Here is a 288,358-nt window from a genome sequence, read left to right as displayed (position 1 = left end):
AACAGCAATGGATCTTAGTTACAACCTGCTAAGATCATAGAAATCACAGGCAGATTCTTCTTCTATTTTCTGCCTGGGACAAAATAGTACAACTCCGGTACCATTTAAAAATAATAAACTTTTGATTGAAGCAAAATAACAGCTACATTTCACAACTTCTCTCTTACTACCTCCATGTTTGTTGAGAGTTGCAAGAGAATGACTGGATATGGCAGTTAGGGGAGGAGCTATATAGACAGCTCTGCTGTGGGCGTCCTCTTGCAACTTCCTGTTGGGAATGAGAATATCCCACAAGTAATGGATGATCCGTGGACTGGATACACCTTACAAGAGAAATATGAATATAACAATACTGTTTTAAAGAAATATTGTAGGGCAAATATTACATGCGCTAATTTGTATGCACTTTTTGAACTACTAAGTGTGGAACTCTAGGTTTTTAACCACCACCAAAGCCTCAGCACATAGTTGAAGTCCCACTTTCGAGCTTCAAGCACTGCAGCTCCACAGCCAGTAACTGGCAGCGTAGTGTGACTACCACTGCTAACTAACTCTCAAGCTGTTTCCTGCTCAGGTCCAGCAGTTATCTGCAGCTCCTGAGTGGGGCTTTATCTATGTGTTTAGTCCCATTGTGAGGGTGAAATACATAGACATAGTTATGCACTACACACAATGAACTGCACTATCCCTTTAAACAAAACTGTAGGAAAAATCTTAAAGTTACAGGTAACAGGCTTACATGTTATGTAAGATATGTCATCTCCAACAAACTTTAAGTATAAGCCAAAAGGATAGTATGTAAATAGTAGATTTTCTGTACTTTCCGAAAGTACAAAGAATAAAAGAATAAACAAGAACACCAATACACTTACTTACCTGGTGATTTGTCAAGAACTTCCTGAAACTTTACTCTTTCATACTCCACTAACTGGCGCTGAAGCTGAGGTCTGATGTTTTGGATAGTATAATTGACCATATCCATCTTCATGAGGTCCAAGACATGAAATACATCACTGGAGAAGGCAAAGAGCACAAACAGGACTTAACGAAAATGTTAAAAAGTTTAAAATTTTAGGAATTGTCTTTAAAAAAACAAAAAACAAAAAAAAAACCACAATCGCCAGTCACAAGGATAGAAGGGAAGAATCAAAATGTATGATTACCTGATAAATTTCTTTCTTTCCGGACATGGAGAGTCCACAACGTCATTCCAATTACTAGTGGGATATTCAACTCCTGGCCAGCAAGAGGAGGCAAAGAGCACCCCAGCAAAGCTGCTAAGTGTAAATTCCCTTACCCATTATCCCCAGTCATTCAGCTGAAAGAAAATAGAAAAAGAAGAAACACAAGGGTGAAAAAAGTGCCTGAGGTTTCCTCAAAAAAAAACCTGCAGAATTATAATTAAAAAAAAAAAAAAAAGAGGGCGGGTCGTGAACTCTCCATGTCCGGAAATAAATAAATTTATCAGGTAAGCATACATTTTGTTTTCTTTCCTAAGACATGGAGAGTCCAGGACGTCATTCCAATTACTAGTGGGAAACAATACCCAAGCTAGAGGACACGCAATGAACAGGGAGGGAGAAAAAAAAAAAAAAAAAAGGCAGGAGGACCAAAACAGAAGGCACCACCGCTTGAAGACTCTTTCTCCCAAAAGAAGCCTCAGCCGAAGCAAAAATATCAACGGCTAGATTACGAGTTGTGCGTTAAGGTAAAAAAAGCAGCGTTAACAGGTCCTACCGCTGCTTTTTTATACCGCTGATATTACGAGTCTTGCAGGTTTAGGGGCCCCGCACACTTTTTTGGCCTTACCGCAAACCGGCTTACGTAAACCTCGTCAACCCTTTTTTCTATGGGACTTCAATAGCGCCGGTATTACGAGTCTGTCCTGGGAGGCCAAAAAGTGAGCGGTACACCCTCTACCTCCAAGATCCGTAATGCATTCTAAAGTCAGTAGTTATGAGTTTTACACTACAACGCTGTAGCATAAAACTCATAACTAAAGTGCTAAAAAGTACACTAACACCCATAAACTACTTATTAACCCCTAAACCGAGGCCCTCCTGCATCGCAAACACTAAAATAAAATATTTAACCCCTGATCTGCCGCTCCGTATATCGCCGCCACTATAATAAATATATTAACCCCTAAACTGCCGCACTCCCGCCTCGCAAACACTAGTTAAATATTTTAACCCCTAATCTGCCGCCCCTAACATCGCCGCAAACTACATTATATTTATTAACCCCTAATCTGCTGCCCCTAACATCGCTGCAACCTACATTATATTTATTAACACCTAAGTCTAACCCTAACCCTAACACCCCCTAACTTAAATATAATTAAAATAAATCTAAATAAAATTACTATCATTAACTAAATTATTCCTATTAAAACTAAATACTTACCTGTAAAATAAACCCTAAGCTAGCTACAATATAACTAATAGTTATATTGTATCTATCGTAGGGTTTATTTTATTTTACAGGCAAGTTTGTATTTATTTTAACTAGGTAGAATAGTTATTAAATAGTTAATAACTATTTACTAACTACCTAGCTAAAATAAATACAAATGTACCTGTAAAATAAAACCTAAGCTAAGTTACAATAACACCTAACACTACACTATAATTAAATAAATTCCCTACATTAAATACAATTAAATAAATTAGCTAAATCACAAAAAAAAAACCACTAAATTACAGAAAATAAAAAACAAATTACAGATCTTTGAACTAATTACACCGAATCTAATAGCCCTTAAAAGAGCCTTTTGCTGGGAATTGCCCCAAAGAAATCAGCTCTTTTTCCTGTAAAAAAAAAAATACAAACACCCCCCCAACAGTAAAACCCACCACCCACACAACCAACCCCCCCAAATAAAATACTAACTAAAAAAAACCTAAGCTCCCCATTGCCCTGAAAAGGGCATTTGTATGGGCATTGCCCTTAAAAGGGCATTTAGCTCTATTGCGGCCCAAAGTCCTTAATCTAAAAAATAAACCCACCCAATACACCCTTAAAAAAATTCTAACACTAACCCCCGAAGATTCACTTACTTATTAGCAACCGAAGGTTCAGAGTCGTCCAAAGTAGCTAGAACCTCCTTCAGAAGTAACCAAAGATGTTCAAGCTTAAATCTAAAATTAACCTCTTCAGATTCTGAAGATTTCACCGCCAAGGAGTCAGAGTCTGAAATTTTACATTCAGAAGTTACTGAAGTATTTCCCTCATCAGACAATTGAGAAAGGTTAACCAGCGCAGATTTAGAGGGGTCAGAAACCTTACTAGCGGTCAAATGTTTAGATTTTCTCTTACATTTACCCGAAGAAGGGAAAGTTGACAAAGCAGCTGTTACTGCAGAGGTAATCTGAGCGGCCAAATCCCAAGGTAAATAAACACCCCTAGGAGGTTGAGAGGACACAGAAGGAACAGTATCGGAACCCATCAAGGCTTGGGGCGTTTGAGGAGAAAGCTGAGGTATATCACGCACAGCATTATCCTGAGAGACATTTGGCTCAGAAGAGAGTAATTTTTCTTTAAATTTTAACGTTTTGGACAAACATGAGGAACAAAACTGCATTGGCAAAACAATTTGAGCCTCTAAACATAGTAAGCATTTATCAACAGACATAGATTGATCTAACTCTGAATCCATTTTACAGAATTCAACAGTAAGAAAATTGAACAGAATAAAAACTGACAATTTATTAGAAATTTGTAATTTTTGAGAACAATAAAGAATCCTTCAAAGCAACCTTTCAGATTGCCTGAAGTTCCTACCGGACAGGAATTGACACCCCACTAGACAGACAGAGGAAAACGAGACCTTTCTGTAAGAATCTTCTCCTTCTTGCACTAAAAAAACCCGATCCGTTGATGAAAAGTATAATAAAACTTAGCATCCGACAGAGCCCTGCAATGCTATACACCTCAGCGTAATGAAGGCTCATTAAACTCCGTTCCGGAATACCGGAAGTGCAGGCGTCACGTGAGTGCAGGCGCCACTAGAAAGAGCCTGAAAATTAAACTGCTCACAAATTTACAGTTAAATAAAAATAAGTCTTCCCAAAACATGTCAGATTACACAAAACAATGTGTCCTGTATTCCGGTAATGAAACACACTATCCTTCTGACCTTTATCTCTCAATAAAGATATAAGTCCCTCTAGCCAAATAACGTCTCACATATAAACCAAAACTATATTTGTTCCAAATAAAGTATCCTTAATTTATAAGGAAACGTATGTCCTAAGAATTCTTCTTATAAAGGATATATGTCCTAATTTGGATCATAATGAGGATTAAAACCCTTAAGTGTTGCTGTCCTTCAATACCTAGAAGGATAAGGCACTTACCTGAGATCCAGATGCTGCTATTTAAATGTGACAGGCACTTCGCTCCCTGTCATGGGTAACTAATTCTGGCTTTCTGCAAAGGGGTAGCAAAATGTAAATTAAAGTAAAGCAAAGACTACCTCGCCGCCTTTTAACTGCTTAAAAGCCACCACTACTCCTACTGAAGAGATTGACATGGAGACAGCTAGATCCCAATCCTTGCTTGTAGGGAAAAAGACTGATAAAAGGATTACATATCTTCAGATACCAACTTCGCACATCCTCCATTGACAGAGGCAAAGCGAATGACTGGGGATTATGGGTAAGGGAAGTTACACTTAACAGCTTTGCTGGGATGCTCTTTGCCTTCTCCTACTGGCCAGGAGTTGAATATCCCACTAGTAATTGGAATGACATCATGGACTCTCCATGTCTTAGGAAAGAAACTGGGTATAATCCTTAACCAGATATAGTATTTGTTACCAGCTCTGCAAATTTTCAAATGTTGTAGATCAGGAATGTGGATGCAAGTGCTATTTCGTAAGGACACAGATATAATAAGGGGGTGCACATTTTATAAAAACAAATTAAAAATGAAATTAAATAGTACCCCCTAGCTTATATCCACATCTGTTTTGCATGACAAACATTGCTAAAAACTGTAGTATGGAGCCTAGTCACCCTGTATAAAATATAAAAACAACAGATGGACACAACACAAGATAAAAATAAAGCAGCAAATAATCTGCAGCTCCTTTTCTAAGCTGATGACAGAACTTCTATTAATAACTTCATGAGACTTCAGATGACCTTCACACTCACATATATTACAGCCAGTTTAGACCAATCAGTTCTATAGATAGGATCTGAACACACAGAGCCAGATTACGAGTGGCGCGCTAACAGTTACGCACGAGTAGAAGTTGAAAGTAAACGCGAACGTGTGAGCACAATCATGATTTACATTATGATTATCGCGTCCTCAGAGCTCTAGTTAACCGTTTCGCAAAACACATAAAAAATGCATTAAAAAGTAGTTACACTTAAAATAACACTATCTATAACATTTCTTAAAAAAAAAAAAAAAAAAATATTGCATAAAAAAGTTATAAGGGCTCAAAGATATGAGGTCTCAGCTATGAGAGAAAAAAAAAGACAGACAAAGGGCTTTAACAGATACATACACGTCTAAATATGTATTTATATGTGTGTACATAAGTATTTACCTGTGTATTTTTGTTTTTATATATATACATATATATACACATTTAAGCAAAAAAACATCAGATAACTGTAGAAATATGTATTTATGAATAAATAGAACATATTCTGCTATGTGAAGAACATTGGAATGTGAAATATTCATATTTTCATGCCTGGTTAGTGCACTTAAGAATACGCGATCGGTTTTGCGTGCGAGAATTTACTTCTATAGGGAAATAAATTAACACAATATTCAAAGTTTGGCTTTTTACGAGCATCGGGTTAGTGCGCAAGCGAAAACTTTTTACTTGTCAACATGTAATACGAGCGCTACCCGACAAGCGGAGATAGCGTGCAAGCGGGAGCATTAAAATACCACTCCACTTGTAATCTGTCCCACAGTGTTTTATATTTATTTGCATTATGTATAAACAGGAATTTAAACTTATCTTTATGTTTGACTTGCCAGAGAAAAAAAAATACTAGCCATAAATTTATTACCAGTCTAGGACTAGTGGACATTTCAAGCAATGTATATATTATATATTAGACGTGCTCATTCAGAGGTTTCAAATACCTACAAATGTGGAAGTCGGCCGCCCTTCGTGCTGTTCAGCTATTATCGGAACCAAATTTATACTTGTGAAACAGCAACACACTAAAAGCTGGATTTGCTAAGATTTCAGTGTGTTGCTGTTTCACAATTATAAATTCCGCTCCGATAAAAGCCGAACGGCAATAAGGACCACCTTCTTCAGCATTCTGAGGTATCAAACTTCTGAATGCACACATCTATTATGTATTTATTATACCCATACATACATGGCTGAAACATTTTACACACAGAGAAGGTTTAAAACACAAATACAAAATATCCTGCAAATACTGCAAGAGAATAAAACTACCTCCTTGGCATATTTCAAGGAAAACTTTTCACCCATTTCGACTTTGGGTCAGGCTACATTTTTTTTAATTTTATTTTTAAATAGCTACATGCAGGAATTCAAAATATCTGACAAACAGACCTCAAAATACTGAGCAGATTATATATAATATATATATATATCTCTAAAAGAGATAAAAGCAGCGCACAAAGTGCTCCACATAGTATAGTACCTTTAATAAACTATTAGAATAAAAGCAAAACGTGTGAGGTATGTTAAGTGCATCAAACGTGTACAAGTCCCGGTGTCTTTAACAGCAAGTAACGTAAGGTCGGGAGTCAGTCACTTGGATAAATGGATTTGAAACACCTGCTGTATAGTGGATGAGCAGTTATAATGTCCGCAATCCAGGTTTCTATATCCTTAGGAATGTGTGATGTTGAAGTGATTGTTAAAGTGAATGCAAATTTTGATGATAGAGTGCACGGTTTTTAAAATTTAGATTAAAAACAGGGGCACTTTAATTTATCAAAATTTACATTTCACTTGTATGTGAAAATACTTGCCTTTAAATCTTCACAGCCGCTGCATCGCTTCCTTCACCCATCGCAAAGCCTCTTCCTGGGTCTAAAATGAGGAATCCGGCTTCCTACAATCATGGCGTTGAATAAGACACTGATTCCCCCGGGGGGGGAAGCCGTGATTGGAGGAGGACCGATCCGTCATTTTTGACGTAGAAAGAGGCTTGCGACGACCGGGGGAAGCTGGAGCGGCTGTCAAGATTAAAAGGTAAGTATTTTCACAACACGAGTAAAACGTACATTTTGATGAATTAAAGGGACACTGAAGTCAGAAAATAACTATTGACCAATGCAAAAAAACGTACAAAAATAAAGTCCTTTACAATGCCCCCTATCTGTTCCAAATACTAACTGTTTTGCAGCAAAGTGTCTCTGAATTTTTAACTTTTTCCAAACCCACTCCATTGGTAGCTTTCAGCGTTGTCTAATCAGGGTTGACCACCCTAGTTGGAAGATGGCGGCGGTTGCCCGTGATGCGCATGCGCAAGATAGCGCAAACCATCATTGACTATGTCACTCTCTTGATAACCAATGCGCAAGCATGACTCTGATTACTATATGTGTAATTTCGGCTTCACCCAGAGCAAACACGCATGCGTTATTTGAAAAATTAAAGGGCTCATGCGCAATGTGCCGAAATCGGCTTTTAATGATATGCACAAAATAGAGATCTGATAGGACATATTGGAGGGGCTGGATTACGTGTCGTCATCATCAAATGATAAACTTGTTTTAATGCCGTTATGCAGCTTTGTTTCAGAATCAAAATAGGTCAGTTATTTATTGTTTATATATTTGTGTTGAAATGTGGGTTCCATTTTGGCTAAAAAAGAAAAAAAAAAGTTAGTAACCTTTTAAAGTGCCCCTGTTTCTTAATCAAATTTTTTAAAACCGGGCACTTTATCATCAAAATTTACATTCACTTTAAGTTTAATGATATAAAGTCCAGTATCTGAAAAAATAATCTTAAAAACAAGGGCGAATCCAGCTTCCCCCAATCGTTGCGTGCCCCCTTTGGCATCCAGCTCATGGGGCACGCAAGGATTGTAGGAAGCCAGATTCCTCATCAATATGCAAAATAAAGAAGGAGATGCAAGCGGAGAATCAGCGCTATGTTTACCATAACTAAATGGTATTTAAAAAAAAAAAAAAAGAAGCGTCTTTGTAAAGTTTAATTTTTTAAAGTGCCCCCTGTTTTTAAGATTATTTTTAGATACTGGGCTTTAAATCATTAAACTTTACAAATCACTTAAAGAATTCCCAACAACAGTGTACATTTTAAAAACCCTGCATAACAGCATAAAGTGGGTGTGGCCTTGCACGTTTTCACAGATCACTTTGCTTTGTCAGAGGCTTATACACGCCCACCCATGCTCTCTGTTTTATATTGTTTCTTAAGTGCCTCCCCTCCTAACATCACTAGCCGTAATGTGAATTAGTATCAGTTTTAAACTAAGTGTCATTCATGTTAAGCATTTGATACAATAAAACATCAATTACTCATTTGAAAACCTACACATAGTAACTTATTTTAAAAAGTTTAAACTTAATCAGTTGAAATACAGGAAGAAAACTCTCTTAAAAAGGATTAATATGAAGGTAAACTTTGGTTAATGAAAGCCCGTTTTTTAAAAATACTATTAAAAACAGGGGCACTTTCATTCATCAAAGTTTACAAAGCAGCCGTTTTGTTTAAAAAATTACCTTTTTTTCTTTTCACAGCCAGAGCAGCTTCCCCCACATAGAGATCCTCTATTCACACGTCAGCAATGACTAATCCTGCTTCCTCCAATCACAGCATGGCCTCAGGCAATGACTACCCTGGGGGGAAAGCTGTGATTGGAGGAAGCAGGATTAGTCATTGCTGACGTGTGAATAGAGGATCTCTAGGTGGGGAAGCTGCTGTAGCAGTGAGAAGAAAAAAAGGTAATTTTTTTAACAAAACGGCTGCTTTGTAAACTTTGATGAATGAAAGTGCCCCTGTTTTTAATAGTATTTTTAAAAAACGAGCTTTCATTCACCAAAGTTTACCTTCACTTTAACCTATTATCATCAAATTAACATTTAAAAAAAATCATTCATATTTTATACTAAAAAAAATTATGCTTACCTGATACATTTATTTATTTCCGGATATGGAAGTCCACAGCTTGAGTAATTACTGTTGGGAATATCACTCCTGGCCAGCAGGAGGAGGCAAAGAGCACCACAATTAAACTGCTAAGTATCACTCCCTTACCCACAACCCCTAGTCATTCGACCGAAGGGAAACGGAGAAAAAGGAGCAACACAAGGTGTAGAGATGCCTGAGTTTATAGTCAAAAGAACAACTGTCTTAAAATAAAGGGTGGGGCCGTGGACTCACCATATCCGGAAATAAATACATTTATCAGGTCAGGTAAGCATAAATTTTGTTTTTCTTTCCTAAGACATGGTGAGTCCACGGCTTGAGTAATTACTGTTGGGAACCAATTCCCAAGCTAAAGGACACTGATAAATAGGGAGGGACAAGACAGGCAGTCCTAAACAGAAGGTACCACCGCTTGAAGAACCTATCTCCCAAAAGAAGCCTCGGTAGAGGCAAAAATATAAAATTTGGAAAAAGTATGGAAAGAAGACCAAGTTGTAGCCTTGCAAATTTTTTCCACAGAAGCTTCATTTTTGAAAGCCCAAGAAGAGGAAACGGCTCTTGTGGAATGAGCCGTAATTCTCTCAGGAGGCTGCTGTCCAGCAGTCTCATAAGCCAAACGAATTATACTTTGTAACCAAAAAGAAAGAGTAGTAGCAGTAGCTTTCTGACCTTTACGTTTCCCAGAGAAACAGACAAAGAGGGCAGAGGACTGGCGAAAATCCTTAGTCACCTTAAGTAGAATTTAGGTTGAAATATTTTTTATTGGTACGTATCACAACATATCAATCATGACAATAGCATTTTAGAGTTTAACAATGGTCAATCTATGCTTTACGGTGTAAACATCCTTTATTTTTGTATAACTATCCCCTCCCCTCCCCCCCCTCCCCTCTAACTTTAACAACAAACCAAATGTTTAACAAAATTAAAACATTAATTCTTCCCGTTGAGCAGTCAATAATGTCTCTTACTTTATTATCTACATTTTTCCTTTTTGATTTCGGTATTTGTTACCACTGGTTATTCTCTCACACTAACTGTTTTTCTGATGGATGAGGAGTATTACGGCCCTAAGCTTTTATTCCCTTAAGCATTCTGTGTTCCCTCCTGACCCAGATCAGTGATCCTACGAGCTCCGTGTTTATTCATTATCCAATGTACCCAAATATTCTGAAAGTGTTAAGTAGAATTTAAAGGGACAGTCAAGTCCAAAAAAAACGTATGATATAAAAAGGGAATGTAATTTTAAACAACTTTCCAATTTACTTTTAAATCACCAATTTTGCTTTGTTCTCTTGGTATTCTTAAATGAAAGCTATTTCTTGGAGGTTCATATGCTAATTACTTAGCCCTTAAAGACTGCCTCTAATCTGAATGCATTTTGACCACTAGAGGGCATTAGTTCATGTGTTTCATATAGATAACATTGAACTCATGCACGTGAAGTTACCCTGGAGTGAGCACTGATTGGCTAAAAAGCAAATCTGTCAAAAGAACTAAAATAAGGGGGCAGGTCTGCAGAGGCTTAGGTACAAGGTAATCAGAGGTAAAAAGTGTATTTATATAACTGTGTTAATTATGCAAAACTGGGAAATGGGTAATAAAAATGGATTATCTATCTTTTTAAACAATAAAGATTCTGGTGTTGACTGCCCCTTTAAGAGCACGTACAACATCCAAATTGTGTAACAGCTCAAAACGGAGCCAGCTGTAAAACTTTAAGAACAAGGTTAAAGGGACATTTAGCCAATTAGTGCTGTGTTGTACTAACTCTTAAAGGGACAGTCTACCATAGAATTGTTATTGTTTTAAAAGATAGATAATCCCTTTATTACCCATTCCCCAGTTTTTCAGAACCAACACAGTTATATTAATATACTTTTTACCTCTGTGATTACCTTGTATTTAGGAACCTTCTTCCAGCCCCCTGATCACATGACTGACTGTTTATTATCTATTGTCTTAAATTTAGCATTGTTTTGTGCTAAATCTTAAATAACCCCCTGTGTCTGAACATGGCCCACGTGTACTTTCTGTCTCTGTGTTGAAAAGAATTTAAAAAGCCTGCGATAAGAGGCAGCTCTCAAAGGCTTAGAAATTAGCATATGAGCCTACCTATGTTTAGTTTAAACTAAGAATACCAAGAGAAAAAAGCAAATTTGATGATAAAAGTAAATTGGAAAGTTTATTAAAATTAAAAGTCCTATCTGAATAATGAAAGTTTAATTTATACTAGACTGTCCCTTTAAGGCTCCAAGGAGGAGCAACAGACTTAAAGACAGGCCTGATTTTGATCAAGGCCTGACAAAAAAATTGCACATCTTGCACATCCGCAAAATGTTTATGTAGTAAAACTGATAAAGCAGAAATCTGACCCTTCAGGGCACTGACTGACAATCCCTTTTCCAGGCCTTTCTGAAGAAAAGATAAAATTCTAGGAATTAGAATTCTACGCCAAGAGTAGCCCTTGGATTTACACCAAGATATTTATGGCATATCTTATGGTAAATCTATCTAGTAACAGGCTTGCGAGCCTGAATCATGTTATCAATGACCGACTCAGAAAAACCATGCTTAGACAGAATTAAAGGGACAGTCTACACCAGAATTGTTATTGTTTTAAAAGATAGATAATCCCTTTATTACCCATTCCCCAGTTTTACATAACCAACAGTTATATTAATATACTTTTACCCTCTGTGATTATCTTGTATCTAAGCCTCTGCAAACTGCCCCTTTATTTCAGTTATTTTGACAGACTTGCAGTTTAGCCAATCAGTGCCTGCTCCCAGATAACACTCTGCTCGTGCACGTAAAGTTATCTATATGAAATACGTGAACTAACACCCTCTAGTGGTGAAAACCTGTTAAAATGCATTCTGAAAAGAGGTGGCCTTCAAGGTCTAAGAAATTAGCATATGAACCTCCTAGGTTAAGCTTTCAACTAAGAATCCCAAGAGAACAAAGCAAAATTGGTGATAAAAGTAAATTGGAAAATTGTTTAAAATGACATGCTCTATCTGAATTATGAAAGTTTATTTTGGCCTAGACTGTCCCTTTAAGCGTTCAATCTCCAAGCAGTCAGCTTCCGAGAAACGAGATTTAGATGAAGGAAGGGACCATAAATCAGGAGGGGCTATTAGAATCACCGATGCCCTCTCCTGTTTGATACGAGCAATGACTTGTGGAAGGAGAGCAAACAGAGGAAACATGTATGCCAACCTGAAAACCCAAGGAACCGCCAGAGCATCTATCAGAACGGCATGCGGATCTCTTGACCTTGAACCGTACCTTGGAAGCTTGGCGTTCTGAAGGAACGCCATCAGATCTAACTCTGGCACCCCCATTTGAGGACTAAGCTGGAAAACACCTCCGGACAGAGTTCCCACTCCCCGGGATGAAAAGTCTGTCTGCTCAGAAAATCCGCTTCCCAGTTGTCTACTCCTGGAATGTGGATGGCAGATAGACAGCAATTGTGGGTCTCTGCCCACTGAAGAACCTGAGTAACCTCCTCTGAGCATGCACAACGGAGCATTGTCTGAGCATGCACAATGGAGAGCTCTCAAATGGAATTGAGCAAAAGGAATGATGTCCATGGAAGCCACTATCAGACCGATTACCTCCATACATTGAGCCACTGAAAGATAAGCAATAGCCTGAAGAGAGGCAAGAGGAAATTATTTTGTTTTTCCTGACATCTGTCAGAAAAATCATCAATAGAGAATCTATTATGGTTCCTAAGAACACTACTCTTGTAGCAGAGGAAAGTGAGCTTTTTTCCAGATTCACATTCCATCCGTGGGAACGAATAAAAGACAACAATATCTCTGTTTGAAAATTTGCTTGTTGAAAAGATTGCGCCTGAACCAATATGTCGTCCATTTAGGGTGCCACAGCAATTCCACGAGAACAGATCACTGCCAAAAGAGCCCCCAGAACCTTTGAAAAAATTCTGGGAGCCATTGCTAGACCAAATGGAAGGGCCACAAACTGGAAATGTTTATCCAGAAAGACAAATCTCAGGTATATGTGATGGTCCCTGTGAATAGGAACATGAAGATACGCATCCTTTAGGTCTATGGTTATCATGAACTGACCCTCTTGTACTAAAGGAAGAATGAAGTATATAGTCTACATCTTGAATGATAGAACTTTGAGAAACTTGTTTAGACACTTCAAGTCTAGAATGGGACTGAAAGTTCCCTCTTTTTTGGGAACCACAAATAGGTTGGAGTAGAACCCGAGACCCTGTTGCACTGGAACTATCACTCCCAGGGAGGAAAGATGTTGTATACATTTCAAGAACGCCTCTCTCTTTATCTGGTCTGCAGATAATCTTGAGAGATGAAATCTGCCTCTGGAAGGAAAAGTCTTGAATTCAAATTTACTATGTCCACAGTCCAGGGATCTGGGACATCTCGTATCCAGACTTGAGAGAACTGAGAAAGTGTGCCCCCTACCTGATCCGATCCCGGATAGGGGGCAAACCCTTTATGCGGATTTGGAATCAGCTGCAGGTTTCTTTGATTGTTTCTCCTTGTTCCAAGACTGATTGGGTTTCCAAGAAGACTTGGATTGTTCCTGCTTGGAAGAAGAAGGGGGAAGGCTTTCCTCTGAAGTTATGAAAGGAATGAAAATTACTGACGTCCTTTAGGCCTATTCTTATCTTAGAGGTAGAAAAAGACTCTTTTCCACCCGTAATATCAGAGATCATTTCTGCAAAACCGGGTCCAAACAAAGTTTTGTCCTTGTAAGGAATCATCAGAAGCTTGACTTTAGAGGAAACGTCTGCAGACCAGGATTTCAACCATAACGCCCTGCGGGCCAGGACAGCAAAACTAGAAGTTTTAGCTCCTAGTCTAACAACCTGTAAAATGGCATCTGCAATAAAGGAATTGGCCAACTTAAGAGCTTTAATCTTATCTTGAATTTCATCCAAGGAAGTCTCTACTTGAAGAGAATCAGACAAGGCATTGAACCAATAAGATACCGCACTAGTCACGGTGGCAATATACACTGCAGGTTGCCATTGGAGACCTTGATGAACATAAATCTTTTTCAAATAAGCCTCCAGCTTCTTGTCCATCGGATCCCTTAAAAGAGCAGCTATCCTCAATAGGAATAGTGGTTCTCTTAGCCAGAGTGGAAATGGCCCCTTCAACTTTGGGTACAGTATACCAAGAGTCTTTAATGGAGTCCTCGACAGGAAACATTTTCTTAAAAATGGGAGACAGGAAAAAAGACACCCCTGGTTTCTCCCATTCCTGTGAGATAATCTCCCTAGCAGGTTCCGGCACCTCAGAAGTGAAAGATTCATCAATGAAACTTAAGTTTACTAGATTTCTTAGGAGTGACAACGACAGGGGTATCGGAGTAATCTAAAAGTAGCTAAAACCTCCTTTAACAATACACAAAGGTGTTCAAGCTTAAATCTGAAGGATACCACCTCAGACTCAGAAGGAATTATACTGTCCAAATCTGAGATTTCACCCTCAGAAAGTCCCGATGTATCTTCCTCAGACAGCGGAGGTATTATTTTAACAGCATCATCCTGAGAGACATTAGGCTCAAAAATGTTACTTTTATTTTGCAACGTTTTCTTGACACATGAACAAAATTGCATAAGAGCTGCAATTTGTGCATCTAAACATAATAAGCATGAATTCATGAGAGCAGGCTCTTGCTCCATATCAGACATGTTGTGAAACAGTAAATAAACTTGTACAGATAAGTTTCAAAGATTTTAATATTCAATTAAAACAAGCCAAGGGAAAAATACTCTTTAAATTTTATCCCAAATTAGCATTGATCCCCAGCTAAAATTGTGAGAAAAGTTAAGAAAAAACATTTAATAAACATCAAATACACTTCTAAAATACCCCTCAGGCAACCCCACACCTCAATTACTGAGGTGCCTTACCATTACCAATTAAGACTGGATCACCCATAAATGGAGAAAAACTACTTTTTCCTCAGAAACGTTATGAAGTAAAGCCGGTCATGTGACCGCAACTGCCGATCTAAAATTACTGCTGCGACACAGACGCGCACTACTTCCTGGTACACTGAGTACCAGAAATAACCATTTTTTCAAACCTGACAGTTTAAAATGTTGCATCGTTTTATTTTAAAGCAAAGGGGAAATGAATAAGCTGCTGAAATAGAAAATTCAGCCTTACTTTCAGTTTAAACTTGTATTGTTTTATCAAGTAAATATGTGTCAGAAAACAAAGCCTTATAAAAACATTTTACCCTTTCTTTTTAAAAGAGTTTAAATGTTAGTCTCACACATGCTACAGTGCCTGCTTCATGTCCCAGTGTAACTCATACAACAGGATTATCTATGTCCCAATAAAGTGCATGGTCTCCCCAACTGGAAGAAAAAGCACTTACCTGCTCCGCTGTCCGGCATGTAGACAGTTACAAGGTATGAGAGGACACAGTTCCTCACAGAGACCTTTTAAAAGCAAAACACAGTAGCCAACTCTGGCTTTCTAAACTAGGTCAGCAATTGTTATGAAAACGCAGTAAGTACCTCTTTACAAGTTCCTAACTGCTTTAAAGCCACCACTACCCGACTGCAAGGAATGACGTGGAATACGGCTATACCCCAAAACTTGCTTGTAGATTAAATCAAAATTTTTCTTCAGACACCTAAACTTCACCTCCTCCATGCACCGAAGGCAAAGAGAATGACTGGAGGTTGTGGGTAAAGGAGTGATACTTAGCAGTTTAACTGTGGTGCTCTTTGCCTCCTCCTGCTGGCCAGGAGAGATAATTACTCAAGCCGTGGACTCACCATATTTTAGGAAAGAAAACTACATATGTTAAAAAGAGAAAAAACTAAATGATGTCATATGCGGTCATATTTATATTTCTTAGGAGTTCCTATTATGACAGGATGTGAAGGCTTTCAAATGAGTAATTGATATTTAATTGTATCAAATTCCAAACATGAATGTGATACAAATTAATGTAACGGTTAGTGATGTAAGGAGGAGGCGGCACCTAAATTAAGATACATAATATAAAACAGAACAGGGGTGGTGTGTAGAAGCTTCTGACAAAGCTGAGTGATCTGTGAAATGCGTAATGCCACACCCACCTTACGCTACTATGCTGTGTTTTTTAAGTGTACACCAGAGTTCTTAACAGCACATTTGCCCCTTTTTTAAGATTATTTTTAGATACTGGGTTTTAAATAATTTAACTTTACAATCACTTTAATATCACACACTGTTAAGGATATAGAAACCTGAATTACAGACATTATAACGGCTCATCCACTACACTACGTAACGCTGCATATGGAATCCATTTATCCAACTGATTTCGGACTTACGGTACTGACTGTTAAAGACACTGGGGATTGTACACATTTGATGTACTTAGCATACCTAATATGTTTGAGTTTGCTTTGAGTGAGTAGGAACCCCTTGGGGGAGTTCATTTTTTTTCATTCTCTCACATTTTAGAACTTTGGACTATTTATTTGTGGATTTTAATTTCTGTATAGAGCTAAAGTTTCCTTGAGAGCGCAGTTCATATTTATTACATGAATTATATTATGTATACACACACTTATTCATTTTCTTCAACGCAGTAGTAGAAGTTATTTGCCTACTATTTAAGTGGAACAAAAGGGACAGTAAAGTCAAATTTAAATTTTAATGATTCAGATAGAGCAAGTGATTTTAAACCCATATCCAATTTACATCTATTATCTAATTTGCTTTTCTATCTTTGTATCCTTTTTTGATAAGCATGCCTAAGTAGACTCAGGAACAGCAATGCACTACTGGGAGCTAGCTATGGATGAATGGCTGCACATATTTGCCACTGTCATTGGTTCCCTGATGTATTCAACTAGCTCCCTGTAGTGCATTGCTGCTCCTTTAATAAAAGGATATTTTCCATAAATTGTTCATTAATATAAATACTCAGATTTTGAAACGCTGACTCAAGAGGAGAAGTTTTAAATGAAAACAAAATGTGCCACATATGAAATATTATATACTTTCTGTACATAACAATTCCAAATTCCCTTTTTTTAGTATATAAAATGATGTTTATCTCTAAAATAAAACAAACAGTTACTAGAAATGTATTAATGTTGAACCTATTTTGAAGGGTAGATGGACAAACTACATATACCCACCGTAACATCTGTACAACGTTGCAGCTGGTTTTCAAGTTTTTAATATCATCATCTCTGACAGGAGCACATAACTTTGCCATAATATTAATAATATAGCTTCCAAGTTTCTGGATATCAACAGTATTATGTTCAGCTTGTTGTCTTATAAGATCTGCATCCAACACTTCACATATTTGTGTGCGTAGTCTGTTTGTACCCGGAGTTAAGAATGAAAGCAAAATCTGGGGGAAAACATTCAAGAATACTAAATTGTTATACTTTAAATTAAAAATGTTTTTCTGAACACAATGCGGTCAGAGAAACAGTTATATAAAGGAAAAAAAAAAGCAATATTGAAACTAAAACAAATGTGTTGTTAAAAGTTGGTTAAGATTTAGTCGATATCTCCAGAAAGTAAGAAAGTAAAGATAAATTTACCTCTTTAATCTCATCAAAAAGCTTGATGGCATATTCATATTTCGGCGGATCCTCATTCAACTCAGCCTCCAATAAATCCCAAAATGCTTTGTGAACTATTTGCTTTACCCTTCCTTCCAAACTGTAAATAAATGAATGAATATATCATTAGTAGCGTGGCAGCCTATATATAGAAGGAAATCATAATGTGAGCATTTAATTATTCAGACATAATGAGAGTAAGAAATACTTTCTGAATACATTTTTAGTCCAAGTCTGATGTTGTGAGGCTTCTATTGTAAGGTCAGTTTGTGGGAAATGATCAGATTCACACACACTTTTCTTTATTGAGTAACCTGGCATTTATATGTATTAATCATAATACAGGGAGTGCAGAATTATTAGGCAAATGAGTATTTTGACCACATCATCCTCTTTATGCATGTTGTCTTACTCCAAGCTGTATAGGCTCGAAAGTCTACTACCAATTAAGCATATTAGGTGATGTGCATCTCTGTAATGAGAAGGGGTGTGGTCTAATGACATCAACACCCTATATCAGGTGTGCATAATTATTAGGCAACTTCCTTTCCTTTGGCAAAATGGGTCAAAAGAAGGACTTGACAGGCTCAGAAAAGTCAAAAATAGTGAGATATCTTGCAGAGGGATGCAGCACTCTTAAAATTGCAAAGCTTCTGAAGCGTGATCATCGAACAATCAAGCGTTTCATTCAAAATAGTCAACAGGGTCGCAAGAAGCGTGTGGAAAAACCAAGGCGCAAAATAACTGCCCATGAACTGAGAAAAGTCAAGCGTACAGCTGCCAAAATGCCACTTGCCACCAGTTTGGCAATATTTCAGAGCTGCAACATCACTGGAGTGCCCAAAAGCACAAGGTGTGCAATACTCAGAGACATGGCCAAGGTAAGAAAGGCTGAAAGACGACCACCACTGAACAAGACACACCAAGCTGAAACGTCAAGACTGGGCCAAGAAATATCTCAAGACTGATTTTTCTAAGGTTTTATGGACTGATGAAATGAGAGTGAGTCTTGATGGGCCAGATGGATGGGCCCGTGGCTGGATTGGTAAAGGGCAGAGAGCTCCAGTCCGACTCAGACGCCAGCAAGGTGGAGGTGGAGTACTGGTTTGGGCTGGTATCATCAAAGATGAGCTTGTGGGGCCTTTTCGGGTTGAGGATGGAGTCAAGCTCAACTCCCAGTCCTACTGCCAGTTTCCTGAAGACACCTTCTTCAAGCAGTGGTACAGGAAGAAGTCTGCATCCTTCAAGAAAAACATGATTTTCATGCAGGACAATGCTCCATCACACACGTCCAAGTACTCCACAGCGTGGCTGGCAAGAAAGGGTATAAAAGAAGAAAATCTAATGACATGGCCTCCTTGTTCACCTGATCTGAACCCATTGAGAACCTGTGGTCCATCATCAAATGTGAGATTTACAAGGAGGGAAAACAGTACACCTCTCTGAACAGTGTCTGGGAGGCTGTGGTTGCTGCTGCACGCAATGTTGATGGTGAACAGATCAAAACACTGACAGAATCCATGGATGGCAGGCTTTTGAGTGTCCTTGCAAAGAAAGGTGGCTATATTGGTCACTGATTTGTTTTTGTTTTGTTTTTGAATGTCAGAAATGTATATTTGTGAATGTTGAGATGTTATATTGGTTTCACTGGTAAAAATAAATAATTGAAATGGGTATATATTTGTTTTTTGTTAAGTTGCCTAATAATTATGCACAGTAATAGTCACCTGCACACACAGATATCCCCCTAAAATAGCTATAACTAAAAACAAACTAAAAACTACTTCCAAAACTATTCAGCTTTGATATTAATGAGTTTTTGGGGTTCATTGAGAACATGGTTGTTCTTCAATAATAAAATTAATCCTCAAAAATACAACTTGCCTAATAATTCTGCACTCCCTGTATGTGACTGGTGCCATATAGAAGTAATTAGATTTCAGGACATAACTGTTTAAAATACTTAAAGGACATGATGTTTGTTTCTGTGAACTCTGAAAAGAGAGAATCCATGCTTTCAAGTGTCATATATGCCTTCTAGAGATATGGGGTTGAGATAAGTCTTCTGAAAGAACCTCCATCAAACTACTAGCAATAAGGAACAGCCTTTGTCTGTGGACATTTTCTCATTGTGTGCAATGTCATTACTCAATACACCTCAAGAGAACAAGGAAAGAGTTAGATAAGAACAGAAGGAAGACATCATCCATGCAACAGATGTCTCCCAAGTAGTTAGCTAGCTTAAAGGGACAATGCACTGTAAAATTTGTTTCTCCTTAATGTGTTTACAATGATTGGTTATACCAGCTGCAGAGTTTAAAATGTATGGAAAATTGCACCTTTAGGTTTAATTTTGTATATGAAATAGCAATTTCTGCTATTTGAACCCACAAACCAATGAAATATGTTTAGCTAACAGGAAGAGCAGACCTCAATATCATATCTGTCTAATTATTTACATAAGTTCTCATTATCTTCTTTATTACTGCTTACTCAAAGGCAAATGCCTAGGGAGAACAATGTAATTTCAGTACAGGTTGCCCTCGTTTTACAACGGTTCAATTTACACCGTTTCAGAATAACAACCATTTTTTCCAGTCATGTGACTGCTATTGAAAAGCATTGAGAAGCAGAGCATTTATTAAAATAGCCAGTAGGTGGAGCTGTCCGCTTGTGTTGCAGCAAAGCCAAGGAAGCTGAAATTAATCAGTTTAACCAGACCTGAGCTATCGAGCAGATTTCAAAGGAACAAGATCTTCCTGTCTATAAATCAGTCCAGATTGGAATGCAAAGAAAAAAACTGTTTGCAGAAAAATGCAAGTGAAGTCTGTGTTGTGTGATTATTTTATTAGGTTTATAATGCTGTTTAGCAAATGTTTTTGTTCATTTAACTTAGTTTAATTATATATTCTGTGTTGTGTGATTATTTTATTAGGTTTATAATGCTGTTTAGCATTTAAAGTCTTCATTTCAAAGCTAATAATGTATTAAGTGTTACTTATGACAATTTTGAGAGGGGCCTGGAACCTATCTCTCTCACTTCCCATTGACTTACATTATAAACTGGGTTTCAATTTACAACGGTTTCGATTTACAACCATTCCTTCTGGAACCTAACCCCGGCGTAAACTGAGGGCTACCTGTATTTCTCTGTCATAGAACCCTACTGGAAGAATTATTTTATCTCAACCTTCTTGCTTACATGTTATTTTTTTAGCCAGAACCTAAGTCCACAAATGTTCAATATAGGTGTGGCAATAGGCAAAATCAACTACTTAAAATTAGCAATAGGCAAAATCAACTACTTAAAATTAGAAAATGAAGGTGAAGGAGCTATTTCTTAACACTTTAATACACTCCAGTAGGTAAAATAGAAACACATTAAAAGGGAGAAAATATAAGGAGTACGCTGTCCCTTTAAACTCATTTTCTGTTAGGAAGAGCTGATACAAACCTAACTATTTAAACCAAGCATTGACAATTTGTTAGCCCTATCTGCTGTCACAAATCTAATAAACAACAAAATACAAAAAAATGAAACAAACAAGTATCAACTACTACTTGTTAAAGTGTGACCAAGGCTGCACCACTATGAGTTAAAAAACTCCAGTAGGGTTCCAAGTGACCATATTTTATTAAGTGATAAAAAAACACAATAGAAAGGTATGTGAGAGCGCAAAAAAATTGCTAAGGAAACACAGCTCCTAGACAGTTCCAAGAACAAAACCTAGGCACTTAGTGCAATAAGCATGTACCAGGTAAATATAAAGTGTTTATAATGTTAAGAGGCCACCACGGCATAGACTCCTCCTGAGTGTACTCAGAGTTTCGGTAATTATAGGTTACAGAAGATACTCACTACACAAACACTCAGTCAGTCACAACCAACTCACTTAGTTACGGCTCTATCCTTGCTTGTAAGTGGAGCCTCTCCGGATAAGCCGTGCTTCCTAGTTGGAACAGTAGACAAAGTTTCCATAGGACTCAGAATCCTTCAATCATCACCTCCCAAGTTGGTAAGTGTAGTGTTGTGACAAGGATGGCATTTTGCCCCTCCCAGAAGACTATGGCCCCTGCTTACTAACTAGCGATGATTGAAGGATTCTGGAAACTTTGCCTACTGTTCCAACTAAAAGGCGTGGCTTATCCAGAGAAGCTCCGCTCACAGGCAACAGAAACTAGTATGACTTTCTGAACTATTTTACACATTTTATTTCTGCACTCACCCTCTCTAGACAAAGATGCTTTTTATTTCTTTTATAACTCTGTCTAGTTATCTTTTTTAAATTTCCTTATGCCCACCTGCCATCATTATTACAGATACTGCTGAACTTGCACTATTCCTTTATCGACATAGCCCTCTTGCGGTTCTCTGCCCCTTTATCACTCTCTGCTTTTGGAGAAACAAGGCTCAGTTTTACATCCCAGTAAGTTCTCTGGGAAAGAGCTCTCTAACTTTCCGGATTTATCTAACACTGCTAAGTTCTATTTTCCTTGCAGTCTACATTTATCCCTAAGGTTCAGGTGATGTGAAAGTCAACAACATGTCACTGATGACAATTAGGGACAAATATAAATGGGCCTTGTGGCGGGTCTCTGTATCACAAACTGGGTATACCCGCTAAAGTCAGCTTCGTCCCACCAAACGCCAACCCATGAACCTCCACTTGATACCTTCCGCTATTAGAGTAACGGAGGCTGCAAGATGTTATAGCTACCCCCAAGAACATTAGCCAAGACTGAATGCTTGAGGGTCAAAATAGGAACTGCTTTATTGCACAGAAAACACAGCTTTTATACATTTCCAACAAAGGGGAGTAGTTACCTTACCACATAATCAATAGAAACAAATATTATACAATGACAAACATCAGACAATAGTTAGTTAAACAAGATTCTAATCACATCCTGACTTACAAAAGGACAATGGATGACTCACACAATAACAGAAAGACACTTCACACCTAGACTAGGTAACAAAAGGGGGTCCCAGCATTAGAGCAGGAGATTTCAATTAGCTCAAACATTCTGAGTCGGGGGGGGGGGGTTGTGGCAGCAGACAATGCTGGATTGGGCTGTCACCTTATACTCCAACAAAACACAGGAATCTTCAGGGCCCTTCAGTTCTCAGAGTCTCTGGGAATTCATGGAAATGGTGTAAACCTCAATCCAGGGTAAAAGTACTCCAAATGCACCATGGACACCCGCCTCCCAAATCATAGAATCCCCTCAAGTTCCAGGGTCCATAGTCGGTGGGGAGGAGGCTGGCCTGCATTCCTCTCCGAGTACAAAAGTGTACAAAAGTAACGGAAGCTTCCGTTACATTTCTTCCCCCCACCTAGGGTAGACTAACCAGGTACCACAGACCACCCACTGGTTTGGACCTGTGTTAGTCGGATGGCCCAGCCCAAAACTTTATTCCATTTTTGTTTATGGCCACTGGGGAGTGAGAATGCTGATCTCCTCTTCCTGCAACACACTAAGCTGCTGGGGAGAGATGTTGGCTACCTCCTCTCCCTGGAACTAGCTCTGCCGCTGTGGAGAGAGGTCAGCTACCTCCTCTCCCTGGAACTGGTTCTCCTGTTGTGGGGAGAGGTCGGCTACAGCCTCTCCCTGGAAACCGCTCTGTCGCTGGGGAGAGAGGTCAGCTACCTCCTCTCCCTGGAACTCACTCTGCTGCTGTGGAGAGAGGTTGGCTACCTCCTCTCCCTGGCTTCCAGGAGCTGCTGCAGGTGCTGGGCAGAGGCCAGGGGTGCTCTGCCCTGTGGCCATCTCTTCTGCTGGAGGCTCACCGGTCTGTGAAAAGTCTATTAAATTATCAATCTCTAGAGCCTGTGGCTGCATAGAGAAATCGACTGCCTCCTCTCCCTGGGACTCCAGAGATATCACAGGTGCTGGACAGAGTCCATTGGTGCCCTGCCCTGTTACCAGCACTTCTAGTGGTGTGGCAAGCTCAGGGCCAGGCTGCTGATCGTGGTCTAGCAGCTCATTACCGGTTGCCACTCCTCTGAGGAAAAGTCCAATAAATCCTTGATCGCTGCACCATAGCCCTCTGCAGGCTCTGAGGCATGCTGCTGAACGAGATCTAACAGCCTTTTATATGCCTTTTCTAGCTCCCACTCGTGTGCAGCTAGGTAATCAAGATCATCCCTCAGCCTGGGTACTTTTGTAAGGTTCAGACTCAGCTCTCTGTGTTCCAGTATGTCCTCCTGATGCCAATCTGCTGTACTCCCGCAGTGGGGGTCCTGTGTGAGACTTTCAAATAGCAATCCTGGGCCGCAGTAGTCATAGCCCTCTGTAGGACCATCCGTCTCCATCTCCGGACACACCTGGGCCGCATACCACCGCAGTGCCCAGTACCCTTCATCCACCTCCATCTCTGTCTGGACCAACCCGTCCAATTCGGCCATCCATTCCTCCCAGGGCTGCTTTCCCAGGAACGGCATTCATAGATCCATCTGGAGCCAGTATTGCTGCTCTGGAGTAGGAAGGGACTTCCCCTGGTAGTCCTGTTCAAACTGGAGAGCCTTGTTCCAGAGTTTCCGTCGAACCATATCCTTCCAGGCCAGTTTGCCCTCTGCCAAACAGACAGACAGGGTCATCAAACTGGGCCAGTGCTGCCTGCAATCTCCACTGGAATTCAGCTGCCATTTCTATCGAGGTCCCACTGGTAGTTTGGAACTGCTCCGTAAGGAGGAGCGGGTCTCGGTACCTCAGACTGGGTATACCCGCTAAAGTCAGCTTCCTCCCACCAAACACCAACCCATGAACCTCCACTGGATACCTTCCGCTTTTAGAGTAACGGCCGCTGCAAGTTGTTATAGCTACCCCCAAGAACATTAGCCAAGACTGAATGCTTGAGGGTCAAAATAGGAACTGCTTTATTGCACAGAAAACACAGCTTTTATACATTTTCAACAAAGGGGGGTATTTACCTTACCACATAATCAATAGAAACAAATATTATACAATGAGACAAACATCAGACAATGGTTAGTTAAACAAGATTCTAATCACATCCTGACTTACAAAAGGACAATGGATGACTCACACAATAACAGAAAGACACTTCACACCTAGACTAGACAACAACAGGGGGTCCCAGCATTAGAGCAGGAGATTTCAATTAGCTCAAACATTCAGAGTCTGGGGGAGGGGTTGCAGCAGACAATGCTGGATTGGGCTGTCACCTTATACTCCAACAAAACACAGGAATCTTCAGGGCCCTTCAGTTCTCAGAGTCAAGTTCCAGGGTCCATAGTCGGTGGGGAGGAGGCTGGCCTGCATTCCTCTCCAAGTACAAAAGTAACGGAAGCTTCCGTTACAGGCCTCTGCTAAACTCATCTTCCTTACATGTAGCTCAAAAGCTGTATTTTTTTAGTCTTCCTTTTAGCTTCCCTTATGGTCAGTATTGTAGATATTATTTTTGAGGCTAACATAGCTGTCAGCAACAATGCTCTCTTTTACATTTCTGTCTTGCAAACATTCCAGCACCAGCCCAAGACCTACTTCTCTCCTCATTATTACTTCCTTAAATTCTTGCTTACAGATCTATCAACATCAACTAATCAGAGATGCACACAACCTACATTAACATGTTTATTTGCTCCCTTCAGCTCCCTAACAGTTTGTCTTAACAGTTGTGCACTTATGTTTTCCAGTATTTAAGCCCACAAGCTCATTGTCTAGCAGGTAATATTGTATAAAAGTAGTATACATCAGATCGTACCTCACAAGCAGGTCTGTCTATCACCTTACAGCTGGCACAATTGCTTTTTTGTGACTAGTATGGTATTCTACAATCATATATTTATTGTTATAACCCTAAAGAGTACATTATTTTATAAAGAAATGCCTATTCATAATTCTCACAGCCAATTAGTCTGTTCTAACACAATCAGTAGGACAAACTGAATGCTACTAATAACAAAATTTAGAAACTGGATATGAACAGTGCAAAAGAACTTACCATGCTGTTCATGGGAAAAGTGTTTGTATAGTAAGCAGCATCAGTTACATGTTTCTTGACAACTTTAAAACATTTGAATGTGTTCAATTTTTGTATAGTAATGATGTAAAGTATAAATAAATCAAACCAATTAAAGATACAATATGGATGACACTTCCCTTAGGATTATGCAGCTCGCCAGAAGTCTCTCCCCCGACTCTATCAAAAGATGCAAATATGTAGAATGGCGGTGCTTCTGCCCCTCTTTTAAAATTTTCTTTGGCCTCAATATGACTCTCAAAAACCTAAAAGGTCACAATAGTGAAGTACTGACGAAACACCATGTATACTAAGTGGAAAGTACTTGCAAGATATTTTGAATTGTCTGATGCATGTGTTTTGTCATCAAACAAGATTGATTTCTGAAGACAGGATGTAATAAAATGTAGTTTAATAAAAAAACAAAAAAAACTTTAAAATACAATAAAAAAGTTTATCTTCAGCTTAATTTGTCGGCATCTCTACGCGTTTCAACAAAAATTGACTCTCTCAAGAGCAAGTCTGTATTACCAAATAGCTGAATGTACAGACAATATGTGGCGTATGATCGGTACTTCACTATTGTGACCTTTTGTTTTTTTGAGGCATTTTGAGGCCAAAGAAAATCGAGAAGAGGGTCAAAAGCGCTGCCCCATTCTACATATTTGTATCTAATGGTGTAAAGTGCATAATTTATTTCTGCATTATCAATTACAACCATACCTGTTTTCAGGAGGGTCTATACTATCCAGGTGAAAGTTTTCATTCACGACAATTTCATGGGCCAGCACTAAATTAGACATGTTTCTTGTAGTCGCCATCACTTCATCCAAAGTCACAGATTTTGGTGGACTTGCTGGAGAGAAAAATAAAAATTTGCTCTTTAGAATGAAAAATCTAAAAAGTTTTAATATAAAATAATGGTAAAAATAATCACTGCTTCAAATCCCTGGGTCTATCTTAGTAATTTATTTTGTAGATATAGGCATCTACTCACAGGTTGGGCAAGTGAATACATTTTTAAGTGTCAGCACAATGTACGAGTGAGAGTGTAACAAAATGAAAATAATTATAGCAACTAATAAAAGGGATTTACACCTTGTGCAATCTCTCTCAAATCTTGTGTATTTAAATAATTGCACAAAACTGAGACTTAAAGGGACATGAAACCCACATTTGTTCTTTCATGATTTAGAAAGAGCATGCATTTTTAAACAACTTTCTAATTTACTTCTATTATCTAATTTGTTTTATTCTCTTGATATTCTTTGCTGAAAAGCATATCTAGATAGGCTCAGTAGCTGCTGATTGGTTCCTGCACATAGAAGCCTGGGGTGATTGGCTCACCCATGTGCATTGCTTTTTCTTCAACTAAGAATATCTAAAAAATGAAGCAAAATAAATAATAGAAGTAAATTGTAATGCTGTTTAAATTTGTATGTTCTATCTGAATCATGAAAGAAAATTTTAGGGTTTAGTGTCCCTTTAACCCCTTAATGACAACTGACGTACCAGGTACGTCATGCATTAACAAGCAGTTAATGACAATGGACATACCTGGTACGTCAGTTGTCTAACAGAGTGCTGGAAGTGATCACAATCACTTCCAGCAGCTCTGAGGGTATTGCAGTGAAGCCTCGATATGGAGGCATCCTGCAATACCCCTTTACAAGCCTCCGATGCAGAGAGAGCCACTCTGTGGCCCTCTCTGCACCGGTAGTGATGGTGCCGATGGTGCCTTTGTCCGGTGGGAGGAAGGAGCGTGTGCACGTTGGTGCGCGTGCGCGCATTAGCCACAATGACACCAATGAAGGAAGGGGGGGGGAAAAAAAAGTAAAAAAAAAAGTTTTTTTTACATATAAAAGGATCTGGGAGGGGGAGGGGGTGGGGGTATTGTGGGGGGGCTGCTACACTACAGAAATAATTAAACATACAAATAAAAGTTATAAATAAAATTTAAATAGTTTGTGGGGCCAAACTGGGTACTGGCAGACAGCTGCCAGTACCCAAGATGGCGGTAATTAGGTAGGGGAGAGGGTTAGAGAGCTGGAGGGGGGGATCAGGGAGGTTGGTGCTAAGGCAGGGGTCCATCACAACTAAAATATTTTATAATTTTTATTTAAAAAAAAAAAACTCTTTTATTTAGTACTGGCAGACTTTCTGCCAGTACTTAAGATGGCGGTAACAATTGTGGGGTGGGGGAGGGAAGAGAGCTGTTTGGGAGGGATCAGGGGGTGGGATGTGTCAGGTGGGAGGCTGATCTCTAAAATTAACTCTGCAAGCTCCCTACAAGCTACCTAATTTAACCCCTTCACTGCTGGGCATAATTCACGTGTGGTGCGCAGCAGCATTTAGCGGCCTTCTAATTACCAAAAAGCAACGCCAAAGCCATATAAGTCTGCTATTTCTGAACAAAGGGTATCCCAGAGAAGCTTTTAAAACAATTTCTGCCATAATAGCACAAGCTGTTTGTAAATAATTTCAGTGAGAAACCTAAAATTGTGAAAAATGTAAAGTTTTTTTTTTATTTGCTCGCATTTGGTGGTGAAATGGTGGCATAAAATATACCAAAATGGGCCTAGATCAATACTTGGGGTTGTCTACTACACTACACTAAAGCTAAAATTAACCCTACAAGCTCCCTAATTAACCCCTTCACTCCTGGGCATAAAACATGTGTGGTGCGCAGCGGCATTTAGCGGCCTTCTAATTACCAAAAAGCAACCACAAAGCCATATGAGTCTGTTATTTCTGAAAAAGGGGATCCCAGAGAAGCAATTACAACCATTTGCGTCATAATTGCAGAAGCTGTTTGTAAATAATTTCAGTGGGAAACCTAAAGTTTTTGTCAAAATTTGTGAAAAAGTGAACTTTTTTTTTTTTTATCGCATTTGGCGGTGAAATGGTGGCATGAAATATACCAAAATGGGCCTAGATCAATACTTTGGGATGTCTTCTAAAACAAAATATATACATGTCAAGGGATATTCAGGTATTCCTGACAGATATCAGGGTTCCAAAGTAACTAGCGCCCATTTTGAAAAAAAGTGGTTTGGAAATAGCAAAGTGCTACTTGTATTTATTGCCCCATAAATTGCAAAAAAAGCAAAGAACATGTAAACATTGGGTATTTCTAAACTCAGGACAAAATTTATAAACTATTTAGCATGGGTGTTTTTTGGTGGTTGTAGATGTGTAACAGATTTTGGGGGTCAAAGTTAGAAAAAGTGTGTATTTTCCATTTTTTCCTCATATTTTATCTTTTTTTTTTTAGTAAATTATAAGATATGATGAAAATAATGGTATCTTTAGAAAGTCCATTTAATGACGAGAAAAACGGTATATAATATGTGTGGGTACAGTAAACGAGTAAGAGGAAAATTACAGCTAAACGCAAACACTGCAGAAATGTAAAAATAGCCATTGTCATTATGGGTAAGAAAATTGAAAAATGGTCCGGTCATTAAGGGGTTAAGGGACAGTAAAGTAAAAATTAAAACATTCATGATTTAGATACAGCTTGCCATTTTAAACAACTTTCAAAATGTATTTCTAGTATCAAATTTGCTTTGTTTACACCTTTGCTGAAGAGTAAACATAGGTAGGCTCATTGGAACTCAGCAGTGTATACGTTTCATTTTGACAGTAGTGTTTGTAACAATGTATAACTGCTACAATGTTGCAAAACACTGCTGTCATAGAGCTCTAAAGACAAGTGCACACTCCTGAGTTCCTATGAGCCTACCTATGTTTACTCTTCAACAAATGATATCAAAAGAACAAAGCAAATGTAATAAAACATTTACCTGATAAATTCTTTACTTTGGAAATTATGATGGTCCACATTCATCTATAACATATGCAATATATTTCCCACCACTAGGTGGAGGTCAAGAACCCATTCAAGAGCTTAAAATCCCATTCCACCTCTGTCTAAGGTTAATGTATAGCCGAGTAGAGAATAAAAAACAAACGCCTAGATTTAGAGTTCTGAGGCCAAAGGGGTGCGTTAGCTACGCATGCTTTTTTCTGGCCGCACCTTTTAAATACCGCTTGTATTGAGAGTTCACAGAATGGCTGCGTTAGGCTCCAAAAAAGGAGCGTAGAGCATATTTAAGGCAACTTCAACTCTCGATACCAGCGGTGCTTACGGACGCAGCCAGCTTCAAAAACGTGCTCGTGCACGATTCCCCCATAGAAAACAATGGGGCTGTTTGAGCTGAAAAAAAACCTAAGACCTGCAAAAAAGCCGCGTTCAGCTCCTAACGCAGCCCCATTGTTTGCTATGGGGAAACACTTCCTACGTCTGCACCTAACAGTCTGCACCTAACACTCTAACATGTACCCCGAGTCTAAACACCCCTAACCTTACACTTATTAACCCCTATTCTGCTTCCCCCGCTATCGCTGACCCCTGCATATTATTATTAACCCCTAATCTGCCGCTCCGTAAACCGCCGCTACTTACATTATCCCTATGTACCCCTAATCTGCTGCCCCTAACACCGCCGACCCCTATATTATATTTATTAACCCCTAATCTGCCCCCCACAACGTCGCCTCCACCTGCCTACACTTATTAACCCCTAATCTGCCGAGCGGACCGCACCGCTATTATAATAAAGTTATTAACCCCTAATCCTCCTCACTAACCCTATAATAAATAGTATTAACCCCTAATCTGCCCTACCTAACATCGCCGACACCTAACTTCAAACATTAACCCCTAATCTGCCGACTGGAGCTCACCGCTATTCTAATAAATGTATTAACCCCTAAAGCTAAGTCTAACCCTAACACTAACACCCCCCTAAATTAAATATAATTTAAATCTAACGAAATTAATTAACTCTTATTAAATAAATTATTCCTATTTAAAGCTAAATACTTACCTGTAAAATAAACCCTAATATAGCTACAATATAAATTATAATTATATTATAGCTATTTTAGGATTAATATTTATTTTACAGGCAACTTTGTATTTATTTTAACCAGGTACAATAGCTATTAAATAGTTAATAACTATTTAATAGCTAAAATAGTTAAAATAATTACAAATTTACCTGTAAAATAAATCCTAACCTAAGTTACAATTAAACCTAACACTACACTATCAATAAATTAATTAAATAAAATACCTACAATTACCTACAATTAAACCTAACACTACACTATCAATAAATTAAATACAATATCTACAAATAAATACAATGAAATAAACTAACTAAAGTACAAAAAATAAAAAAGAACTAAGTTACAAAAAATAAAAAAATATTTACAAACATCAGAAAAATATTACAACAATTTTAAACGAATTACACCTACTCTAAGCCCCCTAATAAAATAACAAAGCCCCCCAAAATAAAAAAATGCCCTACCCTATTCTAAATGAAAAAAGTTCAAAGCTCTTTTACCTGTAAAAAAATTCAGCTCTTTTGCCTGTAAAAAAACCCACATACAATACCCCCCCCCAACATTACAATCCACCACCCACATACCCCTAATCTAACCCAAACCCCCCTTAAATAAACCTAACACTAAGCCCCTGAAGATCTTCCTACCTTATCTTCACCATACCAGGTTCACCGATCGGTCCTCGGAAGTCTTGATCCAAGCCTCGGAAGTGTTGATCCAAGCCCAAGCGGGGGGCTGAAGAGTGACGTCCATCCTCGGGCTGAAGTCTGGATCCAAGCGGCGACTGAAGAACTCCATCATCGGGATGAAGTCTTCTATCAAGCAGCATCTTCAATCTTCTTTCTTCCGGAGCCAACATCTTCCAGCCGACGCGGAACATCCTCTTCTCCCGACGCCTACTCGCCGAATGACGGTTCCTTTAAATGACGTCATCCAAGATGGCGTCCGTCGAATTCCGATTGGCTGATAGGATTCTATCAGCCAATCGGAATTAAGGTAGGAAAATTCTGATTGGCTGATGGAATCAGCCAATCAGATTGAGCTCGCATTCTATTGGCTGATCGGAACAGCCAATAGAATGCGAGCTCAATCTGATTGTCCTACCTTAATTCCGATTGGCTGATAGAATCCTATCAGCCAATTGGAATTCGACAGACGCCATCTTGGATGACGTCATTTAAAGGAACCGTCATTCGGCGAGTAGGCGTCGGGAGAAGAGGATGTTCCGCGTCGGCTGGAAGATGATGGCTCCGGAAGAAAGAAGATTGAAGATGCTGCTTGATAGAAGACTTCATCCCGATGATGGACTTCCGACTTCAGCCCGATGATGGATTTCTTCAGTCGCCGCTTGGATCCAGACTTCAGCCCGAGGATGGACGTCACTCTTCAGCCCCCCGCTTGGGCTTGGATCAACACTTCCGAGGCTTGGATCAAGACTTCCGAGGACCAATCGGTGAACCTGGTATGGTGAAGATAAGGTAGGAAGATCTTCAGGGGCTTAGTGCTAGGTTTATTTAAGGGGGGTTTGGGTTAGATTAGGGGTATGTGGGTGGTGGGTTGTAATGTTGGGGGGGGTATTGTATGTGTTTTTTTTACAGGCAAAAGAGCTGAATTCTTTGGGGCATGCCCCGCAAAGGGCCCTGTTCAGGGCTGGTAAGGTAAAAGAGCTTTTAACTTTTTTAATTTAGAATAGGGTAGGGCATTTTTTTTATTTTGGGGGGCTTTGTTATTTTATTAGGGGGCTTAGAGTAGGTGTACTTAGTTTAAAATTGTTGTAATATTTTTCTAATGTTTGTAAATATTTTTTTATTTTTTGTAACTTAGTTTATTTCATTGTATTTATTTGTAGATATTGTATTTAATTAATTTATTGATAGTGTAGTGTTAGGTTTAATTGTAGATAATTGTAGGTATTGTATTTAATTAATTTATTGATAGTGTAGTGTTAGGTTTAATTGTAACTTAGGTTAGGATTTATTTTACAGGTAATTTTGTAATTATTTTAACTAGGTAGCTATTAAATAGTTATTAACTATTTAATAGCTATTGTACCTGGTTAAAATAATTACAAAGTTGCCTGTAAAATAAATATTAATCCTAAAATACCTATAATATAATTATAATTTATATTGTAGCTATATTAGGGTTTATTTTACAGGTAAGTATTTAGCTTTAAATAGGAATAATTTATTTAATAAGAGTTAATTTATTTCGTTAGATTTAAATTATATTTAAAGGGACACTGTACCCAAATTTTTTCTTTTGTGATTCCGATAGAGCATGCAATTTGAAGCAACTTTCTAATGTACTCCTATTATCACATTTTCTTCATTCTCTTGGTATGTTTATTTGAAAAGCAAGAATTTAAGTTTAGATGCCGGCCCATTTTTGGTGAACAACCTGGGTTGTCCTTGCTGATTGGACAGCACCAATAAACAATTGCTGTCCATGGTTCTAAACCACAAATTTGCTGACTCCTCAGCTTAGATACCTTCTTTTTCAAATAAAGATATCAATAGAACGAAGAAAAATTGATAATAGAAGTAAATTAGAAAGTTGTTTAAAATTGCATGCTCTATCTGAATCACAAAAGAAAAAATTTGGGTACAGTGTCCCTTTAACTTAGGGGGGTGTTAGTGTTAGGGTTAGACTTAGCTTTAGGGGTTAATCCATTTATTACAGTAGCGGCGAGATTCGGTCGGCAGATTAGGGGTAAATAACTGAAGTTAGGTGTCGGCGATGTTAGGGAGGGCAGATTAGGGGTTAATACTATTTATTATAGGGTTATTGAGGCGGGAGTGAGGCGGATTAGGGGTTAATATCTTTATTATAGTAGCGGTGCGGTCCGCTCGGCAGATTAGGGGTTAATAAGTGTAGGCAGGTGGAGGCGACGTTGAGGGGGCAGATTAGGGGTTAATAAATATAATATAGGGGTCGGCGGTGTTAGGGGCAGCAGATTAGGGGTACATAGCTATAATGTAGGTGGCGGCGCTTTGCGGTCGGCAGATTAGGGGTTAATTATGTTAGGTAGCTGGCGGCGACGTTGTGGGGGGCAGGTTAGGGGTTAATAAATATAATATAGGGGTCGGCGGTGTTAGGGGCAGCAGATTAGGGGTACATAAGTATAACGTAGGTGGCGGTTGGCAGATTAGGGGTTAAAAAAAATGTAATAGAGTGGCGGCGATGTGGGGGGACCTCGGTTTAGGGGTGCATAGGTAGTTTATGGGTGTTAGTGTACTTTAGAGCACAGTAGTTAAGAGCTTTATAAACCGGCGTTAGCCCAGAAAGCTCTTAACTACTGACTTTTTTCTGCGGCTGGAGTTTTGTCGTTAGATTTCTAACGCTCACTTCAGCCACGACTCTAAATACCGGAGTTAGAAAGATCCCATTGAAAAGATAGGATACGCAATTGATGTAAGGGGATCTGCGGTATGGAAAAGTCGCGGCTGCAAAGTGAGCGTTAGACCCTTTCCTGACTGACTCCAAATACCGGCGGTAGCCTAAAACCAGCGTTAGGAGCCTCTAACGCTGGTTTTGACGGCTACTGCTAAACTCTAAATCTAGGCCAAAGTTAGGAAAGACAAAGCAGGGTCTGCAGAGGTGTCATTAGAACTGTTGCTCCAAAAACTGAAACAGGCGGGGCCTGTGGACCATCATCACTCAGAAAGAAAATAATTTATTAGGTAAGCATAAATTTTGTTTTCTTTCCTAAAGTGATGATTGTCCACAGTTCTCCATAAAATATGAGATTAACAACCAAGCAGATGGTCTATGTTACGGAAAGGGTGGGACAATTTTTGTGGTAGTTCCTATTTAAATGACACTGTGGCCTTAAGGACTTTCCTGCCAAACACTGCTTGCGAAGAAGCAAAAACATCAAAGCGATAAAATTTAGAAAAAGTATGCAGAGACCAAGTGGCAGCTTTGCAAATCTGCTCTAAAGATACATAATTTGCCTACGATGTTGCAACTGCTCTTGTAGAATGAGCTGTCATAAGCTTAGGAGGCGACTTTCCCGCCACCAAGCAAGCCTTGTGAAACACTTGTTTAAAGGGATACTAAACCCAAATGTTTTCTTTAATGGTTCAGATAGAGCATGCAATGTTAAAAGGGACAGTCTAGACAAAATTAAACTTTCATTATTCCGATAGGACATGTAATTTTAAACAACTTTTCAATTTACTTTTATCATCAAATGTGCTTTGGTCTCTTGGTATTCTTAGTTGAAAGCTAAACCTAGGTAGACTCGTATGCTCATTTCTATGCCTTTGAAGGCTGCCTCTTATCACATACTTTTTTTATTTGCTTCAGAACAGGGAAGTGCTACTTCATGTGAGCCATATAGATAACATTGTGCTGACGCTCGGAGAGTTACTTAAAGGGACAGTCTAGTATAAATTAAACTTTCATTATTCAGATAGGACTTTTAATTTTAATCAACTTTTCAATTTAACTGAAAAAAGAAAAAACCGACATGGCCTAGTAATGCAAAGATAAGTGGCTCCAATAAACACAAATCCAGATGTATACTCACAAGAGCAGCGCACCCTGTGGTGCTATTGATGCAGGCCGGAGCCTCGTAGAGGTCCAGCTCACTGTGGGATTGAATTGGATACCCAGAAGATGTCCCTGAGGGGATTGATAGTAGATATCCTATGTGGACACAAAGTATATGCACATAGCCCAGTATTGTTAAGACAGAGAGACAAGTAAGTAAAGAATAAACTTACAAGATCCAATGCACCTCCAGGTGCATTAACAGCAGGCTGGGACCTAACAGTCGCCCAGCAGACTGGAAAACTCCCAGCAGGTCCTGGTCTTCCTCAGGTGGCTAATAGCAGCACAGCCCAATTATGTGATCACAAAAAATACACCAAAGGGCAAGCAAGTGTATTAAAATGTCTAATATGTATATATATTTTTTAGCCTGAGGAAACAGCTCTTAGTCAGCTGAGAAACGTGTCGCTTTTTATTAAAGTTTTATACATTTTAATACACTTGCTTGCCCTTTGGTGTATTTTTTGTGATCACATAATTGGGCTGTGCTGCTATTAGCCACCTGAGGAAGACCAGGACCTGCTGGGAGTTTTCCAGTCTGCTGGGCGACTGTTAGGTCCCAGCCTGCTGTTAATGCACCTGGAGGTGCATTGGATCTTGTAAGTTTATTCTTTACTTACTTGTCTCTCTGTCTTAACAATACTGGGCTATGTGCATATACTTTGTGTCCACATAGGATATCTACTATCAATCCCCTCAGGGACATCTTCTGGGTATCCACTTCAATCCCACAGTGAGCTGGACCACTGCGAGGCTCCGGCCTGCATCAATAGCACCACAGGGTGCGCTGCTCTTGTGAGCATACATCTGGATTTGTGTTTATTGGAGCCACTTATCTTCGCATTACTAGGCCATGTCGGCGCCTCTGTTTTTTCTTTTTTCAGTTATCGAACATCATAGGAAGACCATCCTACAACCGAGAGCTGCCACACTTTTTTGGACTATTTTACATTGGAACTTGATTTTCACATACCTCCTATGGACATTGTTTGGTAGATATAGTGCTTATAGAGTTGTATATCCATTTTCTCTTTTTCCTTTCACACTACTATTTTTTGTCATTTGTGTTTGGAGGCGCCCCCTAAGGGTGTGGTTTATGCTGGGTTATACCACACTCTCAACATCAATAACTTTCCAATTTACTTTTATCATCAAATTTGCTTTTTTCTCTTGGTATTCTTAGTTTAAACTAAACATAGGTAGGCTCATATGCTAATTTCTAAGCCTTTGAGGGCTGCCTCTTATCACATGCTTTTTAAATCTCTTTTCAACACAAAGAGACAGAAAGTACACGTGGGCCATATAGATAACACTGTGTTCAGGCACAGGGGGTTATTTAAGATTTAGCACAAAAGAATGGTACATTTAAGACAATAGATAATAAACAGTCACAGTCATGTGATCAGGGGGCTGGAAGAAGGCTCCTAGATACAAGGCAATCACAAAGGTAAAACGTATATTAATATAACTGTGTTGGTTCTGAAAAACTGGGGAATGGGTAATAAAGGGATTATCTATCTTTTAAAACAATAACAATTCTATGGTAGACTGTCCCTTTAAGAGTTAGTACAACACAGCAATAATTGGCTAAAATTCAAGTCAATAGATAATAAATAAAAAGTCATGTGATCAGGGGGCTGTCAGAAAATGCCTAGATACATAGTAATCACACCGAGGTAAAAAGTATATTATTATAACTGTGTTGGTTAGGCAAAACTGGGGGATGGGTAATAAAGGGATTATCTATCTTTTTAAACAATAACAATTCTAGCGTAGATTGTCCTTAAAGGGACAGTATACACTCATTTTCATATAACTGCATGTAAAAAACACTACTATAAAGAATAAGATGCACAGATACTGATATAAAAATCCAGTATAAGACAGTTTAAAAACTTACTTAGAAGCTGTCAGTTTAGCTCTGTTAAATAGGTAGCTGGAAAGCCCACTGCAAGTGGGAAATAAGACCCTCCCCCTTCTTTTGCATATGAAAAGACACTTTACACAAACAGGAGCAAGCTGGAGAAGGTAGCTGACAGTATTCACATAAAACTTAGGGGCTTGGTAAGGAGTCTGAAAATCAGAGCAATGTTATTTAAAAATAAGCAAAACTATACATTTTTTAAAAAAAACAAAAAAACTTTATGGGCTATATAAATAGATAATCTACAAAACATTTATGCAAAGAAAAAATGAGTGTATAATGTCCCTTTAAAGCAACTTTCTAATTTACTCCTCTTATCAATTTTTCTTTGTTCTCTTGCTATCTTTATTTAAAAACCATGAATGTAAAACTTAGGAGCCGGACCATTTTTGGTTTAGGACCTGGGTTGCGCGTACTTATTGGTTTGCTGAATGTAGTCACAAATAAACAAGCGCTATCCAGGGTGCTTAACCTAAAATGGACTGGCTCCTAAGCTACACATTCATGATTTTTAAATAAGGATAGCAAGAGAATAAAGAAAAATTGATAATAGGAGTACATTAGAAAGGTGCTTAAAAGGGACAGTTCACCCAAAAACTTTCTCCCCTTTAAATTATTCCCAATGATCCTTTTTACCTGCTAGAGTGTATTAAATTGGTTGCAAGTAGCTCCTTTACTCATATTTCAGCATTTGAAATAGCTGATTTAGCTTGTGGTTTCCCAACCTATACTGAAAGTTTTGATACTGGCGTATACGCTATTGAATAGCCTAAGTAAACACAGCCAGCAGAAGAGATTACACCCTCAGTGGGGGCATGATAGTTAAGTAATAAAATGATAATTTTCCATTGTTCTCTCTATGTATTGAGCTTTGGTGTTCCAGACAAATATAAGATAAGGAAGCAAGTCTGTGTACATAAAAGTGATAACATAATGAGATCTGATATTACCTGAAGCTCAACCCATTGTAATAGGCTGTGGTTTCAAAGCACAAAACCAGCTACTTCAGATACACAAATAAACCGAAACATGCAATTTCTCAAATATTTTATACTCTGCAGTTGGAATAACAAGTAATTTAAAATACATTAATGGAAAAACAATTTTACAGTGTACTGTCCCTTTAAAATTGCATTCTCTATATGAAACATGAAAGAAAAAAAATGTGGGTTTAGTATCCCTTTAAGCCAAGAAGACAAAGCTACCTTAGCTTTTTGCCCTTTATATCCCAGAATAGTGAACACACAAACTAGAAGTTTGTCTGAAATCTTCAGTAGCTTGGAGATAGAACTTCAAAACTCTGACCACATCAAGATTATATAACAGTCACTTCTTAGGATCTGGACACAATGAGGGAACAACAATTTCTTGATTGATATTTTCCTTAGAAACTACCTTAGTAGCTTTTTGCCCTTTACAAGTCCCATGATAGTGAACAAGCAAACTAAAAGTATATCTGAAATCTTTAGTAGCCAATTTCAAAGTCCTGACCACATCAATATTATGTAACAGGGTTAGCAGGATCTAGACACAATGAGGGAACAACAATTTCTTGTTTGATATTTTCCATAGAAACTACCTTAGGAAGGAAATCATATTTGGTACAAAAATACAGCCATACCTTTGTCAAATAATTAAAAATTGAGAATCACAAGTCAAGACTGACAACGTACAAACTCTCCTTGTTGAAGAGATTGCTAATAGGAAAAGTACCTTTCAAGACAACAGTTTGATGTCAATGGAATGCATTGGTTCAAAGGGAGGCCCTTGTAATACAGAAAGAATCAGATTCAAAATTCCAGGATGGAGAAAAAGGTTTTACAACTGGCCTAATTCTAACTAACGCCTGGACAAAAAAGTCTCACCATCAGGAAGTTTAGCCAGCTTCCTATGAAAAAGAACAGAAAAACAGGAATTTGACTTTTTAGGGAACTAGCGGACAAACCCTTTTCAGACTGTGGTCTTGTAGAAAAGATAGAAGCTTGTGAGAATTTGTGATCACTAATGACATGGAAGGTGCTTCCACTAGTATGTCCAGATATGGTGCAATTGAAATTCCCTGAGCTCTAAACACCGCTAACAATGCACCCAACACCTTTGTAAAGATGCAGGGAGCTGTAGCCAGACCAAACGAAAGAGCGACAAACTGGTAGTGTTTGTCCAGATATGCAAACCTCAATAACTGATAGTGATCCTTGTGGATAGGTATGTGCAGGTATGCATCCTTGAGGTCTATATTAGCCATAAACTGACCCTGTTAAATTAAGGGTTAAAGAGACACGGAGCCCAATTTTTTTCTTTCGTGATTCAGATAGAGCAGGCAATTTTAAGCAACTTTCTAATTTACTCCTATTATCATTTTTTTTCCATTCTCCTGGTATCTTTATTTGAAAAGCAAGAATGTAAGTTTAGATGGCGGCCCATTTCTGGTGAACAACCTGGGTTGTTCTTGCTGATTGGTGGATAAATTCACCCACCAATAAACAAGTGCTGTCCAGCGTCATAAACCAAAAATTGACTAGCTCATTAGCTTAGATTACTTCTTTTTCAAATAAAGATAGCAAGAGAATGAAGTAAAATTGATAATAGGAGTAAATTAGAAAGTTGCTTAAAATTGCATGCTCTATCAGAATAAAGAAGAACTGCAAATTATGGGGGAAAAAAAAAAGGAATTTGGTTTAGATTATGCAGAATGAAGCCTGCAGCTCTACATATTCTCACAACCTCACATGAGCTGCATTATATCCTCTGCTCCTATTTCTTATTTTCTATGCACTTATACAGCACAATCTCATACAGACAGTGACCAGCAGTTTGTCTGTGTGAGGTTAAGAGAATACCCTTGAGTTCCCCAGCCTCTGCCAGGCTATAGAGGAAGGGAGGAAGAGTTTGAGTTAAAGGGAAAGTCCACACAAGAATTTTTATTGTTTAAAAAGATAGATAATACCTTTATTACCCATTCTCCAGTTTTGCATAACCAACACTGTTATATTAATATACTATTTACCTCTGTGATTACCTAAGCCACTGCAGACTGTACCCTTATTTCAGATCTTTTGACAGACTTGCATTTTAGCCAATCAGTGCTGACTCCTAGGTAACTATGTGCATGAGCACAATGATATCTATATGGCACAAATTAACTAATGCCCTCTAGTTGTGGAAAAACTGTCAAAATGTATTCAGATAAGAGGTGGCCTTCAAGGGCTTAGAAATTAGCATATGAGCCCACCTAGGTTTAGCTTTCAACTAAGAATACCAAAAGAACAAAGTAAAATGGATGATAAAAGTAAATTGGAAAGTTTATTAAAATTACATGCCCTATCTGAATAATGAAAGTTTATTTTTGACTAGACTGTCACTTTAAATATGGTTGATTGTTTCCATTCTGAAAGTGGGAACCCTGACAAACCTGTTTATGTTTTTTACATATAGGACAAGTCTGTAAGTCCCTTCCATTTTTGGAACAATGAACAGATTGAAGTAAAAAAACAACAACAAAAAACACAACAACAACAACCCTTGACCCTGTTGAGACGCAGGTACTGAGATAATTACTCCCATATCCTCTAATTCCTGAACACATTGTTTAAAGGGTACCACCTTTGACTGAATTTTGGGGACATGAGACAGAAGGAATAGTGATTGAGGAGGCCTGGACCAAAAGCCTATCCTGTCGCCCTGGGAAATGTTTTGTAACCCAGGGATCCTGGACTGACCTGAACTAGGCCTTCTGAAAATGACTCAGTCTGCCCCCTACCAGAACAGATTATGGCCTGGGAGCCACACCTTCATGCAGATTTAGTATTGGTGTTGGACTTCTTTGACTGCTTGTTCTTTGCCCATGAAGAACCAGGCTTCCAGGTCGGCTTGGAGGGCTCAGACTTCTGAGTAAAGGAGGACTTTTGATCTCCTGCGGTGCAAAAGAAACTAAACTTATTACCTTGTTTTTTTTGTCCTGAGGGAGTAAAGCCCCTTTCCCACCAGAAACCGTCTTAATAATACAGTCCAAGTCCGAACCAAATAGAATCTTCCCTTGAAAAGAAAAAGTCATCAATCTAATTTTTCTTGCCAGCACCTCCATAGACATATCCTTGAAATTAATCTTGATGTCCATCACAGCGTCACACATAAAAGCTTGAGCCATTTCAAGGACCTTAATGCAGTTCTGTAGATCCTCAGTAGAGGATTTTTCAGCCACCAATTTGGCTATAGAATCACACCAGAGTGTTCCTGTAGCAGCCACACAGGAGAGAGAAACTGCTGGTTTAAGTAAAAGACTGGTTTGAAGAAAGATTTTTCTTAAGACTCCTGTTTACGATCCATGGGGTAGAACGAAGTTCTACCCTTTTAGGGATAGTCGTGCGTTTTAAATATGGTTGATTGTTTCCATTCTGAAAGTGGGAACCCTGACAAACCTGTTTAGGTTTTTTACATCTAGGACAAGTCTGTAAGTCCCTTCCATTTTTGGAACAATGAACAGATTGAAGTAAAAAAAAAAAAAAAAAAAAAAAAAAAAAAAAAAAAAAACACACAACAACAACAACCCTTGACCCTGTTGAGACGCAGGTACTGAGATAATTTCTCCCATATCCTCCAATTCCTGAACACATTGTTTAAAGGGTGCCACCTTTGACTGAATTTTGGGGACATGACACAGAAGGAATAGTGATTGAGGAGGCCTGGACCAAAAGCCTATCCTGTCGCCCTGGGAAATGTTTTGTAACCCAGGGATCCTGGACTGACCTGAACTAGGCCTTCTGAAAATGACTCAGTCTGCCCCCTACCAGAACAGATTACGGCCTGGTAGCCACAGCTTCATGCAGATTTAATATTGGTGTTGGACTTCTTTGACTGCTTGTTCTTTGCCCATGAAGAACCAGGCTTCCAGGTCGGCTTGGAGGGCTCAGACTTCTGAGTAAAGGAGGACTTTTGATCTCCTGCGGTGCAAAAGAAACTAAACTTATTACCTTGTTTTTTTGTCCTGAGGGAGGTAAGCCCCTTTCCCACCAGAAACCGTCTTAATAATACAGTCCAAGTCCGAACCAAATAGAATCTTCCCTTGAAAAGAAAAAAAGTCATCAATCTAATTCTTTGATATCATGTCTGCTAACAAAGATTTTAACCATAACGCTCTTCTTGCCAGCACCTCCATAGACATATCCTTGAAATTAATCTTGATGTCCATCACAGCGTCACACATAAAAGCTTGAGCCATTTCAAGGACCTTAATGCAGTTCTGTAGATACTCAGTAGAGGATTTTTCAGCCACCAATTTGGCTATAGAATCACACCAGAGTGTTCCTGTAGCAGCCACACAGGAGAGAGAAACTGCTGGTTTAAGTAAAAGACTGGTTTGAAGAAAGATTTTTCTTAAGAAAGACTCCTGTTTATGATCCATGGGGTAGAACGAAGTTCTACCCTTTTAGGGAAAGTCGTGCGTTTGGCAAGGGTGGAAATAGCTACATCAACCTTAGGAATTGTTTCCCACACTTACACAATCTGTTCTGGAATGGGATTCATTTTCTTAATTCTGGTGGCAGGAGCAAAAGGTACGCCTTGCTTTTTCCATTCTTTGGCTATATACATACGTAAACACAAACAAGCACAGAGGATAGAAAACAGGTAGAGAGCCCTCTAAACTACACATAATCACCCCTCAGACAACTATAATTTCCATTATTGTAATACACTACAGCCCCCATCCAGACTCACTTGTCCCAAGTGAGCCCCTGGCAGCTCCTGTATGGGTACTCACCGCCCTCCTTAGATAAAATAGCTAGTAGTGGCTGTAAAAATTGCTTTTCAACAGGTTTCTTCCTTTGACAAACACTCCAGAACTGCTGTTGTGGCCTGGAGTAGCTCTGTGAAAACCTGCGAAGCTGAGGGGGAGGGGCTCCCACCCGGAGAAAAGCCCATGCCTCAGAGAAGGCTTAAAGCCATTTTAAAAGTCAATAAAATCTTATAGAGTGAACCAAGCATATAAACTACATTTCCCAAATAAAAGTATGCTCCCCTGCCTCACCGGAGTGTCCTCTGTTGAATGTGCAGTTAGCGGTTTTCTTAAAGGGCCAGAAACCTTTTTTTTTAAATGTCTTAAAGTGTTCCCCAGAACTGCCAGAGGGTTGTGAATGACATCAGTCTTACCTGGTTATGTCTCGGATAAGAATAGGTCAGGTAGGGATCTTAAAAAGAGAAAAATGTGTGTCATGAGGAGAGCATGTTAAGTCCCCTGGCTATGCTCTACCTACCTGTACCTACAAATAGCCTCTGAGCTGTGTGTGCATGCTATGTAAAGTTACTTACCTTAGGTAGCACCCCTCCATTGGTTTTTCAGGCCGGTCAAATGCTTTTCAGTGCAGCTGCAGAAGTATCCAGTAGAGAGCCCATCCAGTGCAGGTAAGGGTACCACAGAGGATTGCCGTAGGAAATACCCGTGTCCTTCAGGGGGAGGCCAAGGACGCATCCCTGCAACCCCTGAGGGTAGTTATGGATGAAGTCCCATAGGGAAATCCACATGCACATAAGTGTATCCCTATGTCCCTGTATCATTCAGCTGCTGTGAAGTTTCTCTTCTCTTTGTGAATGATAATTCCCAGGGAATCTGGGTCTCACATTGGTCTGAGCTCCCAAATTTAAATCTATAAGCATGTAGCTGGAACAACCTTTATTCTCAACCTTCTCCTACGAGGCCAAGAACAAAACTAAGAGAAAGATGGGAGGGATTTTAAGCTCTTGTATAGGTTCTTCACCTCCGCCTAGTGGTGGGAAACATATCCCATATGTTATAGAGGACCGTGGACCATCATCATTTTACAAAATAAAAGGTAAACTGGAAAGTTGTTTAAAATTGCATGCGTTATGTAAACCATGAATTTTTTAAATCGACTTTACAGTCCCTTTTATGGTTTCTAAAATGTGTTTAAAATTGACAAGGAGATATAATTGTAGTACCTCTGTGAGTGCTTGTTTAGTTTAGTCACCAGCCAACCAACTCCCGCTGCTCTTTGTTTTGCTCTTTTGTGCAAGCAGTAGATACAACCAATTAGACACCACACAGCTTTAGCATGTCTAAATGTAAATGCTGGGTTTCCCTGTCTGTTGGAACAATTATTTATGGAACAGGACCTATGTGCTGGATCGCACTCTAATTATTTTCTATAAGATGGACAGAATGAGAAAAACATACAAACAAAAAGGTCCAGGAAGGACGGATGGTGGCAAAAGGTAAGGATTTTGAAAATATTTAGGGCTATAGCCTCAGGGGCCTATCTATCAAGCTCCGAATGGAGCTTGAGGCCCCGTGTTTCTGGTGAGCCTGCAGGCTCGCCAGAAACAGCAGTTATGAAGCAGCGGTCTAAAGACCGCTGCTCCATAACCCTGTCCGCCTGCTCTGATGAGGCGGACAGGAATCACCGGAATTGAACCCGATTGAGTATTATCGGGTCGATTGACATCCCCCTGCTGGTGGCAGGGGGCGGCGTTGCACGCACCAGCAGCTCTTGTGAGCTGCTGGTACAATGCTCAATACGGAGAGTGTATTGCTCTCCGCATTCAGCGATGTCTGTCGGACCTGATCTGCACTGTCGGATCAGGTCCGACAGACATTTGTTAAATATGCCTCTCAGTGTAGTCTGATTAATTAAATACATGGGAGACAGATATTAAAGGGACACTCAAGTCAAAATTAAACTTTCATGATTGTCAGAAAAAAAAAACTACTACTCATTTGAAGTTGCATTGTCTTTTTATCATGCAAAGCTACTGTATTTATTGCTCCTTTAACTTTGATGTCCCTTTCATATGCACAAAATGTAAATAACTCTATTCACTGTTATTTTACAGGACTTTCTTTGTATTATTTTGTTGAATAGTTTAGTTAATATTCCCTGGGCTTGCAAGCAGTAAGACGATCTCCAAAGCAATTGAGCAGAAACAATGCATACTACTGATAAAAGCTCTTCACCATCAATACAGTGCCAAAATAAACTCATAAAAAGTAGATTAAGCTAAAGTTTTTATAAAATAGAAAAAAAAAGTGTAGACAACTAAAATGATTAATGTTTACCATAGATTTTCCAATAAAGAGCTTAAATAATATTTTTTTTTTATATTGTTTTGTCAATCTAGTACACAATCTGTATTAAAAAGCTTTTATTTAAAATTGTTATCTTGCATTTGTCTATGCACGTGTGATCAAGGAGCTAATAATAAAACCCTGCATTCCAATGCTCTTATACACAGCATAGCAAAGCTTAATAGCATGGCAGATTTTAGAACTAGATATTAAAATAGATTATAGTTCATAACAAAGTTATGTTAAATTCTGCATAAGAATTAATATGCATAAATAACAATTTAAAACCAAACAAAATACCATACAGGCAGGCGATGCTTGTTTGCTTGAAGAGTCGCTGGTAAAACTTTCTCTAGTAGATTCGTTATCACTGGATGAAAACGTCATGCTTTCTGACAACCGTGATGTATCGGAGTCACTCAGGCGGTCATCGTTGCCACGTGGTTTGTCATTTGAGAATGGCATTTTAAAAATGGTATAAAGCACCCTGGTAAGGCAAATATTCATGTTAATTATCATTGCTCTTATGCACCCATAAGCTTTAATTAAAGTAGTCTATAAAATAAAGCAGTAATGGGTAACTAATTGTAGAAAACTAGATTTTGAATGCAGATAAGAACCAAATGGCTCAAATTCATATTTCTGCAGGTAATTTAAAAGGGACGTTAAACTGAAAATATATCCCCCCACACATTAAAGTCAAAATTAAACATTTTCTTTCATGGTTCAGATCGAGCATAGAATTTTAAACAAACTTTCCACTTTATTATTATCAAATTTTCTTTGTTTTATTAGTATCCTTTGTTGAAAAGCAGGAAGGTACATTTAGGAGTGTGCATGTGTCTGCAATGCTATATGGCAGCAGTTTTGCAACAAGCACTAGATGGCAGCACTATTTCCTGTCATGTAGTGCTCCAGATAAGTGCACACTACCTATCTAGATATCTCTTCAACAAAGAATAACATGAGAATGAAGCAAATTTGATAATAAGTAAATTGGGAACATTTTAAAAATTGTATTCTCTATCTGTTGGTGTCATGTATCTTTAAAAGTTCCATGGTTCAGATAAATCATGCAATTTAAATAAAAAAAACAAAACTTTGCAATATACTTCCATTATCAAATGTGCATTCTTTTTATATGCAAAACTTTGAGGCTCCAGATCCTACTGAGCATGTGCAAAGGTGCATAGTATATATGTATTTTGTGAGTGGCTGATGGCTATCACATGATACAAGGGGAGGAAAAATTACATTAACTTTGAAATTTACCAGAAAATATCGCACTGCTCATTTCAAAATCTAAGTAACATTGTATCAAACAATGCAATATAGTGCATAAAACACATACATGCTTGGGTCTACCTAGAAATATTCTTAAACAAAGGATACAAGAGAACAAAGTAAATTTTATTTGTTTCTAAAAATGCATTCTCTGTCTGAATCATGAAAGTCTAAATTTGATTACAAATTGTACCTCAGTGTTATATTATACTGTTATTGTTTGCAATGTCATATAAAGTTACAATAGTTAATATCACTCTAACCAATTCAGATGGCCATCATGGTGAAAATAAATAAATAAAAAAAAAAAAAGTCCTGCAAATACTCAAGGTCCAAGCAGATTATTTCCCCCCCCCAATAATGTGTGCAAGGGTTTGCATCAAATATTAACCTCGATAACGGCATTTATAAATTCATTAAAAACAATAAGGTATGGTATTATTAACTAAGACTTTACATATACCTGTCAACTTAATCCTCTAGATAATTGATAAGTAAATAACCCAAATATTTCACAAACCCCTTTCTAGTAAGGGGAACCGTAGAAAGGGAAGGAAACAACATATTTACGTTTGTTGTGTTAGTATATCGAGCAATACCACAACTACAGTCATGATTACAATATGCCAGAAAGGAACTATCATCATCATTTAGAGATCAACACAATATTTAGTACTGTACATGGCTGCATTAAATACATGGGAATTTGACAATGTATTCCAAATACAGTAAACCTAAGCAGAAAGGTTTGTGTTTGAGGAGAAAAAACAAAACAACAACATTTGATCAACATAATTGAAATATTTAGGTACAGTTGGCCTCTTTGTTGTTATCCATCTGTAAGAGGATACAAATATCATCTGGTTGGCAAGCTCCATGTAACCGACACTGGTCACCTAATACAGACCTTACAAGGCAAACAGAAACTGGGACGACTACACGGTTTGCCATTTAAAGAATACGGTTTTAAAAGTAAATACCTTGGCTCTCTGAGGGGCCTGCAATACACAGTTGTGCAATATGTTGCAGGCCTTTTTCACAGTCCAGGTGTTAACATGAGGCATATTAAAAAAAAAAAAACTATCACAGCATTAAGCAAAAAGCAACAACATTTCAAAAATCAAATATTCTGTTACATATGGTATTTTCAACAGGGTTATGATCTCAAGATGGATGGTAGCAGGTTCAAGAGTAAACTGTTAACAGGCCTTTAAACAAACAAACCTCCAATAGAGCTGGTAGGTAGAAATACTGTAATTTGAGTCACAAATTACCTGAGGACTAATTAAAGGGACACTACTGTTTAAAAAATGACCTGTTCTAGTTAGTTACAGCATGTACTTCTAACACTTTGCAGGGGTTAAACTTAAAGTACCCCTTGGAACCACAGAGCATTGCCAGTCCAGAGCAGATACAACCACTGGACCAGTCAGCAGCCCAGCTGTACAACCACCGCTGTCAACTGGCGCACCAGGTGTACCCGCTGGGAACCAGCAATTCTCTGCATCGCCCATGTAAAATTCTTAACTGTTTTTTTAATCACTAGTGATACAATTACATGCTCTGACCAATTAGATCATTCGATTTTTGCACTATAATGTCCCTTTAAACTTGGACTTCGGAAGGAAATATGGCCAACCTTGGAGAAGCGTCTGGTTCTTATCTGCCATCAAATCTATGTTTCTATGTCTGTTTTGTCTATGTGTTGAAAACATAAATATGGCTTTACTTGAATGCTTCTATCTTGATACTAGTCAATAAAACAATATATGATCTGCTCTGTAAAGCTGGGTACAGCTCATCAAAAGCAAAGAGAGCAGAGAATGTGATTACTAATGTGCTGGACGTCAAACAAAGGTTGTGAGCATTCATTGTGGAGGTAATCACCAGAGCTAGATTTAAATACATTCTAAGTTCCAAAGAACCCAATACCCCTCCATCTTCCCTATACAATCAGTAATTACCTTTTTTAGTATCACATCAAACCATCAAGGCACAGAAGTAATAAATGTACAGTGTCCCCACGTCTAAAGCTAAATTGTTTCAAATGCACAATTAAAGGGGCAATTTACCCGACATGTTTCTCCCCTTTAATTTCTTCATAATGAGTCATTTTACCTGCTGGAGTGTATTACATTGTTTACAGTTCTCTCTAAGTATTAGGCTTTGTTTTACAGACAGAGATAAGATAATGAAGAATGTGTGTACAGAAAGTGATAATATAACATGATTTCCCTACAAGCTCAACACATTTTGATGGGTTGTGGTCTCAATTAACAAAACAAACTATTGCAAATACAAAAATAAACAAAAACAAGCGATATGTCATACATTTTATGCTCTGCAGCTGGTATAACAAGTCATTGGAAACACATTAAGAGAAAATAATTTTACAAAACACTGTCCCTTTAACCTTGTGCTATTTATCCACCGAGATATGCACATCCGCTTAAACCAACGTTGTCTACTAACCTGTAACGTCCTCCTTATACCGCACTTTATTCCGTTTAGGTGACAATTATCTGTGTAGATTCGTATATACACCTAGGGACTTAGCTCCCTGAACCATGCAGTTTATTGTATTTGATATATCCGTTAACTATGATATTTCCAGTTAAAACTATGCAAAGCAAGACGATAACCGAAGTCGGTGTCAGACATAAAGCAACGTAAACTCAAACCACCTCCTTGTTTGTTTCCCTATTAAACATAACCGAGCAAGCAGCCAAACACTCAATCCCGATGTTTTGTTATGAAGCAGTCAGGTCTCACAGCTGATCAGTACAGGGACAGACTGTACCATGTAATCACATGTAACAAAACAACGCAAAACGCGTATCCACTTCTATCTAGAACACCACAACCGCTGCACTAATATAACCCACACCATATAATTGTTAAAGCCTGCGCTCGCTCGAGTATTTTGATGAGAATACTAAAAACCCAGGTAATGTAAACCTTGGTACAATCCAGCCCTTGACGTCATGTGTTTACGGAAATATCCCCTCCTCCTTCAGTTTAAAAAATGTCGTTGGGGGCGGGCTAAGACGATCTCTGACACGTAAACAACTAACAAATTAACTCTGTGGGTACTGTGAAGAGGATAGAGCTTCGTCTACCGCGACAAGCTCGTTAGCAAGCATGTGGTTAATGTACACAAAGGCACATTGCTTTAGCATTGCAAAACAATACATCGCCAGTCATGTGACTGCAGGTGGAAAACAAAGAGTGACACGGTTCAGTCAGTACTCAGTAGTATGTTGCCCGAGGCGATTGTGGTATGGGGCGCGCGGAGACTCCCGCCACTGTACGCGCCAAATCAATGGCTCTCAGGCTGAAAAGTTCCCGGTCTAGTCGCACAATTCTATTAAACCCGGAATGATCTATTACTTTTGATGTATTGCTTACAGAAACAAAGACTAAAAAACAACTTGCTTAATTAATGTAATGTGAGTGGAAACTATAATTTAATAGGCTTTTCTAACGTAACATAACAATATGTTATCACTATAGAAATATGCTTTGTAAGAGAAACATAAAACAGTATGTATAAGGACCAAATTAAAATTTGTTTCCTAGCACTACGGAATTTGTCTGTGCTATACAAATAAATGATAAAGATTCAAGCTGTTTCTTATTGGAAGTTTCTTATTCTGAAATGATAAACTTCCTTATTGTTACATAATATCATGATGCACAAGTCTTGGTGGGTTACAAGCTAGCTCTTTTGAGCCTGTAACTGATATTTTTAAAGCAGCAGTTCAAACGCTCTCTCTACCAGCTTCATAGTTGGTGGATGAAAATGACCCTGGACTCATTTGACTGGGGTGATTGACAAGCCCTGTTCTCATGCAATTGGGCAGGGGGCCACATTGCATAAGTGAAATGCTCCCCATATTTTGCTGTGAAATATGGACAGGTTTGCTACATTTGAATCCTGCCCATCTATAAATTGATAAATCAAGCCCATGATTATGTATTCATAGCAAAGAACAGCCTGGAAACAATACAAACCTATTTACAATTGTATTGTTTGTAATATTGAAGAAATGAATGTACAGTTTAAATCATATGAGATGTTTAAAAACAGCAGACATCCCAATTCTCCCTGAAGTTCAGGGAGTCTCCCTCATTGTAATAGAGGCTCCCTGACGCCTGCAAATGAAAGGCTATCTCCCTGAAACTACAAGTACCATGATTCAATGTGGCCCAAATCTGGAATCAGCAGCAGGCAACATTGGCTGCAGCATAGGCTGAGAGAGAACAGAGAAAGAGGACAAAGAGAGAGCGTCCATGTGAGGGAGGAGATAGACACTGCTGCTGTCAGGTCCTTATCAAACTGACTCTACTGTGAGTACAAAACATAACAAATAGCCTCCCAAACTCAAAATCACACACACTCCCAAACACAAAATCCGAAAGTCGTACAGGGACAACTATACTGAGTACTTCACATGCTGGGAAGCTATGGAACTCTCAAAGCATACACCAGTAACCAAAAAGCCCCCACTGATTTTTAATAAAATAAAACACAAATACTACCTTATTTACTGCACCTAATTAAACTTCGTATTCTAAAATATTTGAGCATTCAACAAGCATCGATCACTGGGAAATAGGTTTGATGTGGTTGTGCAATAAAGTTACTTTATTTTTTTTTAATGTGAGTTTAGTGGGAAGCTACTTTAATGATAAGTCTCTATCTCATTTAGAGTTTCCAGGTGTCTAGTCTATAACGGGGGAGCGGCACGCAGTAGCCGGTGAAGCCACATCCCTGAAATTAGTTTTTGCAGGTTGGGATGTCTGAAACAGTGAAGGGATAATTGCATTAGTTTTATTCTCTAAAAGTATTAAATGGACAGTTTACTCAAAGTATTGGTCTTTGGTTTACGGACAGATATAAGATAGAGATATATGTACACAATGTGATAAAGTAATGATATCTGATTATACCTACAAGCTCAACCCATTTATATTTGTCTATATGAAATCAGCAATTTCATATAGACAAACATTAAAAATTATCATACATTTTATACTCTGCAGTTTGTAAAAAAAATAATTGGAAACACATTAAGGAAAAAAATATTTTACAGTATACTGTCCCTTTAAGTGCTGCATATTTGAATCCTTGGTTTGCCTTTGAGAATCCTCTTATCTCCTCCGCTGAGGTCAGTTAGGGACAGATATAATTGAGTTACAGAGCAATCAATGGTTGAATAGAATATAGCGTCGTTAGACTTCGGAGTCTGCACCTCCAGTGTTTGTGGGAAATGGAATGAGTATTAGTCATTGTCATTTAAAGGGACATGTACATTAACTCTGTGCTAAATCACTTGAAAGTGATGCAGCAAATTTACAAAAAGTAAACTAGAAAACATTACGTGAACATACCTGTGTAAAAAAGGTATTTATTTAAAGGGACACTAAACCCAATTTTTTTCTTTCATGATTCAAATAGAGCATGCAATTTTAAGCCACTTTCTAATTTACTCCTATTATCACATTTCTTCATTCTCTTGGTATCTTTATTTGAAAAGCAAGAATGTAAATTTAGATGCCGGCCCATTTTTGGTGAACAACCTGGGTTGTTCTTGCTGATTGGTGGATAAATTCACCCACCAATAAACAAGTGTTGTCCAGGGTCTGAAACAAAAAATGGCTGGCTTCTTAGCTTAGATGTCTTTTTTTTTTTTTTTAAAGACAGCAAAAGAACAATTAAAAATTGATAATAGGAGTAAATTAGAAAGTTGCTTAAATTGCATGCTCTATCTGATTCAAGAAAGAACAAGCTTGGGTTTAGTGTCCCTTTAACAATCTCTTTAGTTCACTAGAGTAAGTGTTCTATGATCATTTATTCTTCAGCAACTGCCATCTGCATGGTAAAAAAAACAAAAACAGCCAATCTGCGTCAACTGCTGTATTCACACTTTGCTTTACTGTGATCTTATAAATTAAAGGGCCAGTTTAGCTGAAATTGTTTTCCCCATTTAAATTGCTCATAATGATCCATTTGACCTGTTGGAGTGTATTAAATCATTTACAAGTATATCTAGTTTACCCTTATTTCTGCATTTGAAATAACAAAATTTATACTTACCTGATAAATTTATTTCTCTTGTGGTATATCCAGTCCACGGATTAATCCATTACTTGTGGGATATTCTCCTTCCCAATAGGAAGCTGCAAGAGGATCACCCACAGCAGAGCTGTCTATATAGCTCCTCCTCTAACTGCCACCTCCAGTCATTCGACCGAAGACAAGCAAGAGAAAGGAGAAACTATAGGGTGCAATGGTGACTGTAGTTTAAAAATAAAAAGCACCTGCCTTAAAATGACAGGGCGGGCCGTGGACTGGATACACCACAAGAGAAATAAATTTATCAGGTAAGCATAAATTTTGTTTTCTCTTGTAAGGTGTATCCAGTCCACGGATTCATCCATTACTTGTGGGATACCAATACCAAAGCTATAGGACACGGATGAAGGGAGGGAAAAGGCAGGCGCTTAAACGGAGGGCACCACTGCCTGTAAGACCTTTCTCCCAAAAATAGCCTCCGAAGAAGCAAAAGTATCAAATTTGTAGAATTTAGAAAAAGTATGAAGCGAAGACCAAGTCGCCACCTTACAAATCTGTTCAACAGAAGCCTCATTTTTAAAAGCCCATGTGGAAGCCACCGCTCTCCAGTCCCCAATCTCCGCCATCATCGACCAGTCCTGATTTATATTCATACAAATCCCTACTCCCTATAACAGGAAATCCATGATGCTGGGAATTCATTATGTAGTACAAGTTCTGTAAAACTATCTGAACTTAGAAATGGAGATAAAATTCGTTTTTGAATATGAGGCAGATAAGACTTGATTATGGGTAACCAATCTAGAATGAATTTTTTTCTTTTTTTTTTTCTTTAGCAGACTTTAGATGAAAAGATTCAAAGATTATTTGGTTTTATACTTCCTGGATAACCATTGAGAAGGAGGGGACAGATTTTGATTTCCAATTTTTTGCTATAAGATGTCTGATTGACAGGATAATAGAAACCAAAGTTTTCATTCTCAATGAAGAATTTGTAAGATGAATATTAAGAAAAATTATGTTTTCTGGCTTAAATAATATATTGATACCATAAAACTTTTTTAACCAGAAAGATAATTTATTCTAAAGTTGTCTTAATCTAGGGCAATAATAGAACATATGTAATATATCTGCTTTAGAGTACGAACAACGAGGACAGTTAGTAGATTGAAGGATGTACATCTTTGACAGTCTTAATGGCGTTATATAGGATCTATTTATAATTTTAAAATGAGATTCTTTCCAGCTTGATGGAATTTGACATTTATTTACTAGGCTACAACTTAATTTTATTTCTCCATCCTCCAGATTTGGACAGTCCCGTGATCATGAAGCAGAAACATTATTAAGAAAAATTAAATTCTGTTTATTGAGCATAATATCATACATAAGAGAGATTGAGGATAGCCCTGCTCTAAATTTCAAAGTACATTTTTTGATATCAGACCATGCTAGACACTGATTAAGTTCCCAGGTATGACTACTAAAATAGTGCCTCAACTGGAAATAAGCAAACATATCCTGTCTGGGTAAACCAAATTGTGTGACAAGACTCAAATGAGCGAATATAACCATCGCTATGAAAAATTTGGTACATATTAATGAGTCCTTTATCAGCCCATTTCTGGAATACTGCCTGAGAGTAACCTGGAGAGAAATCTATTGTGCCTATTATTGGGAGGAATTCAGAAAAGGAATGATCAACTCCTAAAAGAGTGCTAAATTTTTGCCAAGCTTTAATGATATTTTTTATAGTTATCAGTCTCCTGATATTGTAAGGTAGATCCTTATATGTGTAGTGTAAACTGGCTTTAGTGGAAAAGGGGTGTAACATATAACTTTTCATGCTATACTTCTTAACCAAAAAGAAAGAGAAGTTGCTGAAGCCTTTTGGCCTTTCCTCTGTCCAGAGTAGACAACAAACAATGCATATGTTTGACGAAAATCTTTAGTAGCTTGTAAATAAAACTTTAAAGCACGAACCACGTCAAGATTATATAAAAGACATTCTTTCTTTGAAGAAGGATTAGGACACAGTGACGGAACAACAATCTCCTGATTGATATTCTTATTAGATACCACCTTAGGAAGAAACCCAGGTTTGGTACGCAAAACTACCTTATCTGCATGGAAGATCAGATAAGGGGAATCGCACTGCAAGGCAGATAACTCTGAAACTCTTCGAGCCAAAGAGATAGCTACCAGAAACAGAACTTTCCAAGATAAAAGCTTGATATCTATGGCATGCAGAGGTTCAAACGGAACCCCTTGAAGAACTTTAAGAACTAAATTTAAACTCCATGGCGGAGCAACAGGTTTAAACACAGGCTTGATTCTAACTAAAGCCTGACAAAAACGCCTGAACGTCTGGAACATCCGCCAGACGCTTGTGCAAAAGAATAGACAGAGCAGAAATCTGTCCCTTTAAGGAACTAGCTGACAATCCCTTCTCCAATCCTTCTTGGAGAAAAGATAATATCCTGGGAATCCTGACTTTACTCCATGAGTAACCCATGGATTCACACCAATGAAGATATTTACACCATATCTTATGATAAATTTTCCTGGTGACAGGCTTTCGAGCCTGAATTAAGGTATCAATGCCCGACTCAGAGAAACCACGTTTTGATAAAATCAAGCGTTCAATCTCCAAGCAGTCAGACGCAGACAAATTAGATTTGGATGGTTGAAAGGACCCTGAAGTAGAAGGTCCTGCCTCAGTGGTAGAGTCCATGGTGGAAGGGATGATATGTCCACCAGATCTGCATACCAAGTCCTGCGTGGCCATGCAGGTGCTATCAAAATCACTGAAGCTCTCTCCTGCTTGATCTTGGCAATCAGACGAGGAAGCAGAGGAAACGGTGGAAACACATAAGCCAGGTTGAAAGACCAAGGCGTTGCTAGAGCATCTATCAGCGCTGCCTTGGGACCCTGGACCTGGATCCGTAACAAGGAAGCTTGGCGTTCTGACGAGACACAATGAGATCCAGTTCTGGTTTGCCCCAAAGTTGAATCAACTGTGCAAACACCTTCGGATGGAGTTCCCACTCCCCCGGATGAAAAGTCTGTCGACTTAGAAAATCCGCCTCCCAGTTCTCTACTCCTGGGATATGGATAGCCGATAGATGGCAAGAGTGAACCTCTGCCCATATAATTATTTTTGAAACCTCCAACATTGCTAGGGAACTCCTTGTTCCCCTTGATGGTTGATGTAGGCTACAGTCGTGATATTGTCCGACTGAAATCTGATGAACCTGACCGCAGCTAGCTGAGGCCAAGCCTGAAGAGCATTCAATATCGCTCTTAGTTCCAGAATGTTTATCGGAAGGAGTGTCTCCTCCTGAGTCCACAAGCCCTGAGCTTTCAGGGAGTTCCAGACTGCACCCCAGCCCAGAAGGCTGGCATCTGTCGTTACTATTGTCCAATCTGGCCTGCGGAAGGTCATACCCTTGGACAGATGGACCCGAGATAGCCACCAGAGAAGAGAATCCCTGGTCTCTTGATCCAGATTTAGTAGAGGGGACAAATCTGTGTAATTCCCATTCCACTGACTGAGCATGCAGAGTTGCAGCGGTCTGAGATGTAGGCGGGCAAACGGCACTATGTCCATTGCCGCTACCATTAAGCCGATTACTTCCATACACTGAACCACTGAAGGGAGAGAAGTAGAATAAAGAACACTGCAGGAATTTAGAAGTTTTGACAACCTGGCCTCTGTCAGGTAAATCTTCTAGGAGGTCTTGAACACAATGTAAGAATGCCTCTCTCTTTATCTGGTTTGCAGATAATTGTGAGAGATGAAATCTTCCTTTTGGTGAAGAAGCTTTGAAGTCCAGAAGATATCCCTGGGACACGATTTCCAACGCCCAGGGATCCTGGACATCTCTTGCCCAAGCCTGGGCGAAGAGAGAAAGTCTGCCCCCTACTAGATCCGTTACCGGATCGGGGGCTGATCTTTCATGCTGTCTTAGAGGCAGCAGCAGGTTTTTTGGCCTGCTTTCCTTTGTTCCAAGCCTGGTTAGGTCTCCAGACCGGCTTGGACTGGGCAAAATTTCCGTCTTGTTTTGTATTAGAGGAAGTTGAAGCTGCGCCACTCTTGAAGTTTCGAAAGGCACGAAAATTAGGCTGTTTGGTCCTTAATTTGTTGAACCTATCCTGAGGAAGGGCATGACCTTTTCCTCCAGTAATATCAGAAATGATCTCCTTCAGTCCAGGCCCGAATAGGGTCTGCCCCTTGAAGGGAATGTTGAGAAGCTTAGATTTTGAAGTAACGTCAGCTGACCAGGATTTAAGCCATAGCGCCCTACGCGCCTGAATAGCAAAACCTGAGTTCTTAGCCGTTCGTTTGGTTAAATGAACAACGGCGTCAGAAACAAATGAATTGGCTAGCTTAAGCGCTTTAAGCTTGTCAAGGATATCATCCAATGGGGTTTCTACCTGTAGGGCCTCTTCTAGAGACTCAAACCAGAAGGCCGCAGCAGCAGTGACAGGGGCAATGCATGCAAGGGGCTGGAGAATAAAACCTTGTTGAATAAAAATTTTCTTAAGGTAACCCTCTAATTTTTTGTCCATTGGATCTAGAAATGCACAACTGTCCTCGATAGGGATAGTTGTATGCTTCGCTAGAGTAGAGACTGCTCCCTCCACCTTAGGGACCGTTTGCCACAAGTCCCGTGTAGCGGCATCTATGGGAAACATCTTTTTAAAAACAGGAGGGGGAGAGAACGGTACACCTGGTCTATCCCATTCCTTAGTAATAATTTCTGAAAACCTCTTAGGTATTGGAAAAACATCAGTGTAAACAGGCACTGCGTAGTATTTATCCAATTTACACAATTTCTCTGGGACTACAATGGCGTCACAGTCATCCAGAGTTGCTAAAACCTCCCTGAGCAACATGCGGAGGTGTTCAAGCTTAAATTTAAATGTAGACATATCAGAATCAGGTTGAAGTGTCTTCCCTGAGTCAGAAAAATCACCCACAGATAGAAGCTCTCCTTCTTCGGCTTCTGCACATTGTGAGGGTATATCGGACATAGCTACTAAAGCGTCAGAGAGCTCTGTATTTGTTCTAGCCCCAGAGCTGTCTCGCTTTCCTTGTAACCCTGGCAGTTTGGACAATACTTCTGTAAGAGTATGATTCATAACTGCCGCCATGTCTTGTAAAGTATACGCAATGGGCGCGCTAGATGTACTTGGGCAGGAGTTATAGGCTCTGACACGTGGGGAGAGTTAGTCGGCATAACTTCCCCCTTGTCAATTTTCTCTGGTGATAAATCTTTTAAAGCCAGAATATGGTCTTTATAACTTATAGTAACGTCAGTGCATTTGGTACACATTCTAAGAGGGGGTTCCACAATGGCTTCTAAACATAATGAACAAGGAGTTTCCTCTATGTCAGACATGTTTAACAGACTAGTAATGAGACCAGCAAGCTTTGAAAACACTTTAATTAATGTGAAAAAGCAGAATATAAAAAACGGTACTGTGCCTTTAAGGGAAAAAACCAAACACAAAAACTGCAAAACAGTGAAAAAAGCAGTTAACTCTATGAAATGTTTACAGTGTATATAATAGACTAAAATAGCATTGCACCCACTTGCAAATGGATGATTAACCCCTCAGGTTCAAAAACGAAGCAAAAAAACGGTAAAAACTGTTAAAACAGTCACAAGCAAACTGCCACAGCTCTACTGTGGCTCCTACCTTCCCATAAAATGACTTTTGTAGGCACAAAAACCCTTTACAGAGGCCCAATATGTCAGGGGACTCCTTCAGGGAAGCTGGATGTCTCAGAATGTAAAAACAACTGCGCAATTAGAGCGCGAAAATAGGCCCCTCCTACCATGCACTCAAAGTCAGAGGGCCTTAAAAAACTATTCCTAGGAGTAAAATAACAGCCATGTGGAAAACTAGACCCCAAACAAAGATTTATCACCTCAGTAAAAAACGCTCTTTATATATATGCAAACGTTTTACATACTAAGCCATAATAGAAAGTAATATGAAAATTACTTTTACTGCAAGCATGATGCCAGTCGTTTATTAAATCACTGCAATCAGGCTTACCTTAACTATATCAGGCACTGTCAGCATTTTCTAGTTCTTATCATCCTCTAGAAAATAATATACTGAACATACCTCAGGGCAGTTAATTCTGCAGGTCGTTCTCCCAGCTGAAGTTTCCTCATACTCTTCAGTTATGTGTGAGAACAGCAGTGGACCTTAGTTACAACCTGCTAAGATCATCAAAAACCTCAGGCAAATTCTTCTTCTTATTTCTGCCTGAGGTAAAAAAACAGTACAACGCCGGCACCGTTTAAAATTAACAAACTTTTGCTTGAAGATAAACTACACTAATTCACCACATCTCTCTAGCTACTTCCCTTGTCGAGAGCTGCAAGAGAATGACTGGAGGTGGCAGTTAGGGGAGGAGCTATATAGACAGCTCTGCTGTGGGTGATCCTCTTGCAGCTTCCTGTTGGGAAGGAGAATATCCCACAAGTAATGGATGAATCCGTGGACTGGATACACCTTACAAGAGAAATCTGATTTAGTTAGTGGAATGCCAACCTACAATTAAAGTTTCTACACTAGAGTCTAGGCTAGTGAGACGCCTAAGTGAACACAGACAGCAGAATAAATTACACTCCGAGTGGGGTGCAGGATAGTTAAGTAATAAAATGTTTATTTCTCCAGTGTTTTCTCAAAGTATTAAGCTTTGGTTTACAAACAGATATCACTTTTATTTACACACACTTGCTTCCTTATCTTATAACATAATGAGAACTTATATTAACTGCAAGCTCAACCCACTGTAATAGGCTGTGGTTTAAAAGCACAAAACCAAATATTTGATATACACGAAACCTTAAAGGGACAGTCTACCATAGAATTGTTATTGTTTTAAAAGATAGATAATCCCTTTATTACCCATTCCCCAGTTTTGCATAACCAACACAGTTATATTAATATACTTTTTACCTCTGTGATTACCTTGTATCTAGGAACCTTCTTCCAGCCCCCTGATCACATGACTGTGACTGTTTATTATCTATTGTCTTAAATTTAGCATTGTTTTGTGCTAAATCTTAAATAACTCCCTGTGCCTGAACACAGTGTTATCTATATGGCCCACGTGTACTTTCTGTTTCTTTGTGTTGAAAAGAGATTTAAAAGCATGTGATAAGAGGCAGCCCTCAAAGGTTTAGAAATTAGCATATGAGCCTACCTATGTTTAGTTTAAACTAAGAATACCAAAAGAAAAAAACAAATTTGATGATAAAAGTAAATTGGAAAGTTGATTAAAATTAAAAGTCCTATCTGAATAATGAAAGTTTAATTTATACTAGATTGTCCCTTTAAAATGCAATCTCATACATTTTATACTCTGCAGCTGATATAACACATCATTGAAAATACATTAAAAGGGACAGTATACACCAATTTTCATATAACTGCATGTAATAGACACTACTATAAAGAATAATATGCACAGATACTGATCTAAAAATCCAGTATAAAACAGTTTAAAAACTTACTTAGAAGCTTCCAGTTTAGCTCTGTTAAAAAAGGTAGCTGGAACACCCACTGCAAGTGGGAATAATCAGACACCCCCCTTCCTTTGCATATGAAAAACATAATTTATGCTTACCTGATAAATGTATTTCTCTTGTAGTGTATCCAGTCCACGGATCATCCATTACTTATGGAATATATTCTCCTTCCCAACAGGAAGTTGCAAGAGTCCACCCACAGCAAAGCTGCTATATAGCTCCTCCCCTAACTGCCATACTCAGTCATTCGACCGAAAACATGCAGAGAAAGGAAAAACCATAGGGTGCAGTGGTGACTGTAGTTCAAATGAAAAAATTACCTGCCTTAAAGTGACAGGGCGGGCCGTGGACTGGATACACTATAAGAGAAATAAATTTATCAGGTAAGCATAAATTATGTTTTCTCTTGTTAAGTGTATCCAGTCCACGGATCATCCATTACTTATGGAATACCAATACCAAAGCTAAAGTACACGGATGATGGGAGGGACAAGGCAGGTACTTAAACGGAAGTTACCACTGCCTGTAAGAAACCCTTTCTCCCAAAAATAGCCTCCGAAGAAGCAAGGTATCAAATTTGTTAAATTTGAAAAAGTATGAAGCGCAGACCAAGACTCCGTCTTGTAAATCTGTTCAACAGAAGCCACATTTAAAAAAGGCCCAAGTGAAAACCACAGCTCTAGTAGAATGAGCTGTAATCCCTTCAGGAGGCTGCTGTCCAGCAGTCTCATAAGCTAAATGAATTATGCTTTTTAACCAAAAAGACAGAGAGGCTGCCAAAGTCTTTTGACCTCTCCTCTGTCCAGAATAGACAACAAACAAGGTGAACGTTTGATGAAAACTGTAGCAGCTTGTAAGTAAAACTTTAAAGCACAAACCACGTCCAATATTGTGTAATAGACGTTCCTTCTTTGAGGAAGGATTAGGATACAAGCATGGAACAACTATCTCTTGAGTGATGTTCTTGTTAGATACCACCTTAGGAAAAAACCCAGGTTGGTACGCAGGACTACCTTATCCGTACGAAGGACCAGATAAGGAGAATCACATTGTAACATAGATAACTTGGAGACTCTACGAGTCGAGGAAATAGCTACCCAAAAGGAACTTTCCAAGATAAAGATTGATATCTATGGAACAAAAAAGGTTCAAACTGAACTTCTTGAAGAACCTTAAGAACCAGGTTTAAGCTCCATGGTGGAGCAACAGTTTTAAACACAGGCTTGGATCTAACCAAAGCCTGACCAAATGCCTGAACGTCTAGAATACCTGCCAGACGCTTGTGCAAAAAAATAGACAGAGTAAAAATCTGTCCCTTTTAAGGAATTAGCTGACAACCCTTTTCTCCAAAACATCTTGGAGAAAAGATAATATCCTGGGAATCCAGACTTTACTCCATGAGTAACCCTTGGATTCATAACAATCAGATATTTACACCATATCTATGTTCAATTTTCCTAGAGACAGGCTTTCATGTCTGTATTAAGGTATTAATGACTGACTCGGAGAAGCCATGCTTTGATGACATCAAGCGTTCAGTCTCCAGGCAGTCCATCTCAGATTGATTCTATTTAGATGGTTGAAAGGACCCTGAGGTAGAGGGACCTGTCTCAGAAGCAGAGACCGTGATGGAAAGGATGACATGTCCACCAGATCTGCATACCAGGTCCTGCGTGGCTACGCAGGCGCTGACAAAAACACCAAAGCCCTCTCCTGCTTGGTCTTGACCTCCGGAGGAAATCCCACTCCCCCGGAAGAAAAGTCTGACGACTTAGAAAAACCACCTCCCAGTTCTCAACACCTGGGATATGGATAGCTGATAGACAAGAGTGAGTCTCTGTCCAGTGAATTATTGTAAGACTTCTAACATCGCTAGGGAACTTCTGTTCCCCCTTGATGGCTGATGTAAACCACAGTCGTGTATATTGTCCGACTGAATATGATGTACCTCAGAGTTGCTAACTGAGGCCAAATCTGAAGAGCATGGAATATCACTCCCAGTTCCAGAATATTTATTAGAAGGAGGGTCTCCTCCTAAGTCCACTATCCCTGAGCCTTCAGGGAGTTCCAGACTGCATCCCAACCTAAAAGGCTGGCATCTATTGTAACAATTATCCCATCTGACCTGCGGAAGGTCATACCCTTGGACAGATGGACCCGACATAGTCACCAGAGAATCTCTGGTCTCTTGGTCCAGGTTTAACAGGGGGACAAACCTGTGTAATCCCCGTTCCTCTGACTGAGCATGCATAGTTGCAGCGGTCTGAAATGTAGACGTGCAAACGGTACTATGTCCCTTGCCGCTACCATTAAGCCGATTTCATTCATGTACTGAGCCACCGAAGGGCGCGGATGGAATGAAAAACACGGCAGAAATTTAGAAACTTTGACAACCTGGACTCCGTCAGGTAAATTTTCATTTCTACAGAATCTATCAGAGTCCCTAAGAGGGAAACCCTTGAGATTGGGGATAGAGAACTCTTTCCTTGTTCACTTTCCACCCATGTGATCTCAGAAATGCCAGTACTACGTCCGTATGAGACTTGGCAATTTGGATGTTTGACGCCTGTATCAGGATGTCGTCTAACTAAGGGGCCACTTCTATGCCCCGCGGCCTAAGGACCGCCAAAGTGACCCCAGAACCTCCATAAAGATTCTTGGAGCTGTAGATATCCCAACGGAAAGAGCTACAAACTGGTAATGCCTGTCTAGAAAGGCAAACCTGAAAAACGATGGTGATCTTTATGCATCACAATGTGAGGATAAACATCCTTCAAATCCATTGTAGTCCTCTATTGACTCTCCTGGATCATAGTTAAGATGGTACGAATAGTTTCCATCTTAAAAGACGGAATTCTGAGGAATTTGTTTAAGATCTTTAGATCCAAAATAGGTCTGAAGGTTCCCTCTCCTTGGGAACCACAAACAGATTTGAGTAAAAACTCTGTCCCTGTTCCTCTCTTGGAACTGGATGGACCTCGTACACAATGTAAGAATGCCTCCTTCTTTATCTGGTTTGCAGATAATTGGAAAGGCGAAATCTCCCCTTTTTTGGGGGGGAATCTTTGAAAATCCAGAAGATATCTCTGGGATATAAATTCCAATGCCTAGGGATCCTGGGCATCTCTTGCCCACGCCTGGGCGAAGAATGAAAATCTGCCCCCTATAGGATCCGTTACCGGATAGGGGTCCGTTCCTTCATGCTGCCTTAGAGGCAGCAGCAGGCTCCTTGGCCTGCTTATCTTTGTTCCAGGTCCGATTGTCTCCAGACCGCCTTGGACTGAGCAAAAATTCCCTCTTGTTTTGCCTTAGAGGAAGTGGATGCCACACCTGCCCTGAAGTTTTAAAAGGCACGAAAATTAGACCTTTCTTGGCCCTTGATTTGGACCTATCCTGAGGAAGGGCATGACCTTTTCCTCTAGTGATATAAGCAATAATCTCCTTCAAACCAGGCCCGAATAGGGTCTGCCCCTTGAAGGGAAGTTAAGTAGCTTATTTATTAAAGTCACGACAGCTGACCATGATATAAGCCATAGCGCTCTGCGCGCCAGTATAGTAAAAAACAGAATTCTTAGCCGTTAGTCTAGTCAGATGAACAAAGGCATCTGAAAGACAAAGGAATTGGCTAGCATAAGCTTGTCAAATATATTCATCCAATGGAGTCGCTAACTGTAAAGCCTCATCAAGAGACTCAACCCAGAACGCCGCAGCAGCAGTGACAGAAGCAATGTATGCAAGGGGCTGCAGGATAAAACCCTGTTGAATAAACATTTTTTATCCATTGGATCTAAAAAGCACAACTGTCCTCGCCAGAGGTAGTGGTACGCCTAGCTAGAGTAGAAACTCTTCTCTCCACCTTAGGAACTGTCTGCCAGAAGTCCCGTGTGGTCGTAACTATTAGAAAACATTCTTCTAAAAAATAGGAGGGGAAGAGAACGGCACACCTGGTCTATCCCATTCCTTATTAAAAATTTTTAATAAACCTCTTTAGGTATTGGAAAAACATCAGTACACACCGGCACTGCATATTATTTATCCAGTCTACACAATTTCTCTGGCCCTGCGATTGTACACATTCATTCAGGGCAGCCAAAGCCTCCCTGAGCAACAAGTGGAGGTTCTCAAGCATAAATTTTAAATGTAGAAATATCAGAATCAGGTTAAATCATCTTCCCTGAGTCAAAAAAAAAAAAAATCACCCACAGACTAAGCATATTGTGAGGTAGTATCATACATGGTTCTTAAAGCGTCTGTATGCTCTGTATCTACCCCCAGAGCTATCTGCTTTCCTTTAATTTCAGGTAGTCTGACTAATACTGCTGCCAGAGTATTATTCACCACCTCTGCCATGTCTTGTAAAATAAACGCTATGGACGCCCTTGATGTACTTGGCGCCATTTGAGCGTGAGTCCCTGAAGCGGGAGTCGAAGGGTCTGACACGTGGGGAGAGTTAGTCGGCATAACTTTCCCCTCGACAGAATCCCCTGGTAAAATAAACGCTATGGGTGCCCTTGATGTACTTGGCGCCATTTGAGCGTGAGTCCCTAAAGCGGGAGTCAAAAGGTCTGACACGTGGGGAGAGTTAGTCAGCATAACTACCCCCACGACAGAATCCTCTGGTGATAATGTTTTTAAAGACAACAAATGATCTTTATTGTTTAACATGAAATCAGTACATCTGGTACACATTCTAAGATGGGGTTCCACCATGGCTTTAAAACATAATGAACACAGAGCTTCCTCTATGTCAGACATGTTAGAACAGACTAATAATGAGACTAGTAAGCTTGGAAAACACTTTAAATCAAGTTAACAAGCAAATATATAAAACGTTACTGTGCTTTTAAGAGAAACAAATTTTGTCAAAATTTGAAAAACAGTGAAAAAAAGGCAGTAAAACAAACGAAATTTTTACAGTACATGTAATAAGGTAACAGAGCATTGCACCCACTTGCAAATGGATGATTAACCCCTTAATGCAAAAAACAGATAAAAAAAACGACATAGACGTTTTTAAAAACAGACACAACAAACTGCCACAGCAGAGCTGTGGATTACCTTCCCTATAAACGATTTTGGAAGTCTTTTTAGCCCTTTAGAAATGTCCTGTAGTATTCATGGGACTGCTGAGGGAATCTGGATGATTCATTTTGTAATTTTAACTGCGCAAAAAAGCGCTAAATTAGGCCCTTCCCACTCATATTACAACAGTGGGTAGCTTCAGTTAACTGTTTCTATGCAAAATTTAAGCCAGCCATGTGGAAAAAACTTAGGCCCCAATAAGTTTTATCACCAAACATATGTTAAAAAACGATTAAACATACCAGCAAACGTTTTAAAACACATTTTTACAAGAGTATGTATCTCTATTAATAAGCCTGATACCAGTCGCTTTTACTGCATTTAAGGCTATACCAACATTACAGTGTTATCACCAATGTACGTTAAAAAACGATTAAACATGCCAGCAAACGTTTTAAAACACATTTTTATAAGAGTATGTATCTCTATTAATAAGCCTGATACCAGTCGCTATCGCTGCATTTAAGGCTTTACTTACATTACTTCGGTATCAGCAGTATTTTCTTAGTCAATTCCATTCCTAGAAAAATATTTTACTGCACATACCTTATCTGCAGGAAAACCTGCACGCCATTCCCCCTCTGAAGTACCTCACTCCTCAGAATGTGTGAGAACAGCAAATGGATCTTAGTTACGTCTGCTAAGATCATAGAAAAACGCAGGCAGATTCTTCTTCCAAATACTGCCTGAGATAAACAGCACACTCCGGTGCCATTTAAAAATAACAAACTTTTGATTGAAGAATAAACTAAGTATAAAAAACCATAGACTCTCACGACCTCCTATCTATGTTGAGGCTTGCAAGAGAATGACTGAGTATGGCAGTTAGGGGAGGAGCTATATAGCAGCTTTGCTGTGGGTGGACTCTTGCAACTTCCTGTTGGGAAGGAGAATATATTCCATAAGTAATGGATGATCCGTGGACTGGATACACTTAACAAGAGAAAGACCCTTTACACAAACAGAATCAAGCTGGCGCAGGTATACGTCGGTATTCTCCTAAAACTTTGGGGCTTGGTTAGGAGTCTGAAAATCAGAGCAATGTTATTTAAAAACAAGAAAAAATATACATTTTTTAAAAAACAAACAAACTGTATGGGCTATATAAGTGGATCATCTACAAAACATTTATGCAAAGAAAAATCTAATGTATAATGTCCCTTTAAGGAAAAAAAGATTTTATAGTATACTGTACCTTAAAAAAAAAAATCATAATTTTTAGTTGCTGCTAATAGATAATTGAGTACAGTGTTTTTTTGTTGTTAAAGTGATAGTAAATTTAGAGTAAGTAGGGGCCAGTATATTAAAATCTGTTGCCTCTCTAGCAGGGGTCGTGAGTGCAGAGCTAAAGCCTTCAATGAGACGGACAGCAGGTTTTTTCCCTATTGGCTGTACTGCCCTTCTGTGATATTTAGAAAAAAAGACAGTGGAGAAACAGGGGTGGTCGGCTGCTGGTGACATCAAATCTGAGGTAAAATACATTTTTCAAAATAACTTTTCTGCTTCTACTTTGGCGTTTATTAGATTACATACTTTTATATTTAGAGTATATATATATATATATATATATATTTATATATATATATATATATATATATATATATATATATATATATATATATATATATATATATATATATATATATATATATATATATATATATATCTTCTCTGGGATCCCCTTTATATTCAGAAATTGCAGACATATGAATGGCTTTGCCATTGCTTTTTGGTAGTTAGAAGGCTGCTAATTGCAGCTGTGCACCACACTTTTGAAATTAATAGTATTCTAGTGTAAAGATTACCATCCCGCCTGACACCTACCTCCCTGATCCCTCCCAAACAGCTCTCCCCCCCCGACCCACACTTTTAACCACCATCTTAGGTACTGTCCGACAGTCTGAGTATTAAGCTTTAGGGCTTTTTTTTTTTTTTAAATGTATCATTTTATTTTTTTTCTGCAGTGTAAGATCCCACCTTACACTCCACCACCTTGATCCCTCCCCTTCACCATGGTCTCCTTCATGTTAGCTACTGGCAGCTGTCTGCTAGTACCCAGTTAATATACATTATTTTAAAAAGGATTTGTTAATAAAAAAGAAAATTTATGCTTACCTGATAAATGTATTTCTTTTTAGACACGATGAGTCCACGGATTTCATCCTTACTTGTGGGATATTCACCTCCTGCTCAGCAGGAGGAGGCAAAGAGCACCACAGCAGAGCTGCTATATATAGCTCCTCCCTTCCCTCCAACTCCAGTCATTCGACCAAAGTTTAGGAAGAGAAAGGAAAAGCCAAGGTGCAGAGGTATCTGAAGTTTACAAAAATTAATAACCTGTCTCAGAGAACAGGGCGGGCCGTGGACTCATCGTGTCTAAAAAGAAATAATTTTATCATCAGGTAAGCATAAATTTTCTTTTCTTTTTAAAGACACAATGAGTCCACGGATTTCATCCTTACTTGTGGGATACAATACCAAAGCTAGAGTACACGGATGATAAGGGAGGGACAAGACAGGTAACCTAAACGGAAGGCACCACTGCTTGAAGAACCTTTCTCCCAAAAACAGCCTCAGCCGAGGCAAAAATATTGAATTTGTAAAATTTAGAAAAAGTGTGAAGGGAGGACCAAGTTGCAGCCTTGCAAATCTGTTCTACAGAAGATTCATTTTTGAATGCCCATGAGGAAGCAACAGCCCTAGTGGAATGAGCCGTAACCCTTTCAGGAGGCTGCTGTCCAGCAGTCTCATAAGCAAAACGGATGATACTCTTCAGCCAAAAAGAAAGAGAGGTAGCTGTAGCTTTCTGACCCTTATGTTTCCCAGAGAAAACGACAAACAAAGAAGACGACTGACGAAAGTCCTTAGTCGCTTGTAAATAAAATTTTAAAGCACGGACCACGTCCAAATTGTGTAAAAGACGTTCCTTTTGAGAAGAAGGATTAGGACACAGGGAAGGAACAACAATCTCTTGATTAATGTTCTTGCTTGAAACAACCTTAGGAAGGAACCCTAGGTTAGTACGTAAAACTACCTTATCTGAATGAAAAATAAGGTAAGGAGAATTGAATTGTTAACGCCGAAAGTTCAGACACTTTTCGAGCTGAAGAAATGGCAACAAAAAATAAAACCTTCCAAGATAACTTAATATCTAAGGAATGCATAGGCTCAAACGGAACCCCTTGAAGAACATTAAGAATGAAATTCAGACTCCATGGAGGAGCAATTGGTTAAAACACAGGCTTGATTCTAACCAAAGCCTCAAAAAGAATGAACATCTGGTACATCCGCCAGACGTTTGAGTAACAAAATAGATAAGGCAGAGATCTGGCCCTTTAGGAAACTTGCCGATAAACCCTTCTCCAATCCTTTTTGGAGAAAAGACAAAATACTGGAGAATCCTAACTCTACTCCATGAGTAGCCCTTGGATTCACCCCAATAAAGATATTTATGCCATATCTTATGGAAAATCTTTCTAGTCACAGGTTTACAAACCTAGATCATGGTCTCTATGACCGAATCAGAAAACCCCTGCTTGAATGAGAAGGTCCTTCCTCAACGGAAGCCTCCAAGGTGGCAGGAACATGTCCACCAGATCTGCATACCAAATCCTGCGAGGCCATGCAGGAGCAATGAAGAACACTGATGCCCTCTCCTGTTTGATTCTGGCAATGACTCGAGGAAGAAGCGCAAACGGAGGAAAAAAAGGTATGCAAGATTGGAGAACCAAGGAACCACCAGAGCATTTATCAGTTCTGCCTGGGGATCCCTGGACCTCGACCCGTATCTCGAGAACTTGGCATTCTGACGAGATGCCATGAGATTAAACTCCAGCCAACCCCATTTGAAAATCAGGTTGGAAAACACTTCCAGAAGGAGTTCCAACTCTCCTGGATCAAAAATCTGTCTGCTCAGAAAGTCCGCCTCCCAGTTGACCACCCCTGGGATATGGATCGCTGACAGATGACAAGAATGAGCCTCCGCCCACCGGATTATCTTGGCTACCTTGGTCATCGCTAAGGAACTCCTCGTTCCTCCTTGATGATTGATGTAAACCACTGTCGTTATGTTGTCCGTCTGGAATCTGATGAACTGGGCTGAAGCCAAATGAGGCCAGGCCAGAAGAGCATTGAAGATCGCTCTCAGTTCTAGGATGTTTATAGAAAGAACAGATTCCGCCGGAGTCCACACTCCCTGAGCCTTCAGAGGACCCCAGACAGCTCCCCACCCTAGAAGGCCACAATCACCCAAGATGGTCTGCAAAAGCATGTTCCCCGGGATAGATGTTCCAGGGACAACCACCATTGAAGTGAATCCCTTGTCTCCTGCTCCAGGGTTATTCGAGGAAACAAGTCTGTATAATCTCCATTCCACAGCCTGAGCATGTTTAACTGCAAAGATCTGAGATGGAACCAAACAGACGGAATGATGTCCAATGCCGCCACCATCAGCCCGATTACCTCCATGCACTGAACCACTGAAGGCCGAGAAGTGGACTGAAGGACTATACAAGTATCGATCAGGGCCATGACCTTCATGCTGTCTTTGATTCAACAGCAGGCTATGATTCTTTTTTTTTTAAAAAAAACTTTAAATTTTTAAAAGAGATTACTTCAATCAAGCCAGGTCCCAACAGGGTCCTTTCCTTGTAAGGAATCACTAAAAGCTTAAACTTAGAGCATATATCTGTAGAACAAGGCTCTAACCATAATGCTCTGTGAGCTGGAACAGAGCAACCTATTTTGATAAGTTGAAGGGAAGAATTTGAAATAAAGGAATTAGCCAATTTGAAAGCTTTTATCCCGTCCCGGAGTTTATCCAGGGAAGTTTCTGACTTAGTAGCATCAGACAACGCATCAAACCAATCTGCCATCGCACTAGTGACGGTAATCAAGTACACACCTGGTTGCCATTGTAAGCCCAGGTGTACATCCCACGTGTAATTTATGTCCAATTATCCTCTAAAGTTATAGAAGTTCACTAAGCTAAGACGAAACAACTCCGTCGGCTATGGGAAACAGTTTTGTAAATATAGGGAATGCGTCCATTCTTATAATTCACTGGACGCACAAGAATAGATTACACCGGAAATGTCTTTACTGGACGTACTATGTTGGAATCGCCCAGGAGAAATAAAAACTCCTAAAGTAACAATTCCATCTGAGTCTGAGAATTCTCTCTCAGAGAATCCCAAAGTATCTTCCTCCTTCAGTAACATGGAGGAACCATTAGGAATAGCAACTACTGAAATAATCCCTCTAATAACGTTTTCTACCTCATGGGAAAAACATATAATGCCTCATAACTCCAAGTGGAGAGAAAAAGGAAACACAGGGCACTGCATGTGGACCATAAAACCTTATGGGACACTATAGGAGAAATTTGTGGTATAATTTGACCAATGTCAACAGACTCCTAAATAGTAATCACTTTAGAGGAAGAAAAATTCCTCTTTCTGTCTCTTTGTTGTTTCTCCCCTTCTCATTATACCATCTATGCACCAGTGGCCTATTGTTTATGGGCCCCAGGCCCGCTTCCCCCACTTCTCACACACCTTAAAGTGTCTTTTCTTGGATCACACTTTGAAATAATCGTTGGGGGTATATACTACAGCACATTACCTCATCTTTGCTCTGAGCACATTTTATATGCCACTGCTATATCCTCGCCCTGGCTGTGGTACACCACAAGACTGTTGTAGTCTGTAGGGCTCCCTAGATGCTCCAATTCATTATCAGCCCTCACGTTATACGGTTCTTTGAGGTAAATTTGTAGAAGACCTATCTGCATTGAACGTCAAAGCACCTCATACAGGCCCCGCCAGGGAATTAATTACCTGCCGACTCTGCTCTCCCATAGGGACTGAGGGCACTGAATATTAGAAGCCAGAATTAAACCTGCCTTTTTAATCTAGGCCAGACCAGGGCAGTATACTTCAGGACTGCCTTTTACCAGTTAAGTAACTCAGTGCCTCTTCAGTACACCATAAACGCTAGGCATCTGATGCAAATAACTCAATCCTGCCGTCTGCATAGCCTGAATTTATGCAGTAGACTGCCTCATTATTTTGTCAAATATTGCTGCTGCGTCAGCCTATATGTCTGGGTTCTTAGCCCAAGGTGGAGTGTTGTGTTGCTTTACTGTTTATCTAACAATTTCCATTTTTTGCAGGTCTTCCCTACAGTAATATTCATAATTGTAAACTAGATAAGTGTATTCTTAAGTGCTACCCCCTCAAGACTCTCCCTTTCCGGCCTAGCTAGTCTAGGCTGGTCACCTCCACCTCCCTTTTCCCCTTCCTTCGGGTCGTATCCCCTTCCCCTGAGTTGAGAAGGGTCTTTAAGCCCCAAGGTAGCTCACTATCTAGCACTATCCTCTGTATATTTTGTACACTATATTCCCGCCATTTGCCTGTGAACCTAAAAGTTTAACTTCTGTGCGACTGTCCCTTACCTTCCCGCTCCCGCCCGGCCTGTCTGGGTGGGTCATTTCCAACTCCCTTCTCCCTTCCTTCGGGTCGTATCCCTAGGTTCCCTAAGGTGAGGGGCTAGATCTGGTGTCCAGCACGTCCGCAACAGATTTGTATTATTTTCATAATGTAGCTCTCTCTGTTAAGCGCTGCTCAGCCCCGCTCTAGCCATGTAATAGGTTGAACTGAAATTGTATATACATATGTGCTAGTAACAACCCTTGTTTCTCTCAAACAGCAGTATATATTCCTTGAGCCTATAGTGGTCCTTTGCTCCTTTAATTCATGATTTGGCTTCCAATCTACAAAATGCCTCACTCTGTGAGGAAACATCTAAAGTCGAACCCTAAACCTAAGAAAACAGTATTTGATCATTTTGCGCACTCTACCAAGGAGACCCTACCTCACCCGAGTGCCGAAATGAGTGAACCTGATTCCCATGATGAGGAGTCGCAATCAAGCTCGCAATCTGTAGCTGCCTCGCAGCACTTTATTACTGAGTCATCTCTCAAGAAACTCTTGGCTACCCAGACTAGGTCCATCACCCAAGAGATCCAACGCAGCTCTGCAGAGCTAAAGAAGGAGACATCTGAAATCGGAGACAGAGTTGATGCGTTGGAGCGTAAGCAGGATGATCAAGCCGTGGACCAATCTAACCTTTTGGCTTACTCCGAAAACCTTGCGGAACAGATTTCGCAATTGGACTCTAAACTGGCTGATATGGAGGACAGATCGAGGCGCAACAATATAAGATTTCAAGGCGTCCCAGAGTCTGTATCTCCGGCAGACATACAAGGTTATCTTCAGGCTCTCTTTCAGGAACTGATAGGCTCACCAGATGGTCTAACCAGCACTATGGAGAGGGCTCACAGAGCCCTTTGCCCTAGGACGGTGAGCTCGGACAAGCCGAGAGACATTATAGTATGTTTCCACAGCTTTCTATATGAAGACCGTTTGCTGCAAGCTGCTTATAAAAAGCCAAATCTCAGTGGCAGATTTGAAGGAGTCCAGCTTCTGCCTGACTTGTCTGCTCACACTCTCCAACAGCGACGTCATTTCCAGCCAGTCACCTCTGCTCTGCGCAAGGCCAGCATCAGGTATCGATGGGGGTTCCCCACCAGGCTTCTAGTAACTAAAGATAACCAGACCGTGGCGATTACCACACCTTCCCAGGGTCTGACTCTTCTTACTTCCTGGGGGCTACTGCTGGATCCCCTGAATACACAGGCTCAACCTCAACCTAGTTTGAGAGTCTCACCTGAATGGTCAGCCAAAGACCAGAGAGTAAAGCGACCCAAGATGCAACAATCACGGGAGCCTCACGAACATTCTGAGACCACCTCTTAAGCTCTATCAGGGGCCTAGTGGCCCTGAATATATAAGTATTAGCTTTTGTGACTCAGCTGAGTAGTAATTCTTTCCACTCTAAATTTGGTATTAGATACAGAAACTAAGATGTGTGGAAAGTTACCAAACTCTATGTTTATTCAATAAGTTGTATGTTATATTTTTTAGGTATGTTGCCTGCTGTTATTTAACCACTCAAGTTTTAGCACTCAATGTTAAGTTGTTTTTGGATTTAGAGCGGGGCTGGCGTTATCACTCTATCGCGCTAGCTCCTGAGCCTTAGGCTCCCCCCCATATTGAAGCCCACGTTAGGGCTCTCTTGAGGTGGACTACTTCCACCGCTCTTGAGGCACTCTTTAGTGTCTCCTACTATTCTTCCTTCCTTACCCCCACCTTTCTTTCCACTTTGTTCCCCAGACTGAGAGACTTTGATTCTGTACACTTAGCCCCTAGTCAACCCAATCCATGGCTAGCTCCTCCTTAAGATTTCTTACCCATAACGTCAGAGGGCTTAATACTCCCTTCAAGCGAAGTCTTTTGCTACGCTCATTGAAACATCATAACCCCGATGTCGCGTTTCTTCAGAAGACACATTTGCTAGCAGATGAGCCGATTAGACTCTCCTCTAGGACATACACGCACATAGAATATGCCCCCTTCACTAAAAAGGCTAGAGGCACGGCGATTCTCCTGTATAGGAGGCTTGCCTTTGAGCATCAAAGACCCACAGGCCAGGTATGTTATCCTGATTTGTAAGCTTAACCATGTGCTATATACCCTAGTGTCTGTTTACCTGCCCAACACACACCAACCTAAGTACCTGAAGCATATTCTCCATGTAATAGCTCAGTTCCAACAAGGTAGAGTTATTATTTCGGGAGACTTCAATATGGTCTGGGACCCGAAAGAAGACAGAAAATCCTCTGACTTGCACAAGACTCATCCAGCTGCAGAGCGACTTGCTGTCAACGTCCGTACTCTGACCAGCTCGGGTTACTATGACATCTGGAGGGCTACTCATTCTAGAGACCGTGACTATAAGCACTACTCACAACCGCACCGACAATACTACAGACTGGACTAGATCTTTTCTACGGCAGACTCACTTGACCTCATCACTAACGCTGCTATATCTCTATGCCCCTGGTCTGATCATGACTGTGTCACGACTGATCTTATTTCTACTAACACAACACGTTCTAGAGCCTCTTGGCGTATGCCCCATAACCTCTTGCATGACATCCCTTTTAGAGAAAGCCTGCGCACAGAAATCAAGCATTTTATATGTGCTAATGATAATGCCCACGTTAGAGACAACACCCTATGGGGTGCCTCCAAAGCGACCATTAGAGGGATTATGATATCTAAACAGGCTAACCTTAGAAAGCAGGCAGGACTTTCGCTATAGCAGGCTCACATTAAACTGAGGACTTTAGAATCCCAAAACAGAGTCAAACCCTTACACTCTCTAGCAGTTCAGATATCTGACCTTAAGAACCATATTTCACAAATAGAACCCAGGATAACCTAACCAAACTAAAACAATTGTATTATTACAAGAGTAATAAGGCGGACACCCTTCTGGCCAATAAACTCAGAAACAGAACCAGTACCTCACGTATACATAGCATAGCTACTGCAGACTCCCTTTTCAAAATCCCTTCGCAGATAGGAGAGGCATTTGCTGAATACTACTCTAATCTTTATAACATAGATAAGCCTGAAAATCCCCAATCGGCCTCGTTAGAGAAAGTGCACGAATATCTGAAGGCCCTGAATCTTCCGTCCCTCTCACCTGATCAAAGAGATTCTTTGACTTCCCCGTTCTCCATTAGGGAAGTGCAACAAGTAATTAAGAACTTGAAGTCCTTTAAATCTCCAGGCCCGGATGGCTTCCCCGTACATTTTTATAAAATTTACACCCATGAACTCTCCTCTCTACTCCTCAGACTTTATAACCTAGCCTGGAATGAGGGCATGTTTAAGAAAGAATTCTTAGAAGATACCATCATAACAATCCTAAAACCCAACAAAGACCCTACCCTCTGCACCAGCTATAGGCCAATTTCGTTAATCAACACCGACATAAAATTTTATTCAAAACTCCTGGCTAATCGCATCGCTAACCTACTTCCTCACTTGATTAACCCAGATCAAGTGGGGTTTATCCCAAAAAGGGAGGGGCCGGATAATACTAGAAGGCTATTAAATGTTATGGGCCTCTCCTCCAGTCTTCATAAGCTTTTGGCGATCATTTCATTAGACGCCGAAAAGGCCTTTGATCTGATGAGATGGCAGTTCTTGTGGGAAGTGCTTGAAAACTTCCACTTTCCTAGCAACTTTATTGGAGCAATAAAGGCCTTATATTCCACCCCTTCTGCCTCGGTAAGGGGCCATGGTTTCCAAACATCCCCATTCAACATATCTAACGGGACTAGACAGGGTTGTCCCCTATCGCCCCTGCTCTTTGCGCTGGCCATTGAGCCTCTGGCCGAACAGATCAGAACTGACCCTCGTATGGGTGGGATTACTCTCTGTGACACCAGGCACAACATTGCTTTGTTCGCAGATGACATTACCCTTTTCTCGTCTGACCTCACAATCACTCTCCCTAGACTCCTGCAAATAGTGGAAGAGTTTAATGCTCATTCTTACTATAAATTGAACATATCAAAAACGGAGATATATACCCAAGGCTTTGGGAGCTCGACACTAGCTCAGCTAAAAACCAAATACCCATTCCACTGGACGGAATCGTTGGTAGTGCATCTTGGAGTTAAACTCTCTAGTGATCTGCCCCGAGTCATCAGGGACAACTACATCCCATTACTATCGGAACTTCGCTCCCTCATTAAGGGCTGGAATCTGTCCCATGTTTCGTGGATGGGGCGGATTGCAGCCTTGAAAATGTCCTTTCTACCTCGACTCACATACCTGTTCCGTTGCCTTCCAATTAGAGTTCCCAGACAAATTCTCCTGCAATTCCAAAGCGAACTCACCAAACATATCTGGCAGGGTAAACCTCCGAGAGTGGCGCAGAAAGTGCTGCAACTACCGCGGATATGTGGTGGGTTAGGCTCTCCCTCGATAGTGAGATAAACAGTCTACCTGCAAATGGCGCTCCATCGAACAGGCCTCTTTGCCCTACAACCTAAACTTACGTGACTTGATCTGGACGCCTCCACATTGCCGTAGGGAACTGACTTTGTCGAACCCTATTATCCAGGAATGTTTACATTTCTGGGACAAAATTCGCCACTCTGGACACATTGCTCCGCACCCTTCCCCTATCACCTCTCTACCTGGTTTACTGGCGGGTTTGCAGGACACCCATCCATTGAAATTGGCTCAGCTGGGAGTTCATGTGGTCTCGGACCTTTGGCTCCCATCACCGAAGGACTGATTTAGACCCATATCTCAGATTGATACGGAAATGGTTCTACCACAATACTTGAAGTTTGAATACCATAGAATTAAAAGCTTCCTGATTAGCTGGGGCTTCAAACCTGCGTTGGCCCACCCTTTAACCTCCTGGGAGTCCACATGGAAACAAGGAAACAGACTTAGTAGACCCCTTTCCCACCACTACACCCTCCTGGGCCTTAACCTGCAATCGGAAACAGCGGCCCATCTCTCGAGGTGGGAATCCCTGCTTGGTAAGTCATTCAAAGGGGATACACCCTGGAACGCACTCAGAAAGCCATACATTGCACAACCTTATTTGAGACTTATTACAAACTGTTGGCTCACTGGTATTACGTCCCCACTAGACTCGCTAAAATATTCCCTAGCACGTCTCCTCACTGTTGGAGAGGTTGTGGCTAGAGGGGTGACTCCTTGCACATTTGGTGGGAATGCCCCAAACTCCGCCCTTTATGGAGCAGGTGCTTTCGGGTTTTTTCCAAACTGGGTATATCTCTGCGCAGCTCGCCGTCAGTCGCCCTCCTCCATATTGGTGTGCACACCCTTCCTAAGCACCACGCATATATAAGCATATACCTCATATAACACTTAATAGCTTGCGATTGGAAGAAAGAATCCCCACCTAGCTGGTCTAAGGTTTGCTCTTATATGGCTTATCTTTACACCATGGAGAAAGATATTTTCTATAAACTGGGTAACTCCGACCTCTTTGAGCTGACTTGGGCTGACTGGAAAGACTCTTATGACACAACCTGGAAACCTAATGTACTGTCCTCCGGCTAATTAGACACATGAGAACAATGGATAAGACTTGGGACTAGTGTACCCGATACATGGCAGTTCTTTAGACCCCCTACTGCATGACAATCCCTCCCCCCACCTCTCCCCCTATCCCATCCTTATACTTTCTTACTAGAGTCTTTTGAGACCCTAGAGTCTCTTTCATGTTAGGTGATTGGTATTATAATTAGCATATGATGTATGTCGAGTCTTTGGTACCATTGTTTGCAGTGTATTGTAACCTCTAACTTTTGTATGATTATGCTGCAATGGGGACAGATTGGGCCCCCTGTTGATAATTTATTTATATGTATTTTTGTTGAAACTTTAATAAAGCTCTTAGCATTTTTTTTTATTTTTTTGGGGGGTTTCAAAATTTCAGACTGCTGCTTGTAGCATCCAAGGCAATGCTGGTTCTGAAAAGAATTTCTCTTAATACATGGGGAACAGAAAAATCTGGGAATGTTCCACATTAGAATCAATACATAACATATAAGTAACAAAATGTATGGTACACTTTCCAATGATAAATGCACTGCTTTATGCAACTTATAATACAGAAACCCAGAACCTCAGTTAAACCTAGAAAAATCTGTTTGTCCCAGGAAGGGACACTGACAATAGGCATGAGAATTATTAGAAACTTTCTTAAATACTGCGGGCTTGCGACGCCTCTCTGCCTAACGTGACAGAGAAAGTGTCCCATTTACTCAAAAAAGACTCTCCAGACAGCGCGAAAAAAAAACCTCTCAGCTGTATGCAGTAAAACACAGCCGAATAGGCATCCAGCGTTCCGTTTGAGAAGAATTGGCCAAATGGCGTGCACACAATGGCGCGTAATGAAGCTCCGCCCATCATGGGTGTATCGAGCTCAATCTCCTGTGCGGTCAAACATTGTGAAAACAAAATGGAGCCGCCGGCAGAACCTCAATAAAAAAACAAGCAAACCTCCAGTCAGCTCTCAAAGCAATACAAACTGATAGGAACGGCAAAACCGTGTAACATCCCCAAACAAATCTCCCTGCTGGCTGCCATCTCAGTAAATTCACCAAACATGTGAAACACGAATGGTACTGATCTTAACAAGGCAACATAAATCTCCCTGTCGGCTGAGAATTTTAAACATAAGCCGTAGGGAGCAGGGACACCGTTATGAACAGGGACATGTAACAATCCTGTATAACCTAACAATATAAGAAACATGAACAAACAACATTATGTTAAAACACATTATACCTAAATAGGATAACCCTGCCTGTCGGCTTCCAATTTCAGCAAAACAAGCCGTTAGACGCAGGGATATTCAACATATCATGTATAATACCCTCAAAAAAATCCTATATAACTCCTAAATAGTGAAATAGGATAACCCTCCCTGTCGGCTGTTAATCTAGTTATAAGCCGCTGGGAGCCATACTTAAGGAAGAGATGACATGTTGCTTCTGAATAACAGAACTGCCTTTTAATAATGTATCCCTATCCTAGGGATAAAGTTACCTAATGTCCATGAATATATATCCATATATAGAGTGACAAATATTTTCTGTGTACATACCAAAACTGTATAACTCCAGAAAATAAAACTTAGCACCTACCTTGGAAGTCTGCCTGGCAGCAAGGCATCTCACCCGGCTTGTGAAGTTCTCCCCCTCACATTGGTCTGTGGAAACAAAAAACAGAATTTATGCTTACCTGATAAATTACTTTCTCCAACGGTGTGTCCGGTCCACGGCGTCATCCTTACTTGTGGGAATATCTCTTCCCCAACAGGAAATGGCAAAGAGTCCCAGCAAAGCTGGCCATATAGTCCCTCCTAGGCTCCGCCCACCCCAGTCATTCGACCGACGGACAGGAGGAAAAATATAAGAGAAACCATATGGTACCGTGGTGACTGTAGTTAGAGAAAATAATTCATCAGACCTGATTAAAAAACCAGGGCGGGCCGTGGACCGGACACACCGTTGGAGAAAGTAATTTATCAGGTAAGCATAAATTCTGTTTTCTCCAACATTGGTGTGTCCGGTCCACGGCGTAATCCTTACTTGTGGGAACCAATACCAAATCTTTAGGACACGGATGAAGGGAGGGAGCAAATCAGGTTACCTAAACGGAAGGCACCACGGCTTGCAAAACCTTTCTCCCAAAAATAGCCTCCGAAGAAGCAAAAGTATCAAACTTGTAAAATTTGGCAAAAGTGTGCAGTGAAGACCAAGTCGCTGCCTTACATATCTGATCAACAGAAGCCTCGTTCTTGAAGGCCCATGTGGAAGCCACAGCCCTAGTGGAGTGAGCTGTGATTCTTTCAGGAGGCTGCCGTCCGGCAGTCTCGTAAGCCAATCGGATGATGCTTTTAAGCCAAAAGGAAAGAGAGGTAGAAGTCGCTTTTTGACCTCTCCTTTTACCAGAATAGACGACAAACAGAGAAGATGTTTGTCTGAAATCTTTTGTAGCTTCTAAATAGAATTTTAGAGCACGGACTACGTCCAAATTGTGTAACAAACGTTCCTTCTTTGAAACTGGATTCGGACACAAAGAAGGTACAACTATCTCCTGGTTAATATTTTTGTTAGAAACAACCTTTGGAAGAAAACCAGGCTTAGTACGCAAAACCACCTTATCTGCATGGAACACCAGATAGGGCGGAGAACACTGCAGAGCAGATAACTCTGAAACTCTTCTAGCAGAAGAAATAGCAACCAAAAACAAAACTTTCCAAGATAACAACTTAATATCTATGGAATGTAGAGGTTCAAACGGAACCCCTTGAAGAACTGAAAGAACTAGATTTAAACTCCAGGGAGGAGTCAAAGGTCTGTAAACAGGCTTGATCCTAACCAGAGCCTGAACAAATGCTTGAACATCTGGCATAGCTGCCAGTCGTTTGTGTAGTAAGACAGATAAAGCAGAAATCTGTCCCTTTAGAGAACTCGCAGATAATCCTTTATCCAAACCTTCTTGCAGAAAGGAAAGAATCTTAGGAATTTTTACCTTATTCCAAGGGAAACCCTTGGATTCACACCAGCAGATATATCTTTTCCATATTTTATGGTAAATCTTTCTAGTTACCGGTTTTCTGGCCTGAACCAGAGTATCAATCACCGAATCTGAAAACCCACGCTTTGATAGAATCAAGCGTTCAATCTCCAAGCCGTCAGCTGGAGGGAGACCAGATTTGGATGTTCGAATGGACCCTGAACAAGAAGGTCCTGTCTCAAAGGTAGCTTCCATGGTGCAACCGATGACATATTCACCAGGTCTGCATACCAAGTCCTGCGTGGCCACGCAGGAGCTATCAAGATCACCGAGACCCTCTCCTGTTTGATCCTGGCTACCAACCTGGGAATGAGGGGAAACGGTGGGAACACATAAGCTAGGTTGAAGGTCCAAGGCGCTACTAGTGCATCCACTAGAGTCGCCTTGGGATCCCTGGATCTGGATCCGTAGCAAGGAACCTTGAAGTTCTGACGAGACGCCATCAGATCCATGTCTGGAATGCCCCATAATTGAGTCAACTGGGCAAAAATCTCCGGGTGGAGTTCCCACTCCCCCGGATGGAATGTCTGACGACTCAGATAATCCGCTTCCCAGTTTTCCACACCTGGGATGTGGATCGCAGATAGATGGCAGGAGTGATTCTCCGCCCATTGTATTATTTTGGTTACTTCTTTCATCGCCAGGGAACTCCTTGTTCCCCCCTGATGATTGATATACGCAACAGTCGTCATGTTGTCTGATTGGAATCTTATGAATCTGGCCTTTGCAAGCTGAGGCCAAGCCCTGAGAGCATTGAATATCGCTCTTAGTTCCAGAATGCTTATCGGGAGAAGAGACTCTTCCCGAGACCATAGTCCCTGAGCTTTCAGGGATTCCCAGACCGCACCCCAGCCCACTAGACTGGCGTCGGTCGTGACAATGACCCACTCTGGTCTGCGGAAGCTCATTCCCTGGGATAGGTGGTCCAGGGATATCCACCAACGGAGTGAATCTCTGGTCTTCTGATCTACTTGAATCACTGGAGACAAGTCTGTATAGTCCCCATTCTACTGTTTCAGCATGCACAGTTGTAATGGTCTTAGATGAATTCGCGCAAAAGGAACTATGTCCATTGCTGCAACCATCAACCCTACTACTTCCATGCACTGAGCTATGGAAGGACGTGGAACAGAATGAAGAACTTGACAAGCGCTTAGAAGTTTTGACTTTCTGACATCTGTCAGAAAGATCCTCATTTCTAAGGAATCTATTATTGTTCCCAGGAAGGGAACTCTTGTTGACGGAGACAGAGAACTTTTTTCTATGTTCACCTTCCATCCGTGAGATCTGAGAAAGGCCAGAACGATGTCTGTATGAGCCTTTGCCTTTGAAAGGGACGACGCTTGTATTAGAATGTCGTCCAAGTATGGTACTATTGCAATGCCCCTCTATTGCAATGACCCGAGTACCTTTGTGAAAATCCTTGGAGCAGTGGCTAATCCGAATGGGAGGGCCACAAACTGGTAATGTTTGTCCAGAAAGGCGAACCTTAGGAACTGATGATAGGAATATGTAGGTACGCATCCTTTAGATCCACGGTAGTCATAAATTGACCTTCCTGGATAGTGGGTAGAATCGTTCGAATGGTTTCCATTTTGAACGATGGTACCCTGAGAAATTTGTTTAGGATCTTTAAATCCAGAATTGGTCTGAAGGTTCCCTCTTTTTTGGAAACTACAAACAGATTTGAGTAAAATCCCATTCCTTGTTCCGTCATTGGAACTGGGTGTATCACTCCCATCTTTAGCAGGTCTTCTACACAATGTAAGAACGCCTGTCTCTTTATTTGGTTTGAGGATAAGTGAGACATGTGGAACCTTCCCCTTGGGGGTAGTTCCTTGAATTCCAGAAGATAACCCTGAGAAACTATTTCTAGCGTCCAGGGATCCTGAACATCTCTTGCCCAAGCCTGAGCAAAGAGAGAGAGTCTGCCCCCCACTAGATCCGGTCCCGGATCGGGGGCTACTCCTTCATGCTGTTTTGTTAGCGGTAGCAGGCTTCTTGGTCTGCTTACCCTTGTTCCAGCCTTGCATCGGTTTCCAGGCTGGTTTGGACTGTGAGGCATTACCCTCTTGCTTAGAGGATGCAGAATTAGAGGCCGGTCCGTTCCTGAAATTACAAAAGGAACGAAAATTAGACTTATTCTTGGCCTTGAAAGGCCTATCTTGTGGGAGGGCGTGGCCCTTTCCCCCAGTGATGTCTGAGATAATCACTTTCAATTCTGGTCCAAAGAGAGCTTTACCCTTGAAGGGGATGTTAAGCAATTTTGTCTTGGATGATACATCCGCTGACCAAGACTTTAGCCAAAGCGCTCTGCGCGCCACAATTGCAAACCCTGAATTTTTCGCTGCTAATCTAGCTAACTGCAAAGCGGCATCTAAAATAAAAGAGTTAGCCAACTTAAGTGCGTGAACTCTGTCCATAACCTCCTCATATGGAGTCTCTCTAATGAGCGACTTTTCTAGTTCCTCGAACCAGAACCACGCTGCTGTAGTGACAGGAACAATGCACGAAATGGGTTGTAGAAGGTAACCTTGCTGTACAAAAATCTTTTTAAGCAAACCTTCCAATTTTTTATCCATAGGATCTTTGAAAGCACAACTATCTTCGATAGGAATAGTAGTGCGCTTGTTTAGAGTAGAAACTGCCCCCTCGACCTTAGGGACTGTCTGCCATAAGTCCTTTCTGGGGTCGACCATAGGAAATAATTTCTTAAATATAGGAGGGGGAACAAAAAGTATGCCAGGCTTCTCCCACTCCTTATTCACTATGTCCGCCACCCGCTTGGGTATAGGAAAAGCGCCGGGGTGCACCGGAACCTCTAGGAACTTGTCCATCTTGCATAATTTTTCTGGAATGACCAAGTTGTCACAATCATCAAGAGTAGATAACACCTCCTTAAGCAGTGCGCGGAGATGTTCTAATTTAAATTTAAATGTCACAACATCAGGTTCAGGCTGTTGAGAAATTTTTCCTGAATCTGAAATTTCCCCATCTGACAAAACCTCCCTCATGGCCCCTTCAGATTGGTGTGAGGGTATGACAGAACAATTATCATCAGCGCCCTCCTGCTCTTAAGTGTTTAAAACAGAGCAATCGCGCTTTCTCTGATATGCAGGCATTTTGGATAAAATATTTGCTATGGAGTTATCCATTACAGCCGTCAATTGTTGCATGGTAATAAGCATTGGCTCGCTAGAAGTACCAGGGGCCTCCTGCGTGGGCAAAACTGGCGTAGACACAGAAGGAGATGATGTAGAACCATGTCTACTCCCTTCATCTGATGAATCATCTTGGGCAACTTCATTATCTGTGACAGTACTGTCCTTACTTTGTTTGGACGCCTTGGCACAAATTATCACACAATTTAGAAGGGGGAGACACATTGACTTTCATACATATAGAACATAGCTTATCTGAAGGCACAGACATGTTAAACAGGCTTAAACTTGTCAATAAAGCACAAAAACCGTTTTAAAACAAAACCGTTACTGTCTCTTTAAATTTTAAACAGAGCACACTTTATTACTGAATATGTGAAAATATATGAAGGAATTGTTCAAAATTTACCAAAATTTCACCACAGTGTCTTAAAGCATTAAAAGTATTGCACACCAATTTTCAGAGCTTTAACCCTTAAAATAACGAAACCGGAGCCGGTTACAGATTTAACCCCTATACAGTCCCAGCTACAGCCTTTGCTGTGACTTTACCAAGCCCAGAGGGGAATACGATACCAAATGACACCTTCTAGGAACTTTTCCAACTACTTTCAGGTCCTCACACATGCATCTGCATGTCTTGCACTCAAAAACAACTGCGCAGTAATGGCGCGAAAATGAGAGGCTCAGCCTACAACTGGGAAGGCCCTTCCTGACTGGAAAAGGTGTCTAACATAGTGCCTGACGTTAAAAAACGTTCCCCAAGTTTATAAGTGTGAATTATCAGCATAAACATGTATAAAATGTCCAAATAAAGCAATCGATTTAGCCCATAAAAGTGTCTACCAGTTTTATAGCCCATATTAAGCCCTTTATTCTGTTTGAGACTAAGAAAATGGCTTACCGGTCCCCATGAGGGGAAATGACAGCCTTCCAGCATTACACAGTCTTGTTAGAAATATGGCTAGTCATACCTTAAGCAGAAAAGTCTGCTAACTGTTTCCCCCAACTGAAGTTACTTCATCTCAACAGTCCTATGTGGAAACAGCAATCGATTTTAGTTACTGTCTGCTAAAATCATCTTCCTCTCACAAACAGAAATCTTCATCTTTTTCTGTTTCAGAGTAAATAGTACATACCAGCACTATTTTAAAATAACAAACTCTTGATAGTAGAATAAAAAAACTACAACTAAACAGCACATACTCTTAACCATCTCCGTGGAGATGTTGCCTGTGCAACGGCAAAGAGAATGACTGGGGTGGGCGGAGCCTAGGAGGGACTATATGGCCAGCTTTGCTGGGACTCTTTGCCATTTCCTGTTGGGGAAGAGATATTCCCACAAGTAAGGATGACGCCGTGGACCGGACACACCAATGTTGGAGAAAAGTACTGAGCATTTTCTCCCTCAGACTTTTACAAACAGGGCAGCATAACATCTATGAGAGGCGCAGTGAGAATTATGTCCCACAAGTTCCCATTGCTTTAAAGCCACCAAAAGCTCTATTGTAGAGACTGATATGGACTACGGCTACACCCTAGAACAAAGCAGTACTCTCTGGCACTACTTTAAAAATAATAAACTCTTGATTGAAGAATCTAATCTAACACCTCACTTTACCTCTTCCTATCACTAACGTAGGCAAAGAGAATGAGTGGGAGGGAAGGGAGGAGCTATATATAGCAGCTCTGCTGTGGTGCTCTTTGCCTCCTCCTGCTGACCAGGAGGTGAATATCCCACAAGTAAGGATGAAATCCGTGGACTCATCGTGTCTTTAAAAAGAAAAATGTTTTCTGTTTTGATCCCCTTTCCTTCACCCTCCAAGTGATCATACTGTAGGACCTTTCCTCCCCTCTCATAATCCATTTTGCTGTAGTCTAGTGGAACCACCCTCCCTCCCTGTCACAATTTAAAAAAAGTTGTCGCAAAGCGAACCCTCTCCCTTCCACCCTCCTCCAGTGATGGGCCACCCACCTCCCTCCTTCTCTCCCACTTAGTACCTTTGTCCATATGGCATAAGTGGTTTAATGCCACCTTAACCACTTCACACTGTTAGGATGTTCCATGCCATCCTAACAGCACTAGGCTTTAAAGCCATTAGAACAGCATAGAACATCTTACTTTATATGGCGTCCTGCACCCTCTTCGGGGACGGAGGGGACTTGCCCAGCAACGATTTATCATTCATATTCTCCTATATTTTCTCCTAAAAGTTCTCCTGAGAAATAATTCCCCTATTTATCATTCAAAAATACGCCTGAAATTGGGCAAGTTCGACTGTAAAAATCTCCTACTCTGTTCTCACTCTCCTTGGAGAACATGTTCTCCAAAAAAAGGGTTAAATTAGATCTTTTCAGTTGTATTTCATATAGTTCTCCTCATAATTCTCCTAGCTACAAATTTATCATTGATATTCTCCTGTGGTGGACTAAAAGTTCTCCTGCAAGTTCCTGCATTAAAGTTCTCCATAGCTAGAGTAGAGAACCGCATTAGAAATCTATTCTCTACCAATTGTAGAAGCAGTTACTCAAAAAAGGGCTCTACAAGGTGCAAAACTTATCTATAACAAAGCGCAATAATAATTTATGATAGAGTGAAAAAAAATATATATAATGGAGCACAAAAATTATATCTATTGGGGCATAAAAATAAGATATAAAAAAGAGCTAAAATTTAATCTATTTTCATATATGAAAGTTTGCTGAAGAGGGGCTTTAACAAGGCTACTAGGAAGGCTGTATAAAGATTTCTATTGGTTTATATATGATTGACATGGAGCATAGTTGCTTATTTTTAGTGATAAATAAGGAGAAAATACTAATCCGACTGGAGAAATGTATCATTATTTCTCCTCAGCTCTCCTATGGAGAAAAAACTACTTTTTATGATAAATACGGGCGCACATGTGCGCCTCTCCTAAGGAGAGCTGAGGAGAACTGATAGGAGAACAGAAAGGAGAATTCCCCAAATGATTGAAATGATTGATAAATCGAGCCCATAGTCTTTGTGACATTGTTCAAAGAAAGTAAAAATCCTTTTGCAAGAAAATAACAAAAGCAATGTACAGGTGATAAAAAAGGTTATGAGGAATTTGAATTTGCTACAAAGTTTCTGTTACAGATAAAGGGGATACTAGTAAGCAAGGGAAGACACTATGAGCTTAATATTTCAATGTGTGTGAACCTGTTCGCCTGTGACTGCAGCTAGCAGCCAACATAAGATTGGCGGCTGCCCAAATGTATCATTGCTAGTGCAACACTGCCCCCTGCTCTTACTCAACCAACCTTAAAGGGATATTCCAGCCAAAATTGGAAACCACATGGGTGCATTTCGGTATTGAACAGAAGCAATTTTGTAATATACATGCATTAGCAAAAATGCTTCTAATAAAAGTTATAGCTGTTTCAAAAGTGTATTTAAGTATGCACAGTGCACCAGCATTTTAAACACACTTGTTGCTCAATTAACAATAATTTGTTAATTGCTGACATGATACAAGCCCCACTGATGATCTGAGCAGCTGTATTTTTTAAAATGTGGGTGCAGTGAAAAGATCTAACTATGCTTCACATGCACGTGCAGAGAAAATTGTTAACACTAAAACAGTGATAACTCTTAATAGAAGCATTTTTGCCAATAAATGTATATTGTAAATATGTTTCTATTCAAAGATGCAATAAATCTATGTGCATTAATATTTTGACTGGCATGTCCCTTTAAGCAAGCAACCACAGAAATGTCCCTTTAAGATTAGTCACTCACTCAACCAACTGTCATATTAGTTAGAGGTTAAGAAATAATAGTCTTAAAGGACCACTCAATGCAAAAGGATTGCATAATTAAGATGTGCATAATAAAAAGACAATGATTTAACACCTACTCTGAATTTCAAATAAGCAGTAGATTTTTTTCTGACAAATTAATTTTTTCACCCATTTTCCAGCCCCTTATATCATGTGACAGACATCAGCCAATGACAGACTGGTATATGTATACCCTGTGAGCTTGTGCACATGCTCAGTAGGATCTTGTTTCCCAGAAAGTGCACATAAAAAGACTGTGCAAAATTTGACAATGGAAGTCAATTAGATAGTGTCTTAAAACTGCATGCTCTATCTAAATCATAAAAATGTATTTTGACTTGAGTGTCCCTTTAAAGTAGGGTGACCAAATCAGAGAGAAAAAAAAAAGGGACACTTTATCGACAAAAGGCAACATACTCAAAAATGAAAAAGATTAATTATTAGACAAGGTTTTGGTTGTAGCATTTCAAACATATATTTTGAAGGACCACTAAACACATTGTAAACTACATGATTTTGAACCTTCATGTATAAGAATAATTTTGTAATGAAAACTGTAGCTTTATTTTGTCAAATGAGTATATTATTTTATGTTTATTCATTTCACTGATTTTCCTATCTCTGAACAAAAGAATAATTTCTAACAAATCACAAACTAATATTTAGATATAGCACAAACATATGTGCAGTTGAGAGAGACTTGGGAAGCCTGTCCTTATCTTTTGGTTTAGCATGGATTCAACTTAGTTACTATTGCAAAGAATGCAAACTGATAATCCATCTTTTACAAACATGTGACTGCTGCGAATCTTAGGTGGGGGGGGGGGGGTGAAGTAAACAAAAGCTTACATAAATTGACCACAATTATTAAAGGGACAGCATACACCAATGTTCATATAACTGCATGTAAAAGACACTACTATAAAGAAGAATATGCACAGATACTGATCTAAAAATCCAGTATAAAACCTTTTAAAAACTAACTTAGAAGCTCCCAGTTTAGCATTGTTGATGAGGTAGTCTTGAAAGGGGCTGGGTAAAAAAAAATAGCAGACACTCCCCACCTCTCCCCTTCCTTGCATATAAAAAGACAGATAACATAAACAGGAGCCTGCAGGAGTCTGTAAACACGTGTATACATCTGACACTGTGGGACTTGGTTAGGAGTCTGAAAATCAGCACGTTTTAAAAAAAATAAACAAAACTATACATTTTTATTTAAAAAAAAAAAACACTACCAGATGGGCTAATGGATAATCTACAAAACATTTATGCAAAGAAAAATCTAGTGTACAATGTCCCTTTAACCCAAACCTCCCCGGGAGAAAGTGAAAAAAAGCACAATTTTTAGATTTATTTTACAGCAAAAAGCAGCAAAATAAATAGTTAATCTATATTGCAATGTTTCACTTGCAATAAAGACACATTTTATACGTTGTTGAAATGTCAGGTTTAATGGTTCTTTAAGTTAACCAATGAATGAAAATAATAGCTGCAACTATTATCACTGTGATTAACTAACTTCACATGCAACAATGCTGAAAACATATAGATAGCAATATAGGCATAATCAACTGTAATTCCTACCATTAGTAGCTGGTGATTTTTTTAAGTAGGTTAGGCAGAAAACTCCATGTATGTATGGCCCTCTTTAATTTATATTTTGAAAGGTGTTTCTACCTCTTGTACACTCTCTAACACATTTGGTAATATACGTATCAGATAGTGTACATTAATATAAATGAAATATTCATCTTATAATAAAGCACATTAGTAGTTATTAACCATAAACTCAGCTGTTCAGCCCGGTCTCTGCTTTTCAACTCTCTAATATTCAACAGCCCATTAATGTTCAATTGCTCTCTCTCTGCAGATCAATTCGGCCTCTGTTGCTCAACTCTCCGTTTGCTCACAAGCCGCTCTCTCTGAATTGTCAGGGTACCTGTGAAGTAACATTAAATAAACTACAGATGTGTCACATAATTTAATAATTCAATTGAGCTAATATCTAACTGATATAAATTGAATTGATCTCACTATGACCCCTGCCCCACCTCACTGCTGCTTAAAGGGACAGTCAAGTCCAAAAAAACCCTTTCATGATTCAAATAGGGCATGTAATTTCAAACAACTTTCCAATTTACTTTTATCACCAATTTTGCTTTGTGCTCTTGGTATTCTTAGTTGAAAGCTAAACCTAGGAGCTTCATATGCTAATTTCTTAGACCTTGAAGGCCGCCTCTAATCTAAATGCATTTTGACAGTTTTTCACCACTAGAGGGCGTTAGTTCATGTGTTTCATATAGATAACATTGAGCTCATGCACGTGAATTTACTGAGGAGTGAGCACTGATTGGCTAAAGTGCAAGTCTGTCAAAAGAACTCAAATAAGGGGGCAGTCTGCAGAGGCTTAGATACAAGGTAATTACAGAGCTAAAACATGTATTTTTATAACTGTGTTGGTTATGAAAAACTGGGGAATGGGTAATAAAGGGATTATCTATCTTTTAACACAACAAAAATTCTGGTATTGACTGTCCCTTTAAGACAAGTGAGAACAAAGGGAAAACATTTGGTTCAATTAGTGAAGGCAGTTTATTTCAAAAAGATTTTCATTACATGGCTCTCTCTCAAGTTTGATTTCCTGATCTTTCCTCTATGTAATAAAAGTCATCAGATAAATGACCCCATATGGAGATCACAGTCGCACTGTCTATAATAAACCTTTGAAACCAAAGCTCTACAGGAAAAGTAAACATTACACTTGAATGCTTATTATTTCTTGAATCTTACCAACAGTATACAACTTCCCCCAAACACTGAAAATGCAAATCTTGATTTTTTTTTTTTATTGAGAATCAATTTGAGGCACATATACAAAGCATGACAATAAAATCAATTCAAAGCTGCACAAGTTTACATAACAATGCATACAAATAGAATTGAACAGTTAGTGTGCCTAACAGACTGTATACCCTCTGAATGATCTTTGAGGCCACTCTTGGGTCTCCCAGTACAACATGTGGCGTCACAAAGGGTAGTCATGGGCAAAAAGAGGCCGCTCTTGGACCTCCAATGGTGAATCTCAGTTTTTCATTTTTTAACGCAGATCATGAAATTAAAACAGTTAACACATTAGTCATCAGTACAAATATATATAAAGAAAAAAAAACTTATCACTATAGAACTTTATCAAGATTAATGAGCTTGAAACAATGAGACAAGTGAATAGCTTGGGAGCCAAATTAGCAACAGATTGCAAAGATTATAGAGGGATATATGTTGGGGGGTATTACATATAGTCAGATCTCTGGAAGGGTATACCCACTTCTTGGGAGGATCAACAGTAATATGCCAGTAATACTAATACGAACTGGTCATCTAGTGTTATAGGGGGACACACACTAAAGCTAGGTGGAGTATTGTATATCTTAAGACGTACAACTAGGAAGAGCCAGTATACTATAGGGCTTAACAATATAAATTATAATCAAGTTTTGGAGAACTGAGTCGCAGATACATGGAGCATTTCTCAAAATAAGAACTTTACTTTGTGTCTAACCTCAGGAGTAGCAAATTTATCTCTGCAATACCCCAATATAGTATAGAAGTAATAACATTCTCGTATTAAGAGGATTATATCTAGTAACTAATATCTGCATTGAAGTCCATCAACCAGGTCCTAATTTAACAGGATCACTTTCAGTAAGAAGTATCAGCTTAGGACTTTTGGGCATAAGATTTGAGGCATTATAGATGGAGGTACAGAAATGCCCCAAAGGATGCCATAGAGTAGCGAGTCACCTTTCTTAAGTTATCTAAGATCCTGGAGTATAGCTAGGGCTGGCTCACTATTATATTACCATGCCTCATACACTCACACTGGGGGATTAGGTCTACCTAATGCAGATACAGGTAAAGGGTGTTAATATATTATTAAGCGAGCAAATAGTCACCCTGTAGGTATTTGTCATCTGAATTCCCTAAATATTTATATGTTTAAATTAAAGCAAGGGGCTTATACATTAACTATCCTAATGTTGACCCCTAATCCACACCATGTCACCACGGCCGCTGGCAACACAGTACAAGCACAAGGAGCAAGCTGGAGAGTGTGGATAACGCTAAACACTGAACTAAGAGCCCCCTGAAAAGAAAAACAAGACATATAAAACAGTGGTTCAGGCTAGAAAGTAAACAAAACTATATCAGTGTACTCATTTAGCACGGGAATATGTAATTGTTATAAACCTATTCTGCCCTACATGGCATGGTACTACTGTAAAGTCTCAGCCTTTGATCACAGACTAGAAAGTGCTGTAGCTCACAGCTATGTCGGACAAAGTCTCTCCCCCTGGATCAAAAAGACTCCGCTTCTGTTCAAAGTTAATTATGGGAGACAGTAGGCAGAGTAATCCTCCTTTTAACTCGTTATAATCTCCTGGAATGAGGTCCAGTGTCCCACTGACTAACATACAGACCATATAGTTAAGGGTGAGGGACCTCTTACCGCGCTTCATATGTCTCCTTGCTGCCTTAAGTGAAACTGGGATCCCCCTGTTCAAATTAGGGGACTTTAGGTTCACATCACCGAGAAAAGTCTCAGCCCGTTTCCTGGGGTCTTCTGTTGACAACTCTCGGGTGTCCAGTGAAGTGCCTAGCGCCTCCGTCAGAATCACTGTGGACTTCGCTGCTATTTCAGGTGCCGGCCTGCTCTGACAACAGTTAGACGTTAGCGCTAGACTGCATGTCGGGTTGTCCTGTGCAATATGCCTCCTTTGGCGATCATCCATGACAGGTGAGGGTTCCACATAACAGGAATCATCTGTTGAGCAATAGCGCATAGGCGGCATTGGGTCAGATATTCCAGTGCTCAGAGCGACAGGGTCACAGTAATCAGAACTCACAGGAACTATAGTAAATCCTGAGCTGAACAGAATTTTGTGTAATTCTTCTTCTAGGCTCCGGAAATGATTAGTTAAAAGCTGCGTCACTGAGCGTTCCCAGTTATCCAAAGCCTCCATTTGTGAGGCAGTGTTTATGGCGTGCCCCCCAGCACACAAAAGTCCAGAAAATGTTTGGCGAAGTGGCTCCCTTATACAGTATAAAGAGCAGTCTGTGGGAGGCTGTTAGAGTACGCAAATGAAGTGTAAGATAGATAGCGTAGAAGTTCTATAGCGTGTGATAAGCTAATGATTGCAGGTTTGTTCTGCTACAAATCAAATCAGAATCCTAAAGTAGGATCTCGTAACCCCAGAGTTTGGGGGGGGGGTAAGATTACGGCAGCCCCAGCCATATACTTCACAACCACACAGGGATGGCTACTTATGATCGATATGCTGCGTAGAGCAAGTTACAAAATGGAGTCCAAACCTGTGTAAAAGCTGATCGTATATCTGTCTCAAAGAGCATAGGCAAAGAACTTGTATGGTCCCCGACAGTGGGCATCCATCCGGTCCTGGCAGAAGAGACTTTCAAATCTGTTAATTGTAGTATTTTTACTTTGTAAAATATGAATAAAGTCCTTCAGGCTTGAGGAGCTTCATAAAAACACATCCTGCCGCAGTGAGATCAGGCTCCGCCCCCCGCAAATCTTGATTTTAAAAAGAGAAGTTAGAAATTCATCTATATGAACTGTATAATTCTCAAAGATTTGACACTTAGACTGTATAAATATCTATATCTGGATCTGGGAAATGCAATTCAGATTTGTAATTTGTTTTTCTATCTTCCAGACATCTAAGGGACAGAGTGGGCTCCAGATGAGGCTAATAGATGCTGATACAGGATTGACTGCATGGTGTGACCTAAGTCATATCATATGGTTATGCACTAAATATTTATATAACTGGTAAAGATAACTTTAAATACATCTCTTAAAATATTATAAGTAGAATTGTATGGAAGTAAACATCAGATAGATACAGCTGTGCTCATAAGTTTACATACCCTGACAGAATTTATGATTTCTTGGCCATTTTTCAGAGAATATGAATGATAACACAAAAACGTTTTTTTTCACTCATGGTTAGTGTTTGGCTAAAGCCATTTATAATCAATCATCTGTGTTTACTCTTTTTAAATCATAATGACAAAAGAAACTACCCAAATGACCCTGATCAAAAGTTTACATACCCTGGTGATTTTGGCCTGATAACATGCACACAAGTTGACACAAAGGGGTTTGAATGGCTATTAAAGGTAACCATCCTCACCTGTGATCTGTTTTCTTGCAATTAGTGTGTGTGTGTATATGAAAGGTCAATGAGTTTCTGGACTCCTGACAGACCCTTGCATCTTTCATCCAGTGCTGCACTGACGTTTCTGGATTCTGAGTCATGGGGAAAGAAATAGAATTGTCAAAGGATCTGTGGGAATAAGGTAGTTGAACTGTATAAAGCAGGAAAGGGATATAAAAAGATATCCAAGGAATTGAGAATGCAAATCAGCAGTGTTGAAACTCTAATCAAGAAGTGGAAAATTAGGCGTTCTGTTTGATAACATACTGCACTCATCTTGCCATCAATTCTGACCAAATTTCCTGTGCCTTTGCAGCTCACACATCCCCAAAACATCAGTGATCCTCCTCCTTGTTTCACAGTAGGAATGGTGTACCTTTTATCATAGGCTCTGTTGACTCCTCTCCAAATGTAGCGTTTATGGTTGTGGCCAAAAAGCACAACTTTGGTCTCATCACTCCAAATGACTTTGTGTCAGAAGGTTTGAGGCTTGTCTCTGTGCTGTTTGGTGTATTTTAAGCAGATACTTTGTGGCATTTGCGTAGTAATGGCTTTCTTCTGTCGACTCGACTATGCAGCCCATCTTTCTTCAAGTGCCTCCTTATTGTGCATCTTGAAACAGCCACACCACATGTCCTGTATTTCACCTGAAGTTATTTGTGGGTTTGTCTTTGCATCCCGAACAATTTTCCTGGCAGTTGTGGCTGAAATTTTAGTTGGTCTACCTGACCGTAGTTTGGTTTCAACCCAACCCCTCATTTTCCACTTCTTTATTAGAGTTTGAACACTGCTGATTTGCATTCTCAATTCCTTGGATATCTTTTTATATCTCTTTCCTGTTTTATACAGTTCAACTACCTTTTCCCGCAGATCCTTTGACAATTCTTTTGCTTTCCCCATGATTCAGAATCCAGAATCATCAGTGCAACACTGGATGAAAGATGTAAGGGTCTGTCAGGAGTCCAGAAACTCATTGACCTTTTATACACACACACTAATTACAAGAAAACAGATCACAGGTGAGGATGGTTACTTTTAATAGCCATTCAAACCCCTTTGTGTCAACTTGTGTGCATGTTATCAGGCCAAAATCACCAGGGTATGTAAACTTTTGACCAGGGTCCTTTGGGTAGTTTCTGTTGTCATTATGATTTAAAAAAGAGTAAACACAGTTGATTGATAATAAATGGCTTTAGCCAAACACTAACCATGAGTGAAAGAAAAGTTTTTGTGTTATCATTCATATTCTCTGAAAAATGGCCAAGAAATCATAAATTCTGCCAGGGTATGTAAACTTATGAGCACAACTGTATATTGTATAGATTTAAGGTTATGCATAGACCTGGTATCTGAATGTATAGGAAGTCTATATATATATATATATATATATATATTCTAAAATATTATAGGATTGAAGTATGCTCATGTTTAGTCTCTATAGATACATGATACGTCATATTAGATGGGACAGATATGTGACCAGACAGGTTTTGTTAATATCAGGAAATAATTAGTATACTAAATATACAATTAAAAGATACATAGTAAACTGTATAAACTGTAGCAATATTTGATAGCAAAACTGTTTCTCTGGTTATCTGCTGCCATCTAGTGGTTTGTGCGAGAGTTTCAACCAAAGGGAATTATAGTGTCAAATAACCATATGTTCCAAATAGCCAATATGTTCAGCTCGAAGGGCCTATCACAGACAAGCATCCGAGGGCCTATCAAACTCTTATGGGAATGATTAAAAAAAGGAAGGGCTATATCTTTGATAAGAACCCACACACAGTAGATGAGGGACACAGACTCAAAGAAGCATTAATTTTAGAGAGGAAAATACACAGATGTTGTGCCAAGTAGATTCTCTGCCATTTTGGGACACTTTCTTGAACAAAGGAAGATAACAATTTTGAGGCCTGGACCTTTACACGTAGTGGATAAATCCTTCTTAGATGACCCACAAGAAATTCTGGAAACTGAATAATCATTTGGTTATGTGGTAACATATGGCAGTGACTATAATTTAATATTTTAAAGCAAATACATTCATTGTTGCTACAGTTTAATTGAAGTTAGTAATTTTAAAAGGGCACTTTGTATTTTAAGCTTATATCCATAATGCTGTGTAGTCTTAGCTAGTCACATTAATGCCAAATTTAATTTGCTAGATAAAGGTATTTTATATTTCATATCTCTAAGTCAGGCTTATTATTGTAAGTAAATCTCTCTGGTGTGTATTAAGTTATTTGCAGATATATATATATATATATATATATTTTAGAATTTGTCTTATTGTAGCTAAATAAGAGGTCATTTCAGGTCAGACATATTGGCACATAAATTGGCTGTTTGCATTAATAATATATACAACTTCTGGTGTTTTAATCAGAGTTATATAGAATCATTTGTGGGCTAAGTAGCTTAATTATACTTATCTGAAAGTTATCTTAAATCTACTGAGACCCAGTAAGATTTGTGTGAAGTATTTTGTTATACTGTTTAACTAAACACTGTTAAGCTAACGGTCCCTACTCTGGTATTATATTGTGGTATTTTAATGCGATTCATTATGAGTAAGGTTAATTTTAAAGGTATATTTTTTTATGATCTGTTGTATAGTATATTGTAACAGAATAAGGGTGCATAGTTGATTCAAAGCTAGTCTCTACATAATATATTGCAATGTGTATATAAATCTTAACTAATCTAAAGAATTTAGGAATATAAATATTAATTTCAATTGTTTCGTATATACACTTTTAATTGTGGTTTTGTTTTAAAGAATAATAACAAATAAATTGTATTATAACCCTGGTATATACTGACATATTATCTGGAGGCACTGCTCGAAGATTATTATATTTATCATATTGATATAATATATTTGTAGTAAATAGAGATTATAAAAAAATTAAAAAAAAATTATTATTCATTTTTCAAAATTAATATTCATATTAAAAAAAATTCTCTTGTTGGTCAAAATTGTATTAGCGTTTTAATTTAACCAAATACTAAGCCAAAATAATAATGTCTGTTACTAGAAGTGAATCCAATTAATCTATACATAGTATTGAAATATGTTCCCCAAAATCACACGTTTGTCAGGCAGAAACGCTTAAAATAGAAGCCATTACTCACCTTAAAAAAAGATTAAGTATTAAGGGAGAATTAGACGCTTACATTAAGATGCTGAAGACTAAGGCCAAAAATATTGCAAATAATATATGGTGTGGCAAAACCGAAATATTTCAAGGGCTGTTAAAATTGGGCCAACCTCAAAAGCCGAGGAAACGAGATGAAATAATTTTCAAAACTTGGGGTCTGCTCCTCTATGTGAACGATGAAATTTACAATAGGATTGAAGTACAAAACTCACAATTGGAGCAACTGAGGGATGAAAATTATTCCTTAAGGTTAGATGAGGAAGAGGCAGAACGAGTGCAGGATAAAATTGATGAGTTTGCCCAAAACATGGCCACTTTACAAAAATATAACCAGAGTTTAATAGCTCAAATAGATGATTTGCATAAACAACTCGCACAAAGCCAAAGAGAGTTATGTGGTTTAAAAAGGCTGTATTGTCATAATGAAAACCCCTTTATTAGCAATGAGAATTATGCAGATAATTTTAAATCCCTTAAAGAATTGATGAGAAATGAACTGCAGAAAATTAGGAAATAATTTAAACAAAGAGCCCCTATTGGGTCAGAAATATACTTCCCAAATAGACAGTCACCTCAGGTTATAAATTCAGGGAACTGCTATACTTCAAATGAGGGGGGGAAAGCTCTAGTAGTGAGTCAGAGGGTGGAGCCAGCTACCCAAATAACCCCCATGATGCTAATATGCGTAAGGGATCTCCCCACAATAGAAGGGCAGATAGGGAACGCTCCAGCCCCAAAACTAAGGTCCCTAGGAAAGCCCAAGATACGCACAATAAGGTATATGACACCCCTAAAATAATGACATTTTTAAATAGTGCAGTACTAAGTTTTCCAACAAGGGAACCAATTCTATAATTGACCACTTAGTGACCTATGAAAATGCTTTATCCATAATCAATGTTACTATTGAGCAGTCAAAAATTGAATTTCTGCCCTGGGTATTTGAGGGTAAACATCACAAATTCTTTGCTTCACCAAAGGATATGAATATTCCATTCCTGGAGTGAAACAAAAATTCAGTGCAAGAAGGAGTGCAAGAATATCACACTAAAACCTCTGCGAAAATAGCTGTATAAGGTTTAAAATGTAGTGCCAATCAAAGCCCTATATAATTTCTTTCTATACTAAAAAGTGGGTACAGTATGGCCGAGATTACCCCATATTTAAAAGCTCAGAATTTGTGAATTTATTTTACGAAGCATTGCCAGTACACATCAGCTAGAGATTTTGATGAGAACAGTTCATTGGACTGGCTGATCAAAGAGAGTACAAATTATTCTCTATTCAGCAGTCAGGTGAACAGGGGGTTAAAAGGGAACCAAGGCCCAGCCCCAAAATTTTGGCAGAAACTAGGGTGTCACCTAGCCCCCTCAATTTGGAGTCTAACAAGAAAACTTATGCGGAAGTGGTCCGAGAAAACAGGCCTTCCCCACAAAGTTTTTTTTTTTTTTTTATAATCAAAGTTTTTTATTGAGGTAATATCAAATATACAAAACATCAAACAGTATACATTCAGCGTCTTGCAACAATACATAGCACATATGTTATTAATAAAACATTGGCTGTAAATACGAAATACAACTTTTACATTCTGAGTTTACCTCTTTTCTATTTCGTTTCCTATGTCATAACACAAAAAAGAGTCTTTCAGTAATTCAAGCATCCTGAATAACTTATACATCCGATAGAGTGATAGACTAAACATAATATAAAAGTGTATTTATTATCTAAAACTATACATAATATAGGAAAACATAATATGTTGCTCCTATTTGATAGATACGGTAGGTAAACAGGTTATGAAATATGTAATAAACTGTCATCAGATTCTAGATAAATAAGGAAAAGGAATAGGAGCAACTTATGACAATAGAATAACGACAGCGGATAAATACCGCCGATTTGTTCACAAAGAATAGGGGTGAACAATAGCCAAGTAGCTGAACTTTATATAGTAATACAGCATTCATTACACAACAACATATATATAATATAGAGTCACCCCCTCCCCAGTGTAAATATATAAACAAGACAGATTTTACACCTTGAAGTACTATAATTAACATCGGATAGACGTCTCTTTAGTTTAAAGTAAGGGGAGAGGGGGGGGGGAAGGGAGATGTGCAAGTTAGATCAGAACCCTTTAAGCTATAAAACACAACCCAAGAGTCACTGCAAGCTGCATAACGGTGGCCAATCCAAACCTAATTTAGAAGCTATGTATTAACAGTTATATCAATAGTATATAGACATATGATAACATATGTACAGTTGAGTAAATATCAGTAACACTAAGTATAGTTAAGCAACCATTACTGTATGTAATAAAGGTTGAATATAGCCCACCAGAAGCTCAACTTGGTATGGGGGAAGGGATTGGAAGCTCATCTATAGACGGTGCCAAATAAATACTGAGGTTTCTTACTAGTGGCATTGGATATAGATATTTTAGCCATATCAATCTGCCCATCAAACCTAATTACCTTTAATAGAAGTGTATATGCAGACTTGGAAAGACATTTAACTTGCAATGAGCATACTCCAAGATTTCAATTGAAAAGCCCCAAAGTTGTATAATAACAAAAACAAAGTCATATTACAAAAACATTAAAAGCTATAGGACAGGCCCATGTATAACAAGTCAGACCAACTATATAATAACTTAGTAATCCCCTGTCACATATGCAGAGATTCCCGCTGTATATATCTGATGCATACCAGAAGCCTATTATTAAAACAGCACAATATCAGGTAGGACTATAAGGATTAACTGTATGGGAGCATTGAGATAGTATTAAGATATCAAACTTTATCAAGGACATAGCTCTGTAACGCCTGCAAGGGCCAGAGAGATATAAAATGATGTAACCATATTCACTAGAATAAGCACATGTCCAAGTAAACCACATATATATAAAATAGTACATGAGGACATGTCCCTAGCACAACACAAGATGGCACCATTTGTAAACAGTAAGAAACTAGAGTGCTGATATATATATATATCAACTACAATGTGTGTCTTAAGTGAAACAAATCTGAATAGATCAGTTAAAATATAAAAGATGCACTAAAACTGGAACAAGGCCTTGCATGATGGCGCACATCACATAGTTCTCAAGTAGACAGTATGGGTAAATATTTTAAAAAACTAGGGAAAGATAGGGACCCATTATCAGACAGTGCAGTCGTCATCTATGCTCTAGGTGTAAAATCAGTGTCCCAGAAATAAAGTTCTATATTGAGATATATTGTCTAGCCAAATATAAACCCGTAAGTCCAGCAGAATACATTAAATGTACTTAATAGCAAGGGGGTAAATTAACAGAGCTGCACAATCAGTTAGGGATAGGTAAATACAGGACAGCTGAACATCAGGCTAATACAGCTTTATCTAAATAGGTCTCCTTATTTAGGGCTAGATTACATAGCTAGCTTACATGTTGTTGCGAGGGAATTAGCATAGAGGCCTTACATTGTGTAGGAATAAACATAAAGCTTGCAACTGTTCCTTTTAATGATCTGAGGCAGTTCCAAATAATACGCGATAGGAAGAAGTCGCCAAAGTATATACATGAGATCCCAGACATTAGGCATATCTAGTAATAAGTATATTCCCCCTTCATAACAGAATCCTTAACTTAATATGAAATCTGAAAAACTGAAAACAGACATCTTTAATCACGCTCTACTAGAGGGACAAGCAGAGGAGTGCGTCTGAGTCTAATATATAACCCTTAAGTTACTTTATGAGGGGAGACTCATATAAAGAATAAGTGAGAATGCATAGCCAGTATTAAGCATATAGGTTTACCAATATCCTAGTTATCTCCATTACACAGTGAGCTTAATAGCAAATAACCCCTCTGGGATGGAAGGCAGGCGTGTGGGTGATTTGTGCTATAGGAGAAATTAGCAGCTTGGATATGTACCCTCTACTTAATATAAACATGTACTGCTGTAAAATGTGTGAGGCAGAGGATAAATACATAACATAAGAAACAAACTAGCATCCTTTCAGAATATTAACTAAAAATGTTGTGAACCAAGGACTAGATACGCTAAACAGACTATAGAATAATGTAATAGATAAACTGAGTCAATTAAGCCACATTTATATAGTTCGTAGGCCATGTTCTCAGGTTCCCTGGAGAACCGTCATTTAGTCCGTTATTGGTAAGATCTTCTACAGTCTGCTATAAGTTAATGGCTATATGGCCAGGTATAACCAAACGTTGCTCAAACTCAAGCATATCATACTAGCTGGAAAGAATTTACCCCACTCCGGTCTTGAGGTCTGATGACCGACACAAAGGGACCTGCAGGGCACGCTGTAATACAGGACGGCAGGCATGTCCCAGGAGCGCTACAGGATCAGTCCTAGTAGGCAGGTGGGGACACAGATGTAAAGTCTGGCTTGATTGTTGGTCGAACCTACTGCTGTCACCGCTGCCCTCCAGGCGATCCAGCCCGCTCAAAGTATAGTGCGCTTTAGCCTGCAGCGGCCCAAGGTATATATTACCTAGCCGGTGATCTCGCGCTCCATGCTCTATTGTAGATTGAGGCTAGGCTGAGAGGACGGAAGGAGCCGATATCTTCTTAGTGAGAAGGACAGCCTGCAAGTACACGGCATTAGAGTGCGATGTCGCCGTAGCCCCAAATTCCGACCGCTGAGTCATCTCAGGGAACTGGTCCAGTCTTTGGCTTAGTTTACAATGCCGAGAGGGCAATGCAAGCTGGCTAGAGGGTTTCCGTGCTTTTTCCTGGGCCCCGGATGTAAATGCAGTGTGGGTTCTTCTGTAATGCACGGGGTCAGGGTCCGGAGCTCGGCATTCTGACGGTGGGGCGCAGGCGGAAAGTAGCAGCCTTAAATCTTCTTTCAAGCCCTGATGATGCTTCTTTAAGAGTTGTAGAGCGCTGCGTTCCCAAGAGTTAAGGGCCTCTATAACAGTCATGTTATCCATAGCAGATGGCGTCGGGAAACCCCACGTGGCGCAGCTTAAGTAGAAATGACCGCTAGACATTCAGCCACCAACTTGTCTTAAGGGTCTTTAGAGGCACAATAGTTCACAGTTACTCCCTGATATAGCAGGCAAAAGTTTAAGCCCTTAATGGATGTATTAAATCATATTCTTATATCCAAGGGCCAGGAGCTTCATAGAAACACGTCTGGTTCTTTCTGTAGTTGGCTCCGCCCCCCCCCCCCACAAAGTTTTAACTCTGGCCCTCCCCAATCACGGGCCGAGGTGCAGAGAGAATATACTCAAAATGGGGGGCATACCCAAATAAATAATTATGCCCATAGAGATGAAAACCCAGAAGGTTATCGGTATCCCTGTAAAAATAAATACCAAAAGTGGCGAAAATACTCTCAGAGTAACCAGACACCCCAAGTAAATAGTGCTCCCCAAGATATTAATGCTGAACAAGTTGAACCCCAAAGACAACCACGTCAAAATAGAAACAATAGCTATGATTCTGAGGGATCCCAAGGATCCAGGAATCAATACCCTGGGATATCAAAAAATCGGTTCATGGGTAAAAAGAGTTTGTATAGTCAAGTGGGCCAACTTAGTACACAATTAAGTCAATTATGTACACTATTTACTAATATGAGTCAAGCTTTGACGGCTCAGCACCCTAATAAACCTTTTTAGGGGTACAGCCAGGTTGCCAGCAGTGGGCCACAGGCACAGTCATAAAAACTGCAGTATTATCTGAGAGAGAGGGGAGAGATATACCAAATAAAATGATAAAATGTCAATAATGGTTCTCTCCTTGCAGCTCAGATATGGACGATTTAGCCGTGATGACGAGCAACCTCAGCCTGGAAGCTCTATTAAACCTCTTCCTTTGCAGTTTTCTCCTAACCTTATTCCCACAGATGCAGTACACAGGCACCCTGTCAACCCTATTACAGAGGGAAGGACTGGTAAGAATGAAGTTTCTTATGCATCAGGTAACGTGGCGAATACAGGTAAAACGTGGCGAAGCCCACGGATATGTAATCATGCTAATTTTATGTTTGAAATGGTAGAAACTGCAGGAAGATATTATGTATGTGCTGAACTCCAGGATTCAGTTACTAACCCTATCACGGGATTAATTGATACTGAATCTCAGGCAACTATTTTATCCCACAGGTACTACACACAGCATCCCACAAACCTAAAATAAAAGAATTTGATGGTTCACTAATAGGTGTTGGGGTGACTCTCTCAAAGTCTACAGTACGGCATGGTTAAAACTAAGGCTGGGTAACAGGGTAATAAGAAACAACCAAAAAGATAGAGAGGGGGAAACTAGCACCTAAGCTGACCTAAACTTATGCTTGAGAACATATGCGTAAAGTTCAAAACATACCCAAAGCCATATAGCCTGATTCACAGTGTGACCCAGTGTTATTAGATTCAAAAGTGTAGTTTCACTTCGCTGTACTTAAGCGGTCAAGAACAGTTCTGTATGTATAAGTAAATCAATTGTATCCGAAAAACACAGTTCCCGAATGGGGTATGCGGTTATGAACGGGTGTCTCACCACCCAGAACAGAGTCCCATAACATAACATAGGATAACATACATTGCCGCTGATAGATACAAAGCCCTTCAGATGTTACTCACTTGGCGTTTCTTCGTAGCGGCAGTCGGCGTCCTCTCCCCCTTTGCTCAGTGTCGCTCAGGTCCCGCCTTCCTCCAAGATGCTTCCGCGGGTAGAGCCTATCAGACACGAGCCGACAACCGTGTCGTCATGGGTGGACTGCCAATCAAAGCGCTCCAAAAACGGCAAGACGAAGAGTAACACAGGCTGCGTGTGAGAGATCCTCCTCCGTATCCAGCTGTCATCCGGTCACACTGGCTTAGTATAGTGAGGGTATATATGAGTTATAGGTCAGGCAGGTGCTGGTGCTCAAACAGGCCCATAACAAAGTTCCAATGAAAGAAAGTCGAGCAAACCAGCAAATATAAATAAAACGTAACTTTTATTCCAAAACTTTAAAAAGCAGGATCACAGTGACATCCTATGAGAATGATTAACACCTCGGAGCTGGCAGGCTTACGCGTTTCGGCATTGCGCCGTAGTCATAGCATAGTTTGCCAGTCCCAGGTGTGCAATTTATACACAATTCCATTATTCTATTGGTTAAAAAAAAGATAGAAGGACATGTGATTAAAACAAAACACGCCCACAAGGGTAACTGTTAAATAACCGTGAAAGAACAAAGTGGTTTATATGTAACAGAGCTAAACACACATATATGTTGAAGATACATTAATAGGGTAACTAATTAGTGAATAAATCCACATTTGACTAAAGATCAGGTACAGAGACGGATTAGATAGGAAGCCATATTTATAGGAATAGTTAGCTGGATATTTAACACAGACGCTATGAACCCAAAAGGGGAACTGCATACCCTTGCTGTTATATAACCTTAGCAAAGGATAGTGTTTGGGAACTACACAAATTGTTGCAATAATGCATGATTATACATAATAGCTCATACAAAAACATATATATGAGGACATCAATAATATATATTTATAATATTGCTGTAGAGGCTGTAATAGCCTCGATAGTGTAGTTACCCGGACACTAGTGCTACTCAGCAAATAAACCGAAACTTATAGCATGAGATGGGAAGGGAACAGCAACCAGCTAAAACTATTACTAGTATATTGGATTTATATATTCCACATATGCATATAGTATAGTAAAAATATAGTTGTAAACCAATACCCAAAAACTACTTCCATCGATTGATATGCATACAGAGAAATACACAAATACACAAATATATATATATATATATGCATATGCAGAATACACAAACCTGCACATAAACACACATATACATATGCGCAAAGGGGTCTCATAGAGGACTAACCACATGTTGGACTATGTGGTCAGTGGTCATGAATATCTAACTTGATGATTAAACAAACTCCTATAAAGGGACGGCTATATTCATCCATAAATAGAGAACATGAATATATATATGTTCATGCAGGTATGGACCTCATAGCAGTGTGTTCATTCCCAGTAATTAATAAGATCAAACTCTGAGTTTAGACCTTTTGGTACTTTGGTTTCTAATTTAAAGATCCATAGCATCTCTCTTTTGTTTAGCAAGGTCTCTCTATTCCCTCCTCTGCGTGGCCGTGGTATCATGTCAATTGGCTGCCATGAAAAACAAGACAAGTCTTGTTTGTGGAACTTTGCAAAATGATTTACTAGAGGAGTGGTGGCCTTTCCCACTCGTATAGTAGATAGATGTTCTCTCACTCTGGATCTTATGTCCCTAGTGGTGAGACCAACATACTGTTTGCCACATTTTGTACATGTTATACAATAGATAACAAATTCAGATGTGCAATTGAGACAGAAATTGATCTCATACGTTTTGCCAGTCACAGTGGAGCTGAAGTGGTCTGCTACAATAAGGTATTCGCAGGCTCCACATCTTGAGCTCCCTCATCTATAGGATCCCTTGCTTGTTAACCAAGCACTGCCTGTGGATGGTGGTTTTTTAAGGACTGTAGGTGCTAGTATGTTCCCTAATGTACGATTTCTACGGTAGGAACATCTTATTCCATTTTGGATACAACCTATAAGTCTGTCGTCAGCGATGAGCATGTTGAAATGTTTCTTGACAATACCAACCACTTGCTCATATTGGTTACTATAGTCTGTTACAAACGTTACTCCATTGCTGACAGGAGTAGCGGAATTTGGGGATTTATCCCTTAGCATCTCAGTTCTATTTAACCTAGAGACCTCCCCATAGGCTCTACGAATAGTCCTACGTGGGTAGCCTCTTCTTCTAAGGCGACCACAGACTTCATCCATTTGTGCCTTACAATCAGTAACTTCAGAGCAGTTCCGCTTTGCCCTAATCAGCTGTCCCTTCGCTATAGCGTAAGGTACAAATTTCGGATGGCAGCTTGAGGCGTGCAAAACGGAATTGCCCGAAATAGGTTTCCTGTACAGACTAGTGGTAACCTGACCCTGGTCAGTACCACTTAAAGTTATATCCAGATAATTTATACAATTCTGATGGGTCTCAAATGTGAACTTTATACCCACATCATTGTTATTGAGGTGATCGACAAATGACATAAGTTCACTCGGATCTCCCTCCCAAACAATGATCAGATCGTCGATAAAACGACGGTAAAAAAACAATATTAGTGCCTATACCTATTGGTATCTCCAAAGACGTGGGACAGCTCCCACCAACCCATAAATAGGTTGGCATAGGAGGGGGCAAACTTGGCCCCCATCGCCGTCCCACCTCTCTGGAGATAAAAGGTATTCTCAAATTCAAAGAAATTGTGTGTCAAAAGAAACCTGAGAACACGTAGAATGTATGCCTGGAAGCCACACGTGAGATCTGACCATTCCCTTAGAAAATAAGCAACCGCTTCCATCCCCTTGTCATGGGGGATGGAGGAGTAAAGGGCGATAACGTCTATGGTAGCCCACCTGTGGGTCCCAGACACCCACTCGAATCCTCTCATAAGATTGACCAAATGCTTTGTGTCTCTGAGCTGACTAGGAAGAGCTACCACAAAAGGCTGAAGGATCATATCTATCCATTGGGATAGATGCTCAAAGAGGGATCCTATTCCGCTAACGATCGGACGACCTTTGACATTAGTCAGGGACTTGTGCACCTTCGGGAGATGGTGGAAGGCCGGTGTTACAGGGTTATCAACATATAGATAGCCCGCCGTATCAGGGTCTAGAAACCCCTCTTCCATTCCATCATCCAGAAGGTGCGCAAGCTCTTTTTGAAAGCGAGTATTGGTTGACAAAACGCTATAAGAATCACTGTCTTCCAATTGTCGAGTAGCTTCATTGATGTATTGATCCTTATCAAGGACCACTACAGAGCCCCCTTTATCCGCATTGCGGATGACAATATCTGTATTACTTGCTAGCTCTTGGAGGGCCTTATACTCATCCCTACTTAAGTTGTTCCTTGGCTTAGTTAGTGACTCTGAAAGAGTTTTTAGATCTTTGGTGACTCTATCATGGAAATTTTCAATTATGCCCCCCCTACTGTGTAAGGGATAAAATTTAGATGGTGGTTTCATACTTTTTACTTTATTTGTCTGGGTAGCAATAGTAGAATTATCTCCCTCCTTCTGGAGGTTAGATAAAGTGATCAAATCACATGACTCGGAGAAGGGTAAATTGGTGTTCAAATCTATAGTGACCCATTTATTAGGAACAACAACAACCGGTGGTTCAGCAGCACTAGCTCCTGAAAAATGACATTTTAGGGTGAGATTGCGTACTAGTCGATTCACATCGACAATGGTTTTAATTAAATTAAAATTGGTGGAAGGAACAAACCCCAGACCTTTGCCAAGTACACTAAGCTGGGTATCAGTAAGAACTGTGTTAGACAAATTGATTACACAGTCTATTTGTATTTCGTCTGTTGTTTTTCTCTCAGGTTGTAAGCCTGCTTCTCTGCTCTGTTCTTCCCCCCTCTGTCCGGTTTGCTCTGGGGGCGGGAAAAAACCTGTTCTAACTGAGACTGGTCTCTTGCAGACTGTGTGGATATACCCATTTGTGTCTGCATATCCAAATTACTTGTAGTGCTAGTGTTAGTTGGCAAGGTGTTGGTTGTACTAGCTGTATATTTATTAGAGTTAGAGCTGTTCTTAGATCTTACTGACTGTATAATATTTATTGGTGGATTATCAGTAGTGTTATCTGTTGCATTCTTTAGTATGCCCTTAACTCTACTAGGTGTAGGTAGGTCATCTCCACTAGTAGCTGAACCCTCTTCTCCTGATTCTGCTTCTGTGTCAGAAAATGTAACCTGATTTTGTCGTCCACCCCATCTCCTGTTTCTGCGTCTCCTGTTTCTAGACCTATTCCTATTTTGTAGTCTCCTGTTGACAGTACGTTGGTCATGATTCCATATATATACTGTATGAGAATCATAGTCTGTCTGGTCACGTATGTACTTGGAATGTTTTATATCTATCACTTGTTTCCTAACATCAATTATGGTGTTCCTGAGTATCAAATCAAACTTAGCATAATCAGTGTTACTCTGTCTTAAATTAAATTCAGATTGTAACAAGCAGGTAATAAGACACCCTGTCATTATAGTGGATCTACCAACTGATCGTTTAATTATTGGTAGTCATCTCCTGAAGCGATTAAGTACCATAATAGATTGCATAAATAATGTAATTTGGTCACAAGTAAAAAGGTCTATTAATTATGAGCGGTCGGGCATATCTCGCACCCGACATAACTGTCATGTAGTGGAAGAGAAGCCAGATGCTGTGGAGATTCATTTCAGGTATGACTCTATACCTGAAATCACTATCCTACAAATAGATAATCAGACTCCTTTAAGCAGCTCTGATGGTAATACTTTTAAAATATAGTAAATATTTCCTTAGACGGCGATGTATTAAAGGGATACTAAACCCAATTTTTTTCTTTCATGATTCAGATAGAGCATGAGATTTTAAGCAACTTTCTTATTTACTCCTACTATCAATTTTTCTTTGTTCTCTTTGTATCTTGATTTGAAAAAGCAGTACTGTAAGCTTTAGAGCCAGCCCATTTTTTGTTCAGCACCTGGGTAGCACTTTCTGATTTGTGGCTAAATGTAGCAAACCAATTAGCAAGCACTACCCAGGTGCTGAACTAAAAATGGGCCGGCTCCTAACCTTTCATTACTGCTTTTTCAAATCAAGATAACATGAGAACAAAGAAAAATTGATAATAGGAGTAAATTAGAAAGTTGCTTAAAATCTCATGCTCTATCTGAATCATGAAAGAAAAAAATTGGGTTTAGTATCCCTTTAACCATATACCTCCACAAGGGGGACACTAAATCCCCTAAAGGGGGAGATCATTCGCAATTCCTCTTGGAAATTGCGAAAGTTAAGGATGATCTATTTATCCCTATGCAAGTGCATAACCTTGGTAAAACCAAGTATGCTAAATTGAACCTAAAGGTACATAAAACCCAAAAAAAATATTTCATGATTCAGATAGAGAATACAATTTTAAACAACTTTCCAATTTACTTCTATTATTTAATTTGCTTCCTTCTCTTGTTATCATTTGCTGAAAGGTTTATCTAGGCAAGTTCATGAGCAGCAGAGAACCTAGATTCTAGCTGTTGATTGGTAGCTGCATAGATATATTGAATGTGATTGGCTCACCCATGTGTTCAGTTAGAAACTAGTAGTGCATTGATGCTCTTTCAACAAATGATACCAAGAGAATGAAACAGATTAGATAATAGAAGTAAATTAGAAAGTTGTTTAAAATGGTATTCTCTATCTGAATCATGAAAGAAAAATGTTGGGTTTCAAGTACCTTTAAAACATGAAGCTAGCTACATAAGCGAAGGTTTATTAGCGCAGATCGCTGAACCTAAGGTGATGACCTGGACGACAAATGTAAAAGCTATATCATCACAGCTAAGTGTTTATTATCTATATCCATAGCTAATAAATCAGCGAAGCACCTGTTTTTACTTTTAAATACACCACATAATAAAATATATATTGGGAATGATCTCTTACATAGATATGCCATACAAATAGATTTGAAGTATTTCAGGATGAAATGCGGCCCTGAAATCAAATCAGCAATTACCATATGCTGTGAATATGCAGGTGTCTAACAATGTTGTAATCCCTGCTGGCGCTGATAAATTCCTCTTATCCTTACAGGTAAAAAGGAGGTCAGAAATTAAAAACTTCTGAAACACTAATATGCATCTCCCATAGGATGCAAAATCTGGGTATAACAATGACCCATACTCCTACGGTAAATATTGGAACTATTTCAAAACATGTTATTGTGCATAACATAACCCCACAGGATATAACCTTTTCCAAGGGAACTACCATAGGATATGCGCTGGAATCGAGTTATTACACTTTTGGATTCCAGAATAATGTAATTGGGCTAATACCTGAAGGATACTTAACTGAAGAACAGTTAATAAAACAATGCTTTGCACCTATGCCAGAGGGATTGTTTACAATTCAGTCTATTTATCCCTTCCGCTTGTTTAAAATTGAAGAAGCCTCCCTGGTATTTGATCAGTCGATCAAAGAGCAAGAATACCCCAATACCCAGAATCATGGGGGCAATGTAAATTATAATCAACGGGATCTCACCTCTAGGTTGGAAGAAGCCTATTAAATAGGACAGCCTGAAATCTTTCCAGGATTTCAGCAAATAGTTGAAGAGCAAATCTCCTTAGCTAATGGCTGTTCCAGTGATGATGAACGCCGACAGCTACCAGAACTCCTGATGGAGTACAAGGATATTTTTGCTAGGGATTCTTATGATTGTGGGACTACAGACCTGCACATTGCAAGAATCCAAACAGATCCCAATGCACCACCTGTCTTTGTTAAACAATACAGACTTCCTTTAGCCTCATATGATTCTCTTGCAGAGATCATAAGGAATCTGGAAGAAAGGGGTATTATCCGACAGGTGCATAGCTCTTATAACAATCCTATTCTAGGTGTTCTTAAGCCCAATGGATAATGGCGTTTGTGTGCTGACTTAAGACAGCTAAACAAACAAGTGTACATATCCGGCTGGCCTGTGCCATATATTGACCAGTGCCTAGCACAGATGCAGGGATCCAAAATATTCACTGTCATTGATTGTGCACAGGGATATTTGACCATAAAGGTACATGAGGAGGACCAGTATAAGCTTGCATTCTCATTCCAAAAGGTCCAGTATGCATTCCAAAGGCTCCCGTTTGGATACATACATTCAGGACATGAATTTGCAGTATTCATGCCTAAGGCTACGCCTGATGCACTGGAAAGGGGGACCTTATCTTATGTTGATGATGTTTTAATCAAAAGCAGACATTGAAAAACATCACAGAACTTAAACACGTCCTCAGCCAACTTAAAAGGTGGCAGGTGTCAAATTATCTCTACAAAAAGCTCAATGGTGCCGCACTCGTGTAAACTTCTTGGGACATGAGGTTACTTCTGAAGGGTTAAATCCTCAGAAGAAAAAGGTGGAAGCTATAATAAATTCTAAGAACCCAACTAACTTAAAGGGACACTGAACCCAATTTTTTTTCTTTCGTGATTCAGATAGAGCATGAAATTAAATGACTTTCTAATTTACTCCTATTATCAAATGTTCTTCATTCTCTTGGTATCTTTATTTGAAATGCAAGAAAGTAAGTTTAGATGCCGGCCCATGTTTGGTGAACAACCTGGGTTGTGCTTGCTGATTGGTGCATAAATTCATCCACCAATAAAAAAAGTGCTGTCCAGAGTACTGAACCAAAAAACCCCCAGCTTAGATGCCTTCTTTTTCAAATAAAGATAGCAAGAGAACGAAGAAAAAATTGATAATAGGAGTAAATTAGAAAGTTGGTTAAAATCTCATGCTCTATCTGAATCACAAAAGAAAAATTTGGGTTCAGTGTCCCTTTAAAGGAATTGAGATCATTCCTGGTATGACTTATTATTCTCGCAAATGTATTGATAATTATGCAGAATTAGCTAAACCACTGCTACTTCTTCTAAAGAAGGATGTGAAATGGCACTGGAATGAGACTGAAGAGACAGCCATCAAGGAGCTGAAGAGAAAATTCACTCAAGCACCTTGCTTAGCGTACCCTGAAGGGGGTAAACCCTTCTACTTAGAGACAGGTTACACAGATATAAGCATGAGTTCTGTTTTCTACCAAAAGCATGATAATTTAGGCAAAGTCGTTGCTTATGCAAGCAAAACTTTATCCCCAGTAGAAATAAAATTTAGCAATTGTGAAAAAGCCCTCTTATCTACTGTATGGGATCTACAAAATATCTGCAGCTATATACACAACGAGAAAATTATTGCAGAAACGGCCCACCAGCCTTTACTATATCTGCAAAGTGAGAGAATAAGAGATGGAAATTTGTCTAATAGCCGCATAACAGCTTGGACTATTTCCTTACAAAGCTGGCCTTTAGAAATTTGCTACAAGCAAAATAAAAAAAATCCAGTCGCACAGGGGCTTGCTGAGCTCCACGACTGTACTGCTAAGGATCATGGGGAAGAGTTATTAGAAGATGATTTCCTGGAGGAACAATTGCTTTCCCCGTATAAAATATACAATGAGGACCATTGTCAAACATTACCTTGGGTATATGTTGATGGTTGTTCTTACCATGCCACTATTTTTTTTTATTTTTTTTTTAAATCTTTTTTTATCAGGTTGTTTTTTTTTCATACATAAAAAGAGAAAAAAAGAGAGACATAAAATAACAAAAAAAAGGTTAAAACCTATAGAGTACAAAAACTAAGTTTTGTGGAGATACAGCTCCCATAGTATCAATATTTTGAAGGAGCTCCTAATCTACACCTGTAGCAGAAATAAAAGGTTTTACTGCAAAATCCAAATCATACATCTTGGTTTACATTACTAGACTTACTATAAATCTCATGAAAACAAAAAAAAATCTTTCTTTTTGTTTTCCACATAGATTTAAACAGCTATCAATCTTGAACCATAGAATTGCTTAGAAAAACGTTATAGATTAGAAAAGAGAGAGGAAGGGAGAGAGGAAAAAAAAAGGGAGCGAACCCCCCCCCATCAGGCACAACCTATATCTCTCTGTACAAAGAGATCCATTCTGGCGGGAAATGATTTAACAAGACCAGCTCTGCAAAAGAGTCTGAACTCAAGAACGGTGACAAAATTTGTTTTCGAGTTGCACACGAATAGGACTTAATTATTAGTAACCAACCATTTAGAAATGTCTTTATTTTTTTTCTGAAGCTGTCTGATGGTAATAAGATTCAAAAACAATCTGGCCTTGGATTTCCTTAAGAGCCAGAGGGAAGGAAGGGGCCTTACGAGATTTCCAGTTCTTAAATATCATATGACGTACAATCAAGATAATGGTATTAACAATATTGGCACATAGGGTTGGGCTCAAATGTTGAGTATATAAAAAAAGATAGATTCTAACGTAAATCTAATTGTAAGGTTAAATAAATTAGACACACAAAACACAACTTTTTGCCAAAATTGAAGAATCTTAGGACAGTACCATATCATATAACACATATCTGCTGATGGTAATCTGCAAAGTGGACATTCTGGGGCCGTAGTTGGGAACATTTTAGGCGTTCTATAAGGGGAGATATAATAGTTATTAAACAATTTGAAATGGGACTCTCTCCAAGACGTAGAGATTGTACAATGATTAAGAGCCGAAAAACTAGCTATAATTTTATCCATGTTGATATCTGGAAAAATATATATCTACCTATTAATTATTTTACCCATAGCCAGGGCACCCTGTTTAGCCAACATAATATTGTATATTAATGAAATGGAGGCATTACCCATGATAAATCTCGAACAACATAACTCAATATCAGACCATGCTAGAGGCAAAGAAGCAGGACAGTGCAGACTATTTACAAAATGACGAAGTTGTAGGTAGGCAAAAAAAAGTCTTATTAGAGATGCCACATTGTCTTACTATGTTTTGAAAAGAAAACAGCTGACCGTCTTCAGACATAATTTGTGCAATTATTTTCCTTCCATGATATAAAGGCTTTATTATAAATACCTGGTGTAAATTGTGGGTTCCCTATAATCGGAAGAAAATCTGAAAAGCTTGGATCAATTTCCATCAACATACAGCATTTCTGCCAAGCCGAAATTATATTTTCTTCTGTTAAGTGTGATCAGTCCACGGGTCATCATTACTTCTGGGATATTACTCCTCCCCAACAGGAAGTGCAAGAGGATTCACCCAGCAGAGCTGCATATAGCTCCTCCCCCCTACGTCACTCCCAGTCATTCTCTTGCACCCAACGACTAGATAGGATGTGTGAGAGGACTATGGTGATTATACTTAGTTTTATATCTTCAATCAAAAGTTTATTATTTTATAATAGCACCGGAGTGTGTTATTACCTCTCTGGCAGAGTTTGAAGAAGAATCTACCAGAGTTTTTACTATGATTTTAGCCGGAGTAGTTAAGATCATATTGCTGTTTCTCGGCCATCTGAGGAGAGGTAAACTTCAGATCAGGGGACAGCGGGCAGATTAATCTGCAAAGAGGTATGTAGCAGCTTTTATTTTCTGACAATGGAATTGATGAGAAAATCCTGCCATACCGATATAATGTCATGTATGTATATTTTACACTTCAGTATTCTGGGGAATGGTACTTCACTGGAATTACACTGTGTACATAAAACTTTAGCCTATTTTGCAGGGACTAGCAACAGGCTTTTTAATAACTCTTAATTTATGTTAAACGTTTTTGCTGGAATGTAAAATCGTTTTCATTTTCTGAGGTACTGAGTGAATAAATGTTTGGGCACTATTTTTCCACTTGGCAGTTGCTTGATCTAATTTCTGACAGTTTCTGATCTCTCTCACTGTTGTGTGTGAGGGGGGAGGGGCCGTTTTTTGGCGCTTTTGCTACGCATCAAAAAATTTCAGTCAGCAGCTCTTTGTATTTCCTGCATGATCCGGTTCATCTCTACAGAACTCAGGGGTCTTCAAAACTTGTTTTGAGGGAGGTAATTCTCACAGCAGAGCTGTGAGATTGTAGTTGACTGTGATAAAAAACGTTTATTCTGTAATTTTTTTTCTGCTATCAGAGTTAGTTGTCTTTGCTAATGGGAACAAACCTTTGCTAAAGTTGTGTTGTTTACAAGGATTGATGCTATAACTGTTTCAGTTTATTAATTTTCAACTGTCATAAATCTTCTGTGCTTCTTATAGGCACAGTACGTTTTTCATAATATTTTACTAGAATTGTATTCCAAGTTGCAAGTTTATTTGCTAGTGTGTTAAACATGTCTGATTCAGAGGAAGATACCTGTGTTATTTGTTCCAATGCCAAAGTGGAGCCCAATAGAAATTTATGTACTAACTGTATTGATGCTACTTTAAATAAAAGTCAATCTGTACAAATTGAACAAATTTCACCAAACAGCGAGGGGAGAGTTATGCCGACTAACTCTCCTCACGTGTCAGTACCTGCATCTCCCGCTCGGGAGGTGCGCGATATTGTGGCGCCCAGTACATCTGGGCGGCCATTACAGATAACATTACAAGATATGGCTACTGTTATGACTGAAGTTTTGGCTAAATTACCAGAACTAAGAGGCAAGCGTGATCACTCTGGGGTGAGAACAGAGTGCGCTGATAATACTAGGGCCATGTCAGATACTGCGTCACAGCTTGCAGAACATGAGGACGGAGAGCTTCTGTCTGCGGCTGACGGTTCTGATCCAAACAGATTGGATTCAGATATTGCAAATTTTAAATTTAAGCTGGAGAACCTCCGTGTATTACTAGGGGAGGTGTTAGCGGCTCTGAATGATTGCAACACAGTTGCAATACCAGAGAAAATGTGTAGGTTGGATAAATATTTTGCGGTACCAACGAGTACCGACGTTTTTCCTATACCTAAAAGACTAACTGAAATTATTACTAAAGAGTGGGATAGACCCGGTGTGCCATTCTCACCCCTTCCGATATTTAGAAAAATGTTTCCAATAGACGCCACCACACGGGACTTATGGCAGACGGTCCCTAAGGTGGAGGGAGCAGTTTCTACTTTAGCTAAGCGTACCACTATCCCGGTGGAGGATAGCTGTGCCTTTTCAGATCCAATGGATAAAAAGTTAGAGGGTTACCTTAAGAAAATGTTTGTTCAACAAGGTTTTATATTGCAGCCCCTTGCATGCATTGCGCCGGTCACGGCTGCGGCGGCATTCTGGTTTGAGTCGCTGGAAGAGACCATTAATTCAGCTACTCTGGATGACATTACGGACAAGCTTAGAGTCCTTAAACTAGCTAATTCATTCATTTCGGAGGCCGTAGTACATTTAACTAAACTTACGGCTAAGAATTCAGGATTCGCCATTCAGGCACGCAGAGCACTGTGGCTAAAATCCTGGTCAGCTGATGTTACTTCTAAGTCTAAATTACTTAATATACCTTTTAAAGGGCAGACCTTATTTGGGCCTGGTTTGAAAGAAATTATCGCCGACATTACAGGAGGTAAAGGCCACGCCCTGCCTCAAGACAGGGCCAAACCTAAGGCCAGACAGTCTAATTTTCGTTCCTTTCGGAATTTCAAAGCAGGAGCAGCATCAACTTCCTCTGCTCCAAAACAAGAAGGATCTGTTGCTCGCTACAGACAAGGCTGGAGACCTAACCAGTCTTGGAACAAAGGCAAGCAGGCCAGGAAACCTGCTGCTGCCCCTAAAACAGCATGAATTGAGGGCCCCCGATCCGGGATCGGATCTAGTGGGGGGCAGACTTTCTCTCTTCGCCCAGGCTTGGGCAAGAGATGTCCAGGATCCCTGGGCGCTGGAGATAATATCTCAGGGATACCTTCTGGACTTCAAATACTCTCCTCCAAGAGAGAGATTTCATCTGTCAAGGTTGTCAACAAACCAAACAAAGAAAGAGGCGTTTCTACGCTGTGTACAAGAGCTTTTGTTAATGGGAGTAATCCATCCAGTTCCACGGTCGGAACAGGGACAAGGGTTTTACTCAAATCTGTTTGTGGTTCCCAAAAAAGAGGGAACTTTCAGACCAATCCTGGACTTAAAAATCCTAAACAAATTCCTAAGAGTTCCATCGTTCAAGATGGAGACTATTCGGACAATTTTACCCATGATCCAAAAGGGTCAGTACATGACCACAGTGGATTTAAAGGATGCTTACCTTCACATACCGATTCACAAAGATCATTACCGGTACCTAAGGTTTGCCTTCCTAGACAGGCATTACCAGTTTGTAGCTCTTCCATTCGGATTGGCTACAGCTCCAAGAATCTTCACAAAGGGAAGTGCTGGTTGCTCTTCTGGCGGTACTAAGACCGCGGGGAATCTCGGTAGCTCCGTACCTAGACGACATTCTGATACAAGCTTCAAGCTTTCAAACTGCCAAGTCTCATACAGAGTTAGTACTGGCATTTCTAAGGTTACATGGATGGAAGGTGAACGAAAAGAAAAGTTCACTCGTTCCACTCACAAGAGTTCCCTTCCTGGGGACTCTTATAGATTCTGTAGAAATGAAGATTTACCTGACAGAAGACAGGTTAACAAGACTTCAAAGTGCTTACCGCACCCTTCATTCCATTCAACACCCGTCAGTGGCTCAATGCATGGAGGTAATCGGCTTGATGGTAGCGGCAATGGACATAGTACCCTTTGCACGCTTACACCTCAGACCACTGCAACTGTGCATGCTAAGTCAGTGGAATGGGGATTACTCAGACTTGTCCCCTTCTCTGAATCTGGATCAAGAGACCAGAAATTCTCTTCTATGGTGGCTTTCTCGGCCACATCTGTCCAGGGGGATGCCATTCAGCAGGCCAGACTGGACAATTGTAACAACAGACGCCAGCCTTCTAGGTTGGGGTGCCGTCTGGAATTCTCTGAAGGCTCAGGGACAATGGAGTCAGGAGGAGAGTCTCCTACCAATAAACATTCTGGAATTGAGAGCAGTTCTCAATGCCCTCCTGGCTTGGCCCCAGTTGACAACTCGGGGGTTCATCAGGTTTCAGTCGGACAACATCACGACTGTAGCTTACATCAACCATCAGGGAGGGACAAGAAGCTCCCTAGCAATGATGGAAGTAACAAAGATAATTCGCTGGGCAGAGTTTCACTCTTGCCACCTGTCAGCAATCCACATCCTGGGAGTGGAGAACTGGGAGGCGGATTTCTTAAGTCGTCAGACTTTTCATCCGGGGGAGTGGGAACTTCATCAAGAGGTCTTTGCCCAAATACTTCATCAGTGGGGGCAAACCAGAGATAGATCTCATGGCGTCTCGACAGAACGCCAAGCTTCCTCGTTACGGGTCCAGATCCAGGGATCCAGGAGCAGTCCTGATAGATGCCCTGACAGCACCTTGGGACTTCAGGATGGCTTACGTGTTTCCACCCTTCCCGATGCTTCCTCGATTGATTGCCAGAATCAAACAGGAGAGAGCATCAGTTATTATAATAGCACCTGCATGGCCACGCAGGACTTGGTATGCAGACCTGGTGGACATGTCATCCTGTCCACCTTGGTCTCTACCTCTGAAACAGGACCTTCTGATACAGGGTCCTTTCAAACATCAAAATCTAACTTCTCTGAAGCTGACTGCTTGGAAATTGAATGCTTGATTTTATCAAAACGTGTTTTTTCTGAGTCAGTTATTGATACCCTAATACAGGCTAGGAAGCCTGTTACCAGAAGGATTTACCATAAGATATGGCGTAAATACATATATTGGTGCGAATCCAAAGGTTACTCTTGGAGTAAGGTTAGGATTCCTAGGATATTGTCTTTTCTACAAGAAGGTTTAGAAAAGGGTTTATCTGCTAGTTCATTAAAGGGACAGATCTCAGCTCTGTCCATTCTGTTGCACAAACGTCTGTCAGAAGTTCCAGACGTTCAGGCTTTTTGTCAGGCTTTGGCCAGGATTAAGCCTGTGTTTAAAACTGTTGCTCCGCCATGGAGTTTAAACCTTGTTCTTAACGTTTTACAAGGCGTTCCGTTTGAACCCCTTCATTCCATTGATATAAAGTTGTTATCTTGGAAAGTTCTATTTTTAATGGCTATTTCCTCGGCTCGAAGAGTCTCTGAGTTATCAGCCTTACATTGTGATTCTCCTTATTTGATTTTTCATTCGGATAAGGTAGTTCTGCGTACTAAACCTGGGTTCTTACCTAAGGTAGTCACTAACAGGAATATCAATCAAGAGATTGTTGTTCCTTCTTTGTGTCCAAATCCTTCTTCGAAGAAGGAACGTCTTCTGCACAATCTGGATGTAGTTCGTGCCCTAAAGTTTTACTTACAGGCAACTAAGGAATTTCGACAAACGTCTTCCCTGTTTGTCGTTTACTCTGGTCAGAGGAGAGGTCAAAAGGCTTCTGCTACCTCTCTTTCTTTCTGGCTTCGTAGCATAATTCGTTTAGCCTATGAGACTGCTGGACAGCAGCCTCCTGAAAGAATTACAGCTCATTCTACTAGAGCTGTGGCTTCCACTTGGGCCTTTAAGAATGAGGCCTCTGTTGAACAGATTTGCAAGGCTGCAACTTGGTCTTCGCTTCATACTTTTTCCAAATTTTACAAATTTGACACTTTTGCTTCCTCGGAGGCTATTTTTGGGAGAAAGGTTCTTCAGGCAGTGGTTCCTTCTGTATAAAGAGCCTGCCTATCCCTCCCGTCATCCGTGTACTTTTGCTTTGGTATTGGTATCCCAGAAGTAATGATGACCCGTGGACTGATCACACTTAACAGAAGAAAACATAATTTATGCTTACCTGATAAATTCCTTTCTTCTGTAGTGTGATCAGTCCACGGCCCGCCCTGTTTTTTAAGGCAGGTAAATATTTTTTAAATTATACTCCAGTCACCACTTCACCCTTGGCTTCTCCTTTCTCGTTGGTCCTTGGTCGAATGACTGGGAGTGACGTAGGGGGGAGGAGCTATATGCAGCTCTGCTGGGTGAATCCTCTTGCACTTCCTGTTGGGGAGGAGTAATGATGACCCGTGGACTGATCACACTTCAGAAGAAAGGAATTTATCAGGTAAGCATAAATTATGTTTTTAAATGTGACCAAGCACAGAATATTAGCAGGTAGTATTTTAATAGGGCAGTGTAAGATTGCTTTCAACGAGAATGGGTTACAGAAGAAACTTTCAATGTCATACGAAGAAAATATATTGGACTCTGTAATCCAATCAAAAGCTATCTTAATCATAGCTGCCCAATTGTATAATTTAAAATGGTATCTACTATACTAAATGGATGTTTTTGTAAACTGCCGGAGATTTTTTAACCCCGAGCAATTAGCGTTTTTGATAATTAATCCTATAACCTAAAAAAAGACTAAACTCTTGAAGACAGCTCCTGATCAGAGGAATGGATTGCCGTGTATTATGAAGAAACAGCAGTAGATCATCGGCATAAAGTAACAATTTTAAAGTCTGAGAACCTAATGCAATGCCTGTCATCTTCTCTCTTAATTTAATAGATAATGGTTCAAGTGCAATATTAAATAAAAGGGGTGACAAGGGGCAACCTTGCTGTGTTCCTCGTTTCAATATAATTTTGTCAGAAAGAGAATTATTGATCAAAAGGTAAGATATTGGGGAGCTATATAATTTCTGAACAAAATATAAAAATTGTTTTTTAAAACCAAACTTGCTCAAAGCGTTAAAAAGATAATCCCATGAGATAGAATTGAAAGCCTTTTCAGCATCTAGGGTCAGAATTGCTATATCCTGGTTCTCCTCCTTATCGAATTTATCGAAATTCCAACAGTAATCTAAAAAAGTAATCACACTCCGTATATGTTTAGTAGAATTTCTAGATAACATAAAGCCAACTTGATCCTTGTGGAAAATATTCTCAAGCGGCACAGCAAGCCTCTTAGCAATAATAGATGATAAAAGCTTATAATCTGTATTCAATACAGAGATAGGTCTATACGAGGCTGTGTCTTCTGCTTTTCTCCCTTTCTTCCAAATCAAAGAGATATTTGCTGCAGAAAAATATGTAGACATAGGATCTTTGGAAAGGAAATAAAAGTTAAATAGTTTACACAGTGGGACCTTTAACTCTTGTATTAATATCTTGTAAAATTCTGCCAGGATACCATCCGGCCCTGCCGCTTTATTGAGTTTGAGATGATCTACTGCTGTACATATTTCCTCCTCCGTGATTGGAGTATTTAAAGTTAAATAGTCTTCCTCTGAGATCTGAGGTGTCTGTATACTCCACCAAAAATATGCCTGACTATCAGCATTACTAACTATATTGGAATACAGTGATTGATAAAAATCAAAAAAACCTTTGCTAATCTGTTCAGTTTCAATGAATCTATCATCACTTATTTGAATAGCTGAAATATCATTTCTTTTTTTTTCTATTTTTTGTAAGTCTAGCAATATGCTTCGCAGAACAACCATTAAACCCCCTGAAATGGATATTGATTTTTGCTTCCTGCTCCAATGATTTTTGTTTAAGAAAGATATCTCGTTCTTTTCTAGCTTCAACATAAATATTCCAGTTAAAACTTGATTGTTCCATCAGATATTTTCTATAGGCATTTCTCACTTGATTAGTATATTGAATTTCTGCCACCCGATTTTTATTTATTCAGAGTACATAAATAAGCCTTTATTTCACCCCGAAGTACCGCTTTCGCAGTTTCCCCCAAAAATTCTATATTATTGAAGTACTCAATATTAATATTTGAAAAATATTTCCACCTCTGTTTTAACCAAAGCGTGAATTTAACATTATGAAGCAAAAACCGTGGGAAGAAAAATCTAGCTATTCTATTCTCAGTTCTATGTAGGGACATAAATGTAAGAGAAATAACCGCATGGTCAGATATTGAGATATCATTGATGGCCAGGAATAATTTTTGAATAGATAAAGATTCTGATATTAAAAATAAATCAATTCTGGAGAAAGTTTAAAAAGATTTAGATTTGCAGGTAAATACCTGAGAATCAGGGTTCCTAAGCCTCCAAATATCAGTCAGTTTGAGATTATAACACATCTTTTTAAAGATTTTGGCAGTTCTATTATAATTTTTTAAATTTTTACCCGAGAGCCTATCAAGAACTGGGAAGGAATTAGATTAAAATCCCCCCTGATTATAATATTTTCGTTAACGAAAGGAAATAATTTATTTTCCAATTTTTCCCAGAATTCAAGAGAAATCCCATACGGGCCATAAACATTACATAAAATATATTTGGTATCGTGAATTACTACCTGTAAAATAATAAACCGCGCTTCTGGATCCGAATCAATATTAATAATAGAATATGTTAAATTTGTATCAAATAGTATTGCTAGACCACATTTTCTATTCGTACAGGGCGCTGCAATAACCCTTCCTACCCATTTGATCTTGAGTTTTTCAGATTCTAACTTGGTCAGATGGGTCTCTTGAAGTAATACCACGTCTGGCTTGTCTTTAGCCAGATGTCTAATAATGAGTTTCCGCTTAGCTGGGGAGGAAATTCCTCCAACATTCCAGGACAATATAGTAAGTTTATTCATATCACTATCATACTGATATTAAGCTATGCGAGATGGGGGGAGGGACGGGGAGATTGGGAAAAAAAAAACACAGATTTTTTTTAAAATAAGTATAGAGCTGACATCTCATACAACAAATGAGGATCATACATTTACTACTGCGAGGCGAATCCATTAAACTATCCTAAGGCCCTAATACAAGTTATTAAGTGTGAACAGCCTAAATATACACATTAAACTTATAGGCAATCTTTTAATTCCATATATTCTTTTACCTCTTTCACATTGTTAAATACAGGGAGTGCAGAATTATTAGGCAAGTTGTATTTTTGAGGATTAATTTTATTATTGAACAACAACCATGTTCTCAATGAACCCAAAAAACGAATTAATATCAAATCTGAATAGTTTTGGAAGTAGTTTTTAGTTTGTTTTTAGTTATAGCTATTTTAGGGGGATATCTGTGTGTGCAGGTGACTATTACTGTGCATAATTATTAGGCAACTTAACAAAAAACAAATATATACCCATTTCAATTATTTATTTTTACCAGTGAAACCAATATAACATCTCAACATTCACAAATATACATTTCTGACATTCAAAAACAAAACAAAAACAAATCAGTGACCAATATTGCCACCTTTCTTTGCAAGGACACTCAAAAGCCTGCCATCCATGGATTCTGTCAGTGTTTTGATCTGTTCACCATCAACATTACGTGCAGCAGCAACCACAGCCTCCCAGACACTGTTCAGAGAGGTGTACTGTTTTCCCTCCTTGTAAATCATTTGATGATGGACCACAGGTTCTCAATGGGGTTCAGATCAGGTGAACAAGGAGGCCATGTCATTAGATTTTCTTCTTTTATACCCTTTCTTGCCAGCCACGCTGTGGAGTACTTGGACGCGTGTGATGGAGCATTGTCCTGCATGAAAATCATGTTTTTCTTGAAGGATGCAGACTTCTTCCTGTACCAAAGCTTGAAGAAGGTGTCTTCCAGAAACTGGCAGTAGGACTGGAAGTTGAGCTTGACTCCATCCTCAACCCGAAAAGGCCCCACAAGCTCATCTTTGATGATACCAGCCCAAACCAGTACTCCACCTCCACCTTGCTGGCGTCTGAGTTGGACTGGAGCGCTCTGCCCTTTACCAATCCAGCCACGGGCCCATCCATCATCATCAAGACTCACTCTCATTTCATCAGTCCATAAAACCTTAGAAAAATCAGTCTTGAGATATTTCTTGGCCCAGTCTTGACGTTTCAGCTTGTGTGTCTTGTTCAGTGGTGGTCGTCTTTCAGCCTTTCTTACCTTGGCCATGTCTCTGAGTATTGCACACCTTGTGCTTTTGGGCACTCCAGTGATGTTGCAGCTCTGAAATATGGCCAAACTGGTGGCAAGTGGCATCTTGGCAGCTGCACGCTTGACTTTTCTCAGTTCATGGGCAGTTATTTTGCGCCTTGGTTTTTCCACACGCTTCTTGCGACCCTGTTGACTATTTTGAATGAAACGCTTGATTGTTCGATGATCACGCTTCAGAAGCTTTGCAATTTTAAGAGTGCTGCATCCCTCTGCAAGATATCTCACTATTTTTGACTTTTCTGAGCCTGTCAAGTCCTTCTTTTGACCCATTTTGCCAAAGGAAAGGAAGTTGCCTAATAATTATGCACACCTGATATAGGGTGTTGATGTCATTAGACCACACCCCTTCTCATTACAGAGATGCACATCACCTAATATGCTTAATTGGTAGTAGGCTTTCGAGCCTATACAGCTTGGAGTAAGACAATATGCATAAAGAGGATGATGTGGTCAAAATACTCATTTGCCTAATAATTCTGCACTCCCTGTAGATATTTATTACCCTTATCCTCAAGAGCAATTTTAGCTGGATAAATCAACCTGGCTTTCAGCCCTTTGTAAGGAGCCATTAATTTTCTTTTTGCAGATGTTTCACTGGAAAAATCTTGGAAAAGGAGTATTTTAAACTTTCCTAACATGCAAGTTTCATTTTTTTTAAATAATCGTAGAAGTTCCACTTTATCTTGGAATTTCAAATATTTTACTAGGCACATCCTATTTCTTGTTGTTCCATCAGAAAGGGTTTTTCTGTGGCCAACTCTATGGGCTCTTTCAACCTCAAGTGGAAGTAATTGTGGGGAGAAACCTAATGTTTGTGGCAATAATACAGAAGTAAATTGAATTAAATCTCAAATTCAGGGTTTTCTGGGAGCCCAATTATTCTTATGTTATTACATCTTGCTCTATCTTCCATATCATCTAAGCGTGACTGTAGATTATTCATTTGTGTTTCCTGTTTCTGTAATAAAGTTACTTGTGAGTTAGCTAAATCCTTCAGATCAGATACTCTATTTTCTACTTCAGAGATTCTAGTAGCAAATTGTCTAACCTCTGCTGTTAGAGTAAGCAGATCAGTGGAGATCCCAGATAAGTCCTTTTTTATACCGTGAAAAAAAAAAGAAAAAGAGGATCCCCCGAGGGGGAAGCCCCCAACCTTTGAAAGTGAAAAAGGCCTGCAAAGCTGAATACAATCTTAAAAAAGGTAGATTATATTGTGCAAAGTAACATTGACTAATCTTGAGGGACCCAAAACTGCAGTGAAATTAGGTAATTTCTCCCCCTTAAAACCTGGGGATAACAAGGATTTATCTACATGAAATAACTGATCACTGAGGGCTCATCCAAACAAAGAAAAAACAAAATATGTATGTGCATATAATAGGGGAACCCCAGGTGTAGCAAATTATGCAAAAAATAAAAGATAGTAGTAGGGTTTCCGGACACAGGTTAGAGAAAATATCACTATTCTACACTCTGGTCTAGGAAGCAACTCTCCAAAATATGACTTATAATAAACTAATATATACGGAGAACAATAAGGACAATATGTGTTAAAGTAGAATATATAAGTGCTGACATGACATACTATAATATGTTAGTAATAGCAACTCTTATCAACCATTTAGTAGAAAGAGACAAATAGCTTTCAATACGCTACCTGGGATACCCAGGAACTAATTCAGATCTTAACAGAGATCTCCACAAGACAGTAGCTCTGCTAAACAAAAAAACTTATTAAAAAAACTGCAGCAGCGGCTGGTTCTCAGTAGTCCTGCCTGTAGTAGGGTAGAAAAAGACAACTAAGTCTCAATAAAACGTTCTGGTATTTAATAAGACAGTGTAGATCCCAGAAGGGACATTTTAGTGAGCCAAAGGCAATTCAGCAGAGTGTCCTGAGACAGAGAAGTTGCCAATGAATCCCAATGCAACACTCTGTATTAACTTAGGGCAACCAGATCTCCACAGGGCATCCTTCAGAATACTAGCACAATTACAGTATATCTCAGTAGCGTGCACTGTAATGATAAGACCCAGCACATTGCTCATAAGCTCCAGGAAAAACGTTTAATGGGCCACTAACATTTCAGTTAGAGCATCCTACGACTCTCCTAAATATGCCCTTTATTATATTCAGATGAAAAAATTCTCAGCAGGGCGTCCTTCAATATACTAAGACAGATAAATCTCAGTGGCGTGCTTTATGATAATATGACACGATATCCTGTAAGCTCTTGACAGAATGATCTTCCTTTAGCCCCCAACGGACTGGTACCACCAGGTAATAGAGTTAGGTATGGATTTTTAATATGAAAGCCCACAGTAAAATAGCTTCCAGTGTCTCACATGCTCATGTGACTATGGCTCTGCAATACGGGTTTTCTCCTTTGCTGTTAACTTTAGCATCTGATAAAGCTGATATAGCTGTAAAGGGCTCTGCTCAGAGTAAATATATATACAGATATTACCGGTATATGTGACCACCTCAAATCTTCGGTCACGAGGATAGGGCAGCGGGTACAACTTCCGCCGCCAACCCGGCGCTCTTACCTACAAGCGACACTTGGCTCAAGAGGGATCGGTCCTGTACAGCTCTTTCAACGTAGACTCAGGAAACACCTTCCTCCTATGATAGTGCAGCTCCAGCACCTCTCCACACCTCCGCAGCAGAGAACAGCAGTTTAAGCCAGGAACAGCTGGGCCCAAAAACAGAAGTAACATGCTTGCAAGTTGCGGTATCTTCCGCAGGCCACTCTGGCTAGTGAGGACTTATCGCACGGGTACGAGGTGTACCTACAGGTACAAAACAAGCCCAGGGATAAATTGGGCCATGGGGCTAATGGCGCGCTGCAAACACTCCTGCAGCCGCGGAGCAACTGACTTGTGATGCTCCACCCCCAACAGGAAATCCTCTTACCATGCCACTATTGATAATGAGTGCAGATTAGTCACCGGCATTGGTATAACTTGGGCAAGTGGATTCCCAAATATTTCTGTAGGTTTCAACATTGGACCAAGATCCAGTCAAGTTGCAGAACTAACTGCTGTTCTAAAAACCATTGAGATCGCTATTGAACACGGTAATGAATTTGTGATCATTACTGACTCAAATTAAGAGTGTGACAGTTTTGTTGAATACCTGCCAACTTGGAAAAGAAATGGCATGTAGAAAACTAACACCAAACCAGTCAAACATGGCAAGTTGTTCTGCGAGATTGATAATCTAGTGGTGTCCAATGGATTAACCATACACTGGAAAAAGGATCATTCCAGGGTTCTAGGTCCTGATAAGGAAGGCAATGATCTGGCAGATTCATTAGCCAAACAAGGAGCCATAACTGGAGAACTACTTAATATCGACCACTTAATGGGTGCAATTCAGGTAGAAGCCATTACCAGAAACCAGGCTAAACAACAGAGTGAGCCTAACTTGGTACAATGGAGTCATGATTCTCCTAGTGAGGACCTGATCACTGGTGAAAAGGAAGACCCCATGGTAGGCATCTTCTATAAACACATAGAAGAAGATCCTGAAAGCAACTCTATCTCAAAAGAGGACGGTATTGGCAAGGAAGATCTTAGAATCTTAATGAAATCCAAATCACATTTCAAGTTACAGGATGGTTTGTTAGTTAGAACCTCCAAAACGGACATCCAGCAATGGGTGGTACCTACAAAGTTCAGAGGTCTAATGCTTCAACATGCCCATGATGCTCCCACATTTGGTCATAGTGGCGCCAAATTAACATATGAAATATTGTGTGACTACGCCTTTTGGTCGCACATGTTGAAGGATGTTCAAACCTACTGTCAAGGTTGTTTAATCTGTCCACAGTTCCAACCCACAGCGCCAACGCATAGAGCGCCATTGCAGAAAAGGGGATGGTAATGCCATGGTCAGATATACAAATTGATTTTATTGGTGCAGAAAAAAGGTCATCAAGAGGTAACAAATACATGTTAACAGTGACATGCCTGTTCACCAAATGGGTAGAGTGTATCAGTGCACCTAATAATAGTGCTGAAACATGCGCAGCATTGCTCATCAACCACGTGTTTTCCAGATTTGGTTTACCCCAGAGAATCAAATCGGATCGGGGAACCCACTTCACTAGCGAAGTGGATGACCAAAATTTGGAAAATACTAGGGGTCAAAAGAAAGCTCCATATTGCATATAGAGCTGCCTCAAGTGGTGGCGTAGAGCGTTACAACCAGTCCATTGTGAAAATCCTCAAAAAGTTTGTGAGTGAAACGGGTAAAGACTGGGATGTAAAATTACCTCTAGTCCTAATGGCATTAAGAGCAACTCCAAGTAGTGCTACTGAGATGTCACCTTTTGAGTGGATGACTGATAGAAGAATGGTTCTACCTCAACATCTATTGTACCATACATCACACCAGAACTTGATAAATGCCGCCAATACACATCAATATGTGGAGAACCTAAGGAAGCACTTGCAATATGCCTTTGCATTCGCTCAAAGGAACATAGAAAAGACTGCAACTGCCGCTAAAACCTATTATGATCTCGAAACGTCCAAAAAGGAATATGAAATAAATGATAAAGTTTATCTTTATAACTTTGGAAGAGATCAGGTTAAGGAGAAAAATTCCTTCCATCATAGAAGGGTCCGTTTGTCATTACTGACAAAATATCTCCAGTTGCCTATAAAATAAGGATCCCTAAAAATTATACTTTTATGGACAAATGGGTCCATATTAATCAGTTGCGAGCGTGCCATCCTAGATCCCAACTACAAGTCATAGAGGGAGAATGAAGTGTCATATCCCCAAATGCACTAAAAAAATATTGTAGTTAAAGATGCCTAGATAATGAGCATAAATATAAGGATAAAAAATAATGGACTCTGTATGATACATACTGTCAATACACTCACCAAGTACCACTGACTTTAAGCCAATTCAAATACGTGTCCTACATATATTTAAAATTGGAAGGGGGAATTATGTCAGGGTACCTGTGAAGTAACATTAAATAAACTACAGATGTGTCAGATAATTTAATAATTCAATTGAGCTAATATCTAACTGATATAAATTGAATTGGTCTCACTATGACCACTGCCCCACCTCACTGCTGCTTAAGACAAGTGAGAACAAAGGAAAAACATTTGGTTCAATTAGTGAAGGCAGTTTATTTCAAAAAGATTTGCATTACATGGCTCTCTCTCAAGTTTGATTTCCTGTTCTTTCCTCTATGTAATAAAAGTCATCAGATAAATGACCCCATGTGGAGATCACAGTCGCACTGTCTATAATAAGCATTTGAAACCAAAGCTCTACAGGAAAAGTAAACATTACACTTGAATGCTAATCATTCCTTGAATCTTACCTACAGTACACAACTTCCCCCAAACACTGAAAATGCAAATCTTGATTTTTAAAAAGAGAAGTTAGAAATTCATCTATATGAACTGTATAATTCTCAAAGATTTGAGAGAGAAAGAGAGAGGGAGAGAGAGAGCGGAGAGAGAGAGAAAGAGAGGGAGAAAGAGAGGGAGAGAGAGAGAAAGAAAGAGAGAAAGAGAGAGAGAGAGAGAGAGAGAGAGAGAGAGAAAGAGAGAGAAAGAAAGAGAGAGAAAGAGAGAGAAAGAGAGAGAAAGAAAGAGAGAGAAAGAGAGAGAAAGAGAGAGAAAGAGAGAGAAAGAGAGAGAAAGAGAGAGAAAGAGAGAGAAAGAGAGAGAGAAAGAAAGAGAGAAAAAGAAAGAGATAGAGAAAGAGATAGAGAAAGAGAGAGAGAAAGAGAGAGAGAAAGAGAGAGAGAGAGAGAGAGAGAAAGAAAGAGAGAGAGAGAGAGAAAGAAAGAAAGAAAGAAAGAAAGAAAGAAAGAAAGAAAGAGAGAGAGAGAGCAAAAGAGAGGGGGGAGAGAAAGTGCAAAAGAGAGGGGGGGAGAGAAAGTGCAAAAGAGAGGGGGGAGAGAAAGCGCAAAAGAGAGGGGGGAGAGAGAGCGCAAAAGAGAGAGGGGAGAGAGAGAATGCAAGGGGTGGGACCACTGTACTGCAAAAAAATGGCCCGTGTGAACGGGCTTTAGGACTAGTAAGTTATAAATGCCCTTTGATTTCCCTTCCTCCCCCTGAGAATGCTGGTTGGTTAGAAAATGTCACAGGCTTCCACTGACAGGTAGCAGAAATCTGTCATTCTATTGCTCCTTTCTGGTTTGCATACATTGGATATAATGAAGAAAATGCTTCCACACAGGTGGATAGAATCCAGCAGGAAATGGACCGAGTAAATGTGTTTAAAAGTCTCTTTATTTTGTATCCATAAAAAGTATGCTGTGGTCAATCGCAGAGAATAATATTACAATATCACAGCCACAAGAGTGTCAGCCTAGCAGCTCAAGGTCTAACACTCCAACATGTTTTGTGCTGTTGCAGCACTTCGTCAGGGATCATAGTAGTTATCAGAACATTTATTTTCTATACACATTACTCAATCTATGTAACCCCCTAATAAGGACAAACACTTCAAGTATAAGAAGAAACCAAATATATGCTTTATTCCCTTAGGCTTGTATAGGACAAGACATACAAGTTAACCTTTAGGGATTTTGTTCAGCTTTCTTTGAATCATTTTTACATTGGATATAATGCCTGCTTGCATCATTAAAACAACATCCAGTAACCAACATTTTTAAAAGAAAATAAAGCGTTTTATTTTCTTGTTTTTGGCCAAGCAAAGAATATAACAAAAATGCAATTTTCATGTTTTTTTTTAATCTTCTGAAAACACACAAGTAGCAAACAATCATAATTAAGAAAGGGACATCCCTTCAGACAGTGTGTTAAAAATAGGACGTCTGGTCACCCTATCTCAGGGTTCAAACCAGACCTCCCTAACAGGCCAGATTTTCAGAATTACCTTGGTTGAGAGCATGTTAATAACTATGTTTACTAATCAGCTAATTAGTTTACCTGTACGCCAGTTCAGATATCCTGAAAATCTGGCCTGTTAGGGAGGCCAGAGGACTAGTTTGAAAACCCCTGCTCTATCTTAAAGGGACATTAAACTCCAAAAAATCTATTTCATGATTCAGATAGAGAAAATAATTTCAATAACTTTCCATTTTACTTTTATTATCACATTTGCTTCATTCTTCTGGTCTCGTTTGTTGAAAAGCAGGCAGGTAAGTTCAGGAGTGTGCACGTCTGCAGCACTATATGGCAGCAGTTGTGCAAAAATGTTATACATATGCAAGAGCACTAGATGGCAGCATTTTGCCTGCCATGTAGTGCTCCAGACGTGTGCACTATACCTGCCTAGGTATCTCTTTAACAAAGAACACCATGAAAATGAAGCAAATTTGATCATAGAAATAGATTGTATGCTCTGCCTGAATCATAAAAATACAAATTTGGGGTGTCATGTCCCTTTAAGACTATCAGCTGCAGGCTTGCTCATGAGAACCTGCACCACAGGAGCTCCAAGTTGCATCCGCAGCTTGCTAAATGGAGCCTTATGAATATTTAGATTGCTGTTAAAGGGACAGAGGTCAAAATTAAAATGGCATTTTAATTTTAAATGGAAGCATTTCGCAATATACTTCCATTAATGAAATTGCTTCTAGTAAAAGTTATTACTTTTTCAGCGGTATACACACATATACCACATGTGACTAAAGGATCAGGATTAAAACACTATGCCTGCTTAAAGGGACAGTAAACACCAATTTTTATATAGCTGCATGTAATAGACACTACTATAAAGCAGAATATGCACAGACACTGATCTAAAAATCCAGTATAAAACCCTTTTAAAAACTTACTTAGAAGTTCCCAGTTTAGCACTGTTGATGAGGTTAGGGTGGGACACACAGTGAAAGGAGCTGGGAAAAGAGGAAAAACTGACACGCCCCCTTTCATGCATATGAAAACACAGATTATACAAACAGGAGCCTTAGGAATTTGGATTTTCACAAATAAGATAGAAATTGAAGTAAGCACCAATTACAGTAATTTTGGTACACAAACACTATGATTACAGTGTTTGTCAGTGATGTCTTTTGACATGGATTTTTTTGACCAGCAAGTACTTGTTAGTAATATAAAAACAGAAATGATCAAAATATACTATTAATGAATTGTTTTTTTTAATTATATTTGTTGTACTATTATATGACCAGGACAGTGATAGAGCCTATGTGCTGGTGATGCTTGCTGTAGGTGAAAAAGATATATAAGCACCTGTAGGCTTCACAGCTACATAGATAATAATATATAAAGAAAAGGCAGAAAAGCAGCAGACCTTACCTAGCACAGCTCATATTAGTCAAAAAGCTATTTCTTGTAGTGAGCGGAGTCATGTGGGGGCAAAACTCAAATGGTGGGTGGGGTCTAGCGCTGCACCATCTTTAAAATGATGTAACATGTTGCATACCTTTTACTGACCTTTAGTGGCTAGGTATTGAAAAGGTTATTATGGCTGGGGAAGTTCAGTGAGCAAAACCAGCTGTATCAAATACAAAAATTACCCCAAACCCAACTGGGAGATTAATTTATTCTGCTGTCTCCTGCTTACAACATTATTCATATCTTAGTATAGGTTGTGGTTTTCACAAGCAAAATAAGCTATTTCAAATGACAACATAAATGTGAAGGAGCTATCAGTAAACATAGCAAGTAAAATGAATAATTGGGAACTAATTTAAGGCGGAAAATGTTATAGTACATGCCCCTTTAATGACACAACGTACCCTATATGTTGCAGCGACTATTGGCGCTATTACTGCTTGCCTCACTCCAGGAGGCATTTGGCTATAGATTATAACCTTAGTTTAAAAATGACAGCTGGTGTACAGGGTATGCAAACTATGGTTAATTTCACCTATTAGAGGGGAGGCATTTGGCTATAGATTAACCCCTTAGCATAGGATACGTCAGCTATTGTGTAAACACAGTTGTCCTATTAGAAGGAAACCTAATCTCCATGCTGCACCAAGTTTAGTAATGCATAACCAACACTATTACCTCTGTGACTACCTTGTATCTATGCCTCTGCAGACTGCCCTCTTACCTCTGTGCTTTTGACAGACAGGCAGTTTAGACACTCACTGCAGACTCATAAATAACTCCACGGGAGTGAGCACAATGTTATCGATGTGACACACATGAACTAGTACTGTCTAACTGTGAAAAACTTTAAAAATGCTCTGAGCTGAGAGGCGGTTTTCAACGGTTTAGAAATCAGTTTGAGCCTACCTAGGTTTAACTTTTCAAAAAGACCACCAAGGAAACAAAGCAAATTTGATGATAAAAGTAAATGGGAAAGTTGTTTAAAATTGCATGCCCTATCTGAATCATGAAAGTTTAATTTTGACTAGACTGTCCCTTTAAATTTGATTTGTTCCCTAGACAGTACTAGTTCATGTGTGTCATATAGATACCATTATGCTCACTCCCGTGGAGTTATTTAGGAGCCTGCACTGATTGGCTAAATGGCATGTCTGTCAAAAGCACTGAGGTAAGGGGGCAGTCTGCAGAGGCTTAGATATAAGGTAATCACAGAGGTAAAACATATATTAATATAACTAGGGTGGTTATGCAAAACTGGGGCATGGGTAATAAAGGGATTATCTAACTTTTAAAACAATAACAATTCTGGTGTAGACTGTCCCTTTAAGCAGCCTTGTTTTTTATATTAAAAAGTAACTGATAATTTAAAGACGTTCATTTTAACTGCTCTGTTTCTTTCTTATTTATGTTTGCCTTAAAACAGTGTTACTGTAAAAACTGAAACAAACCTTGAACGAAAATAGGGGAACTGGGTAAGTAAATAATAAGTTATTCAAGGAAAAAAGGAAGGGAAGGAAGAAAGTACAAAACACACCCACCTCCCGCGTTAGTCACAGGGAGTGAATATTTAGGCACTGACACTGAGGTCATATCTCTCACTGTGCGGCAAACTAAGTTCAGAAGCACACACACACACGAAGCAGCAGTGTGCAGTCCTCCAGCATCCCACAATGCAGCGAGTCAAGCGACGCCGGTTTGGTAATGTGTTTACCACTGAGGTCCCAGATTTCGGGGGTCCAAAGAAGATGACGACCCTAGTGTTAGATAATGGGGCGTACAACGCGAAGATCGGGTACAACCACGGGGAAGTCAGGTGCGATGACTGCACTTTTGGCGCGGGGAGGCGCCTTGTATTGGGTGGTTGCTTTTAACCCTAAAGCTATATGAGGGGACTGCATCCCATTGTGCCTGGCTAGACAAGGATTTAATTTGTGATGCCTATGCGATTAAAAATTGCCTATTGTATTATATCCTTCACATGGCTTACAAATCACTGGGTTGGCAGACAAAAAAGTACTATCATCAAGGGGTGTCAGCACTGTAAAGCGTAATAATGCAGACATGGCTTTGTAAGATTACTTGTTCATAAAATCCGATTAATAAAATGATTCTGTGGGTTTTCATTTTAATTTGATGCATGCTTTATCTATCGGCTAGACCGTGATTACTGTACTGAATTCACAAAGAAAATAAGCGCAACAACAGTTTTAGATATGAGATACGTTACCAAAACAATTAAAGTTTCTTGTCATCTGACTCTGCTTTCCCCCACTATAAAAAAATATTTTGAACTGTTTATGTAAAATACACGACAGGCAGAATAAAATGATACATGTTTATTTACGTTAAACTAGCTTTGTATGAGTAACACAACTTTGCATGGAAACTGGGTTTTAAAACCACCCTTGTCCTGCATGCTTGGCTGCCTGTTGTGTGCAGAGAGCGTGAATGTGCTTGTGCCCTTGCCACATGGTAGGCTGGTGTTCGCTGCATCATTAATTTAACAGAAAGTAGTGTTCTTTAGTTTTGGTACATTTTATGTTAGGGTTTCCACTTACCCAGTATCCAATAGGTTATCAAAATAAATAATCAGTCACTTTTTTTTTTGCATTTGTAAATATGTTTGTTAAACATGACCAAATCCTGTGATAAATATTAATGTGCATATATTGTGTGCTCATACGTTTGTAACCTTTGGAAAAAACAGCATGTGTTAGGTAGAAGCACACACAACCAACTACAAGTTGTGCACATGCAAGTTTAAATGCACAATTTTCATAAAACTGCATGTAATAGACACTACTATAAAAAAGAACACACACAGACACTGATCTAAAAATCCAGTAAAAACTTATTTAGGAGCTCCTAGTTTAGCACTGTTGATGAGGTTAGGCTGGGAAAGCAGAGCAGACCCCACCTGCATATGAAACAACAGATTACTCAAACAATAGCAGCAATAATCTGCAGTCCTGGGTCTACGTCTGATACTTTGGGGCTTGGTTAGGAGTATAAAAATAAGCACAATGTTATAAATAAATTAGGCAAAACTATACATTGTTACAAAAACACTCCCAGATGGGCTATATAAATGGATCATTTACAAAACATTTTTGCAAAGAAAAATCTAGTTTACAATGTCCCTTTAAAGTGAAGGTCCATTTTGATGAATTGGTGCACGGTTTTTAATAAACCTATTAAAAACAAGGGCACTTTAATTCATCAAAATTGACATTTCACTGTTTTCTTCAAAAACTTACCTTTTAATCCTGGCAGCCGCTCCAGCACTTCCGTCGGAAGCCGTCTTCGCGGGTCCAAAATGACGAATCTGGCTTCCTCCAATCACAGCGTTGCACCAGGCCAAGATTCCCCCAGGGGGGAGAGCTGTGATTGGAGGAAGCCTGATTCGTCATTTCTGACGTCTGCAGAGGCTTCCGACGGCCAGGGGAATCGCTGGAGCGGCATTCAGGATTAAAAGTTAAGTTTTTGAAGAAAACTGTGAAATGTCAATTTTGATTAATTAAAGTGCCCTTGTTTTTAATAGGATTATTAAAAACCGGGCACTAAATCATCAAAATGGACCTTCATTTTAAAGGGACATTCAACAGTTACTGTAACATGTTTTGATATTGTAAATAAAAAAACGGAGGTCCGCCTACACTATACCCCTCCTCCCTTGCCGCCTTGCTTCTGTCCTAATCAGCGGCGCTAACTACTCTAATACCCGGTAAATATGGATGCCAAACTCCCCCCACTATTACATAGCTGCCTTCTTCTTCAACTGATAAGCAAATCAGAATCCAGTCCTCGGACAGAAATTGCAAATTTAATTTGAAGTGCACTTTTAGTAAAAACTGCCTCTAGTAAAAATTTATAATTGTTTTAGTGATCATTTTTATTGTGCATGATGACTGTGAAACAGTCCCAGAGCAGGACACGTGCTCAGACGGGTACAAAAATCTTACTATTTATAAAACTTTCATATTTGGATCAAAACTAAATGTTTTAATAGTCTTATTTTCTTTCAGCTTGATCTTACAATGTTCTATGTCAGGGTTCAATTAATTAGAAATAAAATATTTGTAAGTTAGGATATATCTGGATCTGCAAAAAAAGGTAGAAATATATCACAATTATATAATCAGAATATAAATGGCATTAACCCCTTCCCACCGTTAGGACATTCCATGCCGTCCTAACTGCGCTGAGCTTTAGGACCGTTAGGCCAGCATGGAATGTTCTAGCTGTTTGGCTGTCCTAAAGCCATAGCCACTTCCCAAACAGGATTGCGGGCTGGAGTGAGTGCAGTCTATATGTTTGTTTTACTATTAAAATTTAATCCTGACTAAGCACCCTGGTCGTTGACTACCTGGAAGTGAGAGTACAGATATATATATATATATATCTATATATATATATATATATATATATATATATATATATATATATATATATATATATATATATATATATATATATATATATATATATATATATATCTTTACCTGTGTACAAAAAGTAATAATTTACCCACCAATGGACAATATGTCTAGTTTATTATTGTTAAATATAATCAGCCTCACTTCTTACACGTTGTTCAGAATTTCCGGACCTGTTTAAATGCATATCATGTTTGATAAGATGGGATTTTTATATTTTATGGTTTCACTTTTTATTTTTTCCCTGCAGTGTGATACCAAACTGTCAATTCAGAACGAAGACTGCACGCTTGAAAACTTTCACAGCTAATCAGATTGATGAAATAAAAGATCCTTCTGGCCTCTTTTATATTCTTCCATTCCAGAAGGTAACACTTTGCACACTTTAATTGTCTGTATGTCTATTTAGAAAAATAAAAGTGATGATAAAATTTAATTAACTTGTTAGTCATAACACAAAATAAAACCCTTAAACTAGGTTACTCATTGCAATGTGAACTTTGAAATTGCATTATTTTTTGTATGTGTGTGTAAAATAAATATATACACACACACACACTCTGCAGGTATCTGCACTAACAAATAAACAACAATCAGGGTGCCAAGTCAAAAATAGTTCAAAAGGAGGGACTGGATTTCTTAAAATTTTTATTATAACATGGTTAAATTTCGGGGTTCAAAGACCCCTTCCTCACACCAGAAAACTGTGGCAAACATAGCAGTATAAATACCCTTAGGCCCCACTTCATTGGGTTAAGAAAAGGCGCCAAAACAGTTGCCTTGGTAATTAAACAAAAACAGAAATATGGTAATATTGTGCTTATCCTCATATAGTGTTATACATGTCATTAAATAGCATGTTAAAGTGTAACTTCAAGTGGACATATTTAATCATTTGGTATGTCATTTGGTATATCGTGACTTATCACGCTGTAAACATCACATCTACAAAGTCAGAATCAAACAAATGAACTGGTTCAATCCTATCATCAGGTGAATACAGCAGCATACATAAGAATACATAATAAACACAACAACATTCACAAACTCCGTTTCTATGTGTATTCATATATGTTATTCATTTGGCTATCACGCACATTTTAATGCAATTTTGTTTCCAAAAATACATCTTCAGTACAATTATTAATGGATCGAGGTATGCGATCTACTAATTATCTACGGCTTACCTTGGCTTTATTGTGCCAGCAGCATTTCACTGTATCAACTCTACGTATATATCAATCTCACTGCAATCAATCCTTGCGTTCTAGGGAGTATATACTACACATGCAGCTGCGATGTGTGCCAGCAACGCTAGCTAGTCAGATGTCAGCGGGCCGTTCTCCGCTGTTCATGTTTGTGTTACAGCAACACATGGCTCATTAACATACAATAACTTAATGCAGACCAATCTTGTTTCATGTATGTGTCAGGTGATCATAGTATCATCAACTATTAAATCGGCACATTCTTATGCAGTATAATAACATTTCTGGGATCCAATATCTATGTTATTTTGGACAATGCCATTAGGAACATATACATAGATTGTAGTCTGTTGTACTGCCCTTGAATGGTGCTAGCACAACAATAAAATATATATAAAGGGCAGCATAGATGCACTCTCACAAACTTCAAATTCAAGTACCAGGGTGTCAGAATAACTTTAATATCATAAACAAAATCTGCACTGGATTTATGTGTAAAACAATATTTATTCCATGTGACGTTTCAGGGCATTCATTCCCTTCATCAAACCAACAAGTGAAACCAACAAAACCTCGATTTAAAGGCAAGTGCCCCTACCCCCTGTAGAAAAAAACTGCCAAAGTGGTTGCCATAGCAACATAGGTGATCCATTGACAACAAATGTGCAACAATATGGTCTTAGATATTAAACAGCATAATAATATTAATTTATATTGAGTTAGTGCATTATCAATTAGGCAACTGATATAAAAGTGAATACATAGTTAAGTGTGTGCTTAATCAGGGACAAAGCATACCAGAAATGCAAGCAATTTCACATTACACATACATGAGAGCGGAGACAAGCTGTGCAGCATCAAAGAATCACAGTATTAGTATTAATGTGTGTGATTTCTAATAAACACCATTAGAGTATACTTGCACTTTGCTTCTATAAAGCGTTACAAATGTTGCAATATCAATTTTGTTTGTACCAACCATGAGCTCAGTCAACATCTACTGGCGAATATAGTAATATCCATTACAGAACTGTAACTGATGTAAGGCAAAGTGTGTGCTTGTTTACAGCGCTGACGTCATGACGGGGGCATGGATAGGGTTTGCCGAATAGCATCTAGTGTAATGATGGGTATGTCCTTCCATGTTCCCCGAAACGTCACATGGAATAAATGTTTCCAACCGTTAAGTTTGGATCGCTGAGTTTACTCAGGCCCTGATCAGACGCCTTACAGCGTGGGGGAATGGCTGTGGAGCCATCTTCGCAAAAGGAGTAGGCAAGACTCTGTAAATTTGTACCACAGTTTAAAGCTCAGCTACAATCAGTAGTGACCAAAGCTATTGCATCTCTGCCAGCTGCAAGTAAGCACAACAAATCTCATGCATATTAAGTTCTAATGGCACTACTATTGTTAGCCCGGAGGTTATTGGGTAATCTCAGGAATCTGATTTAGACAAATCCTCTTCAGACTCAGATGGAAAAGTTTCCTCTGACTCTGCCTCGGTGGAGTCAGACAAGGAGCCTGAGGAGGTTAACTTTCAATTTAAGATGGATCATTTTAAGATCCCTGCTTAAGGAGGTTTTAAGAACCCTGAAGGTTCAGTATAAGCCAGCAGAAGTTAGAGATTATTTTCAGACCTAAACCTAAGACTCCTGAGTTCTTTCCCTCTCTGGTATCTGAGATTATATCAAAGGAGTGGGATAAGCCTGGCGTTCCTTTTTCTCCTAATTTTAAGAGACTGTTCCTGATTCTAGTTTGGAATTATGGGGTTTTGTGCCCAAGGTAGACAGTGCTATTTCTACTCTAGTGAAGAAAACTACCATTCCTTTAGAGGACAGTACTTCCTTTAAGGAACCAATGGATAGAAAATTGAAGGGCTACCTCAGAAGGGCCTTCCTACCACAAGGTCTGCTTGTCCAGCCGGCCGTCAGTGTGGCGACAATGGCTGGAGCGGCTGCTTTTTGGTGTGACTATCTGAATTAATCTTGGTTGAATATAGAGGAGATTCAGGACAGAATTAAGTTTCTGAAATCAGCAAACTTTTTATTTATTTTTTATTGTGAAGACAGTTGTATTACACCAAGATATAGCATAATGGTAGCAAAACACACAACAAAACTATTTCTCTTGTAAGGTGTATCCAGTCCACGGATCATCCATTACTTGTGGGATATTCTCCTTCCCAACAGGAAGCTGCAAGAGGATCACCCACAGCAGAGCTGTCTATATAGCTCCTCCCCTAACTGCCACCTCCAGTCATTCTCTTGCAGCTCTCGACAAACATGGAAGCAGTTAGAGAGATGTGGTGTAATTTAGTTGTTTTTCTTCAATTCAAAAGTTTATTATTTTTAAATGGTACCGGAGTTGTACTATTTTGGTCTCAGGCAGAAAATAGAAGAAGAGTCTGCCTGTGGTCTCTAATGATCTTAGCAGGTTGTAACTAAGATCCATTGCTGTTCTCACACATAACTGAAGAGAGAGGTAACTTCAGCTTGGGGAATGGCGTGCAGGGTATCTTGCTCTGAGGTATGTACAGTCTAAATTTTTCTAGAGAAATGTAAATGCTAGAAAATGCTGTTAATACTGGATTTATCTGAGGTAAGCCTGATTACAGTGATTTAACAACAACTAGTATCATGCTTGCTGTTAGAGGTAATACTCTTATTATTTTTCACATTTCTGACCTAAACCTAAGACTCCTGAGTTCTTTCCCTCTCTGGTATTTGAGATTATATCAAAGGAGTGGGATAAGCCTGGCGTTCCTTTTTCTCCTAATTTTAAGAGACTGTTCCAGATTCTAGTTTGGAATTATGGGGTTTTGTGCCCAAGGTAGACAGTGCTATTTCTACTCTAGTGAAGAAAACTACCATTCCTTTAGAGGACAGTACTTCCTTTAAGGAACCAATGGATAGAAAATTGAAGGGCTACCTCAGAAGGGCCTTCCTACCACAAGGTCTGCTTGTCCAGCCGGCCGTCAGTGTGGCTTGCTGTTAGAGGTAATACTCTTATTATTTTTCACATTTCTGACATATAAAAAGTTTGCTTAAACGTTTTTTATATGCATATTTGTGATAAAACTTTATTGGGGCTTAGTTTTTTCCACATGGCTGGCTAATTTTGGCCTAGGGATAGTTTTGTTTGGCCTCTCACTGTGAATACATGAGTGGGAGGGGCCTAATTTCGCGCCTAAATGCGCATTCGATTTTGCAGTCTGAGACATCCAGTTTCCCTGAAGGAGTCCCCTGAATGCTTAGGACCTCTCTGAAGGGTTTTTGTGCTTTCCAAAGTCGATTGTATGGGAAGGTAGGGCCACAGCAGAGCTGTGGCAGTTTGTTGTGACTGTTAAAAAACGTTTATTTCGTTTTTTTGATCCATTTTTGAAACTAAGGGGTTAATCATCCATTTGCAAGTGGGTGCAATGCTCTGTTAGCCTATTATACACACTGTAAAAATTTCGTTTGATTTACTGCTTTTTATCACTGTTTTTCAAATTCTGACCTTTTTTATTTTTCTTAAAGGCACAGTACCGTTTTTATTTTTTGCTTGTTAACTTTCTGTAAAGTGTTTTCCAAGCTTGCTGGTCTCATTGCTAGTCTGTTTAAACATGTCTGACATAGAGGAAACTCCTTGTTCATTATGTTTAGAAGCCATGGTGGAACCCCCTCTTAGAATGTGTACCAAATGTACTGATTTCACTTTAAGTTATAAAGACCATATTATGTCTTTAAAAGATTTATCACCAGAGGAATCTGACAAGGGGGAAATTATGCCAACTAACTCACCCCACGTGTCAGAGCCTTTGACTCCCGCTCAAGGGACTCACGCTCAAGAGGCGCCAAGTTCATCTAGCGCGCCCATGGCGTTTACTTTACAAGACATGGCGGCAGTCATGGATAATACACTGTCAGCGGTATTATCCAGACTACCTGGGTTATGAGGAAAGCGAGACAGCTCTGGGGTTAGATGAAATACACAGCACTCTGACGCTTTAGTAGCTATGTCTGATACCCCCTCACAATATGCAGAAGCTGAGGAAGGAGAGCTTCTTTCTGTGGGTGATGTGTCTGACTCAGGGAAGATGATGCAACCTGATTCTGATATGGCAACATTTAAATTTAAGCTTGAACACCTCTGCGTGTTACTCAGGGAGGTTTTAGCTACTCTGAATGACTGCGACACCATTGCAGTGCCAGAGAAATTGTGCAGATTGGATAAATACTACGCAGTGCCTGTTTTCTCTGATGTTTTTCCAATACCTAAAAGGTTTTCAGAAATTATTACTAAGGAATGGGATAGACCAGGTGTACCGTTCTCTCCCCCTCCTATTTTTAAGAAATTGTTTCCAATAGATGCCGCCACACGGGACTTATGGCAAAAGGTCCCTAAGGTTGAGGGAGCAGTTTCTACCCTAGCTAAGCGTACTACTATCCCTGTCGAGGACAGTTGTGCTTTCTTGGATTCAATGGACAAAAAGTTAGAGGGTTACCTTAAGAAAATGTTTATTCAACAAGGTTTTATTCTACAGCCTCTTGCATGCATTGCCCCAGTCACTGCTGCGGCGGCCTTCTGGTTTGAGTCTCTGGAAGAGGCTTTACAGGTAGAGACCCCATTGGACGATATACTTGACAAGCTTAGAGCACTTAAACTAGCCAATTCATTTGTTTCTGATGCCATTGTTCATTTGACTAAACTTAACGGCTAAGAATTCTGGTTTTGCTATTCAGGCGCGTAGGGCGCTATGGCTTAAATCATGGTCAGCTGACGTCACTTCAAAGTCTAAGCTTCTTAATATTCCCTTCAAGGGGCAGACCCTATTCGGGCCTGGTTTGAAGGAGATTATTTCTGATATCACGGGAGGAAAAGGTCATGCCCTCCCTCAGGACAGGTCTAATAAATCAAGGGCCAAACAGATTAATTGTCGTGCCTTTCGAAACTTTAAGACGAGCGCGGCATCAACTTCCTCTAATACAAAGCAAGAGGGAACTTTTGCCCAGTCCAAGTCGGTCTGGAGACCTAACCAGGCTTGGAACAAAGGTAAGCAGGCCAAAAAACCTGCTGCTGCCTCTAAAACAGCATGAAGGATTGGCCCCCGATCCGGTAACGGATCTAGTAGGGGGCAGACTTTCTCTCTTCGTCCAGGCTTGGGCAAGAGATGTCCAGGATCCCTGGGCGTTGGAAATTGTATCCCAGGGATATCTTCTGGACTTCAAAGCTTCCCCTCCAAAAGGGAGATTTCACCTTTCACAATTATCTGCAAACCAGATAAAAAGAGAGGCATTCTTACATTGCGTTCAAGACCTCCTAGTTATGGGAGTGATCCACCCAGTTCCAAAGAAGGAACAGGGACAAGGCTTCTATTCAAATTTGTTTGTGGTTCCCAAAAAAGAGGGAACCTTCAGACCAATCTTAGATCTCAAGATCCTAAACAAATTTCTCAGGGTTCCATCATTCAAGATGGAGACTATTCGTACCATCCTACCTATGATCCAGGAGGGTCAATACATGACTACAGTGGATTTAAAGGATGCTTATCTTCACATTCCGATACACAAAGATCATCGGTTTCTCAGGTTTGCCTTCCTGGACAGGCATTACCAGTTTCTAGCTCTTCCCTTTGGGTTAGCTACAGCTCCAAGAATCTTTACGAAGGTTCTGGGGTCACTTCTGGCGGTACTAAGGCCGTGGGGCATAGCAGTAGCCCCTTATTTAGACGACATTCTGATACAGGCGTCAAATTTCCAAATTGCCAAGTCTCATACGGACATAGTTCTGGCATTTCTGAGGTCGCACGGGTGGAAAGTGAACGAAGAGAAGAGTTCTCTATCCCCTCTCACAAGAGTTTCCTTTCTGGGAACTCTGATAGATTCTGTAGAAATGAGGATTTACCTGACAGAGACCAGGTTATCAAAACTTCTAAATTCTTGCCGTGTTCTTTATTCTACTTCTCGCCCTTCGGTGGCTCAGTGTATGGAAGTAATCGGCTTAATGGTAGCGGCAATGGACATAGTGCCCTTTGCCAGGGATTCTCTTCTCTGGTGGCTATCTCGGGTCCATCTGTCCAAAGGTATGACTTTTCGCAGGCCAGATTGGACAATAGTAACGACAGATGCCAGCCTTCTAGGCTGGGGGGCAGTCTGGAACTCCCTGAAGGCTCAGGGATCGTGGACTCAGGAGGAGACCCTCCTCCCAATAGACATTCTGGAATTAAGAGCGATATTCAATGCTCTTCAAGCTTGGCCTCAGCTAGCGACAATGAGGTTCATCAGATTTCAGTCGGACAACATCACAACTGTGGCTTACATCAACCACCAAGAGGGAACAAGGAGTTCCCTAGCGATGTTGGAAGTTTCAAAGATAATTCGTTGGGCAGAGTTTCACTCTTGCCACCTATCAGCTATCCATATCTCAGGTGTAGAGAACTGGGAGGCGGATTTTCTAAGTCGACAGACTTTTCATCCGGGGGAGTGGGAACTCCATCCGGAGGTGTTTGTACAACTGGTTCAACGTTAAAGCAAACCAGAACTGGATCTCATGGCGTCTCACCAGAACGCCAAACTTCCTTGTTACGGATCCAGGTCCAGGGATCCCAAGGCAACGCTGATAGATGCTCTAGCAGCGCCTTTGTCCTTCAACCTAGCTTATGTGTTTCCACCGTTTCCTCTGCTCCCTTGTCTGATTGCCAAAATCAAGCAGGAGAGAGCATCAGTGATTTTGATAGCACCTGCGTGGCCACGCAGGACTTGGTATGCAGATCTAGTGGACATGTCATCTCTTCCACCATGGACTCTGCCTCTGAGACAGGACCTTCTACTTCAGGGTCCTTTCAACCATCCAAATCTAATTTCTCTGAAACTGATTGCCTGGAGATTGAACGCTTGATTTTATCAAAGCGTGGTTTCTCCGAGTCAGTCATTGATACCTTAATTCAGGCACGAAAGCCTGTCACCAGGAAAATCTATCATAAGATATGGCGTAAATATCTTTATTAGTGTGAATCCAAGGGTTACTCATGGAGTAAAGTCAGGATTCCCAGGATATTATCTTTTCTCCAAGAAGGATTGGAAAAGGGATTGTCAGCTAGTTCCTTAAAGGGACAGATTTCTGCTCTGTCTATTCTTTTGCACAAGCGTCTGGCGGATGTTCCAGACGTTCAGGCATTTTGTCAGGCTTTAGTTAGAATCAAGCCTGTGTTTAAACCAGTTGCTCCGCCATGGAGTTTAAATTTTGTTCTTAAAGTTCTCCAAGGGGTTCCGTTTGAACCTCTTCATTCCATAGATATCAAGCTTTTATCTTGGAAAGTTCTGTTTTTGGTAGCTATTTCCTCGGCTCGTAGAGTTTCCGAGTTATCTGCCTTACAGTATGATTCCCCTTATCTGATCTTCCATGCAGATAAGGTAGTTTTGCGTACCAAACCTGGGTTTTTACCTAAAGTGGTATCTAATAAGAATATCAATCAGGAGATTGTTGTTCCGTCACTGTGTCCTAATCCTTCTTCAAAGAAGGAACGTCTATTACACAATCTTGACGTGGTTCGTGCGTTAAAGTTTTATTTAAAGCTACTAAAGATTTTCGTCAAACATCTGCTTTGTTTGTTGTCTACTCTGGACAGAGGAGAGGCCAAAAGGCTTCGGCAACTTCTCTTTCGTTTTGGCTAAGAAGTATAATACGCTTAGCTTATGAGACTGCTGGCCAGCAGCCTCCTGAAAGGATTACAGGTTATTCTACTAGAGCTGTAGCTTCCACATGGGCTTTTAAAAATGAGGCTTCTGTTGAACAGATTTGCAAGGCTGCGACTTGGTCTTCGCTTCATACTTTTTCAAAGTTTTATAAATTTGATACTTTTGCTTCTTCGGAGGTTATTTTTGGGAGAGAGGTTTTACAGGCAGTGGTACCTTCCGTTTAAGTTCCTGCCTTGTCCCTCCCTTCATCCTTGTACTTTAGCTTTGGTATTGGTATCCCACAAGTAATGGATGATCCGTGGACTGGATACACCTTACAAGAGCAAACATAATTTATGCTTACCTGATAAATTTATTTCTCTTGTGGTGTATCGAGTCCACGGCCCGCCCTGTCATTTTAAGGCAGGTATGTTTTATTTTTAAACTACAGTCACCACTGCACCCTATGGTTTCTCCTTTCTCTTGTTTGTCTTCGGTCGAATGACTGGAGGTGGCAGTTAGGGGAGGAGCTATATAGACAGCTCTGCTGTGGGTGATCCTCTTGCAGCTTCCTGTTGGGAAGGAGAATATCCCACAAGTAATGGATGATCCGTGGACTGGATACACCACAAGAGAAATAAATTTATCAGGTAAGCATAAATTATGTTTTTCTATTAATACATACCATTTCAAAAGAAACAAGGTAAAAATGTAATTTAACACTACACTTTGTCTGTTTTTAAGTGCCATAACATTAACTTAAGTTACTCTTATCTTGAGTTTCTACAACCGTCTGTTTTTCCATTTAGAATAATAAAAATAAATAAAAACATAACAGTGGGAGAGAAAAAAAAGGGACAAGAGAGAGGAATTTTAATTTTTATCTCTAGTAAATTACATATATATGTATTTATGTATGTCTATGTGTGTATGTATGTATGTATATATATATATATATATATATATATATATATATATATATATATATATATATATATATATATATATATATATATATATATATATATATATATATATATATATATAAAATGAGAGAGAGATGGGAACTTCCTCCTGGACTATCAAGATCACTAGAAGCTATTTATAATTCTGAAAATCCCCAGGGAATACATATCCTGCTTTTAAAGAAAGTTTTAAGGATTTCCGTTTGCATGTCTGGCGTTTGGGCTCTAATGATTTTTGACCATTTTATAATAAAATCTTTAAATTGTCTTTCATTCTTTGGCTCAACATTCATTTGCTCTATGATTAACTGGGTGTTCATTTTTTGACCAAATTCAGCGATACTGGGATGTTTTTTGCTTTTCAATGTTGCATAATTAAATTCCTTGCTATCTGTATTGCTGTTATAATTAAAGAGTGTTCTTCCTTTACAAATTGCCTTGGAAGAATACAAAAACTACTAGCAGGGGTAAAGGACACCGTCTGGTTAAAAAACTTAAACCAGAAGGAGACGATTTTCCAGAACTGACAGATCCTTGCACAGTACCAGAAGCAATGGAGGATGTCCGCTTGGGGAGCGTGTCAGTACAAACAATCCCCCTTAAAGTTTTTATCCCACTTAGCAAGTAACTTGGAGGTCATGTATGACATATTAACAAAATAGCTGTGTGTTTCTTTCCACAACGTATACTTATACCCAACTATCTCTATACTCTGTTTAATATCTTGGGCTAGTACTTCTGGGATAAATTTCTGCCATCTATTGGTAAAGGTTTCTATCTGTGTTTTGCCTAGACTTCTTATGATAATTTTTTTTATTTATAATTTTTATTATTGTAGAGAGCCTTGGTTTACAACATGTCATGCAAAACATTTGACATTGTTCAAAGTTACATAGGGTAGATTCGGAGTAGTCATCATCAAGGGTATACATGTCTGGCAACATAAGAAAATAAGACATCTGGTAATACAATCGACCCAGGTGTATGACAGTTGCGCATGCCAATACTCTTTTTTTTTTTATATAAATAACACTATTAAACAATAAAATATTGAACATCAAACAATGCTTTCCACAAGACAAGATAGATGTCTCATAAGATAAATACATTCAAAATTTAAAGAATTTGGTGCGTGTGATGGGGTAATGGTTTCCATTGTAAGTGAAGGGCATGGTTACTTATTTACTATCTGTAACTGTCAGTATTGGTCTTTCAGAGAGGTGGGTCCGGGTTGAGGCTTGGTTTGTCTAAAGATTCCCAGTAAAATTTAGCCTCTAGAAATAGGGGGAGTTTATTCAGTTTATAAAAGCCATATTGTTCTAATGGGAGGGTTTAATTTATTTGTTCCCTCCACAAATGGTGTGTGGGTACAAATGTAGACTTCCAGTGTCACGCTATTAGGAGTTTTGCACTATCTAGGCACATCTGTGTTAGAAAGGAACGTATTCTGCATCTACAGTTAGTGCTTTTATTCAGTAATGCAATTTCAGGTGTTAAAGTGAAGTCCTGTCCGAGTAATATTTTTAGTGTGTGTTCTATCGCTTTCCAAAAAGCAGAGAGTTTGGGACACTTCCACCACATGTGTAACATGCTACCCGTGTCTTTGCATTGTCTCCAGCACAGTGGGGAAGAATGGGGGTAGATTTTGTGAAGCCTAGTAGGCGTCCAGTACTAGCAGAGAAGGACTTTAAAGTTTAGCTCTAGTAAGTGAGCAGATGTGGAGGATCTGCAAGTGTTTCGGTATATGTTGGTCCAGTCAGTTTTGTCTAGTTGTGTACCTATCTCCTGCTGCCATTGTGTTGTGTAAAGAGGGAGTGGAGTTTGGCTTGCCATGTCTAATATCTTTTTGGATATCGAAAGAGATCCCCTGGGGAGTGTAACCGAAAGGCACAGATGTTCGAAGGGTGTTGGGGTTTTAGTGAGATTTTGCTTAAGGTGGTTGTGTTGTATAAAGTGGTTTAAAGGGACACTGAACCCAAATTTTAAGCAACTTTCTAATGTACTCCTATTATCAAATTTTCTTCATTCTCTTGGTATATTTATTTGAAATGCAAGAATGTAAGTTTAGATGCCGGCCCATTTTTGGTGAACAACCTGGGTTATCCTTGCTGATTGGTGGATAAATTCATCCACCAATGAATAAGTGCTGTCCAGAGTTCTGAATAAAAAAAAGTTTTTAGATGCCTTCTTTTTCAAATAAAGATATCAAGAGAACGAAGAAAAAATTATAATAGGAGGATATTAGAAAGTTGCTTAAAATTGCATGCTCTATCTGAATCATGAAAGAAAAAAAATGGGTTCAGAGTCCCTTTAATTGTGAATGTTTGAACCAAGAGGTAAATGTCCCGTTTAATACGTTATGGAGGTCCGTTCATGATTTTAGTTTCCCCCTGCTCTAAAGTTTCAATGATCGGGACTGTATAGGAGATATCCCATGTTACCACTGTTTTCCCCGTTGATTCATATCCTCCCATAAGCTCCATATTTGGAGATATTGGGGTCAGTGGGGAGTAAGGGGTGGACATTTTTGGTGTATTTAAGACCAAATGATCCCAGTTACCAAATATGTGTCTATATAATTGTGACTTATAACATAATGTGGGCCGTATGCTTTTAGACATCCAGCCTAAAGCACCAGGTCTTGGGGTTTTAAAAATCTGTGAGTCCAGGGAAGTCCAAGCCTTATCTTCTTCTTTATTGTGCCAATCTAATATCTGTTCTGTTGTAGTAGTATTATAGCTTTATAGTAGGACTCAAGTATAGGGACTCCCAATCCTCCCCCCGCATGCGGTCTATACATAGTTGCTGCATTTATGAGTGCGAGTTTTACCCCATACAAAGGTATTGATAAGTTTTTGCAATTGCAGGAGATAGGATTTAGGGAGTGAAATTGGTATAGTTTGGAGTATATAAAGTATTCTGGGGAGTATGGTCATCTTGATGGATTGCATTCTTCCCCACCAAGAGAGTGGTCTGTCCTGCCATGTAAGCAAAGTATGCTGGGTAGAGTTGAGTAGGGATTTATAGTTATAGTCGTAAAGTTTTGTTATCTGAGGGGTTAGTTGTATGCCTAGGTATTTTAGTTTACCAGAATGTGCTTTGTATGGGCAGATTTGCTGGAGACTTTTAAATTCGTTCCCTGGCTGAGTTATATTAAGGACTTCGGATTTCTGTTTATTGATTGAGAAATTAGGTTACCGAAGTTGTTATTCTTCTAATAGGAGGTGTGGAATCAAATGGGGATGAGATTGTCAATAAGACATCATCTGCAAACATCGATATTTTGTATTTGTTCGGTCCTATTTTAAGTCCAGCAATATTCGGGTTGTTCCTGATATGGGATGCCAACGCTTCCATTGTTAATACAAGTAATAGAGGGAAAAGCGGGCATCCCTGCCTAGTACCGTTGCGTATCGAAAAGCCCTGGGACAAAACTCCATTCACTCTCACACTTGCTGTGGGCGTAGAGTAAAGATGGAATATATATATATAATTTTTTTTTATTTATTTTTTATTTTTACATTTTTATTGAGAGAAAATAACCTATACACATTGCAGAAAAATGACAGATTATCAGATATTTACAGCATATCTTTGTCCATTAGAAACAGCATTCTTCTTTTTGTTTTTGAGTCCATAAGCTAATCATATAGTAACACAGAGGAACTACATCTAGAGGAGAAGACAACATTTCAATTACATAACTACCGGTGGAGATACATGGGCCAGAACTAGGCACATCTTTTATGCATACCCGCTTACCAAGTTTAAAGTAATGTTATGCGGGATAAAAGAAAAAACCTATTAAGAAAAAGAAAATAGGCTAACTACCACTTTTAGATTGTTGTGCTCACTTAGATGGGTTCGGTCAGCTATCCGTCCTTGAAAGGGTAATTTTTCATCTCCTGACTAGTTGAGGGGACCACCAGTGATCTAATAATTTCCTAAATATATTTGGAGCAGAGCATAATACTATTCCAGCTTTTGTTGAGTAGGGATAACATCATTATAGCATTCACTTTAATATAATTATGTTTAGTCAAAAGGAACAGTTAAAATGTGCCTTATATTTCTAGGTAAAAGGTGGCATCCTATAGGCTGTTGGTCCCCCTGCTGCTCCGGCCGCTAGCTGCTAGGTTAGAACCATATAAGTGTAAACCTATTGGGAAACTTCTGCCCTATTATGTGTGGATTGGCTATGACATATATTTGCTATAAAAAAAAAAAAGGAAAAACATTCTACTCACATGAAAAAGAAGAAAGAAACAGAAGCGCACCAGGGCACGATTCAAGTGAAGATTTTATTATATTAAAACACACACGCAACTTATAATGTTGCACTTACAAGATTTAAAAATAATATGAGCCTGTATACAAATTCTTTGTGTGCGCTGGAGCAGAGATGACAAACCGTTCCTGTCAGCCGTTCTAGGTAAGTACAAGGCGTCCGGACTGCCCTTACGTACTACCGCGATGACTGTCCACACACAAGAACAGACCAGGAGCAATGTCCTAGAATCCTCGACGCGTTTCCCCCGAACTTCGGTCGGGCTTTATCAAGAGGTGAAAGAGTACTATTCAGAATTGGCGCTTTTCAGCTTTTTAAATGTCCATATTTGTTAGGCACACCCCTTTTCCGGGGCCTGCTGCGGGTGTGTCGTATCCTACCCGTTTGATTGGTGGAAAGTCTGTAACAGAAAAAGGAAAAAAGAGAAAGCAGTGGTAAATGTTTCTTCTGCAAGGATATTAGATTACAAATATATACAATTTTATCAGTCTTTAGATAAAACATTAAAACCATAATTTAGTGAAATTGTGTTTCCTAAAACTAGAAAGAAAAGTATACGAAAACTAACTTCCATATAACTCACATTGACATAGTTAGACTGCAATAGCGGTATATTCGAAAACGAGGAACATAATAAAAATCTATTATAAATATTTATAAAAACCGAATACAAAAAAGTGCAATATAATAAAATTGATACAGTCGTTAGATAAATTATTTGAAGATATTAAAAACCACATGTTGATTGAAAATTTCATACAAATAAATATAATTATAAAACATTAAAGTGGAATGCCCTGAATTTGATAAGATCTCCATACAAGGCCATAAACCTAACAACAGATTACTAAAATGATACTGGATAAAATTTATAAATAGTTCATTAATATTAATATTATATTATGTTATATCTATATAAAGATTACATATATGCAGCTACATCTATGTCGATATTCAACCCTAATGGTTGTAGTGTTTTCAACTTGTAAATCCATTTAGTTTCCAACCTTCTTAGATCTAGTAACCTATTGGGTTTATTTGGTGGAACCCAATCTATCACCTGTACTTTTAGAGATTTTGGATTACTACCATGATGTTCAAGGAAATGTTTGGGTACACTATGTGTCAGCAATTTCTCTTTAATATTATAGATGTGCTCATTAATTCTTCGTTTGATTTTCCTTTTGGTGCGACCTACATAAAAGCATGCCACACCCACAATGTATTAGATAAACTACATAGGTACAGTCACAATTCTTCCTACCTATAATGTTAAAGGTTTCTGTCAATTCTGAATTAGAAAAAGTGGGAGATTTATCTACGTGTGCACACATATTACACCTTGCTTTACCGCATTTAAACGTACCTTGCCAGGTAGTCAACCAATTCTCAGTGGTAGAGATGTTGACTCCTTTCTGTTGTTTAATCTCTCTTAGCTTACTGGGCGCTAATATGTTCTTAAGACTTTTTCCTTTCTTGTATGTGAACACTGGTTTCTCATTTATTCTTGTTCTTAAACAGGGATCAGTTACTAGGAGGGGCCAGTGTTTCTGTATTATTTTTTCTAATTTTTTAGATCCCTCATTGTAGGTGGTAATGAAACGAATGGGTTTAGTGTTTGCTGAAAGGGTTGTCATTAACTCATTGTGTATTTTAGTACAGATGGCTTGATCATTATATCTTTCTTCTTTATTAAAAAATGAACTTCTTTCTTTTGCAAGAGCTTTATCTTTAGCTTGATTAATAACTTCCTCGCTATACCCTTTCTCTATAAATTTATTTGTCAAAATTTCCGCTTCTGCTGTAAAATCCTCCAAATATGTACAGTTTCTTCTCAAACGTAAAAACTGGCTATAAGGAACATTTTGGATCCAGCTTTTCTTATGTGCACTTTTGGCTTGAATGAAACTGTTCCTATCTGTTGATTTCCTAAAAAAAATTTTACTGCAATTTTGCTATCCTTATCTTTATATAGAATTAGGTCCAAAAATTCAATTTGTGTGTTAGAATGAGCTTTAGTAAAATTTAAGTTATAATCATTATTGTTTATGTACTTTATAAAACTGTCAATTAAAATCTCGTCCCCCCTCCATAAAATTAAAACATCATCTATGTATCTCCCATATTTAATTATATTATTAGTAAAAGGATTATTATTCCAAATAAATTCCTGTTCAAAGGCATTAACATACAGGTTAGCATATGAGGGGGCGAAAGTTGTCCCCATTGCTGTTCCCTGTAATTGGAGATAGAATTTATGTTCAAAGGTAAAATAATTATGTTGCAGAATAAACTTCATACACTCTACCAAAAAATTAATATGATGTGATGGAATTTGCCAGTTATCTAATTGTTCCTTAACTTTCCTTAAACCTTTGTTATGGGGAATGCATGTGTAAAGTGACGACACATCACAACTTATCCACCACATATCCTCTTCCCATTTTAGGCCTTCGTATTCCTTAATTACAGCTGTAGTGTCCTTAAAATATGCTCTGGTATTTTTAACCAGGGGTTGGAGATAATAGTCAACATATTTCGAAAGGTTCTCACTGATAGAACCCAGACCTGAAATTATGGGCCTCCCAGGAGGATTAATAGGGTCCTTGTGCACTTTTGGGAGGTGATAAAATATAGAAATATTCGGTTGTTGACTGGTTAAAAATTTAAATTCATCATTATTCAGAATACCCTCTTCCTTTGCTTTGTTCAAAATCTTATTTAGCTCTTTAATATAATTTTGAGTTGGGTCCCATGTTAACAATTTATAAGTATTAAAATCATTTAAAATATTATTCGCTTCTTTTATATAGTCTTCTCTACGTTGTATAACTATACCTCCACCTTTGTCCGCAGAACGAATGACTATATCTTTATTATTATTTAATTTCTGCAAGGACTTCCTTTCCAGGGTAGTTAGATTATCATTATATTTATTGAGGCAGTTATCATTTGCACTAAAAGTATCCTCAATATCCCTAAGTACTAGTTTGGAGAACATTGCAACTTGATCACCTTGTGATCCTATGGGATTAAAACTAGATTTCCCTTTAAAAGCAGAATGTTGTATATTAGGTTCTGATTCATATACTGACAAATGTAATAAATCATCTTGACAATTATCTGTTAAAATTGGAGATGCTGTATTCTCATTTGCTAGGCTTTTAAGTATATTTAAAGTTCCTAGATTCAATGTACTGGGCATTCTGAGTAGTTTTAATTTCTGGATTTTTGAAATAATACCGCTGTAAAGTTAATTTTCGTACAAATTTATGTACATCTATGTACATTTCAAACTTATTTGGCCTAGTCTTTGGTGCAAACTTGAGTCCTTTTTGTAAAAGACCAATATCATTTGAATCAAGGTCAATACCTGCTAAATTAAATATTTCACTTTTAGTTTGTTTTAATCTCTCCTTGGTCGCCCTGTTAGTCTGTATTGCCTTTCCTCCTCTATTTCCTCTTCTTCCCTTTCTAGAGATCTTTTTATTGGTCTTATTCTCATGTCTCCCTGATTTTGTTTGAGGGGATTTAACCCCTCTCCTTCTCCTAAAAAATGTTGATTTTTAGCAGAGCTCTCTTTTGGTCTTGCTCCCCTTGTATCCCATACTGCTAAATACGTGTCTTTGCTATCCACTAGAGGCTCAAATCTGTTATTTGTGGATATTCCTGCTAAAGGTTGTTGATTTCTATTTATGCCAGAATCTTGTGCTTGATTCCTATTATCTCTGTGTGAATCTCTCCTTCTCCATTGAGGATAATGGTTGAAACTATTGTTCTCTGTTCTAGTGTCTCTGGGCTTGTAATTCGAAACTCTATAATTATATCCACTATTACTATCCAATCTATTAGTTCTAAATTCACGATTTTGATGTGTGTAATAGTTCTGTTGTGTGTTATGATTGGTACCCGATTTATGGTATGGATGTGAACCATAATTGTTATGGTTAGGATATGATCCATAGTTATTGTGGTTTGTATATCCACTATTAACCTTTCTACCATGTGACTGTATTGCATGGGTGTTGTGTCTGCTAAGTTAGATGTTTGAAGGTTGCTGATTTTATGTGGCAGCATTTACTATTAGTGTATAGTGTGCTATTCCACCTTATAAATTATGAGGGCACTAATTCTAAGTATGAAGTAAAGGGTTGCCAGTATGTTATAGGTAAGGTATTAAGTTAGGTATATATCTGCTTATATATGTTCACTTGTTTGTAACTAGGAATTCACTCCCATACCAACACCTATATATATGTATATGTGAACAGGATCCCCTGATTGCGCCCTGTGGTTCAAATACAACCATAATGTAGACATGTAAATATGGAGATATATGCATAATTATTAAAGGAGAGCTGCTACTAAATACGGCAGCTCTGGAACAAACGTTTACAAACACAAACATTATTCATGCATTTTCCACGGGCTGAGGGGGATATCAGTAATGAGGAAGCATTTGAAGTACGTTATGCAGTATAAATTTAACATTGTAGAGCAACAAATAACTGAGTAAGACACGCATTGAACAAAACTTGCATGTGGAAATGCTATATTATTAAAAGAGTATCTAATTAATGATGTTTAGTCCAAAATTCTCTTCAACCTATATCAAGTCTTATAGTTGGCTTGGTTTTTGTTATTGAAAATTGCGGGAAGTTCCGTGAAGTTGCGACTGAGTTGCCGTCAATAGTATTATTTGGTATAGCTATCTCAATTGCACATGGTGCTGATGGTGATCGAACATTTTAATAATTCATTTATAAAGCAGTGACGGTTATCTCCGGGTCAAATTCTCTCCCCTCACCAGGCTTGCTGTGCGGAGAGTATCGTAAAGTTGCGGCTGATATGCTGTTGATACTTTTTGTCGCTGTAATTGTCCCTCTCCCACGAGGTGCTGATGGTGATTGGGCATTGCGGTGACGCAGTTCATGATCTGTTGTACTCATCCCCTGGTCAAGATATTTCCTCTCACTAGGCATGGTCCCAGCTGGTTCACCAGGAACGAGGAAGATCTGTGCAGCCATGAGGTATGTCATTGATTGTCTTTCAGCCACGCCTGGGCCCTTCAGCGCAGCCTGTAAAGTAGAACCAGCCAGAGCTTTTTCTCTGCCGTAGGGATGGTAGTCGGTCTCTTGGGAGGCGTTGGTTAATGCTTGATCACCCCGTTGCGTTGGTAGGACTGGTATAAGGGAAAGTCTCTCCTCCATTAGTGCTCCCCTCTGGTTGCCATCTTTATTTCCAGGCGTTGTAAAGCACTGGACTGACGTGTCTGTATGTGAATGCCTGTGGCCAGTGTTCTCTGTGGGGACCTGAGAAGGTAATCTTTGGTATATCTTCTTAAGCAAACTGTCCAATCTAGCGAAACGCAGATCTAGTTCCTGTTCCAGCTCCATCTCCCAAGCGGTCGCCATTTTGGAATAGTCTGCTATCCGGTAGTTTATAAAGATTAGTTATGTTGTGAATTTTGTAGCGATATGCTGAGCTGTGCAATGTTGCTTAGGTCAGTAAGGCAGTCACCTGCTGCCAGCACTGGTAACCCGGAGGAGCCAGGGGGGTCGCTACCTATGGATTAGGCATTAAGCTTCCGAACTGTGGCCCGTTTTCATGAAAACAGCAAATGAAAGTTGGAATATGGACCCCTTATGTTGGGTAACAATAGTTTGTTGAGTGGTGTAGCAGGATTTGCTGTTAAAGGCTCTAAAATCGGCGGATTAAAGAAAAATATTACAAAGCTGACAGTAAGTGCGACTGGCTAGGTACACCGTTCGGACACGCCCCCAAGATGGAATATTCTTTTAATAATTTTTTCCTCAAAAGCAAATTCAGCCTGTCAAAGGCTTTCTCCGCATCAGTGAAGACCAGGACCATGGGTTGCGTGAGCATATTCTATCAGGCGTAAAGCTCTGATAGTGTTGTCCCTGGTCTCCCTGCGCGGCACAAAGCCAGCTTGGTCAACATGAATTATGGAGGGCATAATGGGATTAAGTCTTCTCGCTATAAAAAAAAATTTCAAAAATTATATCACCGTTTAGTAGCTATATAGGGCGATAATTGCTTGGGTTGTTTGCTGGTTCGCCCTGTTTATGGATCACCGAAATTGTTGTGGCGAGAAGTGTCCTTCCTGATCTAATGTATTAAACATTTTAGCTAAATGCGGTGTTAGTATTTGTCTAAATGGTTTATAATAGAGATTAGTAAACCCGTCTGGCACTGGGATTTTTTGCGTGGGTATACTTTTAAATTGCTTCTAATATTTCCCTATTATCAATTGGGTCCTCTAGGGATTTAGATATAGTTTCTGGGATCACTGGGAGTCGAGCCCTCTCGAGATATTGATCTGTCTTGGGGATGTTATAGAGACCAGTATAGTAGGTGTTGAAAGTGTTTGCTATTTCTCTACAGTCAAAAGTGACCGTATTGTCTGTCTTGGTCATTTTGTGGATATAGCTTGCATATGTCTGTTTTTTAAGAGATCTGGCTAGTAGAGTACCAGCTTTATTGCCCTCGGTAAAGTATAATTTTTTTAAGATAGTAGGCCTTTCTATGCGCTTCTTTGTTTAACAAATTATTTAGGTTTTGTCTTGCTGCTAGGAGGTTATTGGTATTTGTGTCACTTGAGGGGTTGCTCATGTGAACAAGCTCAGCCTCACAAAATTGGCTCAATAACTTGTTATATTCTGCCTTATATGTTTTAAGTAAAATATACTTTTGTTTGAGGAATTCTCCCCTAATTACCGCCTTGTGGGCTTCCCATGTTGTTTGTGGTGAGGTTTGGTCAGTATCGTTGTGTTGAAAATACTCGCGCAGTGCCTGGGCTATTTTATCTGTTATGTGGGGTTGAAGTAAGAGTGTGTTATCTAATCTCCAGACGATGTCCGAGGAAGGACAGTCTGGCCATTCTAGGTCCACCGACACCGAAGAGGGATCTGACCATGGTGTGGGGCTAATGTCTGAATCTTGAACAAGAGGTAAACTTAGTTGATCTATACAAACGTAATGTAGTCTAGAGTGAGTTTTGTTTGGATTGGAAAAGAAGGTGAACGTTTTTTGGGCCGGGTGCTGGTTTCTCCACGCATCTAGGAGTGTAACAGAGCGTAAACACTGCGCGATCACCTTAAAGGGACATAATACTCATATGCTAAATCACTTGAAACTGATGCAGTATAACTGTAAAAAGCTGACAGGAAAATATCACCTGAGCATCTCTATGTAAAAAAGGAAGATATTTTACCTCACAATTTCCTCAGCTCAGCAGAGTAAGTTCTGTGTAAAAAGTTATACTCAACTGCTGCTCAGCAGCAGGTAAAAAAAATAAATAAAAAAAATGAAGAAATGAACAGCAGCCAATCAGCATCAGCAGTGCTGAGGTCATGAACTTTTTTACTGTGATCTCATGAGATTTCAATTAACTCTCATGAGATTTCATTGTAAACTTCCTTAAGCTTAATAGGGAAATAAGATGAGAGTGCACGTAAGCTCGCTCCTTCCGCTGTCCCGGGACAGACATACTAATTTGCTGCTTAGAAGTCCTTTACAATGGGATGTGGCTACTGAGAAACTTTTGAGGTAAAATATCTTTCTTTTTTACTTAGAGATGTTCAGGGGATATTTGCTAGTCAGCTTTTTACAGCTATACTGCATCACTTTCATGTGTTTAAACATTTGCATATTATGGCCCTTTAAGGGAACTAGGGGTGTGTGAAATGTTTGCTTTGGAATGATCCAAAGAGGGGTTAAGTGCAACGTTGAAGTCCCCCGCCAAGATGACTGTACCTTTTGATATTCCCAATATCTCTTTAGAGAGAGTTCTGAAAAATTGTGCTTGTCCTGTATTGGGGGCGTATATGTTTACGAGCGTGATGGGTTTGTGAAAGAGGTCCCCAACCAGTATCAGATATCGGCCGTCCTTGTCAGTGTGTTTGGAGTGCAAATTAAAGGGCAGGGAGTTATGGAATAATATGCTCACTCAATTTCTTTTCCTATCTGCATGTGAATTAAAATAACCTAGCGGGTAGTGTTTAGTGGTAAACTTTGGTTCAGACTGTTGCAAGAAGTGGGTTTCTTGTACGAAAATGATTTCACTTTTCTGTTTGTGGAACCAGTTGAGGGCTATTGATCTTTTTGTGGGGAATTTAAGCCCTTAACGTTTTGTGTTGCAAGTTTGAATTTACCATTGGCCATGACTAAATAAGTGGTTTAAAGGGTCTGCTCAGGGGATTCAGATGAACCAGTATTATATAGGGGTATGGCATGTACCAATCGCAGCGGGCTCTGATAGGTACAGTAGTGAGATAAGTGTGGTGTATAATTTAAGAGTACAACCTGCAGTGTGTAATAGTTTGTAACCAGTTTGTAAAGTGGATGTCGAGCCGGAGGTCAAACTGGGTATCTTTCTATTCACTTTCGTCCAGCTTGATCGTTGTGGCTTTGGGTTGCCAGGCCTTGTCAAATCTCCATTATCGATAGGCTAGTTTAGGGAGGGAGGTTTCGGTTGCGGTATGTTCAATTGCTTGCAGTATTGCTCAAGATCATCCGGAGATCTATAGATAGCAACTTGGGAGCCCGAGATTACTTTGATGCAGAACGGGAATCCCCATCTGTAGGGGATCTTGAGGCCCTGCAGATGTGTTGTAAGGTACTTAGCTTCCCTTCGCTTGTCCAGTGTTATTGGGCTTAAGTCTGCATATATTTGAAGACCATCTCCTTCATACAATATTTGCCTGTCCTTCCTTGCGGCACTCATGATTTTCTCTTTATCTGTGTAGAGCTGGAACTTAAGTATGATGTCCCTGGGGGGCTTGTCATCCGGTGTTTTCGGCTTAAGTGCCCTGTGAGCCCGTTCCAAGGGTAGGTTAGGGGTATTGGCATCTTGAAGGAGTGATTTAAAGAGGCCCTGCAGGTGCTATGGTATTGAGTTTGCAGTTATCTTTTCAGATATGCCTCTTATTCTGATGTTACTATGGCGTCCTCTATTGTCAAGGTCTTCAATATGTGATTGCATTTGGTGTAGCATGGAGTCTTGAATGGTTGCAGCACGATTTTGCAGGTCACTGTTATTTATTTGCTCGATGTTTTCTTCCAAGAATGCGACCCTATCTCCTAGGTCAGAGAAGTCTTTTTTTCACCTCTGCTAGGCCTTCTTTTATCTTCCCAATGGTTGTTAAGAAAGAAAAGAAGTTTGCTTTGGTGGGTAGGTTTTCAATGTCGGCTTTAGTGAGTGGTTCATGGTCTCGTTGTGCAGGCAAACTGGCCTCTGAGTCTAAGGCTTCCATATCTTGTTCCTGTGTGTTTGCGAGGTCCACACCAGATGTTTCAAGTACTTCGAAGAAGTTATTCAGCTTTGAATTAGATATAGATGATCCTTTTAGACGATTTGTCCTGTCTGGGTGTTCTTCTAGATGACATTATTTCAAGTAAATATTATATGCTGTTCAGAGCAGCCTGTGCGGTTTTCTTAGCGGTATCAAAAAGGTATAATAAAGAGCAAGTGTGATCCAAAGTTAAGAGTTCTGCTTACAGCCAAGAATTCACCCCCAGCTGGAGTATAAATATTTATTAGAGTCTGTAAGTATGTAAAAGTTCCACTTGCAAATGGTTTGCAAAAATTGTGTTTAGATTCTCGTTTGCTCTATAGCGCTGGAATGAAGCTTTCTACACTATAGTGTGCTATTCATGTGACTCACATCCGAGTCTATGTTCTTTATATTAGTTATAGGTTTTCTCTACCTGAGGTGTTATGTGCAGCTTTTCCTTAACGTTTATCAACATACTAAAATACAATAAAATAAAACAGCTGACTAGGCAGCGCAGGGTACTATAATGGTTGCAGCTTTTGCCATTAAAGAGGAAGCCTGGTAAGTGCCTTTATATTGGGTGCCGGTTTGTTTTACCACTTATTGATTGAGCCGATGTCTGCTTTTGTATTTATGCACCTTAGTGTGCGCTGGCAGCTGGATTAATAACTGCGTGGACACGCTGAAGATGAGGCCTAAGTCACATGGCCAGTCAAGCAGGCTGGATGACGGTTTAGATCTTTTGTTGCATGGAGCCGTCAGAGGAGCGTATGCGCCCATCTCAAGGGCATCAGCGTATCGAGTGCTGCTTCGTATGCGAGCCTGCCTTTTGTGAGCTCTGTGCAGGTAGTAGGACCGTCAGGATCCGGTCGGGAAGTATGCTACATAACAGAGCACTATTAAGTTGCGGCCATATTAGGCGATGGCCGGCTCCGCTCCCCCCTTATGATCATTTTATACCAAATTGATATTGAATGATATCCGGCCCGATATATCTGAACACCACCTTCAATTATCCTCCGGTCCGAACTGAAAGATTGGCTTTGCATTACATTGTTAAGAAATTGTCTAATCTGTAGATACCCCAAAAAATTTTGTTTAGGTAAATCAAAATCTTCCTGAATCTGTATAAATGTTTTAATCACCAATGTCTCTTTATCCACCAATTGTACTAAATATTCTAGTCCTTTTGTTTTCCATATGTGGAATATACCATAGCTCAAGCCTGGGATAAAGTCAGGGTGCCCTAGGACAGGGAGATATTTAGATAATCTGAAATTTACTTTAAGGTCTGTACAATTTTTTTGCCATGCGTTAACCACATTGCTAATGACATTAATATTTAGAACAAACTATGGCAATTTAGCTACTGGGGTATGAAGAATGGCTTTTAAAGAAAAAAGGTTTTATTAAGCTTCCCTCTATATCCGTAAAGGAGGAATGATTTTTTTTTGTAATCCAGTCAATTGCAATTTTCACCATTGTAACCCAGTTGTATAGTTTAATGTTTGGAAGTCCAAACCCCCCAAATTCTTTGTCTAAATATATATATATATATATATATATATATATATATATATATATATATATATATATATATTTATTTATTTTATTTTTTTATAAACGAGCTCTTCTCTTTCCCCATATAAAAAGATTACATTCTTTAACATATCTCTTTATATCTGAGTTTTTAATAAAGATTGGCAGATTTTGTAATAAATACAAGAAACAGGGAAATAAAAATGTTTTTAGAATCATGATTCTGGCAGACAATGAGATGGGTAATGGCCTCCATTTTTCTATTAATATAGTTTAGCGTATACCATAATCTAGGGTTGTTACCTAAATGCAGTCCTAAATATTTAATTTCTTTAACCTCTTGAAAGGGATGACAAATAACATGGTCTATGGGGCGGTTAATCCATAATAATTCTGATTTCCCTTGGTTAATTTTGTAGCCTGAAAAAGAACCAAATTCATTAATTAGTTATTTTAATACTTGGATGCTTTGCGATGTTTTGGATAGAAAAAGTATTGTCGTCTGCATATAAAGATAAAGTTAGATTACCATTTCCAAGCTTGATACCCAATAGGGCTTGTCTGAGTCTGACTGCTAATGGTTCTTTCGAGAGATTAAATAGCAGTGGTGAGAGAGGGCACCCTTGTCTAGTCCCTTCTGTTAAAACTATTTTTGGGGAAAGTTGCCCGTTAACCAAAAGAAATGAATATGGTGTATTATAGATCAATTTAACAAAGTTAAGAAAATTACCTGTGAGACCAAACTGAGATATTGATGTAAATAAGTGGTCCCAAACAATTGCATCAAACGCTTTTTCAGCGTCCAATGTTAATAGGGCCAAGTCTAAATCGCATGGTTTATCTTTGTTCTTAACTTCGCTCCAATAATGATTTAGAACCAATAAAACTTTTCGGATATTTTTTGAATAATTTTTCCCAGGCATAAAACCTGTTTGATCAATATGTATTAAATTATTGATATAGTTTTTTAATCTATCTGCAACTATAGCTGTAAGGAGTTTATAATCATTATTTAATGATGATATCGGTCTATAGGATTTTCAGGGCCTTTATCCTGAGTGGTTCTTGATGTAATACTGATTAAAGAGATCTCTTAACGTGTCTCTAATTTCATCTTTTAGTATTCTATAAAATTCAGCGGGCATTTGATCAGGGCCTGGAGCTTTATTTAATTGAACCTTATCTATAGCTTTAAAAATTTCTTCTTCCATGATAGGTTTGTCAGTATATTTATGAAAATCTTAGTAGTGCTATCCAAATAATATATATAAGTTTATGGCAGGGTTATAAACACAATACAAAGAAGTAGAAACCCTTATCAACCATGCACCTACTAGACCATACAATTAATATAAATATCTGAATTCTTTTATTTAGTTAATATCCATAAACATATTGAAGTATATTTGCAATAAAAGGAAATGAAACAAAATGTATATGCGTTTAAACCAACTCTTAAGATATGCTATCCTTCTTACAAAACCCAGAAAAATATACCTTCACAATTTAGCCTTTTATTTATTTAACACAATGGGACTAAAAACCTTTAACATCCAAGCAATACAATTCTAAACAGTGTTTATAAAACAATAGGATAATATATATTCTGCTATTTAATTGCAATTTATCCTAATACAAAATTAACTGACAATACCAGAACTTGTATAGATGAGTTACTTAGCCAATCAGACGCAGATTTAAACAATATATGTATATAGGCTGTGAAATGCTAACTTGAGAAAAACACACTGCTTCTTTAAATCTATTAAATACAAATTAACTATGCATATAACTTATCTTACAAAACCTTGAATACGTTACCAAAGTAAAAAGCAGTCGATATCCGATGTTCCTTGGTAGGAATTATTTTACCTCAGATCACCAATAAGTGTATATCGCAATCAATGAGAAGGGTAGATTCGCTTTGCTCAAGTAAAGTGGTATCTCACACCAGCGGGAACCAGTTACAAGTTTTAGCTTCAGCAGAAAATCTGTGTTTCTCTCCATTGCATTCACTTTTTATTTGGTTTTCCCATCACTGGTAAATTGTGGGTGGCCCTGCGGGAGCTGACCTTCCCATTGGTTATCTGGGAAGTCTAAATCGGATTGGCCCTTGGAAATTTCATTTTTAACAGCCAGAGAGAACCTTCTGGCTGTAGTTCTCGCAACATAACACCAGGTGGCAGCACAAACAGACACAGCAACATTTGAAACAGCTTAAGTCAGTATTTCTATGAAATGGTTATTAATTTTTATCATAATTTACTGCGACAACTATTCATAATATTTGTTTTGGATAAGTTATATCTTAATGAATTTTCTGATCATTTTGATATGAAACATCACATATCTAACATTATATTAAAATAACTTATATTTCATAGTTATATCACATCAAATATATATCTCATAGTCATATCACATCAAAGTAACTTCCATATTTTCATCTCACTATATTTTAAAAGATGTATGTGAAACTTTATAAACATTTATTTGTATGTTTATATGATATGACTTAATTCATTTCATGCGGCATTCCGTCTCTTTCTAAGATTGATGCTCATGACCAATGGTTGTCTGCAATAAAAATAGAAATAATTATTAGAGATGATCCAATCATTAGTATGTGTATGGTCCATAAGTATTTATTTATATTCTTAAAAACACAGAGGCTAAGTAAGATCTTTTGTGTTTTCAAAACATATATATCATTTCTATGTATATCTGAATTTATCTGTCTGAAAAATATAAGCAAAAACAGAGGTTATTACACATTTTTGACTGACTAAAACAGTTACCTCCCAAGCTTAGCAAATACCCATGTAATAATAATATAGAATTTAGACAATTTCCCAAATTTCTATATTTAATACATTCTGGGGCATGTATTTAAACAGAGAGAGAAAAAAAAAAATGTTTATTTGCTGTCTGCTTACGTGAACTTCCAGAGTCACACCTTAGCATTTGTCTGTGTTTCCCAAGGCCTTTATTGCTCCACATGGGGTCAATCCATGAGGAGTTGTAAGAGTCTTTAAAACAGCATATTTCCTGTTTAGCCAGCAGTGCAGATGTGTATTTAAAAATTAACACCATGTGCATAAAAGCTGTCTCTCCATGATTTTGATCAGTTCCAAAAGGGTAATTCAGACATTTCGTCTCCATATATTTGCCTGTATCCTGAAACTATGTTATATTTTAGTTCCTTGCTAAATTATACAATTGCATAATTTAACATATTGAGTGTGTGATATCTCCCAGAGATAATCCTTTGTTCTCCTTTCAGCCAAGAATGTCTCCTGTGCAATTGGAGTGGGGGAGATCTAATCCTTTGTCCTACAGACCATGTTCATATCCACAGATCTATTAAATAAAGACAAATATACCTCTATATATTATTTAATAATATTTCAAATACCTTGACATAAATCCCCCTTTCCAATTCAAAAATATGTAGGACACATGTATTTGAATTGGATCAAAGTTAGTGGTATTTGGTGAGGATGTTGACCGTACACATCATGGACAGTCTTCTATGTAGATAGTCTGTCAATTTTGAACCTTCATGTTTATCAGTTAGGCATCTTTAAACTATAGTATGTCTTTAGTTCATTTGGGGATATGACACTTCATTCTCCCTCTATGACTTGTAGTTGGGATCTGGGATGACACGCTCGCAATTGATTGATATGGGCCCATTTATCTATGAAACTTTCATTTTTGGGGATCCGTATTTTATAGGCCACTGGAGATATTTTGTCAGTAATGACGAAAGGACCTTTCCATGAGGGAAGAAATTTCTTCTCCCTAACCTGATCTCTTCCAAAGTTATAAAGATAAACTTTATCATTTATTTCATATTCCTTTTTGGATGTTTTGAGATCATAATAGGTTTTAGTGGCAGTTGCGGCTCTTTCTAAATTCCTTTGAGCAAATGCAAAGGCATATTGCAGGTGTTTTCTTAAGTTCTCCACATATTGATGTGTATTAGCAGCGTTTATCAAGTTTTGGTCTGATGTACGGTATAGCAGATGCTGAGGTAGAACCATTCTTCTACCAGTCATCAGTTCAAAAGGTGACATCTTGGTAGCACTACTTGGAGTTGCTCTTAATGCCATTAAGACTAGAGGTAGTTTTACATCCCAGTCTTTACCTGTTTCACTCACAAACTTTTTGAGGATTTTAACAATGGACTGGTTGTAACGCTCTACACCACCACTTGAGGCAGCTCTATAAGCAATATGGAGCTTTCTTTTAACCCCTAGTATTTTCCACATTTTTGTCATCACTTCGCTAGTGAAGTGGGTCCCCCGATCTGACTCGATTCTTTGGGGCAGACCAAATCTGGAAAATACATGGTTGATGAGCAATGCTGCACATGTTTCAGCACTATTGTTAGGTGCACTAATGCACTCTACCCATTTAGTGAACAGGCATGTCACGGTTAACATGTATTTGTTACCTCTTGATGATCTTGTTACTGGGCCAATAAAATCAATTTGTATATCTGACCATGGCATTACCATCCCCCTTTTCTGCAATGGCGCTCTATGCGTTGGTGCAGTGGGCTGGAACTGTGGACAGATTAAACACCCTTGACAGTAGGTTTGAACATCTTTCAACATGTGTGGCCAAAAAGCATAATCACGCAATATTTCATACGTGAGTTTGGCACCCCGATGACCAGATGTGGGAGCATCATGGGCATGTTGAAGCATTAGACCTCTGAACTTGGTGGGTACTACCCACTGCTGGATGCCAGTTTTGGAGGTTCTAATTAACAAACCATCCTGTAACTTGAATTGTGATCTAGATTTCATTAAGATTCTAAGATCTTCTTTGCCAATGCAATCATCTTTTGAGATGGGGTTGCTTTCAGGATCTTCTATGTGTTTATAGAAGATGCCTACAATGGGGTCTTCTTTTTGACTAGTGATCAGGTCCTCACTAGGAGAATCCTGACTCCATTGTACCAAATTAGGCTCACTCTGTTGTTTTGCCTGGTTTCTGGTAATGGCTTCTACCTGAATTGCACCCATTAAGTGGTCAATATTAAGGAGTTCTCCAGTTATGGCTCCTTGTTTGGCTAATGAATCCGCAAGGTCATTGCCTTCCTTATCCGGACCTAGAATTCTGGAATGACCCTTGGTCTTTTTCCAGTGTATGGTTAAATCATTGGATACTACCAGATTATCAATCTCGCAGAACAATTTGCCATGCTTGACTGGTTTGTTATTGCTTTTCTGCATGCCATTTCTTTTCCAAGTTGGCAGGTATTCAACAAAACTGTCACGCACATAATTTGAGTCAGTTATGATCACAAATTCATGAATACCATGTTCAATAGCCATTCCAATGGTTTTGAAAACAGCAGTTAGTTCAGCAACTTGACTGGATCTTGGTCCAATGTTGAAACCTATAGATATATTTGGGAATCCATTTGCCCCCGTTATACCAATGCCAGCGACTAATCTGCGCTCATTATCAATAGTGGCATGGTAAGAACAACCATCAACATATACCCAAGGTAATGTTTGACAATGGTCCTCATTGTACATTTTATATGGGGAAAGTAATTGTTCTTCCAGAAAATCATCTTCTGATAATTCTTCCCCAGGATCTCTAGCAGTACAGTCGTGGAGCTCAGCAAGCCCTTGTGCGACTGGATTCTTTTTATTCCGCTGTTATGCGGCTATTAGACAAATTCCCATCTCTTATTCTCTCACTTTGCAAATATAGCAAAGGCTGGTGGGCCGTTTCCACAATAATTTTCTCGCCCTGTATATAGCTGCGGAAATTTTGTAGAGCCCATACAGTAGATAAGAGGGCTTTTTCGCAATCGTTAAACTTTATTTCTACTGGGGATAGATTTTTGCTCGCATAAGCAATGGCTTTGTTCAAATTATCATGCTTTTGGTATAACACAGCACTCATGCTTACATCTGTGTACCCTGTTTCTAAGTAGAAAGGTTTACCACCTTCAGGGTACGCTAAGCAAGGTGCTTGAGTGAGTTTTCTCTTCAGCTCTCTGATGGCTGTCTCTTGAGACTCACTCCAGTGCCATTTCACATCCTTCTTTAGAAGAAGTAGTAGTGGTTTAGCTAATTCCGCATAATTATCAATGAATTTGCGAGAATAATTCGTCATACCCAGGAATGATCTCAATTCCTTTAAGTTAGTTGGGTTTTTAGAATTCACTATAGCTTCCACCTTTTTCTTCTGGGGATTTAATCCATCAGAGGTAACTTCATGTCCCAAGAAGTTTACACGAGTGCGGCACCATTGAGCTTTTTGCAGGGATAATTTGACACCTGCCCTTTTAAGTTGGCTGAGGACGTGTTTAAGCTCTGCAATGTGTTTTTCAAAGTCTGTGCTTTTGATTAAAACATCATCAACATAAGATAAGGTCCCCCTTTCCAGTGCGTCAGGCATAGCCTTATGCATGAATACAGCAAATTCATGTCCAGAATTTATGTATCCAAATGGAAGTCTCTGGAATGCATACTGAACCTTTTGGAAGGAGAATGCTAGCTTATATTGGTCCTCTTCATGTACCTTTATGGTCCAATATCCCTGTGCACAATCAATGGCAGTGAATATTTTGGATCCCTGCATTTGTGCTAGACACTGGTCAATGTATGGTACAGGCCAGCCAGACATGTATACTCGTTTGTTTAGCTGTCTTAAGTCAGCACACAAACGCCATTGTCCATTGGGCTTAAGGGCACCTAGAATAGGATTATTATAAGAGCTGTGCACCTGTCTGATAATACCTCTTTCTTCCAAATTCCTTATGATCTCTGCAAGAGAATCATATGAGGCTAAGGGAAGTCTGTATTGTTTGACAAATACAGGTGGCGCATTAGGATCTGTTTGTATTCTTGCAATGTGTAAGTCTGTGGTACCACAGTCATAAGAATCCTTAGCGAAAATATCCTTGTACTCCATCAGGAGTTCTCGCAGCTGTTGGCGTTCATCATCGCTAGAACAGCCATTAGCTAAGGATATTTGCTCTTCGACTATTTGCTGAAATCCTGGAAAGATTTCAGGCTGTCCTATTTCATAGGCTTCTTCCAGTCTAGAGGTGAGATCCCCTTGATTATAATTTACATTGCTCCCATGACTCTGGGTATTGGGGTAATCTTGCTGTTTGATTGGCTGATCAAACACCAGAGAGGCTTCTTCAATTTTACAGATGCCTTCCTCTGAGCTGAAGGGATAAATAGACTGAATATTAAATAGACCCTCTGGCATAGATGCAAAGGATTGTTCTATTAATTGTTCTTCAGTTAGGTATCCTTCAGGTATTAGCCCAATTACATTATTCTGGAATCCAAAAGTGTAATAACTTGATTCCAGTGCATATCCTATGGTAGTTCCCTTGGATAATGTTATATCCTGTGGGGTCATGTTATGCACAATAATATTTATTGGAACAGTTCCAATATTCACCATAGGAGTGTAAGTCACTGTGACACCCAGATTTTGTATTCTATGGGAGAGGCAAATTAGTGTTTCAGAAGTTTTTAATTTCTGACCTCTCTTTACCTGTAAGGGTAAAAGAAATTTATCAGCCCCAGCAGGAATTATAACATCGCTAGATACCTGCATATTCACAGCATATGGCAATTGCTGGTTTGATTTCAGGGCTGCATTTTCATCCTGAAATACTTCAGGGTCCCCCTTTAACCTGCTCCAGAGGCAAGAATTAATCAAATCTATTTGTATGGCATATCTATGTAAGATATCATTGCCAATGTATATTTGATTATTGGGAGTATTTAAAACTAAAAACAGGTGCTTCACTGACTTATTACCAATAGAGATAGATAATAAGCACTTAGCTGTGATGTTATAGCTTTCAGACCTGTCATCCAGGCCGTTGACGCAGTGGTCTTGGGGAGAAAGATATTTAATCACTTTAGGTTCAGCTATTTGCGTTAATAAACCTTCGCTTATATAGCTAGCTTCCTGTTTTAAGTTTATTTTAGCATACTCGGTTTTACCAAGGTCATGCACTTGTATAGGGATAAATAGATCCTCTTTAACTCTCTCAATCCCTGTGAGGTATTGAGTGTGGCCTCCCCCCTTAGGGATTTTATAATCCCCCTTGTGGAGTGATATGGTTAATACATCGCTATCTAGGGAAATATTCGCTATCTTTCCAGGCGATATTTTAAAAGTATTACCATCAGAGCCACTAAAAGGAGTTTGATCATCTATTTGTAGAATAGTGATTTCAGGTACAGAGTTATTCCTGAAATGAATCTCCACAGCATCTGGTTTCTCTTCCACCACGTGACAGCTATGTCGGGTGCGAGATATACCAGATTTTTCATAATTGATAGGCCGTTTAACTTGTGACCAAATTACATTATTTATGCAATCAATTATGGTGCTTAATCGCTTCAGGAGATCACTACCAATAATTAAACGATCAGTTGGCAGATCCACTATAATGACAGGGTGTCTTATGACCCTGTTCCCCAATTTAAATTTTAACCAGGCAATACCGTAGACTTTTAGGGAATCACCCCCAACACCTATCAGAGAACCGTCAAATTCTTTTATTTTAGGTTTGTGGGGTGTTAGCTCATTTAGCTGTGTGTAGTACCTGTGGGATAAGATAGTTGCCTGTGACCCAGTGTCAATTAATCCCCTGATAGGGTTGGAGGCTGAATCTTGCAGCTCAACTAGTACATAATATCTTCCTGCAGTTTCTATCATTTCACACATAAAATTTGCATTCTCATACATTTGTGGGCTTCGCCACGTATTACCTGAGTTTGCCATGCTTTCCGATGCAGAAGAAGCTTCATACCTACCTGTTTCCTCTATGACAGGGTCAGCTGGATTCTTTTGTACTGCATCTGTGGAAACAAGGTTAAGAGAGAGCTGCAAAGGAAGAGATTTGTTAACTTTTCCCGGCTGATGTCGCTCATGGTCACAGCTAATTTGTCCGTTTCCGGTCTGTGGGGAGATAACATGATTAGTATCATTGATATTTATTACTACATTTTGTATATCTCTCCCCTCCCCTTCAGGTGATACTGCAGTATTTATGACTGTGCCTGTGGTCCACTGCTGACCACTGGCTGTACCCCTAAAAAAGTATTGTTCGGTTGCTGAGCCGTAGATTTTTGACTCATATTAGCGATTTGTTCGCTCAACCGATTTAATTGGGTAAACAGCATATCTACCTGATTGTACAAGTTACCTCTACCCCTGGGCCTATCTCTTGGTGCCCCATTGTATTGATTCCTGGACCATTGGGTTCCCTCAGAATCAGGGCCACTATTTCTATTCTGGCGTGGTTGCCCCTGGGGTTCAGCTGGTTCAGTATTAGTATTTTGGGGAGCATTATATACCTGGGGTGTCTGGTTACCCTGAGAATATCTTCGCCGTTTATTGTATCTACCCTTGCGCGGATACCAATTATTTGGTGAGTATTCTCTTTGTGAGTAATTATTCACCTGATTATGTCCCCCACTTTGGTTATAGTCTCCCTGCGCCTCAACCTGTGTAGGGGGAGGGGCAGAATTAAACCTCTGTGGAGATGGCCTGTTTTGACTGGCCACCTCTGCATAAGTTCTGTTTTTAGACTCCAAATTGAGGGGTTTAGGTGACACCCTAGTTTCTGCTACAATTTTGGGTTTTGATTCCTTTTTAACCCCCTGCTCACTGGACTGCTGAATAGAGTATAACTTCGTACTCTCTTTGATCAGCCATTCCAATGAGCAGTCCTCATCAAAATCTCTAGCTAAGTTGATTTTGATGGGTGTAGGCAATGCTTCAAAAAATAAATTTACAAATTCTGAGCCATCAAATCTGGGATTATCTTCAGCCATACTGTACGCATTTTTCAATACAGAAAGGAATTCGATTGGACTCTGATTTGCACGACACTTTAAACCATATACCGCTATTTTCGCGGCAGTTTTAGTGCGATATTGCCCGAATTCTTTTCTGCATTGTTGTTTTACCCCATTCCAGGAATGAATATTCATATCCTTTAGTGAAACAAAGAATTTGTGATGCTTACTGTCAAATACCCAAGGCAGAAATTCAATTTTCAATTTCTCACTTGTAACATTCATTATAGCTAACGCATTTTCAAAAGCCTGTAAATGATCAATTACAGATGTTGTTCCCTTATTGGAGAATATAGGTACTGCGCGTTGTACGAAGGTGATTATTTTATGGGAATCATAGACTTTATCAGACTTATTTTGGGACTCTCTGTTAGAGTTTCCCTCCCCCGCATCAGCTGCGCTACAGCTGTCCTCTGGATTTACATCCTGAGGGGATTGTCTATTTGGGAAATCTACTTCTGACCCGTTAGGGGTCATTTGTCTATGTTGTTCTATATATTTTCGTACCTCGTCCCTGACGCGTTCGCTAAAGGAGTTAGCATTATCTGTATTATTCTCATTGCTAATATAGGGGTTTTCATTATGGCGATATGACCTTTTTAAATCGCTTAATTCTCTCTGGCTTTGCGCAAGCTGTTTATTTAAATCTTGTATCTGCGCGATTAAGTCCATATTGTGCTTATCTAAGGTGGCTAGGTTTTGGGCAAATTCATCCATTTTATTTTTGGCTGTTTTTAAACCCTCTTCGCGTCTGCGCGAGGAACGAATACTATTTTCTAGCTCCTGGATTTGCAATCGTTTGTCTGTGACACAAAACGACATTTCGTCAATTATGCATATTAAAAGGGGCCAAGATTTTAGTATTAGTTCTTCTCGCTTTTTGGGATCTTTGCATTGATTAATCATTAATAATTCCTGGAAGAATTCATTCTCTTCATTCCACATATTATTATTAACGGTAATATTTTTAGCCCTAGTTTCAAGCATATCCATAAAATCATTTAATTCACCCGCAATATTAAACTTCCCTTTAAGGTAACTTAAGATATCTTTCTTAAGGACCTGACCTTTAGTAATAGGTATGGTTATGGGACCAATTTCATTGCTATGTATAGAATTAAATGAGTCACTTCTGGCTACAGACATTATTGTATTGGTTTAGTATTTATTTAACTAAAATGCTAATACAATTTTGCCAATAAAAAGAGAGAAAAATTTTATATTTCAAAACAAAATATTATTAATTTTGAAATATGAAAAATTAATATTCCGAAATATGAAAAATTAATATTTTTGATTAATTTTGAAATATGAAAAATTAATATTTTTGATTAATTTTGAAATATGAAAAATTAATATTTTTATTAATTTTTCAAAATTAATCTTTAATAATATTTCAAGATATTAATGTCAATCTCGAAATATGAAAACTAATATTTCAACCTTTCAAAAAAAAATTATATCTTCAAAATATTAATATCGAAATATGAATTTTTTTTTTTATTTTTTTTCTTCTCTTTTATAATAATTTCTATTTACTTACAAATATATTATATCAATTATGATGGAATATTAATAAATCTCAGAAAAAGTGCCACCAATTATTATGTCAGTATATTTATGAAAATCTTAGTAGTGCTATCCAAATAATATATATAAGTTTATGGCAGGGTTATAAACACAATACAAAGAAGTAGAAACCCTTATCAACCATGCACCTACTAGACCATACAATTAATATAAATATCTGAATTCTTTTATTTAGTTAATATCCATAAACATATTGAAGTATATTTGCAATAAAAGGAAATGAAACAAAATGTATATGCGTTTAAACCAACTCTTAAGATATGCTATCCTTCTTACAAAACCCAGAAAAATATACCTTCACAATTTAGCCTTTTATTTATTTAACACAATGGGACTAAAAACCTTTAACATCCAAGCAATACAATTCTAAACAGTGTTTATAAAACAATAGGATAATATATATTCTGCTATTTAATTGCAATTTATCCTAATACAAAATTAACTGACAATACCAGAACTTGTATAGATGAGTTACTTAGCCAATCAGACGCAGATTTAAACAATATATGTATATAGGCTGTGAAATGCTAACTTGAGAAAAACACACTGCTTCTTTAAATCTATTAAATACAAATTAACTATGCATATAACTTATCTTACAAAACCTTGAATACGTTACCAAAGTAAAAAGCAGTCGATATCCGATGTTCCTTGGTAGGAATTATTTTACCTCAGATCACCAATAAGTGTATATCGCAATCAATGAGAAGGGTAGATTCGCTTTGCTCAAGTAAAGTGGTATCTCACACCAGCGGGAACCAGTTACAAGTTTTAGCTTCAGCAGAAAATCTGTGTTTCTCTCCATTGCATTCACTTTTTATTTGGTTTTCCCATCACTGGTAAATTGTGGGTGGCCCTGCGGGAGCTGACCTTCCCATTGGTTATCTGGGAAGTCTAAATCGGATTGGCCCTTGGAAATTTCATTTTTAACAGCCAGAGAGAACCTTCTGGCTGTAGTTCTCGCAACATAACACCAGGTGGCAGCACAAACAGACACAGCAACATTTGAAACAGCTTAAGTCAGTATTTCTATGAAATGGTTATTAATTTTTATCATAATTTACTGCGACAACTATTCATAATATTTGTTTTGGATAAGTTATATCTTAATGAATTTTCTGATCATTTTGATATGAAACATCACATATCTAACATTATATTAAAATAACTTATATTTCATAGTTATATCACATCAAATATATATCTCATAGTCATATCACATCAAAGTAACTTCCATATTTTCATCTCACTATATTTTAAAAGATGTATGTGAAACTTTATAAACATTTATTTGTATGTTTATATGATATGACTTAATTCATTTCATGCGGCATTCCGTCTCTTTCTAAGATTGATGCTCATGACCAATGGTTGTCTGCAATAAAAATAGAAATAATTATTAGAGATGATCCAATCATTAGTATGTGTATGGTCCATAAGTATTTATTTATATTCTTAAAAACACAGAGGCTAAGTAAGATCTTTTGTGTTTTCAAAACATATATATCATTTCTATGTATATCTGAATTTATCTGTCTGAAAAATATAAGCAAAAACAGAGGTTATTACACATTTTTGACTGACTAAAACAGTTACCTCCCAAGCTTAGCAAATACCCATGTAATAATAATATAGAATTTAGACAATTTCCCAAATTTCTATATTTAATACATTCTGGGGCATGTATTTAAACAGAGAGAGAAAAAAAAAAATGTTTATTTGCTGTCTGCTTACGTGAACTTCCAGAGTCACACCTTAGCATTTGTCTGTGTTTCCCAAGGCCTTTATTGCTCCACATGGGGTCAATCCATGAGGAGTTGTAAGAGTCTTTAAAACAGCATATTTCCTGTTTAGCCAGCAGTGCAGATGTGTATTTAAAAATTAACACCATGTGCATAAAAGCTGTCTGATTTTGATCAGTTCCAAAAGGGTAATTCAGACATTTCGTCTCCATATATTTGCCTGTATCCTGAAACTATGTTATATTTTAGTTCCTTGCTAAATTATACAATTGCATAATTTAACATATTGAGTGTGTGATATCTCCCAGAGATAATCCTTTGTTCTCCTTTCAGCCAAGAATGTCTCCTGTGCAATTGGAGTGGGGGAGATCTAATCCTTTGTCCTACAGACCATGTTCATATCCACAGATCTATTAAATAAAGACAAATATACCTCTATATATTATTTAATAATATTTCAAATACCTTGACAGGTTGATTTAGGTCTGCAAGTTCCTCTGATGATATTTGAGGAAGTGACACTTTATTCCAGAAGTGCTTTTTAGCCTCCTTATTACAAGTTCCTAATGTGTATACTTCCTGAAAATGTTCATACATTACCCGTCTGATCTCACTTGTCGTAGTAAATCTTGTATCTCCTTTTTTATCACTAGTTCTATTTTTATGTTTTCCGTCCTTTCCACCCTTAAATGATTTGGATAAGGATTTTGCTGACCTCCCATGGTAACTAGAACAGAAGGCATTCATTCTCATATCCTCTTTTGCTGCCTTTATTAAAAATCTTTCCATTTTGGCTCTGACATGGCAGGCCCAGTTATTATCATTGGGGTTATTAATATAATGTTTGTGTTTATTTTTTTTAACTGATTTGCCAGTTGAATGTCCCTGGCTAGGATATTTTTTCTTTCATGTAATTGGCAAGAATCCATGAGCTAGTGACGTATGGGATATACAATCCTACCAGGAGGGGCAAAGTTTCCCAAACCTCAAAATGCTTATAAATACACCCCTCACCACACCCACAATTCAGTTTTACAAACTTAGCCTCCTATGGAGGTGGTGAAGTAAGTTTGTGCTAAGAATTTTACGTTGATATATACGCTTCTCAGCATTGTTGAAGCCTGATTCCTCTCAGAGTACAGCAAATGTCAGAGGGATGTGAAGGGAGTATCACCTATTGAATGCAATGGTTTTCCTCACAGGAGATCTATTTCATTGGTTCTCTTTTATCGGTCGTAGAGATTCATCTCCTACCTCCCTTTTCAGATCGACGATATACTTTCATATACCATTACCTCTACTGATAACTGTTTCAGTACTGGTTTGGCTATCTGCTATATGTGGATGGGTGTCTTTCGGTAAGTATGTTTTTATTACTTAAGACACCTCAGCTATGGTTTGGCACTTTATGCATTAATATAAAGTTCTAAATATATGTATTGTACTTATATTTGCCATGAGTCAGGTTCATGTATTTCCTTTTTTGCAGACTATCAGTTTCATATTTGGGGAAATTAACTTTTTAAGAAATATTTTTTCTTACCTGGGGTTTAGTCTTTTTTCAATTGACTACATTTTTCTTGCAAATTGCGGGCAGGATTAGGCCTGCGGGTGCACCAAATGCTAGACTTTATTGCGTCATTTTTGGCACGAGAATTTATTGGCGCGAAAGTACATCCGTTGACGTAAGTTCGTCATTTCCGGTGTCGTAGTTGACGCCGAGTTCCTTACACAGGGTTGCGTCGTTAGTGACGCGAGTGTGTCATTTCCGGATGTTGTTGGCGCCAAAAAAATTTCAGTTACGTTGTGCGTCATACTTGGCGCCAATTTTTTTTCATTAATTTAATACCCCATTGCTATTTGTCTCTTGCCTTTTTCTATGTCAGAGGGCTGTGCTATTTGCATTTTTTCCCATTCCTGAAACTGTCATATAAGGAAATTGACAAATTTTGCTTTATATGTTGTTTTTTTATTTTACGTTTTGCAAGATGTCTCAATCTGATCCTGTCTCAGAAGTATCTGTTGGAACTTTGGTGCCTGATGTCGGTTCTACTAAAGCTAAGTGCATTATATTTCCGAATGTCATTTGTATTGGTTATCGTGATAAACTTTTACATGCAGATATTGTGTCCATCAGTAAATAGTACATTGCCTGTTGTTGTTCCTTCAACTTTTAATGTTCATGTTATACCTATGAAATTTAAAGAATTTGTTACTGATTCTATTCTGAAGGCTTTGTCTGCTATTCTGCCTTCTAATTAATATAAAGGTCTTTTAAAACTTCTCATAATGTTGATGAAATTTCAAATGACCGATAACATAATGAATTATCCTCCTCTGATGAGGATCTATCTGATTCAGAAGATTCTTCCTCTGATATTGACACTAACAAATCTACTTATTTATTTAAAATGAAGTATTTTTCGTTCTTAAAGAAGTGTTAATTATTTTAGATATCGTGGAAACGAGTCCTCCTGATATTAGAACTAGTAAATTCTATTTTTTAACCTCCTGTGGTTACTCCAGGTTTTTTTCCTATTCCTGATGCTATTTCTGATATGATATCTAAGGAATGGAATAAGCCGGGTACATCTTTTATTCCTTCTTTAAGGTTTAAAAATTGTATCCTTTACCAGCAATTTCTATAGAGTTTTGGGAAAAGATCCTCAAAGTTGATGGGGCTATTTCTACTCTTGCTGAACGTACGTCTATTCCTATGGAAGATAGTACTTAAGTTCCTTTAGATAGGAAACTTGAATTTTATGTAAGGAAAGCTTATTTATATTCAGGTTGTCTCAGGCCTGCAATTTCTTTGGCTGATGTTGCAGCTGCATCAACATTTTTGTTGGAGAATTAGCGCATCAAGAATTAGATTCTGATTTATCTAGCATTGTTCGCTTACTGCAACATACTAATCAGTTTTGATGCCATTTCTTGATATCATCAAGATTGATGTTAGATCTATGTTTTTAGCTATTTTTAGCTAGAAGAGTTTTGTGGCTTTAATCTTGGAATACTGATATTACTTTTTAAGTCCAGATTGCTATCTCTTTCTTTCCAAGGTAATAAGAGACCTATGGGTAAATCTAAAGCTTCTAATTGTTTTCGTTCTTTTTGTCAAATAAGGAACAAAAACCTAATCCTTCCCTATGGAATCTGTTTCCAATTGGAAACCTTCATTAAAATGGAATACATTCAAGCCACTTAAGAAACCAAAAGCTTGCCTCTAAGTCCGCATGAAGGTGCGACTCTCACTCCAGCTCAGCTGGTAGGGGGCAGATTAAGGTTTTTTTCAAGGATATTTGGATAAATTCTGCCCAAAATCAATGGTTTCAGAGTATTGTCTCTCAGGGTATCGAATAGGATTCTGAGTAAGTACTCCTGTGAGAAGATTTGTTTTCTCTCACGTATCCCAGCAAATCCAGTTAAAGCTCAGGCTTTCCTGAAGTGTGTTCAGACCTGGAGTTTCAGGGGTAGTCATGCCAGTTCCTTTTCAGGGACAGGGTCTGGGGTTTTATTCAAATCTATTCATTGTCCCAAAGAAGGAAATTTCATTCAGACCAATTCTGGATCTGAAAATTTTGAATCATTATGTAAGAGTACCAACTTTCAAATGGTGACTATAAGGACTATTCTGCCTTTTGTTCAGCAAGGACAGTTTATGTCCACAATGGACTTGCAGGATGTATACCTTCATATTCCGATTCATTCAGGTCATTATCAGTTCCTGAGATTCTCTTTTCTAGACAAGCATTACCAATTCGTTGCTCTTCCATTTGGACTAGCAACCGCTCAAATAATCTTTTTAAAGGCTCTAGGTGCCCTGCTTTATGGAAATCAGAGAGCAGGGTATTGCGGTGTTTCCTTATTTGGACGATATCTTGGTACTAGCTCAGTCTTTACGTTCTGCAGAATCTCGAACAAATCTAATAGTGTTGTTTCTTCGAAAATATGGTTGGAGGATCAATTTACCAAAAATTCACTTGATTCCTCAGACAAGGGTCACCTTTTTTAGGTTTCTAGATAGATTCAGTGTCCATGACTCTGTCTCTAACAGACAAGAGACGTTTGAAATTGGTTGCAGCCTGTCGGCACCTTCAGTCTCAGTCATTCCCTTCAGTAGCTATGTGCATGGAAATTTCTCCAGCTTTGTTTGCTGATTCCATGGTGCAGGGATTATACAAAGATATCACAATTAATATCCTTTAAATCCCAATGTTCGACACTCTCTGACGTGGTGGTTAAATCACCAGCGTTTAGTTCAAGGGGCTTCTTTTGTTTGGCCAACCTGGACTGTGATCACTACAGATGCAAGTCTTTCAGGTTGGGGAGCTGTTTGGGGATCTCTGACAGCACAAGGGGTTTGGAAATCTCAAGAGGCGAGATTACCAATCAATATTTTAGAACTCCGTGCAATTCTCAGAGCTCTTCAGTTTTGGCCTCTGTTGAAGAAAGAACCGTTAATTTGTTTTTAGACAGACAATATCACAACTGTGGCATATGTCAATCATCAGGGTGGGACTCACAGTCCCCAAGCTATGAAAGAAGTACTTGCTTGGGCGGACTCCAGCTCCTGTCTAATCTCTGTGGTGTATATCCCAGGTGTAGACAATTGGGAGGCGGATTATCTCAGCCGTCAGACTTTACATCCGGGGGAGTAGTCCCTCCATCCAGATGTGTTTTCTCAGATTGTTCAGATATGGAGTCTTCCAGATATAGTTCTGATGGCCTCTCATCTAAATAAGAGACTTCCCAGTTGCCTGTCCAGGTCCAGGGATTTTCAGGCGGAAGCAGTGGGTGCGCTGACACTTCCTTGGTGTTATCAACTTGCTTATATTTTCCCGCCTCTAGTTCTTCTTCCAAGAGTGAACTCCAGAATCATCATGGAACAATAGTTTGTGTTGCTGGTGGCTCCAGCATGGCCTCACAGGTTTTGGTATGCAGATCTTGTTTGGATGTCCAGTTGCCAACATTGGACACTTCTGTTAAGGCCGGACCTACTGTTTCAAGGTCTGTTTTTCCATCAGGTTTTCAAATCATTAAATTTGAAGGTATGGAAATTGATCGCTTAGTGCTAAGTCATAGAGGTTTCTCTGACTCGGTGATTAATACTATGTTACAAGCTCGTAAATCTGTCTCTAGAAAGATTTATTATCGCGTTTGGAAGACTTACATTTCATGGTGTTCTTCTCATAAATTCTCTTGGAATTCTTTTAGAATTCCTAGTTTTTTACAGTTTCTTCAGGATGGTTTGGATAAGGTTTTTTCTGCAAGTTCCTTGAAGGGACAAATCTCTGCTCTTTCTGTTTTATTTCACAGAAAGATTGCTTAACTTCCTGATATTCACTGTTTTGAACAGGCTTTAGTTCGAATTAAGCCTGTCGTTAAATCAATCTCTCCTCCTTGGAGTCATAATTTGGTTTTGAGGGCTTTACAGGCTTCTTTATTTGAGCCTATGCATTCTTTGGACATTAAACTACTTTCTTGGAAAGTGTTGTTCCTTTTGGCCATCTCTTCTGCTAGAAGAGTTTCTGAGCTATCTGCTCTTTTTTTGTAAATCTCCTTTTCTGATTTTTCATCAGGATAAGGCGGTTTTGCGGACTTCATTTACATTTTTACCTATGGTTGTCAATTCTAACAACATTAGAATTGTTGTCCCTTCCTTGTGTCCTAATCCTAAGAATTCTTTGGAAAAATCCTTACATTCTTTGGATGTGGTGAAAGCTTTGGAATATTATGTTGAAGCTACTAAAAATTTCAGGAAGACTTCTAGTCTATTTGTTATATTTCTGGTCCTAGGAAAGGTCAGAAGGCTTCTGCTATTTCCTTGGTTTCTTGGTTAAAGCTTTTGATTCTTCAAACTTATTGGAGTCTGGTCAGGCCCCGCCTCTGAGAATTACAGCTCATTCTATTAGATCAGTCTCCACTTCATGGGCTTTTAAGAATGAAGCTTCAGTTGATCAAATTTGCAAAGCGGCAACTTGGTCTTCTTTACATTCATTTACTAAATTCTACCATTTGTATGTATTTGCTTCTTCAGAGGCAGTTTTTGGTAGAAAAGTTCTTCAGACAGCTGTTTCAGTTTGATTCTTCTGCTGATGTTAAGTTTTTCTTGTCATTTTAAGAATAAACTTATATTTTGGGTTGTGGATTATTTCTTCAGTGGAAAATGCCTGTTTATTTTTATCCCTCTCTAGTGACTCTTGCGTGGAGTTCCACATCTTGGGTATTGATATCCCATACGTCACTAGCTCATGGACTCTTGCCAATTACATGAAAAAACATAATTTATGTAAGAATTTACCTGATAAATTAATTTCTTTCATATTGGCAAGAGTCCATGAGGCCCACCCTTTTATGATGGTTATGATTTTTTTGTATAAAGCACAATTATTTCCAAATTCCTTTGTTGATGCTTTGTACTCCTTTCTTTATCACCCCACTACTTGGCTTTTCGTTAAACTGAATTGTGGGTGTGGTGAGGGGTGTATTTATAGGTATTTTGAGGTTTGGGAAACTTTGCCCCTCCTGGTAGGATTGTATATCCCATACGTCACTAGCTCATGGACTCTTGCCAATATGAAAGAAATGAATTTATCAGGTAAATTCTTACATAAATTTATGTTTTTTTACACTTTACTAAATAGGCCTTGATTTCAACCCGGAGGACTGCTTTAGCAGCTTCCCAGAAAATTTAAATCTTATGGTAATAATTTTTATTTTCTACCCAATATTGTCTCCATTTTTGTACTAGAAATCTATTAAAATCAATATCCTGTAGGAGGTGTTTAGGGAAATAAAAATTATTAACCCCAGACTTCCATTGTCGAATACCATCTATAGATAGACCAATTATCGCATGATCGGAAATCACTATATCCTTAGTCATGGGGTACAAGTCAAGGGACAGCATTGAATTGTTTATTAAAAAAAGATCTATTCGGGAGATCTCCTTATGGGTCTTAAATTCGCAGGTAAAAGATAACATTGAGTGTAAAGAGTATCTTTTTATCAGTAGTGACAGGAAGGGTTTCCAATTTATACAGAAAATCACTAGTCCTTTATGAAAGAGGTAGAGAGAGTGATGAACGGCCTTAAGGATGGAGGATATTGCAGGTTCTTGTTGTTTAGAGAGTTGACTGGTTGAAACTGTCTGGAAATTGCATCAGCTTTGATATTTTTGGTACCAGGGATGAAGGAGAGAACATAATGAAATCTGGAAAAGTACAGCAACCACCTAGCCTGGCGAGAGTTGAGGCATCTGGCTGTTTGGAGGTAGAGTACATTTTTGTGATCAGTTAGGATCAATAAAGTAGTACATTCCAACCAAAACCTCCATTTGTCCAAAGCCATCTTGATAGCTAACAACTCTTTGTTTCCAAAATCATAGTTAAAAAAAAATTTTTAGAGGAAAAAACCCACTGGATGGATTTTACCGGATTCAGGGATGCGTTGGGAAAGAACCGCTCCTGCGGCTACAGAGGAAGCATCATCTTCCAAGATGAACTGAAGTTCAGGGTCGGGATGAAGTAAGATTGGAGCTGAAGAAAAAGTCACTTTTAGAGTTTCAAAAGCCTGAATGGATTTAGAGGACCACTCTTTGCAATTGTGGCCTTTTTTTGTCAAGAAGTAAGGAGTGCAGAAATAGTGGCAAAACCTTTGGTAAACTTCCTGTAATAACTGTTTAAGCCCAGAAAACGTTAGAGAGCTTTAAGGGAGGTTGGTCTGGGCCATTCGATAATGGCCGACAATTTAGTGGGATCCATTTCAAAACCTGTCTTGGAAATAATGTAACTCAAAAAGGGGTCAGTATCCTGATGAAAAGAGCATTTTTCTATTTTGGCAAAGAGATGATTATCTCTGAGACGTTGGAGTATCTTCCTGACATGAGATATATAGTCAATCATCATGGTAGATAATTACAAAGGTGTTTAAATAGTCACAAAATATTTTGTTCACAAAATGTTGAAATACTGTGGGGACGTTGCAGAGCCCGAATGGCATGACCAGGTATTCATAGTGTCCAACTAGAGTATTAAAAGCCGTCTTCCATTCGTCGACTTTGCGAATTCTGATGAGATTGTACGCACCCCGCAGATCCAATTTGGTGAAAAATGTAGCACCTTGAAGGTAAGTATACAGTTCAGGAATAAGCAGCAGGGGATAGCTGTTTTTTACCGTAATCTGGTTCAGACCTCTGTGGTCAATACAGGGACAAAGGCCCCCGTATTTCTTTTCCAAAAACCAGAACCCAGCCCCGACTGGAGTAGAAGAGGGTCGTATGAAACCACTAGCCAGATTGTCCTTGATATATTCCTCCATGGCGAGGTTTTCAGACCTGGACAGAGGATAGGTCTTGCCACGGGGCAAAGGTGCTCCAGGAAGGAGGTCAATGGGGCAATCAAATGAATGATGAGGAGGAAGGCGTTTAGCATCTTTATTTGCAAACACCTCAAGGAAGTCCTGATAAGGTACTGATAAGGAATCAGGTGTTTCCAAGGCAAGTGCCATAGTGACTGATGGCTTGGCAGGACTGTGTAAACAATTGTGAAAAGACGTAGAACCCCAGGAAGAAAGTTCACATTGAGTCCAGGAAAACGTTGGGTTGTGCAACTGGAGCCATGGAAGACCCAAGATTATGGGAAATTGAGTAGTTGCAATAACGTCAAAGCTAATTAATTCAGAGTGGAGTACTCCAACAGAAAAACGTAGAGGCTTAGTGGAAAACTGAATAAGTCCTGAACCCAACGGATTACCGCTGATTGTGGAAACCTTGACAGAATAGTCTTTAGAACGAAGAGGTATTTTGTGGGACGATACAAAGGATGAGTCGATGAATACTCACTCCTCCTGCCCCTGAATCAATGAGGCCTTGGGAATGGATCTTGCGATCTCAGAGGTGGATAGTTACAGTCACAAAGAGTTTGTTGTTGAGGGAAGAAAATTATATCTGGTTTAACTCAGTCCCTCGAATAGGAGTTAAGCACTGGCTTTTACTGGCCTTGTTGGACATTCCCTCAATAAATGACCCCTAAGGCCACAATATAAACACAGACCAAGTGTCCGTCTTCTCAGGCGTTCAGTCTCCGTCAATTTAATGGTTCCAACTTCCATAGGTTCCACTTGTTCCGGAGAGGTTAATCCAATAGAGTGGTCAGGCAAAGCAGAGGTCAGTATCACTTTAAGGCAGGCAGAGGGTAATCCAATAGAGTGGTCAGGCAAGGCAGAGGTCAGAGTCACTTTAGGTAGGCAGATAGAACAGTCACACAGGACAAAAGCACGTACCCAGGAAACTGGAACGATCCAACAAACAGGCCCAGAAGTACAGTCCCGCCAGAGATTGAAAGACCCGTTTGACATCATCAGAGCGGGTCGGCTGAGAGACAGTCTCTTTATCTTTTTGGTTGAGAAATTTAATTATTTTGGCTTACTTGGAGGCGGGTCAGCAATCGCCTAGCCGAACAGCTGCTCATTCCACTTGTTCAGTTTTGACTTCCTGGGCTTTTAAGAATGAGGCTCTGTAGATCAGATCTGCAGGGCTGCTTCTTGGGCATCCTTGCATACTTTCAACAAAATTGATCATTCTGTTTTTGCCTCAGGTGAGGCAGCCTTTGACAGGAAGGTCCTTCAAATAATGGTTAAATGAGGGCCTGCTTTTTTTTTTTTTTTTTTCCTTCTTCCTCTCATGGACTTTACAGCTTGGGTATTGATTCCCAAAAATGAAGGATCATGGACTCTCAATACCATTAGAAAGAAAACATAATTTATTAATTTCTTTCTTGAAATTGGCGGCAGTTACGTTTTGCATCTCTGTACCCTATTTCTTTTTTGCTTTTCCTGTCCTTGGCTGTATAAAATACTGGGAGGGAAGGGGAAGTAGGAGGGACATTGAAGCTCTGGTGTAGGGTGTCTTTGCCTCCTCCTGGTGGCCAGGTGATGTAATTCCCAAAAGTAAGGTTTGTGGACTCTCACTACCACAAAATAAATGAATTTATCAGGTAAGAGTAAATTATGTTGTTTTTTTTCTACTAAATATCCTACTTAGTAATTGCTAAATACATATTTAACATGTAAACTAGTAGTACTATTAAAATCACCATTAAAGTCTATGTAGATTTCTGTTGTTCAGTTTACAGCCATAATACAGTGTAAACCTCTGATTCTTTGCATTGATCAAAAGCTGCTCACACGTGAAACGTCAAATTCTTTAAAGGATTAGACCCTATAACTATTTGAACATTTTACTAAGCAAATTCTTCTGTGCTAATAAACCCAAAAGAGTTCCATAGTAATTTTCAATAATAAGGCTCAGGATGCCTGACTTGCACTGTGTTTAGATCTAGTTTGCCTATTTATATAGTATTGTAATGCACTTTAGTTCTCTTGGCACACACATATTTGTTTCCTATAATGGACTACTCTCACGTTACTATAGTGATCATTTACTGCAACAACTCTGGTAGCAGATATTATTCCTTTTTAAATCCTAGGATTAGTGTTAAAAAAGTATGATTTAACGTTTTGTTTCTTAACTAAGAAATGCAAATGAATTGTTTCTTAACTAAGAAATGCAAATTAAATGCACGTTTCTTTTATTAGGGTTATTTGGTGAATTGGGATGTACAGAGACAAGTTTGGGATTATCTGTTTGGAAAGGAAATGTTTCAGGTAATATGCCTCATTCATACCTAGAATTAATTAATCTATTTGTTTTCTGTTTGTCACCCTCTTTAACTTTTTCTCGCTTTGTCATTCTTTCTATCTAATTTATCTACCCATCCATGATATCCATGTACTGATTGTAACACTGTTTAGAACAATGTTTAAAACTTACTGGGATGATATACTTGGCTGTAACCGTAACCAAATACACCCTCAATAAAACTGTTCTATTGAATGCAGTCTTTTCATTCATAAACATTGTCACTTTCATTCAACAGGTGGATTTTGTCGATTCCAACATCATTATTACTGAACCTTATTTCAACTTTAATTCAATACAAGAGTCTATGAATGAGATTCTGTTTGAAGAATATCAATTCCAAGCAGTTCTCCGAGTGAATGGTGCGTATCTTTCTGCATTTCAAATCTGTTGGAGCTTAACAAATAAACGATCATGAGAATAACCTCAAACATATTAATTTTAGTTTTTACATATTGAAGAATTATTAATTCTTCTATCCTTTTTTTATTTTTTTATACATACTGTTTTATATGTGTGTTTAATAGTCAAATAGAATATTATTACAAGTAGCCCTCAGTTTACGCTGGGGTTAGGTTCCAGAAGGAATGGTTGTAAATCGAAACCGTTGTATATTGAAACCGAGTTTATAATGTAAGTCAATGGGAAGTGAGGGAGTTAGATTCCAGGCCCCTCTCAAAATTGACATAAGTAACACCTAATACATTATTTTTAAAGCTTAGAAATTAAGACTTTAAATGCTAAACAGAATTATAAACCTAATTAAAAAATCACACAACAGACTGTATCATCAAACTAAGTTTAGTGAACAAAAACATTTGCTAATAATCAATCACACAACAGACTGTATCATCAAACTAAGTTTAATGATCAAACACATTTTTTACTTGCATTTTTCTGCAAACAGTTCTCTGCATTGTTAGCATGTTATATAATATTGTGTCTGCACCTATTCTATGCATTTCAATCTGGACTGATTAAGCAGTTAGGCACCCTCACCTCAAGCAGCTGGACAGGAAGATAATAGGGAAGTGGCTGCTAGATCTTGCTGCTTTGAAAGCTGCTAAATAGCTAATGTCTGTTCTGTGTACACAGATTAATTTCAGACCTGCTAAGCTTGCATAACTTTGCTGCAACACAAGCGGACAACTCCACCTACTGGCTATTTTAATTAGTGCACTGCTTTTCAATAGCAGTCACAAGACTGAAAAAAAAAGGTTGTTATTCTGAAACTGCACAAATTGAACCGGCGTAAACCGAGGGCCACCTGTATATTATATTGTGATGGTTACTGCATTATAATGTATTAAAATGTGATTTGTTTTTAGCTGGAGCATTGAGCTCGTACCGATATTTCAGAGACAATCCCTCTGAATTATGCTGCATTATTGTAGACAGTGGTTATTCCTTTACACACATTGTACCATACTGTCGGAGTAAGAAAAAGCAAGAAGGAATTATAAGGTACTTTTTTGAGTTATACAGAGGTTTAGGTTGATTTATTCTCCACTGCATTTATGTCATCTAATTGTTTTCTTCTTTCTAGGATCAATGTTGGTGGTAAACTGTTAACAAATCATCTAAAAGAGATTATATCATATAGGTAAATATAACTATTTTGTACAATTTATTTCTGAGACATCTGTTCAATATATACTCTTTCCTTTGAAGGAACATTTTATTCAAACGTTTTCAATAAAAGCTAATTAAGTTTAACCCCTTGAGTGCTAACGACGGCTCTGAGCCGTCACAGAGTTTCCCACTCTGGTGCTAAGGACGGCATCATTGGGACTTCACGTTTTGCATGCTGACGTCACACGCAACTTTATTAAAAAAAAGACAGTCGACAGTCTAGGGAAAGGGGGCATGCTGCTTAGAAGCCTGTATCACAGGCGTCTAAGCAGCTACAGACCCCCAAGACCTACTGTTGTAAAGGTAATCGCCTAACCTTTCCAATGGGATCTGGGAAAAAAAAAAGTAATTTTTTTTTAAAAAACCCTCAAGCTCAGCACCCAGGTAGGAAAGTGCTTAGCACTTAAAGGGTTAAACTTTTTCACCTATCAGTTGTGTAGATCCTGCTTATTAATGCTTATTGACCAATATATATTTTTTAATAATCTCTCATTGGTTGTTATCTACAACAAGCATTTTTACCTAGCAGCCAATGAACATTAGAAGGAAGTACATATAATTCAAATAGTCTATTTAAAAACAAAAAAGGATTAGAAATATCACTAATATGATACTGGAATGTGATAGTGTGCTTTATTTAAAAAAAAAAAAAAAGTTAGAGATACTGTGTTTAAACCAGGCTTTTGAAACATGGCATTGTTAAATGGAATTGATTTTTTAATTTAAAATGTAATGACCTTCTGCACTGACTATTTTGTTATGCAAATAGTATACACCTGGTGTAAAACATAAGTAAACTTACTGTGTGTAAAGGATGGATTTGATTAAAGCACTAGTCTATAAGACTCAAATTAAATCCTGTTTTTCTAAAAGTCTTATTTCCTTCTTAAAATGAGGAGAGTCCACGGCATCATTCCTTACTTTTGGGAAATACTGAACCTGGCCACCAGGAGGAGGCAAAGACACCCCAGCCAAAGGCTTAAATACTTCCCCTACTTCCCTCATATCCCAGTCATTCTTGCATTTTATCAAAGGAGGTTGGCAGAGAAGTGTCAGAAGATTCGGAGTAGTTCCTTATGAAGGGCATCTACCCTTCTAAATGGGACTGTTGTTTTAAGTAGTCTTGTCAGCCTCTCAGTGAGAGTCTTTCTGCGAACGCATCCAAAATCGTATTTAAGCGATCAGTGTTGACGAGTTTCACTGCCTGCTTCCATCATTCAAGTCCATGTCAGGAGCGATGCTACAATACTGTCAAACTTCAGAGGCTGTGTTTCTGTTCCACGGCATAGATTCCGGTTAGATGGTTTCATTTTTTTTCTTCTTAAACGGTAAGAGTCCACAGCTGCATTCATTACTTTTGGGAAATACAGAACCTGTCCATCAGAAGGAGGCAAAGACACCCCAGCCAAAGGCTTACATACCTCCCCCACTTCCCTCATCCCCCAGTCATTCTTTGCCTTTCGTCACAGGAGGTTGGCAGAGAAGTGTCAGAAGTTCGAGATAGTGTCTTATGGAGGGTAGTACTCTTTGCAATGGGACTTGAGTTTTCAGTAATTCTGTCAGCCTCTCAGTGAGAGCATGGATTAAAGTTAGAGTCCGGAGATGCATGGAGAGTTTTCCTGCAAACCCATCCCGACTCATAACTCCTTGGTAATCAGCGTTGACGAGTTTCGCTGCCTACCTTTATTCACTCAAGTCCATGTTAGAAGTGAGGCTACAATCGGTCACACTTGAAGGGCTGTGTTCCTGTTCCACGGCGTACATTCCAGTAAGATCGTTTAATTTTATTTCGATATGTGAATGTAATGTTAATGAAACAAGGTAGGGTCCCAGTGGGACTCCTTTTATCTTAATGAGGAATCATGGGTTAATATCTCCTAAGGGGGGTTATTGAACAGGGGGGACATAAATCATGTTTGTTATGTGGTTCTATCTGCTAATGCGTAGCAATACCTAGGCTCTCGGCCTTTCGGAACATATCGGCCTTATCTCAGTGACGCAATCTCTCGAGATTGCGCACCCTTTTGGGGATTGGCACGGTGCACCTTGTGATGGGTGCGGTTACGTTGTTTCTTACTTCAATATGCTGACTGTGTGCGACAGAGAGAGTTTGGCTCGTGAGTTGTCTGGTTCACAGGAGGTGGCGAGTGCCCCAGCCATTGGGGGTGTAAACAGGGTGCCAGTTAGTTTTTGATTGATGTGTTAATTTTGTTTTTTTCTTAACCCCTTAACGACCGAGGACGTGCAGGGTACGTCCTCAAAAAAAAGGCAGTTAACGCCTGAGAACGTACCCTGCACGTCCTCGGTGTGGAAAGCAGCTGGAAGCGATCCTGTTTGCTTCCAGCTGCTTTCCGGTTATTGCAGTGATGCCTCGATATGGAGGCATCCTGCAATAACCTTTTGAAGCCATCCGATGCAGAGAGAGCCACTCTGTGGCCCTCTCTGCACCGGAGATCGGTGGCTTCCTTCGTTGGTGGGTGGGAGCAGTACCGGGAGGCGGGTGGCGGCCATCGATGGCCCTGGAGATGTGGAGGGGGACGGGATCGTGGGCGGGGATGCCCGGGGGCGCGCACGGACGCGGGCGCGTGCACAGGAGGGCGGGCGCGTGCACAGGAGGGCGGGGGCGGGCGCGTGCACGGGGAGGGAGCGGGTGGGAACCGCTACACTACAGAAAAAGGTGCAATCAGTTTAAAATAAGTTTAAAAAAAAAACGATCAATGAGGTGGTTGGGGTTTGTGGTGGTGGGGGGGGGGGGTTTGGGGAAGCTACACTACAGAAAAAAAAAAACTAAGAAAAAAAAGCACTTTTTTGTGTAAGCTGGGTACTGGCAGACAGCTGCCAGTACCCAAGATGGCCCCAATAAGGCAGATAGGGAAGGTTACAGAGCTGTTTTGGGGGGGATCAGGGAGGTTGGAGGCTAAGGGGGGTCCTATACAGCAGAATAATTATTTTTTTTTTTAAAAAAACCTAAACCCCCCAAAAAGCTTTTATTTTAGTACTGGCAGACTTTCTGCCAGTACTTAAGATGGCGGGGACAATTGTGGGGTGGGGGAGGGAAGGGAGCTGTTTGGGAGGGATCAGGGGGTCTGATGTGTCAGGTGGGAGGCTGATCTCTACACTAAAGCTAAAATTAACCCTGCAAGCTCCCTACAAACTTCCTAATTAACCCCTTCACTGCTAGCCATAATACACGTGTGATGCGCAGCAGCATTTTGCGGCCTTCTAATTACCAGAAAGCAACGCCAAAGTCATATATATCTGCTATTTCTGAACAAAGGGGATCCCAGAGAAGCATTTGCAACCATTTGTGCCATAATTGCACAAGCTGTTTGTAAATGATTTCAGTGAGAAACCTAAAATTGTGAAAAATTTAACGTTTTTTTTTTTATTTGATCGCATTTGGCAGTGAAATGGTGGCATGAAATATACCAAAATGGGCCTAGATCATTACTTTGGGTTGTCTACTACACTACACTAAAGCTAAAATTAACCATACAAGCTCCCTACAAGCTCCCTAATTAACCCCTGCACTGCTGGGCATAATACACGTGTGGTGCGCAGCGGCATTTAGCGGCCTTCTAATTACCAAAAAGCAATGCCAAAGCCATATATGTCTGCTATTTCTGAACAAAGGGGATCCCAGAGAAGCATTTACAACCATTTGTGCCATAATTGCACAAGCTGTTTGTAAATAATTTCAGTGAGAAACCGAAAGTTTGTGAAAAAATTTGTGAAAAAGTGAACGATATTTTGTATTTGATCGCATTTGGCGGTGAAATGGTGGCATGAAATATACCAAAATTGGCCTAGATCAATACTTTGGGATGTCTTCTAAAAAAATATATATACATGTCAATTGATATTCAGGGATTCCTGAAAGATATTAGTGTTCCAATGTAACTAGCGCTAATTTTGAAAAAAAGTAGTTTGGAAATAGCAAAATGCTACTTGTATTTATGGCCCTATAGCTTTCAAAAAAAGCAAAGAACATGTAAATATTAGGTATTTCTAAACTCAGGACAAAATTTAGAAACTATTTAGCATGTTTTTTTTTTTGGTGGTTGTAGATGTGTAACAGATTTTGGGGGTCAAAGTTAAAAAAAGTGTGTTTTTTTCCATTTTTTCCTCATATTTTATAATTTTTTTATAGTAAATTATAAGATATGATGAAAATAATGGTATTTTTAGAAAGTTAATTTAATGGCGAGAAAAACGGTATATAATATGTGTGGGTACAGTAAATGAGTAAGAGGGAAATTACAGCTAAACACAAACACCGCAAAAATGTAAAAATAGCCTTGGTCCCAAACGGACAGAAAATGGAAAAGTGCTGTGGTCATTAAGGGGTTAAAGCTCATGTCAGACTTTCGTTTTTGAGAACGTTCTTCTATGGGAAGGATGGTTTGATATTGCAGCGCTAAGAAATATCCTAAGCTGTGAAACACAAAAAGGGGTCTAACCAATCCCCTAAAGGGACAGAATCTGAAAACAATGATAGTGATCACAGCGCCGAACGGCCTAAGGATAAGTGCACAATCACGTCAGGGAAGGCTGAATAGATTTATTGTATACAAAGTGGTACTGATAAAATTAATATTAATATGAACAAGAGTTAAAATTGCGATAAAAATAAACATAAACACAAAAAATAAAAAACAAATATTTAAAATAAACACAAAAATAATAATCACAAAATTAATAATCCAAAAGTTTGGACAAAATTTGTCAGTTATTGGGGGAGACTGTTATGTTAACCCCGCTGACAACAATATTAGAATAACTAAATGAATACTAAAACAGTAATACAGTAAGAACCTTTACTGAAAGTGGGTGTATCCTAGTGTGTCTAACCGTAGGTGAGCATGGTCTAATACCACTTGTTGGATAAAACCTTAAATGATGGCAGCAATAAACGTTGATGGCACCGTTTAAGGGCCTAGAGCCTGATAAGTAAAGTGCTAAGAATGTAGCACGATAGATGCCAGTGGGATTATGGATCCATATCCAAGGATTTGGCCGCAGTGAAGATCCTACAATCGGAGTGCTTGACAGTTGCCGCACTCAAATTAGGGTCTTAGGAGCTAACCCCTGTTAGCAGGAATGTCTAACTAACCAGTTAGTGCTAAATGTGCAACAAAGAATCAAACAGTGAACAGTGGGTACAGATATAAATAGGTGGAGTAAGCAGTGGTTTCAATAAAAAATCTGAACGATCATTACATAAATCTATAAAACATTCTGTGGTAGACCGAGTAGGAGAAATACAAAAAGAGTGGTATAAAAAACACAACTAGTGCTAATTCCACAGATCGTGTACAATAATCTACAAAGAAAAAAAAAAAAAAAAAAAGTGGTTTTTCAACAAAGGATAACAATGAGCCTTACAGTGCTAAAGTGTGGGCAAAGTCAATTCAAAATCTGTGCCAATAAAAATAATAAAAAAGAACAATAATAAAAAAGTTAAATAAAATATCGTGCAGTGTCCTGAAAAATCCAAGGAAGCTTCTGTTGGGCCCAAAAAGAAAAACGGGTGAGGAAAAATATGAGGAAAAAATGAGGAGTACAAATGTCAATGTGCCAGTAAAAGAGTTATGAATAGACAACAATCTATTACAGACCACAGTCTATTAGCCAGTTAAGGAAGTTCCATTATAGGTCTTTATCCATATGAAAAAGTAAGTGGTAGCTGGAAAAAGGGTTATCCAGGAACTCCTTTGGACAATCCAGCTGTGAAAGTATCGTTGATTCTGTGGAGTGGAGAAAGCCCAGAGGCGCGGCTGTTTCTCATGCACGAGCACGGATTCCCTGGGAATCCGTGCTCGTGCATGAGAAACAGCCACGCCTCTGGGCTTTCTCCACTCCACAGAATCAACGATACTTTCACAGCTGGATTGTCCAAAGGAGTTCCTGGATAACCCTTTTTCCAGCTACCACTTACTTTTTCATATGGATAAAGACCTATAATGGAACTTCCTTAACTGGCTAATAGACTGTGGTCTGTAATAGATTGTTGTCTATTCATAACTCTTTTACTGGCACATTGACATTTGTACTCCTCATTTTTTCCTCATATTTTTCCTCACCCGTTTTTCTTTTTTCTTTTTTTCTTTTTGGGCTCAACAGAAGCTTCCTTGGATTTTTCAGGACACTGCACGATATTTTATTTAACTTTTTTATTATTGTTCTTTTTTATTATTTTTATTGGCACAGATTTTGAATTGACTTTGCCCACACTCATATTTGTTCGCCTGCACTTTAGCACTGTAAGGCTCATTGTTATCCTTTGTTGAAAAAACACTTTTTTTTTTTTTTTTTTTTCTTTGTAGATTATTGTACACGATCTGTGGAATTAGCACTAGTTGTGTTTTTTATACCACTCTTTTTGTATTTCTCCTACTCGGTCTACCACAGAATGTTTTATAGATTTATGTAATGATCGTTCAGATTTTTTATTGAAACCACTGCTTACTCCACCTATTTATATCTGTACCCACTGTTCACTGTTTGATTCTTTGTTGCACATTTAGCACTAACTGGTTAGTTAGACATTCCTGCTAACAGGGGTTAGCTCCTAAGACCCTAATTTGAGTGCGGCAACTGTCAAGCACTCCGATTGTAGGATCTTCACTGCGGCCAAATCCTTGGATATGGATCCATAATCCCACTGGCATCTATCGTGCTACATTCTTAGCACTTTACTTATCAGGCTCTAGGCCCTTAAACGGTGCCATCAACGTTTATTGCTGCCATCATTTAAGGTTTTATCCAACAAGTGGTATTAGACCATGCTCACCTACGGTTAGACACACTAGGATACACCCACTTTCAGTAAAGGTTCTTACTGTACTACTGTTTTAGTATTCATTTAGTTATTCTAATATTGTTGTCAGCGGGGTTAACGTAACAGTCTCCCCCAATAACTGACAAATTTTGTCCAAACTTTTGGATTATTAATTTTGTGATTATTATTTTTGTGTTTATTTTAAATATTTGGTTTTTATTTTTTGTGTTTATGTTTATTTTTATCGCAATTTTAACTCTTGTTCATATTAATATTAATTTTATCAGTACCACTTTGTATACAATAAATCTATTCAGCCTTCCCTGACGTGATTGTGCACTTATCCTTAGGCTGTTCGGCGCTGTGATCACTATCATTGTTAACGTTCTTCTATGGAACTGATACTTGCGATTTTGTGGTCGCGTGGGCACTTCCTCAGAAGTTGCACACTTTTTGAGTAATAGAATTATGTTTTCTAGTTCATATATCGATCCTTCGGGTCGAATTTTCTTGGACCTTGGGCAGTTCTGGATTGTCCTTATTACCAGGCAGGTACTTGTCGGACGCTTTTCGCCTGTTACCTGGGTTCATGTCACCCTCGTGGTGCTGATTTTATCCTGTCAGATTGTGAATGTCATTTGGCCTATTGCTATGGACTCTGAGCTCGGATCCTATTGAAGTATGAGGCCTACTGTTTAATACAACCCCTCTGTCTGGAGGTTTGTAAGTACCGATCTAAGATCGGCTGGTTAGGGCTACTCGCCTGGGATACAGATCTGTTTTTGCAGACGCAATCATGGTTCTTTGGTCCCCGTAATTTCCATTCCTTTGGAGTTGGGAAATGTGAGTGACCTATGTGGTCTGGTGTTCCGACTATTTGCGTCTTCACTCGAAGTTCTTATGGATGCTGACTCTTTAGGCTATTAAACATTTTCTTACGGTGGAAGAGTCTCCTTCCTCCCGCCTTGGGTGGATCATCTGGTCTGGAAGCGCGGGCATGTCCTTCCTCTTTTCAGATTTGCGTTACTCTAAGAGGTGGTGTACAGGGGTTCCCTGCCTTCTGTGTAGAGCTGCGAGGTCCAGCTTTTACCCTGTTATAGAGGTTTCTTTTTGGAAGATCGATCCTACAAGGATCTCTGGCTGTTGTCTCTTCCATATTATACCCTTGGTCTGACCACGGTCTCGACGTTTGGGTGTTTCTGCGTCCTCGTTGCTACTCTTGCCTTGGGTCTTAACAGTGAAGGGTCGAGGTCAGTTACAGACGGTCGCCCTTCTGGGGTCAGGTAATTGACCATTTATCCTTGATGTTCCATTAGGGCTTCGTGGAGAGTGCCTCATGTCTAACTCTTGGGATGGCAAACATGGTCCAGGGTTCCTATTCACCTTCGGGTGCTGGTGCTACCTTGCCAGTGTGTGTATCACGTGTTTTTGCTTGTCTACGAGATTTCCTTGCGATCCAAGTGCACTGTGTGCTGAATTCTTAAACCGTTCAGGAGTTGTTTCAGACTCTTGGGTTTGAGGCTGTTGCTGGATCGCCAAGTCTAGGGACTTTAGATGGTGCGCTCTTAATCGTAGGAGGTAGCTTAGGGTTCCTCTGGAAGTTAGATCTTTCGATCAATTCCATTTTTCGAGGACCCTGGCCTAGGCCCATGTGTCTCCCTAGCTGGGTATGGACGGTTCGGTCTCACCTTAGGTGTTTGTGGTCCTGTGTGCCTCTCTCAGGGGGCCGGGGCGGGGCTCTGTTTTTCGTGGAGATGCCTATCTGCCTGTGGCTTAGGACTTAGTTCTTTCTGACGGATCTTTACTTGTCTTCTGGCGCATTTGAGTCTCGCCTCTATGGTAGGGTGGTTTTTCCGTTTTTTTCGTTCCCTTCTCTTCTAAAACGGGGGTTGGGCTCTCCTGGCTCGGAGTACCTTAGTATCAAAGCCATTGTGTCCCACAATGGCTTTGTGGTAATCTGTTTCCTTGAAAGCTGAAGGCCAAGAGGCTGAGGGCTTGAACCCTGTTGGGGCTCCTGCTAAATGTTGGATTCTGATATATAGATGTTGGGGGTCTGAGGGCCCTCTGCCCTTGGAAAGTGTTCCTTTTTTGGGGAAGACGGCAGTGTAGGGGTCTCGTACCCGTGCACAATGCTTATCCTGAATCACGGTAGAATTCTGTTTGTAGTGGAGGTCAGAGGTCTACCCGGTGGCTTTGTTCCTTGTTGATCCTTCCTTTTATCTTCCAGAGGTCTGGGACTCTTGTCTTCGGTCTTTGACTAGCCTTTGGGCTGGGACCATTACCCTGGAGGGAAGCTCAGGGATCGGTTAGCTATGTAGTGTTGACCGTTTTCTTCCAGAATCGGTCCTCACCTTTAGTGGGAGGGCTTTTGATGTCCTCCTCTTTTCTACTGACGTCTGGTACTGGGAGGGTACGCTCATTGGAGCCTGGTATTCAGAGGGCTATGAGCTTTTGGAAGGTTAGCAGTTTGAAACCAGCTAAAGCTATTTGCACTTTGAATGTGTGCTAGCAGGCTTTAATACGCCTTTTGGTGGTTTGGGTTTCGCAATGGTTGAGTTAGCTTTCCTTCTTGGAAGCTGGTCATTGAGATTTAATGTTCAGACAATTAGGTGTTCTCTGGAGAGTTCTTTCCTAACTGCTGGAATAGTTATCATATTGCTGCTGGCCTAACCTGCAGGTTTCGGTCTGATACGAGGCAACTGAGAACTCCTTGGTTTTCTGGAGTACCTTAGGGTATGTGATTGGATCAGGGATATGAGGGTGTCCCTCAAGTCTTTTTTGGGACGTGTTTCCCTGTGTATGGATTTCTTTTTTTATTCGGTCCTTGTGTTTCTAGGGAGATCATCTCCCTGGGCGCTACTATCGTAAGACAACCTTGGGTTGTTCTATGTTTGTTGAGCCGTGTGGAATGATCCTTTAGATTTTTCCTGGGAATCTGTTCTCTTTTTTGGGACAGATAGTGGTCCTTGTCTTATGGCCGGGTACCTTCATGGGAGTCGTGTCCCGCGGGGCTGACTCCTCGGAGGCTGTTTGTGCTCGACGGACTCTGGGACCGAGTGGTCTCTAGTTCGGCTTTGCTTGCGGTGTAACTAATGTGCAGTTACCTGGGCTTCAGGTTTTCACCCGTGTCGTCTATATTTTTATAGGGTGTTGGGTAATTTCAGGCTGTGGCGCCTTTCGAAGGGGCTGCCTTTTGTACCCACCTGTTGTTTGCATTCAGTGTCCTTAAGCTTGGGTATTGTTTTCCCAAAAGTAATGAATGCAGCTGTGGACTCTTCCCGTTTAAGAAGAAAAACATAAATTATGCTTACCTGATCATTTTCTTTTCTTCTGACGTGAAGAGTCCACAGCTCCCGACCATGTTTTTATCTATAATGCGGCGGTAATTATTTGTTCTTCTGGCACCTTTTGTTCACCCTGATATTTCTCCTACTGTTCCTTGTTCCCTTGACAGAATGAATGGGGAATGAGGGAAGTGGGGAAGATATTTAAGCCTTTGGCTGGGGTGTCTTTGCCTCCTCCTGGTGGCCAGGTTCTGTATTTCCCAAAAGTAATGAATGCAGCTGTGGACTCTTCCCGTCAGAAGAATAGAAAATGATCAGGTAAGCATAATTTATGTTTTTTTACACATATGATAACGCAAGAAGACAGGGTCACAGTGTGGCTTCTTTTATCTGTATGGAATCAAGGGTTAATATCTCCGGAAGAGGATTATTGAACAGGGGGGATTAATAACATAAGTTTATTTGATTATGCTGCGACATGTGTAAGATGAGGCTTAGGCAGATGTTGGAATGTACAGAGTATTTTACTTTCGTTTTTGGAAGCTGCGCAGTTTGAAAGGCTTGGCACACTTTTTTACTATTATAGCAGGAGCGGTCCTGTATTGCGCACCATGTGACCGGGTGTGGTCACACTTGTTTTCTGACTGTGCGGTTTACCAGAGAAGAAGCAATTTCTCTGTTTGGCCTGGGTCATAGGAGGTGGTGAGTGCCCCAGCCATTGGGGTTATAAAGGTGCCGTTTTTTTCTTATTAATCAATAGTCTGCTTTATAAGTGCAAGCTATGGAGGATTCTGATGCGTTAGAGGGTACTCCCTCTTTACCTAAGTCTAATACCTGTCTATATTGTGAGGAGGCCACGGTATACCCGCCTGCTCAATTATATTTCACATACCTTGATGAAGTAATCATGTCTAAGAAAGTTAATGTTTGATACCACTGAGCCGTCCACCTCTGAGGAGTCTCCGTCCCGTGATGTGCGCACCCTACAGTCATCTACTAATACACATGCAGTTTCCCGTAGCACTCCTAATCCTCCATCTGGAGGGGCCCTTTTACCGCCAGACTTTACTGAGCAGTTACAATCGGCAGTGTCTGCGGCCTTTAGTGCTTTACCTCGCCCTGTTAAACGCAAGCGAAAGGTCAACTATTACTATTCTTCCCAGGTGTTATCTACTAGCTTATTGGATTTATCTGATACAAGATTATCTGATGATGAGGGGGCCTCTGATACTTCAGAGGGTGCTCTTTCTGGGTCGGAATCTGTTGCCTCTAAGCCTCCAGCTGCGGAGTAACCAGTCTTTTAGATTTAGGATTGAAGTTTTAGCTACGTTAGAGGTTCCAGAGCCCAAATTGTCTGAGGAACCTTTGATTCCTAAATTAGATAAGGTCTACGAGGACAGGGTTGTACCACAAACTTTTCCAGTTCCCGTAAAGATGGCGAACATTATTAAGAATGAATGGGAAAGAATTGGTTCGTCATTTTCCCCTTCTTCTTCCTTTAAAAAATTGTTCCTGGTTCCCGGACTCTCAATTGGAGTTGTGGGGTTCCATCCCCAAGGTGGATGGCGCTATCTCCACGCTTGCTAAATGCACTACTATCCCGCTTGAGGATAGTTTGTCGTTTGAAATGCAAGAAAGTAATGCCGGCCTATTTTTGGGGAACAACCTGGGTTGTCCTTGCTGATTGGTGGATAAATTCATCCACCAATAAAAAAAATGCTGTCCAGAGTATGAACCAAAAAAAACCCTTAGATGCCTTCTTTTTCAAATAAAGATAGCAAGAGAACGAAGAAAAATTTATAATATGAGTAAATTAGAGAGTTGCTTAAAATTGCATGCTCTATCTATCTGAATCACGAAAGAAAAAATTTAGCTTTAGTGTCCCTTTTAAGAAAGATGTTTCAACATACGGGATATTTGTTTCAACCAGTAGCAGCTGTCGCTGCGGTTGCTGGAGCAGTTACCTACTGGTGCGACTCCTTATCTGAGAGTCCCCTCGACGTGATCCAGGAAAGAATTAAGGTCTTAAGGGTGGCTAATTCTTTTATTTGTGATGCAAATATGCAAATTATTTGCCGGAATGCCAAGGCTTCAGGTTTTTCTGTTCAAGCCCGTAGGGCACTCTGGCTGAAGTCCTGGTCTGTGGACATGACTTCTAAGACAATACTTCTTTCCCTCTCATTTAAGGGAAAGATTCTATTTGGTCCAGATCTGGACTCAATTATCTCCACATTACTGGAGGCAAAGGTGCCTTTTTACTGCAGGATAAGAAGAACAAGCCTAAGGGACAAGGTCCTAATTTTCGTTTCGTTCGGATAAATCCCAATGTTAGCAGCCCTTCGCAAAGCCCGAGCAATCTAAGGGGACTTGGAAGCCGGCTCAGTCCTGGAATAAATCCAAGCAGAGCAAGAAGCCCGCCGAGACAAAGTCGGCATGAAGGGGCGTCCCCCGATCCAGCTCTGGATCTTGTAGGGGGCAGACTGTCGCTCTTTTCAGATGCTTGGTTTGGGGGTTTGCAAAACCCTTGGGTCCTCGAGGTCATCGCTCAGGGGTACAAGATAGGTTTTCAGTCTCATCCACCCAGGGGCAGATTCAAACCTGTGTTCAAGGCCAGAAAAGAGAGAGGCCTTTCTGGGGTGCGTGAGGGATCTCTCCTCCCTAGGAGTCATTGTCCCGGTACCTCTGGTAGAAAGAAGTCTGGGATACTATTCAAACCTCTTTGTGGTACCAAGAAGGAGGGAACTTTCCACCAGATACGGGACCTAAAGTGCTTAAACAAATTCCTATCTGTCCCCTCGTTCAAGATGGAGACGATAAGGCCCATCCTTCCCTTAGTTCAGGACAGTTCATGACCACGATAGATCTGAAGGATGCTTACCTTCACGTTGCAATACACAAGGAAACGTTCCTAAGGTTTGCGTTCCTGGACCAGCACTTCCAGTTTATTGCACTTCCGTTTGGTCTAGCTACTGCTCCAAGAGTTTTTACGAAGGTTCTAGGGGCTCTGCTTGCAGTGGCCACAACCAGAGGTATAGCAGTAGCGCCATACTTGGACAATATTCTGGTTCAAGCACCATTCTGTCGTCTGGCAGCAGACAATTTGAAAGCTCTTCTATTTCTTCTTTGATCTCATGGATGGAAGATCAACTTAGAAAAGAATTCTCTTATTCCCAGTACCAGGGTGGAATTCGTGGGTACTATAATAGATTCCATATCCATGAGGATATTCCTTACAGACCAGAGACGTTACAAGCTAACTTCCGCTTGTCTTGCCCTCCAGACCTCCTTAAGGCCCTCTGTGGCTCGGTGTATGGAGGTAATTGGTCTCATGGTGTCCAGCATTGACATCATTCCTTTTGCCAGATTCCATCTCGGACCACTTCAGCTGTGCATACTGAGACGTGGAACGGTGATCATTCGGATCTGTCTCAACAGATTTCTCTGGACAACCAGTCGAGAGAATCCCAAGGGACATCCTTCTTAAGACCATCCTGGGAGATTGTGACTACAGATGCAAGTCTCTCAGGATAAGGAGCTGTTTGGGGTGCCAGGAAGGCACAGGGCCTGTGGACTCGAGAGGAATCCTTCCTCCCGATCAACATTTTGGAACTTCAAGCGATCTTCAATGCTCTGAAGGCTTGGCCTCTTCTGGGTTTTGTTACAGTTTATCAGATTCCAACATAACAACATAACCTCGTGGCTTACATCAACCATCGGGGGAGGAACGAGGAGCTCCCTAGCAATGAGGGAAGTATCTCAGATTCTGGAGTGGGCGGAGGCCCACAACTGCGCTCTGTCAGCGATCCACATTACAGGTGTGGACAACTGGGGAAGCGGATTTCCTCAGCAGACAATCTTTTTCATCCGGGGGAATGGTCTCTCCATTCCGAGGTGTTTGCAGAAGTTTGCAACAGATGGGGGCTCAATTCCAAACTTCCCAGATATGAGGGATCCTCAGGCTGAGCTAATAGATGCATTAGCAGTGCCTTGGAGGTTCAATCTAATTTACATTTTTCCGCCGTTACCACTTCTCCCTCGTGTAGTGGCCCGCATCAAGCAGGAGCAGGCATCAGTAATACTGATTGCTCCATTGTGGCCGCGAAGGATGTGGTTCTCGGACCTGGTGGGGATGTCCTCCTCTCCTCCGTGGAAGTTACCTTGTCCCAGGGATCTGCTGGAACAGTGTCCTTTTTGTTCATTAGATTCTCTGAGGCTGACTGCGTGGAGATGGAACGCTTTGTCCTAGCCAAGAGAGTTTTCTCCGAGAGGGTTATTGACTTTCTCTCATTCAGGCTTGTAAGCCTGTTACTCGTCGCATCTATCATAAGGTGTGGAGAGCTTACTTATTCTGGTGTGAAGACTGTGGTTTCGCCTGGCAAAAGGTCAAGGCTGCCAGGATTCTTTCCTTTCTCCAAGAGGGTCTGGAGAAGGGCCTTTCTGCCAGTTCCCTGAGGGGACATATTTCGTCCCTTTCGGTTTTGCTGCACAAGAGGCTTGCAGAGCTCCCTGACGTGCAATCTTTCGTTAAGGCTCTGATCAGGATCAGACCTGTGTTTAGATCTAACGCTCCACCTTGGAGTTTGAATCTTGTTCTTAAACCTCTAAACCCAAATTTTTTATTTTGTGATTCAGATAGAGCATGACATTTTAAGCAACTTTCTAATTTACTCCTGTTATCAAATTTCCTTCATTCTCTTGGCATCTTTATTTCAAATGCCAAAATGTAAGTTTAGATGACGGCCCATTTTTGGTGAACAACCTGGGTTGTTCTTGCTGATTGGTGGATAAATTCATCAACCAATAAAAAAGTGCTGTCCAGAGTGCTGAACCCAAAAATAGCTCAGATGCCTTCTTTTTCAAATAAAGATAGCAAGAGAACGAAGACAATTTGATAATAGGAGTAAATTAGAAAGTTTTCTTTAAAATTGCATGCTCTATCTGAATCAGAAAATAAAGAATTTGTGTTCAATGTCCCTTTAAGTTTTTACAACGGTCTTCGTGTGAGCATATGCATTTGGTTGACATTGTTGTTCTGGAAGGTTCTTTTTCTATTGGCTATTGCGTCGGCACGCAAAGTTCCTGAAATGGCTGCCTTGCAATGTGAGCCTCCTTATCTAGTGTTCCACACTGATAAGGCTGTCCTACGTACCCGCTTGGGTTTCCTACCTAAGGTGGTGTCTGATCGTAACATCAATCAGGAGATTGTGGTTCGAGCTTTGAAGTTTTACCTTCAAGCTACTAAGGATTTTAGACAAACTTCTTCCTTGTTTGTTATCTACTCTGGGAAGCGTAAGAGTCAGAAGGCTTCTTTGACTTCCTTATCTTTTTGGTTGAGGAGTGTTATATGCTTAGCTTACAAGTCAGCGGGACCTCTTCAGAGAATTACGGCTCATTCCACTAGAGCGGTGGCTTCCTCTTGGGCCTTTAAGAACAAGGCCTCTATGGATCAGATTTGTAAGGCGGCTACCTGGTCCTCCTTACATACTTTTTAAAAATTCTACAAATTTGATGTTTTTGCTTCGGCTGAAGCAGCTTTTGGGAGAAAGGTTTTACAGGCTGTGGTGCCCTCAGATTAGGCTCCGCCTTTCCTTTATCCCTCCCGTTATCATTCAGTGTCCTCTAGAGCTTGGGTATAGTTTTCCCAACAGTAAGGAATGATGCCGTGGACTCTCCTCATATTAAGAATGAAAACATAATTATGCTTACCTGATAATTTAATTTCCTTCTGTATGAGGAGAGTCCACAGCCCCCGCCTCTATACTCTGATGGGCGGACCAAAATTTGTTTTTCTCTTCCGGCATCATTTATACCCTGATATTTCTCCTACTGTTCCTTGTTCCCTTGGCAGAATGACTGGGATATGAGCAAAGTAGGGGGGGTATTTAAGCTTTTGGCTGGGGTGACTTTGCCTCCTCCTGGTGGCCAAGTTCAGTATTTCCCAACAGTAAGAAATGATGCCATGGACTCTCCTCATAGAGAAGGAAATTAAATTATCAGGTAAGCATAATACATGTTTTTTAGAATAGCTTTTCACGTTATTTTTCCAATTATATCAGAAGATTTGGGTATTTACCATTTAAAAATACATAAGAGAGATAATTTTGCAATTATTGGGAGGTGAACTATCTCCACTTTAATAAGTTCATATTTGATCCCCCCCCCAGATGTTCTTTATTGGAAGTAGAAAAATAATAGTTACCTTAAAGGGACACTGAACCCAAATTTTTTCTTTCGTGATTCAGATAGAGCATGACATTTTAAGCAACTTTCTAATTTACACCTGTTATCAAATTTTCTTTATTCTCTTGGCATCTTTATTTGAAATGCCAAAATGTAAGTTTAGATGCCTGCCCATTTTTGGTGAACAACCTGGGTTGTCCTTTCTGATTGGTGGATAAATTCATCCACCAATAAAAAAAAGTGCTGTTCAGAGTTCTGAACTAAAAAAAAGCTTAGATGCCTTCTTTTTCAAATAAAGATAGCAAAAGAACGAAGAAAAGTTGATAATAGGAGTAAATTAGAAAGTTGCTTAAAATTGCATGCTCTATCTGAATCACAATAGAAAAAAATTGGGTTCAGTGTCCCTTTAACAATTTAAATATGTTTAAAGGGATACTAAACCCACATTTTTTCTTTCTTTCATGGTTTAGATAGAGCATGCAATTTTAAGCAACTTTCTTATTTACTCCTATTATCATTTTTTTTGTTCTCTTGCTATCTTTATTTAAAAAGCAGAAATGTAGTTTAGGAGCCGGCTCATTTTTGGTTCAGAACCTGGGTTGCGCTTGCTGATTGGTGGCTAATTGTACCCACCAATCAGCAAGCGCTATCCAGAGTGCTGATTAAAAAATGGGCCGGCTCCTTAGCTTAGATTTCTGCTTTTTCAAATAAAGATAGCAAGAGAACGAGGAAAAATGATTATAGGAGTTAATTAGAAAGTTGCTTAAAATTGCATGCTCTATCTGAATCATGAGACATTTTTTGGTTAAGTATCCCTTTAACAAAAAAAAATAATGACTTTAATAACAATTAAAATAGTTTTATTTAAAGGAACAGTAAAGTCAAAATTAAACTTTCATGATTCTGATAGAGCATAATTTTTAACAACTTTCCAATTTTACTTCTATTATCACATTTTCGTTGTTCTTTTGGTATCCTTTGTTAAAGAGTATATATCTATGTGGGCTTATATAACCTCAAAAACGGATGAATCACTGTGAAGAAACAGAACAGAAAAAAGGGCGCCTCCTAGTGTAGCCAATTATTATAAAAGGAATAATGCAAAAGTAAGCATACTCACAATGTGTGAAGGCAGAGATAATGCCTAGGTGAACGTTCTGGGAACTTCACAGTGTCCCAGCTAACTGTGCACTTTGCTGAGGGCTGCTCCTCCCAAACGCAGAAAAGATATCTGTAATCTGGAAATCAAGAGGGAAAACAAGAGGGCGACCCCTAGTGCAAATCAATGTGGAACCAGTGATGAATATCTGTAATTGCTTGCGAATGGATACTCACAAAAAGTAATGCACCTTATAGTGCAAATAAAGCATACTAGGAATATTATGGTGTCCTAGTGCACAAATCCGCCCAAAAAGCACTGTTGGGATCGATGGTGAACTTCAAATATATCAGGATGATGGAAAAACAGAGAACTCCAGTATCAATAAAAAAGTTTAATTAAAAAAATATACACAGATCTACAATGACATCTGTAGTAAAATTGCAACGCGTTTCTAAGCGCTAACCACGCTTTTTCCTCAGGCAAATGATTGCCTGAGGAAAAAGCGTGGTTAGCGCTTAGAAACGCGTTGCAATTTTACTACAGATGTCATTGTAGATCTGTGTATATTTTTTTAATTAAACTTTTTTATTGATACTGGAGTTCTCTGTTTTTCCATCATCCTGATATATTTGAAGTTCACCATCGATCCCAACAGTGCTTTTTGGGCGGATTTGTGCACTAGGACACCATAATATTCCTAGTATGCTTTATTTGCACTATAAGGTGCATTACTTTTTGTGAGTATCCATTCGCAAGCAATTACAGATATTCATCACTGGTTCCACATTGATTTGCACTAGGGGTCGCCCTCTTGTTTTCCCTCCTGATTTCCAGATTACTTATATAACCTCAGAAGCATTCACGTGTCTTTGGTACTCTATGGCAGCAGTCTTGCAACATTTTATGTAGCAGTCACTCTAACTAAATGAATGCCCCTTTAATTAAATTAATAACAATTTTATTTGTACTACTTGCCCTTCCTCCTGACATTTAGCTCCTTGTGCAGATCTATCCCATTCCAAACAATTTTCTATTCATTGAGCCCTTATGAAACTTAGTAAGGGGTTGATACTGTGGGGTCTACAGTATATCAGAAGAACGAAGTACAGAAGACAGAACACCTCAACCCTGAAGTTCTAAATTCCAACATAATCCCTAACTTGTCAAATGCCGAAAATCATAATCCTGAAACAATAAAATCCTGCAGTCCCCATCTTATCTATCTTTTTGCCTCTGCCTGGGGGGGTTCAACGGGGCGCCCAGCCGTTCCTCTGACATCCCCCCAAGTGAACCTTGGGGAATGAGGTTTACAATGGGGGCTTCATCCCCCTTGAATCCCCCGGGAAAAGACAAAAAAATAGTGATGATGGGGTCATCACAGCGCATCGTATCTGTTTGATGCGGTGGCTCGATAGGGGATTTGCAGTGAACAACAAAGATGGCCACTGGCATCGCAGCAAAGTCTGTTATAAGTGTATGGGGAGTTCTGAGCGATTATGTGAGTTATGTGGAAAGAAGTATGTGCAGTTGTTTTGGGCTCAGTAAGGGAACTTGTTTAATATATATTTTTACCTGTTTTCAATTGTTTATACCTATTTTTTTTTTAAGTTTAGAGATTTTATAATTTAGGGATTTTGTTCTTTCTGCATTTTGATTTTCTGGATTTTAGACATTTAGCGATTATGATCTTTCTGGATTTCAAGATTCTGTTTTATGGTATTAGGGATTTTGATAGCCTCCTGATTCTGAGTACATATATTTACACGGGAACAATGGGGTTAATGTGACTGTATAGTCAAAATGAAACATTCATGGTTCAGATAGAAGATGACATTTCTCCAACATAGGTGTGTCCGGTCCACGGCGTCATCCTTACTTGTGGGATATTCTCTTCCCCAACAGGAAATGGCAAAGAGCCAGCAAAGCTGGTCACATGATCCCTCCTAGGCTCCGCCTACCCCAGTCATTCTCTTTGCCGTTGTACAGGCAACATCTCCACGGAGATGGCTTAGAGTTTTTTAGTGTTTAACTGTAGTTTTTATTATTCAATCAAGAGTTTGTTATTTTAAAATAGTGCTGGTATGTACTATTTACTCTGAAACAGAAAAGAGATGAAGATTTCTGTTTGTATGAGGAAAATGATTTTAGCAACCGTTACTAAAATCCATGGCTGTTCCACACAGGACTGTTGAGAGGAATTAACTTCAGTTGGGGGAACAGTGAGCAGTCTTTTGCTGCTTGAGGTATGACACATTCTAACAAGACGATGTAATGCTGGAAGCTGTCATTTTCCCTATGGGATCCGGTAAGCCATTTTTATTCAGACAGTAAATAAGGGCTTCACAAGGGTTTATTAAGACTGTAGACGTTTTCTGGGCTAAATCGATCATATTTACATATATTTAGCCTTGAGGAATCATTTAATCTGGGTATTTTTTGTAAAATAATATCGGCAGGCACTGTTTTAGACACTTTATTCTATAGGGGCTTTCCCTAATCATAGTCAGAGCCTCATTTTCGCGCCGGTATGGCGCACTTGTTTTTGAGAACAGCATGGCATGCAGCTGCATGTGTGTGGAGCTCTGATACATAGAAAAGTCTTTCTGAAGGCATCATTTGGTATCGTATTCCCCTTTGGGCTTGGTTGGGTCTCAGCAAAGCAGATTCCAGGGACTGTAAAGGGGTTAAATATAAAAACGGCTCCGGTTCCGTTATTTTAAGGGTTAAAGCTTCCAAATTTGGTGTGCAATACTTTTAAGGCTTTAAGACACTGTGGTGAAATTTTGGTGAATTTTGAACAATTCCTTCATACTTTTTCGCAATTGCAGTAATAAAGTGTGTTCAGTTTAAAATTTAAAGTGACAGTAACGGTTTTATTTTAAAACGTTTTTTGTGCTTTGTTATCAAGTTTATGCCTGTTTAACATGTCTGAACTACCAGATAGATTGTGTTCTGACTGTGGGGAAGCCAAGGTTCCTTCTCATTTAAATAGATGTGATTTATGTCATAAAAAATTTAGTAAAAATGATGCCCAAGATGATTCCTCAAGTGAGGGGAGTAAGCATGGTACTGCATCATCCCCTCCTTCGTCTACACCAGTCTTGCCCATACAGGAGGCCCCTAGTACATCTAGCGCGCCAATACTCCTTACTATGCAACAATTAACGGCTGTAATGGATAATTCTGTCAAAATCATTTTAGCCAATATGCCCACTTATCAGCGAAAGCGCGACTGCTCTGTTTTAGAAAATACTGAAGAGCATGAGGACGCTGATGATATTGTTTCTGAAGGGCCCCTACACCAGTCTGAGGGGGCCAGGGAGGTTTTGTCTGAGGGAGAAATTTCAGATTCAGGAAAAATTTCTCAACAAGCTGAACCTGATGTGATTACTTTTAAATTTAAGTTGGAACATCTCCGCGCTCTGCTTAAGGAGGTGTTATCCAATTTGGATGATTGTGATTATCTGGTCATTCCAGAAACACTATGTAAAATGGACAAGTTCCTAGAGGCCCCGGGGCCCCCCGAAGCTTTTCCTATATCCAAGCGGGTGGCGTACATTGTTAATAAAGAATGGGACAGGCCCGGTATACCTTTCGTACCTCCCCCCATATTTAAAAAATTGTTTCCTATAGTCGACCCCAGAAAGGACTTATGGCAGACAGTCCCCAAGGTCGAGGGGGCGGTTTCTACTCTAAACAAGCGCGCCACTATACCCATAGAAGATTGTATTCCCGCCGTTTCCTCTCATCCCCAGGCTGGTAGCCAGGATCAATCAGGAGAGGGCGTCGGTGATCTTGATAGCTCCTGCGTGGCCACGCAGGACTTGGTATGCAGATCTGGTGAATATGTCATCGGCTCCACCATGGAAGCTACCTTTGAGACGAGACCTTCTTGTTCAAGGTCCGTTCGAACATCCGAATCTGGTCCCACTCCAGCTGACTGCTTGGAGATTGAACGCTTGATCTTATCAAAGCGAGGGTTCTCAGATTCTGTTATTGATACTCTTGTTCAGGCCAGAAAGCCTGTAACTAGAAAAATTTACCACAAAATTTGGAAAAAATATATCTGTTGGTGTGAATCTAAAGGATTCCCTTGGGACAAGGTTAAGATTCCTAAGAGTCTATCCTTCCTTCGAGAAGGATTGGAAAAAGGATTATCTGCAAGTTCCTTGATGGGACAGATTTCTGCCTTGTCTGTGTTACTTCACAAAAAGCTGGCAGCTGTGCCAGATGTTCAAGCCTTTGTTCAGGCTCTGGTTAGAATCAAGCCTGTTTACAAACCTTTGACTCCTCCTTGGAGTCTCAACTTAGTTCTTTCAGTTCTTCAGGGGGTTCCATTTGAACCCTTACATTCCGTTGATATTAAGTTATTATCTTGGAAAGTTTTGTTTTTGGTTGCAATTTCTTCTGCCAGAAGAGTTTCAGAATTATCTGCTCTGCAGTGTTCTCCTCCTTATCTGGTGTTCCATGCAGATAAGGTGGTTTTACGTACTAACCTGGTTTTCTTCCAAAAGTTGTTTCTAACAAAAACATTAACCAGGAGATAGTCGTGCCTTCTCTGTGTCCGAAACCAGTTTCGAAGAAGGAACGTTTGTTGCACAATTTGGATGTTGTTCGCGCTCTAAAATTCTATTTAGATGCTACAAAGGATTTTAGACAAACATCTTCCTTGTTTGTTGTTTATTCTGGTAAAAGGAGAGGTCAAAAAGCAACTTCTACCTCTCTCTCTTTTTGGATTAAAAGCATCATCAGATTGGCTTACGAGACTGCCGGACGGCAGCCTCCTGAAAGGATCACAGCTCCTTCCACTAGGGCTGTGGCTTCCACATGGGCCTTCAAGAACGAGGCTTCTGTTGATCAGATATGTAGGGCAGCGACTTGGTCTTCACTGCACACTTTTACCAAATTTTACAAGTTTGATACTTTTGCTTCTTCTGAGGCTATTTTTGGGAGAAAGGTTTTGCAAGCCGTGGTGCCTTCCATTTAGGTGACCTGATTTGCTCCCTCCCTTCATCCGTGTCCTAAAGCTTTGGTATTGGTTCCCACAAGTAAGGATGACGCCGTGGACCGGACACACCTATGTTGGAGAAAACAGAATTTATGTTTACCTGATAAATTACTTTCTCCAACGGTGTGTCCGGTCCACGGCCCGCCCTGGTTTTTTAATCAGGTCTGATAATTTTTTTTTTTTTCTTTAACTACAGTCACCACGGTATCATATGGTTTCTCCTATGCAAATATTCCTCCTTAACGTCGGTCGAATGACTGGGGTAGGCGGAGCCTAGGAGGGATCATGTGACCAGCTTTGCTGGCTCTTTGCCATTTCCTGTTGGGGAAGAGAATATCCCACAAGTAAGGATGACGCCGTGGACCGGACACACCGTTGGAGAAAGTAATTTATCAGGTAAACATAAATTCTGTTTTTAAACAACTTTCCTATTTGCATTATTCTCTTGGTATCCTTTGTTGAAAAGCATGCCTAGGTATGCTTAGGAGCAGCAATGCATTACTGGGAACAAGCTGCTGATTGGTGGCTATGCATATATGCCTCTTGTGATGGGCTCACCTGATGTGTTCAGCTCTCTCCCAGTAACGCATTTCTACTCCTCCAACAAAGGATACCAATAGAATGAAGCAAATTTGATAACAGAGGTAAACCAGTTGTTTAAAGGGATAGGAAAGTCAAAATTAAACTTGCATTATTCAGATAGAGCTTGTAATTATAAGACACTTTTAAAATTCACTTTTATTTTAAAATGTGCTTTATTCTCTTGGTATCTTGGTACCTTGTTGAAAAAGAATATGCACATATTCTACACTAGTGAAAGCAAGTTGCTGATTGGTACCTGCACCCATTTATTTCTTGTGATTGGCTAACTAGATGTGTGAATGAAGCAAATTTGATAATAGAAGTAAATTGAAAAGTTGTTTAAAATTGTTTGTTCTATCCAAATCATGTAAAAAAAAAACTTTCCTGTCCATTTAAAATTGTATTCTCTATTTCAGGGTTTTCCAACTCCAGGCCTCCCTAACAGGATATCTGAACTGGAGCCTAGTTGAAATAATCAGCTGGTTATTATCCTGCTCTCACCCAAGGTACTCCTGAAAATCTGCCCTGTTAGGGAGGCCTGAGGACTGGTTTGAAACGCCCTGCTCTATTTAAATCATGAAAGAAAAATGTGGTATTTATGTCCTTTTAAAGGTCTATTTCTCAACTATGTATATTTTATAACATTTTTGTTGTGAAGAGTAGACATGTTACTTCTACAGACACAAATTCAGCTTTGAGAACTACAAAACTAAGAATATGTGATTATATCTATCTAGATCAGAGCTTTCCAAACTTTTCATGTTGGTGACACACTTTTTAGACCTACATCATTTCGTGACACAGTAATTAAATCAGTTGTACTAGCAAGAAGGAGGTTAAACTAACTTGTTTTAAGAGATACGGACACATACATAAATTATATAATAATGAAATTTACAAGTAACAGTATGTATGTGCAAGAATTAAAAAAAAGTATAATAACACCAATAGCTACTATTTTAATGGGATGTATGAGGTTGATGGGATGAACACAATTTCTGAATATTTGGTGGAATATTAGATAAAGACACTCGCATTTCATCATCAAGCATTTTTAAGTTTCCACTTCCTATCCATATATCAAGAGCAGGAGCAGCAATGCACTACTGGGAGCTAGCTGCAAAAAAAACAAAACATTTTGACTTCTGACTTCAGCTCAGCGTTTAAGCTGCCGCCCTCAGAGCTCGGTGAGTCCAATTGACTACTGCCCGTGCTGCAAACACACTGCTGTCCCACTCAATGACTACACATGCAGTCACGAGCCAATTAAGGAGACTACACGTGCAGTCAGGAGCCAATGTGCCGCCAAAGCCGCCAATGGGAATAGTTTCAGTTCCCACTGAGCTGCGCCAATTGGGTAAGATGATCTGTGACCCACAAGGTATCAATCACGTGTCGTGTCAATCATGTGATATGCGTAGCAGGCAGGCGGAAAGTCAGAAACCCAAAAAATAAATACATTTTAAAAAAATTGTGCTGAAGCAGGGACACACCAACACACTCCTGCCGACACACTAGTGTGTCCCGACACACAGTTTGGAAAGCACTGATCTAGATAGAAAGCAAAATGTCCACTATAATCTTACAGAAACCTCTGGGAGAGCAGGACATTGTGAATTAATTTAAACATTCCAACCATGAATATCCAGCTTCATGCTACATAATTAAAAACTAATAATTATTTCAGGATGAATAACCTTTTGGATTTGTATCTAACCTGTATGTGATATAGATCGCACATTTTTATTTTATCTATTTATTTTTTCTTTCAGGCAGTTACATGTCATGGATGAAACGCATGTAATAAACCAAGTAAAAGAAGATGTCTGTTATGTTGCACAAGATTTTTATAAAGATATGGAAATTGCAAAGTATGTATTTATTAAGGGTCTATAAGATTTGCTAGTATGGTTAATAAAAGTTTAGTACTAATAGAATATTTGTTTCTTTAGGCTAAAAGGTGAAGACAACTCTGTAATGGTAGATTATGTTTTGCCAGATTTTAGCACAATCAAAAAAGGCTATTGTAAGGTAAGAAACTACATATCTGTTTTTAGGCTTCATATTTTAAAGGGATATAAATCAGTGCTCCTTTAGTCGAATAATTTTAAATCAAAGTCAACCTAAAAAGAAACAAATGGTGTTAGACCGCAAACAACTTACTTGTTTTCTTGCTAAATGAGCATTTAGACATTCTCAGTGTAGCTATTGCCTGCAGCTAGATAAGGAATCTGACATTACAGAACTTAAGTTCTATTGTCACATACTTTTTGCAGCAAAAGTTCTCTACTGAGCATGGGAAATAAACTGCTTGATTGGATTTCTCTTAGCAGCACTTCAAAGGAAAAACTGCTGCTTTCCCTTCCTGTAGAGGCTCTAAACCCTTTGTGAGACTGTGACAGGAAGTAAAAAAAGAAAAATTTAAATCCTTTTTAAAATGAAGAATAGTACAAATAGAAATATATTTCTATTAAGCACAACCCACTGCTTAGTGCTTTATTACAAAAATGAATCTGACTGTTTTATATCCCTTTTTAAAGGGACACTTAAGTCAAATTAAACTTTCATGATTCAGATAGAGCATGCAATTTTAAACAACTTTACATTTAACTTTTATTAACAAAATGTGCAGTCATTTTATATTTACACTTTTTGAGTAACCAGCTCCTACTGAGCATGTGCAAGAATTCACAGAATATACGTATATGCATTTGTGATTGGTTGATTTCTCTTACACAATACAGGAGGAGTGGAAATAGAGATAACTGAAATTTGTCAGAAAAAAAAAATCTACTACTCATTTGAAGTTCAGACTAAGTGCTATTGCACTGTCTTTTTATAATGTATTTTTTGTTTTAGCCAATCTACTGTATTTACTGGTCCTTTAATGTGGTTAATTCTAGCTTCTAAATATTTTGTTTGCTCTTATAGCAATGACCAAAAAAAGGACATACAACCGTATGGCAGTATCATTTTTAATTGTAGTAAACAAATGTAATATTTTTTATTTATTTTTGCCTTTTATTCGCTCTATATTTCCTCCTCCAGAATTTATAGACATGGAATGCATAGTATAGTATTCCTCAGATTTCCTGTCTGTGTATAGTACAAAGCTACAGCAAGTCTCAAATTTAACTTTAGAGCACTGCAAATGTATTTAGCTAAATATAGTTTTAAATGCTTTCAATATTTTTGTGTGCACTTTCTTTGAAATTCATGGCTTCCCTCATTAAAATGTGTATATAAGTATTTTTTATGTATGATTTAGTATATATTAAGTCCATGTAAGAACTCAATTTTCAGCTTTTTTCCAGCACAGTTATAAAGTTTATGACACAAGTGGAAGTGTCAATAAATATAAGACACTTGGAACTCCTACAAGAGCAAAATTTTAGTGCTGTAATATTTTGAATAAATGCATTTTTCCCCCTGAAATTCCCACTGCATGTTTTATGTGTTGTTCTACATAAAATATAATTCTTATATGCCACAAAATATATTGTACAGCCAATTAGCACATCAGGCAGGTATCTCCACTTGATTTTTCCCAGAAATATTCTGTGTACATTGGGTAAGATATGATAATGAGATATACAGTATCTCACTGTTTGACCACAGAAATCCCCTTATGGGATAAGTGCAGCAAAACCCAAACCAAATACATAAATGTGTGTGTGTGTATATATATATATATATATATATATATATATATATATATATATATATATATATATATATATATATATATGTGTGTGTGTGTAAAAGAGAAGAAAACAAAGTAACTCTTAACCCAGCACTAGGAGATGATAATAAATTATAAACTAAAGATAAAGGCACCCAGAAGAGAACCAGACCAACAGCAGGTACTTTTTATAATATTTTATCAACACTCAAAATTATGATAAAATAGATATATTATATATCATATGAGGCAACATATATCTAATAGCAGAGTCCCACATAGTGTTAAATAACACACAAAAGTCTTTGTAAGATAAACCCTTTAGAGGCCTCTATTCCAGTGTAAAATGTATACGTATATAGTCCTGGAAGAAATCTTGAAACTTGTAATGTCCCATAGATAGGTCTCCAATGGCAGCCGCCATACAGCAAAAATTACAATTCAACAGTTCAGAGTTAAAATGATATAAAGCATATAAAAGCTATTACCGAATAGTGACGTTGCCTTTCCAGCACATACAGCTATTAATGCACAGGGTGATTCGCCTAAGATTAATTTAGGGTTTTTAATCCCATCTCAGCTGTCGTGCAAGTGTAAAAATACAATACCTTATCCGTTCGTGCTTTATCTGAGCCGGAAGAAGCCCGTTGATTTATGGGCGAAACGCGCGTAGCTGTATGTTTGTCGGAGGGGTAACAGCTGATCCCTGCCGTCTTATGGTTGGAGCTCTCACACGAGAAACAAAGCCCGAATGGTAAGCCACTTTTGCCAACAGCAATAAGGAGCAAGGCGTGGATCAAACTACTAAGTGCCTTGAGGAAAACGGAATAACAACCGAGGTACAGATGAAACACGAACGGATAAGGTATTGCATTTTTACACTTGCACGACAGCTGAGATGGGATTAAAAATCCTAAGTCAATCTTAGGCGAATCACCCTGTGCATTAATAGCTGTATGTGCTGGAAAGGAAACGTCACTATTCGGTAATACCTTTTATATGCTTTATATCATTTTAACTCTGAACTGTTGAATTGTAATTTTCGCTATATGGCGGCTGCCATTGGAGACCTATCTATGGGACATTACAAGTTTCAAGATTTCTTCCAGGAATATATACGTATACATATACATTTTACACTTGAATAGAGGCCTCTAAAGGGTTTATCTTAAAAGACTTTTGTGTGTTATTTAACACTATGTGGGACTCTCTGCTATTAGATATATGTTGCCTCATATGATATATAATATATCTATTTTGTCACAATTTTGAGTGCTGATAAAATATTATAAATAGTACCTGCTGTTGGTCTGGTTCTCTTCTGGGTGCCTTTATCTTTAGTTTATAATTTATTATTATCTCCTAGTGCTGGGTTAAGAGTTACTTTGTTTTATTCTCTTTTACAATTTTATAATTAACTCTCTGTGCACGGATAACCGGTTAGGATTGGGTTTTCCCACATACCGCTTATTTTTGGGGTCTTTATATAATTAGTGTAGTGCTGATATAGCCCAATATTTATATATATACACTGTGTGCAGAATTATTAGGCAAATGAGTATTTTGACCACATCATCTTCTTTATGCATGTTGTCTTACTCCAAGCTGTATAGGCTCGAAAGCCTACTACCAATTAAGCATATTAGGTGATGTGCATCTCTGTAATGAGAAGGGGTGTGGTCTAATGACATCAACACCCTATATCAGGTGTGCATAATTATTAGGCAACTTCCTTTCCTTTGGCAAAATGGGTCAAAAGAAGGACTTGACAGGCTCAGAAAAGTCAAAAATAGTGAGATATCTTGCAGAGGGATGCAGCACTCTTAAAATTGCAAAGCTTCTGAAGTGTGATCATCGAACAATCAAGCGTTTCATTCAAAATAGTCAACAGGGTCGCAAGAAGCGTGTGGAAAAACCAAGGCGCAAAATAACTGCCCATGAACTGAGAAAAGTCAAGCGTGCAGCTGCCAAGATGCCACTTGCCACCAGTTTGGCCATATTTCAGAGCTGCAACATCACTGGAGTGCCCAAAAGAACAAGGTGTGCAATACTCAGAGACATGGCCAAGGTAAGAAAGGCTGAAAGACGACCACCACTGAACAAGACACACAAGCTGAAACGTCAAGACTGGGCCAAGAAATATCTCAAGACTGATTTTTCTAAGGTTTTATGGACTGATGAAATGAGAGTGAGTCTTGATGGGCCCGTGGCTGGATTGGTAAAGGGCAGAGAGCTCCAGTCCGACTCAGACGCCAGCAAGGTGGAGGTGGAGTACTGGTTTGGGCTGGTATCATCAAAGATGAGCTTGTGGGGCCTTTTCGGGTTGAGGATGGAGTCAAGCTCAACTCCCAATCCTACTGCCAGTTTCTGGAAGACACCTTCTTCAAGCAGTGGTACAGGAAGAAGTCTGCATCCTTCAAGAAAAACATGATTTTCATGCAGGACAATTCTCCATCACACACGTCCAAGTACTCCACAGCGTGGCTGGCAAGAAAGGGTATAAAAGAAGAAAATCTAATGACATGGCCTCCTTGTTCACCTGATCTGAACCCCATTGAGAACCTGTGGTCCATCATCAAATGTGAGATTTACAAGGAGGGAAAACAGTACACCTCTCTGAACAGTGTCTGGGAGGCTGTGGTTGCTGCTGCACGCAATGTTGATGGTGAACAGATCAAAACACTGACAGAATCCATGGATGGCAGGCTTTTGAGTGTCCTTGCAAAGAAAGGTGGCTATATTGGTCACTGATTTGTTTTTGTTTTGTTTTTGAATGTCAGAAATGTATATTTGTGAATGTTGAGATGTTATATTGGTTTCACTGGTAAAAATAAATAATTGAAATGGGTATATATTTGTTTTTTGTTAAGTTGCCTAATAATTATGCACAGTAATAGTCACCTGCACACACAGATATCCCCCTAAAATAGCTATAACTAAAAACAAACTAAAAACTACTTCCAAAACTATTCAGCTTTGATATTGAGTTTTTTGGGTTCATTGAGAACATGGTTGTTGTTCAATAATAAAATTAATCCTCAAAAATACAACTTGCCTAATAATTCTGCACTCCCTGTATATATATATATATATATATATATATATATATATGTGTGTGTGTATGTCTGTCTTTATATGTATATAATATATATAATCTCCTTTTGCAAAAGTTTTAGGCAGGTGTGAAAAAAATGGTGTAAAGTAGCAATGCTTTCAAAGATAAAAATGTATCAATTAACAAAACGCAGTGAGTGAACAGAAGAAAAATCTCAAGTCAATATTTGGTGTGACCACCATTTGCCCTCAAAACAGCATAAATTTTTCTAGGTACACTTATGTAAAGTCAGGGATTTTGTAGGCATATGATTAAACAATTATACTAAACAGCATGTATTAAAATAGCCATTGATGCAAAGGGGGGGAAAGCATAATTCTTTCACTATATAAATCCCTGGTAAGACCTTACATTGAGTATGGAGTGCAGTTTTGGGGACCGATCTAAAAAAAAAGTTAAGAGAAGGGCCACAAAGCTAATAAGGGGAATGGAGAATTTAAGCTTTGACGAAAGGCTAGCCAAACTGGGTCTGTTTCCTCTAGAAAAAAGGCGCTTGAGAGGTGGCATGATTACTTTTATATAAATATATTTAAGGCCCATATACAGAGATGGCAGTAGATCAGTTTATTCCGAGAAAATTGTTTGTGACAAGAAGTCACAATTTAAGGCTCCAATGTAAATGTTTTTTTCATTGTAAGAGCAATAAAATTGTGGAACTCATTATCTGAGGAGGTAGTAAATGCTAATACCTTGGATACATATAAAAATGGTTTATATACATTTCTGGCTATAAACAGAATTCAGGGAAATGATTGCTTATGTTAAATGGGATTCATTTAAGCTCAATTAGAGCTTTTTTTTAAGTATGTTAGATTTGTATAGGTTGCACTCGATGGAACTCTGTCTTTTTTTTTTCAACCTCATCTACTATGTTAATGATCATTAATTTAATATGTAGTTTGAAACACCATCATTAATTGAAACAGCTGTGTAGAAAGTATAAAACTTGGGCGAGGAACCACTAAACTCTGCTAACAAGGTATTCTGTTCAAGCTCTTCTGAAAAAGCATAAAGAAAGTCTAAATTCTAGCCTTTGTATATATTTAAGGGAATTTAAAAAATAAATAAAAGTAAAACCTAAGAAACCAATAAATATTTGCCGGATTGGACACATAATTTCGTGTTAAATTAGAACTACGAAAAATTAATATTACTTACATCAGTATAGACAGAGATTTCAGCATTTCATTTCATGTATATATATTTAATAACTACCAATATCAGATATGGGGATCACTACACATGTGTTACCCCCACAATTGAACATGAACTATACAGGAGTATCACCTGGTAGAGGTGTTGCAGGGGCTATATATGCCTTCTGCCTCTTTACATGTTTTTAGTGAGCTAGCCATGCTTTTATTGTGTATTCACTGAAAATCCTTTTTTTTTCTTTCTTCAATTGATACTCCTGTAAAGTAGTTGTTCATTTGTGGGGGTGACACATGTGTAGTGATCCACACATCTGATATTGCTAGTTATTCAGTATGTATGCAAATTTATTAAATATTTATGCAAACACCAATTATGTGACCAATCCAGCAAATATTTATTGGTTTCTTAGGTATTCTTCTTATTTTTCTTCTTTTTATTTTTTTAATTCCCTTAAAGGGACAGTAAACCTTAAAAATAATGTTATATAATTCTGCACATAGTGCAGAATTATATAACATTACATTAGCCAAACTTTTTAAATCATAATATTGCCTTTTTATTTTTAAAAGAAAGCGCTGTTTCACAGACCCGCTCTCTGCTGAGCGGGTCTGTTATATTTCCTCAGCGCATCGGGCCAGCTGTATAGTCACAGCCTGGCCCGACTGCGCCATAGCACTAAGTGCAGCTTGCTCCTGTGACAGGAGCGAGCTGCACTTAGTCTTATGGCGCGGTCGGGCCAGGCTGTGACTATACAGCTGGCCCGATGCGCTGAGGAAATATAACAGACCCGCTCAGCAGAGAGCGGGTCTGTGAAACAGCGCTTTCTTTTAAAAATAAAAAGGCAATATTATGATTTAAAAAGTTTGGCTAATGTAATGTTATATAATTCTGCACTATGTGCAGAATTATATAACATTATTTTTAAGGTTTACTGTCCTTTTAAATATATACAAAGGCTAACATTTAGATTTTTGTGCAGTGTTTTGAGTTTGTAAATGCTTCTGAATGTTCTGCAATTGATAACATTATTTAGAGGTATATCATTCAGCATTGCATTAGATTACTTTTATAGGAATCTGTAATACATTGCACTGTAGAAAATGTTAAGCAAGCAGATAACTCTAGGCTAGAAAGTGAAGTTTATAACATTCAAGTTAGACACTAGATTAAATAGTGAGTACACATTATTACACTATTGTACTGTCTACAAAATATGTACAGTGCTATTTTCATAAAAGGCATAATGTTTGTGATTTGAACAGCCTAGGGAAGAGATGGTGTTCAGTGGAAAGCCCACAGCTGGAGAACAAATCCTTCGCTTGACTAATGAGAGATTTGCCGTTCCTGAGATACTTTTTCATCCATCAGACATAGGGATTCAGGAAATGGGGATTCCAGAAGCCATTGTACATTCTATTCAGAATCTTCCTGAAGGTGTGTATCTTTGTTCTGTACTATTGACCTCCATCTTTTTATTTATTAATTTTAATACTTTTTATTGAGGTTTGGTTTTTGGCATACAGACAATAAATTACAGCAAAACTCAATTGCAATACTTTGTTAGCCAAACATGATGTACAAGCGTCAATTCAAGAATAAGGAGAAGGAAAAAAAAATGTATCTGCTTTCACATACAGGAAAATAAATTGAAAATGGTTTTAATAATACAATGCATGGAACATATGCTAGTCAAATTTGAAACCCTCTCTACAACCCAGGAGGCCAACCTCCATCTCTTTAGAATTACGGCATTGATCGGATGAGCTGAGGAAACTATAGATGGGACCAAAATCATTGAACTTTTAATATATGTTAATGTTTTTCCTAATTTGATGTGTCCTTTTTCTCTTGTTAAGTGTGTTCAGTCCACGGGTCATCCATTACTTATGGGATATATTCTCCTTCCCAACAGGAAGTTGCAAGAGGATCACCCAAGCAGAGCTGCTATATAGCTCCTCCCCTCACATGTCATACCCAGTCATTCTCTTGCAACCCTCAACAAAGGAGGAGGTCGCGAGAGGAGCTGGAGTTTTTACTTAATTATTCTTCAATCAAAAGTTTGTTATTTTAAATGGCACCGGAGTGTGCTGTTTCTCTATCTCAGGCAGTATTTGGAAGAGGAGTGGGGTAACTTCAGAAAATGGGAATAGCATGCGGGGTCTCCTGCAAATGAGGTATGTGCAGTACAATATTTTCTGGGAATGGAATTGACTAAGAAAACACTGCTGTTACCCGTATGATGTAAGTACAGCCTTAAATGCAGTAGTAGTGACTGGTATCAGGCTGATAAATGTATGCACAATAGAGTTATTTTCTAGGGACTAGAATTTGACTGAAAAAATACTGTTAATACTGATATAATGTGTGAGCCTTAACTGCAGTAGAAGCGACTGGTAGCAGGCTTAGTAATAACTTTACACAGCATTTGAAATGTTGTTGTTTTTTTAAAACGTTTACTGGCATGTTAATCGTTTTGTGAGGTACTTTGGTGATAAATCTTTTTGGGCATGATTTTTTTCCACACGGCTAACGTATATTTCTGCATAGAAACCGTTATATCAGGTCTCCCACTGTTGTAATAGGAGTGGGAGGGACCTTTTTTTAGCGCCTTGTTGCGCAGTTAAAATTCTAGCACAGTCTTCCTGCTTCTTCCTCTTTGATCCAGGACGTCTCCAGAGAGCTCAGGGATCTTCAAAATTCGTTTTTGAGGGAGGTAATCCGTCACAGCAGACCTGTGACAGTATGTTTGACTGTGATTAAAGCGTTAAATCATAAACTGAACTAGTTCTTTGTTCTTCAATTGTGTTTTTTAAAATACGCGCTGCAGCGTTTTTTATATTGCTTGTAAACTTATTGAAGTAATTTCCAAGCTTGCTAGCTTCATTGCTAGTCTGTTTAAACATGTCTGATACAGAGGAATCTGCTTGTTCATTATGTTTAAAAGCCGATGTGGAGCCCAATAGAAATATGTGTACCAATTGTATTGATATTACTTTGAATAAAAGTCAATCTGTACCGATAAAGAAATTATCACCAGACAACGAGGGGGAAGTTATGCCGTCTAACTCTCCTCACGTGTCAGTACCTTCGTCTCCCGCTCGGGAGGTGCGCGTAAGATTGAGGCGCCAAGTACATCTAGGCCCTTACAAATCACTTTACATGGTATGGCTAATGTTATGAAAGAAGTATTATACAATATGCCCGAGTTAAGAGGCAAGCGCGACAGCTCTGGGTTAAGGACAGAGCGCGCCGATGACACGAGAGCCATGTCTGATACTGCGTCACAATTTGCAGAACATGAGGACGGAGAGCTTCATTCTGTGGGTGACGGTTCTGATTCGGGGAGACCGGATTCAGAAATTTCAAATTTTAAATTTAAGCTTGAGAACCTCCGCGTGTTACTAGGGGAGATGTTAGCGGCTCTGAATGATTGTGACACGGTGGCAATCCCAGAGAAATTATGTAGGCTGGATAAATACTATGCGATACCGGTGTGTACTGACGTTTTTCCTATACCAAAGAGGCTTACAGAGATTATTAGCAAGGAGTGGGATAGACCCGGTGTGCCCTTTTCCCCTCCTCCGATATTTAGAAAAATGTTCCCTATAGACGCCACCACACGAGACTTATGGCAGACGGTCCCTAAGGTGGAGGGAGCAGTTTCTACTTTAGCCAAGCGTACCACTATCCCGGTGGAGGATAGCTGTGCTTTCTCAGATCCAATGGATAAAAAATTAGAGGGTTACCTTAAGAAAATGTTTGTTCAACAAGGTTTTATATTACAGCCTCTTGCATGCATTGCGCCTGTCACTGCTGCAGCGGCATTCTGGTTTGAATCTCTGGAAGAGGCGATTCGCACAGCACCATTGGATGAATCTTTGAGCAAGATTAGAACCCTTAAGCTTGCTAATGCGTTTGTTTCGGATGCCGTAGTGCATTTAACCAAACTTACGGCTAAGAATTCCGGATTCGCCATACAGGCGCGCAGAGCGCTATGGCTTAAATCCTGGTCAGCAGATGTAACTTCTAAGTCTAAACTACTAAACATTCCTTTCAAAGGGCAGACCTTATTCGGGCCCGGCTTGAAGGAAATTATTGCTGACATTACTGGAGGTAAGGGCAACACCCTTCCTCAGGACAGGGCCAAATCAAAGGCCAAACAGTCTAATTTTCGTGCCTTTCGTAATTTCAAGGCAGGAGCAGCATCAACTTCCTCCGCTCCAAAACAGGAAGGAGCTACTGCTCGTTACAGACAGGGTTGGAAAGGCAACCAGTCATGGAACAAGGGCAAGCAGGCCAGAAAGCCTACTTCCGCCCCTAAGACAGCATGAAGACAGGGCCCCCTTTCCGGAGACGGATCTAGTGGGGGGCAGACTTTCTCTCTTCGCCCAGGCTTGGGCAAGAGATGTACAGGATCCCTGGACGTTGGAGATTATATCTCAGGGATACCTTCTGGATTTCAAAACTTCTCCACAAGGGACGTTTCATCTGTTAAGGTTATCAACAAACCTAGTAAAGAAAGAGGCATTTCTACAATGTGTACAAGACCTCTTAGTGATGGGAGTGATCCACCCAGTTCCGCGAACGGAACAGGGGCAAGGGTTTTATTCAAATATGTTTGTGGTTCCCAAGAAAGAGGGAACCTTCAGACCAATCTTAGACTTAAAAATCTTAAACAAATTCCTAAGGGTTCCATCGTTCAAGATGGAAACCATTCGGACCATCCTACCCATGATCCAAGAGGGTCAATATATGACCACAGTGGACTTAATGGATGCCTACCTTCACATACCGATTCACAAAGATCATTATCGGTACCTAAGGTTTGCCTTTCTAGACAGGCATTACCAGTTTGTAGCTCTTCCCTTCGGGTTAGCTACGGCCCCGAGAATTTTTACAAAGGTTCTGGGCTCACTTCTGGCGGTACTAAGACCGCGAGGCATAGCGGTGGCTCCGTACCTAGACGACATTCTGATACAAGCGTCAAGTTTTCAAAATGCAAAGTCTCATACAGAGATAGTTCTAGCATTTCTGAGGTCGCATGGGTGGAAAGTGAACGTGGAAAAGAGTTCTCTGTTACCACTCACAAGGGTCCCTTTTCTAGGGACTCTTATAGATTCTGTAGAGATGAAGATTTACCTGACGGAGTCCAGGTTATCAAAGATTCTCAATGCTTGCCGTGTACTTCACTCCATTCCAAGCCCATCAGTAGCTCAGTGCATGGAAGTAATCGGCTTAATGGTCGCGGCAATGGACATAGTGCCATTTGCGCGCCTACATCTCAGACCGCTGCAACTATGCATGCTAAGTCAATGGAACGGGGATTACTCAGATCTGTCCCCTTTGCTAAACCTGGACCAGGAGACCAGAGATTCTCTTCTCTGGTGGTTGTCACGGGTTCATCTGTCCAAAGGAATGACTTTTCGCAGACCAGATTGGACGATTGTAACAGATGCCAGCCTACTAGGCTGGGGAGCAGTCTGGAGCTCCCTGAAGGCTCAGGGATTGTGGACTCAGGAGTAGAGACTCCTCCCGATAAACATTCTAGAATTAAGAGCAATATTCAATGCTCTTCTAGCTTGGCCTCAGTTAGCAACACTGAGGTTCATCAGATTTCAGTCGGACAACATCACGACTGTGGCTTACATCAATCATCAAGGGGGAACCAGGAGTTCCCTAGCGATGTTGGAAGTCTTGAAGATAATTCGCTGGGCAGAGTCTCACTCTTGCCACCTGTCAGCGATCTACATCCCAGGCGTGGAGAACTGGGAGGCGGATTTTCTAAGTCGCCAGACCTTTCATCCGGGGGAGTGGGAACTCCACCCGGAGGTATTTGCTCAACTGATTCGTCGTTGGGGCAAACCGGATCTGGATCTCATGGCATCTCGCCAGAACGCCAAGCTTCCTTGTTACGGATCCAGGTCCAGGGACCCGGGTGCGGTGCTGGTAGATGCACTAGCAGCCCCCTGGGTTTTCAACATAGCTTATGTGTTTCCACCTTTTCCGTTGCTACCTCGACTGATTGCCAGGATCAAACAGGAGAGAGCATCAGTGATTCTGATAGCGCCTGCGTGGCCACGCAGGACCTGGTATGCAGACCTAGTGGACATGTCGTCCTGTCCACCATGGTCTCTACCCCTGAGGCAGGACCTTCTAATTCAGGGTCCTTTCAACCATCCAAACCTAATTTCTCTGAGGCTGACTGCTTGGAAATTGAACGCTTGATTCTATCAAAGCGTGGGTTTTCGGATTCGGTTATTGATACATTAATACAGGCTCGGAAACCTGTTACCAGAAAAATTTACCACAAGATATGGCGTAAATATTTATATTGGTGTGAATCCAAGAGTTACTCATGGAGTAAGGTTAGGATTCCTAGGATATTGTCTTTTCTACAAGAGGGTTTAGAAAAGGGCTTATCCGCTAGTTCACTAAAGGGACAGATTTCTGCTCTGTCTATTCTTTTACACAAGCGTCTGGCAGAGAATCCAGACGTCCAGGCTTTTTATCAGGCTTTGGCTAGGATTAAGCCTGTGTTTAAAACTGTTGCTCCTCCGTGGAGCTTAAACTTGGTTCTTAAAGTTCTTCAGGGTGTTCCGTTTGAACCCCTTCATTCCATTGATATTAAGCTTTTATCTTGGAAAGTTCTGTTTTTGATGGCTATTTCCTCGGCTCGAAGAGTCTCGGAGTTATCTGCCTTACATTGTGATTCTCCTTATCTGATCTTTCATTCAGACAAGGTAGTCCTGCGTACTAAACCTGGGTTTTTACCTAAGGTTGTTTCTAACAGGAATATCAATCAAGAGATTGTTGTTCCATCGTTATGCCCTAAATCCTTCTTCAAATAAGGAACGTCTTTTGCATAATCTAGACGTGGTCCGTGCCCTGAAGTTCTACTTACAGGCAACTAAAGATTTTCGACAAACTTCTTCTCTGTTTGTCGTTTACTCTGGACAGAGGAGAGGTCAAAAGGCTTTGGCTACCTCTCTCTCTTTTTGGCTTCGTAGCATAATACGCTTAGCCTACGAGACTGCTGGACAGCAGCCTCCTGAAAAAATTATAGCTCATTCCACTAGAGCTGTGGCTTCCACCTGGGCCTTTAAGAATGAGGCCTCTGTTGAACAGATTTGCAAGGCTGCAACTTGGTCTTCACGTCATACTTTTTACAAATTTTACAAATTTGACACTTTTGCTTCTTCGGAGGCTGTTTTTGGGAGAAAGGTTCTACAGGCAGTGGTTCCTTCTGTTTAATGTTCCTGCCTTGTCCCTCCCATCATCCGTGTACTTTAGCTTTGGTATTGGTATCCCATAAGTAATGGATGACCCGTGGACTGAACACACTTAACAAGAGAAAACATAATTTATGCTTACCTGATAAATTTATTTCTCTTGTAGTGTGTTCAGTCCACGGCCCGCCCTGTCTTTTTGAGGCAGGTTCTAAATTTTAAATTATAACTCCAGTCACCACTGCACCCTATAGTTTCTCCTTTCTCGTCTTGGTTCGGTCGAATGACTGGATATGACATGTGAGGGGAGGAGCTATATAGCAGCTCTGCTTGGGTGATCCTCTTGCAACTTCCTGTTGGGAAGGAGAATATATCCCATAAGTAATGGATGACCCGTGGACTGAACACACTACAAGAGAAATAAATTTATCAGGTAAGCATAAATTATGTTTTTTTATGGTTTGTTGCTATTTTTCTTTCTAATGGCAGTGAGAGTCCACAAATTCATTCATTACCTATGGGAAATACTTCACCTGGCCACCAGGAGGATGCAAAGACGCCCCCAGCAAAGCTTTATCCCTCCCACTTCCCCCTACCCTCTCGGTAGTTCTTTGCATTGTTTCATGGTTGGTTGGAAGAGAGTGGTGCTCTGCTGAAGATTAAAGTTTTTGTCCTCCCTTTCTTACAGACAAACTGTGTTAGTGACACTGAGTTTAATCTGTATTGCAGGATCCAGACTGGTAAGTCCAGGACTCTTCCCCCCCCCCCCCCATGGCTTTTTACTTAGAATGGGATCTGTGATACCTATGATACATGACAAGGAAGGGGTACACTTTTATTTGCAAAAGGGATGTGTTACTGGGATCCTCCAGTGGAGGTAGACAGTTGAATAGTTGTACACATGACTCTGAAACCCCTGTGGGGGCGAGCGCTCACTTTGTAAGTTGCAATTTTGGAAGCAGCACCTGATTCACCTAAGGATATCGGTGATCCGGTGCACTCTATTTACTAATGCCCCTTTCCAGCAGACGGTATGACTCCAGTGGAGTTCAGTCTGCGACTGAATAACAGGTGGGGACATGTTTGCTGCAAGCAAACTTTTAAACAGGAAGGCCGTGCCACTCCAGCCGCCTTTTTCGGAGCGTATCTTTGTGCACGCTTTGTTCTGCTGCGCATTCATTACTAGATTTGACAGCGTGAGAGGTGGCCTAATTGGAGGTGGTGAGACATTCCTAGCAAGGCTTTAAGGGGGGTTAGAGGAGATTTTATTCAGTTCATTCAGAATTTATTGGGTAATACCTACCTATTGGTTATGGAGGACTCTGACTTTAGACGATATTGGTCCTGCTCCTTTGATTGACACCAATAAATGTATGCTTTGCAGACTGAGCAATGTGCCCCCCCACCCAATTGTGAAATTCATGCCTTACAACTGTTCTGCAGTCTCATTCTGGGAAGCATAGTAGCCAGATGCCTGTGATACCGTCACCAGTTTTACCTAATACTGCAAACACTGCGGCCTCACATTATCCAACAGACCTGATATGTCTGTACTGCAACAAATTATTCCACCAGCAGTACTTTGCGGCTTTCAAGGGTAAGACCTTATTTGGCCCAGGATTGGATTCTGTCATTTCTACTGTCACTGGTGGTTTTCTACCTCAGGACAAGAAGGCTAAATCTAAAAGGTCGTCCTGGGGGCAATTTTCGTTCCTTTCGTCAGAACAAGACTCAGAGGAACACTCCTTCTTTTAAATCAGATCAGCATAGGAGTACCTGGAAACCAACACCGGTGTGGAGCAAAAACGAACAGCCCAAGAATTCGACCCCTGACAACAAGTCGACATGAAGGGGTCGGCCCCCGACCTTGGGTCAGGTAGGGGGGCAGATTATCTAAATTCCAAAATGTTTGGGCTCAGTCTGTGCAGGATCGTTGGGTTCTGGACATTATTTCCCAGGGATAAAAAATAGGTTTTCTTTCTCGCTTCTGGTAAGATCGTTTAATTTTTTTTATACACATATGATAACGCAGGGTCACAACGTGGCTCCTTTTATCTGTATGGAATCAAGGGTTAATATATTTCCGGAGGGGGATTATTTAACGGGGGATTAATCACATAATTTTATTTTATTATGATTATGCTGTGACATGTGTGAGATAAGGCTCAGGCAGATGTTGGAACGTACAGGTTTTACTTTCGTTTTTGGAAACTGCGCAGCCTGAAAGGCTTGGCGCAGTTTTTTCCTTATAGCAGGCGCGGTCCTGCATTGCGCACCATGTGACCTGGTGTGGTTACACCGATTTCTTCTTTCCTGACCGTGCGGTTTAACGGAGAAGAAGCTATTTCTCTGTTTGGCCTGGTTCATAGGTGGCGAGTGCCCCAGCCATTGGTGGTATAAAGGTGCCGTTTTATCTTATTATTCAATAGTCTGCTTTATAAGCGCAAGCTATGGAGGATTCTGATGCGTTAGAGGGTACTCCATCTTTACCTAAGTCTAATACCTGTCTATATTGTTAGAAGGCCGCGGTATACCCGCCTGCTCAATTATGTTCCACATGCCTTGATAAAGTAATCATGTCAAAGAAAGTTAATGTTTGATACCACTGAGCCGTCCACCTCTGAGCCTCAGCGGCTGTTGCGGTTGCTGGAGCGGCTACCTACTGGTGCGACTCCTTATCTGCGTTGATCTAGGTGGAGGGTCCCCTCGACGTGATCCAAGAAAGATGACCTTAAGGGTGGCTAATTCTTTTATTTGTGATGCAAATATGCAGATTATTAGCCTGAATGCCTAGGCTTCAGGTTTTCCTGTAAAGCCCGTAGGGCACTCTGGCTGAAGTCCTGATCTGCGGACATGACTTCGAAGTCAAGACTTCTTTCCCTCCCATTTAAGGGAAAAATTCTATTTGGTCTAGGCCTGGATTCAATTATCTCCATGGTTACTGGAGGCAAAGGTGCCTTTTTACCGCAGGATAAGAAGAACAAACCTAAATGACAAGGTCCTAATTTTCGTTCGGTTAAATCCCAACGTCTGCAACCGTCCACAAAGCCCGAGCAATTCAAGGGGACTTGGAAGCCGGCTCAGTCCTGGAATAAATCCAAGCAGAACAAGAAGCCCGCCGAGACAAAGTCAGCATGAAGGGACTCTGGATCTTGTAGGGGGCAGACTGTCACTCTCTTCGGAAGCTTTGTTTGGGGACGTACAAGACCCGTGGGCCATGAAGGTCATCACTCAGGGATACAGGATAGGTTTCAAATCTCATCCACCCAGGGGCAGATTCCTCTTGTCAAACCTGTCTTCAGGGCCAGAAAAGAGAGAGGCTTTTCTAGGGTGTGTGAGGGGTCTCTCCTCCCTGTAAGTCATTGTCCCGGTACCTCTTGCAGAAAGGTCTGGAATACTACTCAAACCTTTTTGTGGTCCCAAAGAAGGAGGGAACTTTCCGCCCGATTCTGGACCTAAAGTGCTTCAAGAAATTCCTATCTGTCCCCTCGTTCAAGATGGAGACAATAAGGTCCATCCTTCCCTTAGTTCAGGAAGGACAGTTCATGACCACGATAGATCTGAAGGATGCTTACCTTCACGTTCCAATACACAAGGAACACTTCAAGTTCCTAAGGTTTCCATTCCTGGACCTGCACTTCCGTTTGGTCAAGATTTTGCTCCAAGAGTTTTTTATGAAGGTTCTAGGGGCTCTATGTCAGGGTGCCAGGAATCAGACTGAGACGAGAAGTGCAAAAATAATCACACCTTTATTAATAGCAAAAAATAATAAAAAGTCCAAATAACAAGCCAGGAATCAAAACCAGAGCTGGTAGTCAGCCGAGCCGAGTCAGGAGCCAAAGCGAATAGTCAGACCAGCCGGAATCAGGAACAAGGAAAACAGCAGAGTCAGGAACAAGCCAGGGATCAGGAACCAGGAAGGACGTCAGGCAGCCAGGTAATACACGCAAACTCTCACAAACAGGTCTGAGGCAACGCAAAGGCAAAGCATACTGAACAGAGGCCCTTTAAATAATAAGTGATGACATCACAATTCTGAGACTGCATCCTGTCTCACATGGATGATGCACACCAGTCTGGCCATAAAAGGAAGTGCAGGAATTGAGCAGCATCCCCCAGCAGCACATGGCAAACACAACAGGGAAAAAACCCTGACACTCTGCTTGCAGTGGCCAATACCAGAGGTATAGCAGTAGCACCATACTTGGACAATATTCTGGTTAAGGCACCATCCTGTCGCCTGGCAGAAGACCATTCAAAAGCTCTTCTGTTTCTTCTTCGATCTCATGGAAACTTCCAGTGCTCTTATTCCCAGTATGAGGGTGGAATTCCTGGGTACTATAATATATTCCATATCCATGAGGATATTCCTTACAGACCAGAGACATTACAAGCTAACTTCCGCTTGTCTTGCCCTCCAGACCTCCTTAAGGCCCTCTGTGGCTCGGTGTATGGATGTGATTGGTCTCATGGTGTCCAGCATGGACATCATTCCTTTTCCCAGATTCCATCTCAGATCACTTTAGCTGTGCTTCTGAGACAGCGGAACGGCGATCATTCGGATCTGTCTCAACAGATTTCTCTGGACAACCGGTCGAGAGAATCGCTCTCCTGGTGGCTCTGTCCAGATCACCTGTCCCAATGGACATCCTTCTTGAGACCATCCTGGGAGATTGTGACTACAGAAGCAAGTCTCTCTTAGGATGGGGAGCTGTTTGGGGTGCCAGGAAGGCATAGGGCCTATGGACTCGAGAGGAATCCGTCCTCCCGATCAACATTTTGGAACTTCAATCGATCTTCAATGCTCTATAGTCTTGGCCTCTTCTGGGTTCGTCCCAGTTTATCAGGATCAGACCTGTGTTTAGATCTAACGCTCCACCTTGAAGTTTGAATTTTGTTCTTAAGTTTTTGCAAAGTCCTCCGTGTGAGCCTATACATTCGGTTGACATTAAATTATTGTCCTGGAAGGTTCTTTTTCTATTGGCTATTGCGTCGGCACGCAAAGTTTCTTAAATGGCTGCCTTGCAATGTGAGCCTCCTTATCTGGTGTTCCACACTGATAAGGCTGTCCTACGTACCCAATTGGGTTTTCTTCCTAAGGTGGTGTCTGATCGTAACATCAATTAGGAGATATTGGTTCCTTCTTTATGTCTTAATCCTTCTTCTTCGAAGGAACGTTTATTTCATAATCTGGATGTGGTTCGAGCTTTGGAGTTTTATCTTCAAGCTACTAAGGATTTTAGACAAACTTCTTCCTTGTTTATCTACTCTGGGAAGCGGAAGGGTCTAAAGTCCTCTTCGACTTTCTTATCTTTTTGGTTGAGGAGTGTTATACCCTTATCTTACGATTCAGCGGGACCTAGACCTCCTCAAAGGATTACGGCTCATTCCACTAGAGTGGTGGCTTCCTCTTGGGCCTTTAAGAATGAGGACTCTATGGGTCAGATTTGTAAGGGTACCTGGTCCTCCTTACATAATTTTTCAAAATTCTACAAATTTGACGTTTTTATTTCGGCTGAAGCAGCTTTTGGGAGAAAGGTTTTGCAGGCTGTGGTGCCCTCAGATTAGGGTCCGCCTTTCTTTTACCCCTCCCGTTATCATTGTGTCCTCTAGAGCTTGGGTATAGTTTTCCCAACAGTAAGGAATGATGCTGTGGACTCTCCTAATATTAAGAAGGAAAACATAAATTATGCTTACCTATAATTTCATTTCCGCCTGTATACTCCGATGGGCAGACCAAAATTTGTTTTCTCCAACATAGGTGTGTCCGGTCCACGGCGTCATCCTTACTTGTGGGATATTCTCTTCCCCAACAGGAAATGGCAAAGAGCCCAGCAAAGCTGGTCACATGATCCCTCCTAGGCTCCGCCTACCCCAGTCATTCTCTTTGCCGTTGTACAGGCAACATCTCCACGGAGTTGGCTTAGAGTTTTTTAGTGTTTAACTGTAGTTTTTATTATTCAATCAAGAGTTTGTTATTTTAAAATAGTGCTGGTATGTACTATTTACTCAGAAACAGAAAAGAGATGAAGATTTCTGTTTGTATGAGGAAAATGATTTTAGCAACCGTTACTAAAATCCATGGCTGTTCCACACAGGACTGTTGAGAGGAATTAACTTCAGTTGGGGGAACAGTGAGCAGTCTCTTGCTGCTTGAGGTATGACACATTCTAACAAGACGATGTAATGCTGGAAGCTGTCATTTTCCCTATGGGATCCGGTAAGCCATGTTTATTAAGATAGTAAATAAGGGCTTCACAAGGGCTTATTAAGACTGTAGACTTTTTCTGGGCTAAATCGATTCATTATTAACACATATTTAGCCTTGAGGAATCATTTAATCTGGGTATTTTGATAAGATTATATCGGCAGGCACTGTTTTAGACACCTTATTCTTAGGGGCTTTCCCAAATCATAGGCAGAGCCTCATTTTCGCGCCGGTGTTGCGCACTTGTTTTTGACAGGCATGACATGCAGTCGCATGTGTGAGGAGCTCTGATACATAGAAAAGACTTTCTGAAGGCGTCATTTGGTATCGTATTCCCCTTTGGGCTTGGTTGGGTCTCAGCAAAGCAGATACCAGGGACTGTAAAGGGGTTAAAGTTAAAAACGGCTCCGGTTCCGTTATTTTAAGGGTTAAAGCTTCCAAATTTGGTGTGCAATACTTTTAAGGCTTTAAGACACTGTGGTGAAATTTTGGTGAATTTTGAACAATTCCTTCATATTTTTTCGCAATTGCAGTAATAAAGTGTGTTCAGTTTAAAATTTAAAGTGACAGTAACGGTTTTATTTTAAAACGTTTTTTGTACTTTGTTATCAAGTTTATGCCTGTTTAACATGTCTGAACTACCAGATAGACTGTGTTCTGAATGTGGGGAAGCCAGAGTTCCTTCTCATTTAAATAAATGTGATTTATGTGACAATGACAATGATGCCCAAGATGATTCCTCAAGTGAGGGGAGTAAGCATGGTACTGCATCATTCCCTCCTTCGTCTACACGAGTCTTGCCCACTCAGGAGGCCCCTAGTACATCTAGCGCGCCAATACTCCTTACTATGCAACAATTAACGGCTGTAATGGATAATTCTGTCAAAAACATTTTAGCCAAAATGCACACTTATCAGCGTAAGCGCGACTGCTCTGTTTTAGATACTGAAGAGCATGACGACGCTGATAATAATGGTTCTGAAGGGCCCCTAAACCAGTCTGATGGGGCCAGGGAGGTTTTGTCTGAGGGAGAAATTACTGATTCAGGGAACATTTCTCAACAAGCTGAACCTGATGTGATTACGTTTAAATTTAAGTTGGAACATCTCCGCATTTTGCTTAAGGAGGTATTATCCACTCTGGATGATTGTGACAAGTTGGTCATCCCAGAGAAACTATGTAAAATGGACAAGTTCCTAGAGGTCCCGGGGCTCCCAGAAGCTTTTCCTATACCCAAGCGGGTGGCGGACATTGTAAATAAAGAATGGGAAAGGCCCGGTATTCCTTTCGTCCCTCCCCCCATATTTAAAAAATTGTTTCCTATGGTCGACCCCAGAAAGGACTTATGGCAGACAGTCCCCAAGGTCGAGGGAGCGGTTTCCACTTTAAACAAACGCACCACTATACCCATAGAAGATAGTTGTGCTTTCAAAGATCCTATGGATAAAAAATTAGAAGGTTTACTTAAAAAGATGTTTGTTCAGCAGGGTTACCTTCTACAACCAATTTCATGCATTGTCCCTGTCGCTACAGCCGCGTGTTTCTGGTTCGATGAGCTGGTAAAGGCGGTCGATAGTGATTCTCCTCCTTATGAGGAGATTATGGACAGAATCAATGCTCTCAAATTGGCTAATTCTTTCACCCTAGACGCCACTTTGCAATTGGCTAGGTTAGCGGCTAAGAATTCTGGGTTTGCTATTGTGGCGCGCAGAGCGCTTTGGTTGAAATCTTGGTCAGCTGATGCGTCTTCCAAGAACAAGCTACTTAACATTCCTTTCAAGGGGAAAACGCTGTTTGGCCCTGACTTGAAAGAGATTATCTCTGATATCACTGGGGGTAAGGGCCACGCCCTTCCTCAGGATCGGCCTTTCAAGGCCAAAAATAAACCTAATTTTCGTCCCTTTCGTAGAAACGGACCAGCCCAAAGTGCTACGTCCTCTAAGCAAGAGGGTAATACTTCTCAAGCCAAGCCAGCTTGGAGACCAATGCAAGGCTGGAACAAGGGAAAGCAGGCCAAGAAACCTGCCACTGCTACCAAGACAGCATGAAATGTTGGCCCCCGATCCGGGACCGGATCTGGTGGGGGGCAGACTCTCTCTCTTCGCTCAGGCTTGGGCAAGAGATGTTCTGGATCCTTGGGCGCTAGAAATAGTCTCCCAAGGTTATCTTCTGGAATTCAAGGGGCTTCCCCCAAGGGGGAGGTTCCACAGGTCTCAGTTGTCTTCAGACCACATAAAAAGACAGGCATTCTTACGTTGTGTAGAAGACCTGTTAAAAATGGGAGTGATTCATCCTGTTCCATTAGGAGAACAAGGGATGGGGTTCTACTCCAATCTGTTCATAGTTCCCAAAAAAGAGGGAACGTTCAGACCAATCTTAGATCTCAAGATCTTAAACAAGTTTCTCAAGGTTCCATCGTTCAAAATGGAAACCATTCGAACAATTCTTCCTTCCATCCAGGAAGGTCAATTCATGACCACGGTGGATTTAAAGGATGCGTATCTACATATTCCTATCCACAAGGAACATCATCGGTTCCTAAGGTTCGCATTCCTGGACAAGCATTACCAGTTCGTGGCGCTTCCTTTCGGATTAGCCACTGCTCCAAGGATTTTCACAAAGGTACTAGGGTCCCTTCTAGCTGTGCTAAGACCAAGGGGCATTGCTGTAGTACCTTACTTGGACGACATTCTGATTCAAGCGTCGTCCCTTCCTCAAGCAAAGGCTCACACGGACATCGTCCTGGCCTTTCTCAGATCTCATGGATGGAAAGTGAACGTGGAAAAGAGTTCTCTATCTCCGTCAACAAGGGTTCCCTTCTTGGGAACAATAATAGACTCCTTAGAAATGAGGATTTTTCTGACAGAGGCCAGAAAAACAAAACTTCTAGACTCTTGTCGGATACTTCATTCCGTTCCTCTTCCTTCCATAGCGCAGTGCATGGAAGTGATAGGTTTGATGGTAGCGGCAATGGACATAGTTCCTTTTGCGCGCATTCATCTAAGACCATTACAACTGTGCATGCTCAGTCAGTGGAATGGGGACTATACAAACTTGTCTCCGAGGATACAAGTAAATCAGAGGACCAGAGACTCACTCCGTTGGTGGCTGTCCCTGGACAACCTGTCACAAGGGATGACCTTCCGCAGACCAGAGTGGGTCATTGTCACGACCGACGCCAGTCTGATGGGCTGGGGCGCGGTCTGGGGATCCCTGAAAGCTCAGGGTCTTTGGTCTCGGGAAGAATCTCTTCTACCGATAAATATTCTGGAACTGAGAGCGATATTCAATGCTCTCAAGGCTTGGCCTCAGCTAGCGAGGGCCAAGTTCATACGGTTTCAATCAGACAACATGACAACTGTTGCGTACATCAACCATCAGGGGGGAACAAGGAGTTCCCTGGCGATGGAAGAAGTGACCAAAATCATTCTATGGGCGGAGTCTCACTCCTGCCACCTGTCTGCTATCCACATCCCAGGAGTGGAAAATTGGGAAGCGGATTTTCTGAGTCGTCAGACATTGCATCCGGGGGAGTGGGAACTCCATCCGGAAATCTTTGCCCAAGTCACTCAACTGTGGGGCATTCCAGACATGGATCTGATGGCCTCTCGTCAGAACTTCAAAGTTCCTTGCTACGGGTCCAGATCCAGGGATCCCAAGGCGGCTCTAGTGGATGCACTAGTAGCACCTTGGACCTTCAAACTAGCTTATGTATTCCCGCCGTTTCCTCTCATCCCCAGGCTGGTAGCCAGGATCAATCAGGAAAGGGCGTCGGTGATCTTGATAGCTCCTGCATGGCCACGCAGGACTTGGTATGCAGATCTGGTGAATATGTCATCGGCTCCACCATGGAAGCTACCTTTGAGACGGGACCTTCTTGTTCAAGGTCCGTTCGAACATCCGAATCTGGTCTCACTCCAGCTGACTGCTTGGAGATTGAACGCTTGATCTTATCGAAGCGAGGGTTCTCAGATTCTGTTATCGATACTCTTGTTCAGGCCAGAAAGCCTGTAACTAGAAAGATTTACCACAAAATTTGGAAAAAATATATCTGTTGGTGTGAATCTAAAGGATTCCCTTGGGACAAGGTTAAGATTCCTAAGATTCTATCCTTCCTTCAAGAAGGATTGGAAAAAGGATTATCTGCAAGTTCCCTGAAGGGACAGATTTCTGCCTTGTCTGTGTTACTTCACAAAAAGCTGGCAGCTGTGCCAGATGTTCAAGCCTTTGTTCAGGCTCTGGTTAGAATCAAGCCTGTTTACAAACCTTTGACTCCTCCTTGGAGTCTCAACTTAGTTCTTTCAGTTCTTCAGGGGGTTCCGTTTGAACCCTTACATTCCGTTGATATTAAGTTATTATCTTGGAAAGTTTTGTTTTTGGTTGCAATTTCTTCTGCTAGAAGAGTTTCAGAATTATCTGCTCTGCAGTGTTCTCCTCCTTATCTGGTGTTCCATGCAGATAAGGTGGTTTTACGTACTAAACCTGGTTTTCTTCCAAAAGTTGTTTCTAACAAAAACATTAACCAGGAGATTATCGTACCTTCTCTGTGTCCGAAACCAGTTTCGAAGAAGGAACGTTTGTTGCACAATTTGGATGTTGTTCGCGCTCTAAAATTCTATTTAGATGCTACAAAGGATTTTAGACAAACATCTTCCTTGTTTGTTGTTTATTCCGGTAAAAGGAGAGGTCAAAAAGCAACTTCTACCTCTCTCTCTTTTTGAATTAAAAGCATCATCAGATTGGCTTACGAGACTGCCGGACGGCAGCCTCCCGAAAGAATCACAGCTCATTCCACTAGGGCTGTGGCTTCCACATGGGCCTTCAAGAACGAGGCTTCTGTTGATCAGATATGTAGGGCAGCGACTTGGTCTTCACTGCACACTTTTACCAAATTTTACAAGTTTGATACTTTTGCTTCTTCTGAGGCTATTTTTGGGAGAAAGGTTTTGCAAGCCGTGGTGCCTTCCATCTAGGTGACCTGATTTGCTCCCTCCCATCATCCGTGTCCTAAAGCTTTGGTATTGGTTCCCACAAGTAAGGATGACGCCGTGGACCGGACACACCTATGTTGGAGAAAACAGAATTTATGTTTACCTGATAAATTACTTTCTCCAACGGTGTGTCCGGTCCACGGCCCGCCCTGGTTTTTTAATCAGGTCTGATAATTTATTTTCTTTAACTACAGTCACCACGGTATCATATGGTTTCTCCTATGCAAATATTCCTCCTTAACGTCGGTCGAATGACTGGGGTAGGCGGAGCCTAGGAGGGATCATGTGACCAGCTTTGCTGGGCTCTTTGCCATTTCCTGTTGGGGAAGAGAATATCCCACAAGTAAGGATGACGCCGTGGACCGGACACACCGTTGGAGAAAGTAATTTATCAGGTAAACATAAATTCTGTTTTCTCCAACATAGGTGTGTCCGGTCCACGGCGTCATCCTTACTTGTGGGATATTCTCTTCCCCAACAGGAAATGGCAAAGAGCCCAGCAAAGCTGGTCACATGATCCCTCCTAGGCTCCGCCTTCCCCAGTCATTCTCTTTGCCGTTGCACAGGCAACATCTCCACGGAGATGGCTCAGAGTTTTTTGGTGTTTAAATGTAGTTTTTATTCTTCTATCAAGAGTTTGTTATTTTAAAATAGTGCTGGTATGTACTATTTACTCTGAAACAGAAAAGAGATGAAGATTTCTGTTTGTAAGAGGAAAATGATTTTAGCAACCGTTACTAGAATCGATGGCTGTTTCCACACAGGACTGTTGAGAGGAATTAACTTCAGTTGGGGGAAACAGTGAGCAGACTTTGGCTGCTTGAGGTATGACACATTTCTAACAAGACTTGGTAATGCTGGAAGCTGTCATTTTCCCTATGGGATCCGGTAAGCCATTTTCTTAATTTTCAATATAAGAATAAAAGGGCTTCACAAGGGCTTTAAAGACTGGTAGACATTTTTCTGGGCCAAAACGATTACTTTATAAGCATATTTAATGGTTTATAACTTTGGAGAGTTATTTTAATCTTGGGAATTTTATTAAAAAAAAAAAAACGGCAGGCACTGTATTGGACACCTTTTTCACTGGGGGCCTTTTCTAGTCATAGGCAGAGCCTCATTTTCGCGCCACTAATGCGCAGTTGTTTTTGAGAAGCAAGGCATGCAGATGCATGTGTGAGGAGCTCAGACCCACTGAAAAAGCTTATTGAAGGCGTCATTTGGTATCGTATTCCCCTCTGGGCTTGGTTGGGTCTCAGCAAAGCAGATACCAGGGACTGTATAGGGGTTAAATGTAAAAACGGCTCCGGTTCCGTTATTTTAAGAGTTAAAGCTTTCAAATTTGGTGTGCAATACTTTTAAGGCTTTATGACACTATGGTGAAATTTTGGTGAATTTTGAACATTTCCTTCATACTTTTGCGTATATTCAGTAAAAAAGTGTGTTCAGTTTAAAATTTAAAGAGACAGTAACGGTTTTATTTTAAAACGTTTTTTGTGCTTTGTTATCAAGTTTATGCCTATTAACATGTCTGAACTATCAGATAGACGATGTTCTGTATGTTCGGAAGCCAAGGTTCCTCTCCATTTAAATATATGTGTTGAATGTGACAAACAAAGTAGGGACAATGATGCCACTGATAATAATGTTGCCCAAAATGATTCCTTAAGTGAGGGGAGTAAGCATGGTACTGCATCATCTCCTTCTATGTCTACACCAGTCTTGCCCACTCAGGAGGTCCCTAGTGAATCTAGTGCGCCAATCCTCCTTACTATGCAACAATGAACGGCTGTAATGGATAATTCTATTAAAAACATTTTAGCGAAAATGCCCACTTATCAGCGAAAGCGCGACTGCTCTGTTTTAGATTCTGAAGAGCATGAGGTCGCTGATGATAATGGTTCTGACATGCCCTTACACCAGTCTGAAGGGGCTAGGGAGGTTTTGTCTGAGGGAGAAATTTCAGATTCAGGAAAAATTTCTCAACAAGCTGAACCTGACGTTATTACATTTAAATTTAAATTGGAACATCTCCGCGCTCTGCTTAAGGAGGTGTTATCTACTCTGGATGATTGTGACAATTTGGTCATTCCAGAGAAATTATGTAAGATGGACAGGTTCCTAGAGGTCCCGGTGCCCCCCGAAGCTTTTCCTATACCCAAGCGGGTGGCGGACATTGTAAATAAAGAATGGGAAAGGCCCGGCATACCTTTTGTCCCTCCCCCTATATTTAAGAAATTATTTCCTATGGTCGACCCCAGGAAGGACTTATGGCAGACAGTCCCCAAGGTCGAGGGGGCGGTTTCTACTCTAAACAAACGCACCACTATCCCTATAGAAGATAGTTGTGCTTTCAAAGATCCTATGGATAAAAAATTAGAGGGTTTGCTTAAAAAGATGTTTGTTCAGCAAGGTTACCTTCTACAACCAATTTCATGCATTGTTCCTGTCACTACAGCAGCGTGTTTCTGGTTCGAGGAACTAGAAAAGTCGCTCAATCAAGCATCCTCTTATGAGGAGGTTATGGACAGAGTTCAAGCACTTAAGTTGGCTAACTCTTTTACCTTAGACACCACTTTGCAATTAGCTAGATTAGCGGCGAAAAATTCAGGTTTTGCTATTGTGGCGCGCAGAGCGCTTTGGCTGAAGTCTTGGTCAGCGGATGTGTCCTCCAAGAACAGATTGCTTAACATCCCTTTCAAGGGGAAAACGCTGTTTGGCCCTGACTTGAAAGAGATTATTTCAGACATCACTGGGGGAAAGGGCCACGCCCTTCCTCAGGATAGGTCTTTTAAGGCTAAAAATAAAACAAATTTTCGTCCCTTTCGCAGAAACGGACCAGCCTCAAATTCTACATCCTCTAAGCAAGAGGGTAATTCTTCTCAAACCAAGCCAGCCTGGAGACCGATGCAAGGCTGGAACAAAGGTAAGCAGGCCAAGAAGCCCGCTACCGCTACCAAGACAGCATGAGATGCTGGCCCCCGATCCGGGACCGGATCTGGTGGGGGGCAGACTCTCTCTCTTCGCTCAGGCTTGGGCAAGAGATGTTCAGGATCCTTGGGCGCTAGAAATAGTTTCTCAAGGTTATCTCCTGGAATTCAAGGAACTACCCCCAAGGGGAAGGTTCCACAGGTCTCAATTGTCTTCAGACCAAATAAAAAGACAGGCATTCTTACATTGTGTAGAAGACCTGTTAAAAATGGGAGTGATTCATCCTGTTCCATTAGGAGAACAAGGGATGGGGTTTTACTCCAATCTGTTCATAGTTCCCAAAAAAGAGGGAACATTCAGGCCAATTTTGGATCTCAAGATCCTAAACAAATTTCTCAAGGTCCCATCGTTCAAGATGGAAACTATTCGGACAATTCTTCCTACCATCCAGGAAGGTCAATTCATGACCACGGTGGATTTAAAGGATGCGTATCTACATATTCCTATCCACAAGGAACATCATCGGTTCCTAAGATTCGCCTTTCTGGACAAGCATTACCAGTTTGTGGCACTTCCATTCGGACTAGCCACTGCTCCAAGAATTTTCACAAAGGTACTAGGGTCCCTTCTAGCGGTGCTAAGACCAAGGGGCATTGCAGTAGTACCCTACTTGGACGACATACTGATTCAAGCGTCGTCTCTACCTCAAGCAAAGGCTCATACGGACATTGTCCTAGCCTTTCTCAGATCTCACGGGTGGAAAGTGAACGTAGAAAAAAGTTCTATATTCCCGTCAACAAGAGTTCCCTTCTTGGGAACAATAATAGACTCCTTGGAAATGAAGATTTTTCTGACAGAAGCCAGAAAATCAAAACTTCTAAGCTCTTGTCAAGCACTTCATTCTGTTCTTCTTCCTTCCATTGCGCAGTGCATGGAAGTAATAGGTTTGATGGTTGCGGCAATGGACATAGTTCCTTTTGCGCAAATTCATCTAAGACCATTACAACTGTGCATGCTCAGACAGTGGAATGGGGATTATACAGATTTGTCCCCGACGATCCAAGTAGATCAGAGGACCAGAGATTCACTCCGTTGGTGGCTGACCCTGGACAACCTGTCCCAAGGGATGAGCTTCAGAAGACCAGAGTGGGTCATTGTAACGACCGACGCCAGCCTGGTGGGCTGGGGCGCGGTCTGGAAACACCTGAAGGCTCAGGGTCTATGGTCTCGGGAAGAATCTCTTCTCCCGATAAACATTCTGGAACTGAGAGCGATATTCAATGCTCTCAAGGCTTGGCCTCAACTAGCAAAGGCCAAATTCATAAGGTTTCAATCAGACAACATGACGACTGTTGCATATATCAACCATCAGGGGGGAACAAGGAGTTCCCTGGCGATGGAAGAAGTGACCAAAGTAATTCAATGGGCGGAGCTTCACTCCTGCCACTTGTCTGCAATCCACATCCCAGGAGTGGAAAATTGGGAAGCGGATTTTCTGAGTCGTCAGACATTTCATCCGGGGGAGTGGGAACTCCATCCGGAAATCTTTGCCCAAATAACTCAATTATGGGGCACTCCAGACATGGATCTGATGGCGCCTCGTCAGAACTTCAAGGTTCCTTGCTACGGGTCCAGATCCAGGGATCCCAAGGCGACTCTAGTAGATGCACTAGTAGCGCCCTGGACTTTCAACCTAGCTTATGTGTTCCCACCGTTTCCTCTCATTCCCAGGCTGGTAGCCAGGATCAATCAAGAGAGGGCTTCGGTGATCTTGATAGCTCCTGCGTGGCCACGCAGAACTTGGTATGCAGACCTGGTGAATATGTCATCGGCTCCACCATGGAAGCTACCTTTGAGACGGGACCTTCTTGTTCAAGGTCCGTTCGAACATCCGAATCTGGCATCACTCCAACTGACTGCTTGGAGATTGAACGCTTGATTTTATCAAAGCGTGGGTTCTCAGATTCTGTCATTGATACTCTTATTCAGGCTAGAAAGCCTGTAACTAAGAAAATTTACCATAAAGTATGGAAGAAATATATCTGTTGGTGCGAATCGAAAGGATTCCCATGGAACAGGGTAAAAATTCCTAAGATTCTATCCTTTCTACAAGAGGGTTTGGAGAAAGGATTATCTGCAAGTTCTTTGAAGGGACAGATTTCTGCTTTATCTGTTTTACTTCACAAGAAGCTGGCGGCTGTGCCAGATGTTCAGGCTTTTGTTCAGGCTCTGGTTAGAATCAAGCCTGTTTACAAACCTTTGACTCCTCCTTGGAGTCTCAATTTAGTTCTTTCAGCTCTTCAAGGGGTTCCGTTTGAACCCTTACATTCCGTAGATATTAAGTTATTATCTTGGAAAGTTTTGTTTTTGGTTGCAATTTCTTCTGATAGAAGAGTTTCAGAGTTATCTGCTCTGCAGTGTTCTCCTCCTTATCTGGTGTTCCATGCAGATAAGGTGGTTTTGCGTACTAAACCTGGTTTTCTTCCGAAAGTTGTTTCTAACAAAAATATTAACCAGGAGATAGTTGTGCCTTCTTTGTGTCCGAATCCAGTTTCAAAGAAGGAACGTTTGTTGCACAATTTGGATGTAGTTCGTGCTCTAAAATTCTATTTAGAGGCTACAAAGGATTTCAGACAAACATCTTCCTTGTTTGTTGTTTATTCTGGTAAAAGGAGAGGTCAAAAAGCAACTTCTACCTCTCTCTCTTTTTGGCTTAAAAGCATCATCAGATTGGCTTATGAGACTGCCGGACGGCAGCCTCCTGAAAGAATCACAGCTCATTCCACTAGGGCTGTGGCTTCCACATGGGCCTTCAAGAACGAGGCTTCTGTTGATCAGATATGTAAGGCAGCGACTTGGTCTTCACTGCACACTTTTACCAAATTTTACAAATTTGATACTTTTGCTTCTTCTGAGGCTATTTTTGGGAGAAAGGTTTTGCAAACCGTGGTGCCTTCCATCTAGGTGACCTGATTTGCTCCCTCCCATCATCCGTGTCCTAAAGCTTTGGTATTGGTTCCCACAAGTAAGGATGACGCCGTGGACCGGACACACCTATGTTGGAGAAAACAGAATTTATGTTTACCTGATAAATTACTTTCTCCAACGGTGTGTCCGGTCCACGGCCCGCCCTGGTTTTTAATCAGGTCTGATGATTTAATTTCTCTAACTACAGTCACCACGGTATCATATGATTTCTCCTATGCAAATATTCCTCCTTTACGTCGGTCGAATGACTGGGGAAGGCGGAGCCTAGGAGGGATCATGTGACCAACTTTGCTGGGCTCTTTGCCATTTCCTGTTGGGGAAGAGAATATCCCACAAGTAAGGATGACGCCGTGGACCGGACACACCGTTGGAGAAAGTAATTTATCAGGTAAACATAAATTCTGTTTTCTCTTCCGGCACCATTTATACCCTGATATTTCTCCTATTGTTCCTTGTTCCCTTGGCAGAATAACTGGGATATGACGGAAGTAGGGGGTGTATTTAAGCCTTTGGCTTGTGTGTCTTTGCCACCTCCTGGTGGCCAGGTTCAGTATTTCCCAACAGTAAGGACTCTCCTCATACAGAAGGAAATGAAATTATCAGATAAACATAATTTATGTTTTTCCAACACTAGAGTTCACTTCATAATAGATTCTGTCAGCATGCGCATTTATCTCTCAGACCAACGCAGGGAGAAGCTTCAGGCTACCTGCCGTCTACTTCAAATCATTCCTTGACCTTCGGTGGCGCAATGCATGGAAGTGGTAGGTCTTTTGGTGGCGGCTTTGGATGCTATTTATTTTGTTCGCTTTCATCTAAGACCTCTACAGTTATGTATGCTCAGACAGTGGAACAGGATTCACTCACTCACACCTGTCTCAGGAAATGTCTCTGGGCCCAGTAATTAGAGAATCTATTTCCTGGTGGCTGTTTCAGGAACCTGTAAGGTGGGGCATGTGTTTTCTATGCCCTTTCTGGGAGATTTTAACAATAGATACAAGCTTGACTGGTTGGGGCGCTGTGTGGGCGTCCCTGACAGCTCAGGGGATCTGGTGTCCAGATGAAGCAAGCTTCTCTATCAACATTGTAGAACTCAGGGAAATTTTCAATGCTCTGCAGTTGTATGCGTGACCTGACCTCATGGGTCTTCATACCCACATACTGGAGGTTACACTCAACACAGATGAGTTAGGCAAACTGCATATGTGACTCGACAATTGTAACACATCTTGTATGAAAAGGTCTCTCTTGTAACCACACTAGAAAAAACTTTACCTGTTCTCACAAACTCACAGGCCCTACAGGTAAAATTATGGCATCTGTACACACCTTTAGTAGGTAACCATGAACTCTGCTCTTTGCTGGTTTTAAGCAGCCATATGTATGGCCATTAAAGACAAAAAGAGAGACCAGCCCATGGCAAGACACTTTGTTGAAAGAGGGAAAAAAAGTGTTTAACCTTAGCGCAAACCTGTTCACTGACTGCTTCTATGAAAAAATACAGCCTATCCCTATGGCTGAAATAAATGCACAAACAGAAAAAAACTTTGCTGAACAATGACATGCATTTAAAGATTTGAGATTTATCCTCATGAACCATGTTCCCCCTCTTGACTAGAGGTGGGTCAGAAGTAAAATCCTCCTAAAGGAGGCTAACTGGATCTTAAATCTGAACACTGTCTAAATGTTATCACTGACACTGTTTTCTGTAATGATATATATTTTGGGAAGTAGTTCCTATATTCCATGCCACTGGCAGAGTAAAATCCTTGACTTTTGGCATGGTACTGTGGCTTAGCAACAGCCTTGAGGCCATTCATCCATCTTTTACCAGTTGGTGCATATGCTCTACAGTTGAATATATAGTTAACAGTTGAATATGTTGAACTTCTCAGATTTTGAATGTTTTCTTGGCCTTCCAGTTCTTTGTTTTTCTTACTTTTTTTCATTGACCTCTCCTGCTTCTTTAAATGACTTTATAACCGCTTCAATACCACATCTTGAGTATCCAGTTTGTTTGCTGATTTCCCTTTGAGAGTGGCCTTGCTGATGCAAAAGTATGATTTTATGTCTGTCAAATTCTGTGTTCTTTAGCATTTTGAATGCCATGATATGATTGAATGTTGGTCTTATTAGCAAGTTTCCAATAAATTAAACTCATACCACATGTGTATGTAATGCTCAAGCATGTCTTAGACAAACCTGCTGTAATGGACCTTTTTAACAGCAGTAATTTTGATATGAAATAGTAGCACAAATACAGGTGTTGGCAATGACATTAAATAGGGTTCAATTCCATTTAGGTTTATGAGAGCCATGTTCCTGCTAATGCTCAAGTGTAGGTCACACTAAATACTTGCTACTTTAGCCTATGGAACCTGTTTTTAATACTGCATAAAAATTTCCTGTGTTTTCTGGTTGTATTCTAATAAAGAAACTGATAAATAATTTTATGCTCATTATACCATTGCTAAAACAACAAATCTAATGGTGGCCTAAGACTTTTGCATAGCACTGTGTGAGTATGAGAGACGGACTCTCTCTCTCTCTGCTGGGCACAATGATGTTTATCTTACAAAATAAAAAATGTTTCTAAAGAGCAATTGTTATACAGTTTTTGTGTGTGTGCATATATAAATAGTTCATGTGTGCCATATAGATAACATTGTGCTTACTCCCGTGGAGTTATTTATGAGTCGGCGCTATTGGCTAAAATGCAAGTCTGTCAAAAGAATTGAGATATGGGGTCAGTCTGCAGAGGCTTAGATACAAGGTAATCGCAGAGGTAAAAGTGTATTAATACAACAGTGTCGGTTATGCAAAGCTGTGGAATGGGTAATACAGAGATTAACTATTTATTTTTATACAATAAACATTTTCATGTAAACTTTCCCTTTTAAGGAGAGATTAATTATTCTATGTGATAATCTCAGAAAGTCCTTTTCTTTTGAGGAACGCATTGTTTTAACTTCTAGAACCAGTTTGTCAAGTCTTTGTACGATGGAAGAAACTCTATGCAAACTTACATTTTCATTCTTAGTATTTTGTTGTTTTAACCCCTTAACGACCAGCTCCGTAACCTGTACGATGCTGGTCATTAAGCCCTGGCTTCTGTCCTGGGCCTCTCTCTGCCACAATCTCGCTAAAAGTAGCGATATTATGCTATTTCTGCATGTCCCACAAGTGGGGCAGTGCAGAAAAGGACGGGCAGAGGTACCGATGCAGAGAGGGCTGCCCATCGCTGGAGGGGAGCGGGTGGGACCCCTACGCTACAGATTTTTTTTTTTTAAAGCAGCAGTGCGTGGGAAGAAGGGAGATGGGGCTCTTATAGTGGAGGGGGGATTAGAGGGTGGGAAAGTGATCTGGGAGGCGGTAGGGTAATGGAGGGCAGCTATACTACAGAAAAAAAAAGTTTTAGTATTATTATGAAATAAAATAAAAAAATTGATGGATAACTGGGTACTGGCAGAAAGCTGCTAGTACCTAAAATGGTGGGAATTAGTTAGAATGGGGAGGGTTAGAGAGCTTTTTGGGAGGGATCATGGAGGTGGGACGTAAGGGGGTATTCCTACACTAAGGAAAATAATAATAGTAAAAAAAAAACTTACAAGCTACTTAATTAACCCCTTCACTGCTAGGAATAAGTGTGGTCCTTCTGCAATTAGCGGTCTTCTAATTACCAAAAAGCAATGGCAAAGCCATTTATGTCTATTACTGAACAAAGGGGATCCCATACAAGATTTTACAATGATTTGTGCCATGATTGCACAAGCAGTATGTAAATAATTAGTGAGAAACCCAAAGTTTGTGAAAAAGTTAACATTTCTTTTTATTTGATCACATTTGGCGGTGAAATGGTGGCATAAAATATACAAAAATGGGCCTAGATCAATACTTTAGGTTGTCTACTAAAAAATAAATATATCGTTTTGATAGATAAATAACAAACAAAAAAAAAACAAGGCTCTAATTATGTTTAAATGTAGTGATGACAAAAATGCTAAAAATGCTCTGGTCTTTTGGGGAAGTCTTAGTCTGAACTGCCCAGTCTTTAAGGGGTTAAAGTAGAGGCTTCCCTAGTTAATTATATGTTCACGACAAACACTTCAACTTTAAAATGTTACATAACTTAAGTATGATTTCAAATAGTATATTAAAATGTTTGTTGTCTTTTTATTTTAGAAATGCAGCCTCATTTCTACAAGAATATTGTTCTTACTGGTGGAAACACCCTGTTCCCAGGCTTCAAAGAGCGTGTGTTTTCAGAAGTTCGCAAGCTAACACCTACAGATTATGATGTGTCTGTAATACTGCCTGAAAAGTAAGTGTTCCTGATTTAAAGGTTTTTAATCATCATCTCTTACAACTATGTATTTTGCAGTGTCTGTTTTACTTCTAGTATGTTTTAAGTTGCAAGTCCTGGGACTAGCATCCTAATTGGTTGCTTAAAGTCTCTTTACTGTGGGGTGTGAATACTTAAGATGTTTGGGTGATATTTTCTAGTCGGCTTTTTACATCTATGCTGCATCTTGTACACCTGGTTGTGTATAATCCTTTTCCCTCTTTATTTTTCTTTATTTAGATTATATATGTTTTGGACAAAAAAAAGGACAAAGAGATAGAGTTGAGAGAGAGAAACAGACAGTAGGGAGAATTGAGAAAGAGAGAGAGGAAATGAGCAAGACAAGGGAGAGTAATAAGTGCTGAGAAAATAAAGAGTGGTTATAGAAGGGAGATTAAAGAGAGAGAGAGTGGATAGAGAGAGAGAGAGGGTGAGATAAAGAACAGAGCTAGCAGGGAAATGAGAAAGGGGAGAGGGAGAGAGAGGCCAACAAGATAAGACAGAGCTAAGTCTAAAGGAGAGAACACAGAGATAGTGGAATATAAAAAATAGGAAGAACAGGAGAGGGGGAAGAAAGAGTGAAAGGAGAAATAGAGAAGGGAGAGAGAAGAGTGGAGTGAGACAAAAGAGTAAATAAGCGGAGAGCATTAGAGGAGGGACAGTAGAAGAAATGTTAATAGCTTAATAACCTTATTAAAGTTACATGTTTATTGTTGCCTGTGCCCCCTTGCCTTCTGATTATTTAGAGGCTGACAGCAGAGTGGAGTGAGACAAAAGAGTAAATAAGCGGAGAGCATTAGAGGAGGGACAGTAGAAGAAATGTTAATAGCTTAATAACCTTATTAAAGTTACATGTTTATTGTTGCCTGTGCCCCCTTGCCTTCTGATTATTTAGAGGCTGACAGCACTGCACAGTGGCAGGTAGAAGGTGGAGGGACGCGAGAAGCCTGCACTTGACAGCCAGGGAACTTGCATTTGTGTAAGAGGCTCTAAGGGTTAGAATATCCAGCTGTGCTAGGAGAAAGTTGGTGTCAGGGCTGCTTTACTACCAAAAACTAACATCCCAGGGGATACAAAAGAAAAGAAACAAAGCACAGATTTTTTTTTCTCTGTGAAGCTCCATCATGAGCGGATCGGTCATTTCTTTGGCCTAACACTAGGGCTGCCCATTAATATATATGAAAAAACCATAACAAACCCTTAGTATTGCAGGGTTTTCAATTATTATTATAGCCCTTTAAAGCCTGCCCCAGAGTAACTTCAGTGCAGCAGTACACTACTGGGACCTAGCCAGTGACAAGAGGCACGTGTGTGTAGCAACCAGTTACCTCCTAGTTTCGGTGCAGCAATGTAGGGGTTAATAAAAACATGTTTCTCCAACATTGGTGTGTCCGGTCCATGGCGTCATCCTTACTTGTGGGAATATCTCTTCCCCAACAGGATATGGCAAAGAGTCCCAGCAAAAGCTGGCCATATAGTCCCTCCTAGGCTCCGCCCACCCCAGTCATTCTCTTTGCCGTTGCACAGGCAACATCTCCACGGAGATGGTTAAGAGTATGTGGTGTTTAGTTGTAGTTTTTTATTCTACTATCAAGAGTTTGTTATTTTAAAATAGTGCTGGTATGTACTATTTACTCTGAAACAGAAAAAGATGAAGAGTTCTGTTTGTGAGAGGAAGAGGATTTTAGCAGCAGTAACTAAAATCGTTTGCTGTTTCCACATAGGACTGTTGAGATGAAGTAACTTCAGTTGGGGGAAACAGTTAGCAGACTTTTCTGCTTAAGGTATGACTAGCCATATTTCTAACAAGACTGTGTAATGCTGGAAGGCTGTCATTTCCCCTCATGGGGACCGGTAAGCCATTTTCTTAGTCTCAAACAGAATAAAGGGCTTAATATGGGCTGTAAAACTGGTAGACACTTTTATGGGCAAAATCGATTGCTTTATTTGAGCATTTTATACATGTTTATGCTTTAAATTCACACTTATAATCTTGGGGAACGTTTTTTAACGTCAGGCACTGAGTTAGACACCTTTCCAGTCAGGAAGGGCCTTCCCAGTTGTAGGCTGAGCCTCATTTTCGCGCCATTACTGCGCAGTTACTTTTGAGAGCAAGACATGCAGATGCATGTGTGTGGATCTGAAAATAGTTGGAAAGGTTCCTAGAAGGCTTCATTTGGTATCGTATTCCCCCCTGGGTTTGGTAAAGTCGCAGCAAAGGCTGTAGCTGGGACTGTAGAGGGGTTAAAACTGTAACCGGCTCCGGTTTCGTTATTTTAAGGGTTAAAGCTCTGAAATTTGGTGTGCAATACTTTTAATGCTTTAAGACACTGGTGAAAATTTGGTAAATTTTGAACAATTCCTTCATACTTTTTCACATATTCAGTAATAAAGTGTGCACTATTTAAAATTTAAAGAGACAGTAACGTTTTTGTTTTAAAACGGTTTTTGTGCTTTATTGACAAGTTTAAGCCTGTTTAACATGTCTGTACCTTCAGATAAGCTATGTTCTATATGTATGAAAGTCAATGTGTCTCCCCCTTCAAAATTGTGTGATAATTGTGCCATAGCGTCCAAACAAAGTAAGGACAGTGCTGCCACAGATAGTAAAATTGCCCAAGATGTTTCATCAGATGAAGGGAGTAGAATTAGTTCTACATCATCTCCTTCTGTGTCTACGCCAGTTTTGCCCACGCAGGAGGCCCCTAGTACTTCTAGCGCGCCAATGCTTATTACTATGCAACAATTGACGGCAGTAATGGATAACTCCATAGCAAATATTTTATCCAAAATGCCCACATATCAGAGAAAGCGCGATTGCTCTGTTTTAAACACTGAAGAGCAGGAGGGCGCTGATGATAATTGCTCTGTCATACCCTCACACCAATCTGAAGGGGCCATGAGGGAGGTTTTGTCAGATGGGGAAATTTCAGATTCAGGAAAAATTTCTCAACAGGCTGAACCTGATGTTGTGACTTTTAAATTTAAATTAGAGCATCTCCGCGCACTGCTTAAGGAGGTGTTATCTACGCTGGATGATTGTGACAACCTGGTCATTCCAGAAAAATTATGCAAGATGGATAAGTTCCTAGAGGTTCCGGTGCCCCCCGACGCTTTTCCTATACCCAAGCGGGTGGCGGACATAGTGAATAAGGAGTGGGAGAAGCCCGGCATACCTTTTGTCCCCCCTCCTATATTTAAGAAATTATTTCCTATGGTCGACCCCAGAAAGGACTTATGGCAGACAGTCCCTAAGGTCGAGGGGGCAGTTTCTACTCTAAACAAGCGCACTACTATTCCTATCGAGGATAATTGTGCTTTCAAAGATCCTATGGATAAAAAATTCGAGGGTTTGCTTAAAAAGATTTTTGTACAGCAAGGTTACCTCCTGCAACCCATTTCGTGCATTGTTCCTGTCACTACAGCAGCGGGGTTCTGGTTCGAGGAACTAGAAAAGTCGCTCAGTAGAGAGACTCCGTATGAGGAAGTTATGGACAGAGTTCACGCACTCAAGTTGGCTAATTCTTTTATTTTAGATGCCGCTTTGCAATTAGCTAGATTAGCGGCGAAAAATTCAGGGTTTGCAATTGTGGCGCGCAGAGTGCTTTGGCTAAAGTCTTGGTCAGCGGATGTATCTTCCAAGACAAAATTGCTTAATATCCCCTTCAAGGGTAAAACTCTCTTTGGGCCAGAATTGAAAGAGATTATCTCAGACATCACTGGGGGAAAGGGCCACACCCTCCCACAAGATAGGCCTTTCAAAGCCAAGAATAAGTCTAATTTTCGTTCCTTTCGCAATTTCAGGAATGGACCGCCCTCTAATTCCGCATCCTCTAAACAAGAGGGTAATGCTTCACAAACCAAACCAGCCTGGAAACCGATGCAAGGCTGGAACAAGGGTAAGCAGGCCAAGAAGCCTGCTGCTGCTAACAAAACAGCATGAAGGAGTAGCCCCCGATCCGGGACCGGATCTAGTAGGGGGCAGACTCACTCTCTTTGCTCAGGCTTGGGCAAGAGATGTTCAGGATCCCTGGGCACTAGAAATAGTTTCTCAGGGTTATCTTCTGGAATTCAAGGATCTACCCCCAAGGGGAAGGTTCCACATGTCTCACTTATCCTCAAACCAAATAAAGAGACAGGCATTCTTACATTGTGTAGAAGACCTGTTAAAAATGGGAGTGATACACCCAGTTCCAACGGCGGAACAGGGAATGGGATTTTACTCAAATCTGTTTGTAGTTCCCAAAAAGAGGGAACTTTCAGACCAATTCTGGATTTAAAGATCCTAAACAAATTTCTCAGGGTTCCATCGTTCAAAATGGAGACCATTCGAACGATTCTACCTACAATCCAGGAAGTTCAATTTATGACTACCGTGGACCTAAAGGATGCATATCTACATATTCCTATCCACAAGGATCATCATCAGTTCCTAAGGTTCGCCTTTCTGGACAAACATTACCAGTTTGTGGCCCTCCCATTCGGGTTAGCCACTGCTCCAAGGATTTTCACAAAGGTACTCGGGTCCCTTCTAGCGGTTCTAAGACCAAGGGGCATTGCAGTAGTACCTTACTTGGACGACATTCTGATACAAGCGTCGTCTCTCTCAAAGGCAAAGGCTCACACAGACATCGTTCTGGCCTTTCTCAGATCTCACGGATGGAAGGTGAACATAGAAAAGAGTTCCCTGTCTCCGTCGACAAGAGTTCCTTTCTTGGGAACAATAATAGATTCTTTAGAAACAGGATTTTCCTGACAGAAGTCAGAAAGTCAAAACTTCTAAACGCTTGTCAAGTTCTTCATTCTATTCCTCGTCCTTCCGTAGCTCAGTGCATGGAAGTAGTAGGGTTGATGGTTGCAGCAATGGACATAGTTCCTTTTGCGCAAATTCATCTAAGACCATTACAACTGTGCATGCTGAAACAGTGGAATGGGGACTATACAGACTTGTCTCCAGTGATTCAAGTAGATCAGAAGACCAGAGACTCACTCCGTTGGTGGCTAACCCTGGACCACCTGTCCCAGGGAATGAGCTTCCGCAGACCAGAGTGGGTCATCGCCACGACCGACGCCAGTCTAGCGGGCTGGGGCGCGGTCTGGGAATCCCTGAAAGCTCAGGGACTATGGTCTCGGGAAGAGTCTCTTCTCCCAATAAACATTCTGGAACTGAGAGCAATATTCAATGCTCTCAGGGCTTGGCCTCAACTAGCAAAGGCCAGATTTATAAGATTCCAATCAGACAACATGACGACTGTTGCTTATATCAATCATCAGGGGGGAACAAGGAGTTCCCTGGCGATGAGAGAAGTGACCAAAATAATAGAATGGGCAGAGGATCACTCCTGCCTTCTATCTGCGATCCACATCCCAGGAGTGGAAAACTGGGAGGCGGATTATCTGAGTCGTCAGACATTCCATCCGGGGGAGTGGGAACTTCACCCGGAGATCTTTGCCCAAATAACTCAATTATGGGGCATTCCAGACATGGATCTGATGGCGTCTCATCAGAACTTCAAGGTTCCTTGCTACGGGTCCAGATCCAGGGATCCCAAGGCGACTCTAGTGGATGCACTAGTAGCGCCTTGGACCTTCAACCTAGCTTATGTGTTTCCACCGTTTCCTCTCATTCCCAGGCTGGTAGCCAGGATCAAGCAGGAGAGGGCCTCGGTGATCTTGATAGCTCCTGCGTGGCCACGCAGGACTTGGTATGCAGACCTGGTGAATATGTCATCGGTTCCACCATGGAAGCTACCTTTGAGACAGGACCTTCTTGTACAGGGTCCATTCGAACATCCAAATCTGGTCTCCCTCCAGCTGACGGCTTGGAAATTGAACGCTTGATTCTATCAAAGCATGGGTTTTCAGATTCTGTGATAGATACTCTGGTTCAAGCCAGAAAACCGGTAACTAGAAAAATTTACCATAAAATATGGAAAAGATATATCTGCTGGTGTGAATCCAAGGGATTCCCATGGAATAAGATCAAAATCCCTAAGATCCTTTCCTTTCTACAAGAAGGTTTGGATAAAGGATTATCAGCTAGTTCTCTAAAGGGACAGATTTCTGCTTTATCTGTCTTACTACACAAACGACTGGCAGCTGTGCCAGATGTTCAAGCATTTGTTCAGGCTCTGGTTAGGATCAAGCCTGTTTACAGACCTTTGACTCCTCCCTGGAGTTTAAATCTAGTTCTTTCAGTTCTCCAAGGGGTTCCGTTTGAACCTTTACATTCCATAGATATTAAGTTGTTATCTTGGAAAGTTTTGTTCTTGGTTGCTATTTCTTCTGCTAGAAGAGTTTCTGAGTTATCTGCTCTGCAGTGTACTCCGCCCTATCTGGTGTTCCATTCAGATAAGGTTGTTTTGCGTACTAAGCCTGGTTTTCTTCCAAAGGTTGTTTCCAACAAAAATATTAACCAGGAGATAGTTGTACCTTCTTTGTGTCCGAATCCAGTTTCAAAGAAGGAACGTTTGCTACACAATTTAGATGTAGTCCGTGCTCTAAAATTCTATTTAGAAGCTACAAAAGAGTTCAGACAAACATCTTCTCTGTTTGTCGTCTATTCCGGTAAAAGGAGAGGTCAAAAAGCGACTTCTACCTCTCTTTCCTTTTGGCTTAAAAGCATCATCCGATTGGCTTACGAGACTGCCGGACGGCAGCCTCCTGAAAGAATCACAGCTCACTCTACTAGGGCTGTGGCTTCCACATGGGCCTTCAAGAACGAGGCTTCTGTTGATCAGATATGTAAGGCAGCGACTTGGTCTTCACTGCACACTTTTGCCAAATTTTACAAATTTGATACTTTTGCTTCTTCGGAGGCTATTTTTGGGAGAAAGGTTTTGCAAGCCGTGGTGCCTTCTGTTTAGGTAACCTGATTTGCTCCCTCCCTTCATCCGTGTCCTAAAGCTTTGGTATTGGTTCCCACAAGTAAGGATGACGCCGTGGTTTTTTAATCAGGTTTGATGAATTATTTTCTCTAACTACAGTCACCACGGCACCCTATAGTTTCTCCTGTTTTTTCCTCCTGTCCCTCGGTCGAATGACTGGGGTGGGCGGAGCCTAGGAGGGACTATATGGCCAGCTTTTGCTGGGACTCTTTGCCATTTCCTGTTGGGGAAGAGATATTCCCACAAGTAAGGATGACGCCGTGGACCGGACACACCGTTGGAGAAAGTAATTTATCAGGTAAGCATAAATTCTGTTTTTGTTTATGCTTGCATATAATACATTAGAGGATTTTCTTTGGCACTTGTATACCACTTTAGTTGAAATAGTTTTTTTTTTTATATATATATATATATATATATATTTTTATTGAGGATATAGCTTACAGATTTCCAGATATAAAATGTAAAACAAAAAATTATACTGAACAAGAAGCCAAACCTTTCTTATTACAGTACTAAGGGTAGCATCATGTAATGCAGGCCATCAAACAGATCTTACAAAATATGTTAAATTACACATATCACATAACAAGGAAATATAATCACAATTATGCCCACATTAGCTATTATCCTCTTTTCTATTTATATAACTTTAACTGATAAAATAAGAAGAGTGACCCCCAAATGTAAGTATCAAGGTTTATGGAAAAGAACGTGTTCCCTCTTAAAATATAGACAATATGAACTACAGTAATAATATGCTTCAGGCTTAGACTCTTGAGTTCCAATTCGGGTGTAATGCAACACCTCGCTCAGGACGGCTCTTATCAGCTGGAAGTCATGGCCCTGACCAAATGCCATTTCAGCTAGATGATCTTTCTCCTTTTTTTGTTTTCGAGACAGGTTTGGGGTCATGGAGCGGGTCTCAATGGTAACCAGATTGCAGGGCACACCTCCATGTCTTTTCTTTGCAACCTCCTCACTCTCCTTCTGTACAAAACTGTCAGCTGCACCATGCATTGTTATGCTGCTCTCAGAGCCCCGGAAGACATGCACAATCTACCTGGCATGTTGTCACCGCAGGCTCCATAAAGTAGGTGTCTTGTTGCAGGGCCGATTTGTCCTCCGAGGTATGCTGTATCCTCAGTATCACTTTTTTGCAAACACTCCCCCATGTGAAATGTAGGGTCTCAGTAAAGCGCAGTAAATGCTCCTGAAATAAACGGTCTACCACCTTCAGTAGGGTTACGTGATTCGACTCCATAAATATGATAAAGTTCACAGTATTTGCTGTGTCTTACAGTTTAAATTCAGCTCTTATAGCTGCTCAGCTCTTTCAGCTGCTGGACCTGACTGATCAGGAAATTGGGGAGGGCGAATGAGGATCCAGGCCGATGTTAGGCCTCCGCTGCGTACCTCATAAGTTCTGGTCTGCCAGGCTGGAAACAAGTATGAAAAATAGATAATTCTGCTCCTTTAGAGATAGACAACACAGTAGTACTCAGAGAAGCCTTGACTTTTAATGCTAATGAGCGATAAACAACGGATTTATCTGCTTGGATTCACAGCCGTAGTTGAAAAGCAGCCATTCTAGTCGGTGTTCGGACACGCCCCCCGTTGAAATAGTTTCTCTTGCAAGGTGTATCCAGTCCACGGATCATCCATTACTTGTGGGATATTCTCATTCCCAACAGGAAGTTGCAAGAGGACACGCACAGCAGAGCTGTTATATAGCTCCTCCCCCAACTGCCATACCCAGTCATTCTCTTGCAACTCTCAACAAGCATGGAGGTAGTAAGAGAGAGTGGTGAAATATAGTTAGCTTTTTTTCTTCAATCAAAAGTTTGTTATTTTTATAATTTTTATATGGTACCGGAGTTGTACTATTTTATCCCAGGTAGTAAATAGAAGAAGAATCTGCCTGTGTTTTCTATGATCTTAGCAGGTTGTAACTAAGATCCATTGCTGCTCTCACATATGTCTGAGGAGAGAGGTAACTTCGGCGGGAGAATGGAGTGCAGGTTATCCTGCTATGAGGTATGTGCAGTTACATTTTTTTCTAGAGATGTAAATGCTAGAAAATGTTGCGAAAACCGGATTAATGTAAGGTAAGCCTGGATACAGTGATTTAATAGCGACTGGTATCATGCTTACTCTCAGAGGTAATACTCTTATAAAATTGCAATATAAAACGTTTGCTGGCATGTTTAAGCGTTTTTATATATGCTTTGCTGATAAAACTTTATTGGGGCCTAGTTTTTCCACATGGCTGGCTTAAATTTTGCCTAGAAACAGTTTCCTGAGGCTTTCCACTGTTGTAGCATGAGTGGGAGGGGCCTATTTTAGCTCTTTTTTGCGCAGTTAAAATTACAGACTGAGACATCCAGCTTCCCTCAGGAGTCCCCTGAATGCTATAGGACATATCTAAAGGGCTCAAAGGCTTTCCAAAGTCGTTTATTGGGGAAGGTAGGGCCACAGCAGAGCTGTGGCAGTTTGTTGTGACTGTTAAAAAACGTCTATCGTTTTTTTTTATCCGTTTTTTGAACTAAGGGGTTAATCATCCATTTGCAAGTGGGTGCAATGCTCTGTTAGCTTATTACATGCACTGTAAAAATTTCGTTTGATTTACTGCCTTTTTTCACTGTTTTTCAAATTCTGACAAAATTTGTTTCTCTTAAAGGCACAGTACCGTTTTTTATATTTGCTTGTTAACTTGATTTAAAGTGTTTTCCAAGCTTGCTAGTCTCATTGCTAGTCTGTACAAACATGTCTGACATAGAGGAAACTCCTTGTTCATTATGTTTAAAAGCCATGGTGGAACCCCCTCTTAGAATGTGTACCAAATGTACTGATTTCACTTTAAGCAATAAAGATCATATTCTGTCTTTAAAAAATTTATCACCAGAGGAATCTGACGAGGGGAAAGTTATGCCGACTAACTCTCCCCACGTGTCAGATCCTTTGACTCCCGCTCAAGGGACTCACACTCAAATGGCGCCAAGTACATCTAGGGCGCCCATAGCGTTTACTTTACAAGACATGGCGGCAGTCATGGATAATACACTGTCAGCGGTATTAGCCAGACTACCTGAATTTAGAGGAAAGCGGGATAGCTCTGGGGTTAGACGAAATACAGAGCATACTGACGCTTTAAGAACCATGTCTGATACTGCCTCACAATATGCAGAAGCTGAGGAAGGAGAGCTTCAGTCTGTGGGTGACGTTTCTGACTCAGGGAAGATGATGCAACCTGATTCTGATATTTCTACATTTAAATTTAAGCTTGAACACCTCCGCGTGTTGCTCAGGGATGTTTTAGCTGCTCTGAATGACTGTGATACAATTGCAGTGCCAGAGAAATTGTGTAGACTGGATAAATACTATTCAGTGCCGATGTGTACTGATGTTTTTCCAATACCTAAAAGGTTTACAGAAATTATTACTAAGGAATGGGATAGACCAGGTGTGCCGTTCTCTCCCCCTCCTATTTTTAGAAAAATGTTTCCAATAGACGCCACCACACGGGACTTATGGCAGACAGTCCCTAAGGTGGAGGGAGCAGTTTCTACTCTAGCAAAGCGTACTATTATCCCTGTCGAGGACAGTTGTGCTTTTTTTAGATCCAATGGATAAAAAATTAGAGGGTTACCTTAAGAAAATGTTTATTCAACAAGGTTTTATCCTACAGCCCCTTGCATGCATTGCTCCTGTCACTGCTGCTGCAGCGTTCTGGTTTGAGTCTCTGGAAGAGGCTTTACAGGTAGAGACTCCATTGGATGGCATACTTGACAAGCTTAGAGCACTTAAGCTAGCCAATTCTTTTGTTTCTGATGCCATTGTTCATTTGACTAAACTAACGGCTAAGAATTCTGGTTTTGCTATCCAGGCGCGCAGAGCGCTATGGCTTAAATCATGGTCAGCTGACGTTACTTCAAAGTCTAAGCTGCTTAACATTCCCTTCAAGGGGCAGACCCTATTCGGGCCTGGTTTGAAGGAGATTATTGCTGATATCACTGGAGGAAAAGGTCATGTCCAAATCAAGGGCCAAACAGTCTAATTTTCGTGCCTTTCGAAACTTCAAGGCAGGTGCGGCATCAACTTCCTCTAATGCAAAACAAGAGGGAACTTTTGCTCAGTCCAAGACGGTTTGGAGACCTAACCAGACCTGGAACAAAGGTAAGCAGGCCAAAAAGCCTGCTGCTGCCTCTAAGACAGCATGAAGGAACGGCCCCCTATCCGGTAACGGTTCTAGTAGGGGGCAGACTTTCGCTCTTCGCCCAGGCGTGGGTAAGAGATGTCCAGGATCCCTGGGCGTTGGAAATTATATCTCAGGGATATCTTCTGGACTTCAAAGCTTCCCCCCCAAAAGGGAGATTTCACCTTTCACAATTATCTGCAAACCAGATAAAGAGAGAGGCATTCTTACACTGTGCTCAAGACCTCCTAGTTATGGGAGTGATCCATCCAGTTCCAAAGGAGGAACAGGGACAGGGATTTTACTCAAATCTGTTTGTGGTTCCCAAAAAAGAGGGAACCTTCAGACCAATTTTGGATCTAAAGATCTTAAACAAATTCCTCAGAGTTCCATCATTCAAGATGGAAACTATTCGTACCATCCTACCTATGATCCAAGAGGATCAATATATGACTACAGTGGATTTAAAGGATGCTTATCTTCACATTCCGATACACAAAGACCATCATCGGTTTCTCAGGTTTGCCTTTCTAGACAGGCATTACCAGTTTGTAGCTCTTCCCTTTGGGTTAGCTACAGCCCCAAGAATTTTTATGAAGGTTCTGGGGTCGCTTCTGGCGGTCCTAAGGCCGCGGGGCATAGCAGTGGCCCCTTATTTAGACGACATCCTGATACAGGCGTCAAACTTCCAAATTGCCAAGTCTCATACGGACATAGTACTGTCATTTCTGAGGTTGCATGGGTGGAAAGTGAACGAGAAAAAGAGTTCTCTATCACCACTCACAAGAGTTTCCTTCCTAGGGACTCTGATAGATTTTGTGGAAATTAAAATTTACCTGACTGAGTCCAGGTTATCAAAGCTTCTAAATTCCTGCCGTGTTCTTCATTCCATTCCGCGCCCTTCGGTGGCTCAGTGCATGTGGAATGGGGATTACATAGATTTGTCCCCTCTACTAAATCTGGATCAAGAGGCCAGGGATTCTCTTCTCTGGTGGCTATCTCGGGTCCATCTGTCCAAAGGTATGACCTTTCGCAGGCCAGATTGGACAATTGTAACGACAGATGCCAGCCTTCTAGGTTGGGGTGCAGTCTGGAACTCCCTGAAGGCTCAGGGATCGTGGACTCAGGAGGAGACACTCCTTCCAATAAATATTCTGGAACTGAGAGCGATATTCAATGCTCTTCAGGCTTGGCCTCTGTTAGCAACTCTGAGGTTCATCAGATTTCAGTCGGACAACATCACGACTGTAGCTTACATCAACCATCAAGGGGGAACAAGGAGTTCCCTAGCGATGTTAGAAGTCTCAAAGATAATTCGCTGGGCAGAGATTCACTCTTGCCACCTATCAGCTATCCATATCCCAGGTGTAGAGAACTGGGAGGCGGATTTTCTAAGTCGTCAGACTTTTCATCCGGGGGAGTGGGAACTCCATCCGGAGGTGTTTGCTCAATTGATTCATCGTTGGGGCAAACCAGAACTGGATCTCATGGCGTCTCGCCAGAACGCCAAGCTTCCTTGTTACGTATCCAGATCCAGGGATCCCGAGGCGACGCTGATAGATGCTCTAGCAGCGCCTTGGTCTTTCAACCTGGCCTATGTGTTTCCACCGTTTCCTCTGCTCCCTCGACTGATTGCCAAGATCAAGCAGGAGAGAGCATCAGTGATTTTGATAGCGCCTGCGTGGCCACGCAGGACCTGGTATGCAGATCTAGTGGAGATTTCATCCTTTCCACCTTGGACTCTGCCGTTAAGACAAGACCTTCTACTACAAGGTCCTTTCAATCATCCAAATCTAATTTCTCTTAGACTGACTGACTGGAGATTGAACGCTTGATTTTATCAAAGCGTGGTTTCTCCGAGTCAGTCATTGATACCTTAATACAGGCACGAAAGCCTGTCACCAGGAAAATTTACCATAAGATATGGCGTAAATATCTTTATTGGTGTGAATCCAAGGGTTACTCATGGAGTAAGGTCAGGATTCCCAGGATATTATCCTTTCTCCAAGAAGGTTTGGAAAAAGGATTGTCAGCTAGTTCCTTAAAGGGACAGATTTCTGCACTGTCTATTCTTTTGCACAAGCGTCTGGCAGATGTTCCAGACGTTCAGGCATTTTGTCAGGCTTTAGTTAGAATCAAGCCTGTGTTTAAACCTGAAAACAAAAAGGTGCAACAGCACTACACTAGTGTTAGGGAGATGCTAGTATTAAATGGATTTATTTATTTAGCTAGAGTGCTTATGCATGAATTAACTAGAAAACAAAATCAACATTGAAGTTGAAAGAAGTATGCATCTATTTAGCACTTCATTCTCCTCATATAGAATTATGATTGGAACATCAATAGGTGGATGAAGTGGGTGACTAAATTAAAATTTAACCTTTATTAGTTTAATTAAAAAACAGAACACAACAACATAAAATAATTTTAAAAACACAAAAAGATGGGACCTATATAACGAGTTTTTCTAGTTACTCCTTGAAATTAAACATTATTTAATTTTGGAGTGTAAGAATCTGGTCACTTTTATGTGTGAACAATCATGAGATGGAATTCTCACGTACCCTAGAAGAATAGATAGGTACAGTGGGTAGTCTGAATTAGTGTCCCAGACTAGACAACAATATATATAATGTTGTAGTAGTTTATTCTATCAGTATTATTCAGAGATCAGTTAGGTGCTTTCTGTTGTATCAAATGAATTATATTAAATCATTTGTATCTTTTGTTAGTTGGAATTGTACAGTACAATTCCAACTAACAAAAGATACAAATGATTTAATATAATTCATTTGATACAAGGAGTTCCGTTTGAACCTCTTCATTCCATAGATATCAAACTTTTATCTTGGAAAGTTCTTTTTTTGGTAGCTATTTCCTCGGCTCGTAGAGTCTCCGAGTTATCTGCTTTACAATGTGATTCTCCTTATCTGATCTTCCATACGGATAAGGTAGTCCTGCGTACCAAACCTGGGTTTTTACCTAAGGTGGTATCTAACAAGAATATCAATCAAGAGATTGTTGTTCCATCCTTGTGTCCTAATCCTTCTTCAAATAAGGAACGTCTATTACACAATCTGGACGTGGTTCGTGCTTTAAAGTTTTACTTACAAGCTACTAAAGATTTTCGTCAAACATCTGCTTTGTTTGTTGTCTACTCTGGACAGAGGAGAGGTCAAAAGGCTTCGGCAACCTCTCTTTCTTTTTGGATAAGAAGCATAATCCGCTTAGCCTATGAGACTGCTGGCCAGCAGCCTCCTGAAAGGATTACAGCTCATTCTACTAGAGCTGTGGCTTCCACTTGGGCCTTTAAAAATGAGGCTTCTGTTGAACAGATTTGTAAGGCGGCGACTTGGTCTTCGCTTCATACTTTTTCAAAAATTGACAAATTTGATACTTTTGCTTCTTCAGAGGCTAATTTTGGGAGAAAGGTTTTACAGGCAGTGGTACCTTCCGTTTAAGTACCTGCCTTGTCCCTCCCTTCATCCGTGTACTTTAGCTTTGGTATTGATATCCCACAAGTAATGGATGATCCATGGACTGGATACACCTTACAAGAGAAAACATAATTTATGCTTACCTGATAAATTTATTTCGCTTGTGGTGTATCCAGTCCACGGCCCGCCCTGTCATTTTAAGGCAGGTAATTTTTGAATTTAAACTACTGCACCCTATGGTTTCTCTTTTCTCGGCTTGTTTTCGGTCGAATGACTGGATATGGCTGTTGGGGGAGGAGCTATATAACGGCTCTGCTGTGGGTGTCCTCTTGCAACTTCCTGTTGGGAATGAGAATATCCCACAAGTAATGGATGATCCGTGGACTGGATACACCACAAGAGAAATACATTTATCAGGTAAGCATAAATTATGTTTTTTTTATTAGCTCCTCTCCGCCTCCAAAAATAACAAGAAATACACATACATTTCACATTCAGGATACAAAATATATCTCAACATAGAAGTCTACCTAAATAGCCTGAGTCAGTAAAGTTCTTTTTTAGTTGAGTTTTTACCAGTCTATATGTGTTATCCCTTAGTATGTGACATGAAGACTTCAACAATGGAGTTTATCTTCCTCCCGTCAGCTTTTATTATGGGTTGATGTAACAGTCTTCTCCCTAATGAATTGAGAGTGACCTTTTTCCATTGAATTTCCCCTCGGTTTTACTCCTTGTCCTTGACACATAAGTTAATTTCTTTCATAAGGAATAAAATAGTGTGGGGGGTAATATCTTAGTACATTTCCAACCTTAAAAGTCAACATAACAAATTGAACCAACAAAACAGACAAACAAGAACATCTACAAGTTTGTATCTTGACACAGCACAATTTATCATTGAAGTATCTAATAGTTGTTAGCTCATTCAAACATCCCTCTATGCGGACTTGGTTTACCTTACCATCCACTTCGTTCCCTTCTTTCAGCCTTTCTCCAGCAATCGTTGCCAGTCGTTTCCTATTCTCTAGTTCCCCTTTGCTAAATATACCATTTTACTGTTTACTGTTTCCCATTATCCAATAAAACCAGACCCTTTGGAACAAAGGCTCCGTGTTTTGCACATTTGCTGCTGACTCACACATCAAGTATATCGTCTGAATTCTAGCTAGAACCTCTGCCCAAGATGGTATCTCCGTCTTCCAATATCTGGCGATGGTTGTTCTAGTTACAGTACAATGGATTCTAATAAATGTATTTATGTGTGCATTGAATCTAGAGATGTTTTCATGTACTAATGCCTGGGCTGGTGTGAGGCATATCTGTTCATTTAATACCTTACTCAGCAGTTGGGACAGTTCTTGCCATATTTTGCTTACTTTATTACATTCCCACCACATGTGGAGATAAGAACCTGCCACCTCGCAGCCTCTATAGCAATAAGCAGAACTCCCTTTGACCATATGTACTGTTTTCATTGGCGTCAAGTACCATCTGAAAGTTGTTTTTAATATATTCTCTTTGAGATCAGCACTAATGAGAACCCTACTGGCCTGCTGAACTATTTCGTTCCATTTTCCTGTCTCAATCTCTTTGCCTAAATCTGTTTCCCACCTTGACAGTACCGGGTTTTTAGTCTGTGCTCTGGTCTCTTGAATTGCAACATATAGTCTAGAAATTGCTTTTTTAGGTCTATAAAGGGATGTACATAAGTGTTCTAGAGTGGTCAGTCGACTATGTGTTCTAGTTGACTCTAAGTATGCTTGTATGGCCGACATTACTTGGAGATATAGGAACCACTGTAATGGAATAGGTTCGAGTTTCTGTTGGAGTTGGGTAAATGTCAATATTTTACCATGCAGTTGCAAGTCTGCCACCCTATACAACCCCTTGTTTTCCTACTTTTTTACCTGGTGTTTGTGTTCAGCATTTATAATATATGCAAGAGGCACTATCGATGAGTGTATAGGAATTACCTTGCCTGCCCGACAAAGAGAAGTCCATTGCTACCTTGCAGTCAATGTAATTTTGTTCTGGTATATAGAATGGGATTCACAAAAATCCTTGTTTCAGAGAATGCCATCTGGCATCTCTTGTTTCACCATTTCCGCCTCCAGAGCAGGCCATAGAATGTCCGTTTGTCGTCTCCCTAATGTTGAGTTTTGGGCTAATCGAGCTGCTGTGTAATAGTCATGTAAATTAGGGGCTCCCACCCCTCCCAATTGTCTGTATCTGTTCATAATGTGGTGTGAGATCCTTGGATGTTTACTATCTCTCAGATATCTGTTTATATCTCTCTGAAGATTGTCAAGGTCTGTGGTATTCAGCTTAATAGGGAGTACCCTAAAGAGATACAAAATTCTTGGCAGAATTGTTATTTTTACCGCAGACAATCTGCCATACCAGGAAAAACCCATCTTCCTCCATTTCCCTAAATCTGATCGAATTGTTTTGAACAAGGGCGTATAATTTGTCGCATAGAGCTTCGAAGAGTGTGTTGTAAGTTTAATCCCTAGGTATTTTAGCCCCTCTGGCACCCATTTAAAATCGAAATTTGCCTCAATCAGCTTAATCGTGTGCTTAGGGATAGATAAGGGGAGTGCCTCACATTTTCCCGCATTAACTTTATAACCAGATATTTGGGAAAACCACTGTATAGCCTGCTATACAAAGGGCAGTGACTTTAGTGGATTCGTTATAGTAAGTAATACATTGTCCGCAAACAAAGTTATTTTGTGGTGTATCTTTCCTATTTCTAGGCCTGTTATATCTGGACAATTTCGTATGTACGCTGCTAACGGTTCAATACATATTGCAAAGATTAACGGAGAGAGCGGGCATCCCTGTCTTGCTCCGTTAAGTATATGTATTTCCCTTGATTGATATCCCACCGCCCTAACCTGAGCCGTGGGTTTCAAATAAAACCTTGTAATGGCTTGTAGAAATCTCCCATCAAATCTCATTATTTTCAGCACCGCCAGCATATATTTCCAATCCACCCTATCAAATGCCTTCTCCGCGTCCAATGATAGGATCAGAGAAGGCATCCCCTTGTCCCGTAAAAAATATATTATTGATATAATTTTGCGTATGTTGTCTGGGGCTTCCCTATCTTTAATAAAACCCACCTGATCCGGGTGTATAATAGAGGGTAAGATATGTTTCAACCTAATGGCCAGTATTTTGGTTACTATCTTGAGGTCTTGGTTGATAAGGGAAATAGGCCTATAGCTAGCGCAAGATTTAGGGTCTTTCCCCTGTTTCGGTATAACCACTATTTTGGCTCGAAGAAGATCTACAGGTATCTCCCCCCCTCCATAATGTGGTTTGCAAACGTTACTATATGGGGTATCAATGTATCCTTAAATGCTTTATAATACTCCCCTGGGAACCCGTCAGGTCCCAGGGCTTTACCTGGTTTGAGATCCCTAATAGCCTTCAACACCTCTACATGAGTGATTTTGGCGTTCAAAATGTCTCTATCTTGTTCATTTATTGTGTTAATATTAGCTTTTTGTAGGAAAGAGTCAAATACCGTTTGTGTGGACTGGTTGTGTTGTACTTTCTGGCCATTATACAGGTCACTATAGAACTGAGCAAAAGTATTTACAATTTCCTGAGGGTGGGATGTCACCCTGCCATTAGGATCTCGTATTTGTGGTATAGAAAGAGCTTGATAGTTATCTCTATTTTTTTTTGCTAAATATTTATCAGGCTTATTAGCAAAGATAAAATAATTAGTTTTTAATCTATATGCAGCTCTCAAGGAATTTAACAATGACTGCAAGCTCTGTCTTTTGCTCATGAGTTGTTGTAGTGTAGCTTTTGATTTAGTTTGTTTATGTGCATCTTCTAAAGATTTAATTTTTATGTGCAGTTGTTTTATGTGGGTCTCAGTCTGCCTTTTAATCAGGGATTTTTCTTTAATTAGGATTCCCCTCAACACCGCTTTATGTGCCGCCCAAGGAGCAATGGGATTCTCTGTGGAGTCTATATTAATCTGCCAATACTCTTAAGTGTTTAAGTATGTTGTTCCGTATAAGTGGGTTTTTCATGCAAGATAAGTCATATGTCCAGGTCTTTATTCTTTGTGGGTCTGATAGATTGCCTAAATTAAGTTGTGTGATAGAATGGTCAGACCACACACATGGGTGGATAACTATAGATTGTAGTGTTGGCTGTAGGATCTGGCTAGTAAATACATATTCTATTTTAGAGTAGCTATCATGGGCTGATGAGTAAAAGGTCGTGTCTCTCGTCTCTTTATTCAGGGTCTGCCACGTGTCATGTAGATTATGTTGCCTAAGTACGCCTAGAATGTTCTTGGCAATTGTCCTTTAGCATTGTTTTTTATTAGTCTGTAAAGTGGTAGTTTGTTTTACTAATGCCTGAAGGTCAATATTAAGGTCTCCCGCTAGGAGTATTCGTATTCTGGACCAACCAGTCAGCAAATTTGAGATTTTGTCAAAAAATTTGTCTTGTTTCTCATTAGGAGCTTACACATTACACATCAACACATCTACTTCCCCTATCCGTCCAGACACTAATAAATATCTGCCTTCAGCATCTACAAAGGTTTCTTTGTGTGTGAACGGTATAGATGAATGTATCAGTATAGAAACTCTTTTTTTGGAATCTAAGGCAGAGTGAAATTGCAACGGAAAGTCTTTTGCCCAGTATTTTGGGATAGTGTTTTTAAGGAAGTGAGTCTCCTGAAGGTAAATTACAGTGGCTCTCAACCGTCTATAGTTAGTCATAGCCGTCCTCCTTTTTTACATCTGTATTAAGGCCTCTTGCATTATGTGAGATCAGAACAATCTTAGGTAGTGCCATTGTCCTCTATGTGTGTGAAAACTAAGCTCCTACCACCAGCAGTCAGTAATAGTATAAGGTGTGACAACTGCGTGTTGCAAAAATGGTAGGTGTTACTATCTCCTCTCTTCCCCTTCCTCAAGGGTCTATAGTTCTCTACCCTTCTCCAACATCCGCACAGATCGACATGCATTGATGAGCATAAAAATAATGTGCTTTGTCTTACAACTCTATGAAATAGTAGTGTAAACAATACTAATATCAACATTTACTAATAATGATAAAAACTTTTAGAGTAACTATACATCAAAACAAATACAATTTGTAACAAACATGTGGTCTTACCAGAAACCATAAGCAAACATACTTCTCAATAAGTGTTGGGACCATACTGGTCCCCTATTTTTCCCTTCATAAGGGTTCTTCATCTGGTTAACCTCCCTTTAAACTAGGAAGTTATTAAGTTCAAGTGAGTCCCTCATCTGTCGAAAGAGAGCACGGATACCCTCATCCAGCTTAAACGTTTTTTGGTTTTCTCTTTAGGCTATTTCAGGTTTTAGTTTTTTTCTTTGTAACCTTCTTCCATTTTAGCCTTTGAGGTTTCGGGCAGGGATGGGATGCGTCAGGTGGGTGTGCTGGTGTTGCTCCACTTGTGGTATCTGGAGGCTCCAGGTCTAGAAGTTTACAGAGATCTGGTATCTCCTCTGTTGTCTTGATAGTAGTTGCTTTCCCATTTCTTATTACATGTAACGCGAAAGGGAAACCCCATCTATATGGGATATGATTCTTCCTCAAGAGGAGAGTAAGGGGTTGCAGTGTATTTCTCTTTTGTAGAGTTTTAACGCAGAGATCTTGAAAAAATTGTATTATATTTCCCTGAAACTTGAAGGTGGGATTTTGCCTGGCTGCTAGAAGTATTTTTTCTTTATCGGGGAACCGTAGAAATTTAATAATGACATCTCTTGGAGGTTGATCCGGTTTGGGCTTGGGTCTGAGAGCTCTATGAGCTCTTTCTATTGGGTATTCTGATTCATTCGGCGTTGCCATGATCGCATGGAACAACTGCTGCAGGTAAATTTGAAGCTCCTCAGCTGTTATAGCCTCAGGGATTCCTTTAAGTCTGATATTAGACCTTCTGCTTCTATTTTCCATATCTTCTATCTTCTCCTCCAACTCCAGTATTACTTGTTGTTGAGAGGCCAAAGACTCTGACACTGTATTTACTTCTTCGCCCATTTCATCCGTGGCCATCTCCAGAGAGTCTACTCGATTTCCCAGCTCTGAAATCTCATTCTTAATATCAGTAAGACTGTTGGTGATTTGCACCTGAAAATTATCCATTTTCTTTCACAATTTATCAAAATTAGCAGCTATGTCCTGCTTAGAGACCAGAGATCGAAGATCAGCCCTAGTCACAGGTATCATATCTTCAGGGCCCGCTTTAGTTTCAGACTCCAAATCTTCCTCAATCTCAGGAGATTATCCTGAGACTTGGGTGGTTTAGATGATTTGAAGAAGGTATCCATCGACGTGGATTTCACCCCTTTATCACTCTTGGGGCCTTTTCTAGTAGACATGATGGGCGACAGAGATGAGAAAGCTACATTGTATTGTAGTTTAGCCCCTTAGTTGAGCCAGAAAGAAAAATAATAATAATCTCTCAAATTATCCAGTCCCAAGGAAAGGGGATAGTAGGCATCTATACGGCTCTATATGAGAATAGAATAGTTTGTTGCGTTACTTTAGGGTATATATTCTGCTTCCTACTTCCCCTAACTGGAGCAGGAAACAGTCAATGGCTCCTTCAATCTCAATTATTTGGCTTGATATGCACATAGAGCTGAATACACCAGCGTCCACCCTCTATTCATCTGAGATCCTCACTCATTGTGGCTGCATTGCCCCTATCCCTTGTGATGATGCATACAGATACCTTTAATTAAGCGTCTTATAAAGAGCAAAGGCGTAACTGTAAAAAGAAAAGAAAAGTCCCTTGATGATTATATCATATTGGTTTCTGTCAGACCACCTCAACAGGCTCCTTCAAGTAGCCATAGCACCCTTTAATTCACTATCTCTCTCTGTTTTGGGCAGGCAGGATAATCTCCTGCAAGCCCCCGTTTACTGTGTTGTTTCTCTAAGATTACCTCTTCACCCCGGGGGCAGGTGTCCTCACTGGACGAAGTCGGGGAGGGATGGTGGGATATGACCTGCTGATCCTAATCAGCAGGAAATGGAGGGGATAGAGAACAATCTATCAGTGCTCAGAGCTTTTATCTGTGATATATATTGCAAATCACTATATCTAGCAATCCTGGTGACTCAGAAGATACATGGAGGATGGTTATTCCTTTCAATGTAGCAGTTTTAGCAGCAGATGGTAAGATTCAGGCCCAGGCCTATAAGAACTGGTGAGAGAAACAACACTGCAGCTTCAAACCACAACCTGCAGATCTCCACAGTAAGCAGCATATATATTTTAAAACTAATCTGCAATGGAGACTTCATATACACAGTAAGGAGCTATGAGCCAGGTATTCCTTTATGCTACAGACGTCTTAGTAAGTTGGTCTGAGCCCCAAGCTCCCCCAAACTGTGTATTAATCCTGGGTGCCAGAACTGTTTATTCAATATGGGTTACAGACTGGACAAATCTGACTTGTAAGACAGTGTTTTATTTTTTGCTAAGCTGCTCCGTTAAGATGCTGGTCATGAGCCAGCCTCCCACCTTGTGAGCAGTAGCTATACTGTTCCAGAGCGAAGCCCCGACCCTCCGGTACAGAGTATGTCGTGCAGTGTGTTTTTTTTTTACTGTGCTTATACAGCCGTCTGGGTGCCTTTATAATATAGGCTCGCTCAACTGACCTGGCAGGGTATGGATGTATTGGGAGTATTTCTACCTTCCCCTCTCAGTATCGTAACTCATTGCTCCTACCAGGATCAGAGGGCGCCTTCTTCACCGCGGATGTCTGATGACGTCAAATTGCAATGGCGGGTTTTCGCGCCTCTCTGACTTTACACCGGGCTGCAGTCTGTAGATGCCCAGGGAGTCTCCGCCGTTCTCACTGTCTCCCCGCTGCTTTCCGCTCACCAATCTGAAGTCCCGCAGTCGCCCGGGCAGACAGCCCAGAACGATCTCTGAGCCAAGTTAGTAAAGCTCTCAGCCACCGCCACTCTTACATTGCGACCTCCAGCAGGGAATATTTTTGTTAAGTCCTCAAGTTATCGTTAGGACAGGTCTGCACAATCCTTCTTGGTTTTAGTGGCTCAATAGAATATAAAAATAAAGGTAGGAAAATGTCTATTAAGCCTTTTTAAACAGAAAAGTATACAGCAGCTCTGCAAAGTTGCATCCACTCGCTTCTCAGGCTAGCTCCGCCCCCCTTGTATACCACTTTAAAAGGATAGGAAAGTCAAAATTAAACTTGCATGATTCAGATACAGCGTGTAATTTTAAGACACTTAAATTCACTTCTATTGTCAAACTTACTTTGTTCTCTTGGTATCCCTTGTTGAAAATGAATATGCACATATCCTACACTAGTGGGAGCTAGTTGCTGATTAATGCCTGTACATATTTTGTCTCTTGTGATTGGCTAACTAAATGTGTTCAGCTAGCTGTCAGTGTACCTTCAGCAAAGGATAATAGATGTAAATGGAAAGTTGTTTAAAATTGTGTGTTCTATACAAATCATGAAATAAACTTTTCGGGTTTCCTGTTTCTTTAAGTATTAAACTGTGGCTTATGTACAACTTGAATGAATGAATAAATAAATGGAAGACTGAAATGATAACCTTAAAGGAACAGTCAAGTCCAAAAACACTTTCATGATTCAAATAGGGCACGTCATTTTAAACAACTTTCCAATTTACTTTTATTACCAATTTCTTCTGTTAAGTGTGATCAGTCCACGGGTCATCATTACTTCTGGGATATTACTCCTCCCCAACAGGAAGTGCAAGAGGATTCACCCAGCAGAGCTGCATATAGCTCCTCCCCTCTACGTCACTCCCAGTCATTCTCTTGCACCCAACGACTAGATAGGATGTGTGAGAGGACTATGGTGATTATACTTAGTTTTATATCTTCAATCAAAAGTTTGTTATTTTAAAATAGCACCGGAGTGTGTTATTATCTCTCTGGCAGAGTTTGAAGAAGAATCTACCAGAGTTTTTGTTATGATTTTAGCCGGAGTAGTTAAGATCATATTGCTGTTTCTCGGCCATCTGAGGAGAGGTAAACTTCAGATCAGGGGACAGCGGGCAGATGAATCTGCATAGAGGTATGTAGCAGTTTTTATTTTCTGACAATGGAATTGATGAGAAAATCCTGCCATACCGATATAATGTCATGTATGTATACTTTACACTTCAGTATTCTGGGGAATGGTACTTCACTAGAATTACACTGTAAGAAATACATAAAGCTGTTTAATAACTAGAGATTATGTTTAACGTTTTTGCTGGAATGTAAAATCGTTTTCATTTACTGAGGTACTGAGTGAATAAATGTTTGGGCACTATTTTTCCACTTGGCAGTTGCTTAATCTGTTTTCTGACAGTTTCTGTTCTCCCTCACTGCTGTGTGTGAGGGGGAGGGGCCGTTTTTTGGCGCTTTTACTATGCATCAAATATTTCAGTCAGCAACTCATTGTATTCCCTGCATGATCCGGTTCATCTCTACAGAGCTCAGGGGTCTTCAAAACTTATTTTGAGGGAGGTAATTTCTCTCAGCAGAGCTGTGAGAATTATAGTTTGACTGAGATAAAAAACGTTTATTCTGTAATTTGTTTCCTGCTTTCAGAATTTGTTATCTTTGCTAATGGGATTAAACCTTTGCTAAAGTTGTGTTGTTTACAAGGATTGAGGCTATAACTGTTTCAATTTATTAATTTTCAACTGTCATAGATCTTCTGTGCTTCTTAAAGGCACAGTACGTTTTAATATTATTCTAATTGAATTGTATTTCCAAGTTGCAAGTTTATTTGCTAGTGTGTTAAACATGTCTGATTCAGAGGATGATACCTGTGTCATTTGTTGCAATGCCAAAGTGGAGCCCAATAGAAATTTATGTACTAACTGTATTTATGCTACTTTAAATAAAAGTCAATCTGTACAAATTGAACAAATTTCACCAAACAACGAGGGGAGAGTTATGCCGACTAACTCGCCTCACGTGTCAGTACCTACATCTCCCGCTCAGAGGGAGGTGCGTGATATTGTAGCGCCGAGTACATCTGGGCGGCCATTACAAATCACATTACAGGATATGGCTACTGTTATGACTGAGGTTTTGGCTAAATTACCAGAACTAAGAGGTAAGTGTGATCACTCTGGGGTGAGAACAGAGTGCGCTGATAATATTAGGGCCATGTCAGACACTGCGTCACAGGTGGCAGAACATGAGGACGGAGAACTTCATTTCTCCAACATAGGTGTGTCCGGTCCACGGCGTCATCCTTACTTGTGGGATATTCTCTTCCCCAACAGGAAATGGCAAAGAGCCCAGCAAAGCTGGTCACATGATCCCTCCTAGGCTCCGCCTACCCCAGTCATTCTCTTTGCCGTTGTACAGGCAACATCTCCACGGAGATGGCTTAGAATTTTTTAGTGTTTAACTGTAGTTTTTATTATTCAATCAAGAGTTTGTTATTTTAAAATAGTGCTGGTATGTACTATTTACTCAGAAACAGAAAAGAGATGAAGATTTCTGTTTGTATGAGGAAAATGATTTTAGCAACCGTTACTAAAATCCATGGCTGTTCCACACAGGACTGTTGAGAGGAATTAACTTCAGTTGGGGGAACAGTGAGCAGTCTCTTGCTGCTTGAGGTATGACACATTCTAACAAGACGATGTAATGCTGGAAGCTGTCATTTTCCCTATGGGATCCGGTAAGCCATGTTTATTAAGAAAGTTTTGTTTTTGGTTGCAATTTCTTCTGCTAGAAGAGTTTCAGAATTATCTGCTCTGCAGTGTTCTCCTCCTTATCTGGTGTTCCATGCAGATAAGGTGGTTTTACGTACTAAACCTGGTTTTCTTCCAAAAGTTGTTTCTAACAAAAACATTAACCAGGAGATTATCGTACCTTCTCTGTGTCCGAAACCAGTTTCGAAGAAGGAACGTTTGTTGCACAATTTGGATGTTGTTCGCGCTCTAAAATTCTATTTAGATGCTACAAAGGATTTTAGACAAACATCTTCCTTGTTTGTTGTTTATTCCGGTAAAAGGAGAGGTCAAAAAGCAACTTCTACCTCTCTCTCTTTTTGGATTAAAAGCATCATCAGATTGGCTTACGAGACTGCCGGACGGCAGCCTCCCGAAAGAATCACAGCTCATTCCACTAGGGCTGTGGCTTCCACATGGGCCTTCAAGAACGAGGCTTCTGTTGATCAGATATGTAGGGCAGCGACTTGGTCTTCACTGCACACTTTTACCAAATTTTACAAGTTTGATACTTTTGCTTCTTCTGAGGCTATTTTTGGGAGAAAGGTTTTGCAAGCCGTGGTGCCTTCCATCTAGGTGACCTGATTTGCTCCCTCCCATCATCCGTGTCCTAAAGCTTTGGTATTGGTTCCCACAAGTAAGGATGACGCCGTGGACCGGACACACCTATGTTGGAGAAAACAGAATTTATGTTTACCTGATAAATTACTTTCTCCAACGGTGTGTCCGGTCCACGGCCCGCCCTGGTTTTTTAATCAGGTCTGATATTTTATTTTCTTTAACTACAGTCACCACGGTATCATATGGTTTCTCCTATGCAAATATTCCTCCTTAACGTCGGTCGAATGACTGGGGTAGGCGGAGCCTAGGAGGGATCATGTGACCAGCTTTGCTGGGCTCTTTGCCATTTCCTGTTGGGGAAGAGAATATCCCACAAGTAAGGATGACGCCGTGGACCGGACACACCGTTGGAGAAAGTAATTTATCAGGTAAACATAAATTCTGTTTCTGTGGGTGACGGTTCTGATCCAAACAGACTGGATTCAGATATTTCAAATTTTAAATTTAAACTGGAAAACCTCCGTGTATTACTAGGGGAGGTGTTAGCGGCTCTGAATGATTGTAACACAGTTGCAATACCAGAGAAAATGTGTAGGTTGGATAAATATTTTGCGGTACCGACGAGTACTGAGGTTTTTCCTATACCTAAGAGACTTACTGAAATTGTTACTAAGGAGTGGGATAGACCCGGTGTGCCGTTCTCACCCCCTCCGATATTTAGAAAAATGTTTCCAATAGACGCCACCACAAGGGACTTATGGCAAACGGTCCCTAAGGTGGAGGGAGCAGTTTCTACCTTAGCTAAGCGTACCACTATCCCGGTGGAGGATAGCTGTGCTTTTTCAGATCCAATGGATAAAAAATTAGAGGGTTACCTTAAGAAAATGTTTGTTCAACAAGGTTTTATATTGCAACCCCTTGCATGCATTGCGCCGATCACGGCTGCAGCGGCATTCTGGATTGAGTCTCTGGAAGAGAACATTGGTTCAGCTACTCTGGACGACATTACGGACAGGCTTAGAGTCCTTAAACTAGCTAATTCATTCATTTCGGAGGCCGTAGTACATCTTACTAAACTTACGGCGAAGAATTCAGGATTCGCCATTCAGGCACGCAGGGCGCTGTGGCTAAAATCCTGGTCAGCTGATGTTACTTCTAAGTCTAAATTGCTTAATATACCTTTCAAAGGGCAGACCTTATTCGGGCCCGGGTTGAAAGAGATTATCGCTGACATTACAGGAGGTAAAGGCCATGCCCTGCCTCAGGACAAAGCCAAAGCCAAGACTAGACAGTCTAATTTTCGTTCCTTTCGTAATTTCAAAGCAGGAGCAGCATCAACTTCCTCTGCACCAAAACAGGAAGGAGCTGTTGCTCGCTACAGACAAGGCTGGAAACCTAACCAGTCCTGGAACAAGGGCAAGCAGACTAGGAAACCTGCTGCTGCCCCTAAAACAGCATGAATTGAGGGCCCCCGATCCGGGATCGGATCTAGTGGGGGGCAGACTTTCTCTCTTCGCCCAGGCTTGGGCAAGAGATGTTCAGGATCCCTGGGCGCTAGAGATAATATCTCAGGGATACCTTCTGGACTTCAAATACTCTCCTCCAAGAGAGAGATTTCATCTGTCAAGATTGTCAACAATCCAGACAAAGAAAGAGGCGTTTCTACGCTGCGTACAAGAGCTCTTGTTAATGGGAGTAATCCATCCAGTTCCACGATCGGAACAGGGACAGGGGTTTTACTCAAATCTGTTTGTGGTTCCCAAAAAAGAGGGAACTTTCAGACCAATCCTGGACTTAAAGATCCTAAACAAATTCCTAAGAGTTCCATCGTTCAAGATGGAGACTATTCGGACAATTTTACCTATGATCCAAGAGGGTCAGTACATGACCACTGTAGATTTAAAAGATGCTTACCTTCACATACCGATTCACAAAGATCATTATCGGTACCTAAGGTTTGCCTTCCTAGACAGGCATTACCAGTTTGTGGCTCTTCCATTCGGATTGGCTACAGCTCCAAGAATCTTCACAAAGGTTCTGGGTGCTCTTCTGGCGGTACTAAGACCGCGGGGAATCTCGGTAGCTCCATACCTAGACGACATTCTGATACAAGCTTCAAGCTTTCAAACTGCCAAGTCTCATACAGAGTTAGTGCTGGCATTTCTAAGGTCACATGGATGGAAGGTGAACGAAAAGAAGAGTTCACTCGTTCCACTCACAAGAGTTCCCTTCCTGGGGACTCTTATAGATTCTGTAGAAATGAAGATTTACCTGACAGAGGACAGGCTAACAAGACTTCAAAGTGCTTGCCGCACCCTTCATTCCATTCAACACCCGTCAGTGGCTCAATGCATGGAGGTAATCGGCTTAATGGTAGCGGCAATGGACATAGTACCCTTTGCACGCTTACACCTCAGACCACTGCAACTGTGCATGCTAAGTCAGTGGAATGGGGATTACTCAGACTTATCCCCTTCTCTGAATCTGGATCAAGAGACCAGAAATTCTCTTCTATGGTGGCTTTCTCGGCCACATCTGTCCAGGGGGATGCCATTCAGCAGACCAGACTGGACAATTGTAACAACAGACGCCAGCCTTCTAGGTTGGGGTGCCGTCTGGAATTCTCTGAAGGCTCAGGGACAATGGAGTCAGGAGGAGAGTCTCCTGCCAATAAACATTCTGGAATTGAGAGCAGTTCTCAATGCCCTCCTGGCTTGGCCCCAGTTGACAACTCGGGGGTTCATCAGGTTTCAGTCGGACAACATCACTCTTGCCACCTGTCAGCAATCCACATCCCGGGAGTGGAGAACTGGGAGGCGGATTTCTTAAGTCGTCAGACTTTTCATCCGGGGGAGTGGGAACTTCATCCGGAGGTCTTTGCCCAAATACTTCGACGTTGGGGCAAACCAGAGATAGATCTCATGGCGTCTCGACAGAACGCCAAGCTTCCTCGTTACGGGTCCAGATCCAGGGATCCAGGAGCAGTCCTGATAGATGCTCTGACAGCACCTTGGGACTTCAGGATGGCTTACGTGTTTCCACCCTTCCCGTTGCTTCCTCGATTGATTGCCAGAATCAAACAAGAGAGAGCATCAGTGATTCTAATAGCACCTGCGTGGCCACGCAGGACTTGGTATGCAGACCTGGTGGACATGTCATCCTGTCCACCTTGGTCTCTACCTCTGAAACAGGACCTTCTGATACAGGGTCCCTTCAAACATCAAAATCTAACTTCTCTGAAGCTGACTGCTTGGAAATTGAACGCTTGATTTTATCAAGACGTGGGTTTTCTGAGTCAGTTATTGATACCTTAATACAGGCTAGGAAACCTGTTACCAGAAAGATTTACCATAAGATATGGCGTAAATACCTATATTGGTGTGAATCCAAAGGTTACTCTTGGAGTAAGGTTAGGATTCCTAGGATATTGTCTTTTCTACAAGAAGGTTTAGAAAAGGGTTTATCTGCTAGTTCATTAAAGGGACAGATCTCAGCTCTGTCCATTCTGTTACACAAACGTCTGTCAGAAGTTCCTGACGTCCAGGCTTTTTGTCAGGCTTTGGCCAGGATTAAGCCTGTGTTTAAAACTGTTGCTCCACCATGGAGTTTAAACCTTGTTCTTAAAGGGACACTGTACCCAAATGTTTTCTTTTGTAATTCCGAAAGAGCATGCAATTTTAAGCAACTTTCTAATTTACTCCTATTATCAATTTTTCTTCGTTCTCTTGCTATCATTATTTGAAAAAGAACGCATCTAAGCTTTTTTTGGTTTCAGTACTCTGGACAGCACTTTTTTATTGGTGGATGAATTTATCCACCAATCAGCAAGGACAACCCAGGTTGTTCACCAAAAATGGGCCGGCATCTAAACTTACATTGTTGCATTTCAAATAAAGATACCAAGAGAATGAAGAAAATTTGATAATAGGAGTAAATTAGAAAGTTGCTTAAAATGTCATGCTCAATCTGAATCACAAAAGACATTTTTTGGGTACAGTATCCCTTTAATGTTTTACAGGGCGTTCCGTTTGAACCCCTTCATTCCATTGATATAAAGTTGTTATCTTGGAAAGTTCTATTTTTAATGTTTATTTCCTCGGCTTGAAGAGTCTCTGAATTGTCAGCCTTACATTGTGATTCTCCTTATTTGATTTTTCATTCGGATAAGGTAGTCCTGCGTACTAAACCTGGGTTCTTACCTAAGGTAGTTACTAACTTCTTTATGCCCAAATCCTTCTTCAAAGAAGGAACGTCTACTGCACAACCTGGATGTAGTCCGTGCTCTAAAATTTTACTTACAGGCAACTAAGGAATTTCGACAAACGTCTTCTCTGTTTGTCATTTACTCTGGGCAGAGGAGAGGTCAAAAAGCTTCCGCTACCTCTCTTTCTTTTTGGCTTCGTAGCATAATTCGTTTAGCTTATGAGACTGCTGGACAGCAGCCTCCTGAAAGAATTACAGCTCATTCTACTAGAGCTGTGGCTTCCACTTGGGCCTTCAAGAATGAGGCCTCTGTTGAACAGATTTGCAAGGCTGCAACTTGGTCTTCGCTTCATACTTTTTCCAAATTTTACAAATTTGACACTTTTGCTTCATCGGAGGCTATTTTTGGGAGAAAGGTTCTTCAGGCAGTGGTTCCTTCTGTATAAAGAGCCTGCCTATCCCTCCCGTCATCCGTGTACTTTTGCTTTGGTATTGGTATCCCAGAAGTAATGATGACCCGTGGACTGATCACACTTAACAGAAGAAAACATAATTTATGCTTACCTGATAAATTCCTTTCTTCTGTAGTGTGATCAGTCCACGGCCCGCCCTGTTTTTAAGGCAGGTAAATATTTTTTAATTTATACTCCAGTCACCACTTCACCCTTGGCTTTTCCTTTCTCGTTGGTCCTTGGTCGAATGACTGGGAGTGACGTAGAGGGGAGGAGCTATATGCAGCTCTGCTGGGTGAATCCTCTTGCACTTCCTGTTGGGGAGGAGTAATATCCCAGAAGTAATGATGACCCGTGGACTGATCACTCTACAGAAGAAAGGAATTTATCAGGTAAGCATAAATTATGTTTTTGCTTTGTTTTCTTGGTATTCTTAGTTGAAAGCTAAACCTAGGAGGTTCATATGCTAATTTATTAGACCTTGAAGGCCGCCTCGAATCTAAATACATTTTGATAGTTTTTCACCACTAAAGGGCATTAGTTCATGTGTTTTATATAGATAACTTTGAGACCATGCACATGAATTTACCATGGAGACAGCTCTGATTGGCTAAAATGCAAGTCTGTCAAAAGAACTGAAATAAGGGGGCAGTCTGCTGAGGCTTAGATACAAGGTAATTACAGAGGTAAAACGTGTATAATTATAACTGTGTTGGTTATGCAAAACTGGGGAATTGGTAATTAAGGGATTATCTATCTTTTTAAACAACAATTCTGGTGTTGACTGTCCTTTTAAGCTTGACTAACCTATGTAGTAGTGTCTCTAAAATGTCCCTTTTTTCTGTTGCATTCTCCAAGGTTAGATCCAAATGGAATGTAAAATTGCAATAAATCTTCTGCTCTGGTTAATATTTACTAAAGCACACTGATTTTAGTTTATCCTGCCTTATCCTGCTGTATGGGATAGTTTTTAAAGGGACATTGTACACTAGATTTCTCTTTGCATAAATGTTTTGAAGATGATCCACTTCTATATCCCAACTGGGGGTGTTTTTGTAAAAATGTATAGTTTTGCTTATTTTTAAATAACATGCTGATTTACAGACTCCTGACCAAGCCTCAACTTTTTAGATGTATACACACCTTAGTTTGCTTCTGTTTGTATAATGCATATGCAGGGGAGGGGGCCTGCTCTCAGCCTCCTTCAGTGGGTGTCCCAGCCTAACCTCAACAGAAGCTCCCAATATAGAACTTTTTTTTTTTTTTAAAGGTTTTATACTGGATTTTTATATCCGTTTATAGTGTCTAATTACATGCAGTTGAATGAAAATTGGTTTACTGTCCCTTTTAAGAGTGAAAGAATAAGGGGAATAAGAGGCATTGAAATGCAGAAATGTAATTAGTGCTTTTACTACTAACCTTGTCTGACTGTATTTCACACAGAGGGGTTTATGTTGTCTTGCTTGGATGCTGCAAGCAGAACATGGCTGGTGATTGGCAGGTTGTGCAACTGCCAATCCTAATAGACTCTAAATTCGCCAGTGAGCCAGTAATACAAAAAATACACGCTGTGACAAATAATAATGTGTAGTTTTTGCATTAGAGTGTACCTTTTTATAGGCTGGGTGTCATTGTAATCCATACTATAGACTTATGCAAAATCCAAGATTTGTTTTAGAACTACTAAACATATTTATGGTATGTATATGCTTTTATTAAAAAAAGTAAGATGTGGCTGCGTACACTCACACCATTTGAGAGCTGCGTACACTCACACCATTTGAGACATTGTGCGCAACATCTTCTCCACCTAGGAGAACTCTTTCACTCACATACTCCATCCTACAAGCGACCTCTAATACGCCACACTACATTGATAGCTGGGAGAGAGAGCTTAACATTGAACTCTCACACAAAGACAAGACATACATGTTCGCATCTATAAATAAAACCTCAGCGTCTAGCAGGCTGGTGGAATTAAATCTCAAAATCATTCAGAGATGGTATCTCACACCCTCAAATATACACAAGATTTTTCCAGCCAGCAATGATAGATGTTGGAGATGTGGGGCCACCCCAGGAAACATGACACACATATGGTGGACATGTCCGCCTTTACAGGAAATGTGGGGGAGAATAGCTAATGAAACCTCAGCTTTGTTAGAAATGGAGGTATCAGCAGAACCAACTATATGGTTATTTAACATAGTATATGGGAGATTTCAGGGTTACAAGAGGAGCCTACTATATATTGCAAGTAACAGCTTCAAGTCTTTAGTGGCTAAGAATTGGAAGAGTAGGGAAATCCCCACATTAGCTCAATGGCACCATAAGATGCATCATGTATTAGAACTAGAAGAATATGCTTACATGAAATGCAAAAGAGCAGATAAATACATTCAGATGAAGATATTATGGGAGTCATACACTAACTACATAGCACAAATTCAAACTCCAGCCCTCTCAACTCAATAGGAATTTGCGAGTTCCATGGGTCCTATGACGCTTTTGATGTTTTCCCACCCTACATGTAACAATGTGGAGAGGCCGCAACCTGTAGAACTGTAAAATTGTGTAAAATTCTGACTCAACGTTATATGATGTTATGCTTATAAATGTAAAATCCAACAGCATTAGGAGATACAGACACTTGGACTTTGCTATGTACGTGAAATTTTCTGTAATCTTCTTTTATTCATTTTTATTTTCTGTTCATGGTAATACTCAAGTTGTAAATTGATCTTTTCTCCAACATAGGTGTGTCCGGTCCACGGCGTCATCCTTACTTGTGGGATATTCTCTTCCCCAACAGGAAATGGCAAAGAGCCCAGCAAAGCTGGTCACATGATCCCTCCTAGGCTCCGCCTACCCCAGTCATTCTCTTTGCCGTTGTACAGGCAACATCTCCACGGAGATGGCTTAGAGTTTTTTAGTGTTTAACTGTAGTTTTTATTATTCAATCAAGAGTTTGTTATTTTGAAATAGTGCTGGTATGTACTATTTACTCAGAAACAGAAAAGAGATGAAGATTTCTGTTTGTATGAGGAAAATGATTTTAGCAACCGTCACTAAAATCCATGGCTGTTCCACACAGGACTGTTGAGAGCAATTAACTTCAGTTGGGGGAACAGTGAGCAGTCTCTTGCTGCTTGAGGTATGACACATTCTAACAAGACGATGTAATGCTGGAAGCTGTCATTTTCCCTATGGGATCCGGTAAGCCATGTTTATTACGATCGTAAATAAGGGCTTCACAAGGGCTTATTAAGACTGTAGACTTTTTCTGGGCTAAATCGATTCATTATTAACACATATTTAGCCTTGAGGAATCATTTTATTTGGGTATTTTGATATAATAATATCGGCAGGCACTGTTTTAGACACCTTATTCTTTAGGGGCTTTCCCAAAGCATAGGCAGAGCCTCATTTTCGCGCCGGTGTTGCGCACTTGTTTTTGAGAGGCATGGCATGCAGTCGCATGTGAGAGGAGCTCTGATACTTAGAAAAGACTTTCTGAAGGCGTCATTTGGTATCGTATTCCCCTTTGGGCTTGGTTGGGTCTCAGCAAAGCAGATACCAGGGACTGTAAAGGGGTTAAAGTTCAAAACGGCTCCGGTTCCGTTATTTTAAGGGTTAAAGCTTCCAAATTTGGTGTGCAATACTTTTAAGACACTGTGGTGAAAATTTGGTGAATTTTGAACAATTCCTTCATGTTTTTTCGCAATTGCAGTAATAAAGTGTGTTCAGTTTAAAATTTAAAGTGACAGTAACGGTTTTATTTTAAAACGTTTTTTGTACTTTGTTATCAAGTTTATGCCTGTTTAACATGTCTGAACTACCAGATAGACTGTGTTCTGAATGTGGGGAAGCCAGAATTCCTATTCATTTAAATAAATGTGATTTATGTGACAATGACAATGATGCCCAAGATGATTCCTCAAGTGAGGGGAGTAAGCATGGTACTGCATCATTCCCTCCTTCGTCTACACGAGTCTTGCCCACTCAGGAGGCCCCTAGTACATCTAGCGCGCCAATACTCCTTACTATGCAACAATTAACGGCTGTAATGGATAATTCTGTCAAAAACATTTTAGCCAAAATGAACACTTATCAGCGTAAGCGCGACTGCTCTGTTTTAGATACTGAAGAGCATGACGACGCTGATAATAATGTTTCTGAAGGGCCCCTAACCCAGTCTGATGGGGCCAGGGAGGTTTTGTCTGAGGGAGAAATTACTGATTCAGGGAACATTTCTCAACATGCTGAACCTGATGTGATTACATTTAAATTTAAGTTGGAACATCTCCGCATTCTGCTTAAGGAGGTATTATCCACTCTGGATGATTGTGACAAGTTGGTCATCCCAGAGAAACTATGTAAAATGGACAAGTTCCTAGAGGTGCCGGGGCTCCCAGAAGCTTTTCCTATACCCAAGCGGGTGGCGGACATTGTTAATAAAGAATGGGAAAGGCCCGGTATTCCTTTCGTCCCTCCCCCCATATTTAAAAAATTGTTTCCTATGGTCGACCCCAGAAAGGACTTATGGCAGACAGTCCCCAAGGTCGAGGGAGCGGTTTCCACTTTAAACAAACGCACCACTATACCCATAGAGGATAGTTGTGCTTTCAAAGATCCTATGGATAAAAAATTAGAAGGTTTGCTTAAAAAGATGTTTGTTCAGCAGGGTTACCTTCTACAACCGATTTCATGCGTTGTCCCTGTCGCTACAGCCGCATGTTTCTGGTTCGATGAGCTGATAAAGGCGGTCGATAGTGATTCTCCTCCTTATGAGGAGATTATGGACAGAATCAATGCTCTCAAATTGGCTAATTCTTTTACCCTAGACGCCACTTTGCAATTGGCTAGGTTAGCGGCTAAGAATTCTGGGTTTGCTATTGTGGTGCGCAGAGCGCTTTGGTTGAAATCTTGGTCGGCTGATGCGTCTTCCAAGAACAAGCTACTTAACATTCCTTTCAAGGGGAAAACGCTGTTTGGCCCTGACTTGAAAGAGATTATCTCTGATATCACTGGGGGTAAGGGCCACGCCCTTCCTCAGGATCGGCCTTTCAAGGCAAAAAATAAACCTAATTTTCGTCCCTTTCGTAGAAACGGACCAGCCCAAAGTGCTACGTCCTCTAAGCAAGAGGGTAATACTTCTCAAGCCAAGCCAGCTTGGAGACCAATGCAAGGCTGGAACAAGGGAAAGCAGGCCAAGAAACCTGCCACTGCTACCAAGACAGCATGAAATGTTGGCCCCCGATCCGGGACCGGATCTGGTGGGGGGCAGACTCTCTCTCTTCGCTCAGGCTTGGGCAAGAGATGTTCTGGATCCTTGGGCGCTAGAAATAGTCTCCCAAGGTTATCTTCTGGAATTCAAGGGGCTTCCCCCAAGGGGGAGGTTCCACAGGTCTCAGTTGTCTTCAGACCACATAAAAAGACAGGCATTCTTACATTGTGTAGAAGACCTGTTAAAAATGGGAGTGATTCATCCTGTTCCATTAAGAGAACAAGGGATGGGGTTCTACTCCAATCTGTTCATAGTTCCCAAAAAAGAGGGAACGTTCAGACCAATCTTAGATCTCAAGATCTTAAACAAGTTTCTCAAGGTTCCATCGTTCAAGATGGAAACCATTCGAACTATTCTTCCTTCCATCCAGGAAGGTCAATTCATGACCACGGTGGATTTAAAGGATGCGTATCTACATATTCCTATCCACAAGGAACATCATCGGTTCCTAAGGTTCGCATTCCTGGACAAGCATTACCAGTTCGTGGCGCTTCCTTTCGGATTAGCCACTGCTCCAAGGATTTTCACAAAGGTACTAGGGTCCCTTCTAGCTGTGCTAAGACCAAGGGGCATTGCTGTAGTACCTTATTTGGACGACATTCTGATTCAAGCGTCGTCCCTTCCTCAAGCAAAGGCTCACACGGACATAGTCCTGGCCTTTCTCAGATCTCACGGATGGAAAGTGAACGTGGAAAAGAGTTCTCTATCTCCGTCAACAAGGGTTCCCTTCTTGGGAACAATAATAGACTCCTTAGAAATGAGCGCACAGGGCCGACTCAAGTGAAATATTTTATTAACAGTGAAGTATACACATAAAAACTGACACTTACAAGATTCGTAAGTGCTAAAAAGCACATCAGTTGAGCACTGTGTAGGTACAGCTGCTGCTCCTCCACACCAGGTTCAAGATGGAAATTTTCAGGCACGGTATCCGGAACCCCTGCTCTGATAACCGTGGATAGGATTCTGAGGCAGCTGGCCAGACGCTTGCTCTTTAATAGCCTAACGCGTTTCCCCCGATCAGCGGCCGGGCTTCTTCATGAGGCAGTAATGACGTATGTGTTTGAAATTGCGCCTTTGTTATTTAAAGGAGAGACAGCCAATTATCATAAAGAGGTGTGTTACTTGGCCAATCCTGTTCATAGGTGTGTCTCATATTGCTCCACATACACAGACTTTTAGTTCGCTGCAGTGTAAATGATGTCTTGTCAAACATTTTTACATTTTTACATCAAATTGCTAGATACCACATAATATATACAGAAGAAATACTTATAAAACTAGTTAAAAGAGTTATATAAAAAAAGGAGAATACATCATTATTCTTTAAGATTTGACCGCTACTATATACAATAACGTTTTGTACCCAAAGTATAATCGCATAAGGCGCGGTCAGTGTTAAAACTTTATTTACATGAAGTAATTGTCCCCATACTATTCATTTTCCCTGGAGCTGTCTATCAGGGTTTTTACTGTACTATTATAAGATTACTACAGAAGTTTAGTACTGTGTTCTACGTATTACGTACTGTGTGCTAGCTGTATCATTGGATAGAACAGAACAGTATATTACAATAATGGTGATAACAAATAATAAAAAAACAAATTGTTTTTTTATTATTTGTTATCACCATTATTGTAATATACTGTTCTGTTCTATCCAATGATACAGCTAGCACACAGTACGTAATACGTAGAACACAGTACTAAACTTCTGTAGTAATCTTATAATAGTACAGTAAAAACCCTGATAGACAGCTCCAGGGAAAATGAATAGTATGGGGACAATTACTTCATGTAAATAAAGTTTTAACACTGACCGCGCCTTATGCGATTATACTTTGGGTACAAAACGTTATTGTATATAGTAGCGGTCAAATCTTAAAGAATAATGATGTATTCTCCTTTTTTTATATAACTCTTTTAACTAGTTTTATAAGTATTTCTTCTGTATATATTATGTGGTATCTAGCAATTTGATGTAAAAATGTAAAAATGTTTGACAAGACATCATTTACACTGCAGCGAACTAAAAGTCTGTGTATGTGGAGCAATATGAGACACACCTATGAACAGGATTGGCCAAGTAACACACCTCTTTATGATAATTGGCTGTCTCTCCTTTAAATAACAAAGGCGCAATTTCAAACACATACGTCATTACTGCCTCATGAAGAAGCCCGGCCGCTGATCGGGGGAAACGCGTTAGGCTATTAAAGAGCAAGCGTCTGGCCAGCTGCCTCAGAATCCTATCCACGGTTATCAGAGCAGGGGTTCCGGATACCGTGCCTGAAAATTTCCATCTTGAACCTGGTGTGGAGGAGCAGCAGCTGTACCTACACAGTGCTCAACTGATGTGCTTTTTAGCACTTACGAATCTTGTAAGTGTCAGTTTTTATGTGTATACTTCACTGTTAATAAAATATTTCACTTGAGTCGGCCCTGTGCGCTTTCTTCTTTTTTTCTCTTTTACATGATACTGCATTGGAGCTGAGGATTGGATTGCCCAGCTGATCACAGGCAGCACGAAAACAGCCACTCAATAAATTGTTTGCAATCAAGGAAAGCAACATATGCCTTCTTCTTGGAATATCCAATAAAAGAATATAATTGGACTGGACTCAATCTGAACATTTTTTGATTGTATGGACACAACCAGTAACCGTAAGGTATTATATACCATTTAAAGGGATAACACAAATAGGCTGAAATTGGTTTTTTAATTTGCAACTATCTGCAACTGTTTACATTCCTCTATCTTGTGTTTTTTTATCCTGTTGTGGTTTTGATATAATCCTTTTTTGTTGCATTCTTAGCAAGATCTACTACGTGTGTATTTAGATACAACATAGATATTAACCAGTCTTATATATATACATATATATTCTCTAGCGCAATTCATTTTTCTTTCAATCCTTAGAAATGAGGATATTTCTGACAGAGGCCAGAAAAACAAAGCTTCTAGACTCTTGTCGGATACTTCATTCCGTTCCTCTTCCTTCCATAGCTCAGTGCATGGAAGTGATCGGGTTGATGGTAGCGGCAATGGACATAGTTCCTTTTGCGCGCATTCATCTAAGACCATTACAACTGTGCATGCTCAGTCAGTGGAATGGGGATTATACAGACTTGTCTCCGAAGATACAAGTAAATCAGAGGACCAGAGACTCACTCCGTTGGTGGCTGTCCCTGGACAACCTGTCACAAGGGATGACATTCCGCAGACCAGAGTGGGTCATTGTCACGACCGACGCCAGTCTGATGGGCTGGGGCGCGGTCTGGGGATCCCTGAAAGCTCAGGGTCTTTGGTCTCGGGAAGAATCTCTTCTACCGATAAATATTCTGGAACTGAGAGCGATATTCAATGCTCTCAAGGCTTGGCCTCAGCTAGCGAGGGCCAAGTTCATACGGTTTCAATCAGACAACATGACAACTGTTGCGTACATCAACCATCAGGGGGGAACAAGGAGTTCCCTAGCGATGGAAGAAGTGACCAAAATCATTCTATGGGCGGAGTCTCACTCCTGCCACCTGTCCGCTATCCACATCCCAGGAGTGGAAAATTGGGAAGCGGATTTTCTGAGTCGTCAGACATTGCATCCGGGGGAGTGGGAACTCCATCCGGAAATCTTTGCCCAAGTCACTCAGCTGTGGGGCATTCCAGACATGGATCTGATGGCCTCTCGTCAGAACTTCAAAGTTCCTTGCTACGGGTCCAGATCCAGGGATCCCAAGGCGGCTCTAGTGGATGCACTAGTAGCACCTTGGACCTTCAAACTAGCTTATGTGTTCCCGCCGTTTCCTCTCATCCCCAGGCTGGTAGCCAGGATCAATCAGGAGAGGGCGTCGGTGATCTTGATAGCTCCTGCGTGGCCACGCAGGACTTGGTATGCAGATCTGGTGAATATGTCATCGGCTCCACCTTGGAAGCTACCTTTGAGACGAGACCTTCTTGTTCAGGGTCCGTTCGAACATCCGAACCTGGTTTCACTCCAGCTGACTGCTTGGAGATTGAACGCTTGATCTTATCGAAGCGAGGGTTCTCAGATTCTGTTATCGATACTCTTGTTCAGGCCAGAAAGCCTGTAACTAGAAAGATTTACCACAAAATTTGGAAAAAATATATCTGTTGGTGTGAATCTAAAGGATTCCCTTGGGACAAGGTTAAGATTCCTAAGATTCTATCCTTCCTTCAAGAAGGATTGGAAAAAGGATTATCTGCAAGTTCCCTGAAGGGACAGATTTCTGCCTTGTCTGTGTTACTTCACAAAAAGCTGGCAGCTGTGCCAGATGTTCAAGCCTTTGTTCAGGCTCTGGTTAGAATTAAGCCTGTTTACAAACCTTTGACTCCTCCTTGGAGTCTCAATTTAGTTCTTTCAGTTCTTCAGGGGGTTCCGTTTGAACCCTTACATTCCGTTGATATTAAGTTATTATCTTGGAAAGTTTTGTTTTTAGTTGCAATTTCTTCTGCTAGAAGAGTTTCAGAATTATCTGCTCTGCAGTGTTCTCCTCCTTATCTGGTGTTCCATGCAGATAAGGTGGTTTTACGTACTAAACCTGGTTTTCTTCCAAAAGTTGTTTCTAACAAAAACATTAACCAGGAGATTATCGTACCTTCTCTGTGTCCGAAACCAGTTTCAAAGAAGGAACGTTTGTTGCACAATTTGGATGTTGTTCGCGCTCTAAAATTCTATTTAGAAGCTACAAAGGATTTTAGACAAACATCTTCCTTGTTTGTTGTTTATTCCGGTAAAAGGAGAGGTCAAAAAGCAACTTCTACCTCTCTCTCTTTTTGGATTAAAAGCATCATCAGATTGGCTTACGAGACTGCCGGACGGCAGCCTCCCGAAAGAATCACAGCTCATTCCACTAGGGCTGTGGCTTCCACATGGGCCTTCAAGAACGAGGCTTCTGTTGATCAGATATGTAGGGCAGCGACTTTGTCTTCACTGCACACTTTTACCAAATTTTACAAGTTTGATACTTTTGCTTCTTCTGAGGCTATTTTTGGGAGAAAGGTTTTGCAAACCGTGGTGCCTTCCATTTAGGTGACCTGATTTGCTCCCTCCCTTCATCCGTGTCCTAAAGCTTTGGTATTGGTTCCCACAAGTAAGGATGACGCCGTGGACCGGACACACCTATGTTGGAGAAAACAGAATTTATGTTTACCTGATAAATTACTTTCTCCAACGGTGTGTCCGGTCCACGGCCCGCCCTGGTTTTTTTAATCAGGTCTGATAATTTATTTTCTTTAACTACAGTCACCACGGTACCATATGGTTTCTCCTATGCAAATATTCCTCCTTAACGTCGGTCGAATGACTGGGGTAGGCGGAGCCTAGGAGGGATCATGTGACCAGCTTTGCTGGGCTCTTTGCCATTTCCTGTTGGGGAAGAGAATATCCCACAAGTAAGGATGACGCCGTGGACCGGACACACCGTTGGAGAAAGTAATTTATCAGGTAAACATAAATTCTGTTTTTTGTTCAATAAAGCTGTTTTAAAAACAAAACAAAAAAAAAAAGTAAGATGTGTTTTGTTTTGTTTTCTTTACAGCCCTATTACATATTCCTGGGAAGGTGGAAAGTTAATATCAGAAAATGATGATTTTGAAGATATGATAGTTACAAGAGATGAATATGAAGAAAATGGACACTCAATTTGTGAAGAGAAATTTGATATTTAATTTATTTGTATTATTTTTTTTGTAAATATTATTTTTTCTATGAAAAAGGTATCATTTGTATTTATATTTAATTTGTTTTTTATTCTGTTTTTTATTTTTAAATGAATGTATCTTAAATGATATTCTGAAAAGATTAAACTCCTTGCTGAACATTCCATGGATTTGTAACTGGACCTCATGAGTAAAGTTACTATTAAGATTTAACTCCATGCAGATGGAGTTGTTTAGTAAGATTTTTTTACTGATGGTTTGTGATACGTTCTGCCCCTTTTTTTTTAACATTGGTTTAAATTCTCATAATGCTCATTAGTAATTTGTTTTATGTAATTAGTATTTATTGAAGTTTTAAAGTATTACAATAACCAAAAGTAACAAATAAAGCGCCTTTATAAAAGTCTACTATTTGAATGGGAGGTCTCTTATTTGCTTAACATAAAACTTATTCTGCAGACCGAAGTGTATGCACCAAAGAAATCTATTAATGTAGATCTCAACAAATCTCCCCAGTATAAAACTGAGGTGGCCTTCCTGTACACTGCAGAAGTAAAATGTATGTGCTGGTTTTATTGTTCTAATGTTATCCTACAGGATAAATTTGGCTTCTCTTGAACGTTCACTACCCCCTCCTTATACCATGTATGTAGGATCTCCTTTCTTTTTAATGACACGACGAGTCCACGGATCATCTAATTAAAATTGGGCACTTTATATTCCTAACGCATAAATTCTCCTTTATACACAGGAGACATTATGGGGACAGTCTAGACGCAGGCACTGGGGCAAGGAAATCATTTGGCGGTGGTTCACATCTCCCGGCAGCTTCATAACAAATATGCTGACCGGGAGATGACTGTATTGGCGACGCCCACGATGGGCGGTACAAGAGGAGGCGGCAATTGAGTTGCGCACCTTTTTTCTCTTGTAAAGGTGTATCCAGTCCATGGGTTCATCCATTACTTGTGGGGGATATTCTCCTTCCCAACAGGAAGTTGCAAGAGGACACCCACAGCAGAGCTGTCTATATAGCTCCTCGCCT

At 40.0% G+C, this 288,358-nt stretch overlaps 2 protein-coding genes across 3 annotated transcripts in view; one reads left to right on the top strand and one right to left on the bottom strand.

Moving 5' to 3' along the window:
• The window catches only part of TCP11L2 (t-complex 11 like 2), a 113,333-nt gene extending 63,969 nt beyond the window's left edge, over positions 1 to 49,364 (bottom strand). Inside the window, exons 1-6 of one of the 2 annotated variants that reach the window (XM_053717005.1) lie at positions 48,951 to 49,364; positions 45,500 to 45,681; positions 26,443 to 26,575; positions 17,712 to 17,832; positions 17,295 to 17,515; positions 877 to 1,013 (exon numbers count right to left, since the gene is read on the bottom strand). In XM_053717005.1, coding sequence (XP_053572980.1) covers positions 877 to 1,013; positions 17,295 to 17,515; positions 17,712 to 17,832; positions 26,443 to 26,575; positions 45,500 to 45,659 — 772 coding nt within the window. In that variant the 5' untranslated portion in view covers positions 45,660 to 45,681; positions 48,951 to 49,364. Of the gene's footprint in view, positions 1 to 876; positions 1,014 to 17,294; positions 17,516 to 17,711; positions 17,833 to 26,442; positions 26,576 to 45,494; positions 45,682 to 48,950 lie in introns of those variants that run through there. The other variant, XM_053717006.1, reaches the window with a different exon arrangement.
• An 83,601-nt stretch (positions 49,365 to 132,965) lies between these two features.
• ACTR6 (actin related protein 6) lies at positions 132,966 to 287,721 on the top strand. The gene is made up of 11 exons (XM_053717004.1): positions 132,966 to 133,169; positions 136,043 to 136,160; positions 184,547 to 184,615; positions 184,888 to 185,011; positions 185,978 to 186,113; positions 186,196 to 186,252; positions 210,991 to 211,089; positions 211,171 to 211,249; positions 218,433 to 218,604; positions 245,697 to 245,835; positions 287,193 to 287,721. Exons 1-11 carry the CDS (start codon positions 133,027 to 133,029, stop codon positions 287,320 to 287,322), a joined length of 1,266 nt encoding a protein of 421 aa, XP_053572979.1. The 5' UTR covers positions 132,966 to 133,026; the 3' UTR covers positions 287,323 to 287,721.
• Positions 287,722 to 288,358: the final 637 nt, after the last annotated feature.

The sequence above is a fragment of the Bombina bombina genome, chromosome 6 (assembly GCF_027579735.1).
Source record: "Bombina bombina isolate aBomBom1 chromosome 6, aBomBom1.pri, whole genome shotgun sequence".
Classification (NCBI taxonomy): Eukaryota; Metazoa; Chordata; class Amphibia; order Anura; family Bombinatoridae; genus Bombina; species Bombina bombina.
Note: the sequence above shows the minus strand (reverse complement) of the source record. Positions and strands in the feature narration are given on the sequence as shown.

Bases quoted from the DNA above. Each gene is read 5' to 3' on its own strand.
- ACTR6 (XM_053717004.1), top strand. From the start codon at position 133,027: ATGCAGCGAGTCAAGCGACGCCGGTTTGGTAATGTGTTTACCACTGAG. The intron at 133,170-136,042 runs GTGCGATGACTG...TTTTCCCTGCAG, and splicing joins TACAACCACGGGGAAGTCAG to TGTGATACCAAACTGTCAAT. The intron at 136,161-184,546 runs GTAACACTTTGC...TTCTTTTATTAG, and splicing joins ATATTCTTCCATTCCAGAAG to GGTTATTTGGTGAATTGGGA.